We start from the raw sequence: 288,358 nt of genomic DNA, 5'->3' as shown, positions 1-288,358 counted from the left end.
TATATTTTTAGTATTGTTGTTCAATAGCCGGATATAGTTCCCAAATTCCTCCTCCGTCCCCTGCCAGATAATCAGTATATCATCAATATACCTACCCCAGTAAAGCACCTTACTGGATTCTGGCAGGGGACTGGATTGGAGGATGTCCCTCTCCCACAGCCCCAGGAACAGGTTTGCATATGAGGGTGCACATGCTGCCCCCATTGCCGTACCCTGGAGCTGTAGGTAGAAGGACCCCCCAAAAAGGAAAAAATTGGGGGTAAGGACATAGTTGATAAGGGTTAGAATAAAATTCCCCCACAGGATTCAATAACCTTTCGGAGGTCTAAAAATCTGCGGGACCAACTGGTCCGCAGCCACTATGTCCGCAAGGAAGTGAGGCTGTTTGGCAATAAAGGGCCACCATGGGGGAGCAAAGAATGTGGGAAGTGTGTTGCCTGTACCAACATGGACAGAGCAACTCACTTCCACAATGCGGCAGGGGATAAGGTGTTTAAGATCACACATACCATTACGTGTACAACTATTGGCGTTGTGTATTGGGCTATTTGCCCTTGTAATCTCATTTATGTGGGAATGACTTCCCGGAAGTTAAGAAGAAGGGTACATGTCCTCTCCATTGAGGCAGCAAGAGAAGAACAGGACCTTACACAATTGAAGACCTTACCGAGACATTTTAAAGAGAAACATAACTCGGATGGTACATTACTTAGGATTAGAGGTGTGGATCGTGTACTGATCTCCCCAAGAGGAGGAGATTGGAAGAAAATACTAGCTCAAAACGAAACAAAATGGATATTTTTGTTAAACACAGTCACACCGTTTGGGTTGAATGAGGGCAAGAGCTTTGCGCCATTTCTTTGATGGAGCAATCTGGTTGATACTGATTTTTTCCCCCCTTTTCCTTTTCCCCTTTCCCCTCCCCTTTCTTGTCATGCTCTGGTGGTGCATTCCTCTGTGCTCTCAGCTATGGTTAGCAGGCCTCCTGTGTTCCATCTGCTCTTGGTCTGGGTCTAATACCCAGGACTTATTAATTGGTTTTAACTGATTATTATTAATGGCTTTATTTATTATTTTTGTATTTTAACAGGTCTTGATGTATTTCGTGTTCTATTCGGGATATACTCACGTGATTTCATATGCTGCAGATTGAGAGATGTGTACCTGATGCCTGTCACCACTGATGCTTCGCCTGTGTCTTAAGACTTTTGGAATTTATAGAGTCTGGTATCCACTTAAAGATGTTACAATGTGATCAATGCCTTGTAAATATGACACGGATGGTTATTTTATTTTACATTGTATTCTGTAGTTACTCATATATTTTCATAGTCATTTTGTCATTGATAATGTTGGGTCATACTTACACTCATATCTGGTTCTTATATATTTCCAGTCTGATTTTTCACTTGTGAGTTTGGCACATTGTTTTTTCTTCATCATTATTTATTTTTCACTTCGCACAGCATGCACACTGAGCACTTTTTTCACTATTGCACTTTCATCTAGGGTATTTATCCGTATTATTGCATAACAATAACACATATGCTGGATGATAAAAGCATGGTGTTATATAATAAGGTTATCACATATCAGGAATGATATTAGGGTTAGGGCATGGTCTAGGAATATGTGGGGGTATAGGTGGGTATGTGATCACAGAAAGAGAAGTATATACATATATACTAGACTCTATACCAGGCTGTATGAGCGTGTAGGTGTGGTAATGGTATGCATGTGTGATAGTGTGATAATGGATGTATCCTGTGGTTAGATATTAGTGGTCTGTTGCTGTGTAGGTAGTGCCCGTATATATTTATTAATCATGGAATTATTTATTCATTTTTTATTAATCATCTTGTAATACATGTTTAATAATTAGTATTTATTATGAATATTATGTGCAATATATATATGATGGAGTTATTATTATTACTGTGGACCTAGGATGGGTTAGGAGGTAGCTGGGGTCTATGCTCCAGCCTATATATGTCTACACACATCCCCGTATATGGTTATAATTGCACCTTAGGTATAGAATTCCCTTTATTAAATTGTATAGATGCGCTGGGATATCCTGTTTATGGATTGATTAATTAGGATTGTACTTTTGATGAAGTATAGTACACCATTGTTTGCTTATCAATTATTGGTGTTCTATGTCAATATTTTGTACCCACTACAGGGGCTAACCAATCAATTGTTATCTATCTGTTTCCCCTCTTCTATATTTATTGCTGGGAGGATCCGGGTTTATCCCACCCCTGATGATGAGATTGTAATCTGCTCATTGCAGTGCCCGTATGGTGGAAATGACATATGTAGACATAGTACAAAAGCTGTGTATTGGGGAATGAACCTTGGGTTTGGTGATGGGCGTTATAGTTCACAACACTTTGGTGGATAGTAGCGGTAGTGCATCCCGCTATGCCCGCCACCAGGGTGACGACTGATGACCCAGTATTGATTAGGATGGACCGTGAGGATGTGATGAGGGACGGTTCCAACATACTTGCACAGACCTTTCAACTGACAGGATGGGCAGAAGTGATGCACTTGACGGGCTTCCTGCCCGGAGTCTGGGGCGGATGTGACGAAGCGGATATGACGTGGTGGTGATGGCACGGTTCTGATAGCCTGAGCCGCGATGGATAAGTGGAGTAGTTTGGCTGAATAGGCACGCCCCTTCTGAAGAAGCTGAGCGAAACGCGCGTCGGGGTGCGCTCACCAGGGTCCCAAGGTTGGTTCCCCTTTACTTGTTCCTATATGTGTTTTCCATGCTGGTTATGACTTCTTATGCGTTGGATGTATGTTGCATGCTATTTAGCTGCTGCTGGGGTGGAATATCCACACACTGCATCCATTCACATTTACAATATAGCTAGCATGGCAACAATTGTATCATCATTGAAAGCCCACACTTTCACCTGGCCTGTGTATGAGAAATTTTCGCACTTTAGCCATTTGGCTTACTCAGGCTAGTAGGTGAGGTGCGCTTGGTGGATAGTTCCATATTGGTACCTTGGTGGGGCGCTGATTCGCAGTGCTGCCACTTTACTGCTGCTATTCATATATATATATATTTATCTATGTCTATGGTTTTGTCTTTTATGTGATGAACTAATAAAATATTTTGTGATGTACGTATATGTGTGTTGTTGTTTATCGGATCTATACAATCGCCTAAAAACTGAAAAAACTATGGCTCTCAGACTGAGACACTAAAACATGATTTTTTTTGTTTCAAAAATGATATTATTGTGTAAAACCTAAATTAAAAAATAGTTATACATATTAGGTATCGCTGCGTCCGTAAGACCCTGCTCTATTAAAATAGAACATTATATAACCTGTCAGATGAACGTTGTAAATAATAAAAAATAAAAACGGTGCCAAAACAGCTATTTTTGGGCAAATTTTATATTTTAATCATTTTTTTTCCTATAACAAAGCAAGGGTTAACAGCCAAACAAAACTCAATATTTTGGCCCTGATTCTGTAGTTTACAGAAATGCCCCATATGTGGTCATAAACTGCTGTATGGCCACACGGCATGGCGCAGAAGGAAAGCAACGCCATATGGTTTTTGCTAGACTGTCATTTGAAGCCCACCTGACGCACACCTACAGTAGAAACCCCAAAAAATGGCCTGGTCCTTAAGGTGAAATATGGCTGTGTCTTTAAGGAGTTAAGAATTCATATTTATAATCAGTAGAACTTTACGAATAATCTGGTACCAAATATGACTGGAACACAATACAATGTGCTTGAGAACCTTTATATCTCAAAGCGGGAATTTCCGATTTTCTTGCAGATTTCCTGGAAGGTATGTTAGAATAACCCCAACAATTTTGGAAGAGATTGTTCATTTCGAATTTTCCTAACCCATGAAAAATGAAGAAAATATTGGAAAAATATGCAATCTATGGATTGGAGGTGACTTTAAGGTCATCTTCCTTCTTGTACCAACCAACTGTGTGGTAAGTATCTGTCATTCTTTCTTGAAGTTTCTGACCAGGCTTAGGGGTGTTAAGACCCCTGCTGTGCTGGGGCCGCTCAGACTAGCGAGAGGGCACTTTTACGGGGTTTTGTCAAGATAATATCAGATTGATGAATACTTAACCTGGCAGGGGGTGCTCCTAGGGCCAGGAAGAATCTTTTGGCAAGGACTTGCTAATTTTACCTCTGCTCTGCGAGCTATAGCTGGAAAGGTGAATTAACTTCTTGGTTGAGAAAGTTTTAACTCTTTGTGTGAATGAGAGGGTTCTTGTGATTCTGTAATTTCAAAATAGGATGCACTCGCGATTTCTTCGGTAATCTGTATTGTCGAGATCGCAAAGCATCACACTTATCTCCTTATCTGTGTATTCTTCAGACATGTGGTAATTAACTTCAACCATTCTTGTTCACACTATAGGAGGGTGCAAGGGTCCGTAGTTGACGGAAGGTATGTATCATCGAGGTCCGCTAGCCTGTCTACTAGAGCAAATTCCCACAACACACATAACAAGGTTCCCTTTAAATGTAATCTGTATAAAGGCCTTTCTTAACCTCTCAAGGACGTAGGGCGTACCGGTACGCCCTATTTCCCGATTCCTTAAGGACTCAGGGCGTACCGGTACGTCCTAACTTTAAATCGCGATTCCAGCGCTGCGGGGGTTAATTGGAACGGGATGCCGGCTGAAATCATTCAGCCGGCATCCTGTAACAACGCCAGGGTGGGTTATTTGACCCCCCCGTATCGGCGATCGCAGAAAAAACCACAGGTCAATTCAGACCTGCAGTTTGCTGCGTTTCAGGTCCATTCAGGTCTCCGGTGACCCGATGAACCGGAAGAAGACTGAACGGTGGCGTGATTACATACCACCAATCACAGTCCGTGCATTTGGTGAGGCGGTGCTGGCCCTGGTGCTGAATGCTGCTGTCCAGGGTGCTGATTGGTGCAGGGGAGAGAGGCGCGAGATTCAAACTTCCTGTGCTCCTCTCTCCCCTCCTCTTCCTGTTCTGGGTTAACACCCTGCAGCACCGTCCAGCACCAGCTCCTAAGTCCGCCTAATCAGCATCAATCACCCTCCTGCACCCATCGCCATCCAGGTAGGTTAGGGTCAGTGAGGGAGAGGCACTGTTAGGCAGGGATAGAAGGGAAAAGTTAGTTAGGAAAAAAAAAAAAAAAACTTTTATCTAAACTATCTTTGTTCCATCTTTCAGACCCCAGTCCCCCCGCCACTTGCCCCCACCACCAGCCTTGACTTTTTTTAGTTTTTCAGTAACCCACTGGTGAATCTGATGGTGGAGCAGACGAACCTGTACGCCCAACAGTTTGTCGCTCAAAACCCGGACTCATTTTGCCGGTGGCTGGACGCCGGTCAGTGCAGCCGAGATGAGGACATTTTGGGGCCTCGTGCTGCATATGGGTCTAGTGCAAAAACCCAGTGTCAGGTAATACTGGAGTGGGGACATCCTATACCAGACCCCACTCTACAGTATGGTCATGACACGTCCCCGGTTTGAGGCCATCCGGAAATGTCTGCATTATTCCGATACTGCAGCATGTCCCCCCCGAGGTGATCCTGCCTATGACCGTCTTTATAAGATACGGCCGGTCATCGATCACTTCGGGGCCAAATTTGAGCAGGCCTACGTACCTGGAAGGGAGGTCGCGGTTGATGAGTCTCTCGTTGAGTTCAAGGGGAGACTCAGTTTCCGCCAATACATTCCCACAAAGAGGGCGAGGTATGGCGTGAAGCTATACAAAATTTGTGAGAGTACCTCAGGGTACACTTACAAATTTCGTGTGTACGAGGGGCGAGATTCCCGTATTCAACCCCCAGAATGTCCCCCCACTCTGGGTGTTAACTCGTGTGGGACCTTATGAACCCACTGCTGGATAAGGGTTACCACCTTTACGTGGATAACTTTTATACCAGCATTCCCTTGATCAGGTCCCTTGCCGCCAGATCCACATTCGCTTGTGGAACCATGCGGAAAAAGCAACGCGGCCTCCCTGCCTTCTCCCTCCAGGTACCTATCCCCAGGGGTGAGACCCGTTTCCTTACCAGTGGAAACCTGTTTCTGGTCAGATATAAGGACAAGAGGGATGTCCTTATGCTGTCCACAATTCACGGTAACAGCACCACCCCGTCTCTGTGCGAGGTACCGCGGCAATGGTCCTCAAGCCCGATTGTATCGTCGACTACAATCGGTATATGGGAGGAGTTGATCTCTCTGATCAAGTCCTCACGCCATATAATGCCATGCGCGAAACCCGGGCATGGTACAAAAAAGTTGCGGTCTACTTGGTACAGGTTGTCATGTACAACTCTTTTGTACTATCCCGAAGCACTAGCAGCACAGGGACATTCCTCCAGTTCTATGAGGCAGTCCTCAAGGCCCTGATCTTTTCGGACCGGGAAAGAGCAAGCTGGACTACCTCGGGAACTGGAGGCGCCCGGATCGTCCCCCATACTGGAAAGAAGGGAATAACCCAAAAAAAGTGCAGAGTGTGTCGCAGGAGGGGGATAGGGAAGGACACCACCACTCAGTGCGACGCGTGCCCTGATCATCCGGGCCTCTGCGTGATCGATTGCTTCAGGGAGTATCACACTTCCATGGAGTACTAAATTTTTATAATCCCCAACAGTCCCCTAGAGAACATAAAAAACTATGGCTCTCAGACTTTGGAGACACGGAAACAATTTTTTCCCCCCAATAAAATATTAGTTTTAGTGGAGGCATCCTCAAACTGCAGCCCCCCAGATGTTGTAAAACTATAACTCCCAGCATGCCCAGACAACCTACAGCCATCAGCAGGGCATGGTGGGAATTGTAGTTTTACATCTGGAGGGCCGCAGTTTTAGGGTGCCTGCTTAGTGTCTCCAAAGTCTGAGAGCCATACATATTGGGCATCGTCGCGTGCGTAAAAGTCGTGGCTATAAATATAACTTTTGACCAAACCCCTCAGATGAACAGTGTTAAAAATATAAAATAAAAACGGTGCCAAAACACAAAAATTTCCATTTGAATCCTTTTTTCCGGTAATAAAGCAAGGGCTAACAGCCAAATAAAACAAAATATTTATTGCCCTGATTCTGTAGTTTGCAGAAACACCCCATATGTGGTTGTAAATGGCAGACAAACAACAGAACGTGAACGGACCGAGTCAATACCAGGAAAGCTACAAAGTACAAATGGAGCAAGCAGAGAATAGTCAGGAGATGCAGGGGTCATAAATACCAGGGAGTAAGCAGAGGATCATAAATACCAAAGTAGTAAGCAGAGGATCGTCAGGAGGAGGCAGGGGTCAGAATACCAGGAGGGCAGCAAAGTACACAAGGAGCAGGTAGAGGATTGTCAGGAAACAGCAGGAGGTAAGTACGCCAGGAAATACAACATCACAGGTGGAACCTAAATTAACAGGCAACCTGTGGCCAGCAGGCTGCCTGTATTTATAGTGGGGAGTGAGGGTCATATGACGTGGCCAGCGTCACATGACCGACAGACCAACCAGTCGAGCACCGAGTGATCAGCTCGGCGCTCAAGGCAGACTTAGGAGCAGGGAACCGCCCAGCTAGCAAAGCCGCCCTGGGAACGAGGTCAAGGAGCAGTTAACCTCCCAGTGTCACGGCTGTTTAAGGGTAACCAGAACATACACAGTAAGAAGAGCTGCTGACCGGACCCAAACTAGGGAAGAGAAAGGGTGACCCCTGTCAGACCCTCAACACTCTCCCTATGCTGCTAAAGCACATGCCCGGATCCAAATGGTGGAACGAGGCATGCCTGCGTACCTTAGACTGATGAGCCCTGTAACCCCTACAATAGTGGAAGGGGCACGGCCACCGATGCCCTGCTCAGAATATGGAGGGAACCGTGGCCACCTCAGATCCAGTCAGGAAATTACCAGGTACACAACAAAGTCTGCACACTTAGCTGATGGAGCTGCAGCCGCAGAGAAGACGGATCCAAGGGCTGCTGGCAATATCCGGAGTGCTTGCAGCAGCAGAACACAGGTCCAGAGAACTAGTAGCTTAACAAATGAAGATACTCAAGGCAGAGCTACAACTGAAAAGAGAAATATAATCCACGCCCTGCAATAGGAGGAGGGGTGATTTAAAGGCAGGGAAATCAAACGCAGGAGAGACAGCTGGGAGTAAAGACCTCATCACAGGGGCGGAGAAACAGAACAGTGAGAACACCTCCAAACTCTAAGTGACATCATCACAGGGGTGGAGACACAGAGCTGTGAGAACGTCTCAAAGCTCTGGTAGTGACAGTACCCCCCCTCTACGGGTGGACTCCGGACACCCAGGACCCACCTTCCCAGGATGAGCCCTATGAAATGCCCTGATAAGGCGAGTGGCTTTAATGTCCGACATCGGAACCCACATCCTCTCCTCAGGACCATAACCCTTCCAATGAACGAGGTACTGAAGAGAACCGCGGACAATGCGAGAGTCCACAATTCTGGAAACCTCAAACTCCAGATTGCCATCAACCAAAATCGGAGGAGGAGGCAAAGAGGAGGGTACCGTGGGCTGGACATATGTTTTTAAGAGAGATCTGTGAAATACATTATGTATCTTCCAAACCCGTGGAAGATCAAGACGGAAGGCAACAGGATTGATGACTGACAAAATAAGGCCCAATAAACTTGGGACCCAATTTCCAGGAGGAAACCTTCAGTTTAATATTTCTTGTAGACAACCACACCAGATCACCCACATTCAGGTCCGGACCAGGCACACGTCTCTTATCAGCCACAGGCTTATACTTCTCACTCATCTTTCTGAGATTACTCTGAATCTTTTGCCAAATGGTAGACAAAGACGAGGAAAATCTCTCCTCCTCAGGTAAACCAGAAAGAGCCCCTCCCGAGAATGTCCCAAACTGCGGATGGAACCCATATGCACCAAAAAATGGTGACTTATCAGAAGATTCCTGACGACGGTTGTTCAAAGCAAACTCAGCAAGAGGGAGAAATGAACACCAATCCTCCTGGTTCTCCGCCACAAAACAGCGCAAATATGTCTCCAGATTCTGATTGAGGCGCTCAGTCTGACCATTCGACTGCGGGTGAAAAGCAGAAGAGAAGGACAGCCGAACCCCCAGGCGAGAACAGAAAGCCTTCCAGAACCTGGACACAAACTGCGTGCCTCTATCGGAAACAATATCAGAGGGAATGCCATGCAATTTAACAATATGGTCGACAAAAGCTTGCACCAACGTTTTAGCATTGGGTAAACCAGGGAAAGGAACGAAATGAGCCATCTTGCTAAAACGGTCCACGACTACCAGGATCACCGACTTCCCCGAGGAACGAGGAAGATCCGTGATAAAGTCCATGGACAGGTGTGTCCAAGGACGGGAAGGTATGGGTAACGGGAGAAGGGAACCTGAAGGTCGTGAACGAGGGACCTTAGCGCGAGCGCATGTCTCACAAGCAGCCACAAAACCCTCCACAGACTTACGAAGAGCTGGCCACCAAAATCTCAGAGCAATGAGATCTACCGTGGCTCTACTCCCGGGGTGACCAGCAAGAACCGTATCATGATGTTCCTTAAAGAGTTTGTGACGTAGCTCAGGAGGCACGAACAACTTCCCGAAGGGACAACGGGCAGGTGCCTCAGTCTGGGCAGCCTGGACCTCGGCCTCCAAATCGGAATATAGAGCAGAAACAACTACCCCCTCCGCCAAAATGGGACCCGGGTCCTCGGAGTTTCCTCCTCCTGGAAAACAGCGAGAGAGAGCATCAGCCTTCACATTCTTGATCCCAGGGCGGAAAGTAACAACAAAATTGAATCTGGAGAAGAACAGAGACCATCTGGCCTTTCTCGGATTCATACGCCTGGCCGACTCCAAGTACGCCAGATTCTTATGGTCGGTAAAAACGGTGATAGGGTGCCTGGCCCCCTCCAACCAATGGCGCCATTCCTTGAAAGCCAACAACTCCCTATCTCCCACATCATAGTTTCTCTCTGCCGGGGAGAGTTTTCTAGAGAAAAAGGCACAAGGTCGCCATTTGGCAGGAGAGGGGCCCTGGGACAAAACTGCACCCACACCCACCTCGGAAGCATCCACCTCAACAATAAAAGGTAAGGAAACATCGGGATGCACCAAGATGGGAGCAGACGCAAAACTCTCTTTAATCTTAGAAAAGGCTGCAAGCGCCTCCTCCGACCAAGAGGAAAAATCCGTCCCCTTTTTAGTCATGTCAGTAAGGGGTTTGACAATAGAGGAATAATTCAAAATGAACTTTCTGTAGTAGTTAGCAAAACCCAGAAAGCGCATCAATGCCTTCTGATTTTCAGGAAGCTCCCACTACAGCACGGACCTTCTCCGGATCCATGCGAAAACCAGAAGCAGAGAGGAGAAAACCCAGAAATTGAATCTCCGATACCATAAAAAGACATTTCTCCAGCTTGGCATACAGTTTATTCACCCGCAGTATCTGCAGGACCTGAAAAAGATGATCCTGATGGGTCTGAACATCAGGGGGAAAAAATCAAAATATCATCAAGATACACCAATACAAATTTCCCCATTAAATGATAGCAAATACTATTAACAAAATGCTGAAAGACGGCCGGAGCATTCATCAGGCCGAAAGGCATAACGAGATTCTCGAAATGCCCGTTAGGGGTATTAAAGGCCGTTTTCCATTCATCCCCCTCTGACCCTGACCAGGTTGTACGCGCCTCTCAGATCCAATTTGGAAAACACCTTGGCCCCAACAATTTGGTTGAAGAGGTCCGGGATCAGAGGAAGGGGATAGGGATCGCGAATCGTGATACGGTTCAGCTCCCTAAAATCTAAACAAGGTCTCAGAGAGGCATCTTTTTTTTTAACAAAAAAATAAACCTGCGGCAACAGGTGACTTTGAGGGACGAATATGCCCCTTCGAGACTCTCGGAGATATAGGTTCGCATTGCGAGTCTTTCCGGTTGTGAGAGATTGTAGAGGCGTGCTTTTGGCAGCTTGGCGCCGGGAATGAGGTTAATGGGACAGTCAAACTCCCGGTGAGGAGGTAGCTCCTGAACACCGCTCTCGGAAAACACATCCGAGAAATCAGAGAGAAATTATGGCACAGTTTTAGTAGACACCTCTGCAAAAGTCGCTGTGAGACAATTCTCTCTACAAAAGTCACTCCACTCATTTATTTGCCTTCCTTGCCAATCAATAGTGGGGTTATGTCTAGTGAGCCAGGGTAGCCCCAAAACTAGAGGAGAAGGCAATCCGTTAAGGACAAAACAAGATATCTCCTCCACATGAGTGTCACCTACAGCTAGCCGGATATTGTGAACAATGCCTTTCAGAGATCTCTGCGAGAGTGGAGCAGAGTCAATAGCAAAAACAGGTATATCCTTTTCTAATGTACAAACCTGAAAACCATGCATGGCTACAAATTGAGTGTCAATAAGATTGACGGCCGCTCCACTATCGACAAAAATCTCACAAGGAATGACTTTGCTCTCTAGCGCCACCCTGGCAGACAGGAGAAAACGGGAACTGCAGGTCAGAGGAATAGCATCAATTCCCACCTCAACTTTGCCCAAAGTAGCAGATGAAGCAGAACTTGATGATCTACCTCTTGAGGTTTTTCTCTTATTATCGCTCTTAGTACAGTTCAGGAATCTCCTAGACGGACAAACATTTGCCAAATGACCTATGCCCCCACAACAAAAACACACCATATTCTGAGGACTAAATCCTCTTTTATCAGGGGCAAGTCGGCCTAGCTGCATGGGCTCCTCCTCAGAGGGGAGCGAGACAGGATGAGACCCCTGCATACTGAATGAGTCTGCACCATTGCCCCTAGACTGACAATGGCTGGACGGAGAGGTCTTGTTTCTTTCCCTTAGACGCCTGTCAAGGCGTACCGCCAATGACATGGCAGACTCTAAGGACGTTGGTCTCTCATGGAAAGCAAAGGCATCTTTCGAACCCTCTGAGAGACCATGACAGTACTGACTTCGGAGTGCAGCATCATTCCAGCCTGAATCAGCTGCCCATCTCCGAAATTCAGAACAATAAAGCTCCGCAGACAGTTTATTCTGGCATAAAACACGTAAGTTCGATTCTGCCAGAGCAACACGATCCGGGTCATCATATATCTGCCCCAGGGCCACAAAAAATCTTTCCACGGATCGAAGGGAGGGATCCCCTGATGACAGCGAAAAAGCCCAAGTCTGAGCATTACCCCTGAGCAGGGAGATGACAATCCTCACCCTCTGTTCCTCATTACCAGAGGAGTGGGGACACAAACAAAAATGGAGTTTACATGCCTCTCTGAAGCGAACAAAATTCTCACTGCCCCCGGAGAACGTTTCCGGAAGTGAGACCTTTGGCTCGCAACATTCTCCATGATCCGGATCCACTACTTCCAAAGAAAGACCCTGCATGCGGTCAACCAAGCCAGAAAGCGGATCCATATCAACAAGGACGGTTTTGGTGGATTATAATGTCACGGCTGTTTAAGGGTAACCAGAGCATACACAGTAAGAAGAGCTACTGACCGGACCCAAACTAGGGAAGAGAAAGGGTGACCCCTGTCAGACCCTCAACACTCTCCCTATGCTGCTAAAGCACATGCCCGGATCCAAATGGTGGAACGAGGCATGCCCGTGTACCTTAGACTGATGAGCCCTGTAACCCCTACAATAGTGGAAGGGGCACGGCCACCGATGCCCTGCTCAGAATATGGAGGGAACCGTGGCCACCTCAGATCCAGTCAGGAAATCACCAGGTACACAACAAAGTCTGCACACTTAGCTGATGGAGCTGCAGCCGCAGAGAAGACGGATCCAAGGGCCGCTGGCAATATCCGGAGTGCTTGCCGCAGCAGAACACAGGTCCAGAGAACTAGTAGCTTAACAAGTGAAGATACTCAAGGCAGAGCTACAACTGAAAAGAGAAATATAATCCACGCCCTGCAATAGGAGGAGGGGTGATTTAAAGGCAGGGAAATCAAACGCAGGAGAGACAGCTGGGAGTAAAGACCTCATCACAGGGGCGGAGAAACAGAACAGTGAGAACACCTCCAAACTCTAAGTGACATCATCACAGGGGTGGAGACACAGAGCTGTGAGAACGTCTCAAAGCTCTGGTAATGACACCCAGCTAGCAAAGCCGCCCTGGGACCGAGGTCAAGCACAGATCCTCGCTCCTGAAGCTAAGCAGCAGGTCTGCGGCTAATGGGAGACCGAGTGCACCTTCGGAACCCCATTACAGTACCCCCCTTTTAAGAAGGGCCACCGGACTCAAGACTTCAGGCAATGGCTTTTCAGGGTGTTCAAAATGAAATTTTCGAACAAGTCTAGGAGCATGAACCTCCCTGGCAGGTACCCAAGATCTCTCTTCAGGTCCATACCCCTTCCAGTGAATCAGGTACTGCAAGGAATTACGCACCTTCCTGACATCCACTATTTTAGACACCACATACTCGACAGCATCATTAACAAGAACCTGTGGAGGCGAGGCTTTCGATGGTACTACCTATTCAACATATTTTTTAAGTAGAGATTTATGGAACACATTATGAATGTGGAATGACTCGGGCAGCTCCAACCTAAATGATACCGGGGTAATCACCTCCGTGATCTTATATGGTCCAATAAAACGAGGAGCAAACGTTTTAGAATCTACCTTAAGAGAAAGATTCTTGGAGGACAACCATACCTTATCCCCAATCTGAAAATTCACCCCCCTTGAACGTCTCCTATCGGCCTTGAGTTTCTGAGAACTTTGAGCCTTTTCTAAGTTTGATTGAACCCGGGCCCAAACTGTGCACAGTTCAGAGGAGAGCCTATCCGCCTCAGGGTTAGAGGAGGAGGCTGATGACCCAGAATGAAAACGGGGATGGAAACCATGGTTACAAAAGAAAGGTGAAACCCCAGCAGAAGAATTGACACGGTTATTCAAAGCAAATTCAGCCAATGGAAGAAATTTCACCCATAATTGCTGGTCATCAGACACATACAACCTCAAGAATTGTTCCACAGACTGATTAAGGCGTTCAGTCTGCCCATTACTCTCAGGGTGGTAGGCAGAAGAAAAAGACAATGAAATTTGGCATTTTTTTACAGAAGGCCCTCCAGAATTTGGACACAAACTGCACACCACTGTCAGAAACAATATTTTCTGGGATACCATGCAATCGAACAATTTCTTTCAAAAAAATAGACGCCAGGGTTTTGGCATTTGGAAGTTTAGCCAGGGGAATTAAATGGACCATCTTGCTAAACCTATCGACCACTACCTAAACTACAGTCTTACCCTCCGCCGGCGGTAGGTCAGTTATAAAGTCCATCGAGATATGGGACCAGGGTCTACTGGGAATGGGTAGGGGTCGTAGGTTACCAGCAGGGCGAGTCCTAGGTGTCTGGACCTGGCACAAACCTCACAGGCTGACACATAGGACTTGACATCCCTAGTTAGAGTGGGCCAGCAATAAGATCTAGAAACCAGAACCTTAGTGCCCTCAACACCCGGATATCCCCACACCCAACAGCTGGAGACGAAATTGTACGGGAACAAACAACTTATCTGTTGGGGTGGATACCGGTGCCAGATGTTGTTCAGACCTAATGCGAGCCGAGATATCCTGGGTTAGAGCTGCTATGAAGATTTTTGCTGGTAGGATGGATTTAGGTGGTACCTCAGTAGGTTGAAAAGCATGGAAGCTCCGAGATAATGCGTCTGCCTTCACATTTTTACTTCCCGGCCTGAACGTAATGGAAAAATCAAAACGAGTAAAAAACAGAGCCCATCTGGCTTGACGAGGATTCAACCTCTTAGCAGACTCTAGAAACATAAGGCTTTTATGGTCAGTGTTGAGGAAGGGTTGAGACGTATGCATATATATATCCATACATGCATGCAAATACGTGCAAACATGTGTGATATATATGCATGCACTGACTGCCACGTCATAGGACAATGTACGTAGATGTGCCCAGCATCTGCGCACGTCTGCCCCTAGTGGTCTACAGGGACTCATTGTGGCCCCTGTGGAAAATATGTGCTCCCAAATAAGTATATATATATATATATATATATATATATATATATATATATAGGGAAGTATATTCAATTCCCTATGAACTCTTATCAACAGTTCATCCCCCATGTTTAGAGTAAAACTTGTGCTGATAGCCTGCAGGATAACAGCTGATTAGTATCTAGTCCTCTTTTGTTCAGGCCCCAAACAATCAGACTCTCTGGCACCGTTTGTCAGGGGGCTTTCTAACCAAAGACATCCTCTACCCCATGGCTACTCCCAGCATTTTGGGACTAGGGGGAGGACTGGGGATTTGAGGAAGGCACACTATGATGTCACATCCCTGAGGAGGGGGGAGGGGGGAGGTGGGCTGTTTCTGAGGCTGATATAGGAGCCCCAAGCAAGGAAGAGGGTCTCTAAGTATCTACCTGTGTAGCCAACCTACCCCTCACATACCCCCTTAACTGCCACCAAGACATCCCATTGCAGACCCTGTCCCACTAACTATAACCATACCCCCTACACTCCCTTGCCCATAACTCATCACCCTATGATCCTAACAGGAGCATCCCTGTTATCACTTGCAAGGTATTAACCCTTGCATTGCTGGATCCCAACCCTTTAGTTCCCCTTAATACTTGCAAGGTATTAACCCTTGTATTGCTGGACCCCTAAATTTTTTAGATAGGAAATTTGGGTTTTCATGAGCTGTATGCCAAAATCATCAATATTAAAACAATAAAAGTCTTGAACTACTTCAGTTGGTGTGTAATGAATCTAAAATATATGAAAGTCTAATGTTTATCAGTACATTGCAGAAAATAATTAACTTTATCACAATATGCTAATTTTTTTAGAAGGACCTGTATGTGTGAACTGTATAGTTAGTTTATGGGTGGACATTGGGAATTGTGTAGTGTAGTTTAGAATTGTATATTTAGTGCTGTATTGTTAGTGCATTGCGTGCTTAGTGTGTTAGGTATTAATAAATACTGTGTTTCATGTACTACTATCTGTGTAACGTGTAGTTATTAGCGATAGTTAGTTTAGTAAGGCGCATGCAGCTAGCGTAGTGATTAGTGTAAAGTATAGCGAAAGTATTGTATTGTTGTTATATAAAGGTATAAATAGGCAGAGTCATCAATAGACGGCTCCTCCTATTTATGAATACTAATTATCAATATTTGCATAAATATTGGTGATTAATATTCCCCCTTTACATTGGTGAGTCAGGCCCACTGCTTAGATTTTGAAATCTGTGTTTGGTTTTGAGGCTAGAGGTCGGTTATACTGTGAATTGTCAGGCAAGAGAGACGCAGTCAGCGGTCTGAGCGTCTAGGACCTGATAATTTGGACAGGTAACCTGACTCTTCCATATAGTACCAAACGCAGATCAAAATCTTTAGCAGAGAATCTATGTTCTATCTGTGAACTAATATTTCTGTATTTGCTTTACACGGTCACCGTCGCTGGGGTAGGAGAAGAAGGATACGTCACGGAAAGAGATCCATCTTTGTTGGAGGTACATACAAGTCCGGCTGGTCGGAAAGAAGCGATCCGGAAGAAAAGGACTTTCAAGCAGCTGCAAGGGACGGAAAAGTACAGCACCAACAAGAAGATGGAGGCTCAGAAAAATGTGAGTATGAACTTCTCCACACTCCAACACTCCAACAAAAAACAGCACTTTTAATCCCATTGTTCCTACTACATACAAATCCGCTGAGCTGCTGTGGTCCGCTTTACTGGACCAGGCTTACGCTCATGACCGGGTTTGTATTAGTAGGAGTGTCTTGAACGAGGCCACCAAACGGTTTTGGATGCTAGCCAAACTGGTTCATATGTTTGAGGCTAGCATCTGTAAGCCAAAGGAAGTGGCGCTGGTGTCTCAGTCAACGGAGACAATTCCTCCGGCCGTTCACTGCCAGTGTTGTGCCAGTAATTCGGACCAGGTTTCGGCATTGCGGGCACAGCTGGCAGAGAATGTGAAGTCTATTGTTGACCAAGATGCGCAGGTGGCTAGGTTAGAGTCACAGTTAGTAGAGCTGCAGAGGCAGAAGGAGGAAATTGAGGCTAAGTTGACTAAGTCTTATACTGAGGTCAAGGCCTTCAAGAAGCAGACTGCCTCTACTAATGTGACGGTCGCCAAATTGAAGGCTCAGGTTGCTGTAAGCTCCCAGATAATGACTGGCATGCAACAGGTCATCACCAAGTTGGTGCCGGCCCTTTCTTTTCCTGTAAAGTCAGGGTCGGAATCTCCCAAAACTATGCCCTATGCAGGGCAAAAAGGGGGGAGAGTAGTCTGTGACAGGCCAAATCGCCAGACCAAGCCTGTCCAGACTAACAGAGATTTTTCCCTGACTTTGGGGAAAAGAAAGATTGTGAAAAGTGCCTCCCTGAAGATGGAACAATTCAGGGAGCGCGGTTGCAGTGTGGATAGACCTAAGCCATGCCGGGCAAACATCAAATGTTTTGCGTGTGGTGGCTTGGGTCATATAGCAAAGCACTGCAAAACACACAAGACAGAAAGCCCAATCAGGTGCTTCAGGTGTGAGAACAAAGGACACATTGCAAGGAATTGCTCTTGTGCAAGTAATTGCAATGTGTCATGGTCTTACCTTCTCACTGTTCTCCTTCGTTTGACATGTGCTGGCGGCCATCTTGGTTTCTGGGTTTCTTGTAGCCTCCCACCCTGCGGCTCCTCCTTCCCACTGGGAGGAGCTGGATGCCTAGCTCATATATATAGAAGGTCTGTGGTTTCAGTTCCTTGCTTGGTCCTCCTGTGTTCACATGCTTCTAAGACTGCTGCTGCTTCTGGTTCCTGATCCTGGCCTCGTCTGACTACCCCGTTGGTTCCTGATCCTGGCTACGTCTGACTACCCCGTTGGTTCCTGATCCTGGCTTCGTCTGACTACCCCGTTGGTTCCTGATCCTGGCTTCGTCTGACCACCCTCCTGGTTCCTGACCTCTGTCTACGCAAGACCCTGCTTCGGTTTGGCCATCCGTTTGGACTTTGACATTAGGACCAAGCCATGAATTCTGACGGTACAGGGCCATCCTCGCTACCTACGCTGGTTGCCAGACTTGATCAGCAGGATCACCTGTTGGGTCGGTTCGCTGTGGCGTTGCAAACCCTGCTTGAACGCACGGCTCATTTCGCTTCCGTTGCCGATGGGTCGGTTGTCGCTCCTGGGCCCGCTTCTACTGCCGCTCCGGTTGTTGCGCCAGAGTCTACCCCGACACCTGTTGCTGCGCCTGCGGTGTCTCGGGGTATGACCGGTTCTGCCCCCCTTCCACAGCGCTTTGGGGGAGAGCCAACTCAGTGCCGAGGTTTCCTTAACCAGGTGGGCATTTATTTCGAGTTGCTGCCACATGCCTTTCCTACTGAGAGATCAAAGGTGGGCTTCTTGATCTCGCTGCTCTCGGACAAGGCCTTGGCCTGGGCCAGCCCTTTATGGGAGAACAACAATCCGGTGGTTGCCGAGTTTTCCGGTTTTGTTGCTTCTCTTCGGAAGGTATTCGATGTGCCGGCTCGTGCTGCCTATGCTGCGAAGCTCCTTATGTCCATCAGACAGGGTTCACGATCCGTAGCTGAATACGCCATTGAGTTTCGTACCCTGGCAGCAGAGGTGGGCTGGAATAATGAGGCTCTGGTCGCTGCTTTCTCTCATGGTCTCTCGGATGCCTTGAAGGATGAGGTTGCAGCTAAGGACCTACCAGTGGAGCTCGAGTCTCTTATTTCTTTCCTGATTTTGATTGACACCAGACTCAGGGAGAGACCTTCCTTTAAGGAGAGCCTGCGGAGGTCTCCTAACAGATTGGCGCCTACGTTTGCTGTCCCACCCGTGCCTCCCTCTCCTCCCACGCCTCCTGGGGATGACTTGTCTGGGGGTGAACCCATGCAGCGGGGGTTTGCTCGCCTGTCTGAGGGGGAGAGGGTACTCCGGAGACGCGAGGGCCGATGCATGTACTGTGGTCTCGGTGGGCATTTTCGGTTGGCATGTCCGAACCGTCCGGGAGAACGCTCGCACCTGAGGTCCTGTCGGGGGCAGATCTTGGGTGGAGTCTCCTCGTCCCCGGTTTCCCGTGTTGACAAACCACTGATCACGGTTGTCCTCTCCTGGGTCGGGGGCTCGGTGACGACCCAGGCGTTGGTGGACTCTGGTGCTGGTGGTTTGTTCATTGATAGAGTGTTCGTTGCCGCCAATTCCATTCCTCTGCAGCCTCGAGGTTCCCCACTGGCTCTTGAGGCGATAGACGGCAGACCCCTTCTGCCGCCACACGTGACTCATGAGACCCTTCCAGTGGGGATAGCCATTGGTGCCGTTCACAGAGAGTCGGTCTGTCTCCAGGTTATTTCGTCTCCACACTACTCGGTGGTCTTGGGGTACCCCTGGCTCCAGAAGCATAATCCGACTTTCGATTGGAGATCGGTCGAGATCCTCTCGTGGTCACCGCAGTGTGGGGCTAGTTGCATCCATGGGCCTGTCAAGTTGCTGTGTACTTCCTCGGACTCTCTGTTGCCTCCTGAATACGAAGAGTACCGGGATGTATTCGATAAGGTGCGCGCGGTTGCCCTACCTCCGCACCGCCCATACGATTGTGCCATAGAGTTACAATCCGGTGCCGTTCCTCCTCGTGGCAAAGTCTATCCACTGTCGGTAGCGGAGAATGAGGCCATGGAGGAGTACGTGAGGGAGGCGCTTTCACGCGGACACATTCGCAAATCCTCGTCCCCGGCAGGGGCTGGATTTTTCTTTGTGAAAAAGAAGGGCGGCGAGTTGAGGCCTTGCATCGATTACAGGGGTCTCAATCGCATCACGATCAAGAACGCTTACCCAATACCCTTGATTTCCGAGCTGTTCGATCGCCTCAAAGGGGCCACGGTCTTTACCAAACTCGACCTGAGGGCGGCATATAACCTGGTAAGGATCAAGGCGGGCGATGAGTGGAAGACCGCGTTTAACACCAGGACCGGTCATTATGAATCCTTGGTTATGCCCTTTGGGTTGTGCAATGCGCCCGCAGTCTTCCAGGAATTCATCAACGATGTTTTCCGTGACCTGTTGCAGCAGTGTGTGGTGGTCTATTTGGATGACATCTTGGTATATTCTGCATCCATGGAGGCCCACATTCTGGATGTCAGACGAGTGTTGCAACGCTTACGAGAGAACAAGCTGTTCGGTAAGCTTGAGAAATGCGAATTTCACCGATCCCAGGTAACCTTCTTAGGTTACATCATTTCCGCTGAGGGGTTCTCCATGGATCCTGAGAAGGTTTCGGCTGTCTTACAGTGGCCCCAGCCCAGTGGGCTTCGTGCCCTGCAGCGCTTTTTGGGCTTCGCCAATTATTATCGGAAGTTCATCAGGGACTTTTCCATGCTAGCCAAGCCTCTCACGGATCTGACCAGGAAGGGCAGTAATCCTCAGGTCTGGCCGCTCGAGGCCATCCGAGCTTTTGAGGCTCTAAAGTCCGCCTTTGTGTCGGCTCCGATTCTGTCGCATCCCAACCCTGGGTTGCCTTTTGTCCTCGAGGTGGACGCGTCTGAGACGGGAGTAGGCACCCTCCTGTCTCAGCGTAGAACACCAGAGGGTCCTCTGCTTCCTTGTGGGTTTTACTCCCGGAAACTGTCTTCCGCGGAGTGCAACTATCAGATTGGTGACAGGGAGTTATTGGCCATCGTGCAGGCCCTTAAAGAATGGAGGCACTTGCTCGAGGGCTCGGTGGTTCCGGTTCTCATCCTGACGGACCACAAGAATCTGACCTACCTCTCTGAGGCCAAGAGATTGACACCACGTCAGGCCAGATGGGCTCTGTTCTTGTCACGTTTTAATTACGTGGTCTCCTACCTACCCGGCTCCAAGAACATCAGAGCGGATGCCTTATCACGGCAGTACTCCGAGCTGTCCGGGGAGGAGTCGATTCCGACTACGGTCATACCCCCGAATCAGATCCTGGCCGCTATTCGCACCAGCCTGACTTCTCCTCTGGGTGAGCAGATTTTGGCGGCTCAATCTGGTGCTCCCTCTGGGAGACCCAACGGCAGATGTTTTGTGCCTGAGGAGTTGCGCACTCGGTTGTTGCGAACCTACCATAACTCCAAGGCCGCGGGGCACCCTGGAAAGAATCAGCTGTCCTGGGCGGTTTCACGTCTGTTCTGGTGGCCTTCTCTACGTTCCGACATCGCCGCATATGTAGCGGCATGCTCCGTTTGTGCCCAGAGTAAGTCCCCTCGGCACCTTCCGTTGGGCCTTTTGCAACCCATAGCAACCGGGGAGCGTCCATGGTCACACCTGGGGATGGATTTCATTGTGGACCTCCCTGCATCCCGAGGCCATACGGTCATTCTCATGATTGTGGATCGGTTTTCCAAAATGTGCCACTGTGTTCCTCTCAAGAAGTTACCCTCTGCACAAGAGTTGGCCTCGATTTTTGCCAGGGAGGTCTTCCGGTTGCACGGTTTGCCCAAGGAGATTGTGTCGGATCGGGGGAGTCAGTTTGTGTCCAGGTTCTGGCGCGCCTTTTGCTCCCAGTTGGGGATTCATCTCTCTTTCTCCTCGGCCTACCACCCTCAGTCCAATGGGGCCGCAGAACGATCCAATCAGGCCTTGGAGCAATTCCTTCGTTGCTATGTCTCCGATCACCAAGACAATTGGGTTGACCTCCTGCCTTGGGCTGAGTTTGCCAGGAACACGGCGGTGAACTCTTCCTCTGGGACGTCTCCCTTCATGGCCAATTATGGGTTCCAACCTGCCGTGTTACCGGAGGTATTCTCTCCCCAGGATACTCCGGCTGTGGAGGATCACCTTTCCGTCCTACGTACTTCTTGGGTACAGATCCAGAGGTCTCTTGAGGTCTCTGCGCAACGCCAGAGACTCCAGGCTAATCGCAGACGAGCGCCCGCTCCTTCCTACCAGGTCGGAGACCGTGTATGGTTGTCCACCCGCAACCTCAACCTTCGAGTGCCCACTCCCAAGCTGGCGCCTCGCTTTGTTGGTCCCTTCCGAGTGCTTCACAGGGTAAACCCGGTAGCCTATGCCCTTGCGCTTCCTCCTGGCATGCGGATCTCCAACGTGTTTCATGTCTCCCTGTTGAAGCCATTGGTGTGTAATCGTTTCACTTCCTCGGTTCCTCGGCCCTGTCCGGTCCAAGTGGGCAATCGTGAGGAGTATGAGGTGAGCAATATCCTGGACTCACGCCTGGTCCGCGGTCGGTTGCAGTTTTTGGTCCATTGGCGTGGTTATGGTCCAGAGGAGCGTTCCTGGGTTCCCTCCGCAGATGTCCATGCTCCTGCGTTGCTCCGAGCCTTCCACGCACGCTTCCCTCTGAAACCGTTCCTTACTCCGCGGAGGAGGGGCCCTTGAGGGGGAGGTACTGTCATGGTCTTACCTTCTCACTGTTCTCCTTCGTTTGACATGTGCTGGCGGCCATCTTGGTTTCTGGGTTTCTTGTAGCCTCCCACCCTGCGGCTCCTCCTTCCCACTGGGAGGAGCTGGATGCCTAGCTCATATATATAGAAGGTCTGTGGTTTCAGTTCCTTGCTTGGTCCTCCTGTGTTCACATGCTTCTAAGACTGCTGCTGCTTCTGGTTCCTGATCCTGGCCTCGTCTGACTACCCCGTTGGTTCCTGATCCTGGCTACGTCTGACTACCCCGTTGGTTCCTGATCCTGGCTTCGTCTGACTACCCCGTTGGTTCCTGATCCTGGCTTCGTCTGACCACCCTCCTGGTTCCTGACCTCTGTCTACGCAAGACCCTGCTTCGGTTTGGCCATCCGTTTGGACTTTTGCTACGGCTTGATTTCCAATAAAGCCTTCTTATTTCCACTCATCTCTGTTGTACGTCTGGTTCATGGTTCCATGACACAATGTGTCCAGTGATGGGATTCAGGTAATAAATCGTGCAGCGGGGTCTAGTCAGCTTGGCCATAAAGGGGTTACCTCTCGGCGACACATGCCTCATCAGGCGCTGAGGGGTCAGAATGGCCAAGCTAGGCTAGGCAACATTTGACACCCCTGTACTATTTGTTACACAGTTTGCTCCCTGTGCATGTCCATTTTGTGTGTTTTTGTTTGTACATTCTTCTTGATGTTGATGGTGGTAGTCCTTGTCTACGAATGTGTTCCATCATGCTGGTTTATGTAGTTTGCTAAGTCCCGTCTGCTGTTTTTGTTTCATTCTGTGTCCCCTTGGAGTGGAACAGTGTTATACTGTGGATCGAGAACGTATAGGTTCGCGAGCAGATAATTTCACACAGGAAATCCTGCTGGTCGGGAGAAGGCATAAGGACCTTCTCCATGCAGCACACAAAGGATGATGTGATATTATTCTGGGCAACCAGGGTCTCAGATCGATACAGATAACACTGTTGTGCTCAAGGTTTTCGGTAGGGCTGTGTTGCGCTGGGGACTGGGGCGGACAGGCAACATTGGTGTAATGTTGTGCTGCGCACTTAATTCTAGTCCGAGCAGGTAGCACAGCTCTGATAGGGATTGGACGCAGAGTGTTTGGCAGCAGAGTGTGGACCGTGTTCTTGTGTTGTGGGGTCCTGAGGAGCCAGGTCATGACTATGCCATTGGTTATGCGGACCTCCACAAGACAGGATCACAGGGGGAAATCAGCCTGGGTACACATGAGTGGACAGGGATACGGTGCCATCAATAACAAGATGGTGCTTTGTCCACAGCACTTCAGTTATCCTAACCTAGTAGAGTGGCCATCCTTATCTGTTGGTGCAGAGGGATGTGTAGCAGAGGACGCGATCCTCTGAAGGTAGGGTGTTCAGACACCAGTGTTGGGATAACGAGGGGTCCTGTGAGATAAATGGCAGCCCAATACCTTTCTCTACCCATGGGTCAAAGGTATTGGTGCTGGGAATTTATGACATTTAATTGCACTGTGAGGGGAGAAATTCCCCCGGGAGCGCCTGGTATTTTCTTCTGTCATAGGTGTGTTTTATATGGAGCGGAAGAAAAACCCAGGAGATGCCACAGAAGACACCAGCTATTCCCCCTGACACTCTTGTGAGGCTCCAGAGGATCCCACTGGATTTTGGCAATCAAGCGACCTCTGTCTAGAGGTGTTCTAGAGATGGACTGTGCCACAATCCAGCAGGAGCATTATCTCAGGCTCTGGAGGAAGACTTGGAGACGTTTGGGTGGAAGAGATTATTATCACTTGTTTCACCCAGTAAAACTTCTTCTGGTTCTGGTCATCATCATCTACATTAGACTGTGTATCGGAGGGTCAAGGGACTTATTGACCAAATACAACAGAACCAGACAGAACTTTACCGAACTAACCGGAGGAGGAGGCTCAGGACACAACTCAAACATTGTTCCTGTAGCCAAATATTGTATGGACACACTTTGTTTCCTATGAGGGTTCGGGACGTATAACTTGTAATACCCTGAAACCCCATAACACATTGTACATTTATTGATTGTGTTTGTCGGTCGATGGTGTACCCATAGACACTCTAGGTACAAATGTGTGACAGCCCACACCCAAGGAAACTCGCCCAACACACTGTGGTGAGTTAGTATTTGGCTGTACACATTTGCATCCTATAGTCGTTTCCCATTGACACGGGGGTCTGCGACCTACCGGTGTCTTTGGAGGTGTAGAGATATGCCAGGTTGCATGAGTCTCTATGGGTACACACATTTAATGGAATTTGGTGGTGTTGGGAGGGATGTGACCTGATTTTGGGTGAATGGGGATAAGATTAGGACACGATAGGGACAGGAATCCTTGGTTTGCCATTTGCCACCTTGAACCCTGGAACGGTGAAGTTCTTAAGGGAAGGGCTGGATGTGTAGTGTGGCGGAGGTGTTCTTCGCAGTTAGAATTTAGGTACTATGACATCACCGCTTAAAAGTCTGACCTGCCTTGTAAAGACCTATTAATCTGTCCAAGGGAGAACCGCACCCATAAAGATGGAAACAGATGTTGGACGAAAGTTGTGATTGAAGAAAGTTGGGACTGAGGTTATGAGGGTGAACCCGCTCTAGATTCCTTGGAGGCGGGCCATACCTGAAGATCGGCAGAATTACCGAGAGACTGTGGGGGTGTGGTCACTCTAAAGTGGGGGGTGGCCAACACTGAAAGACTGTCAAAAGAAAGGCCAGTTAAAGACTGCGAGGGTGAACCCGCTCCAGATTGGGGGGGGGGACACCTGAAGATTGGCAACTACCGAGAGACTGTGGGGGTGTGCTCACTCCAAGTGGGGAGTGGCCGACACTGGAAGACTATCCAAAAGATGTCAAGAAAGTTCCCGAAGACGGTGTATCCTGTGGACTGAGGAGTAGGTTACGGTGAAGGGCAGGTCGGAGGAAGCTGGATGAGAGATGTCTACGTACCTAAAGATCAGTGTGCACTACAGTTCTTCCTGAACTTCCAAAGATAGGGTTGAGGGGGGGGCAAATATATCTCAACCCGTTCCCCCAATATATTGTCGTATTATATATAGACCGACAACAGGGAGATTGTTGAGGAAGGGTTGAGACGTATGCATATATATATCCATACATGCATGCAAATACGTGCGTGCATGTGCGATATATATGCATGCACTGACTGCCACGTCATAGGACGATGTATGCAGATGTGCCCAGCATCTGCGCATGTCTGCCCCTAGTGGTCTACAGGGACTCATTGTGGCCCCTGTGGAAAATATGTGCCCCCAAATAAGTATATATATATATATATATATTTATATATGTATATACAGTGGGATGCGAAAGTTTGGGCAACCTTGTTAATCATCATGATTTTCCTCTATAAATCGTTGGTTGTTACGATAAAAAATGTCAATTAAATATATCATATAGGAGACACACACCGTGATATTTGAGAAGTAAAATGAAGTTTATTGGATTTACAGAAAGTTTGCTATAATTGTTTAAACAAAATTAGGCAGGTGCATAAATTTGGGCACTACAAAAAAAAAATGAAATCAATATTTAGTAGATCCTCCATTTGCAGAAATTACAGCCTCTAAACGCTTCCTGTAGGTTCCAATGAGAGTCTGTATTCTGGTTAAAGGTATTTTGGACCATTCCTCTTTACAAAACATCTTTAGTTCATTCAGGTTTGATGGCTTCCGAGCATGGACAGCTCTCTTTAAGTCACACTTGTCATGGTCTTACCTTCTTGCTGTTCTCCTTCGTTTGACATGTGCTGGCGGCCATCTTGGTTTCTGGGTTTCTTGTAGCCTCCCACCCGGCGGCTTCAACTTCCCACTGGGAGGAGCTGGATGCCTAGCTCATATATATAGGAGGTCTGTGGCTTCAGTTCCTTGCTTGGTCCTCCTGTGTTCACATGCTTCTAAGACTGCTGCTGCTTCTGGTTCCTGATCCTGGCTTCGTCTGACTACCCTGCTGGTTCCTGATCCAGGCTTCGTCTGACTACCCTTCTGGTTCCTGACCTCTGGCTTCGCAAGACCCTGCTTCGGTTTAGCCATCCGTTTGGACTTTTGCCTTACAGCTTGATTTTCAATAAAGCCTTCTTATTTCCACTTATCTCTTGTTGTACGTCTGGTTCATGGTTCTTTGACATTAGGACCAAGCCATGAATTCTGACGGTACAGGGCCATCCTCGCTACCTACGCTGGTTGCCAGACTTGATCAGCAGGATCAACTGTTGGGTCGGTTCGCTGTGGCGTTGGAAACTCTGCTTGAACGCACGGCTCATTTAGCTTCCGTTGCCGATGGGTCGGTTGTCGCTCCTGGGACCGCTCCTACTGCCGCTCCGGTTGTTGCGCCAGAGTCTACCCCGACACCTGTTGCTGCGCCTGCGGTGTTTCGGGGTATGACCGGTTCTGCCCCCCTTCCACAGCGCTTTGGGGGAGAGCCAACTCAGTGCCGAGGTTTCCTTAACCAGGTGGGCATTTATTTTGAGTTGCTGCCACATGCCTTTCCTACTAAGAGATCAAAGGTGGGCTTCTTGATCTCGCTGCTCTCGGACAAGGCCTTGGCCTGGGCCAGCCCTTTATGGGAGAACAACAATCCGGTGGTTGCCGAGTTTTCCGGTTTTGTTGCTTCTCTTCGGAAGGTATTCGATGTGCCGGCTCGTGCTGCCTCTGCTGCGAAGCTCCTTATGTCCATCAGACAGGGTTCACGATCCGTAGCTGAATACGCCATTGAGTTTCGTACCCTGGCAGCAGAGGTGGGCTGGAATAATGAGGCTCTGGTCGCTGCTTTCTCTCATGGTCTCTCGGATGCCTTGAAGGATGAGATTGCAGCTAAGGACCTACCAGTGGAGCTCGAGTCTCTTATTTCTTTCCTGATTTTGATTGACACCAGACTCAGGGAGAGACCTTCCATTAAGGAGAGCCTGCGGAGGTCTTCTAACAGATTGGCGCCTACGTTTGCTGTCCCACCCGTGCCTCCCTCTCCTCCCACGCCTCCTGGGGATGACTTGTCTGGGGGTGAACCCATGCAGCTGGGGTTTGCTCGCCTGTCCGAGGGGGAGAGGGCACTCCGGAGACGCTAGGGCCGATGCATGTACTGTGGTCTCGGTGGGCATTTTCGGTTGGCATGCCCGAACCGTCCGGGAAACGCTCGCACCTGAGATCCTGTCGGGGGCAGATTTTGGGTGGAGTCTCCTCGTCCCCGGTTTCCCGTGTTGACAAACCACTGATTACTGTTGTCCTCTCCTGGGTCGGGGGCTCGGTGACGACCCAGGCGTTGGTGGACTCTGGTGCTGGTGGTTTGTTCATTGATAGTGTGTTCGCTGCCGCCAATTCCATTCCTCTGCAGCCTCGAGGTTCCCCACTGGCTCTTGAGGCGATAGACGGCAGACCCCTTCTGCCGCCACACGTGACTCATGAGACCCTTCCAGTGGGGATGGTCATTGGTGCCGTTCACAGAGAGTCGGTCTGTCTCCAGGTTATTTCGTCTCCACACTACTCGGTGGTCTTGGGGTACCCGTGGCTCCAGAAGCATAATCCGACTTTCGATTGGAGATCAGCCGAGATCCTCTCGTGGTCACCGCAGTGTGGGGCTAGTTGCATCCATGGGTCTGTCAAGTTGCTGTGTACTTCCTCGGACTCTCTGTTGCCTCCTGAATATGAGGAGTACCGGGATGTATTCGATAAGGTGCGTGCGGTTGCCCTACCTCTGCACCGCCCATACGATTGTGCCATAGAGTTACAATCTGGTGCCGTTCCTCCTCGTGGCAAAGTCTATCCACTGTCGGTAGCGGAGAATGAGGCCATGGAGGAGTACGTGAGGGAGGCGCTTTCACGCGGACACATTCGCAAATCCTCGTCCCCGGCAGGGGCTGGATTTTTCTTTGTGAAAAAGAAGGGCGGTGAGTTGAGGCCTTGCATCGATTACAGGGGTCTCAATCGCATCACGATCAAGAACGCTTACCCGATACCCTTGATTTCCGAGCTGTTCGATCGCCTCAAAGGGGCCACGGTCTTTACCAAACTCGACCTGAGGGCGGCATATAACCTGGTAAGGATCAAGGCGGGCGATGAGTGGAAGACCGCGTTTAACACCAGGACCGGTCATTATGAATCCTTGGTTATGCCCTTTGGGTTGTGCAATGCGCCCGCAGTCTTCCAGGAATTCATCAACAATGTTTTCCGTGACCTGTTGCAGCAGTGTGTGGTGGTCTATTTGGATGACATCTTGGTATATTCTCAATCCATGGAGGCCCACATTCTGGATGTCAGACGAGTGTTGCAACGGTTACGAGAGAACAAGCTGTTCGGTAAGCTTGAGAAATGCGAATTTCACCGATCCCAGGTAACCTTCTTAGGTTACATCATTTCCGCTGAGGGGTTCTCCATGGATCCTGAGAAGGTTTCGGCTGTCTTACAGTGGCCCCAGCCCAGTGGTCTTCGTGCCCTGCAGCGCTTTTTGGGCTTCGCCAATTATTATCGGAAGTTCATCAGGAACTTTTCCATGCTAGCCAAGCCTCTCACGGATCTGACCAGGAAGGGCAGTAATCCCCAGGTCTGGCCGCTCGAGGCCATCCGAGCTTTTGAGGCTCTAAAGTCCGCCTTTGTGTCGGCTCCGATTCTGTCGCATCCCAACCCTGGGTTGCCTTTTGTCCTCGAGGTGGACGCGTCTGAGACGGGAGTAGGCGCCCTTCTGTCTCAGCGTAGAACACCAGAGGGTCCTCTACTTCTTTGTGGGTTTTACTCCCGGAAACTGTCTTCAGCGGAGTGCAACTATCAGATTGGTGACAGGGAGTTATTGGCCATCGTGCAGGCCCTTAACCACCTCCCGACCGCTGTACGCACCGATGCGTCCGGGAGTTGGTTGTTTAGTTCCTCCTGGACGCATCGGCGCGTCCTCTCGCGAGACGCGAGATTTCCTGTGAACGCGCGCACGCAGGCGCGCGCGCTCACAGGAACAGAAGGTAAGCGAGTGGATCTCCAGCCTGCCAGCGGCGATCGCTCGCTGGCAGGCTGGAGATCCGAATTTTTTAACCCCTAACAGGTATATTAGACGCTGTTTTCATAACAGCGTCTAATATACCTCCTACCTGGTCCTCTGGTGGTCCCTTTTGTTAGGATCGACCACCAGAGGACACAGGTAGGTCAGTACAGTCCCACCAAACACCACACTACACTACACTACACCCCCCACCCCCCCCCGTCACTTATTAACCCCTTATAAACCCCTGATCACCCCATATAAACTCCCTGATCACCCCCCTGTCATTGATCACCGCCCTGTCATTGATCACCCCCCTGTCAGGCTCCATTCAGACGTCCGCATGATTTTTACGGATCCGATCCATGTATCCATGGATCCGTAAAAATCATGCGGACGTCTGAATGGAGCCTTACAGGGGGGTGATCAATGACAGGCGGGTGATCACCCATATACACTCCCTGATCACCCCCTGTCATTGATCACCCCCTGTCATTGATCACCCCCCTGTCATTGATCACCCCCCTGTAAGGCTCCATTCAGACGTCCGCATGATTTTTACGGATCCGATCCATGTATCCATGGATCCGTAAAAATCATGCGGACGTCTGAATGGAGCCTTACAGGGGGGTGATCAATGACAGGCGGGTGATCACCCATATACACTCCCTGATCACCCCCTGTCATTGATCACCCCCCTGTAAGGCTCCATTCAGACGTCCGCATGATTTTTACGGATCCGATCCATGTATCCATGGATCCGTAAAAATCATGCGGACCTCTGAATGGAGCCTTACAGGGGGGTGATCAATGACAGGCGGGTGATCACCCATATACACTCCCTGATCACCCCCTGTCATTGATCACCCCCCTGTAAGGCTCCATTCAGACGTCCGCATGATTTTTACGGATCCGATCCATGTATCCATGGATCCGTAAAAATCATGCGAACGTCTGAATGGAGCCTTACAGGGGGGGTGATCAGTGACAGGGGGGTGATCACCCTGATTACCCTGATCACCCCCTGTCATTGATAACCCCCCTGTAAGGCTCCATTCAGACGTCCGCATGCGTTCTGTGGATCCGATCCATGTATCCATGGATCCGTAAAAAGTCATGCGGATGTCTGAATGGAGCCTTACAGGGGGGGTGATCAGTGACAGGGGGGTGATCACCCTGATTACCCTGATCACCCCCTGTCATTGATAACCCCCCTGTAAGGCTCCATTCAGACGTCCGCATGCGTTCTGTGGATCCGATCCATGGATCCATGGATCCGTAAAAAATCATGCGGATGTCTGAATGGAGCCTTACAGGGGGGGTGATCAGTGACAGGGGGGTGATTACCCTGATCACCCCCTGTCATTGATAACCCCCCTGTAAGGCTCCATTCAGACGTCCGCATGCGTTTTGTGGATCCGATCCATGGATCCATGGATCCGTAAAAAATCATGCGGATGTCTGAATGGAGCCTTACAGGGGGGGTGATCAGTGACAGGGGGGTGATTACCCTGATCACCCCCTGTCATTGATAACCCCCCTGTAAGGCTCCATTCAGACGTCCGCATGCGTTTTGTGGATCCGATCCATGGATCCGTAAAAAATCATGCGGATGTCTGAATGGAGCCTTACAGGGGGGGTGATCAGTGACAGGGGGGTGATCACCCTGATTACCCTGATCACCCCTGTCATTGATAACCCCCCTGTAAGGCTCCATTCAGACGTCCGCATGCGTTCTGTGGATCCGATCCATGTATCCATGGATCCGTAAAAATCATGCGGACGTCTGAATGGAGCCTTACAGGGGGGGTGATCAATGACAGGGGGGTGATCAGGGAGTCTATATGGGTGATCACCCCCCTGTCATTGATCACCCCCCTGTCATTGATCACTCCCCCCCTGGTAAGGCTCCATTCAGCCATTTTTTTTGGCACAAGTTAGCGGACATTTTTTGTTTGTTTTTGTTTTTTCTTACAAAGTCTCATATTCCACTAACTTGTGTCAAAAAATAAAATCTCACATGGACGCACCGTACCCCTCACGGAATCCAAATGCGTAAACATTTTTAGACATTTATATTCCAGACTTCTCACGCTTTAGGGCCCCTAAAAAGCCAGGGCAGTATAAATACCCCACATGTGACCCCATTTCGGAAAGAAGACACCCCAAGGTATTCCGTGAGGGGCATATTGAGTCCATGAAAGATTGAAATTTTTGTCCTAAGTTAGCGGAAAGTGAGACTTTGTGAGAAAAAAAACAAAAAAAATCAATATCCGCTAACTTATGCAAAAAAAAAAAAAATTCTAGGTACTCGCCATGCCCCTCATTGAATACCTTGGGGTGTCTTCTTTCCAAAGTGGGGTCACATGTGGGGTATTTATACTGCCCTGGCTTTTTAGGGGCCCGAAAGTGTGAGAAGAAGTCTGGGATCCAAATGTCTAAAAATGCCCTCCTAAAAGGAATGTGGGCACCTTTGCGCATCTAGGCTGCAAAAAAGTGTCACACATGTGGTATCGCCGTACTCAGGAGAAGTTGGGGAATGTGTTTTGGGGTGTCTTTTTACATATACCCATGCTGGGTGAGAAAAATATCTTGGTCAAATGCCAACTTTGTATAAAAAAATGGGAAAAGTTGTCTTTTGCCAAGATATTTCTCTCACCCAGCATGGGTATATGTAAAATGACCCCCCAAAACACATTCCCCAACTTCTCCTGAGTACGGCGATACCAGATGTGTCACACTTTTTTGCAGCCAAGGTGGGCAAAGGGGCACCTTTCGGATTTCGCAGGCCATTTTTTACACATTTTGATTTCAAGGTACTTCTTTCACATTTGGGCCCCTAAATTGCCAGGGCAGTATAACTACGCCACAAGTGACCCCATTTTGGAAAGAAGACACCCCAAGGTATTCCGTGGGGGGCACGGCGAGTTCCTAGAATTTTTTATTTTTTGTCACAATTTAGCGGAAAATGATGATTTTTCTTTTTTTTTCTTTTTTCCTTACAAAGTCTCATATTCCACTAACTTGCGACAAAAAATAAAAAATTCTAGGAACTCGCCATGCCCCTCACGGAATACCTTGGGGTGTCTTCTTTCCAAAATGGGGTCACTTGTGGGGTAGTTATACAGCCCTGGCAATTTAGGGGCCCAAATGTGTGAGAAGAACTTTGCAATCAAAATGTGTAAAAAATGCCCTGCAAAATCCGAAAGGTGCACTTTGGAATATGTGCCCCTTTGCCCACCTTGGCAGCAAAAAAGTGTGACACATCTGGTATCGCCGTACTCAGGAGAAGTTGGGCAATGTGTTTTGGGGTGTCATTTTACATATACCCATGCTGGGTGAGAAAAATATCTTGGTCAAATGCCAACTTTGTATAAAAAAATTTGAAAAGTTGTCTTTTGCCAAGATATTTCTCTCACCCAGCATGGGTATATGTAAAATGACAGCCCAAAACACATTCCCCAACTTCTCCTGAGTACGGCGATACCAGATGTGTGACACTTTTTTGATGCCAAGGTGGGCAAAGGGGCACATATTCCAAAGTGCACCTTTCGGATTTCACCGGTCATTTTTTACAGATTTTGATTGCAAAGTACTTCTCACACATATGGGCCCCTAAATTGCCAGGGCAGTATAACTACGCCACAAGTGACCCCATTTTGGAAAGAAGACACCCCAAGGTATTCCGTGAGGGGCATGGCGAGTTCCTAGAATTTTTTATTTTTTGTCGCAAGTTAGTGGAATATGAGACTTTGTAAGGAAAAAAGAGAAAAAAAAAAATCATCATTTTCCGCTAACTTGTGACAAAAAATTAAAAATTCTAGGAACTCGCCATGCCCCTCACGGAATACCTTAGGGTGTCTTCTTTCCAAAATGGGGTCACTTGTGGCGTAGTTATACTGCCCTGGCAATTTAGGGGCCCAAATGTGTGAGAAGAACTTTGCAATCAAAATGTGTAAAAAATGCCCTGCAAAATCCGAAAGGTGCACTTTGGAATGTGTGCCCCTTTGCCCACCTTGGCAGCAAAAAAGTGTGACACATCTGGTATCGCCGTACTCAGGAGAAGTTGGGGAATGTGTTTTGGGGTGTCATTTTACATATACCCATGCTGGGTGAGAAAAATATCTTGGTCAAATGCCAACTTTGTATAAAAAAATGGGAAAAGTTGTCTTTTGCCAAGATATTTCTCTCACCCAGCATGGGTATATGTAAAATGACACCCCAAAACACATTCCCCAACTTCTCCTGAGTACGGCGATACCACATGTGTGACACTTTTTTGCTGCCAAGGTGGGCAAAGGGGCGCATATTCCAAAGTGCACCTTTCGGATTTCACCGGTCATTTCTTACACATTTTGATTGCAAAGTTCTTCTCACACATTTGGGCCCCTAAATTGCCAGGGCAGTATAACTACCCCACAAGTGACCCCATTTTGGAAAGAAGACACCCCAAGGTATTCTGTGAGGGGCATGGTGAGTTCCTAGAATTTTTTATTTTTTGTCGCAAGTTAGTGGAATATGAGACTTTGTCAGAAAAAAAAAAAAAAAAAAGAAATCATCATCATTTTCCGCTAACTTGTGACAAAAAATAAAAAGTTCTATGAACTCACTATGCCCATCAGCGAATACCTTAGGGTGTCTACTTTCCGAAATGGGGTCATTTGTGGGGTTTTTCTACTGTTTGGGCATTGTAGAACCTCAGGAAACATGACAGGTGCTCAGAAAGTCAGAGCTACTTCAAAAAGCGGAAATTCACATTTTTGTACCATAGTTTGTAAACGCTATAACTTTTACCCAAACCATTTTTTTTTTGCCCAAACATTTTTTTTTTATCAAAGACATGTAGAACTATAAATTTAGCGAAAAATTTATATATGGATGTCGTTTTTTTTGCAAAATTTCACAGCTGAAAGTGAAAAATGTCATTTTTTTGCAAAAAAATCGTTACATTTTGATTAATAACAAAAAAAGTAAAAATGTCAGCAGCAATAAAATACCACCAAATGAAAGCTCCATTAGTGAGAAGAAAAGGAGGTAAAATTCATTTGGGTGGTAAGTTGCATGACCGAGCGATAAACGGTGAAAGTAGTGTAGTGCCGAAGTGTAAAAAGTGGCCTGGTCATGAAGGGGGTTTCACCTAGCGGGGCTGAAGTGGTTAAAGAATGGAGGCACTTGCTCGAGGGCTCGTGGTTCCGGTTCTCATCCTGACGGACCACAAGAATCTGACCTACCTCTCTGAGGCCAAGAGATTGACACCACGTCAGGCCAGATGGGCTCTGTTCTTGTCACGTTTTAATTACGTGGTCTCCTACCTACCCGGTTCCAAGAACATCAGAGCGGATGCCTTATCATGGCAGTACTCCGAGCTGTCCGGGGAGGAGTCGATTCCGACTTCGGTCATACCTCCGATTCAGATCCTGGCCGCCATTCGCACCAGCCTGACCTCTCCCCTGGGTGAGCAGATTTTGGCGGCTCAATCTGGTGCTCCCTCTGGGAGACCCAACGGCAGATGTTTTGTGCCTGAGGAGTTGCGCACTCGGTTGTTGCGAACCTACCATAACTCCAAGGCCGCGGGGCATCCTGGAAAGAATCAGCTGTCCTGGGCTGTTTCACGTCTGTTCTGGTGGCCTTCTCTACGTTCCGACATCGCCGCATATGTAGCGGCATGCTCCGTTTGTGCCCAGAGTAAGTCCCCTCGGCACCTTCCGTTGGGCCTTTCGCAACCCATAGCCACCGGGGAGCGTCCATGGTCACACCTGGGGATGGATTTCATTGTGGACCTCCCTGCATCCCGAGGCCATACGGTCATTCTCATGATTGTGGATCGGTTTTCCAAAATGTGCCACTGTGTTCCTCTCAAGAAGTTACCCTCTGCACAAGAGTTGGCCACGATTTTTGCCAGGGAGGTCTTCCGGTTGCACGGTTTGCCCAAGGAGATTGTGTCGGATCGGGGGAGTCAGTTTGTGTCCAGGTTCTGGTGCTCCTTTTGCTCCCAGTTGGGGATTCATCTCTCTTTCTCCTCGGCCTACCACCCTCAGTCCAATGGGGCCGCAGAACGATCCAATCAGGCCTTGGAGCAATTCCTTCGTTGCTATGTCTCCGATCACCAAGACAATTGGGTTGACCTCCTGCCTTGGGCTGAGTTTGCCAGGAACACGGCGGTGAACTCTTCCTCTGGGACGTCTCCCTTCATGGCCAATTATGGGTTCCAACCTGCTGTGTTACCGGAGGTATTCTCTCCCCAGGATATTCCGGCTGTGGAGGATCACCTTTCCGTCCTACGTGCTTCTTGGGTACAGATCCAGAGGTCCCTTGAGGTCTCTGCGCAGCGCCAGAGACTCCAGGCTGATCGCAGACGAGCGCCCGCTCCTTCCTACCAGGTCAGAGACCGCGTATGGTTGTCCACCCGCAACCTCAACCTTCGAGTGCCCACTCCCAAGCTGGCGCCTCGCTTTGTTGGTCCCTTCCGAGTGCTTCGCAGGGTAAACCCGGTAGCCTATGCCCTTGCGCTTCCTCCTGGCATGCGGATCTCCAACGTGTTTCATGTCTCCCTGTTAAAGCCACTGGTGTGTAATCATTTCACTTCCTCGGTTCCTCGGCCTCGTCCGGTCCAAGTGGGCAATCGTGAGGAGTATGAGGTGAGCAATATCCTGGACTCACGCCTGGTCCGCGGTCGGGTGCAGTTTTTGGTCCATTGGCGTGGTTATGGTCCAGAGGAGCGTTCCTGGGTTCCCTCCGCAGATGTCCATGCTCCTGCCTTGCTCCGAGCCTTCCACGCACGCTTCCCTCAGAAACCGTTCTTTACTCCGCGGAGGAGGGGCCCTTGAGGGGGAGGTACTGTCATGGTCTTACCTTCTTGCTGTTCTCCTTCGTTTGACATGTGCTGGCGGCCATCTTGGTTTCTGGGTTTCTTGTAGCCTCCCACCCGGCGGCTTCTCCTTCCCACTGGGAGGAGCTGGATGCCTAGCTCATATATATAGGAGGTCTGTGGCTTCAGTTCCTTGCTTGGTCCTCCTGTGTTCACATGCTTCTAAGACTGCTGCTGCTTCTGGTTCCTGATCCTGGCTTCGTCTGACTACCCTGCTGGTTCCTGATCCAGGCTTCGTCTGACTACCCTGCTGGTTCCTGATCCAGGCTTCGTCTGACTACCCTTCTGGTTCCTGACCTCTGGCTTCGCAAGACCCTGCTTCGGTTTAGCCATCCGTTTGGACTTTTGCCTTACAGCTTGATTTTCAATAAAGCCTTCTTATTTCCACTTATCTCTTGTTGTACGTCTGGTTCATGGTTCTTTGACAACACTACAGATTTTCAATTATATTCAGGTCTGGGGGCTGAAATGGCCATTCCAGAATGTTGTACTTGTTCCTCTGCATAAATGCCTTAGTGGATTTTGAGCAGTGTTTAGGGTCGTTGTCTTGTTGAAAGATCCAGCCCCGGCGCAGCTTCAGCTTTGTCACTGATTCCTGGACATTGGTCTCCAGAATCTGCTGATACTGAGTGGAATTCATGCGTCCCTCAACTTTGACAAGATTCCCAGTCCCTGCACTGGCCACACAGCCCCACAGCATGATGGAACCACCACCATATTTTACTGTAGGTAGCAGGTGTTTTTCTTGGCATGCTGTGTTCTTTTTCCTCCATGCATAACACCCCTTGTTATGGCCAAAAAACTCAATTTTAGTTTCATCAGTCCACAGCACCTTATTCCAAAATAAAGGCTGGCTTGTCCAAATGTGCTTTAGCCCACCTCAAGCAGCACTTTTTGTGCTGTGGGCGGAGAAAAGGCTTCCTCTGCATCACTCTCGCATACAGCATCTCCTTGTGTAAAGTGCGCCGAATGGTTGAACGATGCACAGTGACTCCATCTGCAGCAAGATGAAGTTGTAGGTCTTTGGTGCTGGTCTGTGGGTTGACTCTGACTGTTCTCCCCATTCGTCGCTTCTGTCAATCTGAGATTTTTCTTGGTCTGACACTTCTAGCCTTAACTTGAACTAAGCCTGTGGTCTTCCATTTCCTCAATATGTTCCTAACTGTGGAATCAGGCAGCTGAAATCTCTGATACAGCTTTCTGTATCCTTCCCCTAAACCATGATGGTGAACAATCTTTGTCTTCAGGTCATTTGAGAGTTGTTTTGAGACCCCCATGTTGCTACTCTTCAGAGAAAATTAAAAGAGGAGGGAAACTTACAATTGACCCCCTTAAATACTCTTTCTCATAATTGGATTCACCTGTGTATGTAGGTCAGGGGTCACTGAGCTTACCAAGCCAATTTGAGTTCCATTAAATAGTTCTAAAGGTTTTGGAATCAATAAAATCACAACAGTGCCTAAATTTATGCACCTGCCTAATTTTGTTAAAACAATTATAGCACACTTTCTGTAAATCCAATAAACTTAATTTCACTTCTCAAATATCACTGTGTGTGTCTCCTATATGATATATTTAACTGACATTTTTTATCGTAACAACCAACGATTTATACAGGAAAATCATGACGATTAACAAGGTTGCCCAAACTTTCGCATCCCACTGTATGTAGAGGGAAGTGTATTCAATTCCCTATGAACTCTTATCAACAGTTCATCCCCCATGTTTAGAGTAAAACTTGTGCTGATAGCCTGCAGGATTACAGCTGATTAGTATCTAGTCCTCTTTTGTTCAGGCCCCAAACAATCAGACTCTCTGGCACCGTTTGTCAGGGGGCTTTCTAACCAAAGACATCCTCTGCCCTATGGCTACTCCCAGCATTTTGGGACTAGGGGGAGGACTCTGGGGCTTTGAGGAAGGCACACTATGATGTCACATCCCTGAGGAGGGGGGAGGTGGGCTGTTTCTGAGGCTGATATAGGAGCCCCAAGCAAGGAAGAGGGTCTCTTGCAACCAGACTAGAATCAGAGACACATGGGAGAGAGCAGCTACATGATGGCCACCTGGAAAAGGCCTACTAACTCTGGAAGGATTAAGTATCTACCTGTGTAGCCAACCTACCCCTCACACACCCCCTTCCCTGCCAACACATCCCATTGCAGACCCTGTCCCACTAATTATACCCATACCCCCTACAAGTCCTTGCCCATAACTCACCACCCTATGATCCTAACAGGAGCATCCCTGTTATCACTTACAAGGTATTAACCCTTGCATTGCTGGATCCCTACTCTTTAGTTCCCTTAATACTTGCAAGGTATTAACCCTTGTATTGCTGGACCCCCTACTCAATGTCTGTGGATTACATACACCCCTGTAGTACCACAGTTAACCCTTGTCGTACTTTAGGGATAGAATTAGTCAGGTCGGGTGGGCTGCTAAAACTTGTATGTGTGAACTGTATAGTTAGTTTATTAGAATTGTGTAGTGTAGTTTAGTATTTTATATTTAGTGCTGTATTGTTAGTGTATTGCGTGCTTAGTGTGTTAGGTATTAATAAATTATGTGTTTCATGTACTACTATCTGTGTAACGTGTAGTTATTAGCGATAGTTAGTTTAGGCAGGCGCATGCAGCTAGCGTAGTGATTAGTGTAAAATATAGCGAAAGTATTGTATTGTTGTTATATAAAGGTATAAATAGGCGGAGTCATCAATAGATGGCCCCTCCTATTTATGAATACTAATTATCGATATTTGCATAAATATTGGTGATTAATATTCACCCTTTACAGTCAGTGACAACAGTTACACAATGCCTTGCCCCCTCTAGAAAATGCCTCCACTCCTCAAATGCCTATTTAATGGCCAGCAGCTTCCTATTCCCTGTCGTAGTTTCTCTCCGTGGGAGAGAATTTCCTGGAGAAGAAGGCATATGGTCTCAGGTTAGTGAGGCTAGCAGGATCTTGTGAAAGGACTGCTCCTGTGCCGTCCTCGGACGCATCCACCTCCACAATAAAAGGTCTCTCCTGATCAGGCTGGATCAGAATGGGAGCGCTACTGAATGCCTTTTTTAACCACTTAAGGACCACAGGTTTATACCCCCCTAGTGACCAGGCCCTTTTTTTACAAATCGGCACTCCACAACTTTAGCAGTTTATTGCTCAGTCATGCAACTTACCACCCAAATGAATTTTACCTCCTTTTCTTCTCACTAATAGAGCTTTCATTTGGTGGTATTTCATTGCTGCTGACATTTTGACTTTTTTTGTTATTAATTGAAATTTAACGATTTTTTTGCAAAAAAATGACATTTTTCACTTTCAGTTGTAAAATTTTGCAAAAAAAACGACATCCATATATTTTTCGCAAAATTTATTGTTCTACATGTCTTTGATAAAAAAAATGTTTGGGTAAAAAAAAAATGTTTTGCGTAAAAGTTATAGCGTTTACAAACTATGGTACAAAAATGTGCTTTTTGAAACAGCTCTGACTTTCTGAGCACCTGTCATGTTTCCTGAGGTTCTACAATGCCCAAACAGTATAAAAACCCCACAAATGACCCCATTTCGGAAAGTAGACACCCTAAGGTATTCGCTGATGGGCATAGTGAGCTCATAGAAGTTTTTATTTTTTGTCACAAGTTAGCGGAAAATGATGATTTATTTTTTATTTTATTTTTTTCTTACAAAGTCTCATATTCCACTAATTTGTGACAAAAAATAAAAAATTCTAGGAACTCGCCATGCCCCTCACGGAATACCTTGGGGTGTCTTCTTTTCAAAATGGGGTCACTTGTGGGGTAGTTATACTGCCCTGGCAATTTAGGGGACCATATGCGTGAGAAGTAGTGTGAAATCAAAATCTGTAAAAAATGGCCTGTTAAATCCGAAAGGTGCTCTTTGGAATGTGTGCCCCTTTGCCCACCTAGGCTGCAAAAAAGTGTCACACATCTGGTATCGCCGTACTCGGGAGAAGTTGGGGAATGTGTTCTGGGGTGTCATTTTACATATACCCATGCTGGGTGAGATAAATATCTTGGTCAAATGCCAACTTTGTATAAAAAAATGGGAAATGTTGTCTTTTGCCAAGATATTTCTCTCACCCAGCATGGGTATATGTAAAATGACACCCCAAAACACATTCCCCAACTTCTCCTGAGTAAGGCGATACCAGATGTGTGACACTTTTTGGCAGCCTAGGTGGGCAAAGGGGCACACATTCCAAAGAGCATTTTTAGGATTTCACCAGCCATTTTTTACAGATTTTGATTTAAAACTACTTCTCACGCATATGGGCCCCTAAATTGCCAGGGCAGTATAACTACGCCACAAGTGACCCCATTTTTGGAAAGAAGACACCACAAGGTATTCCATGAGGGGCATGGCGAGGTCCTAGAATATTTTTTTTTTTGTCGCAAGTTAGTGGAATATGAGACTTTGTAAGGAAAAAAATAAAAATAAAAAAATAATCATTTTCCGCTAACTTGTGACAAAAAATAAAAAATTCTAGGAACTCGCCATGCCCCTCACGGAATACCTTGGGGTGTCTTCTTTCCAAAATGGGGTCACTTGTGGGGTAGTTATACTGCCCTGGCAATTTAGGGGACCATATGCGTGAGAAGTAGTTTGAAATCAAAATCTGTAAAAAATGGCTGGTGAAATCCTAAAGGTGCTCTTTGGAATGTGTGCCCCTTTGCCCACCTAGGCTGCAAAAAAGTGTCACACATCTGGTATCGCCGTACTCAGGAGAAGTTGGGGAATGTGTTTTGGGGTGTCATTTTACATATACCCATGCTGGGTGAGAGAAATATCTTGGCAAAAGACAACATTTCCCATTTTTTTTATACAAAGTTGGCATTTGACCAAGATATTTATCTCACCCAGACATAAATTTATTAACATTAACTTTTATAAACTTTTGAAACAGAACAATAACTTTTTTGAGTTGGGGTACCAGGATAGACAGACGGGAAGTGTCTGCCATGTAGCCGGCTCACTACATCAGGGCCTTGGGGCACGGACCCTCCTGGATACAGGATTTCCGAAATGATCTCTTCCTGGAATTTTAGGAAGGATCCTGTTCTCCCAGCCTTACTGTAGAGAACAAAACTATTGTACATCGCCAATTGGATCAAATAAACAGACACCTTCTTATACCAGCGTCTGGTTCTGCGGGAAACTAAATAGGGAGCCAACATCTGGTCATTGAAGTCCACCCCTCCCATGTGAAGGTTATAGTCGTGGACAGAGAGGGGTTTCACAATGACTCCAGTTGCCCGTTCAATTTGGACAGTCGTGTCTGAGTGAATGGTGGACAGAAGGTAAACGTCCCTCTTGTCCCTCCACTTCACCGCGAGCAGTTCTTGGCCACACAAGGCAGCCCTCTCCCCCCGTGCAAGTCGGGTACTAACGAGCCGTTGGGGGAAGCCCCGGCGACTAGGTCGCGCGGTGCCACAGCATTGAATTCCGACTAGATGTAAGTGCCGAAAGAGGGCCACGCTTGAGTAAAAATTGTCCACGTATAAGTGGTACCCCTTGTGGAGTAAGGGTGACACCAAGTCCCAGACAATCTTGCCACTGCTCCCCAGGTAGTCAGGACATCCGACCGGCTCCAGTTTTGAGTCTTTTCCCTCATAGACCCTAAAACGATATGTATAGCCTGTGGCCCTTTCACAGAGCTTATACAGTTTGACCCCATACCGGGCGCGCTTGCTGGGGATGTACTGTTTTATGCCAAGGCGCCCGGTAAAATGTACTAGGGACTCGTCTATGCAGATGTTTTGATTAGGGGTATACGCATCTGCAAATCTGGATGACAAATGGTCTATGAGGGGCCGAATTTTATGGAGCCGGTCATAAGCAGGGTGGCCTCTTGGATGACAGGTGCTATTGTCCGTAAAATGCATAAAGCACATGATGGCCTCAAAACGTGCCCTAGACATTGCAGCAGAGAACATGGGCATGAAATGTATTGGGTCTTTAGACCAATATGACCGCAATACATTTTTTTTAGTTAGACCCATGCTGAGGAGAAGGCCCAAAAAAAAAATTAAACTCGGAAACGGTGACTGGTTTCCACTGGAAAGGCTGGGCATAGAAGCTTTCCGGATTGGCGGTAATAAACTGTGTGGCGTAGCGGTTGGTTTCTGCCACAACTAGGTCATAGAGATCCGCGGTGAAGAACAGCTCAAAAAACTGAAGGGCCGATCCTAAATGAGCCGTCTCCACGCGAACTCCAGACTGGGCGGTGAAAGGGGGCAATACGGGTGCGGCGGAATCAGGGGATTGCCAATTAGGATTTGCCAGCACCTCTGGGAGACTAAGGGTTCTACGGGCCTGTGAACGCGGTGGCTGCGACAGGGGAGTTATTGCACGTGCCACCGTACCAGCTGGAACTGCCCTTCTGGTGCTCGCCACTTCACCAGGGAATACGGCAGTGCTGGTAGAAGGTCCAGGCTGTGCTGCGCTGCTGGTGTATGCCACACCATAAACAAGATCAGCGCTAGCACCACTCTGCTGCAAATGAGGATCATCATGCAGGGTATGCAGAACCCTGACATGGGATCGGGTACGTCTGGCCGTAGCAGGGACCTCTACCTCGTCATCCTCACTAGCCGTTAGAGTGCCACTGCTGTCTACAGGTTCATATTCTGAACCACTGGATTCAGCGGATGAGTTGTCCCCATCTCTTTCATCCATCACGGCCAGAATCCTGTAGGCCTCTTCAGCGGAATACCCCTTGTTTGACATTTTGGGTTCACTAAATTTAGGGGGTATTCCTCTGAGACTACCCGGGAAAAAGAGCAAACCTGCCTAGTAAAAAGGAGTGCTTGCGAAGTAAAGCTGCGATCGCTAATAAAGATCCAAAAAGCTCAAAAGTGATCTTTATAGCGGCGCAGCGATTTTACAGTGTTTTTGCAGTGATCAGAAAAAAAAAATTCTGTCACTGCGGTGGGGCGGACTGAACGCAAGTGTGCGCACAAGATCAGGCCTGATCGGGCGAACACTGCGTTTTTTGTAGAACCTAAGGTGACCCTAATGTACTTATATAGATCTGATTGCGATCAGTATTGATCACTTACAGATACTATATAGTACTAGTGCTGATTAGCGACAGCGATGACGCTAATCAGCGACTAATCGGTGACTGCGGTGCGGTGCGGTGGGCGCTAAACTACCTAGCAAGTAGCTAACTACCTGGCAGGGATGAGGGACCCTTACAGGGGGGGTGATCAATGACAGGGGGGTGGACAAGGGGGTGATCAGGGAGTCTAATATGGGTGATCAGGTGCTAAATAAGGGGTTAATAAATGACAGGGTAATATCTAATGTGTAGTGTGGTGTTTGGTGCTACTTACTGAGCTGCCTGTGTCCTCTGGTGGTTGATCCAAGCGAAAGGGACCACCAGAGGACCAGGCAGCAGTTATATCAGACGCTATTTTCAAAATAGCGTCTGACATAACCATTTCATTGGACGATTCAAAAATCTACAGCCTGCCAGCCAATGATCGCGGCCGGCAGGCTGCAGATGAACTTGTGCACTATGCGTTCCTGTGAACGCGCGCTCCTGTGTGCGCGCGTTCACAGGAAATCTCGGCTCACGCGAGATGACGCCAATCGGCGTTAGCGTAGCCTGGGAGCGCCACGGAGATGACGCCTTTCGGCGTTAGCTTAGCGGTAAGTGGTTAATTTTTCAAATGAAGAAATGGCCTCAATAGACCAATTCTCCAAATCTGCCCCTTTCTTAGTAAGGTCGGTCAACGGTTTAGCAATTACAGAGAAATTCATAATAAATTTATGATAAGAATTGGCGAAAACTAAGAATCGTTGTAACGCCTTTAAGGATGAAGGTCTTACCCATTCCTTAATTGCTAGCACCTTACCAGGATCCATCTTGAAGGCGTGAGGACTCAGAACATGCCCTAGAAACAGAATCTCCTGTACACCAAAGACACATTTCTCTTGCTTAGCGGATAGCTGATTCTTCCTCAACACCTCTAATACTTGTTTAACATGAGACACATGGGATTCGAAGTCAGGAGAGAATATCAAAATGTCATCAAGATAGACAATAACAAATTTACCTAAGAACTCCCTAAGAATGTCATTCATGAAGTTTTGGAACACAGCTGGGGCATTGCTGAGTCCAAAAGGCATCACCTGATATTCAAAGTGTCCTACTGGAGTATTGAACGCCGTCTTCCATTTGTCTCCCTCCTTGATTCGGATTAGATTTTATGCCCCTTTCAGGTCAATTTTGGAAAAGCAGGTTGCCCCCAGAACCTGGTTAAATAAATCCGGAATCAATGGGAGGGAGTATCTATTCTGGACAGTGATTTTATTTAATCTCCGGTAATCGATACATGGCCTAAGACCACCATCTTTTTTCTTAATGAAGAAAAACCCCGCCCCCATAGGAGAGACAGAAGGTCTAATATGCCCTTTACTAAGGCTCTCCTTAATATAATCTTCCATGGCCTTGCGTTCGGGCTTAGAAAGATTATAAATTCGCTGGTAGGTTCTCCAGGACAAAAAGGGAACATCTCTCTGAGTGACACACACCCACGGTTAGAGAAATCTCTGAGGTACATGAGCTCCCCTTACCACCAATAAGAGGAGTAGCATCAATAGCCATGACATGGATAGGAGTTGGTAAAGCAAACATTGGAATACCCAATCTTACAGCATACTCAGAGTCAATAAAGCTGGCCGCTGAGCCAGAACGATAAAGGCCTTGCCCGGCCATTTATCTACTCCCAGAGAAATCGTAATGGGTACCAAAAGCTTATAGTTAGAAAAATCAGGGTGTACCTGGTCTTTAGGTTGCCTTGCCTTAGGATACTTGACGGAGAGGACCTTCTTAGGACACTGGTTGATCCAATGGTCAGGATCTCCACAGTAAAAGCATTTTCCACGTCTGCGGCAAAGATTCCCTCGGATCATGCCAACCTGCATGGGTTCCTCGGTGGAAACCTCAGCATTGTCTCTGGGATAGGCCTCTGGCTGGACCACCATCTGGGAAGAAAACTGTTGTTCCTGTCGTCTCTCTCTAACCCGTCGGTCAAGTCGGACAACAAGGGTGATCATCTCCTCTAAGATCCTTTAAATTATTAGACAGACCTGACCTGAACTTACTCTTCAGGGCTGGTTCGTTCCACCCTGAGGGAACACACCACCTTCTGAATTGGGTGCAATAATCCTCTGCAGGTATATTGCCCTGAACCAGTGCCTTTAGAGCCGTCTCGGCTACTAGAGCCCTGTCTGGTTCATCATAGAGGGTACCCAGGGCCTGAAAGAACCCCTCCACAGAAGATAAACAACTGGCGCCAGCAGGTAAATAGAACGCCCAGTCCTGTGGATCACCCTGTAGTCGGGAAATGATAATGCCCACGCGTTGACTCTCGGGACCAGAGGACACGGGGCGCAAACGGAAGTAAAGTTTGCAACTCTCCTTAAAGGAGAGAAACTTCCTCCGGTCTCCAGAAAAGGGTTCTGGGAGCTTAATCTGGTGCTCAAAATGCAGAGTGGAGGCCTGAGGAGTGGAAGAACCTTGCCCTAACTCAAAAGAACTGAGTTTTTCCCCTAACTCCTGCACCATCTGCATCAGAGACATGGTCAGTCAGGGTCACCAGAGGATTCATAATACAGTGGTTATTGGTCCTGTTAATCTGTAACAGTCGCGTACACACACACACACACACACACACAGGGGGAGGGAAGTGACCACAGCACTCCACCCTTACCCCTGGCCCTGCCTACTTGCCTCGCGAGTCCTAATGACAGGGGACAACTGGACGGCAATCCCTAGCATGAACTAAGTGCAGGGATGACAGACAGACATACAACAGAACGTGAACGGACCGAGTAAATACCAGGAAAGCTACAAAGTACAAATGGAGCAAGCAGAGAATAGTCAGGAGAAGCCGGGGTCATAAATACCAGGAGAGTCGTGAAGTACCAAAGGAGTAAGCAGAGGATCGTCAGGAGGAGGCCGGGGTCAGAATACCAGGAGAGCAGCAAAGTACACAAGGATCAGGCAGAGGATCGTCAGGAAACAGCAGGAGGTAAGTATGCCAGGAAATACAACATCACAGGTGGAACCTAAATTAACAGGCAACCTGTGGCCAGCAGGCTGCCTGTATTTATAGTGGGGAGTGAGGGTCATGTGACGTGGCCAGCGTCACATGACTGACAGACCAACCAGTCGAGCACCGAGTGATCAGCTCGGCGCTCAAGGCAGACTTAGGAGCAGGGAACCGCCCAGCTAGCAAAGCCGCCCTGGGAACGAGGTCAAGCACAGATCCTCGCTCCCGAAGCTAAGCAGCAGGTCTGTGGCTAATGGGAGACAGAGTGCACCTTTGGAACCCCGTTACCCTGGACCTGCGGTAGGACATAATGGGTGGAGAGTGAAATTCCTCAATTGTGTTATGGCAACCCCCCAGTATATTCCAATGACGTCGAGCAATGTTACCTATTTCTATACTTTGTTCGCAATGCGTCTAAATAAAGGGGATCCTGACCACTTGCGTTTGTTGTATTTTCTTTTTAAGGGTGTCGTCCATACTAAGTCTCCTAACTAGTTCATTTTTCTCATGTAATAATTTAGTTGGATAACCTCGCTTCTCAAACTTACTCATCAACGTATCCAAAGTACTGCCAGCTACCTCAGGGTCTGAGACAATGCGTCTAGCCCTTAGGAACTGAGAATACGGTAGGGATAGCACTATAGATCTGGGGTGATTGCTACTGTATGTCAATAGCGTATTCCTGTCAGTTGGCTTGGTAAACAATTCTGTCTGTAAATTGCCATCTGCCAGGATCACGCGGGTATCCAAGAATTGCATCGCGGTGTGTGAATGCACTAAGGTGAATTGAAGTGCATTGTCAATTCCATTAAGGACTCTGTGAAATTCATAGAGCTGCTCAAAACTGCCAGTCCAGATGAGGAAGATATTGTCTATGTACCGCCACCACGCCCTGACATTTTGGAAGTGGTGACTTCCATAGACGACAACCTCCTCAAATCGACGTATGAAAATATTGGCATAGGTTGGGGCCACATTGGACCCCATCGCTACACCCTGTTCCTGCATATAATAAGAATCCTGAAATAGGAAGTAATTATATCTCAAAACAATTTCCAATAGAGATGTTATAAATTGTTGAGAATTGTTTGAGCAAAAAATCTGTGGTGTCTTGTATGTAAGAGCTGCCTCCACATGCAAAACTGCGTAATACCTTGTCAAGGAAGATGGCAATATGGCTGAAAATTGAGTCAGAACCCGATACAATGGGGCGGCCGGGTGGATCAATACATAAATCACAGGAGTGACTGGATGCGTTACAGTAAGGTAATCCACAAGTCCCTCATCGATGATCCCCCGCACTCAAAGCACCGGTTAAAACATTTTTCATGAGCCCAGCAATCTTGAACTTGGGATCAGAAGCAATGTGCCTGTAGATGGTGTTATCACCCAATTGCCTCAGAATTTCGGCAATATACTTGTGGGTGTCCAACATGACCACTGCACCGCCTTTATCGGTGGCCTTAATTGTAAGCTCGGGATCATATTTCAATTCATTAAGGGCAACCATCTCAGGGAAATTTGGTTTATGTCGGTGAGACGACAACTGACTTTAAGTCACGTCTTAATAACCACCGACTTAGCATCAAGAAAAAACAACTTGACCTACCAGTGTCAAAACATTTTGTTAATTTTAAACATACAGAAAAAGATCAGAAATGTTGTATCATTGATTTTGTACCAATGCCTAGGAGAGGTGGCAACAGGACTAGTCTATTAAAAAAAAGTGAGCTAAAATGGATCTATATACTTAAAGGGAACCTGTCACCGGGATTTTGTGTATACAGCTGAGGACATGGGTTGCTAGATGGCCGCTAGTACATCCGCAATACCCAGTCCCCATAGCTCTGTGTGCTTTTATTGTGAAAAAAATATGATTTGATACATATGCAAATTAACCTGAGATGAGTCCTGTATGTGAGATGATTCAGGGACAGGACACATCTCAGGTTAATTTGCATATGTATCAAATCGTTTTTTTTTCACAATAAAAGCACACAGAGCTATGGGGACTGGGTATTGCGGATGTGCTAGCGGTCATCTAGCAACCCATGTCCTCAGCTCTATACACAAAATCCCGGTGACGGGTTCCCTTTAATTCCCTTAAACCGCATGGTCTGAATGTAGACTACAAAAATGGGGTGGGCTAGGTCTTTGGCTTGCCCTCTGCCCGCGCATTATAATGTCGACTGTACCTGTGTATAATTTGTGAATTGTTTGTACTGGACAAAACACATGTTCTTTATGAATTTGATGAAGTTTTTAATCATCGTTTCTCTTTTTCTATTTAAATTTTTTTAACTAAATGGTATGCCACAGAGTATGGAGAGAGGAAGTTTGAGGCTGCATTCGTGTATGACGTGCGGTCATAGCGTTTTGTGGATGTCTGTTTATTTAAAAAAATAAAAATTATATTTAGTTTTTTTACGGTTGCGGTCTGGTATTCACATGGCAGGTGGTGATGAGGAGAACCCTCTTAAAAGGGGTGGTGACAGGTGGGGCATGATCATTGATGCAATGCGACCCTGCACTAACATGTAGATGCGCAGTTGATCTGTTGTCACGGAGGGAGGCTCCACTTTCATTGCGTTGTGGTAGCCTTTATCCGATCCTACTTAGCCACCTATGTTCTTATTATATGGCACGGATACGTGCTATTACCACCTTGATCCTGTAGTGTACCAGACTGAACTGTCACTTTGTGCGCATGCGCCGGTCAAAAAGTGGACTTTACCCGCATCCAAAATGGCCGATTTGACATCAGGGCTGGAAGACGCAGGCACAGCATGACGACGACGGGGAAACTCATAAGTACGAAACATACGTCATTCAGACATGCGCAGTTGCGCTTCAGGCACGCCGGACTGCACGAGTCAACATGGATGTCAGCCATTCATCCTCTATTTCCTCCTTCAACCTCCGTCTGCATTACCAACCTAGTAAGCACTTGGCACTTTGTATTATTGATTACAGCTGGCACCGCTAATGATATGGATATTAATTATATGTTTATATATGAATTTTGATACACAAAGTAATCATGAATGTATACTTTGTTATTGAGTTATGTTTAATATGATCATGAATCATTGATTGACTTGTCTGCATTTCACTATTATGTAATTGTAATGTATTTTTCATTTGATTATTTATTAATTGTAATGAAGGGAACACACATGGTTTGTAATTTAACACTATGCTATATATGCTAAGCACTTTGTCTGTACACACTGCTTAAGGAAGGCTCCTGTATAGAGCCGAAACGTCGCATTAACTTTGTGGGTAAATAAAGTATTTTTGCTATTTTTATCTCTTGGAGTGCTGCCCATTTTTACATTTTTATTTATCTGGATTGGCTTCTATCCATATTGGGCCAGTTGCACCCTTTTTCTGCTTATATCTGGGACGGTGCTGCCACTTTGTTTCTTTAATATATATATATATATATATATATATATATATAGTACAGACCAACAGTTTGGACACACCTTCTCATTCAAAGAGTTTTCTTTATTTTAATGACTATGAAAATTGTAGATTCACACTGAAGGCATCAAAACTATGAATTAACACATGTGGAATTATATACATAACAAAAAAGTGTGAAATAACTGAAAATATGTCATATTCTAGGTTCTTCAAAGTAGCCACCTTTTGCTTTGATTACTGCTTTGCACACTCTTGGCATTCTCTCGATGAGCTTCAAGAGGTAGTCACCTGAAATGGTCTTCCAACAGTCTTGAAGGAGTTCCCAGAGATGCTTAGCACTTGTTGGCCCTTTTGCCTTCACTCAGTGGTCCAGCTCACCTCAAACCATCTCGATTGGGTTCAGGTCCGGTGACAGTGGAGGCCAGGTCATCTGGCACAGCACCGCATCACTCTCCTTCATGGTCAAATAGCCCTTACACAGCCTGGAGGTGTGTTTGGGGTCATTGTCCTGTTGAAAAATAAATGATGGTCCAACTAAACGCAAAGCGGATGGAATAGCATGCCGCTGCAAGATGCTGTGGTAGCCATGCTGGTTCAGTATGCCTTCAATTTTGATTAAATCCCCAACAGCGTCACCAGCAAAGCACCCCCACACCATCACCCCTCCTCCTCCATGCTTCACGGTAGGGAACCACGTATGTAGAGTCCATCCGTTCACCTTTTCTGCGTCGCACAAAGACACGGTGGTTGGAACCAAAGATCTCAAATTTGGACTCATCAGACCAAAGCACAGATTTCCACTGGTCTAATGTCCATTCCTTGTGTTCTTTAGCCCAAACAAGTCTCTTCTGCTTGTTGCCTGTCCTTAGCAGTGGTTTCCTAGCAGATATTCTACCATGAAGGCCTGATTCACACAGTCTCCATTTAAAAGTTGTTCTAGAGATGTGTATGCTGCTAGAACTCTGTGTGGCATTGACCTGGCTCCTAACCTGAGGATGGTGACTCGGATGAACTTATCCTCTGCAGCAGAGGTGACTCTTGGTCTTCCTTTCCTGGGGCGGTCCGCATGGGAGCCAGTTTCTTTGTGGCGCTTGATGTTTTTTGTGACTGCACTTGGGACACTTTTAAAGTTTTCCCAATTTTTCAGACTGACTGACCTTTATTTCTTAAAGTAATGATGGCCACTCGTTTTTCTTTACTTAGCTGCTTTTTTCTTGCCATAATACAAATTCTAACAGTCTATTCAGTAGGACTATCAGCTGTGTATCCACCTGACTTCCCCACAACGCAACTGATGGTCCCAACCCTATTTATAAGGCAAGAAATCCCACGTATTAAACCTGACAGGGCACACCTGTGAATTGAAAACCATTTCAGGTGACTACCTCGTCAAGCTCATCAAGAGAATGCCAAGAATGTGCAAAGCAGTAATCAAAGCAAAAGGTGGCTACTTTGAAGAACCTAGAATATGACATATTTTTCAGTTGTAGTTGAAAGAGGAAGGTCGGACCAAATTTAAACGGCGCTGATGCAGAAGAAAGACTTCGTGTTGAAATGTTACCATATAGGTAATCTTTTATTCAAAGGTCTACGCGTTTCAGGGGCTGACTGCCCCCTTCATCAGGACAATAAAACTTATTGGAATAAAACATGTGTTCTGGTGTGCTTTACTATATAAACTCTGTTTGGGCGCGATGTGCAGTGACATAGGGGGCGTGAGGGGAGCGGGTTTGTGGGTGTGGAAGAGTCTGGTGTTGCTAAGCTACTGTGACCTCCCTTACGGCCGGTATCTGTGTTCTCAGAGCAGTGAGTAGGGGAGATTAGCATAGAGGGCGGGGATGGGGCGGGTTACAAAGCGGGGGGAAGATGTTTGTGATGTCGTGGCACTGAAACTTAAGCGCTGATTGTACGCAGCGATGTCTGTAAGGAAAAAGTGTTGGTAGGCGAGAGGTGCTGACCGGAGGTTTTATGTGCCGATCTGAGGCATTTCGATCCGCTGGTCGACAGTATAGTGACTGCCGGACAGACGGATTGGAGGGCGGGACATGGGAGGAGTACTGGCTAGTGACAGGGGAGGGGCTGGGTTATCTGGTCGTAGTACACTAGCTTTGTGTAGCTTTCGTTGCTAAGTACTTGTGTGACGTATAAGGGGCGTAGAGGCTGGGAATGACGTACAGGGGGCGGTGTTCATAGCCCCGATCACATGACAGTGTCATTCAGTTGTGTTTGTGACATTAGTGACCGGCATATTTGACTGCGGGGGTAAGGTATGCAAGTGTTGTGGAGGGTAGAAATGCAAAGGGGTATTTTTGCGTTTATAAAATATAGTAAAAGATAAAAATACAGATCTATATATATAAATATATGATAAAAGGAATTATGGAAAGACATAAAAGTTTACCCCTATGTGCTTGTATACACATAAATATGTACGCACGTGTATGCACAGGGAATAAGAAGTAATTGGGATACATGAATTGAATGAGTTAAATAAATAATAAATAAATAAATAAATGGATATACGCATACGGTCGTATGTTAAATAAATAGATATATGGTGGCGGTATATGTATATGCATGTCCTTCTAGGTGATGGCGGTATAAATATGCATGTTGGTGTAGGGCGGCCGTCACGGGCATGTGTATCCGTGGACACACATATACAGTGGGTCATCTCTAGCCGCAAGCGTTAGGGTTAATGATCTTACTTTGGTCACACATATTGGGGTAATAAATATAGTTTACTTATTAGAGTATGGTTTCGCTCATTTCATTTAGTCCATATGGCCTCAGAGTATCCAATTGGTAGATCCAATAGACCTCTCTTCTTTGGAGGATGCTGAATCTATTATATGGGTTGGGTGGTATATGGTCTATAGGAGTGATTGTTAGTTGATGTCTATTTTTTTCTCGTGTGGTAGCGCAGTGTCGGGAGATGCTATGTTTGATGGATAGTTTTTGGATGTTATGCCTATGCTGGTTGACTCTGCAGTGTAGTTCCTGTGTTGTGCGGCCTATATACTGGAGGCCACATTCACATTCGATTAGGTATATGACGTAACTACTTTTGCAAGTTAGATGGTATTTTATTGGGAAGCTAGTGCCGTTTTTTGTGGAACTGAAGGAGGTCTTATTGTGTGTGATGATGTCACAACACAAGCATCGTTTCGTGGCGCATTTGTAGCTACCCACGTGTTCCTTTCTAATTATGTTTTTAATTTTTGTTTGTTTTTTCTGTTTACTCGGGGCTAGAACACTTTTTATTGTAGGTGCTCTTCTGTATGTGATCGTAGGTATATTGGGGAGATATTTTTTTCAAGGTAAGGATCCTGCCTCAGAACGTGCCAATGTTTGGACAGTATTGCGCGAATAGTTTTATTGGATGTATTATATTGCATAATTAAGTTTAAATGTTTTAGGTTTTCTTCTTTTTGGTCTTTGGCTACACTCAGTAGGCATTCTTTCTGCGTATTTCTTAGGCTCCTTTTATATGCGTCTTTTAATAATTGGCTTGGATAGCCTTTATAAGTGAATCTTTTTTGTATAATTTTTGCTTGTTCGTTGAAAGTCTTGTTTTCTGTGCAATTATGTCTAATGCGCTTATACTGGCTATATGGTATATTTTGTAACCATTTTTTGTGGTGAAAGCTCTTATAATGTATATAGCTATTAGTGTCGACCTGTTTAAAAAATGTCTTTGTTGTGACGATGTTATTTGTAATATTGATGGTAATGTCTAGGAAGTCTATTTGTTGTTTCTGAAAGTTTGGAGTGAAGGTGATCCCCCAATTTGTATTATTCAGTTTTTCGTGAAACTTTAGGGCTGAGTGTTCATCCCCGTCCCAGATAATAAAGATATCATCGATGTATCTCTTATAGTAGATGATCTGCTCGTTGATGACGTGCTCATTCTCAAAATGGCCCATAAATAGATTGGCGAAAGCTGGCGCTACTTTCGTACCCATAGCGGTACCGCGACATTGATGATATGTAATGCCGTTGTATATAAAGAAATTGCTCTCTAAGATGAACCGTAAGCACTCCAATAGAAAATTGACCTGTGGTGATTTTAGGGTTGCGTCGTTGCGTAGTGTGGCTTCTACGCACTTTATCCCTAGATTGTGTTCGATGTTTGAGTATAAAGCTGTAACGTCCATGGTGAATAATGCATAGGTGTTCCTCCATGTTATATTTCCAATTTCTTCCATTAGCTGTCTTGAGTCATGTAGGTAACTTGGTAGATTCTGGACATATGGTTGGAGAAAGAGATCAAGATAATGAGATAGATTACTTGTTGCTGAGTTTGTGTTTGACACAATGGGCCTCCCTGGGTTTTTTTTTGTATTCTTGTGTATTTTTGGTAAAGTGATAGAAGTATGGGTTTGACGGTGCTTTTGGTATGAGAAAGTTTTTTTCTTTTTTATTTATGTATTGAGTTTTATGGGCTCTTTTAACAAGGCTTACAAGGTTCTTAATTATATCCGGGAAGGGATTGTTATCTATTAGCTGGTAGTACTCAGTATCATTTAAAATATTGTGTGCTTCTTTTTCGTATTCTTCTACATTTTGTATTACAGTCCCACCTCCTTTATCCGCTGGGCGGATTATTATGTTTTCATTGTTTTTAAGGCTCCTTAGGGCATATGTCTCTTGATAGGATAAGTTTCCGTTTTTTGGGGGTCTCATTGAGTTCTGCTCAGGGGCAATTTTCTTTATGTCTGCTGATATTAGGTCAAAGAATGTCGGTATGTAGTGTCCCTGACTTTGGACTGGGAAGAAACAGGATTTGGGACGCACTTCTTGATGTTTAAAGGTTTCGGATTCCTCTATGTTTATGCTCAGCATAGTGTCTTTTTTGTTTCTTGTATTCTCATGTTCAAAATGTCTTTTTATTGTTAAGTTTTTTTCTAAATTTTGGGATGTCCAGGTACAGTTCGAACATATTAACATTATTATGGGGACAGAAAGAGAGACCCTTTTGGAGGAGGCTGTTCTCTGATTTTGTGATGATAAATTGAAGATTTTCACCGTCGATGTGGGGGTGATTTCAGTAGAACCATTTTCTTTTTTGTTTTTATTTATATTCTTTTTGTTCTTCTGGTGTTTGCCTCCCCTGCATCCTCGGGTTCGTATTTTCTTTTCCCTGGGGTGGGTTTGAAGAATTTGAAGGGAAAAGAAAATACGAACCCGAGGACGCAGGGGAGGCAAACACCAGAAGAACAAAAAGAATATAAATAAAAACAAAAAAGAAAATGGTTCTACTGAAATCACCCCCACATCGACGGTGAAAATCTTCAATTTATCATCGCATGAACTCACAAAATCAGAGAACAGCCTCCTCCAAAAGGGTCTCTCTTTCTGTCCCCATAATAATGTTAATATGTTCGAACTGTACCTGGACATCCCAAAATTTAGAAAAAAACGTAACAATAAAAAGACATTTTGAACATGAGAATACAAGAAACAAAAAAGACACTATGCTGAGCATAAACATAGAGGAATCCGAAACCTTTAAACATCAAGAAGTGCGTCCCAAATCCTGTTTCTTCCCAGTCCAAAGTCAGGGACACTACATACCGACATTCTTTGACCTAATATCAGCAGACATAAAGAAAATTGCCCCTGAGCAGAACTCAATGAGACCCCCAAAAAACAGAAACTTATCCTATCAAGAGACATATGCCCTAAGGAGCCTTAAAAACAATGAAAACATAATAATCCGCCCAGCGGATAAAGGAGGTGGGACTGTAATACAAAATGTAGAAGAATACGAAAAAGAAGCACACAATATTTTAAATGATACTGAGTACTACCAGCTAATAGATAACAATCCCTACCCGGATATAATTAAGAACCTTGTAAGCCTTGTTAAAAGAGCCCATAAAGCTCAATACATAAATAAAAAAGAAAAAAACTTTCTCATACCAAAAGCACCGTCAAACCTGTACTTCTATCACTTACCAAAAATACACAAGAATACAAAAAAAAAACCCAGGGAGGCCCATTGTGTCAAACACAAACTCAGCAACAAGTAATCTATCTCATTATCTTGATCTCTTTCTCCAACCATATGTCCAGAATCTACCAAGTTACCTACATGACTCAAGACAGCTAATGGAAGAAATTGGAAATATAACATGGAGGAACACCTATGCATTATTCACCATGGACGTTACAGCTTTATACTCAAACATCGAACACAATCTAGGGATAAAGTGCGTAGAAGCCACACTACGCAACGACGCAACCCTAAAATCACCACAGGTCAATTTTCTATTGGAGTGCTTACGGTTCATCTTAGAGAACAATTTCTTTATATACAACGGCATTACATATCATCAATGTCGCGGTACCGCTATGGGTACGAAAGTAGCGCCAGCTTTCGCCAATCTATTTATGGGCCATTTTGAGAATGAGCACGTCATCAACGAGCAGATCATCTACTATAAGAGATACATCGATGATATCTTTATTATCTGGGACGGGGATGAACACTCAGCCCTAAAGTTTCACGAAAAACTGAATAATACAAATTGGGGGATCACCTTCACTCCAAACTTTCAGAAACAACAAATAGACTTCCTAGACATTACCATCAATATTACAAATAACATCGTCACAACAAAGACATTTTTTAAACAGGTCGACACTAATAGCTATATACATTATAAGAGCTTTCACCACAAAAAATGGTTACAAAATATACCATATAGCCAGTATAAGCGCATTAGGACATATTGCACAGAAAAACAAGACTTTCAACGAACAAGCAAATTATACAAAAAATTCACTGATAAAGGCTATCCAAGCCAATTATTAAAGACGCATATAAAGGAGCCTAAGAAATACGCAGAAGAATGCCTACTGAGTGTAGCCAAAGACCAAAAAGAAGAAAACCTAAAACATTTAAACTTAATTATGCAATATAATACATCCAATAAAACTATTCGCGCAATACTGTCCAAACATTGGCACGTTCTGAGGCAGGATCCTTACCTTGAAAAAATATCTCCCAATATACCCTCCATACAGAAGAGACACTTCCTAAATTGTTCTAGCCCGAATACCAAAACAGAAAGTAAACACAATTAAAAAGTGTTCTAAGCCCGAAACAGGTGTGTTGTACACTCCACACAAAAACCCTTCATCCACAAAAATACCCATAAAAAACTGCAATTACGTCATATACCTATCGATGTGATATGGCCGCCAAATACACACCGAACTACACTGCAGAGTCAAACAGCATAGGCATAACATCCAAAAACTATCCATCAAACATAGCATCTCCCGACACTGCGCTACCACACGAGAAAAAAATAGACATCAACTAACAATCACTCCTATAGACCATATACCACCCAACCCATATAATAGATTCAGCATCCTCCAAAGAAGAGAGGTCTATTGGATCTACCAATTGGATACTCTGAGGCCATATGGACTAAATTAAATGAGCGAAACCATACTCTAATAAGTAAACTATATTTATTACCCCAATATGTGTGACCAAAGTAAGATCATTAACCCTGACGCGTGCGGCTAGAGATGACCCACTGTATATGTGTGTCCACGGATACACATGCCCGTGACGGCCGCCCTACACCAACATGCATATTTATACCGCCATCACCTAGAAGGACATGCATATACATATACCGCCACCATATATCTATTTATTTAACATACGACCGTATGCGTATATCCATTTATTTATTTAACTCATTCAATTCATGTATCCCAATTACTTCTTATTCCCTGTGCATACACGTGCGTACATATTTATGTGTATACAAGCACATAGGGGTAAACTTTTATGTCTTTCCATAATTCCTTTTATCATATATTTATATATATAGATCTGTATTTTTATCTTTTACTATATTTTATAAACGCAAAAATACCCCTTTGCATTTCTACCCTCCACAACACTTGCATACCTTACCCCCGCAGTCAAATATGCCGGTCACTAATGTCACAAACACAACTGAATGACACTGTCATGTGATCGGGGCTATGAACACCGCCCCCTGTACGTCATTCCCAGCCTCTACGCCCCTTATACGTCACACAAGTACTTGGCAACGAAAGCTACACAAAGCTAGTGTACTACGACCAGATAACCCAGCCCCTCCCCTGTCACTAGCCAGTACTCCTCCCATGTCCCGCCCTCCAATCCGTCTGTCCGGCAGTCACTATACTGTCGACCAGCGGATCGAAATGCCTCAGATCGGCACATAAAACCTCCGGTCAGCACCTCTCGCCTACCAACACTTTTTCCTTACAGACATCGCTGCGTACAATCAGTGCTTAAGTTTCAGTGCCACGACATCACAAACATCTTCCCCCCGCTTTGTAACCCGCCCCATCCCCGCCCTCTATGCTAATCTCCCCTACTCACTGCTCTGAGAACACAGATACCGGCCGTAAGGGAGGTCACAGTAGCTTAGCAACACCAGACTCTTCCACACCCACAAACCCGCCCCCCTCACGCCCCCTATGTCACTGCACATCGCGCCCAAACAGAGTTTATATAGTAAAGCACACCAGAACACATGTTTTATTCCAATAAGTTTTATTGTCCTGATGAAGGGGGCAGTCAGCCCCTGAAACGCGTAGACCTTTGAATAAAAGATTACCTATATGGTAACATTTCAACACGAAGTCTTTCTTCTGCATCAGCGCCGATTAAATTTGGTCCGACCTTCCTCTTTCAACTAAACCTGCTTTATCTCTTTGACCGTGAGCGACGGAAAAAGGGCATAGACCAAGGCAGCAGATGCAGACCCATCCCCCGCAGACTGGACGGGAATATATTCCAGCAAGGTGAAACATAGGTGTTGTGACTCTTCACAACACTACATGGTAAGCATAATCAGTGTATTTCTGTATTATTGTCTGTAAGGTTCTACACAAGAGGCGCTGCCTCTTTCTGTTTTTTTCTTTTTTATATATTTTCAGTTGTTTCACACTTTTTTGTTATGTATATGATTCCACATGTGTTAATTCATAGTTTTGATGCCTTCAGTGTGAATCTACAATTTTCATAGTCATGAAAATAAAGAAAACTCTTTGAATGAGAAGGTGTATCCAAACTTTTGGTCTGTACTGTATATATATATATATATATATATATATATATAGTTAGCAAATACCGCAGCAGCACCGTCGGACTGTGTGTACTGGGTGCAATTCCTCCTGGAGGCCGGCTTCTCCTCCACGAAATATGCGTTCCAAAAAACGAGGAAGCACTTCCAGACTTCAGTGAAAGGGTGAAGAACCCAAAAAATTATTCCCCAGCAACGTTTCGGCCTGCTCAATGAGGCCTTTGTCAATAAATTTTTGGGGCCTTAACCCTTTCACTGGATGTTGCAGGTGTTTAATGTGCCGGTGGCAAGATCCCTTTACGATTCGTGACGCCAGTGCATGTAACGGTGGCACACCAATTTGATGATAGGAATAATTGAGGAACACAGGGTTGTGGTGAACCAAAACTTCCTTTACTGGAAATTGTACAGGCTAGGTTCAGTTCCACATGGCAGCAGCAATCATAAGCAGGCTTTTACATCAATGGCAGGTACAATGTTCTTTGCAAGATACTCAGAGGGTTAAAACACTTACAGAACAGGCTGCACTTTTCCTCAGAAATCCTGTGCACTATTCCTCAGAACTCCTGTCTGTCTTTATCCCAAGGCCCGTATGCCCTAATGCTGGCTTTATCCTTGGTAGAAAACGTATTCAGGTATATATCCTTGCTTTTCCCAATAATCCTTCTGCCCTTCAGCTCTCTTGTATGGCTGGGATACTGGCTCTGCTCTGCACTTTGCTTTGTGGGAACTGCAGGTTTCTCAGGAGGTGAACCCTTCTCCTGGTGGGACAACTTCTGAGCTTGCTTTACTCGGGAACCCTCAGGCTGGCTAGTCTGCAGTCACTAGCCTCCTGGATTACACTGCCCTGCCTTTTCCTATCTGGACCTCACTATATATATTAGGGGTTCCCTAGCTCCCTCTAGTATCTAGGAGGAGGAACTACACCCTAACAGGCCTGATACAGGAAATACACAGGATAATCGCATAAAACATCATATAGAATACAATGGCCATATTAACCCTTGTGTAGTGCCCACATTTACCTTGTGGGACACTACAAACTAGGAAGGGGGGGCAAAAGAGTGAAAATAAAAAAGTCCAATTGCCCCCCGAAACAATGCCAGAACAGGTCAGATGCACAGAGGTTAAGAAATGATAAGCTCAGAGTCCTCTCTACAAATGCTCGCAGTTTAGGTAAAAAAAATCAATGAACTTGGGTCAATAATGGCATCTGAGAATGTAGATTTAGTGGCTGTTACGGAGACATGGTTTAATGAAAGAAATGACTGGGACATAACCATACCAGGGTACTCTTTATACAGAAGAGACAGAGAAGGCAAGAAAGGAGGAGGAGTGGCCCTGTATGTGAAAGATAGCATTAAATCGAACCTAATACAAGTTGGTGAGGCCAACATAGAGTCAGTTTGGGTTACGTTGCAGTTTGCTAATCATGCAGTAACTCGTGTAGGTGTGATATATAGACCACCTGATCAAGTTAAAGAACTAGATGATCTACTAGTTGAAGAAATAGCTAAAATGACAATGAAAGGAGAAGTTATCATTATGGGAGATTTCAATCTTCCAGATATAAACTGGAAAACCAAAATAGCAAGTTCTACCAGGAGCACAGATATTCTAAATTCCCTACTGGGGTTATCCCTACAACAAATGGTTGAGGAGCCAACCCGGAGGGAGGCCATTTTGGATTTGATATTCACAAATGGGGATTCGGTATATGATGTCATTGTAGGCGAAACCTTGGGATCTAGTGATCACCAGTCAGTGTGGTTTAATATAAGAACTGTGAAAGAGTCCCACCACACAAAAACAAAAGTTTTAGATTTTAGAAAAACAGACTTTTCAAAAATGAAATTAGTCATAAATGAGTCCTTATCAGACTGGAACGGATTACATGGAGTCCAGGAGAAATGGGACTACTTAAAAGGTGCATTATTGAAGGCAACGGAAAATTCAATTAGACTTGTCAGTAAAAGCAAAAAAAGGAAGAGACCACTGTGGTACTCGGCAGAAGTGGCCCAAATCATTAAAAATAAAAAGCTAGCATTTTGTAATTATAAAAAAACCCAGAGCAATGAAGATAAGGAAATCTACAAGATTAGGCAGAAAGAGGCCAAGCAAGTTATAAGAACTTCTAAAGCGCAGGCAGAAGAAAAACTAGCTCAGTCTATGAAAAAAGGGGATAAGACATTCTTCAGATATATAAATGAAAAAAGGAAATTAAAACAAGGAATAACTAAATTAAAAACAAAGGACGGAAGGTATGTAGAAGAGAATAAAGGGCTAGCCGACTGCCTTAACGAATACTTCTGTTCAGTTTTTACAAAAGAAAAAGGAGAAGGACCTCCACTAGAAAGGATGACTAATAAATCGTTTGATGCATGTGTCTTTACAGAGGAAGATGTTCTAAGTTTGCTGTCTAAAGTGAAGACAAATAAGTCACAGGGGCCTGATGAGATACACCCAAAATTATTAAAAGAGCTTAGTGGTGAGCTGGCAAAACCGTTAACAGATTTATTTAACCAATCATTAGTAACAGGAGTCGTCCCGGAAGATTGGAAATTGGCAAATGTCGTGCCCATTCACAAGAAAGGTAGTAGGGAGGAATCGAGCAACTATAGACCAGTGAGTCTGACATCAATAGTAGGCAAATTAATGGAAACCCTATTAAAGGATAGGATTGTGGAACATCTAAAATTCCATGGATTGCAAGATGAAAAACAGCATGGGTTTACTTCAGGGAGATCATGTCAAACAAATCTTATAGATTTTTTTGACTGGGTGACTAAAATAATAGACGGTGGAGGTGCAGTAGACATCGCTTATCTGGATTTTAGTAAGGCTTTTGACACTGTCCCACACAGAAGACATCAATAAACTGCAGTCATTGAGCATGAACTCCAATATTGTTGAGTGGATTAGGCAGTGGCTGAGGGACAGACAACAGAGGGTTGTAGTCAATGGAGAACATTCAAAACAAGGTCATGTTACCAGTGGGATTCCACAGGGATCTGTACTGGGACCAATTTTGTTTAATATCTTCATAAGTGATATTGCAAAAGGCCTCGATGGTAAGGTTTGTCTTTTTGCTGATGACACAAAGATATGTAACAGGGTTGATGTTCCTGGAGGGAAACGCCAAATGGAAAAGGACTTAGGAAAACTAGAAGAATGGTCAGAACTCTGGCAACTGAAATTTAATGTGGATAAGTGCAAGATAATGCACCTGGGGCGTAAAAACCCAAGGGCAGAATATAGAATATTCGACACAGTCCTGACCTCAGTATCTGAGGAAAGGGATTTAGGAGTAATTATTTCAGAAGACTTAAAGGTGGGAAGACAATGTAATAAAGCAGCACGAAATGCAAGCAGAATGCTTGGATGTATAGGGAGAGGTATAAGCAGTAGAAAGAGTGAAGTGCTTATGCCGCTGTACAGAACACTGGTGAGACCTCACTTGGAGTATTGTGCGCAGTACTGGAGGCCATATCTCCAGAAGGATATAGATACTCTAGAGAGAGTTCAGAGAAGAGCTACTAAACTAGTACATGGATTGCAGGATAAAACTTACCAGGAAAGGTTAAAAGACCTTAATATGTATAGCTTGGAAGAAAGAAGAGACCGAGGGGATATGATAGAAACTTTTAAATACATAAAGGGAATCAACTCGGTAAAGGAGGAGAGCATATTTAAAAGAAGAAAAACTACCACAAGAGGACACAGTTTTAAATTAGAGGGGCAAAGGTTTAAAAGTAATATAAGGAAGTATTACTTTACTGAGAGGGTAGTGGATGCATGGAATAGCCTTCCTGCAGAAGTGGTAGCTGCAAATACAGTGAAGGAGTTTAAGCATGCATGGGATAGGCATAAGGCCATCCTTCATATAAGATAGGGCCGGGGCTATTCATAGGATTCAGATATATTGGGCAGACTAGATGGGCCAAATGGTTCTTATCTGCCGACACATTCTATGTTTCTATGTTTCTACATATGCAGGTAGCCTAATGCAAGCCAGTTCAAGCCAGGAGCTTATAGACTCACAACAAATTCTGGCATGAATGTCAGTGTTCCTCCAGACAAAGAAATGCATGCTGCAGCATTTTTAGCCTGCCCAACAGCAAGCATTCATGCCAGAGCAGCTGGCTGCGTTACTGCCACAGTTAATGGCTTTCAAAAATAGCCAGAATTGCTGCTTTTTGTTTATTTGCCACCAAAAAAAGGGAATAAAAAGCATTTAAAAAAGCGCTATGTACCCCAAAATGAAAACCACAAGGCGTCACACTTGCAGGGGAGGGCTGGCAGCCTTAGTCCTGGGGGGCAAATGCAGTCAAGTGGCCCATTTTAGCCCCGCCCATTATTAAAAGCCACTCCTACATATAATAGGCCACTCCCAACACACACTGTACCGCTGACATTCTATAGTTGTGGCCTGTCTCTACACATCATACGGAGAGGGGAGACCTGTCCTGGCTGCACTGCCTGCTTCACATTATACAATAAACAGCAGGCTACAGCCAGGAAGCTCCTCCCTCCCCAGATCCTGGGCTTGTGGTTCCCCCAACTATCTGCCACCCGCCCGTGGCCTGCTGCCCCCTTTCGTCGTCCTCACCCAGCTTTGAATCCTTCTCCTGCAAATGGCAGGAGAAGGACCCGGAGCATCTCCTCTCCTACATAGCACCACATACAATTTACATCCAGTGATGTCACCTTTGTTGTAGACGTTCTCTTTCTTTATCTTCTCCATTCAGACCAGACCGCCATGATGATTTTTCTGCCATCTCCCGTCTCTGCAGAGATTTAAAAAAACAGACATTAGTTTCCCACATTTCCATCATCTTCTGAACACCCTTTCCTGCCACCCCCAATACTATACTGCAGAAACAGTCCCCCTGGAAATACTACTACCACACAGGTAGTGCCCCCAATACTGTGCCCGCTGTGCCCCCAATATTATACTGCAGAAACAGTCCCCCTGGAAATACTGCTACCACACAGATAGTGCCCCCTTAAATAATTATTGGCACACAGTGCTCTAAAAAATAACTGCGCCCAGACACTAACAGTATAAAGATAATGTCCCCCAAAAATAATTGTGCTAAGCTGATACTATGCCAGGGTGCCCCCAAAGTAACAATGCTCCCCAGAATCCCACCAATAGAAATAATTCTCTGCCAGAGCACACTTAGTAATAATAATGCCCCTATAGTGCCCTAGTAATCATGTTCCTCATAGCCTGCCCAGTAGTAGTAAAGCTTGCATAATACCCCCTAGTAGTACTAATTCTTCCTATAATATGACAGTACATGAAATACCCCTGCTTAGTGCCAGCGGTTGAGCTAATGTCCCCATAATGTATGCCAGTATAAAATACCCCTGTAAATGCCCTCATAGTGCTCCTCTCCCCCTTCCCCATAGTGTCCCCCATAATATGCCAGACAAAAAAAATGCCCCTTCTTAGTGCCCCCAGCAAATACCCCTATAGTGCTCCTCTCCCCCACAATGTGCCAGTAAAAAATGCCCCTTCTTAGTGCCACCATATGCCCCAATAAAGCTCCACTCTCCCATAGTGCCGCTCTCCCCTATAGTGCCTCCCATAATGTGCCAGTAAAAAATGCCCCCTTAGTGCCACCAAATGCCATAGTGCCCCCCATAATGTGCCAATACAAAAGGCCCCTTTAGAGCCCCCACTTCCCCATAGTGACCCCAAATAATGCCCCTATAATAACACCAGATGGCCCATAGTGCCCCATAATGTGGCAATAATATAAAAAATACCCTTTGGTGCCCCCAGATACCCCCATAGTGCTCCTCTCCCCCATGGTGCCCCCCATAATGTGCCAGTAAGAAATGCCCCCATAGTGCCAGCTCCCCCCATAGTGCCAGCCCACCTATAGTGCCAGCTCCCTCATAGCCATAGTGCCAGCTCCCCCCCATAGTGACAGCTCCCTCATAGCCATAGTGCCAGCTCCCCCATAGTGCCAGCCCACCTATAGTGCCAGCTCCCACTATAGTGCAAGCTCCCCCCCATAGTGCCAGCTCCCTCATAGCCATAGTGCCAGCTCCCCCCCCATAGTGACAGCTCCCCGTGCAAAGAAGAAAAAAACTAAACACTAATACTTACCTCCATCAGCAGCGATGAGATGCAGGCCTCTTCCGGCCTGTGTCCCTGCTGTGTGCTGCCCGGCTCAGGCGGCGCGATGACAATGACATCATCGCGCTGCCTGAGCCGGCCTCTGATAGGCTGCAGGCATTAGTGCCTGCGGCCTATCAGAAGAACAGGGGAGGGACATGCCTCTCCCTCCCCTGCCCCACAGCACAGCCATCTGTATCGCTGTCCTGGGGACGGCAATACAGATGAATATGGAGATGAGCGCTTCCACAATGGAAACGCTCATCTCCTACTGCCCGCCGCAATGACATCCAGGGCTGCGCTGCCTGTGGTGATCGGCGGTTCAGCCCTGAGAAATAAAAAATAAATACATTTTTTTTTGTTAAAGATGGGCGGCCCAGCGGCCGTTTTTTTAGGGCGGCCTGGGGGGCAATTGCCTCCCTGCCCCCCCCGTCCAGCCCGCCCCTGCGTCACACAAAAATCGAGCCCTCATACAGCTCCGTTCTATTTTACATTAGTGAGCTAAGCTGCAATACCAGGCAAAGCCCATGGACAGACAAAACCTTTTCTGGTAAAAAAAGCATGTGGTTCTTTCTAGTCCTAGAGAATTGCTGCTTTCATAGAACACTGTTCATAGTGGTGGCTGAGCTGTGTAACATTGTTTAAGGCAGTGTTAATTGATGTTGGGGGGGGGGCTTTTTTAATGTTCATCCTGTTAGTAACATTCCCTAGAAACTGCCCTGGTTCTGCCCAATTCACAGTAGTTAGGCCAAGATATGTGCCACCTTTACAAATTTTATGTCCAGATATGCCCCCTTCACAATTGTTATGCCCAGATATGTGCTCCCTTTACTATAATCATGCCCAGATGTGCCCTCTTTGCAAGAAGTAAAAAAACAAACAGCAAATACTCACCTAGTTCCTCCCATGATCTGCGCTCCCCAACAGGCAGGATACACATGGCACTGCAGGGGTGTGCGTGAGGACCAGAGCCTGAACCGCTCCTCCTGCGTCCAATGGACGAGAGCGGGACTGTGGGACAGCCACTCTAATCTAGGACTATCCTGCCACATCTGGGACAGTTGGGAGGTAGGTAGGCCCTACAGTACTTTTTTCCTCGCTTGGTGTTTTGAAAACGTGCAGACTTTTTTCGCATGCCCATTTTCACTAGAAATTCTGGATGCGGGTTCTGTATGGACAGGACACAGTTCGGGAGCCCTGCTGAGGCACACAACAGGCCACTTCAGAGCTATTTTTCTAATAGAAATGTACAAATTCAGTACCTAAAGTACAAATATTTGCGTGACTTTTTTTTTACAAAACGATGTGCAACATTCGGTAAATATGTAGCCCAAAAACTGCCTTCAAATCGCACTGACTGATCACAAGCACAGTCTTGTCAGGTTCAGCGGTCGCAATTACACAGTATAACAGCCGTCATTCCCAGGCGACGCCTGAGCAGCGAATAACGCCGCTCATTGGCTGCTTCCACCCCGAGCCCCGCCCATCGTATGATCCTCGACTCACGCGCTCCCTAGCTGTGAGGACGTGTTCCCGCCTCTCCTCATCGCCAGAGGTAGGAGGCGGTGCTCGCTGTCCTGGTGCTGACCCCGCCTATTTAGTAGTTCCAGTCGCCTGTGCTTCCTGACAGCCTTGTGGAACGAGAGGCGCCGCCATGAGGAAGGTTGTGGTTGTCACTGGAGCCAACAGGTGAGGGAAGCGCTGCACTGGACTGTGTGGAGAGGAAGGTTTAGTCGCCTGTGAATGAGAATCCGGCGTGTGTGCGGCCCTCTGGCTGGATGCCTTTGCGTCACTGGTCCAAAAACCTATGTAAATGGTGCAATCACTGCTGTCAGGAAAGACCTTGTCTATCTAGCTTTGAACGGGTTGTTCACCATTTTGGGGTGTTTGGGCAGACCTGCTGCTGGGGCCCCCAACTATCATGAGAATGCCGTGGAGAGTGTGTGAGAGGTCTCCTATTGTGAGGGCTGTACTCAAGGGTAATGTCACAGAAATGTATCGGGCAAAGGCATTTCCCCCACCTGAACAAGTTGCTGGTGTGACACAGATCCACATCATTCTGATGCCCCACCTCAACTGTACTGAAGGCATTATGTGAGTACAGCTCATTTTAGCAGAAGTCTGGCAGTCGTTTAGAACGCTGTGGATCTGTGTCATAGGAGCAGCATTCAGCAGGGGTAATACCTTTGCTGTATGGAGCGTACTTCTCGTACTGGATACGTTTGTGTGAATGGAGTAGTGGTCACTTGCACACAGCCGCTCATGTCCTGGGGCACTTTGGGATCTCCTTTCTTATCAATGGTCATTTTGAATTGGGGGGGGGAGCGCAGCCTCAGGGCCGGTGCAAGGATTTTTGCCAACACAAGCGAAGCTACATTTTGGCGCCCCCCCCCCCCCCCTCGCAGCTCACCTGGCTCTGGTCCTGTCTTTAGCAGCTGGCTTCTCCTCTGTGTGGTCCTGGTATCTTCTCTCTGCTTCACACAATCGCTGGTTTGAGGACCGTATTTTTCGCCCTCTAAGACACACCTAGGTTTTAGAGGAGGATAATAAGAAAATAATATTTTCCATTACACCTCAGGTCAGACCAGCAATCAGACCCCAATGTTAATCAGACCTCAGATCAGCCCCCCATGTCAGCCATCATGCCGCCATGTCAGCCATCATGCCGCCATGTCAGCCATTAGCCCCCATCCATCATGCCCCATGTAAGCCATCATGCCCCCATGTCAGCCATCAGCCCCCATGTCACATTTCTCCCCCTTCATGTCAAATCACCCCCCTATGTCACATCAGCCCTCCATGTAACATTTCTCCCCCTACATGTCACATTTTTCCGCCCTCCCCCAGGGTGCGCCCTAAGGCAGCTGCTTGGTCTGCCTTATGGTAGCACCGGCCCTGAGCAGCCTGGTTTGAAATTGTTTGGTAGTAGCCAAGGATCGACCGATTATCGGTTTTACCGATATTATCGCCCGATATTCAGGATTTTGAATGTTATTGGCATCTATTTTGCAGCTGTACCGATAACGAATCGGGAACAAGGATCGGGCTGCTGTCAGCGCTCTCCGTGTTCCCTGAGCAGCACAGGGGAGAATGAAGCAGTCCTCCTCTCCCCTGTGCCGCTGCCACCAATGAGAGGAGGGAGGACAAGGGAAGGGGCTGTGGCCACTGAGCCACCAATGAAGATACCTCTCATTAATTCATATACAGGAGGCGGGGGCTGGCTGCAGAATCACATAGCCGGCTCCCGACCTCTATGAGTGTTAGCTGCAATATGCGGTAGTTAACCCCTCAGGTGCCACACCTGAGGGGTTAACTGCAGCAGATCGCAGCTCCCTGTCATAGAGGTCGGGAGCCGGCTATGTGATTCTGCAGCCAGCTCCCGCCTCCTGTATATGAATTAATAAAGGAGGTATCCAGTATTACTCATTGGTGGCAATGGCCACAGGGTCCCCTCTCCCTCCTCCTCCTCATTGGCAGTTCCCATTGGAGCCCAAGCAGTGTAAGCCTGGGGCTCCGATTGGTTACCATGGCAGCCAGGATGCTACTGAAGCCCTGGCTGCCATAGTTGGCTCCCTGCTGCTGTGTGCACAAAGCACAGAGCAGCAGGGACTGTTCAAAGTCCTATTCACCCTGACAGAGATCTATCAGGGTGAATAGGACAAGGGTTCAAAGTCTCATATTTCACTAACTTGTTACAAAAAATAAAAGCTTCCATGCACTCACTATGCCCATCACGAAATACCTTGGGGTGTCTTCTTTCCAAAATGGGGTCACTTGTGGGGTAGTTATACTGCCCTGGCATTTTAGGGGCCCTAATGCGTGAGAAGTAGTTTGAAATCCAAATGTGTTAAAAATGCCCTGTGAAATCCTAAAGGTGCTCTTTAGCATGTGGGCCTCTTTGCCCACCTAGGCTGCAAAAAAGTGTCACATGTGGTATCGCCGTACTCGGAAGTAGGGCAATGTGTTTTGGGGTATATTTTTACATATACCCATGCTGGGTGAGAGAAATATTGCTCTAAAAGTCAACTTTTCCCATTTTCTTTATACAAAGTTGTCATAATAGAGAGATATTTCTCTCACCCAGCATGGGTATATGTAAAGACACCCCAAAACACATTGCCCAACTTCTCCTGAGTACGGAGATACCACATGTGTGACACTTTTTTGCAGCCTAGTTGCGCAAAGGGACCCAAATTCCTTTTAGGAGGGCATTTTTAGACATTTGGATCCCAGACTTCTTCTCACGCTTTAGGGCCCCTAAAATGCCAGGGCAGTATAAATACCCCACATGTGACCCCATTTTGGAAAGACACACCAAGGTATTTAATGAGGGGCATGGCGAGTTCATAGATTTGTATTTATTTTTTTGGCACAAGTTAGCGGAAATAGATTTTCATTTTTTTTTTCTCTCACAAAGTCTCCCTTTCCGCTAACTTGGGACAAAAGTTCAATCTTTCATGGACTCAATATGCCCCTCAGCGAATACCTTGGGGTGTCTCCTTTCCGAAATGGGGTCACATGTGGGGTATTTATACTGCCCTGGCATTTTAGGGGCCCTAAAGCGTGCGAAGAAGTCTGGACTATAAATGTCTAAAAAATGTTACGCATTTGGATTCCGTGAGGGGTATGGTGAGTTCATGTGAGATTTTATTTTTTGTCACAAGTTAGTGGAATATGAGACTTTGTAAGAATAAATAAATAAAATAAAATCAATTTCCGCTAACTTGTGCCCAAAAAATGTCTGAATGGAGCCTGACAGGGGGTGATCAGGGAGTCTATATGGGGTGATCACCACCCTGTCATTGATCACCCCCCTGTAAGTCTCCATTCTGACGTCCGTATGTGTTTTGCGGATCCGATCCGCGGATCTGTAAAACGCATACGGATGTCTGAATGGAGCCTTACAGGGGGGTGATCAATGACAGGGGGGTGATCAGGGGTTAATAAGTGACAGGGGGGTGGGGGGGTGGTGTAAGTGTGGTGTGGTGCTTGGTGCTACTTATTACAGAGCTGCCTGTGTCCTCTGGTGGTCGATCAAAGCAAAAGGGACCACCAGAGGACCAGGTAGCAGGTATATTAGACGCTGTTATCAAAACGGCGTCTAATATACCTTTTAGGGGTTAAAAAAATCGAATATACAGCTTGCCAGTGAACAATCGCTGCTGGCAGGCTGTAGATCCACTTGCTTACCTGCAGTTCCTGTGAACGCGCGTGCCTGTGTGCGCGCGCGCGTTCACAGGAAGTCTCGCGAGATGACACGTAGATGCGTGACTGTGCCTGAGTGAGCTGCCTCCGGAACGCGATCCTGCGTTAGGTGGTCCGGAGGCGGTTAAGTGTGTGACTTAACCACTTTGCTACCAGCACCATACATGTACGGCGATGAGCAAACATGGTGCTCGCATGTGCAGCGAACGTCATGGCCGGCGGGTTTCTGCTGTTTCAAACAGCAGAGACCTGTAGCTAATTACTGCGACCAGCATTAATGCTGATCACGGTAATTAAAGGGAACCTGTCACCGGGATATTGGGTATAGAGCTGAGGACATGGGTTGCTAGATGGCAGCTAACGCATCCGCAATACCCAGTCCCCATAGCTCTTTGTGCTTTTATTGTGTAAAAAAAAAACGATTTGATACATATGCAAATTAACATAAGTCATATCTTGCTTGTGTGACCAGAGAAGAGTCAGATTTTCAAACTCTGACTCCTTTCAGGTTAATTTGCATATGTATCAAATCGGTTTTTATACACAATAAAAGCACACAGAGCTATGGGAATTGGATATTGCGGATGTACTAGTGGCCATATAGCAACCCATGTCCTCAGCTCTATACCCAAAATCCCGATGACAGGTTCCCTTTAACCACTTCAACCCCCCTAGCTGAAACACCCTTAATGACCAGGCCACTTTTTACACTTCTGCACTACACTACTTTCACCGTTTATTGCTCGGTCATGCAACTTACCACCCAAATTAATTTTACCTCCTTTTCTTCTCACTAATAGAGCTTTCATTTGGTGGTATTTCATTGCTGCTGAATTTTTTTTTTTTGTTATTACCGTATTTTTCGCCGTATAAGACTCACTCTCCCCCCCCCCCCCCCAAAAGTGGGGGGGAAATAGCAGTGCGTCTTATACGCCGAATGTTGCCTAGTTTTCAATGATACACCCGCCGCGATGCCGTGCGGCGGGTGTATCAGCTGTGAGGGAGGAGGGGCTGGGGGCTGCATCTGCATTTATAATGGCAGCGGGGCCCGTGCAGTGACTGTATTCTACTACACGGTAGGGATCGACCGATTATCGGATTTACCGATATTATCGGCCGATATTCAGGATTTTGAACGCTATCGGTATCGGCATTTATTTTGCCGATATTCCGATAGCGTATGGGGAACACAGATCGCGCTGCTGACAGCGCTCTCCGTGTTCCCTCAGCAGCAGCACAGGGGAGAAGGAGCAGTGTCTCCTTCCCCTGTGCTGCTGCTGCTGCCGCCATTGAAAGGACAGGGGACAAGAGGAGGGGAGGAGCTATGGCCACTGCGCCACCAATGAAGCTTAATCTCTCATTTATTCATATACAGGAGGCGGGAGCTGCAGGATCACATAGCCGGCTCCCGGCCTCTATGAGCTGTAGCTGCGATCTGCGGTAGTTAACTCCTCAGGTGCCGCGGATCGCAGCTACTGCTCATAGAGGTCGGGAGCCGGCTATGTGATCCTTCAGCCAGCTCCCGCCTCCTGTATATGAATAAATTAGAGATTAAGCTTCATTGGTGGCGCAGTGCGCCCCTCCAAGCCCCCCAGTATTAGACATTTGGTGGCGCAGTGCGCCCCCCCTCCCCCCCAGTATTAAGCATTGGTGGCGCAGTGCGCCCGCCCCAGTATTAAGCAGTGGTGGTGCATAGGGCCCCCCCACCCCAGTCGCAGTGCGCCCCCCCACAGGATCTCCTCCTCCCCTGCTCCTCCGATCGGAACCCCAGCAGTGTAATGCTGAGGCTCCGATCGGTTACCATGGCAGCCAGGACGCTATTGAAGCCCTGGCTGTCATAGTAAGCTCCTGCTGCTGTGTGCACAAAGCACACAACAGCAGGGACAGCGTGAGCTCCTATTCACCCTGATAGATCTCTATCAGGGTGAATAGGACAAGGGTTCTAGTCCCTAAGGGGGCTAAAAGTTAGTTAAAAAGAAAAAAAAATATAAAGTTACAAAAATAAAAACACCAAAATATTAAATATAAATGAAAAAGAAAGATTTACAACAAAAAAAATACACATTAACAATAAACATTAATTTTCAGCAGATTTGTGGGAAATCTATATTTTTTTTTTTCAAAAATGAAAATTCCCAGAATATCGGTATAAATTATCGGCTATCGGCCTAAAATCTCACAAATTATCGGTATCGGCCCTAAAAAATCAATATCGGTCGATCCCTACTACATGGGCCCCGCTTACTGTATAATCATATCCCTAATAGTCAATTGTGTGCATGTAAAAGCATAATGAGCGATAATGATGTAATGATGAGCGCTTTTACTTACAATTAGAAGCGCTCGCCGTTTGGAGCAGAGAGGAGGGAGGAGGCAGGCCGGGATGACGGGCGCTGGCAGTGTGAGTCATACGTCACGCGCCTGCGCCGCCCACTTTATGAATGAAGCAGGCAGTGTGGGCGCATGACGGATGACTCACACTGCCAGCGCCCGTCCTCCCGGCCTGCCTCCTCCCTCCTCTCTGCTCCGAACGGCGAGCGCTTCTAATTGTAAGTAATAGCGCTCATCATTTTCGCTCATTATGCTTTTACATGCACACAATTAACTATTAGTGATATGATTATACAGTAAGCGGGGCCCGTGTAGTAGAATAGTCACTGCACGGGCCCTGCTGTCATTATAAATGCAGATGCGACCCCCACCCCCATTATAAAAGCAAATGCGACCCCCACACTTATGGAGGGGATCTGTGGATGACACATAGCATAAGATGCTATATATGTCATCCACAGATCCCCCCCCCCCCATAACTGTCATACACAGATCCCCATAAGTGTCATCCAGAGAGGATCCCCCATAAGTGTCATCCAGAGAGGATCCCCCATAAGTGTCATCCAGAGAGGATCCCCCATAAGTGTCATCCAGAGAGGATCCCCCATAAGTGTCATCCAGAGAGGATCCCCCATAAGTGTCATCCAGAGAGGATCCCCCATAAGTGTCATCCAGAGAGGATCCCCCATAAGTGTCATCCAGAGAGGATCCCCCATAAGTGTCATCCAGAGAGGATCCCCCATAAGTGTCATCCAGAGAGGATCCCCCATAAGTGTCATCCAGAGAGGATCCCCCATAAGTGTCATCCAGAGAGGATCCCCCATAAGTGTCATCCAGAGAGGATCCCCCATAAGTGTCATCCAGAGAGGATCCCCCATAAGTGTCATCCAGAGAGGATCCCCCATAAGTGTCATCCAGAGAGGATCCCCCATAAGTGTCATCCAGAGAGGATCCCCCATAAGTGTCATCCAGAGAGGATCCCCCATAAGTGTCATCCAGAGAGGATCCCCCATAAGTGTCATCCAGAGAGGATCCCCCATAAGTGTCATCCAGAGAGGATCCCCCATAAGTGTCATCCAGAGAGGATCCCCCATAAGTGTCATCCAGAGAGGATCCCCCATAAGTGTCATCCAGAGAGGATCCCCCATAAGTGTCATCCAGAGAGGATCCCCCATAAGTGTCATCCAGAGAGGATCCCCCATAAGTGTCATCCAGAGAGGATCCCCCATAAGTGTCATCCAGAGAGGATCCCCCATAAGTGTCATCCAGAGAGGATCCCCCATAAGTGTCATCCAGAGAGGATCCCCCATAACAGTGCATCACCCACAGATCCCCCATAACAGTGCCACCCACAGATCCCCCATAACAGTGCGTCACCCACAGACCACAATTAGTTCAAAAGTGCACCTTTTGGTTCAAAATATTTTTTTCTTATTTTCCTCCTCAAAAACCTAGGTGCGTCCTATGGGCCGGTGCGTCTTATAGGGCGAAAAATACGGTAATCGAAATTTAACGATTTTTTTAGCGAAAAATTACATTTTTCACGTTCAGTTGTAAAATTTTGCAAAAAAACGACATCCATATTTACATTTTTCGCTAAATTTATTGTTCTACATGTCTTCGCTAAAAAAAAAAATGGGCAAAAAAATGGTTTGGGTAAAAGTTATAGCGTTTACAAACTATGGTACAAAAATGTGAATTTCCGCTTTTTGAAGCAGCTCTGACTTTCTGAGCACCTGTCATGTTTCCTGAGGTTCTACAACGCCCAGACAGTACAAACACCCCACAAATGACCCCATTTCGGAAAGTAGACACCCTAAGGTATTCGCTGATGGGCATAGTGAGTTCATAGAACTTTTTTATTTTTTGTACAAGTTAGTGGAAAATTATGATTTATTTATTTATTTATTTTTTCTTACAAAGTCTCATATTCCACTAACTTGTGACAAAAAATAAAAACTTCCATTAACTCACTATGCCCATCACAAAATACCTTGGGGTGTCTTCTTTCCAAAATGGGGTCACTTGTGGGGTAGTTATACTGCCCTGGCATTTTAGGGGCCCAGATGCGTGAGAAGAAGTTTGAAATCAAAATCTGTAAAAAAATGACCTGTGAAATCCGAAAGGTGCTCTTTGGAATGTGTGCTCCTTTGCCCACCTAGGCTGCAATAAAGTGTCACACATGTGGTATCGCCGTACTCAGGAGAAGTTGGGGAATGTGTTTTAGGGTGTCATTTTACATATACCCATGCTGGGTGAGAGAAATATCTTGGCAAAATACATCATTTCCCTTCTTTTTTATTTTTATATACAAAGTTGGCATTTGACCAAGATATTTCTCTCACCCAGCATGGGTATATGTAAAATGACACCCCAAAACACATTCCCCAACTTCTCCTGAGTACGGCAATACCACATGTGTGACACTTTTTTGCAGCCTAGATGCGCAAAGGTGCCCATATTCCTTTTAGGAGGGCATTTTTAGACATTTGGATCCCAGACTTCTTCTCACGCTTTAGGGCCCCTAAAAAGCCAGGGCAGTATAAATACCCCACATGTGACCCTACATTGGAAAGAAGACATCCCTAGGTATTCAATGAGGGGCCTGGCGAGTTCATAGAAATTTCTTTTTTTTTGGCATAAGTTAGCGGAAATTTGATTATTATTTTTTTTTCCACAAAGTCTCACTTTCCGCTAACTTGGGACAAAAATGTCAATCTTTCATGGACTCAATATGCCCCTCAGCGAATATCTTGGGGTGTCTTCTTTCCAAAATGGGGTCATTTGTGGGGTGTTTGTACTGCCCTGGCATTTGAGGGTCTCCGCAATCATTACATGTATGGCCAGCATTAGGAGTTTCTGCTATTCTCCTTATATTGAGCATACAGCCTCTGGGCTGAAAGAAAAAAATGAACGGCACAAATTTCTTCATTCGCATCGATCAAAAAAAGGAGGGGAAAGGCCTCTGCCAGGACATAGGAGCTCCGCCCCAACATCCATACCCACTTAGCTCGTATGCCCTGGCAAACCAGATTTCTCCATTCACATCAATCGATGTGGATGAATAAATCATTGCCGGGATTTTTTTTTTATATACAAAGTGTTTGCCAAAGCATATGAAGACCGCCACCTCCTCAGCTCATATGCCTCGGCAAACGTATCTTTTACTGCAGAGGAGAAATCTCGTCTTGCAGCGCCGCATACACCGACTTGTGTGTAATCTGACAGCAGCGCAATGCTTCTGTCAGAATGCACGTCAGTGCTGCAGCTAGTTGATCGGTTGGTCCACCTGGAAGCTAAAAAAAAAAAAAAAAACAGGCCGCAACCCAATAATTTTATTAACTTTATAATAACTTTTGAACAGAACATATAAACTTTAACTTTTTGAACTGAACGTTAACCTTTTTGCTTACTGGTGATTTATTTTTATTTTTATTTTTTTACCTTTTTATAGGACAAACCTCTCCTTCCCCATGGGACAATGTGCAAAGCGCAAATCGCCCAAAGATGTGGCGATGTGCGTTATGCACTTTGTTCCAGGTGAAAGGAGAGGTTTGCAGCAGCTGTGTGTGAATGGGCCCTAATAGCCCTGTGTGCCTGTCCTGGTGAGATGTGATCCCTATGCTAGGTGTACCAGTGTGTGGTACTTCTGGAAACACTCCCCTAAGCATAGGGCAGGGTGGTCAGGGCAGTCAGGACAGAAATAGCGGGTGTCACGCCTTATTCCACTCCTGCTACAGACACGACATCTTTTTCGGGGTGACGGTTGGGTTGAGGTACCGGCAACGACACTGGGGAAATGTTGCTCGTGTAGACGGCTAACTACACTGGTGGATGGGGCCACAGAACCTCCTGGATACAGGAGGTTCTCGATGATCTCTTCCTGAAATTTGAGGAAGGATCCTGTTCTCCCAGCCTTACTGTAGAGAACAAAACTATTATACAGAGCCAATTGAATTAAATATACAGACACCTTCTTATACCAGTGTCTGGTTCTGCGGGAAACTAAATACGGAGACAACATCTGGTCATTGAAGTCCACCCCTCCCATGTGGAGGTTATAGTCGTGGACTGAGAGGGGCTTTTCAATGACTCTGGTTGCTCGCTCAATTTGGATTGTCGTGTCTGCGTGAATGGAGGAGAGCATGTAAATGTCACGCTTGTCTCTCCATTTCACCGTGAGCAGTTCTTCGTTACACAAGGCAGCCCTCTCCCCCCCTTGCAAGACTGGTGGTAACGAGCCGTTGGGGGAAGCCCGCGCGACTAGTTCGCGCGGTGCCATAGCAGCCAATCTGTTCTAGGAACAAATGCCTGAAGAGGGCCACACTTGTGTAGAAATTGTCCACATAAAGATGGTACCCCTTGCCAAATAAGCTTGACACCAAGTCCCAGACTGTCTTCCCACTGCTCCCCAGGTAGTCAGGGCAACCGACTGGCTCCAGGGTCTGATATTTTCCCTCATAGATCCGAAATTTGTGGGTATAGCCTGTGGCCCTTTCACAGAGCTTATACAATTTGACCCCATACCGGGCGCGCTTGCTTGGGATGTAAATTTGTTTGAAGCCAAGGCGCCCGGTAAAATGTATTAGGTACTCGTCTACGCAGATGTTTTGCTCTGGGGTATACAAATCTGCAAATTTCAGGTTGAAGTGGTCTATGAGGGGCCGAATTTTGTGGAGCCGGTCAAAAGCTGGGTGGCCTCTGAGACGGGAGGTGGTGTTGTCGCTAAAGTGCAGGAAACGCAGGATGGCCTCATATCGTGCCCTGGACACGTGAGCAGAAAACATGGGCATGTGATGAATTGGGTTCGTGGACCAATATGACCGCAATTCATGCTTTTTGGTTAGACCCATGTTGAGGAAAAGGCCCAGAAAAGTTTTAATTTCGGAAACTTGGACTGGTTTCCACCGGAAAGGCTGGGCATAAGAGCTTCCCGGGTTGGCGGTTATAAATTGTGTGGCATACCGGTTTGTTTCTGCCACGACTATGTCAAAGATCTCCGCAGTCAAGAACAGCTCAAAAAATCCCAGGGCCGAACCGATCTGAGCTGTCTCAACCCGAACTCCAGACTGGGCGGTGAAAGGGGGAACTAATGGTGCGGCTGAAGTTGGGGACTGCCAATCAGGATTTGCCAGCACCTCAGGGATTCTAGGGGGTCTACGGGCCTGTCTGTGCAGTGGCTGTGACGGGGTAGCTACTGCACGTGCCACCGTACCAGCTTCAACTGCCCTTTTGGTGCTCGCCACTTCACCATGTTGTACGGCAGTGCTGGTACTAGGTCCAGGGAGGGCTGCGCTGCTGGTGTATGCCTCACCACGTAATCAGACAGCGCCAGCCCCACTCTGCTGCCCTTGAAGCGGATCCTGCGCAACCTGTGGTCTAGCAACACGGGGCCGGGTACGCCTGGAGCTATCAGGGACCTCAACCTCCTCGTCCGAACTTTGGGTCAGACTGCCACTGCTTTCTACAGGTTCATATTGTGACCCGCTGGATTCGTCAGATGAGGGTTCCTATTCCTCATCCGACTGGGTCAGAAGCCTGTAGGCCTCTTCAGAAGAATACCCCTTGTTTGACATTTGGGCAACTAAATTTAGGGGTATTCCCTGAGACTACCTAAGAAAAAAAAGCAAGCCTGTCTTACAAATGGGAGTCTAGCGAAGTACCGGAGGCCGCTGCGATTGATAAAAAATATATATCAGATTTTTATTTATTTTTTTATTTATTTATTGCCGCAGCACTTGTAAAGTGATTGTGCAGTGATCAAAAAAAAATATTTTTTTGTCACTCCCGCGGGCGTGGGTGAATGCACGTGTGGGCGACCGATCAGGCTTGATCGGGCAAACACTGCGTTTTGGGTGGAGGGCGAGCTAAGGTGACACTAATACTATTATAGATGACTCATCCGCGCATGACTCTGCCTGCAGCTGCTGACTCCGGACCGCGATCCTGCGTTAGGCGGTCCGGAGGCAGTTAAAGCCTTTAGCTGCCATGTTCAAATGAGGTCACGGCATCTAAAGGGTGAAAAACCCGGAATTCAGGCTTCTTACTAGCATCCTCTGTGGCCAATCAAGATGCCGATAATTGATTGATTTAAAGGGGTATTCCCATCTTGCAAATTCATCCTTACCTGCTGCCAGCTAGCTGTTCACTTCCTGGTTTTCTGCAGCTAAGGCTAGGTGGGCTTAGGATCCATTCACACATCCGTGGTGTGTTGCGGACCCGCAAATTGCGGATCGCAACACACCCGGCTGGCACCCCCTATAGCAGTGATGGTGAACCTTTTAGAAGCCGAGTGCCTAAACTGCAACCCAAAACCCACTTATTGAACGCCAAAGTGCCAACACGGCAATAACCTGAATACCAATGTTGTATATCTTCCATGTACTTTATCATGTAGCTATAACACCCAGCCTACATTCAGTGCACTGCTTGTGCTGTTCATAGTGCGCCCTGCACTGATGAATGGCAGGAAAAGTCTAAGGCATATTGGTACACCATAGACTTTTTCCAGGGGGCAGGTGCCCACAGAGGGCGCTCTGAGTGCCACCTCTGGCACCCGTGCCATAGGTTCGCCATCACTGCCCTATAGAAATGCCTATTCTTGTCCGCAGCTGCGGACAAGAATAGGACATGTTCTATCTTTTGCGGTACTGCGGACCGGAAGATCGGTGCCGCGATCTGCAAATGCGGATGCAGACAGCACACTGTGTGCTGTCCGCATCCATTCGGTCCCCATAGAAAATGAATAGGTCCGCAAAATTGCGAAACGGATGCAGACCCATTTGCGGACGTGTGAATGGACCCTTAGGCTGTTTGAGTGAAGGCTGGTCACGCCTCCTTATGACATCACACTGAGCACTGAGTTCTTACGTGCTAGTTCATGTGAATAGTATGACTCATCAGTCTGGCAGCCTGCAGTATCTGAAGCCCCTCCCCCTGCTGGGGAATCATCAGAGAGCCATGTGAAGTGAGCTCAGTGTACAGGAACATGTTCTGTCCTGCAGTGGTCCATTCACACATCCGTAATTTGGGTCTGCATTCGTTCTGCACTTTGCGGACCCATTCACTTTCAATGGGGCTGGAACGGATGTGAATCTGCATTTCCAGGATCCGCATCTGTTTTTTCAAGATCTGTTTTTTCGGGATCCACAATTCCGTTCCTGAAAAAAATAGAACATGTCCTATTCTTGTCCGCAATTGCGGTCCAGAAAAGGCATTTTCTATTATAGTGTCTGTGATGTGCGGTCCGCAAACTGCGGATCGCACATTGCAGGTGTCCGTGTTTTGCAGATCATACAGACGTGTGAATGGACCCTAATACAGTTTTACACATAGAACCTGTCTTATCTTTTACAAACCCATTCTGTGCAGCTAAACAGTAGTTCACTACTATACATTAGTTCAAAAGCTTGTCAGCCAGTAGCTGTATGAACTGTGCTTTTGATGCCCATAAAACATGACCATCCCCCAACTGACAGATTTTTATCCAATACAGCTCTACTACAGACCTCAGCTGTGTTGGCCCCCCCATATCAAAATTTTTGAACAAAACATATGCAATTGGTTAGATCTTTGTTAGATCAGGTTAGATCAATTGTTTGCGTTAGATCTCATACAGAAGTAGAGATATTAACAGTTATTTGCAGGGGGGGCTAACCCGTCATCAGCCCCCCTTATCATAAAATTGACCAAACAATTAGCTATTTTGGAAGATATTTGTTAGATCAGGTATGATCAACTAATTGTTTTGTTAGATCTCGCATAATTACAGACTTATTAAGTGATTAATGAGGGGGGGCTAGCCCCCCCACATGCAATTTTCAGGTAAAATTTGATGCAGAGTAATAGGCCTTCGTTATATCCGGTAAGATCAAGTGGTTTCAATGTTAGATCTCATATAATTACAGAGATATTTCACATAAAAATACAGATATTAGGTAGTATTAAATAGAGGGGCTAGCCCCCCCCACATGCAATTTTCTGGTAAAATTTGATTCAGACTAATAGATCTGCATTAGATCCGCTAAGATCAAGTGGTTTCAACGTTAGATCTCATATAATTATAGAGATATAAATATTTGGTATTACATAAGGGGGGGCTAGCCCCCCCATATGCAAATTTCTGGTAAAATTTGATGCAGACTAATAGGCCTTCGTTAAATCCGGTAAGATCTAGTGGTTTCAACGTTAGATCTCATATAATTACAGAGATATTATGGATATTTGGTATTACGTCGGGGGGGGGGGGGGGGGGCTAGCCCCCCACATGCAATTTTCAGGTAAAAATTTGATGCAGACTAATAGGCCTTCGTTAGATCCGGTAAGATCAAGTGGTTTTAATGTTAGATCTCATTTAATTACAGAGATATTTCACATAAAAACACAGATATTAGGTAGTATTAAATAGGGGGGCTAGCCCCCCCACATGCAATTCCAGGGCTGTGGAGTCGGTAGATAAATGCTCCGACTCCGACTCCTCAGTTTTTTGTAACTTCCGACTCCCCGACTCCGACTCCTCTGTATTTAATATGCAAATGTATTTTATACATTCCTTGAAGGAAAGAAAGAAGCTCTTCTAGCACAGAGAGGTAGTTGGGCAGAAGCTGCTGCCTTCTCCTTTGTGTGCTGATCTTCTGCTGAAGATAGGGCAGTGGGAGGATCCAAGAAGGGACATTTATTTTAAAACATGATTTCCCTAGAAGAATTCCATAGTCATGTTTAAAGTTTAAGATAACATTCTGAGTTTACACGTTTTATAGCCTTAGCTGAATGACAGCAGTTTTTCCAATGGTTTACAGCAGGGATGTCAAACTCGTGGCCCTCCAGCTGTTGCAAAACTAACACTCCCATCATGCCTGGGCATACTACAGCTATCAGGGAATGATGGGAGTTGTAGTTTTGCAACATCTGGAGGGCCACGAGTTTGACATCCATGGTTTACAGCTTCAGTCTTGAACTATTGACCCTCCATTCCCTTCACTTATACAAGTGTCTCTAGTCCTGCAAAACACATATTTACTTAATCCCTTATCAGTGAGAGGCGAGGCTAACCATGGGCATTGTGTTCCCTGTAACATCAGAACACAACACAATGGAAAGTATATGTATTGCCACTCCTAATTGTGCATTGCGTGCCATATAGTGAAGCATATGAAAAGCATGCTTCTTCACATCACTGAACGCGTTTGTTTTGCGGTTGCGTGAGGCACTGCATTGGCCTTTATTCTTACAGTAGAGAAGTCATTAATTATAACTGTTTATGAATTCGGACATTTAAACTTGCTTTTTTATTTTTTTATTCCAATTTAAATTTAGTAGGAGTCGGTTCATTTTTTGCCGACTCCGACTCCAGGTACCCAAAATTGACTCCGACTCCACAGCCCTGAATTTACTGGTAAAATTTGATTCAGGCTAATAGGCCTTCGTTAGACCCGGTAAGATCAAGTGGTTTTAAGGTTAGATCTCATATAATTACAGAGATATTATGGATATTAGGAATTACATAAGGGGGAGCTAGCCCCCCTATTTAATACTTCCTAATATCTGTGTTTTCATTTGAAAAATCTCTGTAATTATATGAGATCTAACGTTGAAACCACTTCATCTTACCGGATCTAATGCAAATCTATTAGTCTGAATCTAATTTTACCACAAAATTGCATGTGGGGGGCTAGCCCCCACCCTTATGTAATACCAAATATCCATAATATCTCTGTAATTATATGAGTTCTAACGTTGAAACCACTTGATCTTACCGGATCTAACGAAGGCCTATTAGTCTGCATCAAATTTTACCTGAAAATTGCATGTGGGGGGGCTAGCCCCCCCTCATTAATCACTTAATAAGTCTGTAATTATGTGAGATCTAACAAAACAACTAGTTGATCATACCTGATCTAACAAATATCTTCCAAAATAGCTAATTGTTTGGTCAATTTTATGATAAGGGGGGCTGATGACGGGTTAGCCCCCCCTGCAAATAACTGTTAATATCTCTACTTCTGTATGAGATCTAACGCAAACAACAATTGATCTAACCTGATCTAACAAAGATCTAACCAATTGCATATGTTTTGTTCAGAAATTCTGATATGGGGGGGGGGGGGGGGGGGCGGGGGCGCTAACACGGCTGAGGTCTACTACAGCTATGTATAAACCTTAGACCTTTTATCTGTATATATGCATATACAGCTCTGTTTTGTCTTCCCTGAATCTCTTCTCTTACAGCTCTGCTACATCTGTATTATTCACAAATATCTGCATTTTGTTGGAATCCCTTTATATACAGCTCTGCTACATCTGTCTATTTCTCTCTCCCACCACCACTGTGCCTGAACCACCTCCTATACAGCTCTGCTACATCTGTCTTTTCCTCCCCCACCAGCACTGTGGCTGAACTGCTTCACATGCAGCTCTGCTACATATGTATTTCTCTCCACTACCAGCATTGTGTTTGAATTACTTCATATAAAGCTCTGCTACACCGATCTTCCCTGAACCTCTTTATATAGAGCTCAGCTATATCTGTTGTCTGTGCACCCCGCATCACGGACCCATTCACTTCAATGGATCCAGGAGATGCGGTGCACTGAGCGAAACCCTGCGGAAGCTCCTCAGAGTGCTTCCGTGGCGTTTCTGGCCATGCCTACGCATTGCAAAAAAAGTAGTGCTTGCACTACTTTTTTGCGGAACGGATGGATCACGGACCCATTCAAGTGAATGGGTCTGTGTTCTGTCTGCAGCAGCTGCACGGATGTTGCCCATGCATAGGGTACCGCAAATTGTGGGCCCCAATGCATGTAGATGAGCCCTAACGGAGAGATGGCGGGGCATTTATCCGTGTAGAGAAAGCAGAAGGGGGGAATGGGAAATTCTTGCTTTGTAAAGTCTCAAGTACACTCTTTGTGCCGCCATATGGTTTTCTATAGCACCATAATTCAGAAGTATTCTCTCCTAGAACAGTCCATAATGCAATTAGGGGCATGCAGAGGTAGTGTATAGCCCCATAGACTTCTATTAGAGCCATATTGCAGTTCTGTTCTGTGTCCTGCCATATGGTGCCATTATATGGCACTATGATACAGAAGTGCCGCCATATAGTGCAAATATAGGACACTTCTATCCAGCAGTATTCTCCCCTAGAACATGGCACAATGAAAGCAGAGTCATGTGGAGGTGCAGTGTGGCCCTGTTGACTTCTCTTGGGGCCACATTAATATTTCATACAACTTGCAGCTTGTTTGGGGCAATTGGACATCAGCCCATGCTAATGTCAGGAACTCCTGCTAATGTCAAGAAATGCAAAGCAAGGGGCACCTTATCAGAGAAGAAGTGGGGCCAGCTGTTATCTGACCTTTTAGGTTCAAGGTGCCAGTGACAAGGGGACAGAGCACAATAGCGAAGTCTGCTCAGTGAGAGCTGGAGCTGGAGGACGCTGAGCACATTCTGCCACTACACAGCAGAATGTAATCGGACACCTCTCCAGCCCCTCTCTCCCAAGTCTGCACTGCAAACAGAGCATGCGCGGCTCTGTTTCAGAAGAAGCAGCACAAGGCAATAAAGAACAGCCGGCCGTGCGCGTTCATTAACCACCTCAGGACCGCCGTACGCAGGATTGCGTCCTGCCGGCGGTCCTGCTCTTCTGGGTGGACGCATATACACGTCCTCCCGCGAGAGCCGAGATTTCCTGTGAACGCGCGCGCACAGGAACGGAAGGTAAGCGAGTGGATCTCCAGCCTGCCAGCGGCGATCGCTCGCTGGCAGGCTGGAGATCCACTCGCTTACCTTCCGTTCCTGTGAGCGCGCGCGCACAGGCGCGCGCGCTCACAGGAACGGAAGGTAAGCGAGTGGATCTCCAGCCTGCCAGCGGCGATCGCTCGCTGGCAGGCTGGAGATCCGAATTTTTTAACCCCTAACAGGTATATTAGACGCTGTTTTCATAACAGCGTCTAATATACCTCCTACCTGGTCCTCTGGTGGTCCCTTTTGTTAGGATCGACCACCAGAGGACACAGGTAGGTCAGTACAGTCCCACCAAACACCACACTACACCCCCCCGTCACTTATTAACCCCTTATAAACCCCTGATCACCCCATATAAACTCCCTGATCACCCCCCTGTCATTGATCACCGCCCTGTCATTGATCACCCCCCTGTCAGGCTCCGTTCAGACGTCCGCATGATTTTTACGGATCCGATCCATGGATCCGTAAAAATCATGCGGACGTCTGAATGGAGCCTTACAGGGGGGTGATCAATGACAGGCGGGTGATCACCCATATACACTCCCTGATCACCCCCCTGTCATTGATCACCCCCCTGTCAGGCTCCATTCAGACGTCCGCATGATTTTTACGGATCCAATCCATGTATCCATGGATCCGTAAAAATCATGCGGACGTCTGAATGGAGCCTTACAGGGGGGGTGATCAGTGACAGGGGGGTGATTACCCTGATCACCCCCTGTCATTGATAACCCCCCTGTAAGGCTCCATTCAGACGTCCGCATGCGTTCTGTGGATCCGATCCATGTATCCATGGATCCGTAAAAAATCATGCGGATGTCTGAATGGAGCCTTACAGGGGGGGTGATCAGTGACAGGGGGGTGATCACCCTGATTACCCTGATCACCCCCTGTCATTGATCACCCCCCTGTAAGGCTCCATTCAGACGTCCGCATGCGTTCTGTGGATCCGATCCATGTATCCATGGATCCGTAAAAAATCATGCGGATGTCTGAATGGAGCCTTACAGGGGGGGTGATCAATGACAGGGGGGTGATCAGGGAGTCTATATGGGTGATCACCCCCCTGTCATTGATCACCCCCCTGTCATTGATCACTCCCCCCCTGGTAAGGCTCCATTCAGCCATTTTTTTGGCACAAGTTAGCGGACATTTTTTGTTTGTTTTTGTTTTTTCTTACTAAGTCTCATATTCCACTAACTTGTGTCAAAAAATAAAATCTCACATGGACGCACCATACCCCTCACGGAATCCAAATGCGTAAACATTTTTAGACATTTATATTCCAGACTTCTTCTCACGCTTTAGGGCCCCTAAAAAGCCAGGGCAGTACAAACACCCCACATGTGACCCCATTTCGGAAAGAAGACACCCCAAGGTATTCCGTGAGGGGCATATTGAGTCCATGAAAGATTGAAATTTTTGTCCTAAGTTAGCGGAAAGTGAGACTTTGTGAGAAAAAAAACAAAAAAAAATCAATATCCGCTAACTTATGCAAAAAAAAAAAATTCTAGGAACTCGCCATGCCCCTCATTGAATACCTTGGGGTGTCTTCTTTCCAAAGTGGGGTCACATGTGGGGTATTTATACTGCCCTGGCTTTTTAGGGGCCCGAAAGCGTGAGAAGAAGTCTGGGATCCAAATGTCTAAAAATGCCCTCCTAAAAGGAATTTGGGCCCCTTTGCTCATCTAGGCTGCAAAAAAGTGTCACACATCTGGTATCGCCGTACTCAGGAGAAGTTGGGGAATGTGTTTTGGGGTGTCATTTTACATATACCCATGCTGGGTGAGAAAAATATCTTGGTCAAATGCCAACTTTGTATAAAAAAATGGGAAAAGTTGTCTTTTGCCAAGATATTTCTCTCACCCAGCATGGGTATATGTAAAATGACACCCCAAAACACATTCCCCAACTTCTCCTGAGTACGGCGATACCAGATGTGTCACACTTTTTTGCAGCCAAGGTGGGCAAAGGGGCACCTTTCGGATTTCGCAGGCCATTTTTTACACATTTTGATTGCAAGGTACTTCTTACACATTTGGGCCCCTAAATTGCCAGGGCAGTATAACTACGCCACAAGTGACCCCATTTTGGAAAGAAGACACCCCAAGGTATTCCGTGGGGGGCACGGCGAGTTCCTAGAATTTTTTATTTTTTGTCACAATTTAGCGGAAAATGATGATTTTTCATTTTTTTTTCTTTTTTCCTTACAAAGTCTCATATTCCACTAACTTGCGACAAAAATTAAAAATTCTAGGAACTCGCCATGCCCCTCACGGAATACCTTAGGGTGTCTTCTTTCCAAAATGGGGTCACTTGTGGCGTAGTTATACTGCCCTGGCAATTTAGGGGCCCAAATGTGTGAGAAGAACTTTGCAATCAAAATGTGTAAAAAATGCCCTGCAAAATCCGAAAGGTGCACTTTGGAATATGTGCCCCTTTGCCCACCTTGGCAGCAAAAAAGTGTCACACATCTGGTATCGCCGTACTCCGGAGAAGTTGGGGAATGTGTTTTGGGGTGTCATTTTACATATACCCATGCTGGGTGAGAAAAATATCTTGGTCAAATGCCAACTTTGTATAAAAAAATGGGAAAAGTTGTCTTTTCCCAAGATATTTCTCTCACCCAGCATGGTTATATGTAAAATGACACCCCAAAACACATTCCCCAACTTCTCCTGAGTACGGCGATACCAGATGTGTGACACTTTTTTGATGCCAAGGTGGGCAAAGGGGCACATATTCCAAAGTGCACCTTTCGGATTTCACCGGTCATTTTTTACAGATTTTGATTGCAAAGTTCTTCTCACACATTTGGGCCCCTAAATTGCCAGGGCAGTATAACTACGCCACAAGTGACCCCATTTTGGAAAGAAGACACCCCAAGGTATTCTGTGAGGGGCATGGTGAGTTCCTAGAATTTTTTATTTTTTGTCGCAAGTTAGTGGAATATGAGACTTTGTAAGAAAAAATAAAATCATCATCATTTTCCGCTAACTTGTGACAAAAAATAAAAAGTTCTATGAACTCACTATGCCCATCAGCGAATACCTTAGGGTGTCTACTTTCCGAAATGGGGTCATTTGTGGGGTTTTTCTACTGTTTGGGCATTGTAGAACCTCAGGAAACATGACAGGTGCTCAGAAAATCAGAGCCGTTTCAAAAAGCGGAAATTCACATTTTTGTACCATAGTTTGTAAATGCTATAACTTTTACCCAAACCATTTTTTTTTTTTGCCCAAACATTTTTTTTTTTTATCAAAGACATGTAGAACTATAAATTTAGCGAAAAATTTATATATGGATGTCGGCTTTTTTGCAAAATTTCACAGCTGAAAGTGAAAAATGTCATTTTTTTGCAAAAAAATCGTTACATTTTGATTAATAACAAAAAAAGTAAAAATGTCAGCAGCAATAAAATACCACCAAATGAAAGCTCCATTAGTGAGAAGAAAAGGAGGTAAAATTCATTTGGGTGGTAAGTTGCATGACCGAGCGATAAACGGTGAAAGGAGTGTAGTGCCGAAGTGTAAAAAGTGGCCTGGTCATGAAGGGGGTTTCACCTAGCGGGGCTGAAGTGGTTAAAGAAACGAGAGGCCAGCCACTGGATCGATGTTGTTACTCTGCGCATGCGAGGCCCCTGCATTCGGCAGGCGGTAGGTGGCTGTAACTAGGGGAGACACAATGACAACACAGAGGTAGGAGGGGAAGGAGTTTATCAAAAAAGGGAGGGAATTGGCTAATACATTATATATACAAAAATGATCACTGTTATATCGTTGGTAGATTAAACAGTTATCATTGGGATGAGAATACCCCTTTAAAGGGAGTCTGTCACCTCCATATGGCCATAAACGGTGCTTACATTGCCCTATAGCACACCTATACATGAATGTTATGGTACCTTTGTCTTTACACTTGCAGAAGCTGGAAAAACTAACTTTGATATGAGTCATCCTAAGGTCCGGCCGAGATCCCGCATTGCATCGCTTTAACTACTGCGCATGCGCTGGAAAACGCCACATTGCCGCTGGTTTTGTGCCGTTCGCCGAAGCATGCACAGTAGTTAAAGTGATGCAGTGCCAACAATGGGCATCGCAGTGCGCATGCTCTGGCCCAGCGAGGCAGTGCACAGTCGCGGGATCTTGGCCGGACCTTAGGATGACTCAAGGGAATAGGAGGGCGGGCATATGCAGAGGCTGGGGAACAATGAAAAAAGGCAGGGCAGCCTGGGCACCAACACGGTGAACACCGCTCCTGGGCACTTGCGAGTGCTCATTTGCATATCAAAGTTAGTTTTTCCAGCTTCTGCAAGTGTAAAGGCCATATTGAGGTGACAGACTCCCTTTAAGGGCTCTTTCACACTTGCGTTGTCCGGATCCGTCGTGTACTCTATTTGCTGGAATTACACGCCGGATCCGGCAGCCAGGACGCTATTAAAGTCCTGGTTGCCATAGTAGTAGCGGGGCAGCAATATACTTACCGTCCGTGCAGCTCCCCAGGCGCTCCAAAATGACGTCAGAGCGCCCCATGCGCAAGGATGACGTGTCCATGCGATCACGTCATCCATTCGCGTGGGGCGCCCTGACGTCACTCTGAAGCGCCCCTGGAAACCACATGGACGGTAAGTATACTGCTCCCCACTACACTTTACCATGGCAAACAGGACTTTAGCTTCCCGGCAGCCATGGTAACCATTCAGAAAAAGCTAAACGTCGGATCCGGTAATGCGCCGAAATGACGTTTAGCTTAAGGCCGGATCCGGCCTTGCGGCAAGTGTTCAGGATTTTTGGCCGGAGCGAAAAGCGCAGCATGCTGCGGTATTTTCTTGGGGCAAAAAACTTTCCGGTCCGGAACTGAAGGCATCCTGAACGGATTTCTCTCCATTCAAAATGCATGGGGATAATCCTGATCAGGATTCTTCCGGCATAGAGCCCCGACGTCGGAACTCTATGCCGGAACAGAAGAACGCAAGTGTGAAAGAGCCCTAATTACGCTATGTCTTACTGAAGAGACCAAGGGTATTTCAGCTGCAATTCTTATTTTGGCCAGCAGGTGGCAGGTCAACATAAGAAATTAGCAATTGTGACCTTTAAATGGTTGTAAAAAATTCATGAATGTTCAGAATTGGGGATGAGCGAAACTAATTTGCATAAAACTTATTTCTAATACTGTATGGAACAGGAGCTCTATACAGTATTAGAATGTATTGGCTCAGATGAGCTGAAGTGTGTGTGTGTGTGTGTGTGTGTATATGTTCCACGATTACTCTAAAACGCAACCATCGATTTTAACAAAACTTGGTATACACGTCCCTTGCTACCTGGAAATAAATCTTGTGGGGGGTCTCCTCTCTAGCACGTACCGTTCCTGAGTTATTCCCAAAAAATGCAAATATGACAAATCAAATGACCTACATTAGCCAATAGAAGCCTGCAAGTCTTTCTCTTCATATCTCAACTGCCATACACACGGTCACATGTTCCTTATCAGCCAATAGAAGCTCACAGGTCCTTAGTCTCCACATACAGTTTTACACCAGGTTTCCATAACAACCCAGCCATTTTTCTTCATTGCTGTAGGTCAGCTTTAAAGGGAACTTGTCACCGGGATTTTGTGTATAGAGCTGAGGACATGGGTTGCCAGATGGCTGCTAGCAGATCCGCAATACCCAGTCCCTATACGTAACTTTGTGCTTTTATTGTGTAAAAAAAACAACTATTTGATACATATGCAAATGAACCTTAGATGAGTCCTGTCCCTGAGATAAGTCCAGCACCGCCCGCATCCTCAGAATCTCCTCCTTGCTCCCCGACGTCAGAAAGCTAGAACGCTGTAATCTAGCGATGCGAGAGCTAGCATATGCGCAGTTCGTTCCCTACGGCTGATGCCAGCAAAGGGAAGGAACACTATGACGACACTAGGGCTGCAGCTAACGATTATTTGAATAATCGATTAATCAATGAAATTATCAAAAACTAATCAGGAAAAAAACACCAAAATGACAAAAAGGGGTTTATATGATTTTACTTGAAAAATGATGTTCAAAGGCCATCTTAAAACAAATTGTGGATGGCGCTGTTATGGGGAGGGGGATCTGTGGATGGCACTATATAGCATCTTATGCTATATGTGCCATTCACAGATCCCTCTCCCCATAACAGCCCTGGCCCCGCCGCTCACAGCAGTATTCCTTAACCGGCAGTAACTTTTACTTTAAATCACTGCATCTTTTACCTCACAATAAATCTTCAGTAACAGGCAGAGCAGGCGGCGTAACGTCACTTACTCACGTGACGCGCTTGCTCCACCTACTTTATGAATGAAGCAGATGGAGCATGCGCATCACGTGAGTAAGTGACGTTACACCGCTGCCTGCTCTGCCTGTTACAGGAGCTTCATTGTAAGGTAATAAAGTTGCGGTGATCTAAAGTTCAAGGACCCGCAGGCATAGCGCCTGACCGCCCGCGTAGCAACGAATCGGCCAATTATTCGATAACTGGATTTGTTCACAACGAATCCCGTTATCTAATATTATCGATAACGTTGATTAATCGTTGCAGCCCTAGATGACACTGTGCCTGTGCTAGCTCACGAATTGTGAGATTACGGTGCTCTTGCTTTCTGACTTCGGGGAGCAAGGAGGAGATTCTGAGGCTGCGGGGCGGTGCTTGACTCATCTCAGGGACAGGACTCATCTAAGGCTCATTTGCATATGTATCAAATATAATTTTTTATTTTATTTTTACACAATAAAAACAGAGAGCTATGGCGATTGGATATTGCACATGTACTAGCGGCCATCTAGCAACCTATGTCCTGGGCTCTATACACAAAATCACGGTGACAGGTTCCCTTTAAAGGGGCAGGGCGCTGTGGATGACACTGTTAAAGGGGTTTTTCGGGTTCAGAGCTGAACCCGGACATGCCTCCATTTTCACCCCGGCAGCCCCCCAGACTTGAGCATCGGAGGCATTTTTGGGAGATCCAGTGACGTACCTGGCTCTCCATGGTGCTGCCAGGAAGCCTGGTGACGTCACCGGCACTGATGGGTGGGATTTAGTGCTGCCCTAGCCAGTAAAACGGCTAGGGCAGTGCTAAAGCCCGCCCATCAGAGCCGGTGATGTCACCGAACACACTGCCGGGCGGAAGCTTCTGCCCTGCAGTGTGTTATGATAAACAAAAGAGCCCTTAATCGCGCAGGGCAAGGGAGCGCATCGGAGCATGAGATGCTCCGATGCTACCCTCAAGGGGGTTGCCTGGGTGAAATTATGGGTATGTCCGGGTTCAGCTCTGAACCCGGACAACCCCTTTAAAGGAGTGGAGTGCTGTGTAGGTCACATTTCAGGGGACAGGTAGGGTGGCTATTCAGGCCACCCTCAAAAGACTGACTTAAACCCCCCCCCCAGGTCCTGCTAAGCCACTCCACCTCACACTCCGCAGCTGACGGGGATTAAAAAAATGAAGGTAAAAATCAACTTCTGTCAGCTGCAGTGGATCGAGGGAGGGTGATTTTTTTCCTGTCGCCCATGATAGCACCACCAGAGAGAAGGATCCGCCCCCACGAGACGGGAAACCTGCAGAATAAAAAGGGCGGACACTCTCCTCCCTTCAGTGTGGTTTCCTGTCTCTGGTGGGAAGCCTGCAGCATGGATGCAACAGATCCCTCTCTCTGGCGGCGCTCCGCTACTGACCTGCGGTCCCTGGAAGTTGGCGGCATCGAGGTGCGCTGAGGGCTGAGCAGAGGCACAGCTGAACTCCGGAGGGGGTATTCAGTGTGCTTGAGCTGGGAGAAGCCGGCACCTCCATGGAGGTGCCGCGAAGACTGACGCCGACTGCCAGGGGGAGGAAGAGGAGGGGCTTCGGCAGTGAGTGCGCTCCTGCAGTCATGTCACCGGCGTATGCGTCGGCGGTGACGTCATTGGTATGCGACCTATGAGAGGAGCGCAATTTTCCCTTGCCGGCATCTGTTTGCGACCTGGCTGAGCTGCTTGCAATGGAGGAAGACAAGCCATCTGAGGAGCCTGCTGTCCCTCCTGCTCCGGTACCTCTGAAGGGGTGAGTGTGGGTCTCTTATGACCTAGATACCCTTTTTACTAATAGGCATTACTGTTTACTTACAGGTTAAGCCTAAGAAAGTGGTGGCCAAAAAGAAAAATAGTGTGCATTGTGTAAAGTGGGGTTACCCTCAGACTGGGATAAAAAAAATGTGCCAGGCCTGTATAGACAAGACGGTGGCAGAAGAATCTCCTTCCTTTTATAAATGTCTACAGGCGTTGGTTCGGTCAGAGGTTAACTCCTCCTTAACTGCTAAAAAGGATCAGAGGCCTATTCGTAAAGAGACTCTGCGAAATCCCATTTTTTTCAGAAGAAGAGGAAGATTTTCCTTCTTCAGTGATTGAACTTTCTGATGTCTTATATCAATCCTTTCCTGATGAGGAGGAAGGTCAGGGGCGGAGACCGTGTTTCCCTGTGGAAGATACGGAGAAGCTTTTAAAGGCTGTGCGTTCTACTATGGGCATAGAAGAGACCCGGGAGCCCCGTTCCTTTCAGGACATTATGTTTGAGGGGTTAGAAGCCAGACAACATGGTACTTTTCCGGCATACAAAAACGTGGCTGCGTTGATTAAAGGGGAGTGGAAGAAACCAAATAAAAGAGTATTTTTTTTTTTCCAAGAATCTCAAACGCAAATACCCCTTTAAAGAAGAGGACTCTGCCTCCTGGGATAAGGCTCCCCGTATTGACGTGGCCATCTCCAAAGTCTCAAGAAAAACAGCCTTGCCATTTGAGGATACTGGTATACTGAAAGATCCTCTAGATAAAAAAGCAGACTCTTTTCTTAAAGGAGCTTGGGAGGCATCTACCTCATCCTTTAGGCCTAGTATAGCCTCCACCTGTACTGCCCATTCCTTAATTGTTTGGCTGTCTGAATTAGAAGCTCAGCTAAAAAACAGGAGTCCCCGTGAGGAGATACTGGCCTCCCTCCCTACGATTAAAAAAAGCAGCTGATTTTCTGGCGGATGCGTCTGCTGACTCGGTCAGACTGGCCGCTAAGTCAGCAGCCTTATCCAATTCGGCTTGGAGAGCACTGTGGATAAAAAAATTGGAGTGGTGATACTGCCTCCAAGACTAAGCTCTGCGGAGTTCCGTGTGAGGGGGAGTACCTCTTTGGTCCTAGTTTAGATGACCTCCTGGATAAGGCGGCTGACAAAAAGAGAAAGTTTCCCGGATTTCAGAGCCCTTTCCCCAGTAAAAAACAGGTTTAGTCGCTCCTTTCGTCCCTTTAAAAGTAACCAGGAACAAGATAGAAAACCTAGAGAAGACCGGTTTAGGGGTCAAAGGAAGAGCAGGAACTTTATCTAAAAAGAAGTCAGACCAACAATGACGCCAGCACTCCGGTAGAGGGCAGACTGAAGGATTTCGCATTAGAATGGAGGAGAATTTCCTTGAGCCCTTGGGTACTCGATACCATATCCAGAGGCCTAAATCTGGAATTCCTTCAGTCTCCTCCTGCCAGATTCTTACCCACCGTAGTTCCTTGTTCCGTGCAGGGAAGATCCTTCATGGAAAAAGAGGTGTTGAAATTAGTAGAAAAATCTGTTTTAATCCCGGTATTAGAAGAGGAAAGAGGGAAAGGGTTCTATTCCCCCGCTTTTTCTGTTAAAAAAACCCCAGACGGTTCTTGGAGAACCATCATAAATCTAAAGAAGCTAAATCTTTCTTCAGCCAAAGAAATTCAAGATGGAAACGATAAAATCAGCGATCAATCTCTTATACCCTCAGTGCTTTATGGCAGTTCTCGACCTAAAGGACGCATACTACCACGTCCCCATTGCTGTAGAACATCAGAAGTTCCTAAGGGTAGCAGTTTTTTTTAGACGGTCATCTTCAACATTTTCAGTACCAGGCTCTCCCTTTCGGGCTTTCCATGGCTCCGAGAGTTTTCACAAAATTGGTAGCAGAGATGGCGGCCCACATAAGGGAAAGGGATGTTCTTTTTATCCCTTACCTAGACGACTTCTTAATTGTAGGTCAGTCAGAAGAGGCTTGCAGTCTAGCAGTTCTAGAGGTCCGTACCATTTTAGGAAAGCTGGGTTGGATGATAAACAAGGAGAAATCAAGATCCCGTCCAGATGTTCCTGGGCCTAATATTGGACTCCCCTCTCCAGAGATGTTTTTTACCTATAGAGAAGATACAGACCGTTTAAAGCAAGATTTTGAGTCTAACCCAAAGACCAGTGACTTCTATAAGGAAAGCATTGTCAGTCCTGGGCTCCCTCTTGTCCTGTATTCCAGCAGTAAGGTGGGCACAATTTCATTCCAGGGCCTTACAGTGGGAGATTCTGGCCAGTTGGGAGAAGAGCAAGTCACTGGTTGCCAGTTTGGAAGTCTCTTCCCAGACTATCCAGGAACTAGAAAAAGGAAATGTTTGGTTTGTCTGACTACGGACGCAAGCCTTTTGGGCGTGGGGGGCCCACATTCAAGGTTCTTCCTGTCAGGGCCGTTGGAATTCCCTTCAGAAAATTCAATCCTCAAATCTAAAGGAACTGATGGCGGTAGGCTTAGCTATGAGGAATTCACTTCCAGAAATAAAGGGAAGGAATTTAAGAATTCTTTCAGACAACAGGACGGTGGTATCCTATTTAAACAAACAAGAAGGAACGAGATGCAGAGCCCTCATGAAAGAAGCGTTCTCTATTCTGGAGCTAGCAGAGAGAACGTGTACCTCGATTTCAGCCATTCATATAAGGGGTGTGGAGAACAAACAAGCCGATTTCCTAAGCCGTCATACCCTGTCTCAGGGGGAGTGGTCTTTGGACCCATTAGTCTTCCAGAAAATCGTAGATCTTTGGGGCCTTCCGGAAATCGACTTGTTTGCTACCCATTCAAACAAGAAAGTGCCGAAGTTCTTTTCTCTAAGCCAGTCGGGGTCCCCTTGTGGGATGGATGCTCTGTCCCAGGAGTGGAAGTTTCATCTAGCTTACGCCTCCCCCCCTTCCCCTGATTCCCCGGGTTTTGAGGAAAATTCGGGAAGTAAAAGCCAGGGTAATTCTAATAGCACCCTTTTGGCCCAGGAGGGCCTGGTTCACGGGGCTCAGAACCATGTCGGTATCCGATCCTTGGGTTCTTCCTTCGGCCAGGGGGCTTCTAAGCCAGGGACCGGTGATACATCCAGCTGTGGAGAACCTACACTTAACGGCCTGGAATTTGAGAGGTGGTTACTAAACAAGGAAGGGTTTTCTGACGCCCTAGTTTCTACCCTGCTAAAGAGCAAGAAAGAGGTCACTGTAGGAATTTATAGCAGAATCTGGCATAAATTTCTAGACTTCGCCCAGATCCAGTTAGGGAACATCCCTGCGGTAGCCCCCTTACATACTATCCTGGAGTTTCTCCAGAAGGGGCTAGAGCTGGGCCTAGCAGTTAGCACTCTAAAAGTTCAGGTCTCAGCTCTTTCAGCCTTGTTTAACCAGAACTTAGCAGGGAATCCATGGGTTTCCAGATTTTTTTATAGCTGTAGATAGAACCTCCCTAGTGTCAGTTCCTAGGCCTCCTCCGTGGAGTTTAGAGGTAGTGCTGAAAGCCTTATCAGAATCTCCCTTTGAGCCTATTGGGTCCTCCCCTATTAAACATCTGACCTTCAAGCTAGCCTTGTTAATAGCCTTAACCTCCGCCCACAGGATTAGTGCGATTCAGGCCATCTCCATAAACCCTCCGTACACTTTGATATTAGAAGACAAGGTCATCATTCGTCCTGACCCGGCTTTCCTCCCGAAAGTCGTCTCAAAATTTCACCGTTCTCAGGAGATTGTTCTTCCTACCCTTTTTCAGAATCCTTCCACTGAGGAGGAAAAGTCTCTCCATTGTCTAGATGTCAGAAGGGCTCTTTTAGCTTATCTATCCTCTACATCTGCCTGGCGGAAGTCTTCTTTACTGTTTCTTCAGTTTCACGGAGTGAATAAGGGTTTGGCTGCCTCTAAAGGTTCCATCGCCCGATGGCTTGTTGCTGCTATTTCCTTATCTTACCTATCCTCTGGTCTGTCCCCTCCTGTTGGGTTAAGGGCTCACTCGACCAGAGCGGTTGCAGCATCTTGGGCAGAGAGGTCCTCGGTTCCGATTGAGAAAATTTGCAAGGCAGCCACTTGGTCTTCACCCTCTACCTTCTTTAAACATAGGTTGGACCTAAACTTTTCGGGGGATTCTTCCTTTGGTGAAGGGGTCCTTCTTTCTACCTCCCACCCTTAAGAGTTCCTCTAGTAAGTCTCTGGTGGTGCTGTCATGGGCGATAGGGAAAAATTGTATTACTTACCGGTAATTTTATTTTACGAAGCCCATGACAGCACCACGGCTTTCCCTCCCTATATGTCCTTCCTTTTGCACGGGGGAGGGGAAAAAAAAAAAAAAAAAAAAAAAAAAAGTTTATTTACACGTCTAATATATGTTGGCGGCCTTCCTCTAGTACATGGAAAACTCGCTGAAGGGGAGGAGAGTGTCCGCCCTTTTTATTCTGCAGGTTTCCTGTCTCGTGGGGGCGGATCCTTCTCTCTGGTGGTGCTGTCATGGGCTCCGTAAAATAAAATTACCGGTAAGTAATACCATTTTTCTCTATGGAGCTCATTCTCAGACAGCACAGTGCTGCTGTCTGAGAGTGAGCTGTTCAAAACAACATCTGTGTCCTTCCAGGCCCTGGGCTGGAGGGAGGACAGGGAGTCTGAAAGCCGGACTGTCCGGCCTAAAACCGGACCTAGGGCAGGCTGCTGTGGAGGTCACAGTAAAGGGGAAGGTCTGCTATCGAGGTAAGTGTTAAGGGGCAGATTGGAGGTCACTAATGAAGGGGCGACCTCTGGAGGTCAGTGTTAAGGGGGCGAGGTGTTGTGGAGGTCACATTTTTAAGGGGACAGAGCTCTGTACAGGTCACTGTTAAGGGGGTGGGTTATTATGGAAATCACTGTTAACGAGACTGGGTACTGTGGAGGTCACTAATAAAGGAGCTGCTGCTGTGGAGGTCACTGTTAAAGGGACAGGGTACTGCAGATGTCACTGTTATAGTGGATACTGTCTATCTTTTAATGATGCACACAAACAACCCCCCCCCCCCCTTTCCGTAGAATAAAAAAAAAATACATCATGGCTATCACCGTGACCGAAAACTCCCATACTATTAAAATCTAAAAATATTTTTTCCAATATGGAGAATGTTGTAACGGACAAAAGGTCAAAATGGCCAATTTGCCATTTTTTCATTGCTTCTCTTACCCCAAAAAATTTGATAAAATGGGCACACACACTCCAAAATGGTATTAATAAAAACTACAGATGGTCCCACAACAAATTAGCCCACACAGCTCAGTACATATAAATATAAAAAAAGTTATGGAGGTCAGAAGATGGTGATTAGAGATGAGCGAATTTGAAATTTGTTCACACTTCGTTTTACTTGTAAAAGGTGAATTGCGTTATGGATTCAGTTACCACGGACAATTCTGTTATTCATTCTGTCATAGAATTGCGTTATGGTCCGTGGTAATGGAACGCTGCTTGAACAAAGCCTCTAATTTGGTGGCAGAATTTTCCAATTCCACACCATTTGGATTTTTTTTTTCCCACTACATTATATGACATATTAAATGATGGCATTGGAAAGTATTACTTGTCCTATAAAAAATAAGCCATCATACAGCTGTGTGAACAGAAAAAGAAAAGTTATGGCTCCAGGAAGATAGTGTGATCACAAACTGACCTTCTGATGTGATGCGGTGTCCTAATAGTTCTGCGAGACGGCTCAAGGTCAAGACACAGAGACAGCAAGTTGTGTTTCTCGTATTGCCTTTTATTGTAATAAGCATTGCAAGTATTTATACATGTCCTAGGTGTAGACAAGGTTTGAGTTGCTATGTTTGATTTCAGATAAGAAAATTAATGGTCAGCATAGGGGGATTAGGGGCCCACTGTGGAATTTGTACTCCTGCCTTCAAAGGTTAAATGCCCCTCTTGTGTCAGTGCAGGTTATACATAGATGTATATGTATACAAAATGGACACCTTTTTACTTTCTCTCACAATAGGGAAGATATAAAAACCAAAAAACCTCTGGTATGCTAAGGGTTAACATTAAGTGACTTTAGATTCAGGGACTTTAGGAGAGGACTACCATAAATCAGTTTCTTATCACTGCACTACTCTTTTTTTCTTGTGTAATCCCCATTAAGGGTCCATTCATTCTCTATGGGGACGGAATTGATGCGGACAGCACACAGTGTGCTTTCCGCATTTGCGGAGCGCGGCCCTGATCTTCGGGTCCGCAGCTCAGCAAAAGATAGAACATGTCCTATTCTTGTCCGCAGCTGCCGACAAGAATAGGAATTTCTATAGGGGTGCCGGGCGGGTGTGTGAATGGAACCTTAGTTTGTGTTCCATTATTGACAGCGCAGTCCAGTGTACATCTTGTCTATTGTATGCAGTCCGGGAACAGCCATTGGAGGGTGCATATCTATCTTCAAAATGTGAGCATATTATCTGTTTGGAATTGCACATTGTGTTCCTAACCCGGGCGAGTTACAACATTGATAAGCGTTGGTAATTTAGAACAGAGTTTTTCTCCATCACTGAGCAGGCACTCTCTGGGGTAGACGTGGGGGAACGTGGTAGCATGGAGGCTCAAGAAAGTGAGCTAGGTAGATGGATTAACAGGGTAGAAGGAAGAGTGCCAGGGAGGCTAGCCCTGATCTGACACACCCCAGCAAGTTTGCAAGGTTGGCAGATGAGGGGAATGTCTGTCCAGGGAGAGCACTGCTGCAGCCAGACACTTCGGCTGGCTTCACACAGGCGTCACGTTTTGGCTCAGGATGCGTCTCGGGTGCATTGTGGCAAACCCGCGCAAGTAGGTATGTAATTTCAGTCAGTTTTGACTGCGATTGCGTTCCATAGTTCAGTTTTTATCGCGCGGGTGCAATGCGTTTTGCACGCGTGTGATAACAAACTGAATGTGGTACCCAGACCCGAACTTCTTCACTGAAGTTCAGGTTTGGGTTCAGTGTTGTGTAGATGTAATTATTTTCCCTTATAACATGGTTATAAGGGAAAATAATAGCATTATTTGACACAGAATGCTTAGTACAAGGTCAATTAAGGCTTAAAAACTACGTGATCAAGAGGAGGAGGTAAGTTAATTTTTTTTTTTATTAAACCCTCAATTGACCTTCTACTAAGCATTCTGTATTAATAAGGAGAAGCAGTATCCAGCAGTGAACAACTCATCCAGGAGGAAATATAAACCGCAAAGTGAGGCAATATGGGAGACAGGGGTCAAGTCCTGGGGAAAAAAGTGTGGGAACTCACCCAAGATCCACTGCAAACCCCCCCCCCCCCCCCCCCCCAAAAAAAAAATAAAAAAAAATATATATATATATATTTCGCCAAAAATTCAGTGCAACATTTATTGTAAAGAAAAAAAGCACAGAAAATCTAGCATGCTGTAATTTGTGTCGCTGCGGACTGAGCCAAATGTACACATTGTGATCAAAACAAAACAAAAACTCCCCTTATATATAATTTACTTACAGTTCTGAAGACTCAGGGGTGCTGACAGGCTTGGCCAAGCAGAAGGAGTGTGGGACTGTGAGGCCTTTTTTCTCCAAGCTGCTCCGGATCAGTGCTCTGGGCAGCTGGGCTCCGGGCTGGAAGTGGCACAATAAGAGAAAATATTTTTCATTACACCAATTAGACCCCCAATGTTAATCAGACCTCAGCTAACAGCCCCAATGTTAATAAGACCTCAGATCACACCTCAGCTCAGACCCCCAATCAGACCTCAGATAAGAGCCCCAGTGCCTCTCATCAGACAGTAATAACAGCCCCAGCAATCATGTGCCAGTAATACCAGCCCCCCCCAATCATGTGCCAGTAATACCAGACCCCCAAATTCCCCAATCATGTGCCAGTATAATACCAGACCCCCCCAATCATGTGCCAGTAATACCAGACGGTCCAGACCCCCCCCAATCATATGGCAGTAATACCAGACAGACCCCCCCCCCCCCCCCAAATCTGTGGCAGTAATTCCAGGGGCCCCCCAAATTCCCCAATCATGTGCCAGTATAATATAGTTAAAAAAATGAACACTTATACTTACCTCTTTGGAGTGATGCGATGCAGGCCTCTTCCAGCCTGTGTCCTGACTCCAGCACTGTACGGCTCAGACCGGCCCGCCTACGCCGGCCTCTGATAGGCTGACGGCCTAGTAGTGCCGGCAGCCTATCAGAGGAACAGGAAAGGGACACACCTCCCTGCCCTGCTCCTCTGCAGCCTTCTGTTTGTATCGCTGTCCTGAGGACAGCGATATAAACAGAAACGGATCACCATGGAGATGAGCGCTTCGCTTCCACAATGGAAGCGCTCATCTCAGTGCCTGCCCCGCCGCCGCCGCACACAGACCATGAAGAAAGGGAACGGCGTTCCTGCCATGAAAAAAGTGCAGGAACGCTGTTACCACGCGTTCCCCCTCGACTCGACCCCTGATGGGAGAGATTATAAAGGGAGACAATCAGTGCAAATAGGTGACAGCTGGGAGAAGGAAAGGAGATGACAAAGTGAAACCAAAACAAAGAACGTCATGCAAGAGGTAGCGAAGAACGTCTAACAGACCTTCTCACAGAGCTGCGGGTGACAATGATCGCTATGACTGGGCAGTTAATGTACAGCAGGGGTGTAGCGGTGGAGATGGGAAGCAGCTGCGCAGCCTAATGGAGAACGGCACACGCCGCTCTCAGCGTGTACTATGTTCTCTTCACTAGCACAGTTGAGAAGGAGGGAGTCCCTCCCTCTCCACTGTTACGTGGCTGCCGCTGCCACCAATGGGGAGATGGCAGGGAGGAGAAGGGGAGCGGCTGTGGCCACTGCACCACCAATGAATGTAATTAGCACATTAATTCAAGTATATGAGGCAGCGGGTGTCGGTGGCGGTATCACATATCTGGCCTCAATAACGGGGTATGCGATCCGCGGAAATTAACCCGTCAGGTGCCCAGTATTATAAATTCTAACCATTGGTGGCGCAATGCCCCCCCAAGTATTAGTATCATTGGTGGCAGTGGCCACAGGGTGCCCTCCCCCCTCTTCATTGGTGGCAGTTCCGATCGGAGCCACAGCAGTGTAATCCTGGGGGGTCAGATCTGTTACCATGGCAGCCAGGATGCTATTGAACCCTTGGCTGCCATAGTAATCTCTCTGCTGCTGTGTGCACTATGCACAGGGCAGCAGGGAGATTGTGAAGTCCTAGTCACACTGATAGAGCTCTATTAGGGTGAATAGGACAAGGGTTCTAGCTCCTAAGGGGACTAATAGTAAATACAAAAAAAACACCAAAATACTACAAAGTTTAAATTGCTCTCTTTTTCTATTTTACATATAAAAACAATAAAAAAAAATTAACATATTACATATCGCCATGCCCGAAAAGTGTGAACTATTAAAATATAAAAAAAAATATTTCCTATGCAATGAACGCTGTAACAGGAAAAAAAAAATCACAACCGTGCAATGTATAGCTTGTGGCTCCTGGTAGTCATGCGTTTTTTTTTTTGTCTGTGTCTGTAAGGTTGGCCACTCCTGGCGTACAGAGTTAGTCTGTTTAGAAAGTATCTCCAAAACTGGAGAGGGGGAGGGGTCTGCCTTTATGTAAAGTCCTGTCTAAAGCCAACAGTCGAGAAGATATGTGAGGGACATGAATATGTGGAGTCACTGTGGGTAGAAATACATGGAGGCAAAAACAATAATAAATTACTAATAGGAGTTTATTATAAACCACCTAATATACCCGAGTCCACAGAAAATCTACTACTAAGGGCTCATTTAGATGGCCGTTTGAACGGCAGAATTTGCAGAACGGGTGTGGACCCATTCATTTAAACAGGGCCGCAAAAGATGTGGAAGCACACTGTGTGCTGTCCGTATCGGTGGTTCCATTTCACGGAAAAGAGAGAGCATATCCTATTGTCTGCAACTGCGGACAAGAATAGACCTTTTCTATCATGGTTGTGGCCATGTGCGGTCCGCAAATTGCAGAATGCACATGGCTGGTATCCATGTTTTGCAGATTCGCAAAACACTACGGCCATCTGAATGAGGTCTAAAGGAGATAGACGAGGCGGCAGATCATAATGAGGTTGTTATTATGGGGGACCTTAACTACCCAGATATAGACTGGGAAACTGAAACCTGTATATCTCGTAAGGATACAGGTTCTTGGTAATAACCAAAGACAATAACCTTTCCCAACTGGTTCAGGACCCGACTAGAGGGCCCTGTATGTATACATCACAACAGGAAGGGGAGAAAGTAATACAGTCCATAAGATCTTCAGCTTAATCTCTTCAGGAATGGAGTTTGAGGATAAGCTGAGGTCTGATTAACATTGGACTGTGGTAGGGTTGCTGCGGGTATCGAAATTTCGATACCCAATCGATACTTTTGTCCCGGTACTTACTATTATTCCTGGGCGCTGCTCTGTTCGCCTGCTGTGCGCCTGTGCCCCATTAGTCTCCTGCAGTCCTGCTCCATATGCTAATTACGATCGGAGTAATGGGGAGGAGACAGCAGCTTCTCTAGTGGGCGTTCCTTCTCCCTGCACTGCAATTGGACAGCATTACAGCCAGGGGAGAAGGAACACCCACTAGAGAAGCTGCTGTCTCCTCCCCATTGCTCTGATAGTAATTAGCATATGGAGCAGGACTGCAGGAGACGGTAATGGGGCATAGGCGCACAGCGGGCGAACGGAACGGCGCCCAGGAATAATAGTAAGTGCTGGGACATCCCTGGACGGCGCTCTATGTAGCCTGCTGCTTAACAAAGTCCGAACCCATATAAGGTAGTCTTTAACTTTTTAATACAGGAGGCAGGTGCCGGCAGCAGAATCGTATAGCCGACATCCTGCCTTTGACAGGGAGCTGTGATCAGCGGCGGTTAACCCCTCAGGTGCCGCACCTGAGGGGTTAACTGCCACTGATCTGCTGCCAGTTCCCGCCTCCTGTATTAAGGGTTAATTATCATTGGCGCAGTGTGCCCGCCCCCCCTCAACCCACCTAGTATTATAATCATTGGTGGCAGTGTCCACAGGGTTCCCTCCCGTCCTCTCATTGGTGGCAGTTCCGATCGGAACCCCAGCAGTGTAATCCTGAGGCTCCGATCAGTTATAATGGCAGCCAGGACGCTGAAGATAGCCCTGGCTGCCACGATAATCTCTCTGCTGCTGTGTGCACAGGGCAGCAGGGAGAGTGTGAAGTCCTATTCACCCTGATAGAGCTCTATTAGGCTGAATAGGACAAGGGATTAGAAGATCCCAGGATAGTTATTAAAACATTAAGTATAAATCACCCCCTTTCCCAACGTTGCATATAAAATATATAAACGATAAATAAATAAACATTGCCACATTTGAAAAGTCCAAACTATTAAATAATAAAATCTGCATGATTCGCCATTTTTTAAAAATGCGGAATGCACGTCTTTGTTTTTTGTTTTTTTCCCCGCGTGGTATTGAGTATCGTAATACTTTTTTATGGTATCGAAACCAAATCAAAATTTTGGTATTGCAACAACTCTAGTCTGCGGCTGTAAGCTGAGGAGATTGGTGGTCTTTTTTTCCTCCTCTAAAACTTAGACTCGTCATATGGGGCGAAAAATACAGTATATCACTAGCTGCGCATGTGCTGGTAAAGGCACATGCATGCAGCTAATAAGTATTGTTAAACTATTGTCTCTGTTGTCCAATAGCTTAATATGCATAATTTTTGTTTTACATGAAGGCCTCCTGCCGGGGATGGAGGATTCAGTGGCCTCCATTAAGTTACACTGGGGGCTGGAAACCAGCTCATGCGCAGTCTGTCCCCAGTGTAACTGAAGGGAATCCTCCATCAGCGGCCATGTTCCTTATCGGAGCTCCAGCACTTGAATCAAGGGACCTGTGTGTAAACATGAATTGTGCATATAAAACTGACATCACAACTGATAGTTTAATAATCAGAAGGTATTCAGCTAGTAGTATAAACTGGCCAACCCTTTAATAACTCTGCCTCGCTATCAACGTGCTTATGCTCTGTACATACCAGACCGTGTGCAAAGTTCTCGGCACCGACCCCTTTCACATTTGTGCAGTCACGTGATGCTATCGTATGAGAAACTCTTACTAGCTGTACAGCTGTGGTGACATATTAAGACATCTGAAGCTGTGACTACAATTTGTATCCTATTGCGTTGGGGGAATTGTTTGTATATCTTATGTCTTTTGTGTTTTTCTACATTTTAGTGGTATTGGCTTAGCTCTGTGTCGGAGGCTTCTTTCTCAAGATGACCAGATCCACTTATGTTTGGCCTGCCGAAGTATGCATAGAGCTGAAGCTGCACGTTCTGCCCTTCTGTCTTCTCACCCGTCAGCTGACGTCAGCATCGTTCAGGTTGATGTTGGTAGCATAAAATCAGTATTGCAAGGAGCAAGGATTCTTACACAAAGGCAAGTATAAAATGTATGGACGTTCATGATAGACAGTGGGCGAGAGTTTTCAAAACTGGTATAAAGGAAAACTGGCTTAAAACGTTCAGGACCTATTACGAGTATACTCGTCATGGAGCACTGCTACTTAGCGCTTCATGACGAGTATACTCATCATGGCATTAAACTGTCACCATGGTGACGGCGCTGAGACCCCGGCTGTTACACACAGCCAGGCACCCAAGGTCAATTCAGACCTGCGGTTTGCAGCACTTTCTGTAGTTTCTGATCCCCCGCGGTCCCGGACTTTAAAATGCCCAGGCATCCTGCTTCTCAGGCATCCTGCTGTCCATGGTGCTGAACAGATCTGTGCTAAAGGAAGAGATCTGTTCAGACAAAGTGTAAGTGAAAAACAGTACAATACACTATATGGTGTACTGTACTATACAGACATCAGACCCACTGGATCTTCAAGAACCAAGTGGGTCTGGGTAAAAAAAAATGTAAAAAAAGTAAAGATAAAAAAAAAAAACACTGAATCGAAATTGAAAAAATAAAATACACTACACATTTTAGGTATTGCTGCGTCCGTAACGACCTGATCTATAAAACGGTCATGTTACTTTCCCCACATGGTGAACGCCATAAAAATAAAAATAAATTAAACTGAGTAAATTGAAATTTTGCCTTCCTTACTTCCCCAAAAAGTAATAAGTGATCAAAAAATGAGCCCTTACATGAGACAATGGCCCAAAAAATAAAAAATAAATAGGAGTCTCAGTCTATGGAGACACTAAAACACTATTTTATAAAAAAAAAATTTTTTTCAAAAATGAAATCATTGTGTAAAACTTGTATAAAAAAATGTATACATATTAGGTATCGCCGTGTCCGTGACAACCTGCTCTATAAAAATACCACATGATTTTATTAATTTTTTTCTTTGTTTCAAAAATAATGATATTGTCTAAAACTTACCTAATATGTATACTTATTAATTTATGTATCGCCGCGTCTGTATCGACCAGCTCTATAATGATATCACATGACCTAACCCCTCAGATGAACACCGTAAAAAAATAAAAACTGTGCTAAATAAACAATTTTTTGTCACCTTACACCACAAAAAGTGTAATAGCAAGTGATTAAAAAGTCATATGCACCCCAAAATAGTGCCAATCAAACCGTCATCTCATCCACAAAAAATGAGACCCTACCTAAGATAATCACCCCAAAACTGAAAAAACTATGACTCTCAGACTATGGAGACACTAAAACATGATTTTATAATTTTTTTTAATTTTTTTAATTTTTTTTTAAATGAAATCATTGTGTAAAACTTACATAAATAAAAAAAATGTATACATATTAGGTATCGCCGTGTCCGTGACAACCTGCTCTATAAAAATACCACATGATCTAACCTTTCAGATGAATGTTTTAAATATCAAAAAAAAAAACTGTGCCAAAAAAGCTAATTCTTGTTACCTTGCCTCACAAAAAGTGTAATATAGAGAAACAAAAAATCATATGTACCCTAAACTAGTACCAACAAAACTTCCACCCTATCCTGTAGTTTCTAAAATGGGGTAAATTTTTGGGAGTTTCTACTCTAGGGGTGCATCAGGGGGCTTCAAATGGGACATGGTGTCCAAAAAAACAGTCTAGCAAAATCTGCCTTCCAAAAACCGTATGGCATTCCTTTCCGTCTGCGCCCTGCCGTGTGCCCATACAGCAGTTTACGACCACATTTGGGGTGTTTCTGTAAACTACAGAGCCATAAATAATGAGTTTTGTTTGGCTGTTAACCCTTGCTTTGTAACTGGGAAAATATTTTTTGAATGGAAATCTGCCAAAAAAGTAAAATTTTGAAATTGTTTCTCTATTTTCCATTAACCACCTCAGCTCCCCTAGCTTAAACCCCCTTAATGACCAGACCACTTTTTACAATTCTGCACTACACTACTTTCACTGTTTATTGCTCGGTCATACAACTTACCACCCAAATTCATTTTGCCTCCTTTTTTTCTCACTAATAGAGCTTTCATTTGGTGGTATTTCATTGCTGCTGACATTTTTACTTTTTTTGATATTAATAACATTTTTCAAATAAAACTACATTTCTATATACATTTTTCTCTAAATGTATTATTATACATGTCTTTGATGCAATAAAAATGCAATAAGTGTATATTTATTGGTTTGGGTAAACATTATAGTGTTTGCAAACTATATTGCAAAAATGTGAATTTACGCACTTTGACTTTCTGAGCACCTGTCATGTTTCCTGAGGTTCTACAATGCCCAGACAGTAGAAACACCCCACAAATGTTTCGGAAAAGTAGACACCCTAAGGTATTCACTGATGGGCATAGTGAGTTCATGGAAGTTTTTATTTTTTTGTCACAAGTTAGCGGAATTTTTTCTTTTTTTCTTACAAAGTCTCATATTCCACTAACTTGTGACAAAAAAAATAATATTTTTTTACATGAACTCACCATACCCCTCATGGAATACCTTGGGGTGTCTTTCTAAAATGGGGTCACTTGTGGGGTATTTATACTGCCCTTGCATTTTAGGGGCCCTAAAGTGTGAGAAGTAGTTTGGAATCCAAATGCATAAAAAAATGCCCTGTGAAATCCTGAAAGTACTCATTAGAATTTGGGCCCCTTTGCGCACCTAGGCTGCAAAAAAATGTGACACATGTGGTATCGCCGTACTCGGGAGAAGTAGGTCAATGTGTTTTCGGGTGTATTTTAACATATACCTATGCTGGGTGAGAGAAATATCTCTTGACAACTTTGTATAAAAACAATTAAAAAGTTGTCATTTACAGAGATATTTCTCACACACAGTATGGGTATATGTAAAAATACTCCCCAAAACACATTGCCCTACTTCTCTGGAGTATGGCGATACCACATGTGTGACACTTTTTTGCAGCCTAGGTGCGCAAAGGGGCCCAAATTCTAATGAGTACTTTCAGGATTTCACAGGGCATTTTTTACACAGTGAACCCATTTTGGAAAGAAGACATCCCAAGGTATTCCGTGAGGGGCATGGAGAGTTCCTAGAATATTTTATTAATATTTTTGGGCACAAGTTAGCGGAAATTGATTTTTTTTTTTTTATATATTTTTTTTTTTTCTTACAAAGACCCATATTCCTCTAACTTGTGGCAAAAAAAATTTTTTTTTTTTTTACATGAACTCACCATACCCCTCACGGAATACCTTGGGGTGTTTTCTTTCTAAAATGGGGTCTCTTGTGGGGTATTTATACTGCCCTTGCATTTTAGGGGCCCTAAAGCGTGAGAAGAAGTCTGGAATCCAAATGTCTAAAAAAATTTACGCATTTGGATTCCGTGAGGGGTACGGTGAGTTCATGTGAGATTTTATTTTTTGTCACAAGTTAGTGGAATATGAGACTTTGTAAGAAAAAACAAAACCAAAAACTAGTTCCGCTAACTCTTGAACTCTTGCAAAAAAAATAAAAATCTTCTATGAACTCGCCATGCCCCTCAAAAGTGATCTTTTTAGCGCCGCAGCGATTTTACGGTGTTTTTGCAGTGATCAGAAAAAATTATAATTCTGTCACTGTGGTGGGGCGGACTGAACGCAAGTGTGCGCACAAGATCAGGCTTGATCGGGCGAACACTGTTTTTTGTAGAGCCTATAGAACATGTCCTATTCAAAACACATACGGACATCTGAATGGAGCCTTACAGGGGGGGGGTGATCAATGACGGAGTCTACAAGGAAGGGGGGGGGGGGGTGTAGTGTAGTATCGTGATTGGTGCTACTTACAGAGCTGCCTGTGTCCTCTGGTGGTCGATCCAAGCAAAAGGGACCACCAGAGGACCAGGTAGCAGGTATATTAGACGCTGTTAACAAAACAGCGTCTAATATACCTTTTTGGGGTTAAAAAAATCTCATCTACAGCCTGCCAGCGAATGATCGTCACTGGCAGGCTGTAGATCAACTCGTTTACCTTGCGATCCTGTGAGCGCGCGTTCACAGGAAATCTCGCGTCTCACCGATGCGTCAACGAGGAATAACCCAGCCGCCCGCAGGACGCATCCCTGCGCTAGGCGGTCAGGAGGCGGTTAATTCTTGTGGAACACCTAAAGGGTTAACAAAGTTTGTAAAATCAGTTTTGAATACCTTGAGGGGTGTAGTTTCTAGAATGGGGTCATTTTCGGGTGGTTTCTATTATGTAAGCCTTACAAAGTGACTTCAGACCTGAATTGGTCCTTGAAAAGTGGGTTTTTGAACAGTTCTTAACAAATTCAAGATTTGCTTCTAAGCCTTGTAACATACCCACAAAATAAAATGTAATTCCCAAAATGATCCAAACATGAAGTAGACATATGGGGAATGTAAAGTAATAACTATATTTGTTGGTATTACTATGTATTATAGAAGTAGAGAAATTAAAACTTGGAAATTTGCATTTTTTTTTTTTTTTTTTTTTTACAAATTTTGGGTATTTTTTTATTTATATTTTTTTAGAAAAATAAATATATATTATTTTTTTACTTCATTTTATTAGTGTCATGAAGTACAATATGTGACGAAAAAACAACAATCTCAGAATGACCTGGATAAGTCAAAGTGTTTTAAAGTTATCAGCACTTAAAATGACATGGTCCTGAAGGTGAAAATGAGCCCGGTCATTAAGGGGTTAAGGACTGTTAACATCACTGTTATTTTTCTATTCTTTTTATTTTGTTTAAAAATAACGTTTTTCTAGCCCGTTATGCCAAGTGTGCATAACTGATGCAGAGGATATTTTTTTTTTTTTTTTTTTTTTTAATGAAAAATAACTGATGTCGAAGCAGCCAATTGGATTCCACCTTTAATTTTTCAAAGCTCCTTTACAAAATGAAAGATGGAATTTGGTTGCTAGGGGCATCTAAGCCACTTTTGATAAATATTGCCCAGTGTGTTTTCCAGTAATAGGAGCTTTTTAAAAAGTGCATATTGGATTCACAGAAATGGGTTCTCTCCTTGTCACTTTTTGTATCAGCTAAGCAGGAGGTAACTTGGTTACAGGCTATGGTGTATTGTCGTGCCTAAATATAAATGGGGTCATTTATCAAACTCGTGAGAAGTAGAACTGGCTTAGTTGCCCATAGTAACCAGATTCCACCTTTCATTTTTGACAACTCATTTGGAAAATGACATGTGGAATCTGATTGGTTGCTATGGATAACTAAGCCAGTTTTACGTTACAACAGTTCGATATATGACCCCAAAAGTCTTTTAAACGCCTCCTTTTAGTTTTCAAGTAAATCAGAAATAACAACGAGGGAAATTTCTCATCTGCCTGCACCTCTTTTGTGGCGTATTTACATTTTTATTTTTTTGCCATAGTTACATAGTTAATACAGTTGAAAAAATACCCCTTCAAATTAAATCAAGCGTTGGGTGGGGAAGCAAATCCCAGAAAGGAAGTGAGACTGTACTGTCTGTACACCTTTTCATAAGCATTAATGTCATTTACTTTGACGCTTCTGGAGTCTGAACTTTTTCTTCTCCAGTCGGAGGCAGTGCCCCCTTTTTTGAGGGTGTTTTGTATGGAACAGCTTTTCACTATATTCTTTGTATGGCCCATTTATATATTTGTATGCGTTTATCATGTTCCCCCTTTGAGGTCTCTTCTCAAGACTAAAATATTTACATTTATTTAACCTTTTGTCATAACTAAGACGCTCCATGCCCCTTATCAGTTTAGTCCAGGGTGGATAAAAATCAATGATTTAAAAAAATTATTATTTTTTTTTTTAGATAAAATGCTTTTTGAGGAAAATGATATTACCATACAAGGGTTATTCCATCATGAAATAAGGGTTTAGTTTTTTAATTATGTAGAAAAAGGCTGTATATGTTAAATTTTTGGGGAAAATAAATTCTGTTATTCCATTCACAATGTCATGCTCTTCCAGAGGTTTTTGTAAGATTATTGTGCAGTTTCTCTGCCGACAAGATATCATCACAGATGCTTGGTTTACTTTTGCAGTTCTCAAAACTGAATTTGACTCAGCAGAGATCACATGCCTCTTCTTCACAGCAAAAATGTTATAATATGAACAGAGTTGAGAAAACTACCTTAATCCTAACTTCTACAAACCTATGCATACAGAATCAACCTAATCAAACTAATATGCAAAGTTGTTATTCTAAAAATCTTCATCTACTTGCATATTATAAGTTATACCAGCAAGAATTAGTCTTTATGTAGAAAACTATGATTTAAATCAAGCCTTACTGACTAGTGATTTTAAATTGTGATTTTAAATAAGTTTGATTTTAAATCAAATCCACCCTGGTTTAGTCGCTCTCCTCTGTACTTTTTCCAGTTCCAAAGCATCCTTTCTATGTACTGGTACCCAGAAATGACAATATCCTGGTAGCCTTAGAATGCTTATTGACATTGTGTGCTGTTATTTAGTCTATGATCTAAAAGGACACCCAAATCCTTCTCTACAAGTGACTTTCCCAGTGTTCTATCCCCTAGGACATATGAAGCACAGAGATTATTACTGGAGATAAGCGAATTTCATATTTTGAATTTCGTTCACACTTAGTTTGTTGGTTAAAGGTGAACTGCGCTATGGATTCTGTTACCACAGACCATAACGCAATTCTGTGACTGAATGCATAACGGAATGCCTTTAGAGGCATTGCATTATTCATTCCGTCATAATAGAAGTCTATGGGCTGCAAAACTGGTCCTTTCCGTTTCCATTATGCAGGGGAGGACTCATTCTGTCATAGAATTGCGTTATGGTTTGTGGTAACAGAATCCATAGCCCAATTCACCTTTAACCAATAAACGAAGTGTGAACGAATTTCAAAATATGAAATTCACTCCTCTCTAATTATTACTACCAAGATGCATAACTTTACATTTATCCACATTGAACCTCATTTGCCAAGTTAATGCTCAGTCACTCAGAGTATTCGAGTCAGCTTGTAGTTTTTGGACATCTTTCTTAGGCTACTTTCACACTAGCGTTTTTTGCGGATCTGTCATGGATCTGCAAAAACGCTTCAGTTGCAATAATACAACCGCATGCATCCATCATGAATGGATCTGGTTGTATTATGTCTTCTATAGCCATGACTGATCCATCTTGAAAACCATTGAAAGTCAATAGGAACGGATCAGTTTTCTATTGTGCCAGATTGTGTCAGAGAAAATGGATCTGTCCCTATTGACTTACATTGTGTGCCAGGACGGATCTGTTTGGCTCTGCTTCATCAGGTGGAGAGCAAAACGCTGCAGGCAGCTTTTTGGTGTCCGCCTCCAGAGCAGAATGGTGACTGAATGGAGGCAAACTGATGTAGTCTGAGCGGATCCTTTTCTATTTAGAATGCATTAGGGCAAAATTGATCAGTTTTGGACCACTTTTGAGAGCCCTGAATGGATCTCGCAAACGGAAAGCCAAAACGCTAGTGTGAAAGTAACCTTAGACTGTACAGCAACAAATTTTGTCACAAGTTATGTCGCCCTCACTACTTAACTCAAGGGGGTGGGGTCAGCGGGCCAGACATGTGTATCTTAATTTTCCCCTGTTTTTAGGTGCAGTTGAAGACATAAAGATTTCCCTCTAACACATGAACAGCTGATGGATGACACCTAATTTATGACAAGGCCTGCGCCTTGTCATAAAGTACAGTCGTGGCCAAAAGTTTTGAGACTGACACAAATATTCGTTTTCACAAAGTTTGCTGCTAAACTGCTTTTAGATCTTTGTTTCAGTTCTTTCTGTGATGTAGTGAAATATAATTACATGCACTTCATAAGTTGTTTTCAAAGGCTTTTATCGACAATTACATAACCTTTATGCAAAGTCAGTATTTGCAGTGTTGGCCCTTCTTTTTCAGGAACGCTGCAATTCGACTGGGCATGCTCTCAATCAACTTCTGGGCCAATTTCTGACTACTGGCAACCCATTATTTCATAATCACTTCTTGGAGTTTGTCAAAATTTGTGGGTTTTTGTTTGTCCACCCGCCTCTTGAGGATTGACCACAAGTTCTCAATGGAATTAAGATCTGGGGACTTTTCAGGCCATGACCCCAAAATGTCAACGTTTTGGTCCCCGAGCCACTTAGTTATCACTTTTGCCTTATGGCACGGTGCTTCATCATGCTGGAAAATGCATTGTTCTTCACCAAACTGTTGGAAGAAGTTGCTGTTGGATGGTGTTTTGGTACCAGTCTTTATTCATGGCTGTGTTTTTGGGCAAAATTGTGAGTGAGCCCACTTCCTTGTATGAGAAGCAACCCCACACATGAATGGTCTCTGGAAGCTTTACTGTTGGCATGACACAGGACTGATGGTAGCGCTCACCTTTTCTTCTTTTTGGTGGTATTTCATTGCTGCTGACATTTTTACTTTTTTTGATATTAATAACATTTTTCAAATAAAACTACATTTCTATATACATTTTTCTCTAAATGTATTATTATACATGTCTTTGATGCAATAAAAATGCAATAAGTGTATATTTATTGGTTTGGGTAAACATTATAGTGTTTGCAAACTATATTGCAAAAATGTGAATTTACGCACTTTGACTTTCTGAGCACCTGTCATGTTTCCTGAGGTTCTACAATGCCCAGACAGTAGAAACACCCCACAAATGTTTCGGAAAAGTAGACACCCTAAGGTATTCACTGATGGGCATAGTGAGTTCATGGAAGTTTTTATTTTTTTGTCACAAGTTAGCGGAATTTTTTCTTTTTTTCTTACAAAGTCTCATATTCCACTAACTTGTGACAAAAAAAATAATATTTTTTTACATGAACTCACCATACCCCTCATGGAATACCTTGGGGTGTCTTTCTAAAATGGGGTCACTTGTGGGGTATTTATACTGCCCTTGCATTTTAGGGGCCCTAAAGTGTGAGAAGTAGTTTGGAATCCAAATGCATAAAAAAATGCCCTGTGAAATCCTGAAAGTACTCATTAGAATTTGGGCCCCTTTGCGCACCTAGGCTGCAAAAAAATGTGACACATGTGGTATCGCCGTACTCGGGAGAAGTAGGTCAATGTGTTTTCGGGTGTATTTTAACATATACCTATGCTGGGTGAGAGAAATATCTCTTGACAACTTTGTATAAAAACAATTAAAAAGTTGTCATTTACAGAGATATTTCTCACACACAGTATGGGTATATGTAAAAATACTCCCCAAAACACATTGCCCTACTTCTCTGGAGTATGGCGATACCACATGTGTGACACTTTTTTGCAGCCTAGGTGCGCAAAGGGGCCCAAATTCTAATGAGTACTTTCAGGATTTCACAGGGCATTTTTTACACAGTGAACCCATTTTGGAAAGAAGACATCCCAAGGTATTCCGTGAGGGGCATGGAGAGTTCCTAGAATATTTTATTAATATTTTTGGGCACAAGTTAGCGGAAATTGATTTTTTTTTTTTTATATATTTTTTTTTTTTCTTACAAAGACCCATATTCCTCTAACTTGTGGCAAAAAAAATTTTTTTTTTTTTTACATGAACTCACCATACCCCTCACGGAATACCTTGGGGTGTTTTCTTTCTAAAATGGGGTCTCTTGTGGGGTATTTATACTGCCCTTGCATTTTAGGGGCCCTAAAGCGTGAGAAGAAGTCTGGAATCCAAATGTCTAAAAAAATTTACGCATTTGGATTCCGTGAGGGGTACGGTGAGTTCATGTGAGATTTTATTTTTTGTCACAAGTTAGTGGAATATGAGACTTTGTAAGAAAAAACAAAACCAAAAACTAGTTCCGCTAACTCTTGAACTCTTGCAAAAAAAATAAAAATCTTCTATGAACTCGCCATGCCCCTCAAAAGTGATCTTTTTAGCGCCGCAGCGATTTTACGGTGTTTTTGCAGTGATCAGAAAAAATTATAATTCTGTCACTGTGGTGGGGCGGACTGAACGCAAGTGTGCGCACAAGATCAGGCTTGATCGGGCGAACACTGTTTTTTGTAGAGCCTATAGAACATGTCCTATTCAAAACACATACGGACATCTGAATGGAGCCTTACAGGGGGGGGGTGATCAATGACGGAGTCTACAAGGAAGGGGGGGGGGGGGTGTAGTGTAGTATCGTGATTGGTGCTACTTACAGAGCTGCCTGTGTCCTCTGGTGGTCGATCCAAGCAAAAGGGACCACCAGAGGACCAGGTAGCAGGTATATTAGACGCTGTTAACAAAACAGCGTCTAATATACCTTTTTGGGGTTAAAAAAATCTCATCTACAGCCTGCCAGCGAATGATCGTCACTGGCAGGCTGTAGATCAACTCGTTTACCTTGCGATCCTGTGAGCGCGCGTTCACAGGAAATCTCGCGTCTCACCGATGCGTCAACGAGGAATAACCCAGCCGCCCGCAGGACGCATCCCTGCGCTAGGCGGTCAGGAGGCGGTTAATTCTTGTGGAACACCTAAAGGGTTAACAAAGTTTGTAAAATCAGTTTTGAATACCTTGAGGGGTGTAGTTTCTAGAATGGGGTCATTTTCGGGTGGTTTCTATTATGTAAGCCTTACAAAGTGACTTCAGACCTGAATTGGTCCTTGAAAAGTGGGTTTTTGAACAGTTCTTAACAAATTCAAGATTTGCTTCTAAGCCTTGTAACATACCCACAAAATAAAATGTAATTCCCAAAATGATCCAAACATGAAGTAGACATATGGGGAATGTAAAGTAATAACTATATTTGTTGGTATTACTATGTATTATAGAAGTAGAGAAATTAAAACTTGGAAATTTGCATTTTTTTTTTTTTTTTTTTTTTACAAATTTTGGGTATTTTTTTATTTATATTTTTTTAGAAAAATAAATATATATTATTTTTTTACTTCATTTTATTAGTGTCATGAAGTACAATATGTGACGAAAAAACAACAATCTCAGAATGACCTGGATAAGTCAAAGTGTTTTAAAGTTATCAGCACTTAAAATGACATGGTCCTGAAGGTGAAAATGAGCCCGGTCATTAAGGGGTTAAGGACTGTTAACATCACTGTTATTTTTCTATTCTTTTTATTTTGTTTAAAAATAACGTTTTTCTAGCCCGTTATGCCAAGTGTGCATAACTGATGCAGAGGATATTTTTTTTTTTTTTTTTTTTTTTTAATGAAAAATAACTGATGTCGAAGCAGCCAATTGGATTCCACCTTTAATTTTTCAAAGCTCCTTTACAAAATGAAAGATGGAATTTGGTTGCTAGGGGCATCTAAGCCACTTTTGATAAATATTGCCCAGTGTGTTTTCCAGTAATAGGAGCTTTTTAAAAAGTGCATATTGGATTCACAGAAATGGGTTCTCTCCTTGTCACTTTTTGTATCAGCTAAGCAGGAGGTAACTTGGTTACAGGCTATGGTGTATTGTCGTGCCTAAATATAAATGGGGTCATTTATCAAACTCGTGAGAAGTAGAACTGGCTTAGTTGCCCATAGTAACCAGATTCCACCTTTCATTTTTGACAACTCATTTGGAAAATGACATGTGGAATCTGATTGGTTGCTATGGATAACTAAGCCAGTTTTACGTTACAACAGTTCGATATATGACCCCAAAAGTCTTTTAAACGCCTCCTTTTAGTTTTCAAGTAAATCAGAAATAACAACGAGGGAAATTTCTCATCTGCCTGCACCTCTTTTGTGGCGTATTTACATTTTTATTTTTTTGCCATAGTTACATAGTTAATACAGTTGAAAAAATACCCCTTCAAATTAAATCAAGCGTTGGGTGGGGAAGCAAATCCCAGAAAGGAAGTGAGACTGTACTGTCTGTACACCTTTTCATAAGCATTAATGTCATTTACTTTGACGCTTCTGGAGTCTGAACTTTTTCTTCTCCAGTCGGAGGCAGTGCCCCCTTTTTTGAGGGTGTTTTGTATGGAACAGCTTTTCACTATATTCTTTGTATGGCCCATTTATATATTTGTATGCGTTTATCATGTTCCCCCTTTGAGGTCTCTTCTCAAGACTAAAATATTTACATTTATTTAACCTTTTGTCATAACTAAGACGCTCCATGCCCCTTATCAGTTTAGTCCAGGGTGGATAAAAATCAATGATTTAAAAAAATTATTATTTTTTTTTTTAGATAAAATGCTTTTTGAGGAAAATGATATTACCATACAAGGGTTATTCCATCATGAAATAAGGGTTTAGTTTTTTAATTATGTAGAAAAAGGCTGTATATGTTAAATTTTTGGGGAAAATAAATTCTGTTATTCCATTCACAATGTCATGCTCTTCCAGAGGTTTTTGTAAGATTATTGTGCAGTTTCTCTGCCGACAAGATATCATCACAGATGCTTGGTTTACTTTTGCAGTTCTCAAAACTGAATTTGACTCAGCAGAGATCACATGCCTCTTCTTCACAGCAAAAATGTTATAATATGAACAGAGTTGAGAAAACTACCTTAATCCTAACTTCTACAAACCTATGCATACAGAATCAACCTAATCAAACTAATATGCAAAGTTGTTATTCTAAAAATCTTCATCTACTTGCATATTATAAGTTATACCAGCAAGAATTAGTCTTTATGTAGAAAACTATGATTTAAATCAAGCCTTACTGACTAGTGATTTTAAATTGTGATTTTAAATAAGTTTGATTTTAAATCAAATCCACCCTGGTTTAGTCGCTCTCCTCTGTACTTTTTCCAGTTCCAAAGCATCCTTTCTATGTACTGGTACCCAGAAATGACAATATCCTGGTAGCCTTAGAATGCTTATTGACATTGTGTGCTGTTATTTAGTCTATGATCTAAAAGGACACCCAAATCCTTCTCTACAAGTGACTTTCCCAGTGTTCTATCCCCTAGGACATATGAAGCACAGAGATTATTACTGGAGATAAGCGAATTTCATATTTTGAATTTCGTTCACACTTAGTTTGTTGGTTAAAGGTGAACTGCGCTATGGATTCTGTTACCACAGACCATAACGCAATTCTGTGACTGAATGCATAACGGAATGCCTTTAGAGGCATTGCATTATTCATTCCGTCATAATAGAAGTCTATGGGCTGCAAAACTGGTCCTTTCCGTTTCCATTATGCAGGGGAGGACTCATTCTGTCATAGAATTGCGTTATGGTTTGTGGTAACAGAATCCATAGCCCAATTCACCTTTAACCAATAAACGAAGTGTGAACGAATTTCAAAATATGAAATTCACTCCTCTCTAATTATTACTACCAAGATGCATAACTTTACATTTATCCACATTGAACCTCATTTGCCAAGTTAATGCTCAGTCACTCAGAGTATTCGAGTCAGCTTGTAGTTTTTGGACATCTTTCTTAGGCTACTTTCACACTAGCGTTTTTTGCGGATCTGTCATGGATCTGCAAAAACGCTTCAGTTGCAATAATACAACCGCATGCATCCATCATGAATGGATCTGGTTGTATTATGTCTTCTATAGCCATGACTGATCCATCTTGAAAACCATTGAAAGTCAATAGGAACGGATCAGTTTTCTATTGTGCCAGATTGTGTCAGAGAAAATGGATCTGTCCCTATTGACTTACATTGTGTGCCAGGACGGATCTGTTTGGCTCTGCTTCATCAGGTGGAGAGCAAAACGCTGCAGGCAGCTTTTTGGTGTCCGCCTCCAGAGCAGAATGGTGACTGAATGGAGGCAAACTGATGTAGTCTGAGCGGATCCTTTTCTATTTAGAATGCATTAGGGCAAAATTGATCAGTTTTGGACCACTTTTGAGAGCCCTGAATGGATCTCGCAAACGGAAAGCCAAAACGCTAGTGTGAAAGTAACCTTAGACTGTACAGCAACAAATTTTGTCACAAGTTATGTCGCCCTCACTACTTAACTCAAGGGGGTGGGGTCAGCGGGCCAGACATGTGTATCTTAATTTTCCCCTGTTTTTAGGTGCAGTTGAAGACATAAAGATTTCCCTCTAACACATGAACAGCTGATGGATGACACCTAATTTATGACAAGGCCTGCGCCTTGTCATAAAGTACAGTCGTGGCCAAAAGTTTTGAGACTGACACAAATATTCGTTTTCACAAAGTTTGCTGCTAAACTGCTTTTAGATCTTTGTTTCAGTTCTTTCTGTGATGTAGTGAAATATAATTACATGCACTTCATAAGTTGTTTTCAAAGGCTTTTATCGACAATTACATAACCTTTATGCAAAGTCAGTATTTGCAGTGTTGGCCCTTCTTTTTCAGGAACGCTGCAATTCGACTGGGCATGCTCTCAATCAACTTCTGGGCCAATTTCTGACTACTGGCAACCCATTATTTCATAATCACTTCTTGGAGTTTGTCAAAATTTGTGGGTTTTTGTTCACCCGCCTCTTGAGGATTGACCACAAGTTCTCAATGGAATTAAGATCTGGGGACTTTTCAGGCCATGACCCCAAAATGTCAACGTTTTGGTCCCCGAGCCACTTAGTTATCACTTTTGCCTTATGGCACGGTGCTTCATCATGCTGGAAAATGCATTGTTCTTCACCAAACTGTTGGAAGAAGTTGCTGTTGGATGGTGTTTTGGTACCAGTCTTTATTCATGGCTGTGTTTTTGGGCAAAATTGTGAGTGAGCCCACTTCCTTGTATGAGAAGCAACCCCACACATGAATGGTCTCTGGAAGCTTTACTGTTGGCATGACACAGGACTGATGGTAGCGCTCACCTTTTCTTCTCCGGACAAGCCTTTTTCCTGATGCCCCAAACAATCGTAAAGAGGCTTCATCGGAGAATATGACTTTGCCCCAGTCCTCAGCAGTCCATTCACCATATTTTCTGCAGAAGATCAATCTGTCCCTGAAGTGGCTTCTTTGCAGCCCTTCTTGACACCAGACCATCTTCCAAAAGTCTTTGCCTCACTGTGCGTGCAGATGCGCTCACTCCTACCTGCTGCCTTTCCTGAGCAAGCTCTGCACTGATGGCACTCCGATCCCGCAGCTGAATCCTCTTTTAGGAGATGATCCTGGCGCTTGCTGTACTTTCTTGGACGCCCTGAGGCCTTCTTAACAAGAATTGAACCACTTTCCTTGAAGTTATTGATGATCCTATAAATTGTTGATTGAGGTGCAATCTTAGTAGCCACAATATCCTTGCCTGTGAAGCCATTTTTATGCAATGCAATGATGGCTGCTCGCTTTTTTTTTTTTCTTTTCAGGTCACCATGGTTAACAATGGAAAAACAATGATTTCAAGCATCACCCTCCTTTTAACAGGTCAAGTCTGCCATTTTAACAAAATTTCTGCCTGACATAATGATCTCCAGCCTTGTGCTCATCAACATTCTCACCTGAGTTAACAAGACTATTACTGAAATGATCTCAGCAGGTCCTTTTAATGACAGCAATGAAATGCAGTGGAAGTTTTTTTTGGGGGGATTAAGTTCATTATGGCAAAGAAGTACTATGCAATTAATCTGATCACTCTTCATAACATTCTGGAGTATATGCAAATTGCTATTATAAAAACTTAAGCAGCAACTTTTCAAATTTCCAATATTTATGTAATTCTCAAAACTTTTGGCCACGACTGTAGTTGCATTCTCCAGAAGTGCAGGATATTTCCAAGACTGTTGTCTTTTCCCAAGAGTTAAAGGGGTTTTACAGGACTTTTATACTGATAACCTATCCTCAAACACCCAAAACCCCCGCAGCGGTGCTCACGGTAGCGTCGCGGCCTTCTTACAGCTTTTTTACTTAGGCCAGTGATGACATGTTTATCGGCCATGTGGCCTAGGCGCAGCTCAACCCCTTCTCAAATGGCTGATCAATGGGGATCTCAGGTGTCAGACCCCCACCAATCAGATACTGATGACCTATCCAGAGCAGAGGTTATCAGTATTAAATCTTGGAAAACTCTTTTAAGGGCTCATGCACACGACTGTGGCCGTATTGCGGCCTGCATACCGGGGCATACTGTGGGGCAGCCGCATGCGGATCGCAGACCCTTTCACTTCAATGGGTCGGGAATCACGGAGATACGGAACCCCACAGAAGCACTGCGGAAGTCACAGCCATAAGCGGTGTTTATGGCTGTGACTCTGCACTGCAAAAAAGTAGTGCGGAGTCAATGCCAGTCAATGCTCCTTTGGGTTACTGAAGAAAATATATGAAAATTATCACATCTTACATCTGCTGTCATCACATAGGCTTAGAAAAGCTAATTTGAATATCTTTCCCAGAGGAGCAATTGCCTTGCCTACAATATTCCACACACGTACTACGTAAAGTAGGTTCTCTCTGTAATGAGAGAATAGCCTCAGAAAACTCATATATATTGCTCGGAAATGCAGAGTAGCATTCTAGTGTGTGTGTGTGTGTGTGTGTGTGTGTGTATGTGTGTATGTGTGTCTTTCTCCCTCTCTCTCATGCCCCATAGTCTTTCTAGAAAAAATAAGTCCTGTGAGACCAGAGTGTTCTATACCAACTTTCAGGGCAATTGTGTAGCATATTTGATTTGTGTGCAGACCAGGGAGGGTAAATATTACCTGCGCTCCCCGCTCCTAATACATACTAGTGAGCGCTTCCATAATGGGAGCGCTCACTAGTATTCGTTTTATAAGCACAGACATTGGGGGAGGGGGGGAAGTGCGTCTTATAAAGCGAAAAATACGGTACCTCTTGTTTATATATTTGAAGCCAGTGATTAGCTATATATTGTTACTCCATCAAAAAGGCAAGGAAAAAGAACTATATTTGGAGCGCATATTAGGATATAAACCAATCCCTAAAAGCACGCTATCCAAAATCTTTGAACCTAAAAATAAATTATGTTTAGAGCACAGTATAACCTGGGGGATATTCGAATGAAGCAGCTAAAATTCAGCTGCTCATATAGTCCAGTCGGTGAGACCGTACGCAACAGGAAAATCCACCGTGCCTCACACTGCAACAGTAGACTGTCCCAATCGCCCCCTCTAACAGGTGGTTTTATCAGTTCAATGCCTACAACCCTAATGCATCACGGATCTCCTTGGTGACATTAATGCACGTGTCTCGACACAGCTGTGTCTTTCTTGTTGGCTATATCACCAAGGTGCTCCCCAACTCGTCTTCGCAACTCCCTCTTTGTTTTGCCTATGTACTCCATTTTGCAGTCGCAGGTGATCTTATAGATCACACCACAGCTGTGGCAGGTAAAGTCATGAATATGGAAGGTTTGTTGTAAGTTGGTCCTGAAAAATGTCTTGGAGGTCCTCATTGTACCAAAGGCAACACACCCACTACATCTGAAACAACCCTCGGATTTACGGTCCAACCAGATGCCAAGTGTTGGACCTGGAGAGTAGGGACTACGGACCAAGATGTCCCTGAGTTTACTCCATCATTTAAGGTTGCCTTTAAGCATCTTCAGAAGCGCCATATGGTGGGAGGTCCAGAGTTTGGATAACTATATAAAACACAACATTGTCCCCAGGGGTCTTAGAATCACCTTGATTCAGGCCCAGAGAAACCGGAGTCCGGGATTAAATAGCCGCTGGGAGGACGTTGCAACTTGGAGCTCCCTACAATTTATGACCTTGTTGTTAGAAGAGGAAAAGATTAATCTTGAAAGTCTCACAAGCAAACTTAAAATACAGATTGAGGTGGCCAAGACATTTGCCCAAGATTCTGAATATAATAATAAGGAACTACAGTTACAAGCATCAATTGAGAAATTCCAGTATTTTTTGAGAGAGAGAAAACACAGGCAATTTAATCTCCAAGAGTTTAACCAAGCCTATTTAGTCTCCCCAATTAGGGAGAATAATTCCGATTTGTCCATGACTGAGACCAACATATCAGACAGTGAATGGGAACAAACAGGCCCAATCTTGATTTAAAAAAAAAAGGAAATCCCGGGTAGGGGGTGGTAGAGGTGGAGGTTACTCCACTACGCCCACTAATACTTTTTTAGATCAGGGAGTGACCTACCACTTCAGAAATCGTACCAACCCCTGAGAGCAGACGGCCCAAAAATAATTCATTTATCGGATAGGAGTTTACTTGAGACTGAAATGGCCTTTCATTTGTCCCAACTCGCCGTTTTTGATCCTTTTATCTGGGTCAAAGATTTACAACTGTTTGTTTGTAAATTACGTTGGCACAAATTCTACAAAAACAGTGATGGACGAAAGTGCCTTGACTTGGGTTAACCTTAGATGAATCCTGTTCCTGAGATCAGGGACAGGACTCATCTCAGGTTAATTTGCATATGTATCAATATTATTTTTTTTACACAATAAAAGCACACAGAGCTGTGGGGACTGGGTATTGCGGATGTGCTAGCTGCCATCTAGTAACCCATGTCATCAGCTCTATACACAAAATCCCGGTGACAGGTTCCCTTTAAACCCTCCAACAAATTGGGAAACACTGTGGTTATGAATCGGTCAGATTATCAATCAATGTGTGCCCAGATTCTACAGGACAGAGGAAACTATGCGATCTTGGCCTCCAATCCCACTGATTCATACCTACTTGAACTCAAGGGATTACTGACAGATGCAATGAATAGAAAACTGATTTCAAAGTAGCAGTATGACTTCCTCAATCCCAGTCTCCCTGTAACAGCGACATTCTACAGTCTGCCAAAAATAGGGGACAACACCCCTTTAAAGGCAGACCAATTGTCAGGCGTTGGGAGTATTTGCCAAAATCTAGGCGTGTACATTGATAAGATCCTCATGCCCTTCGTGACAACACTTTCATCATACATTAGGCACACAATGGATCTCCTCAAGAGATTGGACGGCATCACTATCGAGAAACATTCGATGCTGGCGAGCATTGACGTGGAGGCAATGTATTCTTCAATCCTCCGCGAGTTTGGCCTGAGAGCTGTCGAACATTTTGTTCTTGTGCACCATCTTATGCCAACCTGCTCCTGGACTGGTGGGAATCCACTGTGGTTTTTGGTGAAGGCATGTTGTCGAGTACCGGGGCCATTTTGTTGTGAGCCCGGTACATCGATGACATATTCATCATTTGGCATGTTTCCAGACCCACCTTCACACAGTTTGTGGACAAAGTCAACTGTAATGAAATTGTCTTAAGATTTACTTATGAGGTGGACCCAAACTCGTTGCCATTCTTGGACAATTGTATTTCTAGGGGGTAAATCTAGGGGGTGCACCACAGTCTACAGAGAAAACCTACCTCTACAAACTCAGTTTTACACTGGTCTAGTAGCCATCCCACCCCTCTTAAAAAGGGAAGGCAGTACTTGCGTGTACATTGTAACTGCTCCGAAAACCGTGAGGTGTGTGTGTGTGTGGTTGTTTTTAACCAACTCGGGACCTCAGGGAAAGGTTTTGCACTAGAGGTTACCCAGACATTGTGTTGTGACAGGTGTTCCAGAGGGCTAGATCGACATCCAGCACAGATCTCCTGACTCAAAAAGCGAGGGGATCATAAGATTCGCCTGATTGGCACATTTGATGGGATGTCTGACAAAGTAAGAGACATCCTTAAAAAAAAAAACACTGGCCAATCCTCATTATGGACCCTGATATCTGTGCGATTGTACATAATTACCCACAAATAACATTTAGAAGGGGCCAAAGTCTCAGGGATATCTTGATCCATAGTCGCTACTCTAGAGGTCCAACACTTGGCATCTGGTTGGACCGTAAACCCGAGGGTTGTTTCAAATGTAGTAGGTGTGTTGCAAGTGGTACAATGAGGACCTCCAAGACATTTTGGCCTCGCATTGACAGCGGGGTAAGATCTATTGACCGTGGCGTTATCAGCCAGTTCTCCCTTTCCCCCCTCTTCCTTACAACTATTGGGTGGTGAGGTGTTATAACTGGTATCACCTCTCCATCCACTGAGGGAACAGTTTATCTTACTGTTGATTGTGTGGGTTTTGGGTCCATATACTCCCACCAAAATCTTCCCTTGATTCTCATCTTGCCTAGATATCCTGACTAATTCCCCTGGTGATTGTTCTACTTGAATATGAAACGTGCATGTAGGGACTGGGATTAGGATACGGCTGTATCGGGGCCAGCGGACAGGGACCGGTTCCGGACGGGTCACCCTTTTAAGAACTAGTGCCCTGTGGTGAGACTGCTCCAACATCGAGGCTAGGGCCATTCCACCACAGGTCTATATTATAGACATAATAGACCCCAAATTATACCCTACAGGTATTGCAGCATACAGTGTCCTCTAAGTGGATTAATTGGTACTTACCTGGATACTGATTGCATACTGGATCCGGACGACAGAGCGGTAGGAACAAGGTTTTCCATACCAAGTGCCGCCGCGCACTGCACTAAGTTTCTTACTTGCGTGAATATTTGTGTGATTGCTTACAAGCAGCTATTTAGATTTATTTTACTACCTTAGGGCCTATCCTTCTATTGATGTATAAATTAACCTCCTCAGGACCGCCGCACGCAGATTTGCGTCCTGGCGGCGGCCCTGTTCCTCCTGGACGCGCCGATGCGTCCTCTTGCGAGATTTCGAGCAGAGCCGGCCCGCACATGCGCAGTGCGGGCCGGGAATCGTTACATCAGAAGTTCGTCACCAGCCTACCAGCCAATGATCATCGCTGGCAGGTTGGTGACTTTTAAAAAATCGAATCAGAAGCCATTTAACACCTTATAGGTGTTAGGTTTTAGGTTAGTTTAGGCCCCTTTGTTAGGTAGTTAGCGTCGGTTAGCGCCAGCCCACTGCACCGCAGTCACTGATTCGCTGATTAGCGTATCGCTAATCGGCATTGGTACTTTTATAGTATCTGTAAGTGATCAGAACCGACCACAGTCAGATCTATAATAGTATTAGTGTCAACCTTAGTTCGCCCTCCACCTAAATCGCAGTGTTTGCCTGATCAGTCGCCCACACGTGCGTTCACCCACGCCCGCCGCGGTGACAACATTTTTTTTAATTTTTTTTTTGATCACTGCACAATCACTTCACAAGCGCTGCGGCGATAAAAAAAATCAGTTTTGATATTTTTATCAATCGCAGCAGCTTCCGGTACTTCGCTAGCCTCCAATTTGTAAGACAGGCTTGCTTTTGTTTGTTGGGTAGTCTCAAGGAATACCCCCTAAATTTAGTTAACCAAATGGAAAGTAAGGGGTATTCTTCTGAAGAGGCCTACAGGCTTCTGACCCAGTCGGATGAGAAATGGGAACCCTCATCTGATGAATCCAGCGGGTCAGAATACAAACCTGTAGAAAGCAGTGGCAGTCTGACCCAAAGTTCGGATGATGAGGTTGAGGTCTCTGATACCACCAGGCGTACCCGGCTCCGTGTTGCTAGACCACAGGTTGCGCAGGATCCGCTTCAAGGGCAGCAGAGTTGGGCTGGCGCTGTCGGATTACGTGGTGAGGCATACACCAGCAGCGCAGCCCATCCTAGACCAAGTACCAGCACTGCTGTAGAACATGGTGAAGTGGCGAGCACCAGAAGGACAGTTGAAGCTGGTACGGTGGCACGTGCATTAGGTCTCTTTCACACTTGCGTTGTCCGGATCCGGCGTGTACTCCACTTGCTGGAATTACACGCCGGATCCGGAAAAACGCAAGTGAACTGAAAGCATTTGAAGACTAATCAGTCTTCAAAATGCTTTCAGTGTTACTATGGCAGCCAGGACGCTATTAAAGTCCTGGTTGCCATAGTAGTAGTGGGGAGCGGTATACTTACAGTCCGTGCGGCTCCTGGGGCGCTCCAGAATGATGTCAGAGCACCCCATGCGCATGGATGACGTGCCATGCGATCACGTGATCCATGCTCCTGGGGCGCCCTGACGTCACTCTGGAGCGCCCCGGGAGCCGCACGGACGGTAAGTATACTGCTCCCCACTACACTTTACCATGGCTGCAAGGACTTTAGCGTCCCGGCAGCCATGGTACCCACTCTAAAAAAAGCTAAACGTCGGATCCGGCAATGCGCCGAAACGACGTTTAGCTTAAGGCCGGATCAATGCCTTTCAATGGGCATTAATTCCGGATCCGGCCTTGCGGCAAGTCTTCAGGATTTTTGGCCGGAGCAAAAAGCGCAGCATGCTGCAGTATTTTCTCCGGCCCAAAAACGTTCCGGTCCGGGACTGAAAACATCCTGATGCCTCCTGAACGGATTTCACTCCATTCAGAATGCATTAGGATAAAACTGATTAGGATTCTTCCGGCATAGAGCCCCAACGACGGAACTCTATGCCGGAAGAAAAGAACGCAGGTGTGAAAGAGCCCTTAGTTTCCCAGCCACCGCAGACACAGGACCGTAGAGTCCCTGAGGTGCTGGCAAACCCTGATTGGCAGCCCCCCAACTTCAGCCGCACCAGTAGTTCCCCCTTTCACCGCCCAGTCTGGAGTACGGGTTGAGACATCTCAGATCGGATCGGCACTGGTTTTTTTTTTTTTTTTTTTTTTTTAACCGGCTCCACAAAATTCGGCCCCTCATAGACCACTTTAACACCAAATTTGCAGATTTGTATACCCCTGAGCAAAACATCTGCATAGACGAGTCCCTTATACATTTTACCGGGCGCCTTGGCTTCAAACAATACATCCCAAGCAAGCGCGCCCGGTATGGGGTCAAATTGTATAAGCTCTGTCAAAGGGCCACAGGCTTTACACACAGATTTCGAGTCTGAGGGTAAAGATCAGACCCTGGAGCCGGTCGGTTGCCCTGACTACCTGGGGAGCAGTGGGAAGACAGTCTGAGACTTGGTGTCACCCTTATTTGGCAAGGGGTACTATCTTTATGTAGACAATTTTTACACAAGTGTGCCCGTCTTCAGGCATTTGTTTTTAGAACAGATTGGCTGCTGTGGCACTGCGCGACCTAGTCGCCGGGGCTTCCCCCAACGGCTCGTTACCACCCGTCTTGCAAGGGGGGGGAGAGGGCTGCCTTGTGTAACGAAGAATTGCTTGCGGTGAAATGGACAGACAAGCGTGACGTTTACATGCTCTCCTCCCTTCACGCAGACACGTCAATCGAAATTGAACGCGCAACTGGAGTCATTGAAAAGCCCCTCTGTGTCCACAACTATAATTCGCTCATGGGAGGGGTGGACTTCAATGACCAGATGTTGGCTCCTTATTTACTTTCCTGCAGAACCATACGCTGGTATAAGAAGGTGTCTGTATGTTTAATTCAATTGGCACTGTATAATAGTTTTGTTCTCTACATTAAGGCTGGGAGAACAAGATCCTTCTTCAGATTTCAGGGAGCGATAATCGAGAACCTCCTGTATCCAGGAGGTTCCGTGGCCCCAACCACCAGTGTAGTGAGCTGTCTACACGAGCAACATTTTCCGAATGTCGTTGCTGGTACCTCAAACCAAGAACCACCCCGAAAAAAATGTCTGTAGCAGGAGTGGAATAAGGCGTGACAACCGCTATTTCTGTCCTGACTGCCCTGACCACCCTGCCCTATGCTTAGGGGAGTGTTTCCGGAAGTACCACACACAGGTACACTTAGCATAGGTATTGCATCTCACAGGACAGGCACACAGGGCTCTTAGGGCCATTTCACTCACAGCTGCTGCAAACCTCTCCTTTCACCTGGGACAAAGTGCATAATGTACTTTGCCACATCTCTGGGCAATTTGCGCTTTGCACATTGTCCCATGGGGAAGGAAAGGTTTGTCCTATAAAAGGTAAAAAAAAGCAAAACAAAAAAAATCACCGGTAAGCAAAAAAGTTAATGTTCTGTTTCAAAAGTTCATAAAAGTTTATGTTCTGTTCAAATGTTATTATAAAGTTCCTGTTAATAAATTTATTACGTTGCGGCCTGTTTTTTTTTTTTTTTTTTTTTTTTGCAGCACTGATGTGCATTCTGACAGAAGCATTGTGCTGCTGTCAGATTACACAAACGTCGGTGTATGCGGCACTGCAAGACGAAATTTCTCCTCTGCAGTAAAAAAGATATGTTGGCCGAGGCTTATGAGCTGAGGGGGCGGTGGTGTTCATATGCTTTGGCAATCACTTTGTATATAAAAAAAAAAATATGCCAGGGCATACGAGCTAAGTGGGTATGGATGTTGTGGGGAGCTCCTATATCCTGGCAGACGCCTTTCCCCTCCCCATACATGTAATGATTGCGGAGACCCTCAAATTCCAGGGCAGTACAAACACCCCACAAATGACCCCATTTTGGAAAGAAGACACCCCAAGGTATTCGCAGATGGGCATAGTGAGTTCATAGAAGTTTTTATTTTTTGTCATACGTTAGCGGAATATGATGATTTTCTTTTTTCTTTTTTTTCCTTACAAAGTCTCATACGCCACTAACTTGTGACAAAAAATAAAAACTTCCATGAACTCGCTATGCCCATCACGAAATACCTTAGGGTGTCTTCTTTCCAAAATGGGGTCACGTGGGGTATTTATACTGCCCTGGCATTTTAGGGGCCCTAAAGCGTGAGAAGAAGTCTGGAATCCAAATGTCTAAAAATGCACTCCTAAAAAAAAAATAATCATCATTTTCCGTTATACTGCCCTGGCATTTTAGGGGCCCTAATGCGTGAGAAGTAGTTTGAAATCCAAATGTGTAAAAAAATAAATAAAAATGCCCTGTGAAATCCTAAAGGTGCTCTTTAGAATTTGTGCCCCTTAGCCCACCTAGGCTGCAAAAAAGTGTCACATACGTGGTATTGCCGTACTCAGGAGAAGTAGGGCAATGTGTTTTGGGGTGTCTTTTTACATATTCCCATGCTAGTTAAGAGAAATATCTCTCTAAAATGACAACTTTGTATTAAAATGTTAAAAGTTGACTTCTAGAGAGATTTCTTTCACCCAGCATGGGTATATGTAAAAATACACCCCAAAACATGTTGCCCTACTTCTGAGTACGGCGATACCACATGTGTGACACTTTTTTTGCAGCCTAGGTGGGCAAAGGGGCACAAATTCTAAAGAGCACCTTTAGGATTTCACAGGACATTTTTTACACATTTGGATTTCAAACTACTTCTCACGCATTAGGGCCCCTAAAATGCCAAGGCAGTATAACTCCCCCGCAAGTGACATCATTTTGGAAAGAAGACACCCCAAGGTATTTCGTGATGGGCATGGTGAGTTCATGGAAATTTTTATTTTTTTGTCACAAGTTAGTGGAATATGAGACTTTGTAAGAAAAAATATAAAAAAATAATCATCATTTTCCGCTAACTTGTGACAAAAAATAAAAACTACCATGAACTCACTATGCCCATCAGTGAATACCCTATGGTGTCTACTTTCCGAAATGGGGTCATTTAAGGGGTGTTTCTAGGGTTGGGCGATATATACCGGTTTTTCGATATACCGCGGTATTAAAAAAACTGCGATATGGCGATATCGCCGTTTCCTAATGCCGCGGTATATTTCGTGATGTCATAGCTTTAAAAACTGAGTCTGCTGCGCCCCTTACCTCCCCCATCATTATCTATATCTACCAGCGGCTCCTCCTGCTTGCTCGGAATATGCTGTCTCCGCCCACTGACCGACGTCCAACATCAGAATCAGGTGACGCCCCCAGGCTGTGTTGAGCAGCGCAGTACAGCAGCGAGTGGCGGGAAAGTCAGTCAGCGAAGAACCCACACTCCGTCCGACTCCGACCGACCCCCACCCTCTGCGGAGAGAAGAGCGTCGACCCTATATATCACAGCTGCCGGACGGGCAGCTATTAAAAGGTGTAATGTCACTCCACTCTGCCTGTTACCCCAGTTATTATATGTCTTGGCCCATGCAGTCCTTCATGCCTGCCACTAGCTGCATGCTCCACAGTGAGCCAATATTAGTCCCTCGACTCCCTCCAGGACCTCCCTGCTCCCCCATGACATGAGAATGACCAACAAGAAGGAATTATGGTGGTGGCAGCCTTGCAGGCAGGTGACAAGTCACAGTCACACAGGTGGCCGTAAGACATGGGGGGGCAGCTGCTGCCCCCCAGCCCCATACTCTATGTAATGTCTCCTTGCAGCTGTGCTCCTTGTGGCCCCCATACAATATAACGTCTCCTTGTGGCTGCCCCCATACAGTGTAACGTCTCCTTGTGTTTTTTTTCCCTTTTAAAACGGATATTTATCGTTATAGCGATACTTTTTTTTTAATATCGTTATCATCTGAATATTTTTGATATCGTCCAACCCTAGGTGTTTATACTGTCTGGGCATTGTCGAACCTCAGGAAACATGACAAGTGCTCAAAGTCAGAGCTGCTTCAGAATGCGGAAATTCACATTTTTGTACCATAGTTTGTAAACGCTATAACTTTTGCGCAAACCAATAAATATATACTTATTGCATTTATTTTATCAAAGACATGTAGAACAATAAATTTTGATAAAAATTTATATAGAAATGTAGTTTTATTTGAAAAATTTGAAAATGTAATTTTTTTTTTCTCAAAAAAATAGGTAAATTTCGATTAATAACAAAAACAAAAAAATTGTCAGCAGCAATGAAATACCACCAAATGAAAGCTCTATTAGTGAGAAGAAAAGGAGGTAAAATTCATTTGGGTGGCAATAAACGGTGAAAGTAGTGTAGTGCAGAAGTGTAAAAAGTGGCCTGGTCATTAAGGGTGTTTAAGCTAGGGGGTCTGAGATGGTTAAAAAAAAAAATGCAGAACCCCTTTAGAGTAGACTCCTGAATGGAAACTGAACAGATGCCATTGGGATCTATTTGGCTCCCTTCAGGTCAGTTTTTTGCCGACTTTTGTTGTTCTCCTATAACGGAACAGAACAACATAAATCAATAGGGCAAGTGTGAAAGGCGCTAATTGTCTAAAATGTGTTTTCTTCACTTCTAGGTATAAACAGATTGACTATTTATATCTGAATGCTGGTATAATGCCAAATCCTCAAGTAAGCCTCAAAGCCTTCGTAAAGGGTCTGTTTTCCAGGTAATGTAAGTTAATTTGAACACTTTTTGTAAGGGTGCCTTTATACTGTGTCCATTTTGTGTGCCTCTGGGTACCTGCGGCTATGCCACAAAAATATAGGACATGTCCCATCTTTCGCTGCAACATGCGGATCGTGGACCGATATTTATTTATTTATTTATTTATATATTTTTTGAGTCAATGGTTCCGCACCGTGATGCGGGGTGCACATGCCCTCTGTCTGTGTTTTTGCGGATTTGCAGTTCGTAGTCCACCAAACGGACATGGTTGTATGAATGCAATAATGTATTATTTTCCATTGCTTATATAGCACTAACATATTCCACAGCACTGGAGGAATCACAGGAGCCAGGTTATCAATGCCTAGAAAGTTTCTGCTGGTGTCTAAGGCAGTGTTTACTGATTTGCAGTGCAGGATCTACGCTGACATATAGTACAGTGCAAATGAAAGACTTTCTAGAAATTCTGATTTGGACTTTGGGGAAAATGGTTGTCGCATGTGAGGGTCGGATAGGATGTGGGTGTGTTGCGTGAAAATTGTGTGTTTTTTTTAAAATTTTATTTATTATTTTTTTGCCTGCGAGTGGGGTCAGTACTGTATGCAATTGCGTTGCATTATTCAGTTTTTTCTGCGCGAGTGCAATGCATTTTGCACGCACGTGAGGAAAAAACTGAATGTGGTACCCAGACCCAAACCTGGACTTCTTCGCAGAAGTTTGGGTTAGGTATTCTTTTATAGTAACAAAGTACATAAGGCCGAAAAAAGGCATTTGTCCATCCAGTTTGGCCTGTTATCCTGCAAGTTGATCCAGAGGAAGGCAAAAAAAAAACCCTGTGAGGTAGAAGCCAATTTTCCCCACTTTAGGGGAATAAAAAAATTCCTTCCCGACTCCAATTGGGCAATCAGAATAACTCCCTGGATCAACGACCCCTCTCTAGAAGCTATACCCTGTAATATTATTACGCTCCAGAAATACATCCAGGCCCCTCTTGAATTCCTTTATTGTACTCACCATCACCACCTCCTCAGGCAGAGAGTTCCATAGTCTCACTGCTCTTACCGTAAAGAATCCTTTTCTATGTTTGTGTACAAACCTTCTTTCTCGCCCAATTCCTTGGGGGACACAGGAACTCTTGGGGTATAGCTTATCTCCATAGGAGGCGTGACACTAAGTAAAAGACTGTTAAGCCCCTCCTCCAGCAGCTATACCCTCAGCCTGGAGAGAGAGACTTCCAGTTTTTTTTCTTAGTGTCAAGGAGGCAAGACACTCTCTGCACTGCAGAGTTGTCTTTGAGAAGATTTTAATTTTTTAATTTTTAATTTTATTTTTTCCACTTGATTTTTTTCCACAGGGACAACAGAGTCGCAGTAGACTTCTCTGTTTTCCCGGGGTTGAGCTGCGCCAGGGCCGGTTATCCGCCCTGCTGCCTCCCCCACAGAAGAAAAGGAGGACCAGGGCAGCTCATGCTCCCCTGCATCCCGCCAGCACTGGGTCGCCCACCTGCAAGCCCCTCTCCAGCTACTGTCACTTCTGTGCCAGTGGCTGAAGGGGCGTCCCCAGCTGGATGGACAAGAGGGTGAAGACATCGCATGGTGAGGTGGCTAGTGCAGCCGTTCCGCTCCCCCCCCCCCCCTCCCTTGTGACCTGGTAGGACTTCCTCCCCTCCGTTCCGTCTGTGCTCCCCCGTTTTCTGCTAGGCCTCGTTGCTCCGATTCGGGGGCGGCCTGGCGCCCTGTCTGTACTGAGCGGCGCTCATGGGGGAGGGTTGTTAGGAGCGGCCGGGTATATGCGACCGCTGTTCGCGCAGGGCCGTTGTTCTTACAGGACGCCTACCCCTGTCCTCCTTTCGGCTCCTACCTTTCGCTTCCGCTGCGGCGGGGGACATTGTGGGACATGTGGTGTTTTGGATGCGGGATTGAATTGCGTGCGCGCGCGAAAATGTGTTCGGCGGGGGGGCGGAGTTTTCGTTGCCGCGTCCTGCTGGTCTTCAGTCAGGGGCCGGACGTCCTTCTTCCCGCGCCTCACTAGTCCCGCCTCCTCTCGTGCCTGCGTGCTTCTGTGATCCTCACTGCAGGACGGACCATTGCTCTGGTTGCCGCCGCCGTTCTTCTGCTGCTGCCGCTGCCGTTCTGCTCCTCTGTGACCTGGTAGGACTGTTGACCCTTTCCTCCACTGCAGCCCCCTGGCCTGGACGCAGTTTTTTTATATTGCTCCTACCAACATGTCTGACCCCTTAGTGCCTGTGGGACCTTGGTATCATACCTGCACTGCATGTAAGGCGCCCCTTCCTCAAGGGCAGTCTGACCCGCATTGTTCGCTTTGCAAAGACCCATCGCAGGGTCCGCCGTCTGTTGTGTCACCCCCTGGCCTCTTGGATCCCCCTGACTGGGCTAGATCCCTCTCCCAGGCTGTGGTTAGTCTCACTAGCGTTGTGGGCCGACTTGCAGATGTGTTGCCCTTGTCGCAGCCGGATGATTCCCCTGCTGGGCCCTCCGGGTCCGCTGTCTTAGCCGTCCCGTCTGAGTCTCTCTCTGCAGGCGACTCCTCCAGAGCCCGTCAATCCCAGAAGCGGTCAAGGGCGGATCACCGGTCATCCTCGGATGCTTCGGTATCCCCCCCAAGGGTGCGTTCTCAGTCGGGTCCTTCCTCATTGCAGGATTTGCCCTCTGAAGGGGAGCTGGTTGATTCCGATTGGGATATGGATTCGGCACTGCCTTCAAAGCTGGCTTCCGCCGTGGGCCATCTTATAAACAATATCCGTGATACCTTTAAGATTCACGATGATCCTCCTGATCCTGAAAAAAACAGTGTTTCCTTTTTTCGCCAGAAGCAGGCGTCTGCGGTTTTTCCCCTCCATGCTGACTTTTCGTCAGTGGTTTCTAAGGCCTGGGCCCGTCCTGATGCACGTTTTACCCCGCCGAAAAAGTTAGATGTTTGTTATCCGTTCCCGGCGGATTGCATTGCAAACTGGGTGTCACCTCCTAAGGTCGACCCCCCCTGTGGCCCGTTTGTCCAAGAGCACGGCTATTCCCGTCGCAGATGGTTCTTCCTTACAATCCACTGAGGATCGCCGTATAGAGGCCCTTACAAAGGGTATCTTTTCGGCCTCCGGGTCCGCTCTTAGGCCAGTCTTTGCCTCCGCTTGGGCTGGAAAAGCGGTTTCAGAGTGGGCGTCTCAGCTGGATCTGGAGCTTGAATCCGACGTCCCTATACAAGACCTCCGTGCTCTGGCTCAACTTATCGTTCAGGCTGGAAAATTTGTATGTGAAGCATCCCTGGATGCGGGGGCTCTCATTGCCCGTTCTTCTGCCCTGGCCGTTTCGGCTAGGAGGGAGCTTTGGTTAAAGGTTTGGTCGGCGGACGCCGCGTCAAAGCGGTCTCTTACTAGCCTTCCCTTCTCTGGTTCTCGTTTGTTCGGGACCCGTTTGGATGAAATCATCTCTGAAGCCACGGGGGGGAAGAGTACCCATCTTCCCCAATCTAAGGCTAGGAGCTCCACTCGTGGTCGTCCCACCTTCTCCCGCTTCAGGTCTTCTCGTAGGGCTCCCGCTCCTCGCACCGCTTCGGGTCCATCCGCTAACCCTGTCCAGGACAGGCGTAAAAAAACCTTTTTTCGGACCCAGCCCTCCTGGCGCAAATCACAACCTGCTCGCGCTCCCGCGACCAAGCAGGCCCCCGCCTGAAGGTGCGCCCCCACCCACCCGGGTGGGGGGACGTCTCCTCCTGTTCAGGGACTTCTGGCAGGCGCACGTCTCCGACGCCTGGGCCCTCGAGGTTGTGTCTTCTGGGTACAAACTCGAGTTCGCGTCCCTTCCCCCAGTTCGGTTCTTTCGTTCCCGGGTTCCCCAGGATTCCCGAGGGGCGGCCGATTTCTTTGCTGCCGTTCACACCCTTCTGGACAAAGGAGTCATCGCCCCGGTTCCTATGGGAGACAGGTTCAAGGGGTTCTATTCGAACCTTTTTGTGGTCCCCAAGAAGGAAGGTTCGGTGCGTCCCATTCTGGATCTAAAACGACTGAACCGCTTCCTTCGTCTTCAGCGATTCCGGATGGAGTCTCTCAGGTCGGTGGTGGCCTCTCTGGAACAGGGGGAGTTCCTGGCCTCCATCGACATCCAGGACGCCTACCTTCATATTCCAATCGCACGGTGTCATCAGTGCTTTCTGCGTTTTGCAGTGGGGTCCGACCACTACCAGTTCGTTGCCCTTCCCTTCGGGCTGGCGACGGCCCCTCGTGTTTTCACAAAAGTCCTTGCCCCGGTCCTCGCCTTACTTCGTTCCAGGGGAGTTTTTCTACTTCCATACCTGGACGACCTCCTAATCAAGGCGCCTTCTCTGTCACTGACTTCCGCCAGTGTGGATCTCTCGCTGCAAACCTTGCGCCGGTTCGGTTGGGTTATCAACCTACCCAAATCCTCTCTTGTTCCTTCCCGACAATTGGTCTTTCTGGGGATGCTGCTGGATACGGATTCAGCGGTGGTTCGGCTTCCGTTGGAAAAGCGCCTGCTCCTCCATCGGTCAGTTCAGAGCCTTCTGTCCCACCGCCGTCCTTCTTTCCGGTTCAGCATGCGGGTCCTGGGACAGATGGTGTCCTGCTTCGAGGCGATTCCTTACGCACAGTACCACTCCCGCTCCTTTCAGACGGCCATTCTGTCCGCCTGGGACAAGTCCCAGGAGAGTCTGGATCGGCATTTTCCCCTTTCCCCCCAGGTTCGTTCCTCTCTCCTCTGGTGGCTGCGGACCCCTCTCCAGGGGAAGTCTTTCCTGCCAATGACTTGGCTGGTGATTACCACCGATGCCAGTCTGCGGGGTTGGGGGGGAGTGTTTCCTCCTCGGTCCGTCCAGGGCACTTGGTCTCCATCGGAGTCCAGACTGCCGATCAATGTTCTAGAGCTGAGGGCCATCCTCCTCTCGCTCCGACACTGGACTTCGTTGCTTCAGGGTCGCCCTGTTCGGGTCCAATCGGACAATGCCACGGCTGTGGCGTACATAAATCACCAGGGGGGCACTCGCAGCGCGGCGGCGATGAGGGAGGTGTCTCTGATCCTTCGCTGGGCGGAGGTTCATGTTCCTGCCCTTTCGGCCATTTACATCCCGGGGGTGGACAATTGGGCGGCGGATTTCCTCAGCCGGACGACGATCGACCCGGGGGAGTGGTCTCTGCACCCCGACGTCTTCGAGTCTCTTTGTCTCCGTTGTGGTCGTCCGGACGTGGATCTCATGGCCTCCAGATTCAACCACAAACTTCCCACCTACGTGGCCAGGGCCAAGGATCCGGACGCTTACGCTCCCTTGCCTCTGCCTCTCAGAGAAGACCTCCTCTCTCAGGGGCCGATCTTCCACCAGCATTTAGGGTCGCTACGTTTAGCGGCGTGGCTATTGAAACCGTGGTTCTGACGCGGCGGGGGTTTTCTGCTGACGTGGTCCGTACCATGATTCGTGCGCGTAAACCGGCCTCGTCCAGGATTTATTACCGTACCTGGCAGGCCTATTTGGCCTTCTGCGAGGCCTTGGGGATTCCTCCTCTGCGGTTTTCCCTTCCTACGGTTTTATCCTTTTTGCAGTCTGGTCTGGATCTGGGCTTTGGTCTCAGTACCCTGAAGGGTCAGATTTCGGCTCTTTCGGTCCTTTTTCAGCGTCCTCTGGCTCCGCTCGCTCCAGTTAAGACCTTCCTTCAGGGGGTTGCTCACTGTGCTCCCCCCTATCGCCCTTCCGTTCCTGCTTGGGATCTTAACGTTGTACTGACGGCTCTCCAATCTTCCCCTTTCGAGCCTCTGCGCAAGGTTTCCCCTCGCTTGTTGTCTTGCAAAGTTTTCTTTCTCGTCGCTATCACGTCTCTTCGGCGTGTGTCTGAGTTGGCGGCTCTTTCTTGCGTGGAGCCCTTCTTGGTTTTTCACCAGGACAAGGTGGTTCTCCGCCCAGTTCCGGATTTTCTTCCAAAGGTGGTTTCCGCCTTTCACCTGAATGAAGATATTGTCCTTCCTTCTCTGTGTCCGTCCCCGTTGCATCCCCGGGAGCGGGAACTTCACCGTCTGGATGTTGTTCGGGCTCTCAGGATCTACCTGGATGTGACCAGACCCTTTCGACGCTCGGATTCTCTGTTTGTGATTCCGGAGGGTCCGCGCAGGGGGCTGGCGGCGTCTAAGGTGGTTGTTGCCCGCTTCCTCAAGATGGCTATCATTGAGGCTTACCGTGCTCGGGGCAGGGAACCGCCCTTTGTTGTTACCGCTCACTCTACCAGAGCGGTCGGGGCTTCCTGGGCTCAGCGTAATCGTGCCTCGGCTGAACAGCTGTGCAAGGCGGCCACCTGGTCTTCTTTGCACACGTTCACCAGGTTTTACAGGGTGAACACTTATGCCTCGGCGGATGCTGCTTTGGGCCGCCTGGTCTTGCAGGCGGCGGTGCCTTAATGTCTAGGGTGCTTGGTTCGCCTTGGATTGTGGTCCCTCCCTGTTTGTGGACTGCTTTTGAACGTCCCAAGAGTTCCTGTGTCCCCCAAGGAATTGGGCGAGAAAACGAGATTTTTGTATAACTTACCAGTAAAATCTCTTTCTCGCTCTTCCTTGGGGGACACAGCGCCCACCCATTGTTTTTTGCTTGCCCTACGGGTGTTTTTTTCTGACTTGTTGGTATTGGTTTGGTTGCTCCTTGCCTTTGTCTTTCACTACTTGGGCACATAACTGGAAGTCTCTCTCTCCAGGCTGAGGGTATAGCTGCTGGAGGAGGGGCTTAACAGTCTTTTACTTAGTGTCACGCCTCCTATGGAGATAAGCTATACCCCAAGAGTTCCTGTGTCCCCCAAGGAAGAGCGAGAAAGAGATTTTACTGGTAAGTTATACAAAAATCTCGTTTTTCTCCAGACGCGGAGGATGTCCCCTCGTCACAGTTCTGGGGATAAATAGATGATGGGATAGATCTCTGTACTGACCCCTGATATATTTATACATATTAATTAGATCTCCAACTAAAGACAGCCGGCCGGCGCATGTGCAATATGAAAGGATGTTCCTCTGCCCATAATGGGCAGAGCAGTGCGCAGGTGCGGGCCAGTTCCCAGCCCGCCGTCCTCTGGTGCCGCTCGTGACGTCCGCCGGCTGGAGGTGTGTTTTTCTGGGCACATCGCCCAGTAACGCCGCCCCTGGGCACCTTCAGAAGGTAATTTGCATAAGTTTAACCACTTCAGCCCCGCTAGGTGAAACCCCCTTCATGACCAGAGCACTTTTTACACTTCGGCACTACACTACTTTCACAGTTTATCGCTCGGTCATGCAACTTACCACCCAAATGAATTTTACCTCCTTTTCTTCTCACTAATGGAGCTTTCATTTGGTGGTATTTCATTGCTGCTGGCATTTTTACTTTTTTTGTTATTAATCAAAATGTAACGATTTATTTGCAAAAAAATGACATTTTTCACTTTCAGCTGTAAAATTTTGCAAAAAAAACGACATCCATATATAAATTTTTCACCAAATTTATTGTTCTACATGTCTTTGATAAAAAAAAAAATGTTTGGGCAAAAAAAAAAATGGTTTGGGTAAAAGTTATAGCATTTACAAACTATGGTACAAAAATGTGAATTTCCGCTTTTTGAAACAGCTCTGACTTTCTGAGCACCTGCCATGATTCCTGAGGTTCTACAATGCCCAAACAGTAGAAATACCCCACAAATGACCCCATTTCGGAAAGTAGACACCCTAAGGTATTCGCTGATGGGCATAGTGAGTTCATAGAACTTTTTATTTTTTGTCACAAGTTAGCGGAAAATGATGATGATTTTATTTTTTTATTTTTTTCTTACAAAGTCTCATATTCCACTAACTTGCGACAAAAAATAAAAAATTTTAGGAACTCACCATGCCCCTCACAGAATACCTTGGGGTGTCTTCTTTCCAAAATGGGGTCACTTGTGGGGTAGTTATACTGCCCTGGCAATTTAGGGGCCCAAATGTGTGAGAAGTACCTTGCAATCAAAATGTGTAAAAAATGGCCTGCAAAATCTGAAAGGTGCACTTTGGAATATGTGCCCCTTTGCCCACCTTGGCATCAAAAAAGTGTCACACATCTGGTATCGCCGTACTCAGGAGAAGTTGGGGAATGTGTTTTGGGCTGTCATTTTACATATACCCATGCTGGGTGAGAGAAATATCTTGGCAAAAGACAACTTTTCCCATTTTTTTATACAAAGTTGGCATTTGACCAAGATATTTTTCTCACCCAGCATGGGTATATGTAAAATGACACCCCAAAACACATTGCCCAACTTCTCCTGAGTACGGCGATACCAGATGTGTCACACTTTTTTGCTGCCAAGGTGGGCAAAGGGGCACATATTCCAAAGTGCACCTTTCGGATTTTGCAGGGCATTTTTTACACATTTTGATTGCAAAGTTCTTCTCACACATTTGGGCCCCTAAATTGCCAGGGCAGTATAACTACCCCACAAGTGACCCCATTTTGGAAAGAAGACACCCCAAGGTATTCCGTGAGGGGCATGGCGAGTTCCTAGAATTTTTAATTTTTTGTCACAAGTTAGTGGAATATGAGACTTTATAAGGAAAAAAGATAAAAAAAGAAAAATCATCATTTTCCGCTAAATTGTGACAAAAAATAAAAAATTCTAGGAACTCGCCGTGCCCCCCACGGAATACCTTGGGGTGTCTTCTTTCCAAAATGGGGTCACTTGTGGCGTAGTTATACTGCCCTGGCAATTTAGGGGCCCAAATGTGTAAGAAGTACCTTGAAATCAAAATGTGTAAAAAATGGCCTGCGAAATCCGAAAGGTGCCCCTTTGCCCACCTTGGCTGCAAAAAAGTGTCACACATGTGGTATCGCCGTACTCAGGAGAAGTTGGGGAATGTGTTTTGGGGTGTCATCTTACATATACCCATGCTGGGTGAGAGAAATATCTTGGCAAAAGACAACTTTTCCCATTTTTTTTATACAAAGTTGGCATTTGACCAAGATATTTTTCTCACCCAGCATGGGTATATGTAAAATGACACCCCAAAACACATTCCCCAACTTCTCCTGAGTACGGCGATACCAGATGTGTGACACTTTTTTGCAGCCTAGATGCGCAAAGGGGCCCAAATTCCTTTTAGGAGGGCATTTTTAGACATTTGGATCCCAGACTTCTTCTCACACTTTCGGGCCCCTAAAAATCCAGGGCAGTATAAATACCCCACATGTGACCCCACTTTGGAAAGAAGACACCCCAAGGTATTCAATGAGGGGCCTGGCGAGTTCCTAGAATTCTTTTTTTTTTTTTTTTGCATAAGTTAGCGGATATTGATTTTTTTTTTTTTTTTTTTTGTTTTTTTTCTCACAAAGTCTCACTTTCCGCTAACTTAGGTCAAAAATTTCAATCTTTCATGGACTCAATATGCCCCTCACGGAATACCTTGGGGTGTCTTCTTTCCGAAATGGGGTCACATGTGGGGTATTTATACTGCCCTGGCTTTTTAGGGGCCCTAAAGCGTGAGAAGAAGTCTGGAATATAAATGTCTAAAAATGTTTACGCATTTGGATTCCGTGAGGGGTATGGTGCGTCCATGTGAGATTTTATTTTTTGACACAAGTTAGTGGAATATGAGACTTTGTAAGAAAAAACAAAAACAAAAACAAACAAAAAATTTCCGCTAACTTGTGCCCAAAAAAATGGCTGAATGGAGCTTTACCGGGGGGGAGTGATCAATGACAGGGGGGTGATCAATGACAGGGGGGTGATCACCCATATAGACTCCCTGATCACCCCCCTGTCATTGATCACCCCCCCCTGTAAGGCTCCATTCAGACATCCGCATGATTTTTTACGGATACATGGATACATGGATCGGATCCACAGAACGCATGCGGACGTCTGAATGGAGCCTTACAGGGGGGTTATCAATGACAGGGGGTGATCAGGGTGATCACCCCCCCTGTAAGGCTCCATTCAGACATCCGCATGATTTTTTACGGATCCATGGATACTTGGATCGGATCCACAGAACGCATGCGGACGTCTGAATGGAGCCTTACAGGGGGGTTATCAATGACAGGGGGTGATCAGGGTAATCAGGGTGATCACCCCCCTGTCACTGATCACCCCCCCTGTAAGGCTCCATTCAGACATCCGCATGATTTTTTACGGATCCATGGATACATGGATCGGATCCACAAAACGCATGCGGACGTCTGAATGGAGCCTTACAGGGGGTGATCAGGGTAATCAGGGTGATCACCCCCCTGTCACTGACCACCCCCCCTGTAAGGCTCCATTCAGACATCTGCATGATTTTTTACGGATCCATGGATACATGGATCGGATCCACAAAATGCATGCGGGCGTCTGAATGGAGCCTTACAGGGGGGTTATCAATGACAGGGGGTGATCAGGGTAATCGGGGTGATCACCCCCCCGTCACTGATCACCCCCCCCTGTAAGGCTCCATTCAGACATCCGCATGATTTTTTACGGATCCATGGATACATGGATCGGATCCACAAAACGCATGCGGACGTCTGAATGGAGCCTTACAGGGGGGTTATCAATGACAGGGGGTGATCAGGGTAATCAGGGTGATCACCCCCCTGTCACTGATCACCCCCCCTGTAAGGCTCCATTCAGACATCCGCATGATTTTTTACGGATCCATAAAACGCATGCGGACGTCTGAATGGAGCCTTACAGGGGGGTTATCAATGACAGGGGGGTGATCAGGGAGTGTATATGGGTGATCACCCGCCTGTCATTGATCACCCCCTGTAAGGCTCCATTCAGACGTCCGCATGTGTTTTGCGGATCCGATCCATGTATCCATGGATCCGTAAAAATCATGCGGACATCTGAATGGTGCCTTACAGGGTGGTGATCAATGACGGGGGTGATCAATGACAGGGGGTGATCAGGGAGTGTATATGGGTCGGCTGACTACCTGGACATAATCAATGACCAGGTTATTCCATCAATAGATTTTATTTTATTTTCTTCCCTGATGGCACGGGCATATTCCAAGATGATGATGCCAGGATTCATCGGGCTCAAATTGTGAAAGAGTTCAGGGAGCATGAGACATCATTTTCACACGTGGATTGGCCACCACAGTGTCCAGACCTGAACCCCATTGAGAATCTTTGGGATGTGCTGGAGAAGGCTTTGCGCAGCAGTCAGACTCTACCATCACTAATGCAAGATCTTGGTGAAACATTAATTAACACTGGATGGAAATAAATCCTGCGACATTGCAGGAGCTTATGCGTGCCTTAATCAAAGCTAAAGGCGGTCCAATGAAATAATAATGTGTGACCACTTTTTTTTTTTTTTTTTTTTTTTTGACAGGCTGTGTGTGTGTAAAAAAAAATAAAATAATAATAATATATATATATATATATATATATATATATATATATATATATATATATATATATATTTATTAGTGTGTGTAACAGCCGACCTCTGTGATGGCAGCTAATGTCAGCTGTTTAACCCCTCACATGCTGTGGTCCATATGCTGTGGTCCATAGGAACCACTGTATGGAAAGGGTTAACAGAGGGAGGGAGCTCCTTCCCGCACCCATTGGGCCGCTTATGTGCCGTGGCAGTGTTCCAATGCTTGAAGGGTTAACAGAGGAAGGGAGCTCCCCCATCTGGCCACTGCACTACTGTGGCCAGTGTTCAGATTGGTGTGCCATAGTAGATTTTCCCCAAAGTGACAGAGAATGAACCAGGCGCCGCTGTTCTTAGAACTGTTATAGGGCCCTACAGTTGGTGTACGTTGATCCAATTTATGTTGTCTTATTCAGTATGGTATAAATATTATTGGAAATCCTGTTAACTTGTGAAATGGGAGTATTTCAGTAGCTCCTATGTTTTGTGTGTGTATGTATGTGTGTGTATGTGTATGTGTGTGTGTGTGTGTGTGTGTATATATATATCAATTTGCCTGGATTTGTGGGAGGGGCTGAGGTCCACCTCCAGCCTATTTAGGGCACTCCCCTTACCTGGCTCCTGCTCCATTTGAGGTCTGAGCTTTGAGAGAGAGAGTCGCTTGGGGAGTCGCTGGAGTTTTGCTTGCGAGTTGCTGAGTTTCTGGAAGTTCGTCGGTGTTCTGGATTTGGAGCATTCCTGTTTCCGTTCTTCCTGCTCCGCCCGGTTTCACTGTGGGTCGCGTTTGCCCGTAGAGCTGTGGGTCGTCCACACGGTACAGCACGGGGCCTCTCCGCTTGTTCCTCTGTGCCATTGTTGGACTCAGGTCAGGTTTTCTCACTCTCGAATCATGCCAATTTTCAGGTCGGTCATGCCTGTCAGCATTGCGCAAGAATGCGACCATGCGGGAGCTCCGCTCCAGTCACAAATCAGCAGCAAGCCACCACAGGTGTATTGTGTTTCAGGGTCATATTCACCATCCATACCATTACTCTTTCGGTTCACCACACCTGCCAAACTTCATTCACACGTGCCTTGTCTTTGCTAAGCGAGCCAACCACACTGCACAGCACGGGGCCTCACCATTTTGTCCCCCTGTACCATCTCATCTTGCATTTCACCATTGTTTGGTCATGTGCCACCTCATCACCGCCCGGCACACGCGCCGCGACCACAGAGCCCCCGCTCTGCCTCCGGTTCCTGCTTACTTCCGTCCCTCCTGTCACACTGCCGATGTCGGCCGGCCGCGTCCTCCTGGCTGGTCTGCGCACGCGCGGCCCGGCGGTACTGCGCATGCACGGCTAGTTCCGTCCGGCGCATGCGTGGTGTCCGGCCTGGCATCCGCAGCTAGTACAGGGGGACCGCCGGCATCCAGGGTTGTCCGTCTCTACCAGCAGCTGGCAGAGCCCCGGAGCAGGCGGTTAGCTTCCTACCCCACACTCACTAGGCAGCACGATCGCTAGGCTCCTCTCTATCTTTGTCCTTGTTTTGTATACAACATTTCCATATTCCTTCCTTATCGCATGGTTTCCCTCTGCGTTACACACCGTTCACATGGTGCGATTTTCAGAGAGCTTGGATGTGTTGTCAGATTCTGCAAGGAGGGCCAACATACCTCTCATTTGCCTTTGTATCGCATGTCAGCATGGTGGTGGCAATCTCCAAATGGGTTAGGCCCAAATTTCAGATAGGAGCTGATATGCATTTATCACATGTTTTTCAATTGACACCCGCATGTTACCTACATGGGTTGCCCCATACCTTGCTGACTTGCACCACAGTCCATTCATACAGTACTGATGTCCGGCTCCTCGGGGTGTCCAAACTCCATCCAGCACAGTACACAGGTCCTATCCCGGCGTCAGTCATGATTTACCATGCATAAATTCTGTGTATAACCATGCGCATTAGAGCCACGATTCATCCCCAGCACACTTGGGTCACTCATATTACAGCCGGAAAAGGATCTCCGGGTCAGGCGTTCTGCTTCATGCCCCCTCACAGGCGGCGCAGTCCAGGGGGGGCATCCAGCCTGTTGCCCTCACATCCCCTCCATATCAAAACACCCCACCACCACTAGGTCACAGCACCACAAACACAACGCAAACCCGCCACATCACCCGCGTGCCCCATGGTCCAAAGTAAATAAATAAATAAAGAAAGAAAGGGAAATCCTGCCATATAGTCCATGGCCACGGGGAGGAAAAAAAAAAAAAAGTAGAAACCCGCCATATAGTCTGTGGACACATGTTCCCAAAAAATAAAAAGCCACATCACCCATGTGCCACATGGTCCAAAGTAAATAGATAAATAAATCAAAGAAAGGGTAATCCTGCCATATAGTCCATGGCCACACGTTCCAAAAAAAAAAACGCCATAGTCCTCATGGTCACACATTCCCCCCAAAAAAATAAAAAAAATGGTATGGCGCCTATGTAGACCATGCGGTCACACGTGCATGACGGTCATTTCAGCCCACATGCTAAGCCTCATTTCTCACGTCTCGATCCAACCAGTCACATGCGCAAGCATGTACTTGTTTCATGATCCCATCAGGTCATGTGTCCGTTCGCACCACAGTCCACACTCGTCTTACCACCCCTTTTAAGTGGTCTAGCATAGACATATTTTTCTCCACACATGTGTTCTGTGAATTTTCTTACCACCAGGTACGTACACCTGCTCTTACGATTTGCATTTCTTTTCATTTCTAGGCCTATAAGAGTGAGGCACCACTCACATCCAGTGCTGCATTCACCCACCTGTTCTTACATCATGCGTTTTACCCTGCTTCCACTAAAGCTGCATTTCTTTTCATTTCTAGGCCTATGAGAGTGTGTTCCTACTATGTTCACAAGTTGGTTATTCGTTGGTCATGACAGGGTTTTCTCTTAGCGAGCTGCAATGCCTCTGGCTCTTGTTTTCTCCATCAGTTCAATTTCACGGTTCACGGTTGATTAATGTTTCGGTTGTGCACGTGGTTCGGATCACTACTGTCCATGCATTTTTTCCACGCGGTCTGGCTCATGTTTAACTACTTATCATCACCGTGAGGTCATCTTGTTCAGTCCCTTGGCTTCAGGGGCTTGGTGACCGTTCTCGTGTTGTCCATTAGGGCTCCTATACGGTTGTAGGCGGGTTAGTGTCTCAAGTTCATTGTCGGAGATGGTCATGGTTATGCGAGTTCTATTGGTGCCGCATAAGAGAGAAAAAAAAAAAAGAACTCCGCCATTGGTCTCCCACGCGTGTCTTCTCCGGTTTAGCACGCACCCACGACTCCACCATTAGTCTCTCACGCATGGTTTCTCCGTTTCAGTTGTATACATACGACTCCGCTATTTGAGTCTCTCACGCATGGCTTTCTCCATTTTAGTGTTTCACATACAACTCCGCCATTAGAGTCCCTCACACATTACTTCGCCGTTTAGTTTTACACACATTTCTCCGCCATTACAGACTCTCACGCATTACTTCGCCGTTTTAGGTTACACTTATAACTCCGCCATTAGAGTCTCTCACGCGTTACTTCGCCGTTTTACTTTCACACACATAACTCCGCCATTAGAGACTCTCAAGCATCACTTCGCCGTTTTAGTTTCACACAATAACTCCGCCATTAGAGTCTCTCACGCATGGCTTCTCAGTTTTAGTGTCACACACATGACTCCGCCATTAGTCTCACGCATGGCTTCTCCGGTTAGTGTCACGCATATGACTTTGCCAGTAGAGTCTCTCACGCATGGCTTCTCCGTTTCAGTGTTACACATATAACTCCGCCATTAGAGTCTCTCACGCATTACTTTGCCGTGTTAGTTTACACATATGACTCCGCCATTAGTCTCACTCATGGCTTCTCCGTTTAGTGTCACACATATGACTTCGCCAGTAGAATCTCTCACGCACGGCCCTGCCATTAGAGCCTCTCGCGCATGGCTTCTCCGTTCTAGTTTTACACATATGGCTGCCATTAGAGTCTCTCACGCATGGCTTCTCCGTATTAATTTCACACACATGACCCCGCCATTAGAGTCGCTCACGTTTGGCTCTGCCATTAGTCTCTCACGCACGGCTCCGCCATTAGTCTCTCACGCACGGCTCCGCCATTAGTCTCTCACGCACGGCTCCGCCATTAGTCTCTCACGCACGGCTCCGCATTAGTCTCTCACGCACGGCTCCGCCATTAGTCTCTCACGCACGGCTCCGCCATTAGTCTCTCACGCACGGCTCCGCCATTAGTCTCTCACGCACGGCTCCGCCATTAGTCTCTCACGCACGGCTCCGCCATTAGTCTCTCACGCACGGCTCCGCCATTAGTCTCTCACGCACGGCTCCGCCATTAGTCTCTCACGCACGGCTCCGCCATTAGTCTCTCACGCACGGCTCCGCCAGTCGAGGCCGGCTGCGTGGTCCCACAACCAGCAGGTTCCACGTCTTTTCTGCCTTCAGACCCGCTCGCATGACTCGGTCATCTGTGGCTTGCAATACAATTATCTTGTGGTGACTCGCACGCGTGGCTTGCGCCATTAGAGTCTCTCTCACGTTATCGTTTTCTCTGACTTTTATTTTCTAGGTTGTCAGATTCCTGGATAGGGAGAGAAGGAAGGGAAAGGGGAAAAGGAAGTCAGTCATGTTAACCAAGAGACAGATAAGCCACAAATATAGTACGCTACCAATGTGGTTTCAAGTGAAGTGTCTGTAATCTTTCCAGCGGGTCCAGGTCAAGAGGAAGGTAGATCTAGAATTTAATTCCCAGTGGGATAGTTCCTCCAGCCGGTAGATCTGATCAACTTTATTGAGCCAGTGATCAACTTTTGGGGTCTCAGTGGAACGCCATAGAGTTGGAATGAGTAGGCGAGCTGCAGATATCAGGGATGAAAATAAGGCCAACGTGTGTTTGTCCCTGCCTCGGATGTCAAATGAAAGTAAAGCAGTCTCAGACGTACATGGGAAGTCGGATTTACAGATCTTGTTGCTAATTTGGAAGATGTTTTTCCACCATCCAGAGATCTTGGAGCAATCCCACCAAATGTGAAGGAATGTGCCCTTATTATCTCCGCACCTCCAACAACGGTCAGAAACGTTGGGGAAGAATTTAGAGATTTTATCTGGTGTTCTATTCCATCGTGACAGGACTTTGTATCCATTTTCTTGGACTCGGACACAGCGTGAAAGCTTGTGGAGAATAATGCAAAGTTTGAGAGCTTCTTTATGTGTGAAGCTTTTCTTTAAGTCACCTTCCCATATGCCAATGAAAGCAGGTTTGACATCCGCGGCTGGGAGATTTATCCGTTTGTACATAATAGATATGAGCTTAGGAGGATATTTGGAGGTATTAATTAGGTTTTCAAACCAATCTGGGGTCTTTTGAGTGTCGAGTATTTTAGCCCATGATAGGAGGTCTTTCTTTATGTAATTAGTGAGTAAGTTGTTAGAGGGAGTAAGGTTTAGTGCTTCAAGTAGAAGCGGGTCTGGCAGAATACAGCCATCTTTATCCAGCAACTCTGATAAAGGCTTGTTGGAGGATCTGAACTCAATAGGGGAGGACTCTTTTAATTCTCTAGGAGCTAGCGACATCATGTCTTTTACTTGTAGCAGAGGAGAAGGAAGGGTTAGTACCCGATGATTGGCGGAGAACCACTCCCACACCTTAATAGTAGTGGAAATTATCGGGTTAGGAATTGAGGTTCGAGCAGGGAGTGATCTGTCCGCCAACAACACGGCTCTAAGAGTGGACGGAAAGTACACATTCTCCAGAGCCAACCATTTTTTCTGCTGAAGAGGTCTAAGCCAATCTATTAGTCTGCAAAGGTGTATTGCTTTCATGTATTTTTCAGGGTCAGGGAGGCCTATTCCTCCCAAATATTTAGGTTTGGATAGAGTAGCAAAGGAGATCCTAGGTTTCCTTCCCTGCCAGATAAATTTCCTGATATAGTTATTCAAGGAGCGGAAGTATGAGCTAGGTATCGGTAATGGGAGGACTTGCATCAGGTAGGTAAGCCTGGGTATCCCTAAAGACATGACTATGTTTTTTTCTTCCAAACCAGGATAGGTAATGATGATCCAATGAGTCCAGCTGAGCAGCGATGGCAGACAAGAGGGGTGTATAATTGAGGCAAAACAGATCTGTGAGATGAGAAGTAATCTTAATACCTAAGTAGTTTAGATGGGGCGAGTTCCAATCAAAAGGGGAGCTAGTTCTAAGAGTTGTAAGCGTTTTAGATGATAGACCGCTGTGCAAAATTTGGGATTTCTGGGGATTAACTTTAAAGTTAGATATGAAACCAAATTTAGCTAGAAGAGAGGTTATTAATGGCATCGAAATTAAGGGGTTGGTGGTAATTATCAGAAGGTCGTCCGCGAAAGCGGCTAACTTAAATTCTAATGTTCCAATTTTTAGGCCAATAATTTCCTTCTCCTGTCTGAGTGCTTGCATCAGAGTCTCCATTACAAGGACAAAAATAAGAGGGGAGAGGGGACATCCCTGGCGGGTACCGTTTTTTATGGAGAATCGGGAGGAAATAAGGTTATTGACAGAAACTGCTGCAGAAGAGTTGGTATATATTGCAAAGATAGCGTGTATTAATGAGTCAGGGACTTGGAATTTCTGTAAGGTATGTTTGATGAAGGACCAGTCTATACGGTCGAATGCCTTCTCGGCGTCTGTTCCTAAAAGAACAAGTGGCTTCTTTTTGTGAGAGACAAAGTACAACACGTCCAAGATCTTGGTGGTGTTATCCTTCTCCTCTCTTCCCCGCACAAATCCCACTTGGTCTGAGTGTATTAAAGTGGGGAGGAGGGATTGCAATCTGGTAGCCATCATCTTTGCGTGCAGTTTCAGGTCAATATTTAAGAGGGATATGGGGCGGTAGTTCGCACAGGAAGAGGGAATCACGCCCCCTTTTGTCATGTCTTCTCTTCTGGGGTTTGCTTCTTTCTGCCACCTTAAACTCAAATGTCATACAACGCCATCATACTCTATCTCACTGGCATTCTACACCACATGCTAATCTTACACCCTAATAACATCAGTTTCATGGCCTCTCACCAAATCAAAAGCACACAGGAGCGCGCGTTCACAGGATCGGAAAGTAAGCGAGTGGATCTACAGCCTGCCAGCGGCGATCGTTCGCTGGCAGGCTGTAGATGCGATTTAATCTTTTTTAACCCCTAACAGGTATATTAGTCGCTGTTTTGATAACAGCGTCTAATATACCTGCTACCTGGTCCTGGTGGTCCCTTTTGCTTGGATCGACCACCAGAGGACACAGATAGCTCTGTAAAGTAGCACCAAACACCACTACACTACACCCCCCCCCCCCCCCTGTCACTTATTAACCCCTGATCACCCATATAGACTCCCCGGTCACCCCCCTGTCATCGATCACCCCCCTGTAAGGCTCCATTCAGACGCCCGTATGTGTTTTACGGATCAACACATCGATGGATCGGATCCGCAAAACACATACGGACGTTTGAATGGAGCCTTACAGGGGGTGATCAGCCCATATAGACTACCTGATCACTTCCCTGTCATTGATCACCCCCCCACCCTGTAAGGCTCCATTCAGACGTCCGTATGTGTTTTACGGATCCACGCGTACATGGATCGGATCCGCAAAACACATACGGACGTCTGAATGGAGCTTTACAGGGGGGTGATCAATGACAAGGTGGTGATCACCCCATATAGACTCCCTGATCACTTCCCTGTCATTGATCACCCCCCTGTAAGGCTTCATTCAGACATTTTTTTGGCACAAGTTAGCAGAATTTTTTTTTTGTTTGTTTTTTGTTTTTTCTTACAAAGTCTCATATTCCACTAACTTGTGTCAAAAAATACAATCTCACATGAACTCGCTATACCCCTCACGGAATCCAAATGCGTACATTTTTTTTTTTAGACATTCTTCTCGAGCTTTAGGGCCCCTAAAATGCCAGGGCAGTATAAATGCCCCACATGTGACCCCATTTCGGAAAGGAGACACCCCAAGGTATTCCGTGAGGGGCATATTGAGTCCATGAAAGATTTAAATTTTTGTCCCAAGTTAGTGGAAAGGGAGACTTTGTGAGAAAAAAAAAAAAAAACAATTTCCGCTAACTGCTAACTTGTTCCAAAAAAATATATAAATTCTATGAACTCGCCATGCCCCTCATTGACTACCTTGGGGTGTCTTCTTTCCAAAATGGGGTCACATGTAGGGTATTTATACTGCCCTGGCTCTTTAGGGGCCCGAAAGCGTGAGAAGAAGTCTGGGATCCAAATGTCTAAAAATTCCCTCCTTAAAGGAATTTGGGCCCCTTTGCGCATCTAGGCTGCAAAAAAGTGTCACACGTGTGGTATCGCCGTACTCGGGAGAAGTTGGGGAATGTGTTTTGGGGTGTCATTTTACATATACCCATGCTGGGTGAGATAAATATCGCTCTAAATGTCAACTTTTCCCATTTTCTTTCCCATGCCATCTTTGTATAAAAAAAAAAAAGGGAAAAGTTGTCTTTTGCCGAGATATTTCTCTCACCCAGCATGGGTATATGTAAAGAAACCCCAAAACACATTCCCTAACTTCTCCTGAGTAGAAGTAGTACGGCGATACCACATGTGTGAAACTTTTTTGCAGCCTAGGTGGGCAAATGGGCCCACATTCCAAAGAGCACCTTTTGGATTTCACAGGGCATTTTTTTACAGATTTTGATTAAAAACTACTTCTCGCGCATTTGGACCCCTAAAATGCCAGGGCAGTATAACTACCCCACAAGTGACCCCATTTTGGAAAGAAGACACCCCAAGGTATTCCCTGAGGTACATGGCAAGTTCATATAATTTTTAAATTTGTGTCGCAAGTTAGCGGAAAATGATTTATTTTTTATTTTATTTTTTCTTACAAAGTCTCATATTCCACTAACATGTGACAAAAAATAAAAACTTCCATGAACTCACTATGCCCATCACGAAATACCTTGGGGTGTCTTCTTTGCAGCCTAGGTGGGCATCCATGGGGTTAACAGAGGGAGGGAGCTCCCTCTCCTCCACCATCGGGGCTGCAGCGCTGTGATTGCAGCACCCGATGGTTGCCATGGCAACCGGACGCTCTGCAAAAGCGCTCTGCAAAAGCGCTCTGCCATGGCAAAGGCGTCCAGTGCTGCCACCTACAGGCAATCTGGAAGTATTATACTTTGCAATGCAAGAGCATTGCAAAGTATAGTACAACTATCAGCCCACTGGATCTTCAAGATCCAAGAGGGAACTGATAAAAAAAAAAAAAGTTAAAATAATAAAAGTAAAAATAAATAAATATGTAAATTAAAAAAAAAGACATTGCCTTTTCCTATAAAAAAATGAAAAAATAAAATAAAACACACATTAGGTGTCACCACGTCCGTAACGACAGTCTCTATAAATAGATCACATGATAGACCCCGTCCGATAAACACCATAAGAATAAAATAAAAAACTGTGCCAAAAAAGCTATTTTTGTCACCTTACATCACAAAAAGTGCAACAGCAAGCGATCGAAAAGGCTTATGACCCCCAAAATAGTACCAATCAAACAGTCACCTCGTTCCGCAAAAAATGATACCCTATTTAAGACATCGCCCTAAAAAAATAAAAAAGCTATGGCTCTCAGACTATAGAGACACTAAAACATCATTTTTTTTTTGGTTTCAGAAATGCTATTATTGTTTAAAACTTAAATAAATAAGAGAAAGTATACATATTCGGTATTGCCACGTCCGTAACAATCTTCTCTATAAAACTATCACATGACCTAACTTCTCAGATGAACGCTCTAAAAATAAATAAATGAAAACTGTTCCAAAACAGCCAATTTTTGGGTCACCTTGCCCCATAAAGTGTAATAATGATCAAAAAATCTTATGTACCCAAAAATTGTACCAATAAAAACCTCAACACTTTCTTCAAAAAACGAGCCCCTGCACAAGACGATCGGCAGAAAAATAAAAAACCATATAGCGTTCAAATAACCAATCCAGCACAATCTGCCTTCCAAAAACCGTATGGCATTCCTTTCCTTCTGCGCCCTGCCGTGTGCCCGTACAGCAGTTTACGACCACATGCGAGATGTTTATGTAAACCGCGGAATCAGGGTAATAAATATTGAGTTTTGTTTGGCTGTTAACTCTCAATGTGTTAATGAAAAAAAATATATAAAATGGAAAATCTGCCAAGAAAGTGAAATTTCATCTCCATTTTCCTTTAATTATTGTGGAACGCCTAAAGGGTTAACAAAGTTTGTAAAATCATTTTTGAGTAACTTGAGGGGTGTAGTTTCTACAATGGGATCATTTATGGGGGTTTCCACTATGTAAGCCCCACAAAGGGACTTCAGACCTGAACTGGTCCTTAAAAAGTGGGTTTTGGAAATTTTCTTAAAAATTGTAAGAATTGCTTCTAAACTTCTAAGCCTTCTAATGTCCTAAAAAAATAAAATGACATTTCCAAAATGATGCCAACATAAAGTAGACATATGGGGAATGTTAAGTAATAAATATTTTATTAGGTATGACTTTCTGTTTTAGAAGCAGAGAAATTGAAATTTGGAAAATTGAGAATTTTTGGTAAATTTGGGATTTTTTCATAAATAAAGGTGAAATATATTGACTCAAATATATGACTATCATGAAGTACAATGTGTCACGAGAAAACATTCTCAGAATGGCGTGGATAAGTAAAAGTGTTCCAAAGCTATTACCACATAAAGTGACACATGTCAGATTTGTAAATTTTGACCTGGACACTGGGGCATCAATGACCCTTGGTCATGAAAGGGTTAAGATAGGGTGGTTAATGAGGTGGTTAACACATACTGCTAATGTCTATAGTTTTAGCTTATACATCATTGCCATCTTCTTATGGTGCACACAGAAATTAATTCTAGTGAAATCCACAGCAGTATACAGATAGACCAGAGATGGTTTAAACGTTGCTATCTGTATACTGCTGTTACTAATAAAGTACCGTATTTTTCGCCGTATAAGACGCACTTTTATCCCCCCAAAAGTGGGGGGAAAATAGCAGTGCGTCTTATACGGCGAATGCAGCTTATTTTGCGATTTGCGAATTTCCGTGCGAATTTCCGCAAATTTGCGCAATTTGCGCAAATTTTTTGCGGAGTACTTACAACTACAAACGCTCGCCGAGAGGAGGGAGGAGGCAGGCTGGGAGGACGGGCGCTGGCAGTGTGTGAGTCATACGTCACGCGCCTGCGCCGCCCACTTTATGAATGAAGCAGGCGGCGTGGGCGCATAACGTATGACTCACGCTGCCAGCGCCTGTCCTCCCGGCCTGCCTCCTCCCTCCTCTCGGCGAGCGCTTGTAGTTGTAAGTACTCCGCTCATTATGCGATTATGCACATAACTATTTACTATTAGACATACGATTATACAGTGAGCGGGGCCCGTGTAGTAGAATAGTCACTGCACGGGCCCCGCTGTCATTATAAAGCCAGATGCCGGCCCCCAGCCCTGTATTGAGGGTCATTCACTGCAGGGACACTTATGGAGGGGATCTGTGGATGACACATAGCATAAGATGCTATATATATGTGTCATCCACAGATCCCCCCCCCATAACTGTCATACACAGAGACCCCAATAAGAGCCACCCACAGATCCCCCATAAGTGTCACCCACAGATCCCCCATAAGTGTCACCCACAGATCCCCCATAAGTGTCACCCACAGATCCCCCATAAGTGTCACCCACAGATCCCCCATAAGTGTCACCCACAGATCCCCCATAAGTGTCACCCACAGATCCCCCCATAAGTGTCACCCACAGATCCCCCCATAAGTGTCACCCACAGATCCCCCCATAAGTGTCACCCACAGATCCCCCCATAAGTGTCACCCACAGATCCCCCCATAAGTGTCACCCACAGATCCCCCCATAAGTGTCACCCACAGATCCCCCCATAAGTGTCACCCACAGATCCCCCCATAAGTGTCACCCACAGATCCCCCCATAAGTGTCACCCACAGATCCCCCCATAAGTGTCACCCACAGATCCCCCATAAGTGTCACCCACAGATCCCCCCATAAGTGTCACCCACATATCCCCCCATAAGTGTCACCCACAGATCCCCCCATAAGTGTCACCCACAGATCCCCCCATAAGGGTCACCCACAGATCCCCCCATAAGGGTCACCCACAGATCCCCCCATAAGGGTCACCCACAGATCCCCCCCATAAGGGTCACCCACAGATCCCCCCATAAGGGTCACCCACAGATCCCCCCATAAGTGTCACCCACAGATCCCCCCATAAGGGTCACCCACAGATCCCCCCCATAAGGGTCACCCACAGATCCCCCCCATAAGGGTCACCCACAGATCCCCCCCATAAGGGTCACCCACAGATCCCCCCCCATAAGTGTCACCCACAGATCCCCCCCCCATAAGTGTCAGCCAGCCACAGATCCCCCCCCCATAAGTGTCAGCCAGCCACAGATCCCCCCCCCATAAGTGTCAGCCAGCCACAGATCCCCCCCCCCATAAGTGTCAGCCAGCCACAGATCCCCCCCCCCATAAGTGTCAGCCAGCCACAGATCCCCCCCCATAAGTGTCAGCCAGCCACAGATCCCCCCCCCCATAAGTGTCAGCCAGCCACAGATCCCCCCCCCCATAAGTGTCAGCCAGCCACAGATCCCCCCCCCCCATAAGTGTCAGCCAGCCACAGATCCCCCCCCCCATAAGTGTCAGCCAGCCACAGATCCCCCCCCCCCATAAGTGTCAGCCAGCCACAGATCCCCCCCCCCCATAAGTGTCAGCCAGCCACAGATCCCCCCCCCCCATAACAGTGTCAGCCAGCCACAGATCCCCCCCCCCATAACAGTGTCAGCCAGCCACAGATCCCCCCCCCCATAACAGTGTCACCCAGCCACAGATCCCCCCCCCCATAACAGTGTCACCCAGCCACAGATCCCCCCCCCCATAACAGTGTCACCCAGCCACAGATCCCCCCCCCCCCCCATAACAGTGTCACCCAGCCACAGATCCCCCCCCCCCATAACAGTGTCACCCAGCCACAGATCCCCCCCCCCCCATAACAGTGTCACCCAGCCACAGATCCCCCCCCCCCCATAACAGTGTCACCCAGCCACAGATCCCCCCCCATAACAGTGTCCGTCAGCCACAGATCCCCAGTAATAGTGCCATCCACAGACCACAATTAGTTCAAAACCCACCAAAAGCACACCTTTTGGTTCAAAATATTTTTTTTCTTATTTTCCTCCTCAAAAACCTAGGTGCGTCTTATCAATACGGTAACAGTTTTTTTTTTCACCTGAATTGAAGAGTGCTGTGGATTTCACTATCTGTGGGCACCATCTCGCTAACTTTTTTTTATTGGCTTTTGTCCCCAAATTAGGACCTGGAGTGCTGCTTACCCCATTTTTTTTTTTTTTTTTTTGCACACAGAAATTAAACACAAAAGTCACCCACAGATCCCCCCATAAGGGTCACCCACAGATCCCCCCCATAAGGGTCACCCACAGATCCCCCCATAAGGGTCACCCACAGATCCCCCCATAAGGGTCACCCACAGATCCCCCCCATAAGGGTCACCCACCGATCCCCCAATAAGGGTCACCCACTGATCCCCCCATAAGGGTCACCCACAGATCCCCCCATAAGGGTCACCCACAGATCCCCCCATAAGGGTCACCCACAGATCCCCCCATAAGGGTCACCCACAGATCCCCCCATAAGGGTCACCCACAGATCCCCCCATAAGGGTCACCCACAGATCCCCCCATAAGGGTCACCCACAGATCCCCCCATAAGGGTCACCCACAGATCCCCCCATAAGGGTCACCCACAGATCCCCCCATAAGGGTCACCCACAGATCCCCCCCATAAGGGTCACCCACAGATCCCCCCCCATAAGTGTCACCCACAGATCCCCCCCCCCCATAAGTGTCAGCCAGCCACAGATCCCCCCCCCCCATAAGTGTCAGCCAGCCACAGATCCCCCCCCCCCATAACAGTGTCACCCAGCCACAGATCCCCCCCCCCCATAACAGTGTCACCCAGCCACAGATCCCCCCCCCCCATAACAGTGTCACCCAGCCACAGATCCCCCCCCCCATAACAGTGTCACCCAGCCACAGATCCCCCCCCCCCCATAACAGTGTCACCCAGCCACAGATCCCCCCCCCCCCATAACAGTGTCACCCAGCCACAGATCCCCCCCCCCCATAACAGTGTCCGTCAGCCACAGATCCCCAGTAATAGTGCCATCCACAGACCACAATTAGTTCAAAACCCACCAAAAGCACACCTTTTGGTTCAAAATATTTTTTTTCTTATTTTCCTCCTCAAAAACCTAGGTGCGTCTTATCAATACGGTAACAGTTTTTTTTTTCACCTGAATTGAAGAGTGCTGTGGATTTCACTATCTGTGGGCACCATCTCGCTAACTTTTTTTTATTGGCTTTTGTCCCCAAATTAGGACCTGGAGTGCTGCTTACCCCATTTTTTTATTTTTTTTTGCACACAGAAATTAAACACAAAAGTCTTTGTCCCGGCAAAGCTGGGTACTTTAACATTTCCCTCCTCTTTCGATTTCTGAGGGCGCTGAAAAATATCTTCACATGGTAGATGTTTCCTCTGAAGGCTCCATTGGAGCCTACCTAAGCAAACAAATGACACCTTAGACAGCCCATATATCACAGAGTATACTGATAAGCTGCATAGGCCATGCGATGCAAGCATCGATTCCGGTCTGTCTAGTAGTTGTCATTTTTCCTAAACATTCATACATTGTATTAAATCACACAAGGAACACAAGCACACACTATCTAAGTGGATGATGACAGCAAACAGATACATCAGGAACTTCCAGACTGTCATCTCCAGGGCTGTTGTCGTGTTTTTTTTCTCTATTGCAACGAGAAATACACATTAGTATTTTCCAGACAATTAGCAATGTCAAAACCAAGCCTATCACTGCCACCATGGGCTTCAGCAAGTCAGAGATCATACTAGTGTACCAAACACCTATGGACCCCATCCAAGAGAAGGGGTTCCGTCCTTCTTTAGCTATGTTTCTTGCCTTTTTGTTGCAATTCCTTCACTTTATTGATGTGGGCCTCAATGGGATCATGTGAATCCTCAATCCAGGTGCAGCATTCTTCTCCTATTATGGCACAAGTCCCACCCTCTATAGCTAGGAGGTAGGATAAGGCCATCCTATTTTGGAGAGCCACTTTCCTGACTTGTGCCAGTTCCTCATTAAGGGTATGGATTGAACTTGTGGTTTCATTAATAATTCCTTCCATAATACTGGCATACTTTATTTAATTTATTTGCTAACTCAATTCCCCAACCTGTTCAGGAAGGGAACCACATCCACGCTTTATCTGCTGATGTCTGTGAAGGTTCTCATTTATCCAGGTCATGGTATATCTGTAAAGAATAAATCAAGGCAACTGGACTTAATGTAGATTTCTTGAAAACGTTTCACTCGTTCTTCCAACAAGCTTTCTCAATTCTGAGTGACTGTACAAGAATTCTCTGGGATTAAATATGTAACTGAATCAACATCTGGTAATTATACCCAGCATGGGCTCAGAGGTCATTATACCCATGCATGGGGTCTAAGGTGTTGATCCCATTATTTTAATTGGCGTGGGGGGTTAGACTGTGGAGCGTGGGGGTTATGCTGTCTTGACACCCTTTTCTGGGAGGTCATTATCACCTACTGACTCCAATTAGGATAATGGTATCGACACCTTTGACCCCATGCTGGGTATAATTACCAGATGTTGATTCAGTTGCATATTTATTCCCAGAGAATTCTTGTACAGTCACTCCGAATTAAGAAAGCTCTTTGGAAGAACGAGTTAAACGTTTTCAAGAAATCTACAGTAAGTCCAGTTTCCTTGATTTATTCTTTACAGATATTTATCTGCTGATGTAAATAAGCTCCCATTTATTTCCAGTCATCTCATGAAGAGTTTCAGGCACATTGGTAAATTAAATGTTTGAGAATGGTTGAATGGCTGGGACAACTCTTCCTATGGTACAGTTACCCCATGCCACCATAGGAAGCCATGAGTAAGCTCTGTTACCACAAATGTAGTGTAGTCCTTGTTTCAGGACTTTGGGGATCATTCTACCATGATGTTCCAGCCATCCCTCAAACCATCTCGTATGACCACACAATTTGGTCTCACAACTCTGTTGGTTGTCAGTTTCTTCTGGGCAGGCACACCTGGGGGCACAAGAAGCTTTCATAGTTGGACAGAAGCACAAGCTGTTACAGTCAGTATCCACTGTGTTACATGGAGCACCCTTCAATTCCATATTGAATACCAGAGTAGCATTTGTACAGTCTGTTTCCCCCACATATATCTGTGGCAAACTGACAAAGTGGCCTTTTGTCTTAGCTATGTGGTTCACATACATAGGTCCCAAACATATAGTGGGTGGAGAGATTATACCAACAATTTCCAAGTATATCCTTTGATCGGAAATGGCATTATGTGTGGTGTGATCTACATCTATTTGGGCATCATAACTATAGTCTGTGAGAGTCAAATCATTCATAGAGATTGGAACACCTATCGGAGGAATCCCTTTGTGGTTAGCAGGGATGTGAGAGCATATCCAACAGTCAGTAGCATTCAGCTGCTTGGCAGTCTGCTGATGTAGTTGCCAGATGGAATTCCCGCCTTTCACCTGTGCACAGAAACGTAGAATACAAAATAACAGGCAATGCCGTACATGCATTGAGGTAGTCTGCTAATCCAAATTACTCTCAAACCCAACTGGTTTGATCTGTAACAGTAGGACTGCTTTCCTGTTCGTGACCATCTTCAGAACCCTTTTGCAATGGCTTGCATGAACACTGAACGGTCTCCCGTTCAGCTTGGTGTGGATGTGGTAATTTGCACCTGATGTGGACCATCAAACCTTGGCTCACATGCCTCGTCAAGACTATCCAATCTGCAGGAACCAGAGAGTGTGTACCTTCGAGAGAATGCGGATCTGGTATAGAAGAGAAAACGTGTGTGTGTGTGTGTGTGTGTGTGTGTGTGTGTACCTTTTGACAGATGTTCATGCAAAACTACCAAGTATTAAGTCAGGGTAGAGTATTCTACTTGCAGCTGTTGGGGGAAAATATAACCCTGTCCTTAGCGCAGAACCAAATGAAATTTCAAAAGGACTAAGCTTTTCTTGTCCAGTAGTAGTAGTGCGGATGGCATATAACTGCACCGGCAAAGCTTCTACCCAGTTCATAGAACTGTGTGAATCTGAATTTTAATTTTAATGATCCCATTAAGTCTTTCCACCTTTCAGCTGCTTTCCGGGTGATGGGGAGTTTGCAGGGCTTGTGTGATCCCTAGGGTCTTCGGTATGTGACCCATTATCTCCCCAGTGAAGTGAGTTCCTCTGTCTGAATCGATCACCTCTGGAATCCCATATCGGCAGACTACTTCTGACAATATTTTCTTAGAATTTTTTTGGTAGTAGCCGTAGTTACTGGCCGGGTTTCTGGCCAACCTGAGAATGGCTACAAGGACATACTCATATGTGCCCACCTTGGGCACATATGAGTATGTCCTGGTAGCCATTGTATGTAATCCACCTGCACTCTTTGAAACGGGTACAATAGTTTGGGAGTGTGTTTCTTGGGTGTCTTTACTAACCTCCCAGGGTTATGTCTGGCACATGTAAGACAATCCTGAACAAACTTTTCAGAGGGTCTGAATTCCTGGGGCAAACCAATGTTCTAACACTAGTGCGCTCATAGCTCCTTTTGATAAATGAGTAGGGCCATGTTCAAAATTGGCCATCACTGGATACAAACTCTCAGGCAAACATGTTCTGCCAGAGCTCTCCTGCCTTTGTGGCCGCTGCCTCAATCCATACCTTTTTTGTCTTGAGGTGTTATCTGAGCCTGTAGTTTTTGCAAGAGCGATAAGGCTGGTGTAGTTGGCAAAGACATTCAGGAGTGGCAGACCGTCTGCTTGAGGGTTTCCCATGGCTTGCGGATCATCTTTCTTCACGTGGGCTGATGCCTTAATAATGGCTACCTCTGTGGGCAGCTCTAGGGCCTATGAGGATCTGTACTGCTTATGAATTCTAAGGCTACTTTCACACTAGCGTTCATAGGTCCGTTCGTGAGCTCCGTTTGAAGGAGCTCACGAGCGGACCCGAACGCCTCCGTCCAGCCCTGATGCAGTCTGAATGGAGCGGATCCGCTCAGACTGCATCAGACTGGCGGCGTTCAGCCTCCGCTCCGCTCGCCTCCGCACGGACAGGCGGACAGCTGAACGCTGCTTGCATCGTTCAGCTGTCCGCCTGGCCGTGCGGAGGCAAGCCGATCCGTTCAGACTTACAATGTAAGTCAATGGGAACGGATCCGCTTGAAGATGTCACCATATGGCTCAATCTTCAAGCGGATCCGTCCCCCATTGACTTTACATTGAAAGTCTGAACGGATCCGCTCAGGCTACTTTCACACTTAGAAATTTTTCTAAGTTATTAATGCAGACTGATCCGTACTGAACGGAGCCTCCGTCTGCATTAATATGATCGGATCCGTTCAGAACGGATCCGATCGAACGCTAGTGTGAAAGTAGCCTTAATTGGTTTGTCCGATGAAGTCAGAAATCCCCTAGTTTTTCCAGATAACACCAAAGTCATGTGCTACCCTGAAAGCATATCTGGAGTCTGTGTAACAATTAATTTTCTTACCCATTGTACATGCATCAACGAGTGGCTTCAATTCCGCCTCCTGTAGGATGGGAGTGGTTTTTGTACAATTACCTTACCATCTTGGATTACCGCATACCCGGTGACAGTGTCCTTGTTCATCATTCCACCATATGGAGCCATGTAAAAAATACTCAGCATCAGGGTTAGTTAATGGTGTTTCAGTAACATTTGGTAACACCTTTATTTCGGCGATCATCAATTCATGACAGTTATGATTTGCAATTGGATCAGACATTTCTACTACTCCCACTTCCCCCAATTCTTCTAAATCCACTGGCAACAAAGTAGCTGGATTTAGAACTGTACATCGCTGTAAGGTAATAGGGGAACTGAGTAGAGTCATCTCATATTTTGTGATTCTGGCTTGAGACAAATGTTTCAATTTGGTGTGTAGTAGTTAAGCAACTGAATGTGGTACTTGTAAGAGGGTGTTGTAGTACCAAGTCTTTTGTTTTTAGCACTAATTCAGAGGCTGTAGCAGCAGCTCTGAAACATGTGGGTAGTGCTCTAGCAATACTATTTAGACTGGTACAATAGTATGCTATGGGCTGCATATGGTCCCCCGTGTTTTTGTGTCAGTACACCTGAGGCAAATCCCTTGTTCATGACACTACAACGTGAAATTTTGTTTGTAATTCGGGATGCCCAATGCTGGTGTTGTAGTGAGAGTTAGTTTTAATGCATGAAATGCACTCACAGCTTCTGGTGTTAGTTCAAAGGTCTCTACTTTGAGGCAGTCATATAGTGGTTGCATCATCTGAGAGCAATCCTTAATCCAAAGGCGGCAGTAACTCACAAGGCCAATAAAGGCACCCAGAGCCCTTGGAGTTCCCGGCAAGGGGTGTTGCTGAATGGCACTAACTCTCTCAGGTGTAAGGTGCTTAGTGCGTGGAGAGATACAGTGACCTAGGAAGTCACAGTAGATTCAAAAAGTTTCAGTTTCTCTTTGGAAGCTTTACAACCATTTTCCGCAAGGAATATAAGCAATGATAAAGTTTCCTCTTTACACTGTTCAGAACTGTGACAACAAAGTAACAGATCATCAATATATTGCAAAAGAACAGTGTCCGGATAGGACGGCTGCCAGGACTGCAACACAGAATGTAGAGAAAATATCAGGGGAATTGGCAGCTCCTTGAGGTAAAGCGACCCATGCATACTGTTTGTGACGGGAAGTGAAAGCAAAATGGGGCCAGCATTCTTCATGTAAAGGGACAGAAGAAAGCATTTGCAAGATCAGTGACAGTAAAACATGTGGCATCTATAGGTACTTGCTTTAACAGCCTGTATGGGTTGGGCACTTGAGGTGTATTTGACAGTCACAGCATTTACGGCCCTTAAATCGTGTATCATACGATAGACTGGAGGCTGATCCTTCAGTCTGTCTCTTCTTCACAGGAAATAGGGGCGTATTGAAGGGGCTTTTTATAGGGATTAACCCTTTCCCCAACAGATCTTTTAGATCATTTGCAATAGCATTTTCCTGTGAAGAAATTGGTGGGTACTTGCTTACACATGGTGGCTTAGTGCCAGGTTTGAGCTACACGACTACCGGGGTTACTGGCAGTCTACCAACGCCTTTTTTAGAAGTCGCCCACAAATGTGATGGCACTTAAGATAGCCAGTCTGCTGGTGTAAATTTAGAGGTAGATGAGGCACTAAGTGTCATTAAGGACACAAGTACACACAGAGTCTCTTCAGGCACAGGGGCTGTCATTTAGGGTTTTCCTGAAGAGAAATCTACAGATGCTTTCATGGCACTAAGCACTTCAGTCCCCAGAAAATTGTATGAACTGTCTGAGCTTACCAACACACGCATGACAATAGATGTAATCTGAGGAGATAAACTCCTCAGGCACACATTTTTCTTGTATTAGGGTATGGGCTGCTCCTGGGTTTACCAAAAAGTCAATTGAATTCCCTGTGTCCTCACATGTGGATGTGATGATTAGTTGTGGAACTGGGGATGTGTCAAGGGGGTAGTTCATGTTGAGGGAACTCGCAGGATTGGCGTCACTTCATTGAGATGTCTGGGCAGTAGCCTGACCTCTCTTGGAACATTTGACTGAGTAATGCCCCTTTTTCCCACAATTCCAACGTGTTACTTGGTTCCAGGTTCGTACTTTTTTCCGAAACATAACCTTTGGTTTGAAGGGTTGGTTAGCCATTATAGGCTTCTTTTTATTTTTTAAGTCTAACTCGGCTCCCTTTGCTATGGCCACTAGGTCAGGAAACCGGCAGATCCACCAATCAGGGCGAGCCTTTTTTTACAGAATCCTGTATGGGTGCCTTTAATGCAGACATGAATGTATGTTTTAGTAGTCTCATGTCTTTACTGTCTCCTGTCTCATACCCATAGTCAAGTCAGAGCTGTTCTAAAGCTGTGGTGTAGTCAGCTACAGTCTGTTAAGCGTCTTGTGTTTGCGTCATAAAGGTATCAGTCTGATTGTCCTGTTCTTTCACCCAGGGTTTTAGGGCCATGATAAATTCCTGGCTTGACTGGTCTATGGCCTTATCTATAGGTACAGCACCAGGGGCCTTTTGTCAACATTTAATTCTTAAGTACCTCCCCTCCTTTTGTCTCTAGAAGACTCTCCAGATCCGCCTAAGTGGCTTTATATGCTGTCTGGATACTTTCCAATTTACAAAGGAAAGTACTGGGGACAGTACGGGGGTCTGCCAAAGTGTTACACATGGCCAGCAACTGGCTAGGGGTCAGTGGCCGATGAACATTATAATTGTGTGTTTCCACTTGCCTAGCTCTGACTGTGAGGAGGGTCCTTTTGACCAGAGGGTATAAGCCCACACGGGAGTGTGGCTTGAGCCCCCCACAGGCTGAGCATCTTTCTCTTGTGTCTGGGTTTTATTGTCCACACTTGAGAGATGTCCACAACTCTGCGCCATTATATGGAAGTGGTGCTGTTGGAGAGAAATTTTAGTGGGTTATGGTGGCTAATAGACCGTACTTTAATCACATCCCATATTTCATACACTGTCCCTTTTTGTCAGTGTCTTTTGCCTTATGGGCAGTCAGTCATTCCCTCGGCTACATCATACCACATTGTGGCCTGCTCATATTTGTTATGGTCCTCCAACCACCCTTTAAAATTAGTAAGAATACCTTCCAGACATATTATCAACACTTGTATTCCAAACCTCAAACGGGCCCTAGGGCCGCAGGGGATGAGTTTCTGACAGCAACCTCTCTCCCTAGGATTTCTAACGAGGCATTGACTAACCTATGTGCTGACATCACCCCGGAAGAGGTGGAGTACACCATTAAAACTGGGAAAGGCCCCGGGGCCAGATGGGTCCTTAGCACTTTATTATAAAAAATTTGCCTCCCTGTTGGTCCCATGTATTGCTCAGTATTGTAATTATTTATTACAGGGAGCCACACCCCCAGAGTTCCTCTCTGCTAGAATCGCTGTCATACCTAAACCGAACAGACCCTTTACTGCCCTCTAATTACAGGCCTATCTCCCTACTCAATTTAGACTATAAAATCTTCACTTCTATCCTAGCTCGTCACCTTAATAGGTTACTACCTGACATCATCCATAAGGACCAGGTGGGATTTATCCCAGCTAGGGAAGCCCCGGACAATATTTGAAAAATTTTGAGTATAATCCAATAGGCTAACAAGACTCATAAGCCTCTAGCCATTTTAGCTTTAGATATAGAAAAAACTTTTGATACCCTAGATTGGGATTATCTCTCCAGAGTTATGACTGATATGGGTATTGGGGGCTCATTTCTGCGGGCCATTTGCTCCTTGTATCCTACCCCTGAAGCATATCTAAAACTCCCCTTATCACATTTTTCACCCATCAACATTCAAAGGGGAACACTTTAGGGGTGTCCGTTGTCACCGGCTTTATTTGCACTTGCTATGGAACCCCTAGCTATCCGCATCAGATCACATCCTGATATAACAATACTCCCTATAGGTGGCCACGAACACAAACTAAGCCTATTTGCCGATGACCTTATTCTTACCATTGCCAATCCTGTAACTTCCTTTCCGTCCCTGATGAAGGTGTTGGGCTCCTTTTCCACGACCTCGGGACTCTCCATCAACCACTCTAAATCCGAACTTCTCCCTTGTAATTTAACACCCCAGATTTGGTTCCTCTTACTACAAAACTTCCCATTCCAAATTAGACCTAACTTTATCCCCTATCTGGGAATATCCCTACCTAGCAGGATTGATGAGGTCTACAAAACCAATTACCCCCCCCCCCCCTCTCTATTGTAAAATTAGAGAGAACCTTAGAGCCTGGTGATCTCTTCCAGTCTCTTGGGTGGGTAGAATCCATATCAGGATGGTGGTCCTCCCCAGACTGTTGTACTTGTTTAGAACCCTCCCTGTGCCGATGCCCACTTCAGATTTAAAACATGATGAAGGATCTGTAATATATGTTGATCCGAAACATGTTGATGAAATGAGCCTGTAGTTTGGTTTTTAACCCTTTCATGACCAAGGGTCATTGATGCCCCAGTGTTCAGGTCAAAATTTACAAATCTGACATGTCACTTTATGTGGTAATAGCTTTGGAACACTTTTTTACTTATCCAAGCCATTCTGAGATTGTTTTATCGTGACACATTGTACGTCATGATAGTCATATATTTGAGTCAATATATTTCACCTTTATGAAAAAATCCAAAATGTACCCAAAATTTAGAAAAATTCACAATTTTCCAAATTTCTATTTCTCTGCTTCTAAAACAAAGTCATACCTAATAAAATATTTATTACTTAACATTCCCCATATGTCTACTTTATGTTGGCATCATTTTGGAAATGCCATTTTATTTTTTTAGGACGTTAGAAGGCTTAGAAGTTTAGAAGCAATTCTTACAATTTTTAAGAAAATTTCCAAAACCCACTTTTTAAGGACCAGTTCAGGTCTGAAGTCACTTTGTGGGGCTTACATAGTGTAAACCCCCATAAATGACCCCATTGTAGAAACTACACCCCTCAAGTTACTCAAAACTGATTTTACAAACTTTGTTAACCCTTTAGGCGTTCCACAAGAATTAAAGAAAAATAAAGATGAAATTTCAAAATTTCACTTTTTGGCAGATTTTCCATTTTATAATTTTTTTCTTTAACACATTGAGGGTTAACAGCCAAAAAAAACATCAATATTTATTACCCTGATTCCGCGGTTTACATAAGCACCCCACATGTGGTCGTAAACTGCTGTACGGGCACACGGCAGGGCGCAGAAGGAAAGGAATGCCATACGGTTTTTGGAAGGCAGATTGTGCTGGATTGGTTTTCTGAACGCCATATGCTTTTTATTTTTCTGCCGATCGTCTTGTGCAGGGGCTCGTTTTTTGAAGAAAGTGTTGAGGTTTTTATTGGTACCATTTTTGGGTACATAGGATTTTTTGATCATTCATTATTACACTTTATGGGGCAAGGTGACCCAAAAATTGGCTGTTTTGGAACAGTTTTCATTTATTTAATTTTACAGCGTTCATCTGAGAAGTTAGGTCATGTGATAGTTTTATAGAGAAGATCGTTACGGACGTGGCAATGCCGAATATTTATACTTTTTCTTATTCATTTAAGTTTTACACAATAATGGCATTTCTGAAACCCAAAAAATAATGTTTTAGTGTCTCTATAGTCTGAGAGCCATAGCTTTTTTTTTTTTTTTTTTTTTTTTTTTTTTTTTAGGGCGATGTCTTAACCACCTCCGGACCGCCTAACGCACATGTGCGTTCCGGAGGTGGCAGCCCTGCGCACAGTCACGCATATATGCGTCATCTCGCGAGACGCGAGATTTCCTGTGAACGCGCACACACAGGCGCGCGCACTCACAGGAACGGAAGGTAAGCGAGTGGATCTCCAGCCTGCAAGCGGGGATCGCTCGCTGGCAGGCTGGAGATCCGAATTTTTTAACCCCTAACAGGTATATTAGATGCTGTTTTCATAACAGCGTCTAATATACCTCCTACCTGGTCCTCTGGTGGTCCCTTTTGTTAGGATCGACCACCAGAGGACTCAGGTAGGCCAGTACAGTCCCACCAAACACCACACTACACTACACTACACCCCCCCCCCCCCCGTCACTTATTAACCCCTTATAAACCCCTGATCACCCATGATCACCCCATATAAACTCCCTGATCACCCCCCTGTCATTGATCACCCCCCTGTCAGGCTCCGTTCAGACGTCCGTATGATTTTTTACGGATCCACGGATACATGGATCGAATCCGCAAAAAGCATACGGACGTCTGAATGGAGCCTTACAGGGGGGTGATCAATGACAGGCGGGTGATCACCCATATACACTCCCTGATCACCCCCTGTCATTGATCACCCCCCTGTCATTGATCACTCCCCTGTAAGGCTCCATTCAGACATCCGCATGATTTTTACGGATCCATGGATACATGGATCGGATCCGCAAAACACATGCGGACGTCTGAATGGAGCCTTACAGGGGGTGATCAATGACAGGCGGGTGATCACCCATATACACTCCCTGATCACCCCCCTGTCATTGATAACCCCCCTGTAAGGCTCCATTCAGACGTCCGCATGCGTTCTGTGGATCCGATACATGGATCCATGGATCCGTAAAAAATCATGCGGATGTCTGAATGGAGCCTTACAGGGGGGGTGATCAGTGACAGGGGGGTGATCACCCTGATTACCCTGATCACCCCCTGTCATTGATAACCCCCCTGTAAGGATCCATTCAGACGTCCGCATGCGTTCTGTGGATCCGATACATGGATCCATGGATCCGTAAAAAATCATGCGGATGTCTGAATGGAGCCTTACAGGGGGGGTGATCAGTGACAGGGGGGTGATCACCCTGATTACCCTGATCACCCCCTGTCATTGATAACCCCCCTGTAAGGATCCATTCAGACGTCCGCATGCGTTCTGTGGATCCGATACATGGATCCATGGATCCGTAAAAAATCATGCGGATGTCTGAATGGAGCCTTACAGGGGGGGGTGATCAGTGACAGGGGGGTGATCACCCTGATTACCCTGATCACCCCCTGTCATTGATAACCCCCCTGTAAGGATCCATTCAGACGTCCGCATGCGTTCTGTGGATCCGATACATGGATCCATGGATCCGTAAAAAATCATGCGGATGTCTGAATGGAGCCTTACAGGGGGGGTGATCAATGACAGGGGGGTGATCAGGGAGTCTATATGGGTGATCACCCCCCTGTCATTGATCACCCCCCTGTCATTGATCAACCCCCCCCCCCCCGGTAAGGCTCCATTCAGACATTTTTTTTGGCACAAGTTAGCGGAAATTTTTTGTTTGTTTTTGTTTTTTCTTACAAAGTCTCATATTCCACTAACTTGTGTCAAAAAATAAAATCTCACATGGACGCACCATACCCCTCACGGAATCCAAATGCGTAAACATTTTTAGACATTTATATTCCAGACTTCTTCTCACGCTTTAGGGCCCCTAAAAAGCCAGGGCAGTATAAATACTCCACATGTGACCCCATTTCGGAAAGAAGACACCCCAAGGTATTCCGTGAGGGGCATATTGAGTCCATGAAAGATTGAAATTTTTGTCCTAAGTTAGCGGAAAGTGAGACTGTGAGAAAAAAACAAAAAAAAAATCAATATCCGCTAACTTATGCAAAAAAAAAAAAAATTCTAGGAACTCACCATGCCCCTCATTGAATACCTTGGGGTGTCTTCTTTCCAAAATGGGGTCACATGTGGGGTATTTATACTGCCCTGGCTTTTTAGGGGCCCGAAAGTGTGAGAAGTCTGGGATCCAAATGTCTAAAAATGCCCTCCTAAAAGGAATTTGGGCCCCTTTGCGCATCTAGGCTGCAAAAAAGTGTCACACATGTGGTATCGCCGTACTCAGGAGAAGTTGGGCAATGTGTTTTGGGGTGTCATTTTACATATACCCATGCTGGGTGAGAAAAATATCTTGGTCAAATGCCAACTTTGTATAAAAAAAATGGGAAAAGTTGTCTTTTGCCAAGATATTTCTCTCACCCAGCATGGGTATATGTAAAATGGCACCCCAAAACACATTCCCCAACTTCTCCTGAGTACGGCGATACCAGATGTGTGACACTTTTTTGATGCCAAGGTGGGCAAAGGGGCACATATTCCAAAGTGCACCTTTCGGATTTCACCGGTCATTTTTTTACAGATTTTGATTGCAAAGTACTTCTCACACATTTGGGCCCCTAAATTGCCAGGGCAGTATAACTACGCCACAAGTGACCCCATTTTGGAAAGAAGACACCCCAAGGTATTCCGTGAGGGGCATGGCGAGTTCCTAGAATTTTTTATTTTTTGTCGCAAGTTAGTGGAATATGAGACTTTGTAAGGAAAAAAGAGAAAAAAAAAAAAATCATCATTTTCCGCTAACTTGTGACAAAAAATAAAAAATTCTAGGAACTCGCCATGCCCCTCACGGAATACCTTGGGGTGTCTTCTTTCCAAAATGGGGTCACTTGTGGCGTAGTTATACTGCCCTGGCAATTTAGGGGCATTTTTTTTTTTTTAAATCAAGTCCCTCTTGGATCATGAAGATCCAGTGGGGCTGATGGCTGTACTATACTTTGCAATGCTCTTGCATTGCAAAGTGTAATACGTTCAGATGCCCTGTAGGTGGCAACAGCGGACACTTTTGCAAAGCGTCCGGTTGCCAGGGCAACCATCGGGGCTGCCATCGCAGCGCAGCAGCCCCAATGGTGGAGAGAGGGAGCCCCCTCCCTCTATTAACCCCATGGATGCCGCTGCCGCAGCATCTATGGGGTTACAGCAGAGTGTCAGCATAGAGCTGACACTCTGATGATGGCGGTGGCTCAGGAATGGAGCCGCCGCCATCAAACACAGCAGGGGGGCAGACTGAGCGGGGGCAGCGCTGGAAGGAGGGGGGGGGGGGGGGATGGAAATTGTCACGGCCAGCAGGAGGAATGGAGGGGGCACTGTGGACTGATGGATTGCCGGCAAGGGGCCACAATGATTGGTCCCTTGCCGGCATTACTGCACTGTATGCTGTCCGTGACAGCATACAGGGCAGGGGCAGAAGCTTTAATCCAAGCGCTTTGCAGCGCTTGGATTAAAGAGCTGCCAGAATATGTGTGTGTATATGTATGTGTGTGTGTATATGTATGTGTGTGTGTGTGTGTGTGTGTGTGTGTATATATATATATATATATATATATATATATATATATATATATATATATATATATATATATATATATATATATTAGCTGCACGGGTATGTGCAGCTATCATGTATATATACAGATTGCGGTCGGGAAGGGGTTAAGCACATTTCCTAATAAAATACGCACTGCGAGGTGAAGCTGGAAAATCTACTTTTTTCTGATTTAAAACAGTTACGAACTGATATTCAAAAAATGTATATGGGCAGATGAACGCCCATGTATAGCTATGCCCTCAATGTGTTGCCATAAATCCCAGGAAGGCCTCTGTTCCTGACCTTTATAAATACTATAAAGCTGCTAGACTAGCACAATTGTTTCTAACCCATCTTAATCCAAGGGAGCAACCGTTGTGGATTGCATTGGAGCAAACCTTATTTGCTCCATATTCGTGGAAGGCCCTGATTTAGTCAACCTGTCCGTTACCGTCTAATGTTTGGCCCAACTCTTTACTATCCCACTACTCATTATTGCTACAGAGGTCAGTCAGGTTTAAGTCTTCTCTACAGCCCACCATCTCACCATTGGTGCATATTTTTGGAAATTTTCTATTTCTGCCTGGCCTTCAATGCCATGCATTTGGTGGAAATCCAATAGTTTATGCACCCTACAGAGGTTCCTAGTAAGGGGCAAACTTATTTCCCTGGCTGACTTCAGGGAATGGTTTAACCTTCCAGTGAGAGAACTATACAATGCCAACCAGATTTTCTCATTCCTATATTCTATTCAGGTGCCTACTGGCACCTTCGACTATACTCCTTTTGAACGCTCTATAGCCTACTCTATATACAAACGAGGTCTATTGTCCAGGATATATGGAATACTTAATGGTATAGCCGAGGGTTCCAAGTTGCCATACATGAAAGCATGGGAGGAGGACTTGGAGGTAGAATACTCCGACTTTGCGATGGTTCCAGCGCTCCCAGACTCTCACTAAGGGCTCTTGGCAAACCACCTCAGCTGAAACATCCATAAAAATACTCCATAGGACCTACATGGTTACAGCTAGACTGCACCGCATATACCCTGAAGTTTCTCCCAGATGCTTCCGCGGTTGCTTTACCGAGGGTACCATGTTACATATATGGTGGACTAGTTAAGAGCTTCTGGGGAATAATCTGCTCTCTTGTGTCGGCTGTGTTGGGTTGCCAGTATCCTGTCTCCTTACCTCTATGCTTCCTAGGGGACAAACCATCCTGGTTGACGTTCGCTAAATTTAAGCTGTCGCAATCTTATATAGCTTTCAAATGGTGCTTGGCCTCACTTAGTTTTCAGGCTGTACTAGATAGAACTATCTTATTAATTTTGTTTGAACGGCTAACTGCCATACGTACTGACACTTAGGCTGCCTTTGAGAAGCTCTGGGAGCCCTGGCTATCCTCTTCTCATTCTACTGATCTCCGCTACTGTTTTACTTTATACAGTAAATAGAATACAGCGGCTCACTGCTACTTCGTATGGATAGGTTCTCACCCTCAGGTCCTACCCTCAGGACCAAAAAGATTGATGTAACGTAAATATATAAATGAGGGGGCACACGCAAAAGGAAAACACTATTGGATGATGCAAACTTAATTTAATATTATAAAAGCAAACCCCTAAAATACACATAAAACATACATCAAAAAGTCTGAATATGCAATATGCAGCAATAGAATGCAATGAATAACAGCAAATAGCACCAATGTCCCACTTGTGGTTGTAAGTATAAGGATCACTGCCGTATAATTAGGTGTCTGACACACAATGTGTTGGTGAGATAGCCTATAATGTTCCAATTGGGAAGTATAATGGAGACGTCTAAATTGATGGTGATCAATATCACTCACTGTAAATACAGCACTGCAACCCCTTAGGGTGATGTTAGAAAGCCTGCACCGTGCTGCAGCTATGGTGTTGCGGCTATAGACAGTATTCCAACTGGAAATGAGGTATAGGTGTGTCAATCTTTGATTGTTAATGTCCTGTGTCCTTAGGTACGTATAGCACTGCAACCACTTGGGGTGCTAATGGTGACTCGGATCCAATGTCAAAGTCCGGTATTGGAATTATACAGAGATGCGTATGCACCCTCCAAGTTACTTACTAGTTCTTGCCGCTGTAGCTTCCTAGTCTTACCCCTTCTTGCTGCGGAACTGCAGCGCTGGTCTCCCAGGTAGCCGTACACGGCCGGCTGTGGCGTCCCACGTGACCTGGTCTCTGAAGTTCCGGGTAGACGCTTGTATGTGACGTCACTACTATGCGGCTGTAACTTTAATAATGGAGGTAAATCGCTGGAATTTTTAGATCTTACTGATGTCCAACTTCTTTATTCGTTATTCGGAATCCACGCTTACTCTGATATGCCAGACTCGTTTCAGGGTCTTACACCCCATTCCTCAGTGGCCACCGAGTGAGTGGATTCTCACTCCTTAAGTATCGCATTGTTCCACCCATCAATTAGCTCTCCTGTTCTTATTCTAATGCATGGGGTGGATTTGGTTGCTGCTTTTCTTCCATTGTAGTATAAAATAGCACAATTAAATGGCATTCACAATAATGATAAAATTATGAATATAACTAATAAAAATATAAATATTATTACCATATATCGTAAAACATAATAAAACCATTCTATGGGTAATCTGCATGGTCAGGACTTAATTTTCAAGAAAACCGCATTAAAACCGCATCAATATGAATTGCGTCTTACATGCGGTTTTCATATTTTTATATCCAGCAGGATCAAATAGTCCCTTTTAAGGTCAATGGACCCAAAAACGCATCAATCTATATTGTTATTCAGTGCGTCTTTATGCTTCATTATTCTTATTTCATCTGGGCACTCAATTCTTAGGGGTAGTGTCTAGGGGAAGCTGTCTAGTGGGGAGGGGAAACCACAGTGTCCATAATTGACCAAACTGCGGTGTCTCATCCCCACCAAACAGCCCCCCCCCCCCCTGCCACATCTACAGGAATCCGAATACTTCCATCTCTGCATTAAGCCCCCTTGGGATGATGGTATCATACTCAAAAATTCTGCGGGATTCCTGTCTCGACATGTGTGCAATGTGGTTTCCTCCTCTCCACATTTTTTTGACCCTTTCTATAGCTGTAAATTTGAGGCTAGTTGGATCACAATTGTGTTGGGTCTTAAAATGTTTCGACAGGGAATGTGTTTCTAAACCTTTCTTTATATTTGCCACATGTTCAGCTACCCTCTTTTTGAGTGTCCTTTTTGTTCTCCCTATGTATTGTTTCCTACATCCACATTCCAGCAGGTATATCACGCCCGTGGAATCACAGGTCAAGCATTCTTGTATTTCTACACTGAACGAATTTACTGTAGATGTTACCCTAGTTGTTTTTTTGGGGAAGCTGGTGATTTTGCAGTTAGTGCATCTTCCACATTTGAAAAATCCGTTGGTTATTAGCCAATTCTTTTTCTGTTTTTGTTGTTGATTATCCATTTAGATTTTTACAGTTGGGGCTACTTTACCTGCTAAATTATTCGCCCTTGTATATGTTATTTTTGGTACATCGCTTAACAATGGGCCAATCAGTTTATCATTTAGCAGGTGTTCCCAATGCTATACAGGATATAATCAATGTACCGCCGCCACAGCACCAGATCCGTCCCCAGCCTGGGCAAAATGATTTCCTTCTCCCATTGGGCCAAAAAGAGGTTGGCATAGATGGGGGTGAATCTGGTGCCCATGGCGGTACCGGTACACTGTAGATAAAACTCCTGCTCAAAAGCAAAATAATTGTGAGTAAGGATGTATCTTACTCCATCCAGTAGGAACCCCAATTGTTCCTCAGAGAGTTCTCCTCCTGATAGCTGCTCATGTAGTGCCTGAATCCCCCTAGTATGTTCAATAACTGTATAGAGAGATCCAACATCCAGTGTCCCCAAGATCCACCCATCCATCCAAGTGACTTCTTCCAAGGTTTTGATGATGTCTGTAGTGTCGCGGATGTATGATGGCACTTGTTTGACATAAGGTTGAAGCCATTGATCTATATATTTGGACAGATTACATGATATAGATTGGATGCCCAACACAATCGGGCGACCTGGCGGTGCTTCCAGGCTCTTGTGGATCTTGGGGACACAATAGAACATTGGAACCCTCCTCTCAGTGTCCAGAATAAACTTGGATTCCTGGTCAGAAAGAAAATCAGCTTCTACCCCCCTTACACAGTAATTTTTGAGAATATTATAGTATTCTTGTTTTGGGTCTCCTTTTAGTTTTTGGTAGGTATTACTAGATCTTAACTGTCTATAGCATTCTTCTTTGTAGTCTGCTTTGTTCAATATTACTACAGCCCCGCCTTTGTCTGCGGGCCTAATGACAATATCATTTGCTTCCTGTAGGGATTTGATAGCTTTAATTTCTTCTTTATTTAAATTTGAGTTTATCCTGCGACTTTTTATTCTTCTTATGTCACGTTCCACATTATTCTTAAATGTGGCCATTTCGTTGCTGATTTCCTGCCTAGGGTATTTCTTTGATCTAACCTTAAGATCTGTATGTGGATATTTCTTTATATTGCTACCCATATCTGTTTCTCTATTGATTGGGTTTTTGAGGAAATATTTTTTAAGACATAGGCGTCTAATGAATTTCTCTACTCCTATGTATGTAGCAAATTTATCCATAGGGTTAGTAGGAGCAAATTTTAGACCTTTGTTGAGAAGTTGCACTTGAGTTTCCTAATTGTAGTGTCACTAATGTTTATTATATTGGTGATTGGTATTTTTACCTCTTGTATTTTCGTCTTTTGTGCATGTCGTCCCCTCCGTATTCTTCGTTGTGATTGTGTTGTTGTGACCTGTTCAGTGTTGGTGTGTATTGATGTGTTGTGTCCTGGTGACGTCTGTGCTCCTGTCTGTGTGTTTGATAGTGTCCTCTGTTTTGTGCATGTTCCCTCGGACGCTCCCTCAAATTGTAGTCGTGAACATAACTCTGTGTTGTGTACGTGTGTTTCTTTGTCTCTTGTCGTGTTGGGGTGGGAGTCCGTATCTTTCTTATTCGTGCATTGTGGTGTGGGGGTGTAAAGTCTAAAAAATGTGGTGTTGCTAGTGTTTCATACCTATTTGTGGTTTTTACATTCTCTATTTGTACCTGTGTATTGGTGTATTCACCTTCCCTATGTCTGTGAACTTCTGTGGTCCCTTTCTTTTCTATATGGTGTAGGTTTTTTTTAGATTTTTTGCTTATTATATCCCTTTCTAGTGTGTCCAAATTTTTACAGATTCTCTCGTGCCATTTTTGAGCTTCCCCAGTATCTGGAAGCATTTCCATTTCCTTTTTTAGGGTATCTATTTGTCCTGTCATTTCTTCTGTCATTTTTGTCCTTCTTTTGATAACCATATGGACAAGGGCTTCCGACTGTATTTTCAGGAACCCATCCCATTCCTTTCTGAATTCATCATTCATCAAATCAGATGCGGGTGTCTTAGTGAGTGTTAAGCCCCTAGGGATGAAGCCCCTGTCCAAATACTGCGTCAGTGATCTAATCTCCCACTTATTACGCAATTGGCGTTGCAGAATCCTCTCAAGAGCTTTAAAAATATCATCCATTGATCTTGTTGTTTGTATTGATGCTTCGCCCTCCCTGTTTTACTTTATAGCACACCCCCACTGCCACAATGTTATTCTATTCCACGCTTTCAAGGAATTTAACTGATGATTTGCAATCCCCACTGTACTCCAATGTTTATTTCTCTGTATCATTCTTGAAATGTTACTGGATTTTTTTCCCCTTTACTTTGTTCTTATCCATCATTTTAAATAAAATAAAAAATTCTCCCTGTTTTTGTTATCCTTTATAATGAAAAATGTACTATGTTCTTTTTTTGCTCGGTTATTTACTTTCTGATGCCAAAACCCAAATAAATGACTTTTGATACTAAAATTAGTAAGACATTTCTGCCATACTGATTCATCCAATGTTCCATTCACACCTGCACCTAATTTCTTTAACATGTGTCTACAGTCTTTGGTTGCTTCAGTGCCCTTGCATTATATAATTTCAATTGCAGAAACCCATTTCTCTGCTTTCCTCTCAGAGGAACGCTTACTCTGTGTAGCCCCCATCCTGTGGGTGGCTCCTTGTAATTCACTATCTAGATACTCCCACACCTGGTGAATTACAACAGTGCTGTAGACACACTTCTGAGGCAGCACTATCCACTGGTTGGCAACACTACAGTATAGTCTTGCCCATACACAGAGTAACTCACACGTCCTTTCTGGGGTTACGTGCTGGGAGCCCCTTAAACCCCTCCATGTTCTTTCCATGGCACATGAAGGAAACACTTATGAAAATTATTAAAACGGCAACCAGCCAATTCAAACTGGTATCAGAATACCCATGGATGTATACAATATGCAGTACAGGAGTTAGCAACAACACAGTAACTCTTCCTCATACAGTATCTGCAGGCACTTGGTACATGTGAAACCTTACAACATGACATAACATTGGAACAACCCCTGACCTGGCGCCTTTTCAGGTACCAACAAGGAACTGCAGGACCCCTATGCAATCTTACTGGACAGCTTTATACATTGCCACTTCTCACAGCTTCCTCTAAGATAGTTCCGTCAACCTTTTTCTCCACCAGAACCAGAGGTCTCCAGAGACAGGGAACGGACAAGCCAGCCAGTGAGCTCTAGACTTTTTTAGCTTGGCTCAGGGGGAGCAGGGTCAGACCCTTCCTAGATTCGGCTTATCTCGGCCACTCACACATTTGTGCATTCATACGCCTAGAGACAGTTTGCACATATAGGGGAATTAAAGCAAACATTCACCATGAACACGGTACAGGCACCACGTTCACACACAACACTGCAGAACAGTGATTAAAGTGCAGCAGTAGATAGGCAGTAACACAATGAGTTACTTGCCGCGGTGTTCCTGGGTCCTGGTCTCCATATCCGGGTCTGCAGCTAGGAGCGTTGTTGTGATGCGCGCATCCTACACCAGAAAATGTTGTGGCAGACCAAGGGTCAGTCGCGTGAGGATCGATCCACGTGTTCAAGGTGAATGACGTAGACTGAGGAAAATGACAGAAGTCAGCATACAGGTTAAAACTCTGCCAGGATCCCAAATTGGGAGTGTCCTAGGCCCTTTATTTATACCCATTCCAAGGTTGTAACCTCTTAAAATCTTGACATGATTGGTTTACAGATATTCCAACAATGACTTCTGTTTGGCTTCCCTGGCTTTTCCTGAGGCACTTTCTCCACTCATTGACTCTCGGGAGGTCTAGTGCCTACTGCAGTCCAACGCTAGCGCAGTTTTCAGTTTGATCACCCTCCATTTCTCTTCTGGCAATGGCTTCCTCCTGGGGAATTTAGATCATCTCCCAGATCACCTCCAGCTCCTGCAGTAAGCTATAGCAGCAACAGCAGTGACATCCGCTTGGTGGTACAGTGCAGTTTTAGTTTGGTAGGCTAGTTTTTGGGCATTAGGAGGATTTTCCATACTAATGCTAGATTGCTTTCAAACCTACGCAGTTCTGGTCTGCACCAGACACCCACATTGCACCCTTCATAAGGTGGTATATTTTTGTCATTGCTAGCTGCTGCATCAGGAAAGCCTTTGCTGTTAAGATCTGCCCAGGACCCCCCCCCCCCCCCCCTTTCATTAAGCAGGGTAATTGTGCCATTGCTACAAGATTATCTGACTATGCAGTTAGAGGTTGTCTGTTACCTAAACTAATCTAGAATAGTTGCATACCCTTGTTCACATAGCTCAATGAACTGACTGCTGTACCTTTTGTAGCATTTTAACACTTCTGTCCAACTTCCGAAATTCTGCTACTCACCTCTGTTTACTTGCTGAACTTCCAGTTTGTGGGTGTTTGAGATACAGCAACGAGACACCCATGGCCCAGTGTGTTGCTATCTTATGCTCAAAGATATCCATGCCCCCACAAGCCATGCCAACTACACCTCTGAAACTTTGCTGGTTCGACCCAGTACTCCAAGTTGATCCTCCCACACAGATACTTGTGTGTGACAAAACCAACCTCGCCACTGGGTTTTGGAGGGGCCTGTTTGCCAGCCTCTTGCCTCAGGATTATGGCCCATATACTAACTTTGAAGGAGAAGACAGACCGGCCGCACAGCTTAAATCTGTGGAACTGTTTTGGGCAGGAAAGCCATGCTTGCGGCCGGCGAAATGTGACTTCCAAGGAATTCGGGAACCCCTGCTCGGATCTGGGTGATTTTTGGATATGTTGTTCACCCAGATCAGAGCTATCCATGGATGTATACATTATGGGGATATGTGGGGTTTCGAGGTGTTTTCTGTGTTTTGGGAAAAATGTGTGTTTTCTGTCTGTGAGTGATTAAGTTAGCCAATTGCGTTTGGTAATTGTATTTTGTTGATTGCGTCTTCGACAATGCCAGTGTTAGTTAATTGCGTCTTGGACAATGCTCATTGTATTTTGTTGATTGAGTTACAGACAGAGGGAAGGGGATTTTGTGTACAATTGGTGGGAAAGTTTCAATACTGTAAATGCATGTGATTGCCGATTTTTACAAAACCCTGTGGGTGGTAACCTTGTTGGAAGATGTGTTTAAATCAATGCTTGTGTGTCCAAATAAAGAGTTCCTGTTTTACCCTTTACCAAGTTAAGGCTGGTGTTTGGGTAACTGATCGACACTGGGGGATTGCAATATGCTGAAGATTTGCTATACTCCCCTGGCATAACTACTAGTTCTTGTAAGAGCTGTTCCTGCTCTCTGGATGTAGGAGAGGTTCACCCACTGGAGCCTGGAGCCCTGTCATAGGTCCAGGGCGGGTAGGAGACGGTGAGACCTCAACCAAGCTTCGCGGTTCGTGGGGTCTGTAGTGTGTATGGTGTCAAGTGGAGTGCTTGGAGTCCTAGGGAAGCACTAGGAGCATCTATCGACGGAGGTACCCGGTCATGGTGCCAGGAGATCCCTTACATCATGCATCTACTTTAATTCCCCAGAGAACACCTCACGCAGGGCACTTTGAATTAGTTTAGACAGCTGACAGGGAACCATATTGAGGTGAAGTTTAGTCCCGGACAACTACTTTAAGTTGTACTACTAGCAGCCATATTACCTTCCTGATAGGAGGAGTACTGTAATTCTGTTGTTACCCTCTGTTTTCTTTTTATAGACTTGCAAGAGCCAGGCATGGCAGTTTACTTGGCTCACTGGCAGGGTATACATGTGAGCACTAGTCACAGCAGAACTCATTACTGGACATTGTACCTGATATGGGTACGCAGGTATTTGTGCGCTGGGTACCTACATTTCTGTTTGAGTGGTTTTTCCCACGATTGGATGTGTTATCGGATATGGCCCTGCAGTTCTTCTGCTTGTGCCGTTCCGTTTTACGGCCTTATATAGAGTGTCTGGCATTTAGCACAAATGTAACATAGTTTATAAGGCTGAAAAAGACATCTGTCCATCCTGTTCGGCCTGTTATCCTGCAAGTTGATCCAGAGGAAGGAAAAAAAAACGGAGGTAGAAGCCAATTTTCCTCACTTAAGTGGAAAAAGATTCCTTACCTGTGAGGTAGAAGGCAATCGGAATAACTCCCTGGATCAACGACCCCTCGCTAGTTGCTATAACTTGTAATTTTATTACACTCCAGAAATTCATCAAGCCTCTCTTGAACTCTTTTAGTGAACTCGCCATCACCACCTCCTCAGGCTATAGATTTATTATATATATATATATATATATATATATATATATATATATCTATGAACAGCTCAGGCAGCGATGGGCACACTATGAACCGCACAGGCAGTGCATTGAATGTAGGCTGGCTATTATATCTAAATGATAAAGTACACAGAAGAAATACTAGATTGGACTGTAGTATTCGGGTTACATTGCCTTGTTGGCACTTTCTGATAAATAACTGGGTTTTGGGTTGCAGTTTGGGCACCCTGTTTCTAAAAGGTTCTCCATCACTGCCATAGACTAATGACCTCTTCAAGAGCTAGTTGGAATGAGGTGTCAGCCAACTAGAGTCCAATCAATGAGATGAGTTTGGACGTGTTTGTTACAGCTGCCCTGCCCTATAGAAAAAAAAAAAAAAACACCCCAGTTCTGGGTTTGCTTTTTACAAGAAGCATTGCCAGATGTGAATGATGCCTCGCACAAAAGAGCTCTCAGAAGACCTACGATTAAGAATTGTTGACTTGCATAAAGCTGGAAAGGGTTATAAAAGTATCTCCAAAAGCCTTGCTGTTTATCAGTCCACGGTAAGACAAATTGTGTATAAATTGAGAAAGTTTAGCACTGCTGCTACTCTCCCTAGGAGTGGCCGTCCTGTAAAGATGACCGCAAGAGCACAGCGCAGACTGCTCAGTGAGGTGAAGAAGAATCCTAGCGTGTCAGCTAAAGACTTACAAAAGTCTCTGGCATATGCTAACATCCCTGTTAGCGAATCTATGATACGTAAAACACTAAACAAGAATGGATTTCATGGGACGATACCACAGAGGAAGCCACTGCTGTCCAAAACAAACATTGCTGCACGTTTACAGTTTGCACAAGAGCACCTGGTTGTTCCATAGCAGTTCTGGCAAAATATTCTGTGGACAGATGAAACCAAAGTTGAGTTGAGTTGTTTGGAAGAAACGCACAACACTATGTGTGGAGAAAGAGGCACAGCACACAAACATCAAAACCTCATCCCAACTATGAAGTATGGTGGTGGGGGCATCATGGTTTGTGGCTGCGTTGCTGCGTCAGGGCCTGGACGGATTGCTAACATCAAAGGAAAAATGAATTCCCAAATTTATCAAGACATTTTGCAGGAGAACTTAAGGCCATCTGTCCACCAGCTGAAGCTCAACAGAAGATTGGTGTTGCAACAGTACAACAACCCAAAGCATAGAAGTAAATAACAACAGAATGGCTTAAACAGCAGAAAATACGCCTTCTGGAGGGGCCCAGTCAGAGTCCTGACCTCAACCCGATTTGAGATGCTGTGGCATGACCTCAAGGAAGCGATTCACAGCAGACATCCCAAGAATATTGCTGAACTGAAACAGTTCTGTAAAGAGGAATGGTCAAGAATTACTCCTGACCGTTGGGCTCATCTGATCTGCAACTACAGGAAACATTTGTTTGAAGTTATTTCTGCCAAAGGAGGTTCAACCAGTTATTAAATCCAAGGGTTCACATACTTTTTCCACCTGCACTGTGAATGTTTACATGGTGTTCAATAAAAACATGGTAACATCTAATTCTTTGTGTGTTTATTAGTTTAAGCAGACTGTGATTGTCTATTGTTGTGACTTAGATGAAGATCAGATCACATTTTATGACCAATTTGTGCAGAAATCCATATCATTCCAAAGGGTTCACATACTTTTTCTTGCAACTGTATACAGTAAGTAGATCTCCCCTCAGTCATCATTTTTTATAAAGTGAATAACCCTAACTTTGATAATCTTTCAGGGTACTGTAGTCCACCCATTTCAGTTATTACTTTAGTTGCCCTCCTCTGAACCCTGTCTAGCTCTGCTATGTCTGCCTTATTCATAGGAGCCCAGAACTGTACACAGTAGTCCATGTGTGGTCTGACTAATGATTTGTAAAGTGGTTCTCATCACTGGCATCTATGCCCCATTTGATGCAAACCATTATCTTATTGGCCTTGGCAGCAGCTGCCTGACACTGGTTTCTACAGCAAGTTTGCTGTTCACTAAAATTCCTAGGTCCTTTTCCATGTCAGTATTACCCAGTGTTTTACTATGTAGTATGTATGGGTGACTTGCATTATTCCTTCCCTTGTGCATAAACTTACATTTGTCAGTGTTAAACCTCATCTGCCACTTCTCTGCCCTAGTCTCCAATCTATCCAGAGCCATCTGCAGCAGTATACTGTCCTCTTCCGTGTTACTTTACAGTTTCGTATCATCCGCAAACTGCAGGTCAGTTCAGATGCGGCGGAGGTGCTGATGGCATGTAAGGCAGAGCGCTGCCTTCCGGTGAAGAGCCTGTGAGATCCAGCTGTATGAGTAATACACACAGTATTACTCATACAGCCAATGCATTCCAATAAAGAAGTATGGGAATGCATTGTAAAGGAATATACCCCCAAAAGTTCAAGTCCCAAAGTGGGCCAAAAAAATTAAGTGAAAAAAAAAGTTGAAAAAATAAAGTCCCCCCCCCCCCAAGAAATTAAAAGTTTCAAGTAAAAATAAACAAAAGCGTAATTTTCCCCAAATAAAGTAAAAAAATATATAAGGGGGGGAGTAAACATATTGGGTATCGCCGCGTCCGTATTGACCGGCTCTAAAAACATATCACATGACTTAACCCCTCAGATGAACACCGTAAAAAATAAAAAACTGTGCTAAATAAACCTTTTTTTTTTTTTTTTTTTTGTCACCTTACATCACAAAAAGTACAACAGCAAGCGATCAAAAAGGAGTTTGCCCACCAAAATAGTACCAATCTAACAGTCGCCTCATCCCGCAAAAAATGAGCCCCTGCCTGAGACAATCGCCAAAAAAAAACAAAAAAAAAAAACTATGGCTCAGAATATGGAGACACTATATAAAACATTTTTTTTAAAAGCTGTTATTGTGTAAAACTTACATAAATAAAAAAGATCTATATATTTGGTATCGCCGCGTTCGTATCGACCGGCTCTATAAAAAATATCACATGACCTAACCTCTCAGATGAACACCATAAAAATAAAAACTCTGCTAAATAAACCACAAAAAGTGTAATAGCAAGCGATCAAAGAGTCATATGCACCCCAAAATAGTGGCAATAAAACAGTCATCTCATCCCGCAAAAATTATACCCTACCCAAAGGTAATCGCTCAAAAACTGAAAAAATTATGGCTATCAGACTATAGAAACACTAAAACATGATTTTTTTTTTTTTTTTTTTTTTTTGCTTGTGTAAAACTTAAATAAAAACTTTAATAAAAAAAAATATACATATTAGGTATCGCCGCATCCTTGACAATCTGGTCTATAAAAATACCACATGATCTAACCTGTCAGATGAATGTTGTAAATAACAAAAAACCAAAACAGCTTGTTATCTTGCCTCACAAAAAGTGTAATAGAGCAACCAAAAATCATATGTACCCTAAACTAGTACCAACAATACTGCCACCCTATACAGTAGTTTCTAAAATGGGGCCACTTTTTGGGAGTTTCTACTCTAGGGGTGCATCAGGGAGGGCTTCAAATGGGACATGGTATGGCATTCCTTTCCTTCTGCGCCCTGCCGTGTGCCCGTACAGCTGTTTACGACCACATATGGGGTGTTTCTGTAAACTACAGATTCAGGGCCATAAATATTGAGTTTGGTTTGGCTGTTAACCCTTGCTTTATAACTGGAAAAAAAATTAAATGTAAAATCTGACTAAAGTGAAATTTTGAAATTGTATCTCCTTTTGCCAATAAGACTTGTGGAACACCTAAAGGGTTAACAAAGTTTGTAAAATCAGTTTTGAATACCTTAAGGGGTGTAGTTTCTAGAATGGGGTCATTTTTGGTTTCTATTATATAAGCCTCGCAAAGTGACTTCAGACCTGAACTGGTACCTTCAAATTGGGTTTTTGAACATTTCTGAAAAAATTTCAAGATTTGCTTCTAACATAGTAACATAGTACATAAGGCCGGAAAAAGACATTTGTCCATCCAGTTCGGCCTGTTATCCCGCAAGTTGATCCAGAGGAAGACCCCTCTCTAGTAGCTATAGCCTGTAATATTATTAAGCTCCAGAAATACGTCCAGGCCCCTCTTGAATTCCTTTATTGTACTCACCATCACCACCTCCTCAGGCAGAGAGTTCCATATTCTCACTGCTCTTACCGTAAAGAATCCTTTTCTATGTTTGTGTACAAACCTTCTTTCCTCCAGACGCAGAGGATGTCCCCTCGTCACAGTCACAGTCCTGGGGATAAATAGCTGATGGGATAGATCTCTGTACTGACCCTTGATATATTTATACATATTAATTAGATCTCCCCTCAGTCGTCTTTTTTCTAAAGTGAATAACCCTAATTTTGATAATCTTTCAGGGTACTGTAGTTGCCCCATTCCAGTTATTACTTTAGTTGCCCTCCTCTGGACCTTCTCCAGCTCTGCTATGTCTGCCTTGTTTACAGGAGCCCAGAACTGTACACAGTACTCCATGTGTGGTCTGACTAGCGATTTGTAAAGTGGTAGGACTATGTTCTTATCACGGGAATCTATGCCCCTTCTGATGCAATCCATTATCTTGTTGGCCTTGGCAGCAGCTGCCTGACACTGGTTTTTGCAGCTTAGTTTGCTGTTTATTAAAATTCCTAGATCCTTATCCATGTCAGTGTTACCGAGTGTTTTACCATTTAGTATGTAGGGTTGACTTGCATTTTTCCTTCCCATGTGCATGACTTTACATTTATCAGTGTTAAACCCCATCTGCCACTTATCTGCCCAAGCCTCCAGTCTATCCAGATCCCTCTGTAGTAGTATACTGTCCTCATCAGTGTAAATTACTTTACACAGTTTAGTGTCATCTGCGAAAATTGATACTTTACTATGCAAGGCTAAACTTCTAAGCCTTGTAGCATCCCCTAAAAATTTAATATAATTCCCAAAATGATCCAAACATGAAGTAGACATATGGGGAATGTAAAGTAATAACTATTTTTGGAGGTATTACTATGTATTATAGAAGTAGAGAAATTGAAACTTGGAAGTTTGGTGTGTGTGTATATATATATATATTACAAATTTTTATTTTTACTTTTTACCAGTGTCATGAAGTACAATATGTGACGAAAAAACAATCTCAGAACGGCCTGGATAAGTCAAAGCGTTTTAAAGTTATCAGCACTTAAAGTGACACTGGTCAGATTTGCAAAAAATGGCCTGGTCCTTGAGGTGAAATAGGGTTGAGTCCTTAAGGGGTTAATAACCACCCTCTGTTTTCTATCACTGAGCCAGTGACTTAACCACATACAGACATTTTCTCCCAGTCCAATCATTGTCATAACCTTTTATGCGGTACAGTGTCAAATGCTTTGGAGAAGTCCAGATATACAAAATCCATTGATTTGCCGCTGTCAAGTCTAAAACGTACCTCCTCATAGAAACTGATTAAATTAGTTTGACATGACAGATCCCTCATGAAGCCATGCTGATATGGCATTACTTGCTTATTTTCATTGAGGTACTCCCAGATAGCACCTCTTAGAAAACATACAGTTTACCCACGACAGATGTTACACTTACTGGCCTATAGTTTCTGGGCTCTGTTTTTGGGCTCTTTTTGAATATTGGTACCACATTTGCTATGCGCCAATCCTGTGGAACACTCCCTGTGAGTATAGAGTCCTTAAATATCAGAAATAAGGGTCTGGCTATGAGAATACTGAATCCTTTTAGGATACTGGGGGTGTATGCCATCTGTTCCTGGCGATATGTCACTTTATGTGGTGATAACTTCAAAACACTTTTGCTTATCCAAGCCATTCCGAGATTGTTTTCTCGTCACATATTTGGCTTCATGACAATGGTAATTTGAGTCAAAATATTTTGTTTTTTTTTATTAAAAAAAATACAAAATTTACCCAAAATTTGGAAAAATAAGCAATTTTCAAGATTTCAATTTCTCTGCTTTTAAAACAGATAGTGATCCCTCCTAAAATAGTCATTACTTTATTTTTCCCATGTCTACTTCATGTTTGGATCATTTTGTAAATGACATTTTCTTTTTTTTGGGACGTTAGAAGGCTTAGAAGTTTGAAACCAAATCCTAAAATTTTTCAGAAAATTTCCAAATCCACTTTTTAACCACTTCAGCCCCCCAGCTTAAACCCCCTTAATGACCAGACCACTTTTTACAATTCTGCACTACACTACTTTCACGGTTTATTGCTCGGTTATACAACTTACCACCCAAATTAATTTTACCGCTAACTTGTGAAATAATATTCTAGGAACTCTCCATGCCCCTCACGGAATACCTTGGGGTGTCTTCTTTCCAAAATGGGGTCACTTATTGGATATTTATACTGCCCTGGCATTTAAGGGGCCCTAAAGCATGAGAAGAAGTCTGGAATATAAATTACAAGATTTTTATGCATCTGGATTCCTTGAGGGGTATGGTGAGTTCATGTGAGATTTTATTTTTTGTCAAGTAAGTGGAATATGAGACTTTGTGAGAAAAAACTAAAAAATTTCCGCTAACTTGTGCCAAAAAAAAAATCTATGAACTCGCTATGCCCCTCAAAAGTGATCTTTATAGCGCCGCAGTGATCAGAAAAAAAATATTCTGTCACTGCGGTGGGGCGGACTGAACGCAAGTGTGAGCACAAGCGAACACTGCGTTTTTTGTAGAGCCTATAGAACATGTCCTATTCTTGTCCGCAATTGTGGACATGAAAAGGCATTTTCTATATAGTTCTGGCAATGTGCGGATCCGCAAAATGAGGAAAGCACATTGCTGGTGTCCGTGTTTTGCAGATCCACGGATCCGCAAAACGCATACGGATGTCTGAATGGAGCCTTACAGGGGGGGTGATCAATGACAGGGGGGTGATCAGGGGTTAATAAGTGACGGGGGGGTAGTGTAGTGTGGTGCTTGGTGCTACTTATTACAGACCTGCCTGTGTCCTCTGGTGGTCGATCCAAGCAAAAGGGACCACCAGAGGAGCAGGTATATCAGACGCTGTTAAGAAAACGGCGTCTGATATACCTTTCAGGGGTTAAAAATCGCATCTACAGCCTGCCAGCAAATGATCGCCGCTGGCAGGCTGTAGATCCACTGGTTTACCTTTTTGGTTCCTGGGACGCAATCCTGCATGCGGCGGTCCTGGGATGGTTAAGGACCATTTTAGGTCTGAAGTCACTTTGTGAGACTTGCATAATAGAAACCACCCATAAATGGCCCCATTTTAGAAACTACAACCCTCAAGGTATTCAAAACTGATTTTACAAACTTTGTTAACCCTTTTGGTGTTCCACAAGAATTAAAGGAAAATGTAGATGAAATTTCAGAATTTCACTTTTTTGGCAGATTTTCTATTTCGACTCCTTAAGGACACAGTCTTATTTCACCTTAAGGACCAGGCCATTTTTTGCAAATCTGACCAGTGTCACTTTAAGTAGTGATAAATTTTAAAACGCTTTGACTTATCCAGGCCATTCTGAGATTGTTTTTTCGTCACATATTCTACTTCATGACACTGGTAAAATGGAGTAAATAAAAAATATATCTTTTATTTATAAAAAATAAAACCAAATTTGCCAAAATTAGCAAATTTCCAAGTTTCAATTTCTCTACTTCTATAATACATAGTAATACCTACAAAAATAGTTATTACTTTACATTCCCCATATGTCTACTTCATGTTATCATGGATCGTTTTGGGAATGACATTTTATTTTTGGGGGACGTTACAAGGCTTAGAAGTTTAGAAATAAATCTTGAAATTTCAAAAATTTTCAAAAACCAACTTTTTAAGGACCAGTTCAGGTCTGAAGTCACTTTGTGAGGCTTACATAATAGAAACCGCCCAAAATTACCCTATTCTATAAACGACACCCCTCAAGGTATTCAAAACTGTTTTTTTTTTTTTTTCTTTTAAAACTTTGTTAACCCTTTGGGTGTTCCACAAGAATTAATGAATAATAGACATACAATTTCAAAATTTCACTTTTTTGGCAGATTTTCCATTTTAATCTAAACCAAACAGAATATTTATCGCCCTGATTCTGTAGTTTACAGAAACACCCCATATGCGGTCGTAAACCGCTGTACAGGCGCACTGCAGGGCGCAGAAGGAAATAAATGCCATACGGTTTTTGGAAGGCGGGTTTTGCTGGACTGTGTGGTGTTTGGTGTTTTATTTTTTTTATTTTTTTGACACCATGTCCCATTTGAAGCCCCCTGATGCACCCCTAGAGTAGAAACTCCATAAAAGTGACCCCATCTAAGAAACTGCACCCCTCAAGGTATTCAAAACTGACTTTACAAACGTTGTTAACCCTTTAGGTGTTCCACAAGAGTTATTGGCAAATGGAGATTAAATTTCAGAATTTCAATCTTTTGGCAAATCTCCTATTTTTCCCAGTAACAAAGCAAGGTTTAACAGGTAGAAGCCAACTCCCTGGATCAACGACCCCTCTCTATTAGCTATAGCCTGTAATATTATTACACTCCAGAAATACATCCAGGCCCCTCTTGAGTTTCTTTATTGTACTCACTATCACCACACAGGCAGAGTTCCATAGTCTCACTGCTCTTTCCGTAAAGAATCCTCTTTTATGTTTGTGTACAAACCTTCTTTCCTCCAGACGCAGCGTGTGTCCCCTTGTCACAGTCCTGGGGATAAATAGATGATGGGATAGATCTCTGTACTGACCCTTGATATATTTATACATAGTAATTAGATCTCCCCTTTTTTTCTAAAGTGAATAACCCTAATTTTGATCATCTTTCAGGATTCACAGTACTTATCACAGGCATATGCTTGTGCCCCTTTTGATGCAACGCATTATCTTATTGGCCTTGGCAGCAGCTGCCTGACACTGGTTTTTACAGCTTAGTTTGCTGTTTACTAAAATTCCTAGATCCTTTTCCATGTCAGTGTTACCGAGTGTTTTACTGTTTAGTTGTACGGGTGACTTGCATTATTCCTTCCCATGTGCATAACTTCACATTTGTCAGTGTTAAACCTCATCTGCCAGTAATCTGCCCAAGCCCCCAATCTATCCAGAGCCCTCTGTTGTAGGGAACTGAGGGGTTAATAGCGGCGGATTGCAGCGTGCAGTCATAGAGGCTGGGTGCCGGGTATGGGATATGTCCGGCACCCGCAGCCTGCGTTTGTATTATAAATTATAATCATTGGTGGTGCAGTACTCCCCCCAACACCCCATCCCCCAAGTATTATCATTGCTGGCAGTGGCAGTTCCGGTTCCGATCGGAGCCCCATAAGTGTAAACCTGGGGTTCCGATCGGTTACCATGGCAGCCAGGACGCTATTGAAGCCCTGGCTGCCATATCTCAGCTCCCTGCTGCTGTGTGCACAAAGCACAGAGCAGCAGGGACAGTATGAGGTCCTATTCACCCTGATAGAGATCTATCAGGGTGAATAGGACAAGGGATGAAAGATCCCAGGTTCTAGCCCCTAAGGGGGTAAATGGGTATTAAATAAAAAGTTAAAAAAAAAATTAAAAAAAGCCAAAATATTTGTTTAACCCCTTAAGGACCGGGCTCATTTTCACCTTCAGGACCAGGCCATTTTTTGCAAATCTGATCATTGTCACTTTATGTGGTGATAACTTTAAAACGCTTTGACTTATCCAGGCCATTCTGAGATTGTTTTTTTCGTCACATATTGTGCTTCATCACACTGGTAAAATGGAGTAAAAAAAAATAAATCATTTTTATTTGTTAAAAAAAAAATACAAAATTTGCCAAAAATTGGGAAAAATTTGCAAATTTTCAAGTTTCAATTTCTCTTCTTCTGTAATACATATTAATACCTACAAAAATAATTGCTTTACATTTCCCATATGTCTTCTTCATGTTAGGATCATTTTGGGAATGACATTTTATTTTTGGGGGACGTTACAGGGCTTTTCAAAAACCAACTTTTTAAGGACCAGTTCAGGTCTGAAGTCACTTTGTGAAGCTTACATGATAGAAACCACACCAAAATGACTCCATTCTAGAAACTACACCCCTCAAGGTATTCAAAACTGATTTTACAAACGTTGTTAACCCTTTAGGTGTCCCACAATAATTAATGGAAAATAGAGATCCAATTTAAAAATTTCACTTTTTTGGCAGATTTTCCATTTTAATATATTTTTTTCCAGTTACAAAGCAAGGGTTAACAGCCAAACAAAACTAATTTTTTATAGCCCTGATTCTGTAGTTTACAGAAACACCCCATATGTGGTCATAAACTGCTGTACGGGCACACGGCAGGGTGCAGAAGGAAAGGCATGCCATACGGTTTTCGGAAGGAGATTTTGCTACTGTGTTTTTTTGGTTTGGACACCATGTCCCATTTGAAGCCCCCCTGATGCACCCCTAGAGTAGAGCACGGCTCGGCATTGACCCAAGCTGCCTGGCTGTGTGTAACAGCCGGGATCTCAGCGCTGTGACCGTTTAATGCCATGACGAGTATACTCGTCATGGAGCGCTAAGTAGCAGTGCTCCATGACGAGTATACTCGTCATAGGTCCTGAATGTGTTAAATCACTCCCTTGCCCAATTTTACATATACAATATATAAACAATAAAAAAAATGACATATCGCCACGCCTGAAAAAGTATTAAAATATAAAAAAAATCTCCTATGCGGTAAATGCCGTAACAGAAAAAAAGTGCAATTTGCAATTTTTTTTTTGTCACCTTGTCCCGACAAAAATTAGGATCGGACTGTTCTATTATGGTCCAGACGTTCCATAAAATGTGGAATGCATGCAGCTTTTTTGGTGTTTTATTTTTTTTCACGTGGTATGGAGTATCGCAATACTTTTGATTTCGATACCATAAAAAGTCAAAATTTTGGTATCATGACAACCCTAGATAAGACATGTATTTATTTATTTTTTTATTATTATACCGTAATTATATGTATTTTAAATTTTTCAGGTTGAGAGCCATTGGCTCCTTGATATTAATAATAATAATAATATTATTATTTCTTTTGTCTGGAGCCCTGGAATAGGGCCCAAAACTGACCCCTAAAGTACCCCACTAGTGACAGTGACCCAATCTGAGTGTTTACCGTTAATAACCACCCTCTATTTTCTATCACTCAGCCAGTTACTTACCCACATACAGACGTTTTCTCCCAGTCCGAACATTCTCATTTTATATACTAACCTTTCATGCGGTACATTGTCAAATGCTTTGGAGAAGTCAAGATATACGAAATCCATTGTTTCGCCGCTGTCAAGTCTAGAACTTACCTCCTCATAGAATCTGCTCTGCTTTACAGACATTGGCATCAAGCTGTCCCCCAATAGGGCTCACAATCTAAGTTTCTTATCGGTATGTTTTGGGATAGTGGTGAGGAGACCCACAAAAACACTAGAAGAACATATAACTCCATGCAGATGTTTTTTGGTTGGATTCAAACTAGGGATCGACCGATTATCGGATTTACCGATATTATCGGCCGATATTCAGGATTTTGAACACTATCGGCATCTATTTTGCCGATATTCCGATAGTGTATGGGGAACACAGATCGCGCTGCTGACAGCGCTCTCCGTGTTCCCCTTAGCAGCACAGGGGAGAAGGAGCAGTGTCTCCTCCCCCTGTGCTGCTCCTGCCGCTGCCACCAATGTAAGGACAGGGGACAGGAGGAGGGGAGGAGCTATGGCCACTGCTCCACCAATGAAGTTTAATCTATCATTCATTCATATACAGGAGGCGGGAGCTGCAGGATCACATTGCCGGCTCCCGGCCTCTATGAGCTGTAGCTGCGATCTGCGGTAGTTAACTCCTCAGGTGCCGCGGATCGCAGCTACAGCTGATAGAGGTCGGGAGCCGGCTATGTGATCCTGCAGCCAGCTCCCGCCTCCTGTATATGAATAAATGCGAGATTAAGCTTCATTGGTGGCGCAGTGCGCCCCCCCCAAGCCCCCCCAGTATCAGACATTGGTGGCGCAGTGCGCCCCCCCCCCAGTATTAAGCATTGGTGGCGCAGTGCGCCTCCCCCCCAAGCCCCCCCAGTATTAAGCATTGGTGGCGCAGTGCGCCCCCCCCTCCCCCCCAGTATTAGGCAGTGGTGGCGCATAGGGCCCCCCCACCCCAGTCGCAGTGCGCCCCTCCACAGGATCCCCTCTCCCTTGCTCCTCCGATCGGAGCCCCAGCAGTGTAATGCTGGGGCTCCGATCGGTTACCATGGCAGCCAGGACGCTATTGAAGCCCTGGCTGCCATGATAACCTCCATGCTGCTGTGTGCACAAACCACACAGCAGCAGGGACAGTGTGAGCTTCTATTCACCCCGATAGATCTCTATCAGGGTGAATAGGACAAGGGTTCTAGTCCCTAAGGGGGCTAAAAGTTTGTTAAAAAAAAAAAAGTTACAAAAAAAATAATAAAAACACCAAAATATTAAATGTAAATGAAAAAGAAAGATTTACAAAAAAAAAAAAAAAAAATACACATTAACAATAAACATTAATTTTCAGCAGATTTGTGGGAATTTTTATTTTTTTTTCAAAAATGAAAATTCCCAGAATATCGGTATAAATTATCGGCTATCGGCCTGAAAGTTCACAAATTATCGGTATCTGTATCGGCCCTAAAAAATCAATATCGGTCGATCCCTAACTCAAACCTAGGAACCCAGCACTGCAAGACACTGTTGCTAACCACTGAGCCACCATGATGCCTGCATTGTGGATTCTTATTTAACGGTTTGCCCGTCTGGGTCTCCTTGTGGTAACGCCCCACTATTGTTTAGAATCTGTGGTATTTCAGACATTCAGTTCTTTCCTCTTAGTTTTTTCTATCTGCCAGATCTGCCATTCTAAAGCCTCTGCCATTGCCAGTGTGGGTCATAAAGCGCAGCATGCAGCTGTGTTATTGACAGTTTGCATGACTTTTCTCTTTCCACCCTCTGAGACTGTTTTGGGATGCCCCATGGTGCTTTCCCCCAGGGAAAATAGGATTTCTCGTTCAGTTCATTGGGGGACACAGATCTTGGCCTTTTCTTGGCCTGGGTTCTGGACATGTTGGTTTTTTGTTGCAACTGTTTTTATTGTCCCTGTCCTACTGCTGCCTGTACAAATTTATTAGACAAGTGTCTGTGTAGAACGCATAGGCCTCCTACAGTAGGTGGAGCAGACACTTTTTTTTTTTCTTAGTGTCAACCTCGTAGTGGACCAGCATATACCCATGGTGCTGTGCCCCCACGATGAATTGAAAGGGATTTTACGGTAAGTACAAAAATCAATTATTTTTTTTTGTAATGTAGGTATGCATTTCATGTGTGTGTATATTTGCTCTCACTTTTACTATTTTTCATAAGTGTGGAAATACTTATTCTTTTTTATTATAGTTAAAATAGGGGAGCTTCGGATGCTTCATCAGAAGTCGCTTTGTTCAAAACTTCTGAATAATGCTGTAGGGCTCCGATGAGCCAAAGTAAGTTAATCACAAAGTCGCGCGTGACTTTGTTGAATAACTTCGGTAGTTGATTTTTAAAGTGGAAAACCACTTGAAAACTAGAAAGCAAACTCTGCTTCGGTTCCCACTAGTACCTTGAGTCATGTTCGACTTCGTGAATAAATAACTTCGGCTCATTGGAGCCCATAAATTCTAATAATTTTTGGTGACAATTCTTTATACAGTTTTATTCCAAAGTTTTGAATAAAGCGACTTCGGATTAAGCATCCGAAGCTGGCTTCACTCAACTCTACTCTTTATATACTGTATATTATATATAAGCCATCTTTTGTTTCAATACAGGAAAGTAATCAGCATGTTTGCAACAGGAGAAGGACTTTTGACCCAGAAGGATAGTGTTACAGAAGATGGCTTGCAAAAAGTTTTCGAGACCAACGTATTTGGCCATTATATACTGGTAACAATAGATGTTCAGTCATCTTTGGTATATTCACTCACCTTTTAAGACATGTAATGGCTAGTATTCATGACATGACTATTACAGTTTTTTTTTTTGTTTTTAACCACCTCAGCTCCCCTAGCTTAAACCCCCTTAATGACCAGACCACTTTTTACAATTCTGCACTACACTACTTTCATGGTTTATTGCTCGGTCATACAACTTACCACCCAAATGAATTTTACCTCCTTTTCTTCTCACTAATAGAGCTTTCGTTTGCTGGTATTTCATTGATGCTGACATTTTTTACTTTTTTGTTATTAATCGACTTTGACCGAAATTTTTGCAAAAAAAAATACATTTTTCACTTTCAGTTGTAAAATTTTTCAAATAAAACTACATTTCTATATAATTTTTTCTCTAAATTTATTGTTCTACATATTTTTGATTTAAAAAAATGCAATAAGTGTATATTGGTTTGCGCAAAAGTTATAGCATTTACAAACTATGGTACAAAAATGTGAATTTTCCCATTTTGAAGCAGCTCTGACTTTCTGAGCACCTGTCATGTTTCCTGAGGTTCTACAATGCCCAGACAGTAGAAACACCCCACAAATGACCCCATTTCGGAAAGTAGACACCCTGAAGGTATTCACTGATGGGCATAGTGAGTTCATGGAAGTTTTTATTTTTTGTCACAAGTTTGCGGGAAATGGAATTTATTTATTTTTCTTCCAAAGTCTCATATTCCACTAACTTGTGACAAAAAATAAAATTTTACATGAACTCACCATACCCCTCACGGAATACCTTGGTGTGTCTTCTTTCCAAAATGGGATCACATGTGGGGTATTTATACTGCCCTTGAATTTTAGGGGCTCTAAAGCATAAGAAGTAGTTTGGAATTCAAATGCGTAAAAATGCCCTGTGAAATCCTAAAAGTACTTATCGGAATTTGGGCCCCTTTGCGCACCTAGGCTGCAAACTGCAAAAAAGTGTCACACATGTGGTATCTTTGAACTCGCCATGCCCCTCAAAAGGGATCTTTATAGCGCTGCAGTGGGGCTGACTGAACGCAAGTGTGCGCACAAGATCAGGCCTGATCGGGCGAACACTGCGTTTTTTTGTAGAGCCTATAGAACATGTCCTATTCCTGTCCACAATTGCGGACAAGAAGCGCGGGATATTGAAAAATACACCCAAAACACCTTCTACCTATACTTCCTTGTAATAATCGCATCTACACACTGTGTAACACTATTGTGCTGCAGGTCACTAGGCTGGACGCGGGCGCCATGCGTTCAGCAAATATTCGCTCCGGAGGATTTCACAGGGAATTTTACGCGTTTGGATTCCAAATACTTCTCACCGTTATGGGTCCCCTAAAACGCCAGGGCACATATAATACCCACTTTATTACACATCTGTGGGGTGACGGTCCTAAGATATTTTCTTTATTTTTTTTTGCAAGTTACGAAAATGATAAATAGAGAGAAGGAAAAGTCCGCAGCACTCCTTTAAGTAAAAAGTGACTTTATTCACACATGTCAGACAACGTTCGGTCCTCTCACAGGCCATTTTCAAGTCAAGTGAACAAAAAAGTGCATAGTGCAAAAATAAATACAGCTCTACAGCATGACACATCCATTATCAGCCAATAGAGTACTAGTGCACTCCCATTCCTGGGTGGACTACAATTCATATAATTAACTCCATATATTGCCGTGCATATCAACTTCAGTAGCAGTACATCAGTGTTACATTCAATAGTAATTCATCATAATATGTGTACATAAAGTGTATATAATAAAGTGAACCGTGCAGTTTTTAAAAAAATTCTTGACTGTATTACCTTGCCTTAAGCCTGCTGGAGAACCGAGAGAGTTTGTGGAGAAGGTTTATGGAGAAGGCGTCTCTACATGTGTCTGAACACGCCACTCATCCGCGTCCTCTACTCCTTACTGCGCATGTACTCAGCCCTGTTCCGTTCACGCAGCTTCTAATGCTCCTACGTCACGTCACCTCTATGGTGGAAACCAACGCGATGACGTACGGTCGATCACGTCCAGGCGCCGCACACAGACGAGTCTGCGTCAGCGTATGGACAGATCGTTCACGCCCCATCACGAGTACCTATCCACCATCTTTTTCTAGGTAATGTTTTCGGGCAAAAGTATCATGCCTCCATACCTCACATATTTATCTCGTCTCCATCTATATACGGCCCGGCACTGGCAAAAAAAGTCAACATCCATCTATGTCATCAGGCAAATCAGTTGTAGTTTCCATTTAATTCACTGCATATAGAGAGCAGACAACATCAGGGTATAGGCTATGTAAGCTGGGTATCTAGCTAACCATTCCTCCTGTCACCCTAAATTCTACATTTAACCCTTTGGGTTTTAGGGTATCAAGCCGAAAAATCCACCTAAGTTCAGTTTTTTTTAATTTACTTAATCGATCACCTCCTCTTTCCAATGGTTTAACATGATCTATAATCATAAATTTCAAGTCACTTTCTTTATGATTTTTTTCGGCAAAATGCTTTGATACAGGCAGATCTCTTCTTTTATTCCTAATAGACTGCCTATAGTTATTTAACCTGGTCTTTAGATCGCAAGTGGTTTCACCAACATATAATTTTTTACAAGGGCACCATAGTACATATATCACCCATGACGAATCACAGGTGAGATAATGCACTATATCAAAGGTCTCGCCCGTGTCTGGATGTGCGAACGTCGATCCCTTGACCATCAATTTACAGTTCACACATCCCAGACACGGGAAAGAGCCCGTGCGCCTTGTTTTGAGGAATGTCTGTCTGGATTGTCCTTTATCTGGTACTTTGGAGTGTACTACCTTATCCCTGATGTTGCCTGCTCTTCTATATGCCATCATCGGCACACTTCTAAATGCAGCAACATTTGGGTGTCCACTACTCAGTAAACTCCAATGTCGCCTTATTATTTTTTCAATTTCAGGACTCAACTCGTTATATGATGATACAAACGGCATTCTGTCATTAGTTCTCCTAGTTTTCGGGGTCAATAACTCATCTCTGGGGATTTTTTTAGCCCTTTCTGCATGTCTTTTCACTAACTTTCTAGGGTATCCCCTGTCTATAAAAGATTGTTCCATATTTTTCATTGCTGTACACATATTCTCATCCTTATCAACAATTCTCCGCACCCGAAGCATTTGGCTAAACGGCAGAGAATCTACCATCCTTCTTGGGTGCCCACTGGTAAAATGCAACAATGTATTCTTATCTGTGGCCTTAATGTTTAAATCCATATGCACCTGTTCATCCTCAATGTATACTTGTGTGTCCAAGTATTGCACCCGGTCAGTCGATGCCGTTAACGTAAACTGGATCTCCCGATCAAGGGAGTTCAAGTATACGTGAAAATCCATCAACTGATCCATGGTGCCATCCCAAATGAGGAAAATGTCATCTATGTATCTCCACCACGACAACACTTGATTGAAGTGGGGAGATACATAGACGAGACGCTCCTCAAATGACCGCACAAAAATATTTGCATAAGTGGGCGCGGCATTAGAGCCCATCGCCGCGCCCATCTCTTGCAAGAAAAATTGTCCCTGGAACACAAAATAATTGTTCCTCAAGGACAATTCCAACAATGTCAATATAAATTGTCGAACTTGGGCGGGGATGCTCCGAATGTGCCAACATCTCCGCCACAGCCGACAAGCCTTTGTTGTGGTCAATCGAGGTGTACAATGACACTATGTCAAAGGAGGCTATGAATGGCCCCCCTTGGTACCTGCATCCCTTTGATCTTGGTGATGAAGTCTCCGGTATCCCTAACGTACGATCTAGCACCCATAGCATATTCTCTCAGTATCTTATCCAGAAATACATTAATGTTGGATAGTATAGAGCCCCTACCCGAAATTATCGGCCGACCTGGAGGGTCAACCAACCTTTTATGTATCTTTGGTAATGCATATATCGTGGGTGTAACCGGGGACTTCACCACCAAAAAATCCTTAAGTTGTCCATCAATAATGCCACTCTGCATCGCCTCAGTCAGATGTACATCAATTTTCCTTGCAATGTCGAACCTGGGGTCCCTGGCCAATGGCTCGTAGACGCCAGGTTCGCTCAATTGTCTTCTTATCTCCTTAACATACTGAATGGTGTCCATCACCACGATCCCACCACCCTTATCTGCGGGTTTGATGGTGAGATCGGGGTTACTGGACAATCCCTCCAGTGCAGACATTTCCTGTGTCGAAATGTTTGGCCTCATATACATACTGGGATGAGTATTTTTTCTCAACATAGCTACATCTCTTTTGACCGCTTCAGTGAAGCATTCTAAAGCATGTGAATTGACAAGTGGAACAAAATCACTTTTTAAGGTACAAATCAAACTGTTTCAAAGTAAGTTGACCATCAGCATTACCAGATTCATTAGGCAATTCGCCTTCATGGCGTCAGTGGAACTGGAGTCGAACCACACCCTCAGTTTAAGATTCCTGAGGAGGCGGTTCAAGTCCAGTTCCAACTGAAACCAATCCGGCCTAGCCTGTGGGCAAAAGGACAATCCCTTATTTAGGGCTTTCAATTCATGTTCAGTCAATGTATAGGATGAAATGTTGACCACCACAGTTCGATTCTATTTTTTCTTGTTTGTATTCAGCTGTTTGGAGTTGTTGGTCCTCATTAATCTCTGCGCTCTGGTTTTTCCAGGCTCTTCTATGTCTGAGCCCTCCCCGTCTCGTGGGGCGTCTCCCATAGCAACTCGTGAGCCTAAAAAAGTTCCAGGTTGGCTAGAATTAGGGTCATCATTGGCATCTTTGTTTCTCACCCATTTGTTGGTTTCTTTATTACGTTTAGGTGTTTTCTTTGATAAAGGACCCCTGTCCATACGCCAGGGTTGCTCCCAGACATAAACATGGCCAGACGTATAATCACTCTGATCTCTATGCCATTTTGATCTTTTGACCTCCTCCAGATCTTTCCGCATTTTATCCAAAAACAATCGTTGTTTCTCAAGGAATGTATCAGCCTCATTAGTGGACACAGTTGCCTTCAACTGTTGTTCAGTGTCCTGCAATTTACTTTTCAACACGGCCATTTCCTTCTGAGAAAACTCAATATTGAGCAACATAATGTCCATCGCATATTTATTCGATATAGCTTCAAAACGTGCTCTAAAATCACCATCTTGTGAAAACATATTCGGCTTTAGGCGGGATCGCATGCCCCTTGGTATGCGTTTACTTTTGTAGTACTGAGCCAACGTCAGTGTATGTAGCTCAGTGGATAATAATTTTTTCGACGTGCCTTCATAATCCCTCTTAATGTTAATCGCAGAGGGTACATCAAGGAAGGCAGCATTACCCTCTACATTTCCCATAATCCTCTGTATGTCCACATCACTATAGGCAAAGACATGTATGTCACTGTCCCCATATTGGGACATACTACCTTGAATGTTGGTAGGGTCGGGTGCAGCGCCTTCGGTCGACAATAGATCCATAAAAAGATTCAGGCAGCACTCCCTTTAGTGCAGAAATAAATGCAGGTGCCCGCGGTGGTCCCTCGATATGGGACAAATTCAGTAGAGAAGACATGTCTTTGCCTATAGTGATGTGGACATACAGAGGATTATGGGAAATGTAGAGGGTAATGCTGCCTTCCTTGATGTACCCTCTGCGATTAACATTAAGAGGGATTATGAAGGCACGTCGAAAAAATTATCCACTGAGCTACATACACTGACGTTGGCTCAGTACTACAAAAGTAAACGCATACCAAGGGGCATGCGATCCCGCCTAAAGCCGAATATGTTTTCACAAGATGGTGATTTTAGAGCACGTTTTGAAGCTATATCGAATAAATATGCGATGGACATTATGTTGCTCAATATTGAGTTTTCTCAGAAGGAAATGGCCGTGTTGAAAAGTAAATTGCAGGACACTGAACAACAGTTGAAGGCAACTGTGTCCACTAATGAGGCTGATACATTCCTTGAGAAACAACGATTGTTTTTGGATAAAATGCGGAAAGATCTGGAGGAGGTCAAAAGATCAAAATGGCATAGAGATCAGAGTGATTATACGTCTGGCCATGTTTATGTCTGGGAACAACCCTGGCGTATGGACAGGGGTCCTTTATCAAAGAAAACACCTAAACGTAATAAAGAAACCAACAAATGGGTGAGACACAAAGATGCCAATGATGACCCTAATTCTAGCCAACCTGGAACTTTTTTAGGCTCACGAGTTGCTATGGGAGACGCCCCACAAGACGGGGAGGGCTCAGACATAGAAGAGCCTGGAAAAACCAGAGCGCAGAGATTAATGAGGACCAACAACTCCAAACAGCTGAATACAAACAAGAAAAAATAGAATCGAACGTGGTGGTCAACATTTCATCCTATACATTGACTGAACATGAATTGAAAGCCCTAAATAAGGGATTGTCCTTTTGCCCACAGGCTAGGCCGGATTGGTTTCAGTTGGAACTGGACTTGAACCGCCTCCTCAGGAATCTTAAACTGAGGGTGTGGTTCGACTCCAGTTCCACTGATGCCATGAAGGAGATTGCCAATGAATCTGGTAATGCTGATGGTCAACTTACTTTGAAACAGTTTGATTTGTACCTAAAAAGTGATTTTGTTCCACTTGTCAATTCACATGCTTTAGAATGCTTCACTGAAGCGGTCAAAAGAGATGTAGCTATGTTGAGAAAAAATACTCATCCCAGTATGTATATGAGGCCAAACATTTCGACACAGGAAATGTCTGCACTGGAGGGATTGTCCAGTAACCCCGATCTCACCATCAAACCCGCAGATAAGGGTGGTGGGATCGTGGTGATGGACACCATTCAGTATGTTAAGGAGATAAGAAGACAATTGAGCGAACCTGGCGTCTACGAGCCATTGGCCAGGGACCCCAGGTTCGACATTGCAAGGAAAATTGATGTACATCTGACTGAGGCGATGCAGAGTGGCATTATTGATGGACAACTTAAGGATTTTTTGGTGGTGAAGTCCCCGGTTACACCCACGATATATGCATTACCAAAGATACATAAAAGGTTGGTTGACCCTCCAGGTCGGCCGATAATTTCGGGTAGGGGCTCTATACTATCCAACATTAATGTATTTCTGGATAAGATACTGAGAGAATATGCTATGGGTGCTAGATCGTACGTTAGGGATACCGGAGACTTCATCACCAAGATCAAAGGGATGCAGGTACCAAGGGGGGCCATCATAGCCTCCTTTGACATAGTGTCAGTTGTACACCTCGATTGACCACAACAAAGGCTTGTCGGCTGTGGCGGAGATGTTGGCACATTCGGAGCACCCCGCCCAAGTTCGACAATTTATATTGACATTGTTGGAATTGTCCTTGAGGAACAATTATTTTGTGTTCCAGGGACAATTTTTCTTGCAAAAGATGGGCGCGGCGATGGGCTCTAATGCCGCGCCCACTTATGCAAATATTTTTGTGCGGTCATTTGAGGAGCGTCTCGTCTATGTATCTCCCCACTTCAATCAAGTGTTGTCGTGGTGGAGATACATAGATGACATTTTCCTCATTTGGGATGGCACCATGGATCAGTTGATGGATTTTCACGTATACTTGAACTCCCTTGATCGGGAGATCCAGTTTACGTTAACGGCATCGACTGACCGGGTGCAATACTTGGACACACAAGTATACATTGAGGATGAACAGGTGCATATGGATTTAAACATTAAGGCCACAGATAAGAATACATTGTTGCATTTTACCAGTGGGCACCCAAGAAGGATGGTAGATTCTCTGCCGTTTAGCCAAATGCTTCGGGTGCGGAGAATTGTTGATAAGGATGAGAATATGTGTACAGCAATGAAAAATATGGAACAATCTTTTATAGACAGGGGATACCCTAGAAAGTTAGTGAAAAGACATGCAGAAAGGGCTAAAAAAATCCCCAGAGATGAGTTATTGACCCCGAAAAACTAGGAGAAATAATGACAGAATGCCGTTTGTATCATCATATAACGAGTTGAGTCCTGAAATTGAAAAAATAATAAGGCGACATTGGAGTTTACTGAGTAGTGGACACCCAAATGTTGCTGCATTTAGAAGTGTGCCGATGATGGCATATAGAAGAGCAGGCAACATCAGGGATAAGGTAGTACACTCCAAAGTACCAGATAAAGGACAATCCAGACAGACATTCCTCAAAACAAGGCGCACGGGCTCTTTCCCGTGTCTGGGATGTGTGAACTGTAAATTGATGGTCAAGGGATCGACGTTCGCACATCCAGACACGGGCGAGACCTTTGATATAGTGCATTATCTCACCTGTGATTCGTCATGGGTGATATATGTACTATGGTGCCCTTGTAAAAAATTATATGTTGGTGAAACCACTTGCGATCTAAAGACCAGGTTAAATAACTATAGGCAGTCTATTAGGAATAAAAGAAGAGATCTGCCTGTATCAAAGCATTTTGCCGAAAAAAATCATAAAGAAAGTGACTTGAAATTTATGATTATAGATCATGTTAAACCATTGGAAAGAGGAGGTGATCGATTAAGTAAATTAAAAAAAACTGAACTTAGGTGGATTTTTCGGCTTGATACCCTAAAACCCAAAGGGTTAAATGTAGAATTTAGGGTGACAGGAGGAATGGTTAGCTAGATACCCAGCTTACATAGCCTATACCCTGATGTTGTCTGCTCTCTATATGCAGTGAATTAAATGGAAACTACAACGATTTGCCTGATGACATAGATGGATGTTGACTTTTTTTGCCAGTGCCGGGCCGTATATAGATGGAGACGAGATAAATATGTGAGGTATGGAGGCATGATACTTTTGCCCGAAAACATTACCTAGAAAAAGATGGTGGATAGGTACTCGTGATGGGGCGTGAACGATCTGTCCATACGCTGACGCAGACTCGTCTGTGTGCGGCGCCTGGACGTGATCGACCGTACGTCATCGCGTTGGTTTCCACCATAGAGGTGACGTGACGTAGGAGCATTAGAAGCTGCGTGAACGGAACAGGGCTGAGTACATGCGCAGTAAGGAGTAGAGGACGCGGATGAGTGGCGTGTTCAGACACATGTAGAGACGCCTTCTCCATAAACCTTCTCCACAAACTTTCTCGGTTCTCCAGCAGGCTTAAGGCAAGGTAATACAGTAAAGAATTTTTTTAAAAACTGCACGGTTCACTTTATTATATACACTTTATGTACACATATTATGATGAATTACTATTGAATGTAACACTGATGTACTGCTACTGAAGTTGATATGCACGGCAATATATGGAGTTAATTATATGAATTGTAGTCCACCCAGGAATGGGAGTGCACTAGTACTCTATTGGCTGATAATGGATTGAGTCATGCTGTAGAGTTGTATTTATTTTTGCACTATGCACTTTTTTGTTCACTTGACTTGAAAATGGTCCTGTGAGAGGACCGAAACGTTGTCTGACATGTGTGAATAAAATTCACTTTTTTACTTAAAGGAGTGCTGCGGACTTTTCTTCTCTACTGAATTTGTCCCATATCGAGGGACCACCGCGGGCACCTGCATTTATTTCTGCACTAAAGGGAGTGCTGCCTGAATCTTTTTATGGATATATATATATATATATATATATATATATATATATATATATATATATATATATATATATATATATATATATATATATATATATATTTATAATGACAAAAGAGGGCAGCACTCCATCAAGTAAAAAAATGAAAAATACTTTAATTACCCATATGGGACAAGCGACGTTTCGCTTATGTGGGTAGCGGCTTCACGGTCGCATCCCGTATCTGGACTCACCTTGCCAACTATATAGGTTAAAAAGAGCACTTAACTGTGCCCATACCTGTGTGTGTCATAGACTGGCTGCCACCAACTTGGGTATCTGGCAATATAGGCACGATGCCCTTATCCAAGATGGTGTAAGAGACATCAGGAAGTTAATACACAGCTACGGCATCGCATCAACACCGTAACCAGGAAGTACTCTGTAGACGTCATCATGACATGCGCAGTCATGTCGCCGGCACGCCGAACCGCATGTGGTGAATCAGCCATCCATACCCTATGTCCTCCTTCACCCCCCGTTTGCCTGACCCACACAGTAAGCACTTAGCACTTTATTGATGTATACAGCTGGCACCAATTATATGATAATGAATAATTATGAAATTTTTGATCATAACTGTACACTCTGGTGAATAACGTCTGTATGTTTTAATTGATTATTCAATCGATTATTTTTTGCACTGATTTTTTATGAAATAATCTATGGACTTGATGTTTATATTGTATTTTTAAGTTAATTAACTCACTCAGTACGAATTATGTGCACCTGTGTTGAACATTGATTGTATTGATTTGCACTAGTATATATGCCTGGCACTTTATCTGTACACATTGCTTGAGAAAGGCTCACACATTGAGCCGAAACGTCGCTTGTCCCATATGGGTAATTAAAGTATTTTTCATTTTTTTACTTGATGGAGTGCTGCCCTCTTTTGTCATTTTATCTATTTGGATTGGCTTTTATCCGTATCTGGGCCAGCTGCACCCACATTCTTCATTGACGGTGCTGCCACTGAATCTTTTTTCTGTATATGTGTGTATATGTATATGTATATATATATATATATATATATATATATATATATATATATATATATATATATATATATATATATATATAATATTTTTTTTTATCTTACAAAGTCTTATATTCCACTAACTTGTGACAAAAAAGTACACAGAATTTTTATTTATTTTTTTGGCACAAAGTCTCCCTTTCCGCTAACTTGGGACAAAAAGTTAAATCTTTCATGGACTAAATATGCCCCTCAGCGACTACCTTGGGTTGTCTTCTTTCCAAAATGGTCATTTGTGGGGTGTTTGTACTGCCCTGGCATTTGAGGGTTCAACAATCATTACATGTATTGCCAGCATTAGGAGTTTCTGCTATTCTCTTTATATTGTGCATAGGGGTAATGAGATATTTTTTTTCCATTCAGCCTCTGGGCTGAAAGAAAAAATGAACGGCACAGATTTCTTCATTCGCATCGATCAATGTGGATGAAAAAATCTCTGCCAAAAAATGTGCAAAAAAAAAAAGAAAAATAAGGAAGGGGGAAGGCGTCTGCCAGGACATAGGAGCTCCGCCCAACATCCAAACCCACTCAGCTCGTATGCCCTGGCAAACCCAATTTCTCCATTCACATCAATATATGTGGATGAATAAATCATTGCCGGAATTTTTATTTTATTTTTTATAAAAAATGTTTGCCAAAGCATATGAACACCACCCCTCAGCTCATAAGCCTCGGCAAACGTATCTATTTTTTACTGCAGAGGAGAAATCTCATCTTGCAGTGCCGCATGCACCGACTTTTGTGTAATCTGACATGGGGTTGGACGATATCAAAAATATTCAGACGATAACTATATTAAAAAATGTATCGCGATAACGATATATATCGCAATAAATACCCGTTTTAAAGAAAAAAAACACAAGGAGACGTTATACTGTATGGGGGGGGCTCAAGGAGACGTTATACTGTATGGGGGGGGGGCTCAAGGAGACGTTATACTGTATGGGGGGGCCTCAAGGAGACGTTATACTGTATGGGGGGGGCCTCAAGGAGACGTTATACTGTATGGGGGCCTCAAGGAGAAGTTATACTGTTTGGGGGGCCACAAGAAGATATACTGTATGGGGGGGGGCCACAAGGAGATGTTATACTGTATGGGGGGGGGCCACAAGGAGATGTTATACTGTATGGGGGGGCCTCAAGGAGACGTTATACTGTATGGGGGGGCCTCAAGGAGACGTTATACTGTATGGGGGGCCTCAAGGAGACGTTATACTGTATGGGGGGGCCTCAAGGAGACGTTATACTGTATGGGGGGCCTCAAGGAGACGTTATACTGTATGGGGGGGCCTCAAGGAGACGTTATACTGTATGGGGGGGCCTCAAGGAGACGTTATACTGTATGGGGGGGCCTCAAGGAGACGTTATACTGTATGGGGGGCCTCAAGGAGACGTTATATTGTATGGGGGGGCCCACAAGGAGACGTTATACTGTATGGGCAGCCACAAAAGGAGACATTACTTAGAGTATATGGGGCTGGGGGGCATCAGCTGCCCCCTCCATGTCTTATGGCTACCTGTGTGACTGTGACTTAAGTTGTCACCGGTGACCTGTCTGCCCAGTGTGCCCACCATAATTCCTTCTTGTTGGTCAACCGTCATGCTCATCATGTCATGGGGGAGCCGGGAGGTACTGGAGGGAGACAGGAGTCGAGGGACTCATGATGGCTCAGGAGCATGCAGCTAGTGGCACTGGCAGGCGCAGCCAGGCATGAAGGACCGACTGAGTGGGCACTGGGCCTGGGCCAAGTCCAAGACCTATAACTGGGGTAATAGGCAGAACTAAGTGGAGTGACATTTTACACCTTTTAATAGCTGCCCATCCGGCAGCTGTGATATAGGGTCGACGCTTGACTCTCTTCTCTCCGCAGGGGGTGAGTGGGACGGGAGTCGGACGGAGTGTAGGTTCTTCTCTGAGTCTGACTTTCCCGCCACTCGCTGCTGTAGTCTGTAAGTGTACTGCGCTCAGCGCTGCTAGTCTCTGCCTGGGGGCGTGCTGATTCCGACGTTAGACGTCGGTCGGTGGGCGTAGTCGGAGACGGCGCATTTCGAACAAGCAGGAGGAGCCGCTGGTAGATATAGATAATGATGGGTGAGGGCAGCGCAGCGGTGCCGCGGACTCTGTTTTTGAAGCTATGACGTAACGAAATATACCGCGGTATTAAGAAACGGCGATATCGCCATATCTCTGTTTTTTTAATACCGCGGTATATCGAAAAACCATTATACCGCCCAACCCTAATCTGACAGCAGCGCAATGCTTCTGTCAGATTGCACATCAGTGCTGCAGCTGGTCGATCGGGTGGTCCACCTAGAAGGTAAAAAAAATTAAAATAAAAACTGTCTGCAACCAATTTATTAACATCAACTTTATATAACATTTGAAACGGAGCATTAACTTTTAAAAACTTTATTTAACTTTTGGAACATTAAAGGGAACATGTCACCAGGATTTTGTGTATAGAGCTGAGGACAGGGGTTGCTAGATGGCCGCTAGCACATCCGCAGTACCCAGTCCCCATAGCTCTGTGTGCTTTTTATTGTGTAAATAAACCGATTTGATACTTCTGCAAATTAACCTGAGATGAGTCCTGTATGTGAGAGGAGTCAGGAACAGGACTCATCTCAGATCAATTTGCATAAGTATCAAATCGTTTTTTTAAACAATAAAAGCACACAGAGCTATGGAGACTGGGTATTGCGGATGTGCTAGCGGCTATCTAGCAACCCATGTTCTCAGCTCTATACACAAAATCCCAGTGACAGGTTCCCTTTAACTTATTTTTTTGCTTACCTGTGTTTTTTTTTTTTTTTTTTTAACAAACACAGGTAAGGGCTCTTTCACATCTGCGTTATTGTCTTCCGGCATAGAGTTCCGTCGTCGGGGCTCTATGCCGGAAGAATACTGATCAGGATTATCCTAATGCATTCTGAATGGACAGTCCGTCCTTCAGGATGTCTTCCGCAGCCTGCTGCGCTTTTTTCTCCGGCCAAAAATCCGGAACACTTGCTGCAAGGCCGGATCCGGAATGAATGCCCATTGAAAGGCATTGATCCGGATCCGGCCTTAAGCTAAACGTCGTTTTGGCGCATTGCCGGATGCAACGTTTATCTTTTTCTCAATGGTTACCATGGCTGCCGGGACACTAAAGTCCTGGCAGCCATGGTAAAGTGTAGTGGGGAGCAGCATACTTACCATCCGTGCGGCTCCTGGGGCGCTCCAGAGTGACGTCAGGGCGCCCCAGGCGCATGGATGACTTGATCGCATGGATCACATGATCCATGCGCATGGGGCGCTCTGACGTCACTCTGGAGCGCCCCGGGAGCCGCGCGGACTGTAAGTATGCCGCTCCCCACTACTACTATGGCAACCAGGACTTTAATAGCGTCCTGGGTGCCATAGTAACACTGAAAGCATTTTGAAGACGGATCAGTCTTCAAATGCTTTCAGTACACTTGCGTTTTTCCGGATCCGGCGTGTAATTCCGGCAAGTGGAGTACACACCGGATCCGGACAACGCAAGTGTGAAAGAGGCCTAAGCAAAGCAAAAAAATAAGTTAAAGGGAACCTGTCACTGGGATTTTGTGTATAGAGCTGAGAACATGGGTTGCTAGATGGCTGCTAGCACATCCGCAATACCCAGTCTCCATAGCTTTGTGTGCTTTTATTGTTTAAAAAAACGATTTGATACTTATGCAAATTGACCTGAGATGAGTCCTGTTCCTGACTCCTCTCACATACCTCAAATCGGTTTATTTACACAATAAAAGCACACAGAGCTATGGGGACTGGGTATTGCGGATGTGCTAGCGGCCATCTAGCAACCCCTATCCTCGACTCTATGCACAAAATCCCAGTGACAGGTTCCCTTTAACTTATTTTTTTGCTTACCTGTGTTTTTTTTTTTTTTTAAACAAACCTCTCCTTCCCCATCGGACAATGTAGCAAAGCACAAATCGCCCAGAGATGTGGCAAAGTACATTATGCACTTTGTCCCAGGTGAAAGGAGAGGTTTGCAGCAGCTGTGAGTGAAAGGGCCCTAAGAGCCCTGTGTGCCTGTCCTGTGTCATGCAATCCCTATACTAATAGTGTACCTGTGTGTGGTACTTCCGGAAACACTCCCCTAAGCATAGGTCCACCTAAGATGGCCCACCGGAGGTTCTCGGCCGAGGAGACATACGCCCACTCTCCGACTCCGAGAGCCCCAGTGAGGACGAGGATGACCCCACTTTCCTGTTGTCATCCTCGTTCTCCTCATCATCTAGTGATGATGATGATGAGCCCCAAGGCAAATTACCCCGCATTCCACTAATATTGAAATATCATCCATGGACACAAAAGATGAGGGGTATAGTTAATAAGCACTGGCATATTCTGTCCAGATCATATCCTCAAATAGAGTTATTTCAAAATCCGCCAATGATGTGCTTTAAAAGGGCAGACAATATTCGAGATAAAATTATTTGAGCCGACATAGGCACCAATAAACCTATTCTTAGACAAACTACACTGGCTACTCCACGCCAAGGCACATTTCCGTGTCTAAATTGCAATAACTGCTCTAGTGTCATCAAAGGTTCCACTTTTACTCATCCACATTCCGGTGAACAAATCCCAATTAAGGGCATGTTCACATGTGATAGTAAAAACGTTATATATATTCTTAAATGTCCCTGCGGTTTAGTCTATGTAGGAGACCTCAATGCGGATAAAAGATAGATTGAATAAACATAAGTCCACTATCCGCACTGAGAATCTAATGTTACCCTTACCTCACCATTTTCACGAGAAACGCCATGCGATATCGCAGTTGCGGTTTCAGGTGATTGAAAGTGTTTAATTACCTCGCCGAGGTGGCGACAGGAACAGTCTGCTTTTAAAGCGTGAGGCCTATTGGATCCACCGGCTACAAACGATGGATCCAAGGGGCCTCAATCGCGAGTATAATGTTTCTGGTTTTATTTAGGTTCTGTAGATAATCTTTAATGGTTTATATTATATCTGTGTTTCACTTTCAGCGGACTTGATTCCTGAATTTTTCGCATCAAATTTTTTGCATCAAATTTTTCGCATCGATTTTCTACATACTTTTTTCGCAATGATTCTTCATTAGACCCATTGCTTCACCTGCATCGGCCCCTATGTGGGATGAGCCACATACCATGATGTCATTTCCTTTTGTTTTTCTCCTCCCTTTTCCTGTCCTTAGTAGGTATGCTACATATGAGTTTATCACATAGTCTGAAGAAAGCACACGTGTGTGCTGAAACGCGTCACTATGCTCTGTAATATGTGACTGAATAAATCACAACAGCATCGAATCATCACTGCGAGTGCCGATCTTTCTTCCTTTAATAGAAATAGCGGGTGTCCCGTGAAGTACCAGCAACAACATTGGGGAAATGTCGCTCGTGTAGACGGCTCACTACACTGGTGGTTGGGGCCACGGAACCTCCTGGATACAGGAGGTTCTCGACGATCTCTTCCTGAAATTTAAGGAAGGATCTTGTTCTCCCAGCCTTACTGTAGAGAACAAAACTATTGTACAGTGCCAATTGAATTAAATATATAGACACCTTCTTATACCATCATCTGGTCCTGCGGGAAAGTAAATAAGGAGCCAACATCTGGTCATTGACGTCTACCCCTCCCATGAGCGAATTATAGTTGTGGACACACAGGGGCTTTTCAATGACTCGTTCAATTTGGATTGTCATGTCTATGTGAATGGAGGAGAGCATGTAAGCGTCACGCTTGTCTCTCCATTTCACCGCAAGCAGTTCTTCATTACACAAGGCAGCCCTCTCCCCCCTTGCAAGACGGGTGGTAACGAGCCGTTGGGGGGAAGCCCCGGCGACTAGGTTGCACGGTGCCACAGCAGCCAATCTGTTCTAAAAACAAATGCCTTAAAAGGGGCACACTTGTGTAAAAATTGTCCACATAAAGATAGTACCCCTTGCCAAATAAGGGCAACCGACCGGCTTCAGGGTCTGATCTTTGCCCTCATACAGGGAGTGCAGAATTATTAGGCAAGTTGTATTTTTGAGGATTAATTTTATTATTGAACAACAACCATGTTCTCAATGAACCCAAAAAACTCATTAATATCAAAGCTGAATATTTTTGGAAGTAGTTTTTAGTTTGTTTTTAGTTTTAGCTATTTTAGGGGGATATCTGTGTGTGCAGGTGACTATTACTGTACATAATTATTAGGCAACTTAACAAAAAACAAATATATACCCATTTCAATTATTTATTTTTACCAGTGAAACCAATATAACATCTCAACATTCACAAATATACATTTCTGACATTCAAAAACAAAACAAAAACAAATCAGTGACCAATATAGCCACCTTTCTTTGCAAGGACACTCAAAAGCCTGCCATCCATGGATTCTGTCAGTGTTTTGATCTGTTCACCATCAACATTGCGTGCAGCAGCAACCACAGCCTCCCAGACACTGTTCAGAGAGGTGTACTGTTTTCCCTCCTTGTAAATCTCACATTTGATGATGGACCACAGGTTCTCAATGGGGTTCAGATCAGGTGAGCAAGGAGGCCATGTCATTAGATTTTCTTCTTTTATACCCTTTCTTGCCAGCCACGTTGTGGAGTACTTGGACGCGTGTGATGGAGCATTGTCCTGCATGAAAATCATGTTTTTCTTACCTTGCAGACTTCTTCCTGTACCACTGCTTGAAGAAGGTGTCTTCCAGAAACTGGCAGTAGGACTGGGAGTTGAGCTTGACTCCATCCTCAACCCAAAAAGGCCCCACAAGCTCATCTTTGATGATACCAGCCCAAACCAGTACTCCACCTCCACCTTGCTGGCGTCTGAGTCGGACTGGAGCTCTCTGCCTTTTACCAATCCAGCCATCTGGCCCATCAAGACACTCTCATTTCATCAGTCCATAAAACCTTAGAAAAATCAGTCTTGAGATATTTCTTGGCCCAGTCTTGACATTTCAGCTTGTGTGTCTTGTTCAGTGGTGGTCGTCTTTCAGCCTTTCTTACCTTGGCCATGTCTCTGAGTATTGCACACCTTGTGCTTTTGGGCACTCCAGTGATGTTGCAGCTCTGAAATATGGCCAAACTGGTGGCAAGTGGCATCTTGGCAGCTGCACGCTTGGCTTTTCTCAGTTCATGGGCAGTTATTTTGCGCCTTGGTTTTTCCACACTCTTCTTGCGACCCTGTTGACTATTTTGAATGAAACGCTTGATTGTTCGATGATCACGCTTCAGAAGCTTTGCAATTTTAAGAGTGCTGCATCCCTCTGCAAGATATCTCACTATTTTTGACTTTTCTGAGCTTGTCAAGTCCTTCTTTTGACCCATTTTGCCAAAGGAAAGGAAGTTGCCTAATAATTATGCACACCTGATATAGGGTGTTGATGTCATTAGACCACACCCCTTCTCATTACAGAGATGCACATCACCTAATATGCTTAATTGGTAGTAGGCTTTCGAGCCTATACAGCTTGGAGTAAGACAACATGCATAAAGAGGATGATGTGGTCAAAATACTCATTTGCCTAATAATTCTGCACGTAGTGTAGACTCGAAATTTGTGCGTATAGCCTGTAGCCGTTTCGCAGAGCTTATTCAATTTGACCCCATACCGGGCGCGCTTGCTTGGGATGTATTGTTTAAAGCCAAGGCGCTCAGTAAAATGTATAAGGGACTCGTCTACGTAGAGGTTTTGCTCAGGGGTATACAAATCTGATGTTAAAGTGGTTTATGAGGGGCTGAATTTTGTGGAGCCGGTCAAAAGCTGGGTGGCCTCTGGGACAAGAGGTGCTGTTGTCACTAAAGTGCAGGAAACGCAGGATGGTCTTAAATCGTGTCCTGGACATGTCAGCAGAGAACATGGGCATGTGATGAATTGGGTTTGTGGACCAATATGACCGCAATTCATGCTTTTTTGTCAGGCCCATGTTGAGGAGAAGGCCCAGAAAAGTTTTACATTCGGAAACTTGGACGAGTTTCCACCAGAAAGACTGGACAATCGGCTATAAATTGAGTGGCATACCGGTTTGTTTATGCCACGACTAAGTCCAAGATCTCAGCTGTCAAGAACAGCTCAAAAAACCCCAGTGCCGATCCGATTTGAGCGGTCTCAACCCGAACTCCAGACTAGGCGGTGAAAGGGGGAACTACTGGTGCGGCTGAAGTTGGGGTCTGCATATCAGGGTTTGCCAGCACCTCAGGGACTCTACGGGCCTGTCTGTGCGGTGGCTGAGACGGGGGAACTAATGCACGTGCCTCCGTACCAGCTTCAACTGCCCTTCTGGTGCTCGCCACTTCACCATGTTCTACGGCAGTGCTGGTACTAGATCCAGGATGGGCTGCGCTGCTGGTGTGTGCCTCACCATGTAATCTGACAGCGCCAGCCCCACTCTGCTGCCCTTGAAGCGGATCCTGCGCAACCTGTGGTCTAGCAACACGGGCCGGGTACGCCTGGTGGTATCATCGTCCGAACTTTGGATCAGACTGCCACTGCTTTCAACAGGTTCGTATTCTGACCCGCTGGATTCGTCAGATGAGGTTTCCCATTCCTCATCCGACTGGGTCAGAAGCCTGTAGGCCTCTTCAGAAGAATACCCCTTACTTGCCATTTGGTCAACTAAATTTAGGGTGTATTCCCTGTCTTACAAATGGGAGGCTAGCGAAGTACAGGAAGCCACTGCGATTTGATAAAAAAAAATATCAAAACTGAAAAAAAAAAATTGTCACTGGGGCAGGCGTGGGTGAATGCACGTGTGAGCGACTGATCAGGCCTGATCGGGCAAACACTGTGTTTTGGGTGGAGAGCGAGCTAAGGTGACACTAATACTATTATAGATCTGACTGTGATCAGTTCTGATCACTTACAGATACTATAAAAGTACCAATGCTGATTAGCGATATGCTAATCAGTGACTGCAGTGTGGTGGGCTGGGCGCTAACTAACTACCAAAAGGGCCTAAACTAACCTAAAACTTAACAGTCAATACTGGTGGAAAAAAAGAGACAGTTTACACTGATCACTTTTTTCCCTTTCACTAGTGATTTGACAGGGGTGATCAAGGGGTTAATTGGGGTGATGGGGGGTGATCTGGGGCCAAATGTGTTGTGCTTGGTGTACTCAGTGATGTGTGCTCCTCTGCTGGGACCAACCGACGAAAAGGAACCAGCAGAGGAGCACAGAAGCCATTTAACACATTATATTTATAAATATAATGTGTTAAATGGCTTCTGATTTTTTATATTTTTTTTTAAGTCACCAACCTGCCAGCAATGATTATTGGCTGGCAGGCTGGTGACGAACTTCTGATGCAACGATTTCCGGCCCGCACTGTGTATGTGCGGGCCGGTCTGCTCGAAATCTCTCGTCTCGCGAGAGGACGCATTGGTGCGTCCAGGAGGAACAACAGGGCCGCCGCCAGGACGAAATCCTGCGTGCGGCGGTCCTGAGAAGTTTAAGGATAATGAGTGGCACATACTTGACAGAAATGAGGAATCCAAGAAATATGTGCTCTGTCTAGGACCCTGTTTTGTGTTCTAGGATGTGAAATAATTTAGATCTCTCCTGACCTAATGCATTGTAATAGTTGTTGGTATGGAAACATTTCCTTTTTTTTAAAAAATGTTAGCCTTTTTTGAGACCCTGGGCCATGTAATCTGTACAAACAGTGGGTTTGTAGTTTCTATTTGCCTATAGTAATCATAGCTAAACTTTCATTTTGTTTTTAATATAATTTGGAAACATAAAGGTTGCTATGGACAGCAAAACCAGTTTTTCTTTTTACTGTTTTAATAAAATCGGGCTCACTGGTTGTATTTACTCATGAAAATGGACCAGAATTATGGTGTACAAGCATGTAGTACGTGTCTTAGGCTAGTTTTACGCTAGCGCTAGACATCTCGTCAGGCTGTTCCAGCAGGTAGCAGCCTGCCAGAGATTTCTGGATCCGGCATTGCCGGAAGCTTCCTGAAGGGCTGCCACCCCCATTAATTTTTATGAGGACCGGCGGAGATCTGGCAGAAACCAGTTAACTATGCAGAGAATCACAGACTAAAACCGCTGCAGTGCTTGAAACCAATTTTTTTTTTTTGTTTTTTGTTTTTCCCCACACCTCACAAGGAGGCATTGCTTAGTAGGCTTGGTGCAGAAATCTGGCACACAGTGGCTGGTGCTGGTTGATAAATTTGGTGGATCCTTTTACTCTCTTGTCTTAAGACCCAGTAGGTAATTATTGGGAACAAACCATTAGTTCCAGACAATCGTCTGCCTCTTTCAGGAGGTGAGAGCCGCCTTTACATGCATCAGTCACGACTTCCCTATGGGGACGAATGATCACTAGAGTGATTGCTTCTCCCCATACCATTCATTGTTTGTGCGTAGCAGGTTACTCTTTAGACAGCACAATTTACTGCCCAGAAACAATGATTTAGATGACTGCACCAGTGAAGCCTTCACCTGATGAATGAGAGTCTTTGAATGATCGAGAGAACCTTTAGACAGGGCAGTTATTGGGAATGAGCGTTCCTAGAATTGCTTTACTAATTGACCTGTGTAAAGGGGCCTTATATTTACACTGTTTGAATCTTGCACTGTATTAGTCAGAAAAGAAAAAAAGTGACCCTGGGTGTCCCAGGGAAGGGTGAAGGACAGTGCCCACCCAGTACAACCACAGAGGACACGCTAAGAGAATAACTCGGCACAAGCTCCCGAGTACGACAGCAGAAACACAGAAAAAAGGAGCTCATAGTACCAAAAGAATAATATATTTTATTGAAGCATGATTAAAAATTACATGAATAAAAAAAGGAAATTAATGTGATGCCATTTAGCAGGAAAAGCCAAGAGCAGAGGACCGAAAAAGAGCGCCACCCTGGGGAGAGCACACGAATCAAGAAATACACAATATATCTATAAAGCATGGGGAAATACTGGGTGCCGTGCCCAACCCATGCCACAGAATAATAAGATATATAAATGTCAGGTGAGACAGTGGTCAACACATACATTCCCACATGGCGGTAAATGGTATGCAGGAACAAATATAAGATGAAGATATACTGCAAGCCAACCAGTAAAAGACCAGATGTATATGAACAACAAGGTCATGCAGCCCGAGGAGAATAGCAGAGGACCAGGGCTCACCTAGAACGGACCGTGTGCAAAAAAAAAAGCGGTCCGTTTGCACACTGTCCTTTCTAGGTGAGCCCTGGTCCTCTGCTATTCTCCTCGGGCTGTATGACCTTGTTGTTCATATACACCTGGTCTTTTATTGGTTGGCTTGCAGTATATCTTCATCTTATATTTGTTCCTGTATACCATTTACCGCCATGTGGGAATGTATGTGTTGACCACTGTCTCACCTGACATTTATTTATCTTATTATTCTGTGGCATGGGTTGGGCACTGCACACAGTATTTTCTGCAATCTCCTTAGATGTTTTCTCTGATGCATGCCAATGATTTGACCCTTCTCAAGCAGACTAACATCTTTTCCACAACCACGAGATGTGTCTCTCGGCATAATTGTTTAAGAAATGAGAAGCAACTCGTTGCACCAGTTGGGGTCAAATAACTTATTGCCAGCTGAAAGATAATCACCCATTCAGTAATTACCAATAGGAGGCTCATAACCATTTGCTTAGTTAAATCCAGGTGGCAACTTTTTTTTGGGGGGCAGGCAGTGTATAATTTAGATTAGAAGTACAGTTTACAGTGTTCAGAATTGAAGCTTAAAGGGGTTTTCCCAACTTATTTTTTACCGATTACCTATCCTCAGTATAGGTCATAAGCATTTGATTGGTGGAAGTCAGACACCCAGAAACTCTGCTTATCAGCTGTTTGGGGAGGCCACAGTGCTGTACATTGTATAGTGCCTGTGCTTGGTATCTCAGGTCAGTCCCTTTTAACGTATATGGGACTATTCTTTGTCTAGGCCATTTGACCAATGAACATGACATCACTGGCCTAGGTATGCTGTAAGAAGGCCTCTCGAGAACACCGCGCCTTCTCAAATAGTTGATCGGTGGGGTCCTGGGTTATTGATTGCTCATCAATATAAAAAAAAGTCTGAAAACCCCTTTAACCTGTTACAGACTCGGCGTACAGGTACGTCCTGATGGCACCTGGCACTTAAAGAGGACCTTTCATCGGTCCAAACATTGTGAACTAAGTATCATGACATTTACAGCGGCGCCCAGGGATCTCACTGCACTTACTATTATCCCTGGGCGCCGCTCCGTTCTCCCGTTATGCCCTCCGGTACATTCAGGGACTTGGTTATAGTAGGAGGAAACTGCCCTTGTTCTCCTGGGCATCTCCTTCTCGTAGGCTGTAGTGCTGGCCAATCGCAAAAGTTTTCCATGCACGCGCACACACACTCCCCTATGGCCCATCGGATGACCTCGGCCGAGGAGGCATACGCCCAGCTTGCCTCCGAATCCGAGAGTCCCAGTGGATGACCCCTTTTTCTTCTTGTCATCCACGTCCTGTTCATCTAGCGATGATGATGAGCCCCCAAGGCGGCGGAGATGCCACCAGGCGAAGCAATGGGACTGCCATGCCAGGGACCCTGTGGCCCACACTAGTACGAGCAGCTCTGGGGCTCGTACTAGTTTTATGGCCCACCAGATAAGTCTACCTGAGCCCCCTACTGATGAACTTGTCTGGTGTACCCCAGAGCATTTTGAGCCTGTGATTCCTGATTTTTGTTGGCCAAGCAGGAATTAAGCAGGAATTCAGATTCTCACAGTGGGCTTCACTGAATATGACTATTTTAGTCTTTCTTTTTTTTTTTTTGTGAATCTGATGGAGCAAATGAACCTGTATGCCCAACAGTTCATTGCTCAACACCCGGGCTCCTTTTTGGCTAGGGCCGGTGGCTGGACTCCAGTCAGTGCAGCCGAGATGAGATTTGAGCCTCATGCTGCACATGGGCCTAGTAAAAAAAAAAAAACTGTCAGGCATTACTGGAGTGGGGACGTCCTCTACCAGACCCCACTTTACAGTATGGCCATGACACATACCCGGTTTGAGGCCATCCGGAAATGCCTGCATTATGCAGCATGTCCTGTGTCCTCCCCCTCTCCAAAGTTGATCCTGCCTTTGACCGCCTGTACAAAATCAGGCCCGTCATCAATCACTTTGGGGCCAAATTTTTGGAGGTCTATGTACCTGGAAGGGAGGTCGCAGTTGAGGAGTCTCTCTCATTGCTTTCAAGGGGAGACTCCTTTTCCGCCAGTATGTTCCTTCAAAGCGGGCGAGGTATGGCGTGAAGCTGTACAAACTTTGTGAGAGTATCTCAGGGTACACTTACAAGTTTCGTGTGTACGAGGGGCGAGATTCCGTGTTCAACCCCTAGAATGTCCCCTCACTCTGGGTGTTAGCAGGAAACTTGTGTGGGACCTTATGCACCCACTGCTAGATAAAGGTTGCCACCTGTACGTGGATAACTTTTATACTCTTATCCCCTTTTTCCAGTCCCTCGCCGCCAGATCCACGTACGCTTGTGAGAGCGTGCGTAAAAATCAACGCGGCCTCGCTACCCACCCCCTCCAGGTACCTATCCCCAGGGGTAAGACCTGTGCCCTTACCAGTGGAAACCTGTTGCTGGTCAGGTATAAGGACAAAAGGGATGTCCTTGTACTGTCCACAATTCATGGTAACGGCATCACCCCTGTCCCTGTGCGAGGTACCGTGGCAACTGTCCTCAAGCCCGATTGTATCGTCGACTACAATCTGTATATGGGAGGAGTTGATCTCTCTGATCAAGTCCTCAAGCCATATAATGCCAGGCACAAAAAAGTTGCCGTCTACTTGGTACAGGTTGCCTTGTACAACTCTTTTGTGCTGTCCCGGAGCGCTGGCAACACAGGGAAATTTCTGAAGTACTATGACGCAGTCCTCAAGGCCCTGATCTTTTCTGACCTGGAAAGAGCAGGCCGGAGTACCTCAGGAACTGGAGGCGCCCGGGATTGTCCCTGGCCAACACTTTCCAGGTGTGGTCCCCCATACTGCAAAGAAGGGACGGTCCCCAAAAAAGTGCAGCGTGTGTCACAGGAGGGGGATACCGAAGGACGACACCACTCAGTGCGACACGTGCCCCTATTATCCGGGCCTCTGCATTGACTGTTGCTTCAGGGAGTATCACACTTCCATGGAGTACTAAATTTATAATCCCCTTCCCCAATTTTAATTCCATTTAGCCACAAATGACAATAATAAAAAATTAATTATAATAAAGAATATGGTTCTCAGACTTGACACTAAAACAAAAAAAATTCCATTTCATCCACCATGACGGCCCACAATGAGATTGACCCTTGACCTCTGTAGGGGCAGGAACACTTAGAGAGTTTAAGAACCCCCCACCCCTCCACCTCCTCAGTGCTTCCCTGCCCCTACAGGGGCCAACACGTGGAGAGAATCCTCCTTTAAGGATAATAGCTTTATTCCTTTACAGGTATCTCCTGCTGGCCTCCCGCGGCATGGGCTAAGGCTGGCCAGCTTGGAGCATCAAAGACCCTTGTCTTGGCTTATGCCGAGGCCTGTGGTCCTCCCATATCTTCAGACTTCCTTCCCTCCTCCGGGAAGCAGTCTGGGGTGCCGGCTTCACTAGGCGTCTCGTGCGCTGCGCTCGGCATCCCTTCTTCCTGGAGGCGGGCCGGACGCTTGTGACCGGCAGGGGGAGCAGGTTCGGCGCATGGAGTGCTTCAGAAGGCGAGCCGGGCGACGCACGTATCCTCTAGGAGGCTGGTGCGGCGCAGGCTCACGCCGTCACCAGGGGCACAGCTAGATGACGTCAGACGTCGGGTTTTGCCTGCTACACCGCGATGTCTGAGACACCTACTCCCCGCCAGGAAGGTCCTGATCCGTGAGTCCCTTTTCAGGGGGGTGTATTTTTCAGATTATGTGTCTTGAAATTCTAATTATGGCATATCTGGTTGCTTCCTCACTCCAGGGCAGCAAGGAGTCAAAATCCAAAACTAAACTCTTAAAATGATGTGCTTGTTCCAAGCGTCTCCCTGAGAATTACAAAAAGAGGCTGTGCAAATCTTGCACAAAGGAAATATGGAAAGAAGAACAACCAGATATACTCTCTGAAATGAAGTCCTTTATAGCGGACGAAATCAAGTCTTCTTTAGCCACCTTGTCTGCCCCCGCTAGTAACCCTAACCCTCTTAAGAAACGCAAACTGTCTGTTATCTCTGCTTCTGATGGCGAGGATGTTGAAGTGGCCTCCGCCTCATCCAGACAATTTCCTAATGAGGAACCCTTGTCTGATGGGGAAATTCTGGACGAGGATAAAAAAATAAAAAATTCTCCGCTGACGAAATGGAGGAGTTGCTAAGAGCGGTCAGATCCACAATGGGAATTGAGGATACCCCTAAGCCCCGTACTGTACAGGATGAGATGTTTGGGGGTCTTAGATCTAAAACTTCAATAGTTTTTCCCATTAATGAGAATATAAGAGAGATGATAATGGAGGAGTGGTCAGACCCGGAGAAAAGTTTAGGCGTTCCCAAGGAGTTCAGAAACAGACTCTGCTTTGACCCGGCTGAAAGCAAATTATATAATCGGACCCCTAAAGTCGACTTACAGGTTGTCAAGGTAGTAAAGAAGACCGCCCTACCCTTTGAAGACTCCTCGCAGTAGGGCGATCGTATGGATAGAAAGGCAGATGGGCTCCTAAAAAAATCCTGGGAATCGGCTATGTTCGAGGTAAAAACTAATATTGCAGCTACCTCTGTTGCCAGGGCTATGTATATATGGCTAGAAGAACTCGTCGAACATCTAAAAAACAAGACTCCAAGGGAAGAGATAAGGGATTCTATCCCTCTTCTCCGCTCCACCACAGCATTCTTGGCTGATGCTTTGGCAGAATCCATCCGTTTCTTAGCCAAAGATGCTGCTCTTTCTAATGCAGCCCGGCGGGCATTATGGATGAAGGCCTGGTCTGGGGACAAAGCATCCAAGGCCAAACTCTGTTCTATCCCCTTTTCGGGGGAATTTGTCTTTGGTCCCACTCTGGATAAGATCCTAGAGGGAGCAGCAGACAAGAAGGGTTTTCCGGAGGACAAAGAATAAAAATAGAAGCCCTTTCGTCAGTTCCAGCCACAGCAGAGATCCTACAGGGGGAAAGGGAAAACTGGCAGATGAAGCTATCCAAAAGGGGGGAGAGGAAGAGGCTTCATCCTCAATCCCCAGAATAGACAAAATAAACAGCAATGACGCCAGAGTAGGGGGGCGACTGATGGGTTTTCTATCTTCCTGAAAACAGGTAACCTCAAATCCCTGGGTTCTAAACATAATCTCTCAGGGCTACAAGATAGAATTCACATCAGTCCCCCCAAGAAGATTCTGCATCTCACCCCAGCTCAAATCAGAACTTCCAAAAATTTGGCATGGTGTCCAGGACCTCTTTGATCTAGGGGTAATTCAAAAGGTCCCAATCCCAGAGGAAAGGAGAGGTTTTTATTCCAACCTCTTGTTAGTAAAAAAAAACAGACCAATCTTTTGGCACTATAATAAACCTAAAACCCCTAAACAGGTCTATTCTATACAGGAGGTTCAGGATGGAAACCATCCCATCCACAATCCCTCTGATCCAGAAAGGGGCGTTCATGTCATCAATCGATCTCAAAGACGCTTACTACCATGTCCCTATTCATCATCTCTCCCAGAAATATCTAAGATTCGTTCTAAGGGGACCGGACGGGTCAATCCATCACTTTCAATATGTTGCCCTCCCTTTCGGCATCTCCTCGGCTCCCAGGGTCTTCACAAAAGTCGTGGTAGAGATGGTGGCCTACCTTCGTCAGGAAGGAATAACAATTATCCCATATCTCGACGACTTCTTAATCCTGGGCAAGACAGAATCCGAAAACCTTCTAGCAACCCCAAGATTCTCGGAATTTAAAAAAAATCTCGGTTGGATCATAAATATAAAAAAAATCCACCCTAATCCCATCCAGAAGAATAAGGTTCCTGGGTGCGGAACTGGACTCACCCCTGTTGAAAACCTTCCTCCCTCAGGACAAGGCTACTGTGCTGACAGAAAAAATCTGAACGTTCCAGTGGGCTCGCAATTGCTCCATCCGAAAGGCCATGAGTCTCCTTGGAAGCCTAACCGCCTGCATTCCTTTGGTTGCATGGTGCCAAAGCCACACAAGGGTGATCCAGAGTTGGATCCTAAGTATTTGGGAGGGAAAGCAGGTAAACTTAGACAGAAGTTCCCGGATTCCACAGGCCGTAAAAACAGACTTAGATTGGTGGAAGGTAAAAAGAAGACTGCTCGGAGGTCTACAGTGGCAGAACCATCCGGCCGTTCAAGTAATCACGGACGCAAGCTTCGGAGGCTGGGGAGCAAAAATAGGAGATCATCTTCTGCAGGGTACCTGGCCAGCCGATATAAGAGACAAATCCTCCAATTACAGAGAGCTGTACGCGGTCCTGGAAGCGTTATTAAAAGGAGAGAGTCTTTTAAAAGGGCAACACCTAAGAATAATGTCCGACAATACCACAACGGTGGCTTATCTGCGACACCAAGGAGGGACAAGATCACGGCCTCTGGGTGCGATAGCAAGAAGAAGCTTCTCCTGGGCCGAAGAGAACGCTTTATCTCTCTCCACCATCCACCTAAGGGGTTGCGAAAATACAGTAGCGGACTTCCTGAGCAGAGAGACAATAAATCCAGGAGAATGGTCTCTGAACAGGAGTATCTTCCAGAAGATCTCAGAAAGATGGGGCCAACCGGAAGTAGACTTATTCGCCTCCAGGAGAAATACGCAGGTAGAATGTTCTTGCTCCCTAAACCTAGAAGACAGACCATGGCCAATCGATGACCTGTCAATACATTGGAATTGGAAACTTGCCTACGCCTTTCCCCCAATACCTCTATTACCTTGGGTTATCCAGAAGCTTCTAGGGGAACCAACTACTCTCATCCTAATAGCCCCTCTATGGCCAAAGAGGAGTTGGTTCTCCACTCTAAAACAGCTATCGCTGGAAGATCCGTGGGAGATTCCTTTCCAGAGGGACATTCTAGTCCAGGGCCCTCTTCATCCGGACCCAGGTATATTAGAGCTGTCAAAGTACATATGTATGGGTCCGCGCTAGGTTTCCACAGGCAGGCTTTCACTCACAGGAAGATTCTATGGAGATTCCACGATGTTACAGGCATATATCCAATAACAATCCCGATACCGACCAGCAAAGTTTCTATCCTCCTCTCCTTCAGGAGAAACAGAACATAGTGCAATACCCAGGGTGTGTAATATTAAGTAAGGTTTATTGTACTTACAAACATCAATAGGTAAAAAGCGTGTGTAGATGTAGGGCACTACTTCACTTTGGCTGATTTTCTGGAGAAGGGACTTACTCCAAATTCTGGGACTGCTGCTTCACCTCTTCCTGATATCGCACAGAAATTTTCTTTGTGTCTTTATATTCAAGCTGTCAGCCTGGATCCTGAGAGCGAGACGTTAGGAAGCAGGGGTCATTCGGAAAAGGTGATTCTTACTCTAAGAGCTAGTAGGAAAAAGGTGACTTCCTCCATCTACCTAAAGATCTGGAAGAAATACTGTTCTTGGTTAGGAGTTGAGCGCCCAGACACCTCCTCTCTTCCCATCAATAGGATTTTCGACTTTCTACAGTGCGGCCTGGAATTAGGCCTGAGACCTAGTACTCTGAAAGTCCAAATTTCTGCTCTCAGCTCCTTCTACGACTGCAGCCTAGCCAATCACAGATGGATCAGGAGGTTCTTTAGAGCGGTTTCAAGATTGAGACCCTCCCTGAGATCCAGAGCTCCTACTTGGGATCTTAACATCGTCCTAGAAGGCCTAACAAAACCTCCCTTTGTACCATTGTCTGAGATCTCCTTAAAACACCTTTCCCTGAAGACTGCCTTTCTGATTGCAATTACCTCAGCCAGACGTATTTGAGAGATCCAGGCCCTTTCTTGTAGAGAGCCCTACCTCCAGATCAGCAAAGATCACATCAGTTTAACTCTCGATCCAGGTTTCCTCCCTAAAGTAGTCTCTCCTTTTCATCGAGAACAGGAGATTTTCCTACCGTTTATAAATGAAAAAAGGATAACAGATTTATTTAACCAATCATTAGCAACAGGAGTCGTCCCGGAAGATTGGAAATTGGCAAATGTCGTGCCCATTCACAAGAAAGGTAGTAAGGAGGAATCGAGCAACTATAGACCAGTGAGTCTGACATCAATAGTAGGCAAATTAATGGAAACCCTATTAAAGGATAGGATTGTGGAACATCTAAAATCCCATGGATTGCAAGATGAAAAACAGCATGGGTTTACTTCAGGGACATCATGTCAAACAAATCTTATAGATTTTTTTGACTGGGTGGCTAAAATAATAGACGGTGGAGGTGCAGTAGACATCGCATATCTAGATTTTAGTAAGGCTTTTGACACTGTCCCACATAGAGGACTTATCAATCAACTGCAGTCATTGAGCATGGACTCCCATATTGTTGAGTGGATTAGGCAGTGGCTGAGTGACAGACAACAGAGGGTTGTAGTCAATGGAGAACATTCAAAACAAGGTCATGTTACCAGTGGGATTCCACAGGGATCTGTACTGGGACCAATTTTGTTTAATATCTTCATAAGTGATATTGCAAAAGGCCTCAATGGTAAGGTTTGTCTTTTTGCTGATGACACAAAGATATGTAACAGGGTTGATGTTCCTGGAGGGAAACGCCAAATGGAAATAGATTTAGGAAAACTAGAAGAATGGTCAGAACTCTGGCAACTGAAATTTAATGTGGATAAGTGCAAGATAATGCACCTGGGGCGTAAAAACCCAAGGGCAGAATATAGAATATTTTGACACAGTCCTGACCTCAGTATCTGAGGAAAGGGATTTAGGAGTAATTATTTCAGAAGACTTAAAGGTGGGAAGACAATGTAATAAAGCAGCACAAAATGCCAGCAGAATGCTTGGATGTATAGGGAGAGGTATAAGCAGTAGAAAGAGTGAAGTGCTTATGCCGCTGTACAGATCACTGGTGAGACCTATTGGGAGTATTGTGCGCAGTACTGGAGGCCATATCTCCAGAAGGATATAGATACTCTAGAGAGAGTTCAGAGAAGAGCTACTAAACTGGTCCATGGATTGCAGGATAAAACTTACCAGGAAAGGTTAAAAGACCTTAATATGTATAGCTTGGAAGAAAGAAGAGACCGAGGGGATATGATAGAAACTTTTAAATACATAAAGGAAATCAACTCGGTAAAGGAGGAGAGCATATTTAAAAGAAGAAAAACTACCACAAGAGGACACAGTTTTAAATTAGAGGGGCAAAGGTTTAAAAGTAATATAAGGAAGTATTACTTTACTGAGAGAGTAGTGGATGCATGGAATAGCCTTCCTGCAGAAGTGGTAGCGGCAAATACAGTGAAGGAGTTTAGGAAGGAATGGGATAGGCATAAGGCTATCCTTCATATAAGATAGGGCCAGGGACTATTCATAGGATTCAGATATATTGGGCAGACTAGATGGGCCAAATGGTTCTTATCTGCCAACACATTCTATGTTTCTATCCCTAAATCCGAGTATACAGGGTCTAGCGATAAGTTACATCTCCTAGACGTTAGGGATACAGTTATCCATTACCTGGATTCTACCAAAGATTTTAGGATAGATAACAATCTCCTTATTCCGTTTTCAGAAGAAATAAGGGAAAGAAGTTCCATAGCCAGATGGATCAGATCCACCTTTGAATGCTGTTACAGGATTCAGAACAAGCCCAGTCCTGGTAATGTTAAGGCCCACTCTACTAGGGCCACTGCCTCATCTTGGGCTGAGAAAGGAGGGGTCTCGCTGGACCAGATCTGTAAAGCCGCAACCTGGTCAAGCACAAATACTTTTGTAAGAAATTATCGTCTTAATCTTCCGGACTCGAATGAAGCTCTTTTCGGCCGGAGGGTTTTACAGGTGATATCCCCACCCACTTGGTTATCTGATATATCTCATTGTGGGCCGTCATGGTGGATGAAATGGAAAAAAACGCAATTAGACTTACCGGTAATTCAGTTTCCTTGAATCCACCATTATGGCCCATACTATTCCCCTTCCCAAAAAAATAAAATAAAAATTAGGAGTTTAAGGGTATGGATCAATATCCTTTTACTTTTCGTTCCACCTTTCGGGTAATTTGTAAAGCACTGAGGAGGTGGAGGGGTGGGGGGTTCTTAAACTCTGTGTTCCTGCCCCTACAGAGGTCAATCTCAATGTGGGCCGTCATGGTGGATTCAAGGAAACGGAATTACCGGTAAGTCCAATTGCGGTTTTTCAAAAATATTGTTTTGTAAAATAAAAATAAAAAAAGTAGACATATTAGGTATCACGGCGTCCATAAGAATCTGGTCTATAAAAATACCCAATGACCTAACCCCTCAGATGAACACTGTCAAAAAAAATTATTGTGCAAAAAAAGGTACTTTTTTTTTGTTACCTTATATCACAAAAAGTGTAATAGCAAGCGGTCAAAAAGTCATATGCCCCCCAAAATGGTGCCAATCAAACAGTCCTCTCATCCCGCAAAAAATGATCCCCTACCTAAGATAATCTGCTTAAAACAAAAAAAAAAATGACTAGGGAGATAATAAAAATGTGTTTTTTGTTTTATAAAAGGATAATATAGTGTAAAACCTAGACATATTAGGTATCGCAGTGTCCGTATGAATCAGCTCTATAAAAATACCCCATGACCTAACCCCTCAGATGAACACTGTCAAAAAAATAAAATAAAAACTGCCAAAACAGTAATTTCTGGGCAAAATTTCTGTTTTAAACAGTTTTTTTTCCAGTAACAAAGCAAGGGTTAACAGCCAAACAAAACATAATATTTATTACCCCGATTCTGCAGTTTACAGAAACACCCCATATGTGGTCGTAAACTTCTGTATGACCAAACGGCAGGGTGCAGAAGGAAAGGAACGCCGTATGGTTTCTGAAAGGCAGATTATTTATTTTTTTGCGCCATTTCCCATTTGAAGAACCCCTGATGCACCCCTAGAGTCGAAACGCCATAAAAGTGACCCCATCTAAGAAACTATACCCCTCAAGGTATTCAAAACTGATTTTAAAAACTTTTTTAACCCTTTAGATGTTCCTCAACAGTTTATGGCAAATGGAGATAAAATTTCAGAATTTCTATTTTTGGTAATCTTGCCTCACATAAATGTAATATAGAGCAACCAAAAATCATATGTACCCTAAAAATAGTCCCAACAAAACCACCACCTTATCCCGTAGTTTCCAAAATGGGGTCACTTTTATGGAGTTTCTACTCTAGGGGTGCATCAGGGGGGCTTCAAATGGGACATGGTATAAATAAACCAGTCTAGCAAAATCTGCCTACCAAAAACCACACGACGCACCTTTCTCTCTACGCCCTACTGTGTGCCCGTACAGTAGTTTAATCTCAATATGACATTAACTCTTGTGGAACACCTAAAGGGTTAACAACGTTTGTAAAATCAGTTTTGAATACCTTGAGGGGTGTAGTTTCTAGAATGGGGTCATTTTGGGTGGTTTCTATTATGTAAGCCTCACAAAGTGACTTCAGACCTGAACTGGTCCTTTAAAAAGTGGGTTTTTGAAAATTTCAGAAAAATTTCAAGATTTGCTTCTAAGCCTTCTAACATCCCCAAAAAATAAAATGTAATTCCCCAAATGATCCAAACATGAAGTAGACATATGGGGAATGTAAATCAATAACTATTTTTATAGGTATTACTATGTATTATAGAAGTAGAAATTGAAACTTGGAAATTTTGCGAAATTTTGCAAATTTTTGCAAATGTTTTGTAAATTTTGTATTAATTTTTTATAAATAAAAAATATTTTTTTTTTACTCCATTTTACCAGTGTCATGAAATACAATATGTGACGAAAAAACGGTCTCAGAATGGCCTGGATAAGTCAAAGCGTTTTAAAGTCATCACTGCATAAAGTGACAGTGGTTAGCGTTGCAAAAAATGGCCTAGTCCTCAAGGTGAAAATTAGCCTGGTCCTTAAGGGGGTTAAAAGGTATACTTCAGGATTTGACACCTTTTTAAAGTAACTCCCCTAGTGTTTGACCTTAAAAGAATCTCACTTGCCTGCTCCCAGCTCCCACTCTGATCCTGCTGTTTAGCGATCTTTGGTCGCCAGCTTGTTTACATATTTTTGTCCTCTACTTTATGCTGTGTTTTGTAGGCTAGTAGGGAGTATGACTGACTGCAGGATCAGCCTGTACAGTTGTTTGCTTTCTGTTGCTGTGGATGCATAGAACTTAAACTGTAGGACATTTATTAACTTGTCTATTGAAATTTGTGCAGAATACAAAATGAACAAGCTTCAGCATATACAATTCAAAGCCATAAACATAAACCTTGGAACCGAACCAGAGTTTGGGAAATGTTTTTTTTACAGTAGAAATCAATTTATGAAGTTATTACCCGAAGTCTCGTGAGATTTCGCAAAGTAATAACTTCGGCTCATAGGAGCCAATACATTCTAATACATTATTGAAACGAAGTTTTATGTGAATCATCTTCATGAAGTACTACTCTATTCTCAGACCCTTTCACCTTTTTTTATTCCTTCACATGTGGCCTAGTCCTAAAAAAATAAAAATGTGTCCTCTCCCCCATCAATCTGCACTCAGTCCTCCATAATGAGAAAGTGAAAGCAGGACTTAAGACATTTTTGCTAATCTATTAAAAAGGAAAATGTTTTGCATGGATATATGTATTCAGACCCTATAACACTTGAAATTGTATTAATTTCTGTTGATTATCTTAGAGATGTTTCTCCCTTTGTTTGGAGTCAACCTTTGGTAAATTCAGTTAATTAAACATGATCTGGAAAGACACTCCCCAGTCGACATAAGGTCTTAGCTGACAATGCAGATCAGAGTAAAAAACAAGCCATGTGGAGGAAAGAACTGCTGTTAGATGCTGTGTTGGAGGCACAGACCTGAAGAAGGGTGTAAAAATTTTTCTTCTGGACTGAAAGTTCCCAAGAGCACATTATTAAATGGAAGACTTTGGAAAAACCAGGACTCTTCCTAGAATTGAGGGAGAAGGACCTTGGTATGAAAGATGACCGAGAACCCAAACGTCATTCTGGCTAAGCTCCAAAGATCTTGTGTGTAGATGGAAAACCAACCATCACTGCTTCTGGGCTTTTAACACCTTCCCGACACATGACGTGCTACTAAGTCATGAAAGTCGGTGACTTCCTGCATCTTGACGTAATAGTACGCCATGGATCACTCCGGTCACCGCGCCAAATCGCGCAGTGACCGGAGTAAGCTGACTGCACTAATCGGCAGTCAGCCATCTTGGCTGAGGAAGACTATGAGTTTTTCTGCCCCCTGCAGCCCCGATCGCTGCGATTGGCTGGCTAGTGAAGACCAGTCCATCGCAGCGCCGGCAATTTATGCAGCAGAAGGGGGACTCGGCTAGAGGTGGGAGGGGACTCATGACATCAGCCCATGTCTCCTCCTAGGTCAGGGAGGGGACACCAGACACAGGTAGGTGTCCCTTCCCAGCACTGCGATTGGCTGGAGCAACGCTCCAGCCTATGGCAGCTCTATACTTCTATTGCCCTATCTGTGGTGCTGCTGGTAGCTGGGATGGAGGTGATTGGGACTGATGACATCAGCCCATGTCACCTCCGAGGTCAACGCTCCAGCCAATGGCAGCGCTATGCAGCAGAAAGAACCGTTGGTGCCTCTTTGCAGGCAGCCATTCTAGCTTGGTGACTGCTTGCAGAGAGGAGCTGTGCCCTTCTGTGCTGCTCGTTGTCGGCTGGGACTTGTGGTACTACCACATCACTGCTTTTCATTCAGAGCTTTTCAGAAGAAGAAGAAGAAAAAGAACAACATCTGACACAGCTGTAGTGATCTTTGGCTCATCTGCAGCTGTTTCAGATCCCCATTCCCTGTCCCCTCCTCTCTGTAAACTACAGAATCAGGGCAATAAATATTGAGCTTTGTTTGGCTGTTAACTCTTGCTTTGTTGGCGGAAAAAAAATCTTGAAATGGAAAATCTGCACAAAAGTGAAATTCTGAAATGTCATCTCTATTTTCCATTATTTTTGTGGAACACCTAAAGGGTTAACAAAGTTTTGAATACCTTGAGGGATGTAGACTGGCTCACAGTATTTTTGCATTTATTACACTTAATAAAAATCACAATTATTTACTGTTGTAATTGTAAAATAATAAAATTAATAAAATTAATTGCCCACTAAATATAAAACATATCCTAGTAGTATATCAAAATAGCATAAATATATGGGTATCTTGGATGCGGAGCTCACGCATATACCCAACTAACAGGAGTACTCCAAAGGGATAATAGGACCACTTGATTTATGCTGTGTGGTGTCGGTCAATAGCGCATTGAATCCATACTTTGACAATGTTCAGATAGTTATAAAATGACTTGCCAAATGTTCAACATACCAATCGGTAGGAAGATATCCACCCTGCGGTCCACGGAATGTTCTTATAATATCCGGGGGGTACTTTGTACTTATTCTCGTAGCGGTATCTGCTGACTACCTCCTGCCACGAGGTAGTATCACCGCTTCTCCTTCTCGGCGTCTCACGTGACCTGACCTGTAGATGGTTCACTTGGTCGGTGATGACATCCACCTGCGCCAGCGGAGTAGCGGAAGTTCGTGTAGCAGAGCTATACCGGTACGGGGTTCGACTCCCCTTCACAGGAACTGTTTAGATGGTAGTTAAATCAGTCCTCTTTGAAGATCAAGTCGCTGCCGTTGCCGCATGGATTTTTCTTGGGTGGTTCTAGATAATAAATAGCACGGATCCTTTTTTGTGCTTAGACAGAAATAGCGCACCACTGGCTGGGTCCTGTTCACACTGATTTATCCTAGACGCGTTTCAGAACCGTAGTTCCTTCCTCAGTAGGCAAATGTGAAATGCTACCTGTTTACTGGCTGGACATGTCTTTATATCCCCTTTTTGGGTTTGATGAAATATCTGGTCTGGATTCTTAATTAGTTGGCTGCAGGGAATTTATCACTTGCAGCCTGATTTTGTCATGGATCCAGACAGAGGGTTTTTGACACACATGTGTCAAGCTTTGTGGGCAACATATATATACTATATAGTACCAAATATAAAAAGAACTATAGACATTATTTTTACATAAAAACCTTCTATATAGAAAAAGACAGTAAAAGGGACAATAAAATGAAATAGAATACAATCATAAAAAAATAAAAAAAATAAAAAAAATAAACTAAAGATAAATAAAAATACAAATAGACATATGAGATAGAAAAATAAATATAAAAATAAAAATTGAAAAAAAAAATAAAAATAAATAAATAAAAATAAGACATGGATAAGCAATGATGGTATGGTATTGACAACTTTATAGCTGAATCCTGAGTTTGAAGGTCCTGGACTGATCTACGTTGGAGGGAGAGGGGGGGAGGAACGCAGGGAAAGTCGGCGTGTCGCCAACAACCCAACACCGACTAGCCATGTGGTCCTACCACCCTCTCCTATAGGAAACCAAAAATTTCGATCTCTGAATTCAGTCCCTGTGGCATCAGGGACCCAAACTCAAAGATCTTCTTTGATTCTTGTCTGGACATTTTTGCCAAGAAGTCCCCTCCTCTCCAGTCTGATTTAACTGACTGGATGGCACAGTATCTCAATTTACTAGGATCTCCTGCATGATGTAATTTGAAATGTTTTGACAGGGGGTGTGTTTCTGATTGTTTTTTAATGTTATTAATATGTTCTGCGATCCTAGTTTTGAACACTCTTTTGGTCCGTCCTATATACTGTTTTGGGCATGGGCATTGTATAACATAGATAACTGCCTTACTATTGCACGATAGAATTTCTTTAATCTCCCACTTGAAATCATTAGATGTTGAAGATATAGTTCTCAGATTTCTCTCAAAGTGGGTCTGTTTGCAATTGTGGCAGCAACCACACCTGAAAAACCCTTTTAAATTGGACCATGGAGTTATCATTGGTTCTATGCTCTTTTTTCTTATCGTGGGGGCTACTTGCAGCCCTAAATTGGGAGCCCGGGTATAAACAATTGGAGGAAGAGCCGGGAGTATAGAGCCCAAGATTTTATCGTTTTTTAGATGGTGCCAATGTTTATGTATGATGTTGTTCACCATCCAATAGTCTTTATTGAATGGGAGAATCATTTTTGCAGTTTGTTCTTTATCTCTAATCCTTTTAGACATTACCTCAGATTTAAAAAAGGTAGTTCTATCCAATTGTCTTACTTTTTTGATTGCATCCTCCAATAGTCCATTGGAATATTTTTTATTAAAAAATTGTGTTTTCAGGTGTTCTGCCTCTGCCTCAAACTGTTCTTTTTCTGTGCAATTTCGTTTTAGACGTCTAAACTGGGAGTAAGGGACATTTAGGAGCCACCTTGGGAGGTGGCAGCTTGTGCTTAAAATGAAACTATTTTTGGCTACATCTTTTTGGAACGTACTACAGACTAGTGTTTCCTGTTTTTTGTGTATATGCAAGTCCAGGAACTCGACAGCTTGTGAATTAATATTTGCCGTAAATTTCAGGTTGAGCTCATTATTATTAATTTCTTGTATGAACTGCATTAGTGAGGCATATGAGCCTCTCCATATTAATAAAACATCATCGATATAGCGCCGCCATAGGACCAGGTCCGCCCCGAGTTTGGGGGAAATGATGTCCTGTTCCCATGCTGCCATAAATAGATTGGCATAACTCGGGGCGAACCTGGTACCCATGGCGGTGCCAGTCGTCTGCAAATAATAATTGGACTCAAACTGAAAATAATTGTGACTTAACACGAAACCAATACCATCTAATATAAACTGTAATTGTTCTATTACTAAATTGTTTTTTTGGGACAAAATTTTCGATATTGCTTGTATACCCTGCCTATGATTAATGCTCGTATATAAAGAGCTCACATCTAGCGTGGCAAGTATCCAATCTGGATGGCAATACATATTTTCCAAGAGGGCCACAACTGTTGAGGTATCCCCAAGATACGAAGGTATGTCTCTGACATAGGGCTGCAGAAACCTGTCTAAATACTGAGACAGATTAGATGTCAGCGATCCTATGCCAGAGACAATCGGCCTTCCAGGAGGATTGACCGAGTCCTTATGTATCTTGGGGATACAATAGAACATAGGCAGTCTTTTCTGGGTGCCTAAGATGAAATTGCACTCTGTTACATTTAGAATGCCTTGTTCTTTAGCTCTATTACATAACAGTGACAGTTTTTTAAAATATATGTCTATAGGGTCCTCACTTAGTTGTGTATATGTTGTAACATCAGACAATTGTCTAAGACATTCTTTTTTGTATGATTCAGTATCTAGGATCACAATCGCCCCTCCTTTATCGGCTGGGCGTATTGTGATCTCTAGATCTGCCTGAAGTTCTTTTATCGCCTGTATTTCTTGTTTGGAGAGGTTTATGTTACTTTTCTGTTTTGGATTACGTTTTCTGAGATCTGCCTCTACTGCCCCTCTAAACGTAATCATTTCGTTGCTTAATTCTTGTTTTGGATACATTTTAGATTTTAGTTTGACATCAACATGTTGGTATTCTGATGGTACTTGATTTAATTGGTCAAGGTTGTTCTTCATAAAATATTTTTTACAGCATCGTTTTTTTATGTATTTTTCAATACCAATATAACAGTCGAATTTGCTCAACTGGGAACTAGGGGCAAATTTCAAACACCATTGACAATCTAACGGTGGGGGATAAAAATAAAAAGAATGGAGTAGAAAATTCATCGTCTTTTTTAGTAGGAAGTCAGGGATCCAAAAATCAGGATCGAATAAAATACAATTCCAGACCCAACCACCAATATTTGAAACAACAACAGAAAGGGGCTTATTCACAAACACGATATCAGAAGAACACACCAGACAAACAAATATCAAAATCAACCATCCCTTGGTCGTTTTCCCTATCCAAGGAAACATATTTTCCAGCAGTCTCACACAAGGAGTTAGAAGTAGAAACACAGAAGATAGATGTAGTATCAAATATGAGACCAAGGATTTTTTCAGCACAAGCACAAATACACAATGTGTTCACACCGGTGAACACGGTCACAAGAAAAAGAGAACACGAAGGAGTAGAAACAAACGAAGGGCCGAAGTTAAAAATGGGCAAAGCACAGGAGACAATATAATTAATCTGAGCACGAAAGAATTAACTCAATCACAGAAGTCACTATTATCAAAAGGTTTGAAATTTGCCCCTAGTTCCCAGTTGAGCAAATTCGACTGTTATATTGGTATTGAAAAATACATAAAAAAAACTATGCTGTAAAAAATATTTTATGAAGAACAACCTTGACCAATTAAATCAAGTACCATCAGAATACCAACATGTTGATGTCAAACTAAAATCTAAAATGTATCCAAAACAAGAATTAAGCAACGAAATGATTACGTTTAGAGGGGCAGTAGAGGCAGATCTCAGAAAACGTAATCCAAAACAGAAAAGTAACATAAACCTCTCCAAACAAGAAATACAGGCGATAAAAGAACTTCAGGCAGATCTAGAGATCACAATACGCCCAGCCGATAAAGGAGGGGCGATTGTGATCCTAGATACTGAATCATACAAAAAAGAATGTCTTAGACAATTGTCTGATGTTACAACATATACACAACTAAGTGAGGACCCTATAGACATATATTTTAAAAAACTGTCACTGTTATGTAATAGAGCTAAAGAACAAGGCATTCTAAATGTAACAGAGTGCAATTTCATCTTAGGCACCCAGAAAAGACTGCCTATGTTCTATTGTATCCCCAAGATACATAAGGACTCGGTCAATCCTCCTGGAAGGCCGATTGTCTCTGGCATAGGATCGCTGACATCTAATCTGTCTCAGTATTTAGACAGGTTTCTGCAGCCCTATGTCAGAGACATACCTTCGTATCTTGGGGATACCTCAACAGTTGTGGCCCTCTTGGAAAATATGTATTGCCATCCAGATTGGATACTTGCCACGCTAGATGTGAGCTCTTTATATACGAGCATTAATCATAGGCAGGGTATACAAGCAATATCGAAAATTTTGTCCCAAAAAAACAATTTAGTAATAGAACAATTACAGTTTATATTAGATGGTATTGGTTTCGTGTTAAGTCACAATTATTTTCAGTTTGAGTCCAATTATTATTTGCAGACGACTGGCACCGCCATGGGTACCAGGTTCGCCCCGAGTTATGCCAATCTATTTATGGCAGCATGGGAACAGGACATCATTTCCCCCAAACTCGGGGCGGACCTGGTCCTATGGCGGCGCTATATCGATGATGTTTTATTAATATGGAGAGGCTCATATGCCTCACTAATGCAGTTCATACAAGAAATTAATAATAATGAGCTCAACCTGAAATTTACGGCAAATATTAATTCACAAGCTGTCGAGTTCCTGGACTTGCATATACACAAAAAACAGGAAACACTAGTCTGTAGTACGTTCCAAAAAGATGTAGCCAAAAATAGTTTCATTTTAAGCACAAGCTGCCACCTCCCAAGGTGGCTCCTAAATGTCCCTTACTCCCAGTTTAGACGTCTAAAACGAAATTGCACAGAAAAAGAACAGTTTGAGGCAGAGGCAGAACACCTGAAAACACAATTTTTTAATAAAAAATATTCCAATGGACTATTGGAGGATGCAATCAAAAAAGTAAGACAATTGGATAGAACTACCTTTTTTAAATCTGAGGTAATGTCTAAAAGGATTAGAGATAAAGAACAAACTGCAAAAATGATTCTCCCATTCAATAAAGACTATTGGATGGTGAACAACATCATACATAAACATTGGCACCATCTAAAAAACGATAAAATCTTGGGCTCTATACTCCCGGCTCTTCCTCCAATTGTTTATACCCGGGCTCCCAATTTAGGGCTGCAAGTAGCCCCCACGATAAGAAAAAAGAGCATAGAACCAATGATAACTCCATGGTCCAATTTAAAAGGGTTTTTCAGGTGTGGTTGCTGCCACAATTGCAAACAGACCCACTTTGAGAGAAATCTGAGAACTATATCTTCAACATCTAATGATTTCAAGTGGGAGATTAAAGAAATTCTATCGTGCAATAGTAAGGCAGTTATCTATGTTATACAATGCCCATGCCCAAAACAGTATATAGGACGGACCAAAAGAGTGTTCAAAACTAGGATCGCAGAACATATTAATAACATTAAAAAACAATCAGAAACACACCCCCTGTCAAAACATTTCAAATTACATCATGCAGGAGATCCTAGTAAATTGAGATACTGTGCCATCCAGTCAGTTAAATCAGACTGGAGAGGAGGGGACTTCTTGGCAAAAATGTCCAGACAAGAATCAAAGAAGATCTTTGAGTTTGGGTCCCTGATGCCACAGGGACTGAATTCAGAGATCGAAATTTTTGGTTTCCTATAGGAGAGGGTGGTAGGACCACATGGCTAGTCGGTGTTGGGTTGTTGGCGACACGCCGACTTTCCCTGCGTTCCTCCCCCCCTCTCCCTCCAACGTAGATCAGTCCAGGACCTTCAAACTCAGGATTCAGCTATAAAGTTGTCAATACCATACCATCATTGCTTATCCATGTCTTATTTTTATTTATTTATTTATTTTTTTTTTTTCAATTTTTATTTTTATTTTTATATTTATTTTTCTATCTCATATGTCTATTTGTATTTTTATTTATCTTTAGTTTATTTTTTTTTTATTTTTTATTTTTTTATGATTGTATTCTATTTCATTTTATTGTCCCTTTTACTGTCTTTTTCTATATAGAAGGTTTTTATGTAAAAATAATGTCTATAGTTCTTTTTATATTTGGTACTATATAGTATATATATGTTGCCCACAAAGCTTGACACATGTGTGTCAAAAACCCTCTGTCTGGATCCATGACAAAATCAGGCTGCAAGTGATAAATTCCCTGCAGCCAACTAATTAAGAATCCAGACCAGATATTTCATCAAACCCAAAAAGGGGATATAAAGACATGTCCAGCCAGTAAACAGGTAGCATTTCACATTTGCCTACTGAGGAAGGAACTACGGTTCTGAAACGCGTCTAGGATAAATCAGTGTGAACAGGACCCAGCCAGTGGTGCGCTATTTCTGTCTAAGCACAAAAAAGGATCCGTGCTATTTATTATCTAGAACCACCCAAGAAAAATCCATGCGGCAACGGCAGCGACTTGATCTTCAAAGAGGACTGATTTAACTACCATCTAAACAGTTCCTGTGAAGGGGAGTCGAACCCCGTACCGGTATAGCTCTGCTACACGAACTTCCGCTACTCCGCTGGCGCAGGTGGATGTCATCACCGACCAAGTGAACCATCTACAGGTCAGGTCACGTGAGACGCCGAGAAGGAGAAGCGGTGATACTACCTCGTGGCAGGAGGTAGTCAGCAGATACCGCTACGAGAATAAGTACAAAGTACCCCCCGGATATTATAAGAACATTCCGTGGACCGCAGGGTGGATATCTTCCTACCGATTGGTATGTTGAACATTTGGCAAGTCATTTTATAACTATCTGAACATTGTCAAAGTATGGATTCAATGCGCTATTGACCGACACCACACAGCATAATCAAGTGGTCCTATTATCCCTTTGGAGTACTCCTGTTAGTTGGGTATATGCGTGAGCTCCGCATCCAAGATACCCATATATTTATGCTATTTTGATATACTACTAGGATATGTTTTATATTTAGTGGGCAATTAATTTTATTAATTTTATTATTTTACAATTACAACAGTAAATAATTGTGATTTTTATTAAGTGTAATAAATGCAAAAATACTGTGAGCCAGTCTAATTGTGTTTCAGTATTTTTTGGTTTTCAGCTGGTATCTGAAAGACTGGGCTCCAGTAGGTTGCTGGTGAGCTCCTCTGAATTGTCTATTGTTATCTTCCTTGAGGGATGTAGTTTGTAAAATTCGGTCATTTTTGGGTGGTTTCTATTATGTAAGCCTCACAAAGTGACTTCAGACCTGAACTGGTCCTGAAAAAGTGGGTTTTATAAATTTTCAGAAAAATTCCAATATTTGCTTAAACTTCTAAGCCTTCAAACGTCCGCAAAAATAAAATGGCATTCACAAAATGATCTAAACATGAAGTAGACATATGGAGAATGTAAATTAATAACTATTTTTGGAGGTATTTACTATCTATTATAAAAGTTGAGAAATTGAAATTTGCTAATTTTTAAAAAATATATATTTTTTTCGACTCAAATTTACCACTGTCATAAAGTACAATATGTGACGAGAAAATAATCTCAGAATGGCCTGGATAAGTAAAAGCGTTTTAAAGTTATCACCACATAAAGTTACACATGTCAGATTTGCTAAAAATGGCCTGGTCTTTAACCACTTCAGCCCCGCTAGGTGAAACCCCCTTCATGACCAGAGCACTTTTTACACTTCGGCACTACACTCCTTTCACCGTTTATTGCTCGGTCATGCAACTTACCACCCAAATGAATTTTACCTCCTTTTCTTCTCACTAATAGAGCTTTCATTTGGTGGTATTTCATTGCTGCTGGCATTTTTACTTTTTTTGTTATTAATCAAAATGTAACGATTTTTTTTGCAAAAAAAATGACATTTTTCACTTTCAGCTGTAAAATTTTGCAAAAAAAACGACATCCATATATAAATTTTTCGCCAAATATATTGTTCTACATGTCTTTGATTTAAAAAAAAATGTTTGGGCAAAAAAAAAAATGGTTTGGGTAAAAGTTATAGCATTTACAAACTATGGGACAAAAATGTGAATTTCCGCTTTTTGAAACAGCTCTGACTTTCTGAGCACCTGTCATGATTCCTGAGGTTCTACAATGCCCAAACAGTAGAAACCCCCCACAAATGACCCCATTTCAAAGTCTCACTTTCCGCTAACTTAGGACAAAAATTTTAATCTTTCATGGACTCAATATGCCCCTCAGCAAATACCTTGGGGTGTCTTCTTTCCAATATGGGGTCAGTTGTGGGGTGTTTGTACTGCCCTGGCATTTGAGGGTCTCCGCAATCATTACATGTATGGCCAGCATTAGGAGTTTCTGCTATTCTCCTTATATTGAGCATACAGGTAATGAGATTTTTTTTTTCCGTTCAGCCTCTGGGCTGAAAGAAAAAAATGAACGGCACAGATTTCTTCATTCGCATCGATCAATGTGGATGAAAAAATCTCTGCCAAAAAAAAAAAATTGAGGGGAAAGGCGTCTCCCAGGACATAGGAGCTCCGCCCTACATCCATACCCACTTAGCTTGTATGCCCTGGCAAACCAGATTTCTCCATTCACATCAATCGATGTGGATGAATAAATCATTGCCGGGATTTTTTTTTATTTTTTTATATATATATATATACAAAGTGTTTGCCAAAGCATAGGAACGCCGCCTCCTCCTCAGCTCGTATGCCTTGGCAAACGTATCTGTCACTGCAGAGGAGAAAATCCCGTCTTGCAGCGCCGCATACACCGACTTGCGTGTAATCTGACAGCAGCGCAATGCTTGTCAGAATGCACATCGGTGCTGCAGCTGGTCGATCGGTTGGTCCACCTGGAAGGTAAAAAGAGAAAAAAAAAAAAAACAGGCTGCAACGCAATAATTTTATTAACTTTGCAACAGAACATATAAACTTTAACTTTTTTAACTGAACATTAACGTGTTTGCTTACTGGTGTGTTTTTTGTTTTGTTTTTTATTATTTTTTACCTTTATAGAACAAACCTCTCCTTCCCCATGGGTCAATGTGCAAAGCGCAAATCGCCCAAAGATGTGGCGAAGTGCGTTATGCACTTTGTCCCATGTGAAAGGAGAAGTTTGCAGCAGCAGTGAGTGAATGGGCCCTAATAGCCCTGTGTGCCTGTCCTGGTGAGATGATCCCTATGCTAATAGTGTAACTGTGAGTGGTACTTCCGGAAACACTCTCCAAAGCATAGGGCAGGGTGGTCCGGACAGTCAGGGCAGAAATAGCGGGTGTCACGCCTTATTCCACTCCTGCTACAGACACAACATCTTTTTCGGGGTGACTGTTGGGTTGAGGTACCAGGAACGACATTGGCGAAATGTCGCTCGTGTAGACGGCTAACTACACTGGTGGTTGGGGCCACGGAACCTCCTGGATACAGGAGGTTCTCGATGATCTCTTCCTGAAATTTGAGGAAGGATCCAGTTCTCCCAGCCTTACTGTAGAGAACAAAACTATTGTACAGAGCCAATTGAATTAAATATACAGACACCTTCTTATACCAGCGTCTGGTGCGTCGGGAAACTAAATACGGAGACAACATCTGGTCATTGAAGTCCACCCCTCCCATGTGGAGGTTATAGTCGTGGACTGAGAGAGGCTTTTCAATGACACGGGTTGCTCGCTCAATTTGTATTGTCGTGTCTGCGTGAATGGAGGCGAGCATGTAAACGTCACGCTTGTCTCTCCATTTCACCGCGAGCAGTTCTTCGTTACACAGTGCGGCCCTCTGCCCCCTTGCAAGACGGGTGGTAACGAGCCGTTGGGGAAAGCCCGCGCGACTAGTTCGCGCGGTACCACAGGCGCCAATCCGTTCTAGAAACAAATGCCTAAAGAGGGCCACACTTGTGTAAAAATTGTCCACATAAAGATGGTACCCCTTGCCGAATAAGGGTGACACCAAGTCCCAAACTGTCTTCCCACTGCTCCCCAGGTAGTCAGGGCAACCGACCGGCTCCAGGGTCTGATCTTTTCCCTCATAGACACGAAATTTGTGGGTATAGCCTGTGGCCCTTTCACAGAGCTTATACAATTTGACCCCATACCGGGCGCGCTTGCTTTGGATGTATTGTTTGAAGCCAAGGCGCCCGGTAAAATGTATCAGGGACTCGTCTATGCAGATGTTTTGCTCTGGGGTATAAATATCTGCAAATTTCTGGTTGAAATGGCCTATGAGGGGCCGAATTTTGTGGAGCCGGTCAAAAGCAGGGTGGCCCCTGGGACGGGAGGCGGTGTTGTCACTAAAGTGCAGGAACCGCAGGATGGCCTCAAAACGTGCCCTGGACATGGCAGCAGATGGGCATGTGATGAATCGGGTTCGTGGACCAATATGACCGCAATTCATGCTTTTTTGTCAGGCCCATGTTGAGGAGGAAGCCCAGAAAAGTTTTAAGTTCGGAAACTTGGACTGGTTTCCACCGGAAAGGCTGGGCATAAAAGCTTCCCGGGTTAGCGGTGATAAATTGTGTGGCATACCTGTTTGTTTCGGCCACAACTATGTCTAAAAGCTCCGCAGTCAAGAACAGCTCAAAAAATCCCAGGGCCGAACCGATCTGAGCTGTCTCAACCCGAACTCCAGACTGGGCAGTGAAAGGGAAAACTACAGGTGCGGCTGAAGTTGGGGACTGCCATTCAGGGTTTGCCAGCACCTCTGGGATTCTAGGGGCTCTACGGGCACGTCTTTGCGGTGGCTGCGACGGGGTCACTACTGCACGTGCCACCGTACCAGCTTCAACTGCCCTTCTGGTGCTCGCTACTTCACCAGGTTGTACAGCAGTGCTGGTACTAGGTCCAGGGAGGGCTGGGCTGCTGGTGTATGCCTCACCACGTAATCCGACAGCACCAGCCCCACTCTGCTGCTCTTGAAGCGGATCCTGCGCAACCTGTGGTCTAGCGACACGGGGCCGGGTACGCCTGGTGCTATCAGGGACCTCAGCCTCCTCGTCCGAACTTTGGGTTAGAGAGCCACTGCTTTCTACAGGTTCGTATTCTGACCCGCTGGATTCATCAGATGAGGGTTCCCACTCCTCATCCGACTGGGTCAGAAGCCTGTAGGCCTCTTCAGAAGAATACCCCCTGTTAGACATGTGGGCAACTAAATTTAGGGGTATTCCCTGAGACTACCCAAGAAAAAAAAAGCAAGCCTGTCTTACAAAGGGGAGGCTAGCGAAGTACCGGAGGCCGCTGCGGTTGATAAAAGATATCAAAACTGATTTTTTTATCGCCGCAGTGCGTGTAAAGTGAATGTGCAGTGATCAAAAAAAAATTTTTTTTTGTCACTGCGGTGGGGCGGGTGTGGGCGAACGCACGTGTGGGCGACCGATCAGGCCTGATCGGGCAAACACTGCGTTTTGGGTGGAGGGCGAACTAAAGTGACACTAGTACTATTATAGATCTGACCGTGATCAGTTTTGATCACTTCCAGATACTATAAAAGTACAAATGCTGATTAGCGATACGCTAATCAGCGAATAACGGACTGCGGTGCGGTGGGCTAACGGACTGCGGTGCGCTAACTGATCGCTAACTACCTAACCAAGGGACCTAAACTATACCTAAAACCTAACGGTCAATAACAGTGAAAAAAGAAAAAATTGACAGTTTGCACTGATCACTTTTTTCTTTTCACTTGTGATTGACAGGGGTGATCAAAGGGTTAATTGGGGTTCAGGTGGGTGATCAGGGGCTATAGTGTAGTGTTTGGTGTACTCACTGTGAAGCCTGCTCCTCTGCTGGATCCAACCGACGAAAAGAACCAGCAGAGGAGCAGGCAGCCATATATCAGATCATATTTACTAATATGATCTGATATCTGGCACTTTGATTGGCTTTTTTAAAAATCAGCAACCTGCCAGCCACGATCATTGGCTGGCAGGTTGCTGACGAAATACTGCTGTGCGAAATGCCGGCGCGAACTGCGCATGCGCGTGCGCATATTCGCGTCATCTCGCGTCTCGCGAGATGACGCGTATATGCGTGACTGTGCGCAGCGCTGCCACCTCCGGACCGCACATCTGCGTTAGGCGGTCCGGAGGTGGTTAAAGAGGACCTTTCACTAGAATAAAAAATCTAAACTAACTATACAGACATGGAGAGCGGTGCCCAGGGATCTCCCTGCACTCACTGTTATACCTGGGCGCTGCTATGTTCTCCCGGTATAGCCGCCGGTATCTTCATATGTTAGGCTCCACCCAGTGGAACCTGCCGGAGTCTCCTTCTCACATGCTGTAGCGCTGGCCAATCCCGCCTCCAGCCACACCCATGTCCCGCCTCCAATTCTGGTCGCTGTCGCACCACGATTGTTACGCCCCTGATCCCGTCACTACAGAAATACAGCGCCCCATACCTCTTACATCCAGTGACGTCGCCTTTGATGTAGATGTTCTCTTTCCTCATCTTCTCCTTTCAGACCAGACTACCGTTTTGTCGCCATTTTTCGTCTCTGCAGTTTGACAACAAAAAAAAAAAAATCTTAGTTTATTACTTTTCCATCATCCTCCCATCTTCTGGACAAATCATCCTACTGCCCCCAATACTGTGCTGCTGTGCTCCCCAATACTATACTGCAGAAACTGATAAACCCCCTGATAATACTAGTACCACACAGAGCCCCCCATATAAAATACCCCTTCTTTGTGGCCTCAGTAGAAGCCCCCAAATAATGTGCCAGTAAGAAGTGCCCCCCCCCCATAGATGACCCCCATGTGTCAGTAAGAAGTGCCTCTTTTCTCCCCCCCCCAAATATGTGCCAGTATAAGGTGCCTCTCCCCCCCCCCCTTCCCTTATATGTGCCAGTATCAAGTGCCTCTCCCCCCCCCTTCCCTTATATGTGCCAGTATCAAGTGCCTCATTCTCCGCCCCCCAATATGTGCCAGTATGAGGTGACTTCCCCCCCTTCCCCATATGTGGCAGTTTTAAGTGCCTCATTCCCCCCCCCAATATGTGCCAGTATAAGGTGCCTCTTTCCACCCCTTCCCCTATATGTGCCAATTTAAAGTGCCTCTTTTCTTCCCCCCCCCCCCACAAATATGTGCCAGTATAAGGTGCCTCTAACCCCCCCCCCCCCCTTCCCCCATATGTGCCAATTTCAGGTGCCCCTCTTCTCTAAAATAAAAATAAAAATTACTTACCTCCAACAATGCAATGCAGGCCTCTTCCGGCCTGCCTGTGTACCGTGCTGTACGGCTCAGGCGGCGTGATGACGTCATCGCGCCTCCTGCACCGGCCTCTGATAGGCTGCCGGCCTTGTGCCTGCAGCCTATCAGAGGAACAGGGGAGGGAGACGCCTCTCCCTCCCCTGCCGCAGCACAGCCATCTGTATCTCTGTCCTGAGGACAACGATACAGATGACTATGGAGATGGCTTACAATCTATCGTTTAAGACCATGTAGAAGTCTAGCATACGCATTTAGCTAACCTTGTGTAAATTGAGAGTGACTATGTTAATGCAATATTTAAAGGGGCAGCCTACCTGATGTTGGCATCGGAGCATCTCGTGCTCCGATGCGCTCCCTTGCACTGCACGATATTTGTTTACAATAGTTGTTTACTTCCACCTGACAGTGTTTTCGGTGAAGTCACCGGCTCTGATGGGCATGCTTTAGCGCTGCCCTAGCAGTTTTACTGGCTAGGGCAGCGCTTAAGCCGCCCATCAGTACTGGTGACGTCACTGGGCTTCCTGGCAGCCCCATGGAGAGCCTGCATCTGTTGTACCGTTCCACGGCCCCGCAAGAATTATAGAGCATGTCCTCTTCTTGTCTGCAAACGCTGACAAGAATAGGTATTTTCTATATAGCATCGGCTATTAGCGGTCCGCAAAATACGGAACGCATACTGCCAGTATCTGTGTGCTTTGCGGAACCGCAAAACACCTACGGTCGTGTGAATGAAGCCTTAAACGGAGTTCCGTTGTAAAAAAAAATATATATACTATAAAAAAAATTTTTACTGGACTGTGCAGGATACAAGAATGTGGTGTGGTGTGGTGTGGTGTGGTGTGCTGCGCTGCGTTTTTGTATCTTTTTTTTTTTTTTTTTTTTTTTTTTTTTTTTCTTTCTTTCTCCTTCTTCTAACTTGTACATCAAACAGAGGTATAAAACATGATGTTAACCCACCCTCAGGGCTCATGCACACGTTGTTTTGCGGTCTGTTTTTCACAGATCCGTTGTTCTGTATCTGAGGGTTTATTTTCTGATTTAAGTGCTCTTCCGTTCTTCCACAAAACATATCCGTATGGTTTCCGTATTCCGTTTTTTGCGGATCAGAAACAGTAACTTAATCACCAAACACATGAGCAATATGAGCTGGGCATAGCATTTCTACAGTATGGATCCGCAAAATACGGATGTGTTTCGTGTGTGTTGCGTATTTTTTGCCTGTGATTTGCGGACCATAATAGAATATGCACTACTTTTGTGCGGAACGGAAATACTGAAACGGAATGCACTCTGAGTACCTTCTGTTGTTTTGGAAAACCCATTGACGTGAATGAGCCCTTACTTTGACAAAAGAGGTCTGTTATTTTTCTAGAGCAGCTGAAAACTCAGAACATTGAGATAGTAGCTCCCTTATATTTAAGTTCAGGGATGTGTTGAGCTGCATCTTCACCCTTACTACTGATCAGGCAGGTCATCTTGGATCTTGGTGGTGTTCCATTAGGTGGTGACCTGTCCTAGAGAAGCATATCATTGACCCACGTTTCCATAAAGTCCAGTAGGACATTTTTAATTACAATCTATTCCAAAGTTGCTTCATTTCTCATTTTAGATGCATTGGAACAATAAAATTGGTTGTGAACGTGTATGTAGCCTTTTACTTACTCCTGATCGTCTCCATTTTGGCCGGGGTTAGGGTTTAATAGAGCGACAAGGTGTTTTGTTTGTGTTTTTTTTTTTTTTTTTTTTTTTTCCTGGTTTCTTATTACATTATGACAGTCTCCTCCTGACAGTTAACCCTTTGAGGACCAAGGGACGTATTTTTCCCATTTTTTTTTTAATTGCCTGTATCGTCTGATTAAGAACTTAAAATACTTTTTTTTTTTTTTTTTTTTTTTTTTTTTTTTTTTTTTGTTTGAGTCAAAATATATGTTCTTATCAACAAATAGATCTAGCTTTTTGCCAGTTATTTCATGAAATGGCTTGGTGTACGAACTTCAGTTGCCGTAACAAAAAAATGTTGCTTCTTTTGGCCTTCCATTAAAAGTAACCTAAATAGTCACATTTGTCCCGTGTCATAACTCCTCCCCCAAAAATGACACAAGTATGGAAATGGTTTTATTTATTGTTCAAATACATTCTTAAATGGAAAAAAATATAATTATTTTTATATTGATGACTGTAATCTTATGGTCCTCAAAGGGTTAAAGGTTTGTATTTACAGTAAATTATATTTTCATATATTTCACCATGAAAAGTTAGTTTTATTTTATTTACTTTCTGTTACAAAAAAGCTCCAGTTGCATGATATTCACATTACCTTATACCAGTAGCCCCTGGGATGTTTAATCTGTATAGTAATATGCACATCCACCTACTGAGCTGGATGAGCAGTCGCACATACTCTGTTCCATGCGTCAACTGCCACCTACTGTATCTGCAGCAGAAAGTACATGAGGAGCTCTTTGCGTCCATGTGATGTACCTGTCTGGTTCTACATTTCTTAAATATAGTCATGTACTATATAATGTCTTTTACATGAATCGTGGCATGGCAGATAATATGATTAAGGGGTTTTCCCATTTAATCTGTTCATGGTAGAGACCATGTGGTGGTCAGAGATAAAGAAAATGAGCTGCTGTGGTTCCCAATATATGTACGGTATATAGGATCTACAGAAACAGCCATTTCTGTAACTCCTGCCACCCTGGTAGTTAGTACATAAGATCTTTGTCATGAATGGCTGAGATACGAATACATCATTTTTCTTGTTACTGTAAATTGTTTTTATAAAGGAAAAAATGTAAATATCTGTATATATTTTTATTAATTACCCTGAATTGTTTTTATGTGTTACAGATTAAAGAACTAGAACCTCTTTTGTGTCACAAGAATAATCCTTCCCGGCTTATCTGGACTTCATCTAGTAATGCCAGAAAGTCTGCTTTCAGTCTCTCAGACTATCAGCATTGTCAAGGACAGGAATCTTACAGCTCCTCGAAATATGCTACTGACTTGCTTAGTGTTGCTTTAAATACACATTACAACAAAAAGGTTAGTTCAGTTTGTTTTTCAAGAGGTTGCTCACCTTTAGGGGGCCTTTCTGCTAGACCATCCCAAGTGGCCAGACCTGTAGAGGGAAGCATTCTTACCTCCTCCCTGCCACTGCCTAACTTCAGTCACTCTTGTCAACATCCTATATGACGCAGGTCATGTGGAGTGCTGCAACCATTGGCATGCAGTGGTGACAGCGGTCTATGTGACCCGTCAAAGTAGATTTTGACGTGTGGAGACTGGAGTGAGACGGCAGGAGCCAGAAAGTAGTAGCATGAATCAGGTAACTATACTTCCCTCAGCAGGTCTGGACAAGTGGAAGAGGGATGGGGTGGACGCCTGGCAGAAAGCCTTCACTCTTTCCACTCCTACCCTTCCTTCCCCCTGAAGGTGAACTGCCCATTTAAGATTACTTTAAGGTTAAGCAGATGTTTATTTTTTTGAAAATTGGAGAAGGGGGTAATAAAAAAATAAAAAAAATCTAATTTTCAGTCTCCTTGGGGGACTTGTACCATAGGCTGCAATAGATTACTATTGCAGTCTATAGGATTTTGACTGGCTGCCCATCAAGCATGCCACAGACACAACTTGGGAGGCAGGCGTGGGAGTCTTCACAAGGCCCCAGGCTGTCATGGCAACCAATTACTTCCTTATGTAAGATGCTGACAGTTCAATGCAGTACAATACAAAATATAAAACTAAAAAAAGTGAAAAGTGTTTTTTAATTATAAAAAAAAATAGTTTCAAGCAAGAAAAAGTCCTTTCACCATAAAATCATGTGTTTATATAAAAGACATATTGGGTATTTATATAAAAGACATATTGGGTATTTATAAAAAGTCACGTGATCTACCACCTCAGGTAAACGCCATAAAAAAATTAACTGCAAAAAAAAAAGGTATTTTTTTTTTATCACCTTACATCACACAAATTATAATACCAATCAAAAAGAGGTGTGTACCCCAAAATAGTACTAATAAAACATATCCTCATCTCGCAAAAAATGAGCCCCCTACATAACAGTCAGCCAAAAAATGAAAATATGGCATTTTTTTTTTTTAATGCTTTTATTGTGTAAAACTGAAATAAATGTAAAAAGTAGACATATTGGGTATTACCGAATCTATAATGACCTGCTTTATAAAAATATCATGATTTACCGCTTAATGTGAATTTTGTAAAACAAATTCACATTAAGTGTAATATTGAGTGATCAAAAAAATATAAAAAATGGTACCTATCAAAACATCACTTTTTCCGCAAAAAATAAGCCCCAAGTCAATCTGCAGAAAAATAAAAAATGCAGCTTTCAGAAAATAAAGACACAAAAACTTCATTTTTGTTTTATGTAAAACTGAAACAAAAATATAAAAATACACAGATTTGGTATTGTCGCGCCCGTATAAACCAGCTCTATAAAAACAACACATGATCTATACTGTCAGGAGAACTCCTTAAAAAATAAAAACTGCCACAACAGCCATTTTGTAGCTTACTTGCCTCACAAAAAGCATAACTGATCAAAAATCATATGTACCCCAAAATAGCACCAATAAACTGTCACCTCATTCCTTAGTTTCCAAAATGGGGTCACTTTTTAGGAGTTTCTACGGTAGGGGTGCACGAGGGGGTCTTCAAATGGGACAGCGTGCCTAAAAACCAGTTCAGCAAAATCTGCCCTCCAAAATACATAGCCCTTCTGTGTACCCATACAGCAGTTTACCAGCACATGTGGGCTGTTTCTGTAAACTGCAGAATCAGGGTATCAAATATTGAGTTTTGTTTGGCTGTAAACCCTTAATGTTTTACAGTAAGAAATGGATTAAAATGGAAAATCAGCACAAAAAAAAGTGGAATTGTGAAATTTCACCTCCATTTTCCGTTAATTCTTATAGAACACCTAAATGGTTAACAAAGTTGTAAAATCAGTTTTAAATAATTTGAGGGAAGTAGGTTCTATAATGGGGTCATTTATGAATGGTTTCTATTATGTAAGCCCCACAAAGTGACCTCATAACTGAATTAGTACTTGTAATGGGTTTGGAAATTTTCTTTAAAGATTTCAAAATTGCTTCTGAAATTCTAACGTTTTGCTTCTGAAAGCCTTCTAACGTCCTAAAAATAAAATGACCTTTACACAATGATGCCAACATATGTAGACTTGGGTACTATTACATAATAACTATTTTATGAGGTATCACTATCCATCTTAAAAGGAAAGAAATTAAAATTTGCTGTCCCCAATGCACAGGCAACATCCGTGCGGTGGCCAGAACCGATTGTGTTCTATTTTTTTTTTTTTTGTGATGCAAAGGCACAGACAGAAACACCACGGAAGCACTCCGTGGTACTTCCGTGCCTCCGTTACTCTCCACAGCTCCAGATTGCGGACCCATTCAAGTGAGCATTTGTGATGCACACGGCTGTTTGCGGGCTGCAATACGGAAACAGCCGTGTGTGTGCATGAGGCCTAATGAAATGATACACAGTTTGTGTTAAGGTTTTAAAATCCCAGAAAACCCTGTTAAATGACATGTCGCCTAATAATTATTTTTTCTGCCAATTAAAACTAGATGGTGAACTTTTTATTATGTCTTTTATTTATTCTGTACATGATTATGGAGGCAGCCATCTTGACAGAATTGTTCATAGCATTTAAAAATGTGGCAGCCACATTGGCATTAGACTTAAAGGGACTCATTGCCTTCTATGGGAGCTTTGTAGACATGTTCGTTGATCTGTGGAGTCATTGTATGGGGGTGGGGAGTAGATAAGCTGTGTCCATGTATCTGCAGAAGTGTTATCTTTAATTGTAATCCTGCCTCTGATGAGGCTTAGTGGCATGTGTGAAAATTACAGAATTCTTAAAGGATAATTAAAAAAAGAAAAAAAAAAAAGAGAGGCCCAGTACGGAGACCCAAACCATTCGCAAAAAAAAAAAAAAAAAGCCCTCACACAGAGTGCTGTCTCCTTGCTATGTAGGTGCTTCTTTCTCCTCACTGTAGTAATTGATGGAAGTCTCAGTCTCATTGATCAGAACCTTTGATGTCACTATGACATATTAAAAGTTTTGCCCAGGTACTTTTTATACAATGAATTAGGGGTCGGCGATATAAAGTATATACGATGATATCGCCATAAATTTGGGCAACGATATAGATTTTAGCTATATCGCCATATTGCGATAGATGACCACAGAGCGGTAGTGAATTGAAGAAGCTTCTCACTCACCGCTTCGTGGCCTCCCAACTCTGCACCTCGCTGCACTGGCCAGGGCCTTGCGTGCACACATCGTCAGTGCGCTGGCTGACACGATGTGTGACGTCAGGTCCCTCCCAGTGCATGCTGGGAAGAAGACACTGTCAGTCTCCTGCGGACTCCATCAGCCAGCCGCGCACACTGCAGGAAAGGTAGATATATTAGCAGGGTACCGAATCTACCGGGGGGTGGATGGCTATGGCATGGAGCTGATGGCGCTGGCTTGGGGACACGATGGTGGCAATGGCATGGGGCTGATGGTGCTGGCTTGGGGACATGATGGTGGCAATGCTTCAAATAATATCGCGTTATAGATTTTAGGCCATATTGCCCAGCCCTACAATTAATTATTTTCTGACTGCATGCAAAGAGGGTTTTGTGCGGTTCGTTGGCTGGCTGGGACTTCTGGTGCACCACCACAGCACTTTTCAGTGTTCTCCTGCTTGCAGCGTTCGGGTGTCCGCCTGGCCGTGCGGAGGCAAGCGGATCCGTCCATACTTACAATGTAAGTCAATGGGGACGGATCCGTTTGAATATGACACACTATGGCTCAATTTTCAAACGGATCCGTCCCCCATTGACTTTCAATGTAAAGTCTGGATGGATCCGTCTGAGGCTACTTTCACACTTAGAAATTTTTTAACAATATAATGCAGACGGATCCGTTCTGAACGGATCCACCGTCTGCATTATATGAGCGGATCCGTCTCAGAGGGATCCGCTCTGAACGCAAGTGTGAAAGTAGCCTTAGGCTACTTTCACACTTGCGTTTTGAATTCAGTTTGTGAGATCCGTTTCAGAGATCTCACAAACGGTTAAAAACGGATCAGCTCAGCCTCAATGCATTCTGAATGGATAAGGATCCGTTCAGAATGCATCAGTTTGGCTCCATTCCGCTCTGAATGTGGACACCAAGACGCTGCCCGATCCGGAGCCAAACGTATAACGTTTTCACTGACACAATATTGTGCAATTGAAAACGGATCCGTCCCCCATTGACTTTTAATGCAAGTCAGGATGGATCCGTTCTGAATGGATACAAGCGTTTACATTATAGGTGCGGATCCGTCTGTGCAGATACCAGACGGATCCGCACCTAACTCAGTTGTGAAAGTAGTGTTACTTGGGATTAGAGTTGTTGCGATACCAATTTTTTGATTCGGTTTCGATACCATGAAAAAGTATTGCGATACTCGATACCATTCGATACCACGCAAAAAAAATAAACAAAAAAAGCCACGTGCATTCCTCATTTTTAAAAATGGCGAATCGCGCAGTTTTTATTTTATTTTTTCTGTTCCGGCATTCACCACCTAGATTTTTTTTTAATATATTTTAATAGTTTGGACTTTTCTGACGTGGCGATGTAATATGTTTATTATTTAAATATTTTATATGTGAAATTGGGAAAAGGGGGTGATTTATACTTCATATTTTAGTGTTTTTTGTTTGTTTTTTTTACACTTTTTATTTAATGACTATTTCCCCCTTAGGGGCTAGAACCTGGGATCTTTCATCCCTTTTCCTATTCAGCCTGATAGATCTCTATCAGGGTGAATAGGACTCCACACTGTCCCTGCTGCTCTGTGCACACAGCATCAGGGATGTTACCATGGCAACCAGGGCTTCTGTAGCGTCCTGGCTGCCATGGTAACCGATCGGAGCCCCAGGCTTACACAGCTGGGGCTCCGATCAGAAGCTGCCACTGCACCACCAATGAGAGGGGGGGGGGGGGGGGAAGAGAGGTCCCTGTGGCCACTGCCACCAATGATTTTAATACTGGGGGGTTGAGAGGGGCCGGCACACTGTGCCACCAATGATTTTAATGGGATGGGTGGGTTGAGGGGGGGGGGGAAATGATAACTACCTCTTTATACAGGAGGCGGGTACTGGCAGATCAGCGGCAGTTAACTGCCGCTGATCGCAGCTCCCTGTCAGAGGCAGGGTGCCGGCAATGCGATTCTGCTGCCGGCACCCGCCTCCTGTATGTGTTAAAGACTGACTACTGTATATGAGTCCAGACTTTCACTATCAGGCCACACAGAGCGGCGCCCAGCAATGTCCCAGCACTCACCATTAGTCCTGGGCGCCGCTCCGTTCGCCCGCAGTGCCCCATTACTGTCTCCTGTCCTGCTCCACATGCTGCTGATTACTATCGGAGCGATGGGAGGAGACATCAGATTCACTAGTGGGCGTTCCTTCTCCCTGGCTGTAGCGCTGTCCAATCGCAGCGCAGGGAGAAGGAACGCCTACTAGTGAAGCTGATGTCTCCTCCCATCGCTCCGATAGTAATCAGCAGCATGTGGAGCAGGAGAGGAGACAGTAATGGGGCACTGCAGGCGAACGGAGCGGCGCCCAGGACTAATGGTGAGTGCTGGGGCATCGCTGGGCGCAGCTCTGTGTTGAAATAATCCTATCATTGGTGGCGCAGTGCGCCCGCCCCTCCTCCGCCCCTCTCTTCTCATTGCCGGCGCCGCCCCTCCTCCGCCCCTCGCTTCTCATTGCCGCCCCTCCTCCGCCCCTCGCTTCTCATTGCCGCCCCTCCTCCGCCCCTCGCTTCTCATTGCCGCCCCTCCTCCGCCCCTCGCTTCTCATTGGTGGCAGCGGCAGCAGCAGCAGCACAGGGGGAGGGAGGACAGCTTCCTTCTCCCCGTGCTGCTGAGAGAGAACATGAGCGCGCCGATAGCAGCGCGCTCATGTTCAGAGATACTAGACTGCGCAGAAGCGCAGCCCAGTATCGAAAAAACGGAAATCCCGGTATCGTATCGATACCGGGACAAAAGTATCGATTGGGTATCGAAATTTCGATACCCGCAACAACCCTACTTGGGATATTATTTTCGGTCACATTTTACTGTGTAAAGCCCCTTAAAGGGGTTGTCTGGGAATTCCTTGGTTTCAGAGGGGGTTATCCACCTCCTATAATGCCCGGACCCCTCTCCCTGGCACCCGCGTCGCTCCAGCTTTAAGTGGGCGTAAGAAAGAAAATTATATAATGTTATCTGGTGTGAAAGTAATGGACCTCAGCAGCGGTCCCCTTAAGGGAGTAGGTTCGATCTCCTAAGCAAGTTACAAACAAAAAGTGCGGGAACCGCGCTCTACCAAACAGTTAATGTCAGTTCTTGAACCTTGCAACCATAGAGGACCGAACGTCCACTCCAGCTCGCAGAGGCGTTATTCGCAGAAAATTAATGTTCATACGAAAAGGTGTATAAACCGCCTCCTACTGGTCCACAGATCTCATGAAGGTTCACCAACCATGGAATCCAAAACACCGGACACGAATACCTTCAAGAAGGAATAGAACAGATGGTGCAATACCCCCAGGATCTTTAAAGGTAAGAGGTTTATTGTACTTACAATTATCACATTACAAACTTGCACATAGAAATGCCCGACCCGGGTTTCGCTATTCGCTTCTTCAGGGGCTGCGATGCACTCACCGCTGCAAACACGAGTAAAATGTCTTCTACCCCGGAACTGAAACGGACTTCCGTTCTCAGATTGCTTATCACCTACAGGTGTCCGATATCAAAACGTATATCAAGTGTGCAATATAAATAAACATATAAAATCACATAAAATAGTCAATACATACAGTGTAAATACATATATATACATAAAATTTTTGCATATAAAATTATTATATAAAATATATAAAAAGATGTAATAGTATCAAACAGATCAAGCCATACAAACTGCTTTTATATCCCACTCTATATTTAATCCCTGTGGGTGCAGGGTGTCCATCTCATATATCCATTGCGCCTCTTTTTTATTAATTTGCGTGGCGGGATTACCTCCACGCCAATGGCGTTTTACTAGTTCAATACCGCAAAATTTTAAACCAATGGGATCTTTCTGGTGGACTTTTAAAATGGGCTGAAACACTATGCGTTTCCAGCCCCTTTCTGATATTTCTAATGTGTTCTGCCACCCGAACTTTAAGCTTCCTTAGTGTTCTACCTATATATTGGAGCCCACAAGGGCACTCCAACATATAGATAACTCCCATAGTTTCACAGGAGATGTTTCCCTTTATCCTTAAAGTGGTAGTTTTGGAGGTGGATACAATTTCTTTTATTTTAGATTTTTTCTTTTCTTCCCTAGAGCGGTTTTTGCAACAAGGGCAGAAGCCACACCAGGTAAAGGCACTAGGGGATTTCGTTGTGTTGAGATCATTTTTCACAAAGCTGTGTACAATACGATTCCTAACAGTAGGGGCTCTTTTAAAAATAAACGGAGGTATTTTTGGGATAAGGTCTCCAATAATCCGATCATTTTTTAGAACATTCCAGTTCTGATGGATAATTTTTCTGATCTGGGGGCACATAGTAGAATAGGACGTGGAGAAGGCAAATTGGTACTTATCCCTTATCTGGTTTGGATCCATATTTTTATTCCTTATTTTAGGGTTATCTGATTTTACTTCTCTCTGTTTGTATAATGTTTCCCTTTCATATCCCTTTTCTATGAACCGATCTATAATGATGTTACTTTGATTCTCATAATCTTCTATGTTGGTACAATTCCTTCTGATACGTTGTAGCTGTCCTTTCGGTACATTGCACAACCAGGGCTTATGATGACAGCTACTCCTTTCTATGTATCCATTCCGATCTGTGGGCTTAAAATAAGTTTTGGTTATGATTCTTCCTTGTTCTAACATAATCTCTAGATCAAGAAAGTGGATGGTGGTTTTACTAATCTCCTCAGTGAATTTTATGTTCCATTCATTGGAGTTGATATAGGAGATAAAATCCAACAATCCCTTTTCCGTACCCTGCCAAATACCGATGCAGTCATCGATATATCTTTTCCAAAAACTCAGACTGCCATCCACGGTATCTCTCTTTAGTGCAGGGGAGATGGTGAAATGCTCCCAGTATGCCATAAAGAGGTTGGCAAAACTTGGTGCGAATTTCGCACCCATCGCCACACCAGAAATTTGCAGGAAATAATAATCATTATACCAAAAATAATTGTGTCTTAAACAATATTCTATACAGTCCAGGATAAATATTTTTTGGTTTTCACTTATCTGCTCATCCCCATCCAAATAAAATTTAACCGCTTTCATGCCAATTTCATTAGGTATTATAGTATATAATGATGTAACATCCAGGGTCATTAGATGGGTATTATCTGAGATGTTATCAATATCTTTCAATAACTCCAATATATGCCCTGTATCTCTTAAATAAGAGGGAGTAGTAGTCACAAAACGCTGTAAAAAAATATCTATGTACTCTGATACTCGACTGGTGATTGAGTCGATACCAGAGACTATCGGTCTCCCAGGGGGGCGCTCCACATTTTTATGCACCTTTGGTAAGTAATATATAGTGGGAGTTTTTGGATGTAAATTATTTAAATACTGATATTCTTTCTGGTTAAGGACCCCTTGAGCGAGACCTCTTTCCAGAAGGATTTTTAATTGCTTCTTATATTCGATGACCGGATCACTTTTTAGTTTCTTATATGTCTTTTCATCACTCAAGATTCTCACCATTTCAGCATCGTAATCTGCCTTATCTAACACCACTATCCCCCCCCCCCCCCTTTGTCGGCTGGTTTAATTATAGGGGATAGTGGTGTTAGATAAGGCAGATTACGATGCTGAAATGGTGAGAATCTTGAGTGATGAAAAGACATATAAGAAACTAAAAAGTGATCCGGTCATCGAATATAAGAAGCAATTAAAAATCCTTCTGGAAAGAGGTCTCGCTCAAGGGGTCCTTAACCAGAAAGAATATCAGTATTTAAATAATTTACATCCAAAAACTCCCACTATATATTACTTACCAAAGGTGCATAAAAATGTGGAGCGCCCCCCTGGGAGACCGATAGTCTCTGGTATCGACTCAATCACCAGTCGAGTATCAGAGTACATAGATATTTTTTTACAGCGTTTTGTGACTACTACTCCCTCTTATTTAAGAGATACAGGGCATATATTGGAGTTATTGAAAGATATTGATAACATCTCAGATAATACCCATCTAATGACCCTGGATGTTACATCATTATATACTATAATACCTAATGAAATTGGCATGAAAGCGGTTAAATTTTATTTGGATGGGGATGAGCAGATAAGTGAAAACCAAAAAATATTTATCCTGGACTGTATAGAATATTGTTTAAGACACAATTATTTTTGGTATAATGATTATTATTTCCTGCAAATTTCTGGTGTGGCGATGGGTGCGAAATTCGCACCAAGTTTTGCCAACCTCTTTATGGCATACTGGGAGCATTTCACCATCTCCCCTGCACTAAAGAGAGATACCGTGGATGGCAGTCTGAGTTTTTGGAAAAGATATATCGATGACTGCATCGGTATTTGGCAGGGTACGGAAAAGGGATTGTTGGATTTTATCTCCTATATCAACTCCAATGAATGGAACATAAAATTCACTGAGGAGATTAGTAAAACCACCATCCACTTTCTTGATCTAGAGATTATGTTAGAACAAGGAAGAATCATAACCAAAACTTATTTTAAGCCCACAGATCGGAATGGATACATAGAAAGGAGTAGCTGTCATCATAAGCCCTGGTTGTGCAATGTACCGAAAGGACAGCTACAACGTATCAGAAGGAATTGTACCAACATAGAAGATTATGAGAATCAAAGTAACATCATTATAGATCGGTTCATAGAAAAGGGATATGAAAGGGAAACATTATACAAACAGAGAGAAGTAAAATCAGATAACCCTAAAATAAGGAATAAAAATATGGATCCAAACCAGATAAGGGATAAGTACCAATTTGCCTTCTCCACGTCCTATTCTACTATGTGCCCCCAGATCAGAAAAATTATCCATCAGAACTGGAATGTTCTAAAAAATGATCGGATTATTGGAGACCTTATCCCAAAAATACCTCCGTTTATTTTTAAAAGAGCCCCTACTGTTAGGAATCGTATTGTACACAGCTTTGTGAAAAATGATCTCAACACAACGAATTCCTCCAATGCCTTTACCTGGTGTGGTTTTTGCCCTTGTTGCAAAAACCGCTCTAGGGAAGAAAAGAAAAAATCTAAAATAAAAGAAATTGTACCCACCTCCAAAACTACCACTTTAAGGATAAAGGGAAACATCTCCTGTGAAACTATGGGAGTTATCTATATGTTGGAGTGCCCTTGTGGGCTCCAATATATAGGTAGAACACTAAGGAAGCTTAAAGTTCGGGTGGCAGAACACATTAGAAATATCAGAAAGGGGCTGGAAACGCATAGTGTTTCAGCCCATTTTAAAAGAGTCCACCAGAAAGATCCCATTGGTTTAAAATTTTGCGGTATTGAACTAGTAAAACGCCATTGGCGTGGAGGTAATCCCGCCACGCAAATTAATAAAAAAGAGGCGCAATGGATATATGAGATGGACACCCTGCACCCACAGGGATTAAATATAGAGTGGGATATAAAAGCAGTTTGTATGGCTTGATCTGTTTGATACTATTACATCTTTTTATATATTTTATATAATAATTTTATATGCAAAAATTTTATGTATATATATGTATTTACACTGTATGTATTGACTATTTTATGTGATTTTATATGTTTATTTATATTGCACACTTGATATACGTTTTGATATCGGACACCTGTAGGTGATAAGCAATCTGAGAACGGAAGTCCGTTTCAGTTCCGGGGTAGAAGACATTTTACTCGTGTTTGCAGCGGTGAGTGCATCGCAGCCCCTGAAGAAGCGAATAGCGAAACCCGGGTCGGGCATTTCTATGTGCAAGTTTGTAATGTGATAATTGTAAGTACAATAAACCTCTTACCTTTAAAGATCCTGGGGGTATTGCACCATCTGTTCTATTCCTTCTTGAAGGTATTCGTGTCCGGTGTTTTGGATTCCATGGTTGGTGAACCTTCATGAGATCTGTGGACCAGTAGGAGGCGGTTTATACACCTTTTCGTATGAACATTAATTTTCTGCGAATAACGCCTCTGCGAGCTGGAGTGGACGTTCGGTCCTCTATGGTTGCAAGGTTCAAGAACTGACATTAACTGTTTGGTAGAGCGCGGTTCCCGCACTTTTTGTTTTTAAGTGGGCGTACCTCTTAGGTCTCTTGCACATGACTGTATCCATTTTTGTGGTTTGCGAATCTGAAAAACATGGATACTGGCTGTGTGCATCCGGCATTTTCCCTTGCGCAGGTCCCACAGCATGTTACAAATGCCTATTGTCCGTAAAACTGGCAAGAATAGGACATGTTATATATTTTTTGCCAGGCCATGGACATACAGATAGGGACATGGCAGATGCCTTCTGGGGTAGATGTACTACAGGATGAGAATCTAGGTAAAGCATGTGTTTTTGTTCTTTACAGGGTTTGTATTCCAGTGTGGTATGTCCTGGTCTTGTCATGACAAATCTTACGTATGGGATCTTGCCATCGTTCTTCTGGACATTAATCATGCCAGTTATGTGGTTGGTAAGTGCATATTATTTAATGGTTTTGAGAAGGTAATCGATGCTGAAACAGCAAAATGTTCGCTTTTGGAATTACATATTCTGAAGCTCAATATATGTGTAGGTGAAAATGAGCACATATTAGAAGTAAAATACAGTTTTCATTATTCCTGTTGTAAATTAAGTAAATTTACACCATAATAAACTAATTTGTGTATTACAATATCAAATTTCATATTTTTCCAACACCTGATGACCCTATCAATTTAAATGGTTTGTGCAATTATTTTTTTTATCTTTTTTCCAACTCTGCTCTATTGTACCTGTTATAAAACCCATACTAAATCTGCTCCCTGCTTCTCCGTTTTGACTTCCTTCAATAGTCTTCTGTTCCCTCGTCCTGTAAACATGTGAACGAATGGGGGTTGCACGTACCGCTTTTGCTGGTGATTGGCCTCAACAGTAATGTGCCACATGCTGCTTGGGGACACTTCTCCATTGAGGCCAGTTATTTGCCGCAACAACACACTTAACCGCCATCTGTCCCGGAAGTCTACAGGACTGGGACTTGGAAGGCCAGTGAAGAGCCCTGGAACGGAGCATGTTTTTTTTCCACAGGTGCAGCAAGCTGTGGTTGAAATTTCTAAATGTAAAAATAGCTGGACAACACCTTTTTAAAGCTTACAATCCCTTAATCACACTATAGAACGACCTATAAATGTCCTAATGGTAAAAACATGATGTAATTGTTGTTTTTTAATGTAAATCAGTATATAAATGTAATTGTGTACACCTGTAACATAAGAATATTATACTTATTAATTGTATTTGTACACATGGCAAGTTAAAGGGAATCTGTCATCAGGAAATTCGCTGTTAACCCAGGCACAATCCCTTGTGGGGCTGGCTCATACCTTTCAATTAGCAATCTGTTGCTTCATTCTGGACAAAAAAGTACTTTTAATCCATATACAAATGAGCAGTTATCACTTCAACAAATAGCATTCTGTAGAGAAAAGTATTAAAAGCCATTTACCAATTTATTGTGATTGTCCGTATTGGCTCCTTTGGTGGTTTTGATTTATTTTTCCATAACATTATCCACTGCTTGTTTCCATGGTTACAACCATCCTGCAATCCAGCAATGGTGGCTATGCTTGCACATTATAGAAAAAAAGTTCCAGACTGTGTGCTCTCACGGTCCTGGCCACCAGAGAGGCTGACACTTTTTCCTATAGTGTGCAAGGATGGCCACCACTAATGGATTGCAGGGTGGTCGTAACCATGGAAACGAGCAGTGCATAATGTCATGGAAAAATGAATCCAGCCAGCAAAGGAAGCAATTTGGATAATAATCAGTTAGTAAGTGGCTTCTATTAGCGATCTCTAAATGATAAATGCCACTTCATGAAGTGACACAATCCCATTTAAGTTCTCTAAGTATTAACGTGGCCAGGTTCCTGCATGATGTTCTCACCTGGCCCTGCCAATCAAGAAACAGAGGAAGGGTCTGGCAGAGGAATAAAGAGGGGCAAAGGTGTGTACAGTGGCTTGAGCCCACCTTTGGCCAGTTACTGCAAATTTGCATATTGTTAAAAGTAGTTATTCTCCAGAATTTAAAAGGGTCACTTTATAGCTTGCATATTGATAAAAATACTTTTTATAAGTAATCGAAAGGCAGCGAGGTGTGATAATGGTATAGTTTAATTAAGCATATTAAGACCAATAGAAGAATATATGTCACTTTATAAGCTCCAACGGCCGTTGGAGCATATAAAGTGACATATATTCTTCTATTGGTCTTAATATGCTTAATTAAACTATACCATTATCACACCTCTCTGCCTTTCGATTACTTATAAAAAGTGTTTTTATCAATATGCAAGCTACCTTACTTTGTGCCCAAGGGGATGTCCCTCATTCGGTTCTGTGCCCAGCCGCGCCCCAACTGCCATCTCCTAGTGCCGCCCAGCTCATTAGTATTCACTGCACTGGGCGGCTTTTCTTTTCGCCCGATGTGGCAAAATCCCGCGCATGCCAAGTACTATCTTCTACTGGAGCTGGAGGGTGCCGGGGACCTTATCTAGCTCCGGCACAGAGAGACCAGATGAAGCTGATGCAGTCACAGCGAAGGGGGTGTGGTTACCGTGACTTGAAGCACGGAGGCCGCTGCCTCCACGACTTCAAGCATGTGTGGAGAAGCATGCCAGGCAGTGAATAAAATTAATGTTTTCAGTACTTTTGCTGCATCTGCCTTCAAGAAGAAAGGAATCATCCGGAACACGCTGCTGGCTACAGGCAGGTACTCCTGGTGGCTTGGGATGGTTTTGGGGGGGTGACAGGTTCCCTTTAAGAAGTTATAAACATTATATATAAAAAAATATTTTTTTTTTTTTTTTTTATCACACAGATTCGATTGTTTACAAACTCTTTTACTATTTCGCCGCATAATGGGGCAGAAGCATTGGTAAGTTTTTTTTTGTTTTGTTTCTTTAGCGGATTATTTGGACACAGTTGTCGTCATTTATCAAACTGGTGTAAAGTAGAACTGGCTTAGTTGCCCATAGCATTCAATTAGATTCAACCTTTCATTTTCCAAAGGAGCTGTCAAACATGAAAGGTTGAATCTGATTGGTTGCTATGGGCAACTAAGCCAGTTCTACTAGTTCTACTTTACACCAGTTTGTCAAATGACCCAAGTCTTTATTTTAGAGCAGTTTATATGCTGTCATTTTTTAGTAACTCTAACTACTAGCCTGGCTATCCCTGGTGCTCTTTAGGGATAGCTTCATTTTAGTTTTTGATAGCTCAAGTCTCCCCCATATACAGTTTTTTGGGGGCATCTTTTTTCATGCCAAGAACACTCATGGCACTTCATGACACTGTGCAAAAATGTTCCCCAAAATACTTATATGTAGTGTGTTCATAATGCACTATAGACTTTTGACTCGCTAACCCATACATGCTGAGCTTGCTCCATACATGTCAGGTCATTTAACCCCTCAGATACTGCTGTCAGTAGCTACCACAGCATCTGTAGGGCTAGACAGTTGGAGAGGGTTCACCCTGTCCTCCAATCTGAGCCCCCGCAGCAAGATCAGAGCTATGGTCGTTTGCCATGACGGCTATGGTGAAACTACAACTCCCAAAATGCCCGCTTCCTTGGCTGTTCTCAAACAGCATATAAATGAAGAATGGAGAATGCTGGGAGTCGTAGTTTCAGCACAGCTAGAGTGCCGGACGTTAGCCATCATAGGCCTATGACCTTGTGAAAGTTCCCAGACCTGTCATGATCCTATAGCCTACAATAATATTCAATCAGAGAATTGCATGTTCAAGTTCCTAAGGGGGCTAAAAATGACAGTTTAAGAACTGGGGGAAAAAAAGAATAAAATATTAAAAATTCTGTCACCCTCCTTTTCCACAATGTTACATACAAATAAACAATAAAAAAAAAGAACTTTACTAATACAAACAATTAAATTATAATTTATTATTTTTTTTACCTGCGTGGTGAATGCTGTAAACAGAAAAGAAAAATCCACAATTCGCCATTTAAGTTATACGTTTTAAAGGTGTTTTTTTTTTATTTTTATTTTTTTAAAGAAGTTAGATATAGTAAAAACTATATTCTATCTCTATAATCTTACTGACCTGCAGAATCAGTTACATCATTTTTGGTGCATAGTGAACCTCGTAATATCAAATGCAAAAAATTTGGTGGAATTTATTTATTTATTTTTCAGTTTTTCAAATGCGCTGCACTGTCATCTCGCGAGACTTCCTTTGAATGCGCGCACACAGGCGCGCGCATTCATAGGAACTGCAGGTAAGCAAGTTGATCTACTGCCTGCCAGCGGCGATCGTTCGCTGGCAGGCTGTAAATGCGATTTTTTTTATTTTTTAAACCCCCAACAGGTATATTAGACGCTGTTTTGATAACAGCGTCTAATATACCTGCTACCTGGTCCTCTGGTGGTCCATTTTGCTTGGATCGACCACCAGAGGACACGGGCAGCTCTGTAAAGTAGCACCAAACACCACTACACTACACCCCCCCCCTGTCACTTATTAACCCCTGATCACCCCATATAGACTCCCTGATCACCCCCCTGTCATTGATCTCCCCCCATAAGGCTCCATTCAGACGTCCGTATGTGTTTTACGGATCCATGGATCGGATCTGCAAAACTCATACGGACGTCTGAATGGAGCCTTACAGGGGGGTGATCAGGGAGCGTATATGGGGTGATCACCCCCCCTGTCATTGATCACCCTCCTGTAAGGCTCCATTCAGACATCCGTATGTGTTTTGCGGATCTGATCCATGGATCCGTAAAACACATACGGACGTCTGAATGGAGCCTTACGGGGTGAGATCAATGACAGGGGGGTGATCAGGGAGTCTATATGGGGTGATCAGGGGTTAATAAGGGGTTAATTTTGGCACAAGTTAGCGGAAATTGATTTTTCTTTTTTTTTCTTACAAAGTCTCATATTCCACTAACTTGTGTCAAAAAATAAATTCTCACATGAACTCACCATACCCCTCACGGAATCCAAATGCGTAAACATTTTTAGACATTTATATTCCAGACTTCTTCTCACGCTTTAGGGCCCCTAAAATGCCAGGGCAGTATAAATACCCCACATGTGACCCCATTTCGGAAAGAAGACACCCCAAGGTATTCGCTGAGGGGCATATTGAGAGAGAGACTTTGTGAGAAAAAAATAAAAATTTAAATTCTGCTAACTTGTGCCCAAAACAAAGAAATCTTCTATGAACTCGCCATGCCCCTCATTGAATACCTTGGGGTGTCTTCTTTCCAAAATGGGGTCACATGTGGGGTATTTATACTGCCCTGGCATTTTGGGGGCCCTAAAGCGTGAGAAGAAGTCATGAATCCAAATGTCAAAAAATGCCCTCCTAAAAGGAATTTGGGCCCCTTTGCGCATCTAGGCTGCAAAAAAGTGTCACACGTGGTATCGCCGTACTCAGGAGAAGTAGGGCAATGTGTTTAAAGGTGTCTTTTTACATATACCCATGCTGGGTGAGAGAAATATCTCGGTCAAATGCCAACTTTGTATAAAAAAAAGGGAAAAGTTGTCTTTTGCCGAGATATTTCTCTCACCCAGCATGGGTATATGTAAAATGACACCCCAAAACACATTGCCCAACTTCTCCTGAGAACGGCGATACTACATGTGTGACACTTTTTTTGCAGCCTAGGTGTGCAAAGGGGCCCACATTCCAAAGAGCACCTTTAGGATTTCACAGGGCATTTTTTACACATTTTGATTTCAAACTACTCACACATTAGGGCCCCTAAAATGCCAGGGCAGTATAACTACCTCCTAACTACTTCCTAGAATTTTTTTTAATTTTTTGTCACAAGTTAGTCAATTTTTTTTTTCCTTGCAAAGTCTCATATTCCACTAACTTGTGACAAAAAAAAATTCTAGGAACTCGCCATGCCCCTCACGGAAAACCTTGGGATGCCTTATTTCCAAAATGGGGTCACTTGTGGGGTAGTTATACTGCCCTGGCATTTTAGGGGCCCTAATGCGTGAGAAGTAGTTTGAAATCTAAATGTGTAAAAAATGCCCTGTGAAATCCTAAAGGTGCTCTTTTGGAATGTCACATGTGGTATCGCCGTACTCAGGAGAAGTTGGGGAATGTGTTTTGGGGTGTCATTTTACATATACCCATGCTGGGTGAGAGAAATATCTCGGCAAAAGACAACTTTTCCCATTTTTTATTTTTTTTATACAAAGTTGGCATTTGACCGAGATATTTATCTCACCCAGCATGGGTATATGTAAAAAGACACCTTAAAACACATTGCCCAACTTCTCCTGAGTACGGCGATACCACATGTGTGACACTTTTTTGCAGCCTAGGTGGGCAAAGGGGCCCACATTCCAAATAGCACCTTTAGGATTTCACAGGGCATTTTTTACACATTTTGATTTCAAACTACTTCTCACACATTAGGGCCCCTAAAATGCCAGGGCAGTATAACTACCCCACAAGTGACCCCATTTTGGAAAGAAGACACCCCAAGGTATTTCCTGATGGGCATAGTGAGTTCATGGAAGTTTTTATTTTTTGTCACCAGTTAGTGGAATATGAGACTTTGTAAGAAAAAAAAATGAAAACATCATAATTTTCCGCTAACTTGTGACAAAAAATAAAAAGTTCTCTGAACTCACTATGCCCATCAGTGAATACCTTAGGGTGTCTACTTTCTGAAATGGGGTCATTTGTGGGTTTTTTCTACTGTCTGGGCATTGTAGAACCTCAGGAAACATGACAGGTGCTCAGAAAGTCAGAGCTGCTTCAAAAAGCGGAAATTTGCATTTTTGTACCATAGTTTGTAAACGCTATAACTTTTACCCAAACCATTTTTTTTTTTTTACCCAAACTTTTTTTTTTTTATCAGACATGTAGAACAATAAATTTAGAGAAAACTTTATATATAGATGTATTTTTTTTTACAAAATTTTTACTAAATTTTACAACAAAGTGAAAAATGTCATTTTTTTGCAAACATTTCCGTTAATTTCGATTAACAAAAAGTTAAAATGTCAGCAGCAATGAAATACCACCAAATGAAAGCTCTATTAGTGAGAAGAAAAGGAGGTTATATTCATTTGGGTGGTAAGTCTCTCTCCTCTGTGCTGCCTGTGCTCTCTCTCCAATCTGTGGGGGTGGCCGGTCATCTCTTCAGAGCGCAGCACATCGCTGCCTGTGCTCTCCTGTATGGAGGGGTCCCGTTCTGAGCACCAGATGCGCTCTCCTTCGGGGGGAGGGGGGGTCGTCCCCGTCTCCCGAGCTTAGTGTTACTGTGGTATTTAAACCCTGCGGCTCTCGCGCCCGTTTTCCCGCCCTGCACCAGCCCGTGCTCCCAGGCAGGGGGATCCTTTGATACTCCCGCCTGTGGAGGTATCGCACATCTCTGGCGCTACCGGAGGTGAGCGGCACACAGGGGCATGGGAACTCTGTTCCCATGTCCCTGTTAGGCATACCATCTCCAGCGCTGCTTGATATGGTGACAAAGGGCAGAGGATCTTTATTGATCATCTGTCCTTTGAAGAGGCCGAAACTGGACATAATTGTCCAGTTGTCGGTCTCTCCCCACCCAGCAGGCACATTCCAGAGGGGGGGGGGCATCCCTGGGAGCTTCTGGGCACAGTTTAACTGTATATATACAGACTGCTTGGGGCACATCCAGAAGTGTATGTGTGTATGTATATATGTATATATATATATATATATATATATATATATATATAACAGGGGGTCTGAATGGGCAGCAATAAGCCCACCTACTATATATTATATACATAGAGATGTATGCTGACAAGGGGGCATACATCTCTATGTATACACCTACCACCTGGACTGGCCCATGCAAAAAGGGGGCCAATATATATCCATATATGTAAGGGCATATATACAAGCAGAGCCCTTGTAGCACGGTGGATTTTTCTGCTGGAGTAGGGTTCCCACCCATATCAGTAATAAATTCAAAGACTCCAGCCAAGTTTGTGTGAAGTGCAATTCTGTTTATTTAGCAAACAATGGTGGTTGCTACGGCAAAGTAAATAGTGACGTTTCGGCACATCTGTGCCTTCATCAGACTGCAGCAAAAAAAGGAGATAAATCAATAAATTTATGTACAGTGAATATATCAGGCATTTAAATCAGCATACATGATAGTGACTGTATTCTATATGTATTTGTTTCTCTTAAATTTACAAACACATAAATGCAGAGATAAAAATGATAATATTTTAAGAATAATAAAGAAGCAAAAAAAGTGCATGGAAAGATTTTGCTGCTGCAGATCAAGGCTATGTTGGCAAGGACACAGTCATTCATAGTCATCCTCCTATGGAAGAACAGTCATATTTGGAGTGTATTAAGTAGATAATCACAATGGGAATTAATGTGTTTGTAAATTTAAGAGAAACAAATACATATAGAATACAGTCGCTATCATGTATGCTGATGTAAATGCCTGATATATTCACTGTACATTGATTTATCTCCTTTTTTTGCTGCAGTCTGATGAAGGCACGGATGTGCCGAAACGTCACTATTTACTTTGCCGTAGCAACCACCATTGTTTGCTAAATAAACAGAATTGCACTTCACACAAACTTGGCTGGAGTCTTTGAATTTATTACATATAGGGCATATATACATATATATTTAAATGCAACACTTCCCTCAACAGAGGGTCTTAGTTATGAAGAAAGATTAAAATAATAGAATTTATTTAGTCTTGAGAAGAGAAGTCTAAGGGGGGACATGATTAACCTATACAAGTATATAAATGGGCCATACAAAAAATACGGTGAAAAGCTGTTCCATGTAAAATGCGCTCAAAAGACAAGGGGTCCTGCCTCCAACCGAAGAAGAAGTTCAGTCTCCAGAAATGTCAAAACTTCTTTACTGTGAGAACTGTGAATCTGTGGAATATAATTCCTCAGGACGTGGTCACAGCAGGAGCAGTGGGCAGTTTTAAATAGGGTTTAGACGAATTCTTAAAAGTAAATGACATTAATGCTTATGAAAATGTGTAGAAATCTGAGTCTTGCTTCCTTCTGTGATTCACGTCCCCACCTATCCCTTGGTTGAACTTGATGGACTTATGTTTTTTTCAACCGTATTAACTATGTATATTTTATTGTAAATGGCAATATTTCTTTAGGTGTTGTGATTTTGCTTTATTTTTTAAATTATTTTATTTAAAATGTTATTGAAAAAAATTTGAACAGTATATACCCATTCAAATAGCATAACCGTGTGGTAGAAGATTCCAGGCTCCAGTAACATTGGATATGGTTGTACAAACATGGAATAGATATGTGAAAAGAGTAGAGTACTATATAAAGCTACTTTCACACTAGCGTTTTGGCTTTCCCTTTGCGAGATCTATTCAGGGATCTCACAAGCGGTCCAAAATGGATCAGTTTTGCCTTAATGCATTCTGAATGGAAAAGGATCTGCTCATAATACATCAGTTTGCCTCCGTTCAGTCACCACTCCGCTCTGGAGGTGGACACCAGAACGCTGCTTGCAGCATTTTGCTGTCCACCTGATGAAGCAGAGCCAAACAGATCCGTCCTGGCACACAATGTAAGTCAATGGGGACAGATACGTTTTCTCTAACACAATATGCCACAATAGAAAACTGATCGATCCCCCATTGACTTTCAATGGTGTTCAAGATTGATCCGTCATGGCTATAGAAGACATAATACAACCGGATCTGTTCATGACCGATGCATGCGGTTGTATTATTGTAATGAAAGCGTTTTTGCAGATCCATGATGGATCCGCAAAAAAACGCTTGTGTGAAAGTAGCCTTAAAGGGAACCTGTCACATTGCCTTTGGTGCCTAAGCTGCAGGCAGCCGGTTATAGAGCAGGAGAAGATGAGCCACTTGATATATAGTTTTGTAGGAAAATATTCAGGACCGCCTCCTTGACTCAAACTTCAGAATGAGCAGGATTATAAATGTATAAATTACAAGTTTTACTGAATCTTTCCCATAAAACTATATATTACTATGTTCAGCTCCTCCTTCTTTGTAACATACTACCAGCAGATTACTTTGCATTTTCATGGTGACAGGCTCCCTTTAAGTATAGAAAGGGTAAGGACAAAGAAAAAAGGGGGGCGAGTACGCGACAGAATGTGCGAGACCAGGCACACACCTGGTCGTAAGTAGGATTGGAGCATGTACGATACAGTGCAGTGGTCCCAATGATGAAATAATTCCCTATGTCCCAGTCTGATGTATTATTCAATTTGTGTGTGTGTTTTTTTTTTTTTTTTAAATATTTTAAGTTATCTAGTAAAAGCTATGTTTTAAATGGAGGGAATTTGAGTTTTGATGATCTGATTGTATCCAATCCTTAAAGGGAACCTGTCAGCGGCAAAAATCACCCCAAACCGCAAGCAGTATCTTCAAGTAGCCAGCCGTGTGTTTCTAATGATGATTTTCTTCTCTCAGTCAGATGCGGTAAAAGCATGAAAAAACGTTCCTTGATCCCCTGCGCGCTCTATTTTTTTTGTCACGCAGGGGCAGCGGCCTCCTTGCTTCAAGTCAGGGTAACTGCGCCCCTTCACCTGTGACGGCGCTTATGCACAAGAGTTCAGCTGGCTTTGCTGAACAGCCTGCTGTCAGTCACAGGAAAGGGGGCACGGTTACCTTGATTTGAAGCAAGGAGGCCGCTAGCCCCGTGACTTCAAGCGTGACTGGAAAATAGCGCGTGCAGGGGATCATGGAACGTTTTTTCATCATTAGAAACACATTGCTGGCTACTTGAAGGTACTGTTTGGGGTGGTGTTTACCACTGATAGGTGCCTTTTAAAAAGGTTCCTTTTTATTCCCTTCAGATATTGATCATAGACCACTTCCGACCTTCCTATCGTCTAAACTTTATTTGACTTTTTTCCTATAATGGTATTTTTTTAGTTGTTCCAAAACTGAAGTTCTTTGCCTAAATTTAAGAAGTAATGTTATTATTTTTAGGTGTGGCTTTTTAATCAGAAGCCGGAATCTCTTGATCCATTGGCAAAATATTACAGCTGCACATCAGGATTAGGAAATAGTTATGTAACACCACTAAAGGTTAGTATAACCCAACAATGAAAGAAGGCTTTCTCTATTGCCTGTAGCAACAGAACTTCACAACTTTAATATCGTATAGTGGTTTAAAAAAAATAAAAGCTGAGTTGCTATGGGCAATAGTCTCTGTGTTAACTGTGTATGGTAAAAGGAGGTCTAATAAGACTTACAAAAAATTCCACTGTGCCTGGGTTATGTCTTACTTTAGCTCAGCTCCACTTTTATGGGGCTGACCCGCATTGATGGGGACTAAGGACAACAGCTTTTTCTAAAGGTTAAAAATCAAATTTTTCTAGTCATACAGCTTTGGGTTAAGGCTATACTCATAGGGGGAATTTATCATTCACCCTACCCCAGTTTTATGGCATTAAAACTTTGTTTCTCGCCCATTTTCCTTGGGGGACACAGGAGACCTTGGTATAGCTCAGCTGCCTAGGAGGCGTGACACTAAGTGAAAACTGTTAAGCCCCTCCTCCAGCAGCTATACCCTCAGCCTGGAGAGAGAGACTGACAGTTTTTTGCTTAGTGTCCAAGGAGGCAAGACACTCCCTGCTCTGCAGGGCTGTTCTCTCCTTTGTTGTTTAAATTTTGATATATATTTTTTTGATTTGATTTTTTTTTTTTTTCTTCTTCTTTTCTTCCAGACCATCTGGGACAACAGAGAACCACTAGACCTCTCGGTTTCTCCCGGGGTTGAGCTGCGCCAGTGCCTGTCACCCACACTGCTGCCTCCCCCACAGAAGACAAGGAGGACCAGGGAAGCCTAGCTCCCCTGCATCCCGCCAGCACAAGGGTCGCCCGCACACCATGTCCCTCTTCCAGCGTCCTGCCACTACGGTGCCAGAAGCTGAAGGGGCAACCCTGCAGGGCATGACGGAGGGGTTATGCTGGGGTCCCTGTCGCGCCCCCAGGGAAGTCTCAGAGAGGCTGTGCCCCTATATGGTGGCCCCCTTCCTGCCTCAGAGAGGCTGTGTGTTTTAGATAAATAAATGAAATAAAAAGTGAAATAACGGAATTCTTGTTGGCTTGTTGCATGCCCCCCTTCCATAGACAGCATGTCGTGCTCCCCAGCCGCAGAGCTCTCCCGGGATATGGTGCTGGCCAGGTGCAGACTGCCCTTTCTGTAGGCAGAATTAGTCACCCTCTCCAGTTACGGTGCTGGCCATGTGCATGACCCCCCCCCCCCCCCCCCCCATCTTAGGCGGAATACTGCACTCTCCCTGGCTGCGGGCTGGCCTTGTGCATGACCCCCTTCTGTAGGCGGAATACTGCACTCTCACCGGATACAGGGCAGGCCATGTGCACGACCCCCTTCCATAGGCGGAACGTTGCACTCTCGCTGGATTCGCTGCCGGCCATATGCATGACCTCCTTCCATTGGTGGAATGCTGCGCTCTCACTGGATCCGCTGCCGGTCATATGCATGACCCCCCCCCTTCCATGGGCGGTGTGTTGCACTCACTAGATTCGTGGCCAGCCATGGGCATGCCTCCTTTCCTCAGGTGGCATACGTACATTCTCACTAACTGTGGTTGTTCTCTCGCCAGTATGTTGCTAGCCATGTGCATGATTCTCATCCATGGTGGGGTGCTTGCACTTTCACTGGATGCGATGCTGGCCATGGGCATGACCCCCTCCCCCCCTTTCGGGCGGAATACTGCACTCTCGCTGGATACGTTGCTGGCCATGAACATTGCCCTTCTCATTCCATGGGCAGAATTTTGCACGCTCACGAGACTCATGGCTGTCCCTGTATATGCTGTACTGGACTCGTACATGTTCCCCTTCATTGGCGGAGTAGTTGCACTCTCACGAAATTCGGTGTTAAGTGATTGTGCAATAATCCACCTAATGCTAGGATAACCCTGTGCATATCCCCCTTTCTCTGGGCGGACCTCCTGCGTTCCTGCTGGATACTGTGCGGCCACGTGCATGGTCCCCTTCTGGGCGAAATATGGTATGTTCTACTTCTCTGAAGTTGGTACTGGCCTTGGGCATCACCCCCTTTTGGGGCGGTCCTTTGCACTCATGCCAACTGCAGTGTTTGCCAGGTACGTTCCCCCCTTTCTGGGCGGACTGCCTGCGTTCCATCGCATGCCGTACTAGTCTTGTGCATAACTCCCTTTCAGGCTGCACTTTGCACTCCCATAGATACTGTGTGACTCTGTGGCTAGCCCCCTTTGCTGAGTATCTATTTTGCAGTCAGCGGACGTTCTTGTGCGCTCTGTGCATTGTTTGGGCCGTGTATGCCTTCTCCTCCCGTAGGTGGGTTGGCCTTCTCACCGCTCTGGGGCTGCTCGTACGTATGCCTCCCTTCCTCCTGCACCATACTTGTTTCTCTTGGGATACGATGTTGGCCGCAGCCTTGCATTTTTCTCTGAAGAGATCATTCTGCTTCCACCTGACCCGGACGGGCTCTACTGCACAGAGCTAGGCGGTACTAGTTTTCGGGTTTGGGGTTCCGCGTGACGGTATCCACCTTGTTTGTTGGCCCTTCCACCTGGGGTGTGTTCGTGGTTCCTAGATGCGTTCCTATTCGTCCTCCCGCCTTTCCTGCGCAAGCGGTCACATGGACGAGAGTGCTGTTTGCAGCGCCCCTCGAATCCTACGTTGGCTCTGGCGGGACTACGGTTCCCTCGCCTACTACCATTTCCTGCTCTTCGGATGCAGTGTGGTATGAGTCCTTTCTATTGGCGCCCTCTGCGCTTCGGGGTTCTGCTCTACCAGGTTCAGGCCGCTCTTCTCAGGAAGGTCACCCAACTTCTCTTGGGTGCTCGGTTGTTCAGGTCCGGTGAGGCCAGGCGTCTCACAGTGTAGCGGGTGTTCTGCCTTTGAGCTGTCCTACTATGACTTCCCTGTTGCCACTCCTCCTTTCGGTCTGAGGCCTCTGTCTCAACAGTTTTTTTTTTTTTTCTCGCCGGCTCTGTTTTGGCTCCCGCTCTGGGCATATCACTCCGCTGTGGTGTCTGCCCTGGCCAGGCTTCAGAGGCTGTTCCTTCACTGCCCTTCCCTCGGGGGAGAGCATGGTTGTTCGCTTGGATGGTTCCGGTGTTTCTTGCCGCCTCGTACTGTCTCCCTCGTTCACACTGGCTGTGCTCCATTTATCGGGTCTACCGCGTTCTGTCCTCCCGCTTTGGTGCAGATTGCATTTTTTCCATTCTAGGCGATGGTTCTGCTGTAGACTTACCTTCTCGGTAACTTGGGAGAACTACCCTTCGGTCCAGATTGTTCTTAGCTCTCCCACACCGGGACTATAGAACCCCTTCCTATGGGGGCAACATCGACTTTTGCCTGTCTTGTCCTGGCATCTGTCGGATGCTGGGAGGACACATTCGGTTCCTTCCGTCTGTCCTTTGCTCCCCCACTCCGGGTGGGTACAGAACGACGTTGCTCGGGGGCCGACTGGACCAGTTTTTGCCAGACTTTTCTGCCCATGTTACTGGTCTGCGCCTGATCAAATTTTTTCCCCGCTTGCCCAGCCGACTATAGCGGGTACGCTAGTGTTCGCTCCCGGCCTTGCTTCGTCCAGGATGTATTATCGGACTTAGAGTCCTTACCTGAGGTTCTGTGGGAAGCTGAGCTTTTCCCCACTCTGCCTTTCTCTCCCTAGGGTTCTGTCCTTCTCTAGTCCGACTTGGCACTCTGTCCCTTGAAGGGTCCAGTGTCGGCGCTGTCCATTATCTTCCAGCGTTCCTGGCCCCTCTTGGGCCTGACATGAGATTCTTCCACGGAGGGCTCATTGGTTCCTCTGTACCGTCCCCGGTACCGCCCTGGCAACTACATACTGAGCTCTCGGCGCTCCAAGCTTTCCTTTGGAGCCGTTACAGAAGTTCTCTCTACTTCTGTCCTGTACTGTTGTTTTTCTGTAGCCATCGTGTCTAAATGGCGGCCCTTCTTGTTCCGGGCCTTCTGTCCTTCTCCAGCACAGGGCTGTTCTCCATCCCGTCCCTTCCTTCCTTCTGAAGGTGATATCTGCCTTTCATCTCAATGAGACCATCATCCCCCCAATTCACCGATTGGACGTTGTTCGGGCCTTGCAGTCTCTTGTCGGCGCTCAGACTCTTGTGGTTTTAGGAGGTCCGCGCGACGGTTTGACGACCTGCAGGGTGGCTTTCGCCCGCTTCATCAGAATGGTTCTTGCTGAGCTTACCACGCCAAGGGCAGGGTTCCGCCTTCGGTGTTGCTGTTCTTTCCACCAGAGCGGTTGGTGTCTCCTGGGCCGGAGACATTGGGCTTCGGCCGCGCAATTGTGCGAGGCGGCCACCGGTCTTCCTTGCACGCCTTACCATGTTCTACAGGGTGCGTGCTCTGGCTTTGGCGGATGCTGCTTGGGCCGTCTGGTTCCTTGATGCCTTCAGGCGGCAGTTCCTTGATGCCTTCAGGTGTTTCGCCTTGGAGCTGTGGTCCCCCCCCCTCTTGGACTGTTCTCGAACATCTCAAGGTCTCCCGTGTCCCCCAAGGAAAATGGGCGAGAAAACAAGATTTTTTTTTATATAACTTACCAGTAAAATCTCTCTTGCTCTTCCTTGGGGGACACAGCACCCACCCATTGTTTTTTTTTTTCTACACTGTTTCCGGACTTGGTTTACCCCGTGGGTAGTTGGCTTGTTGGTTCCACTTGTTGGACATTGCCTTTTCTTACTACTTGGACACGCAACTGGCAGTCTCTCTCTCCAGGCTGACGGTATAGCTGCTGGAGGAGTGGCTTAACAGTTTTCACTTAGTGTCACGCCTCCTAGGCAGCTGAGCTATACCAAGGTCTCCTGTGTCCCCCCAAGGAAGAGCGAGAAAGGGATTTTACCGGCAAGTTATACAAAAATCTTGTTTTTGCGACGTCTTAAGCGCCATTGCAACTTTACACACAACTGCCTTTTTTTTTTTTTTTTTTTTTTTACTCTGCCCTTGCCAGGTTTCCGAAAAAGGGCAGGGCCATTGGTCCTGGCACATTTATCATTATATAGGCCCCTGTTGGAGGAGGCAATTTATGACAAGGCCGGCATAGCACACAATGATCTTGATAAATCGGGGCCATAGTTTGGACTGGAGTACAGAGTGTGCCCTAAGTTTGTGTTTAGACATTTTGTACATACAGTTTGGATAAGCATTAATAGACATGCCTAAGAGGATTGATAATTTGTGGCAAATTTAATAATGATTTGTGCAATTTTTGGGGTGAAAATATTGGTATGAATTATACCAACTATAAGGTGGCATAACGAAGAGGAAACAGTCTACCAAGTTGAATGAAAATGTGTTCTGTTGCACCATTTTGATATTTTTTTTTGGTTTTTGAGCATAATGTCCACCATTTTTTTACCTATTTTTTGCAATATTAAAAAATATCACCTAATATATGCATAAAACTTTAATTATTTTTGTATACATAACTTTCTCAGAAGTATAATTACTTAACAAGGCACTCCCAGATACACTTTTTTAATACTCATTTTGTTGAATAAGACTTGTATGACAAAATACAGTCAAATGCATAGTGTAATAGAAAAGGTTACAGCTCTTTATAGATGCCTTGGTTAATGCACATAAGAGTTCTATATTCATTTGAGCATCCTACTTGTCTGTTTATACAGAGTAGAATAATAAGGTAAACTAAATAAACGCTCTCTGCTTCTCCGTTACATTATGTAAATTGTAGTGAAATCTTTTTACCAGTGACTGTAGTTGTGAGTTATCAACTCCATTCATGTGACAACACTCTGGGGGAGTTTTATCAAACTGGTGTAAAGTAGAACTGGCTTAGTTGCCCATAGCCGCCAATCAGATTCCACCATTCATTTTCCAAGTGAGCTTTCAGAAGTAAAATGTGGAATCTGAATGGGTGCTTTGGGCAGATAAGCCAGTTATGCTTTACACCAGTTTGATAAATCTCCACCTGAAGGGTTACATTAAATGTGATGTGTGGTCACCAGTAATCTGAGCTCACTTCAAGCCTAGCTTGTGAATGTTGCAATCTGAAGACTGGATTAATTCTAGCTTCAATACTGAATAGAGACTGTGGTTAACGGAAGGAGCTGCCTCTGTCTAACCATTAAATGATGGCCAATGGGATAGAGAAGGCGCTCATCCCGTGACACTCTCCTAACCTTCCCAGCTCAGACTTGATAAAGGGGACTTTATCCCGAAACGCGTTGTCTTACGAATAAATGAAATACTGCCGAAATTAAAACACGGTCCTTGTTTGGTTGTCTCGTGCGCCCCCAGCAGTCCACACGCTCTACTTAAGGTTTAGCGCACTTCTCTTCTGTCTAACCATTGGTACTCTACAATGCGATTGCAGTTGCCGATGGTTGCTGTGGTTACTGGAGCAATGGCCTTCAGGTCTGCCAGCAATGGAAGCCAATTGGACCCTGCCATAGGCAAGATCTAATAGTGTTAGTTAAACACTGATAACTTTTGCAGTGTATTGTACCAGTAATCAGGACATTGCAAACTCAAAGTATTCATATGGAGAAAAAAAAATTACTACATATAATTGGTATCGCCGATTCTGTAACTACCCTATCAAACAAATCACATTCCTTATCCCGTAAGGTGAACAGCGAATAAAAAATGAAAAACTGTCCCAGAATTGCTGTTTTCGGTCATCACACCTCAAAAAATGATAGAAAAATTTATTTTTGAGAAGTCCTATATAGCTCAAAGTAGTCATAAAAACTACAGCACAAATGAGTTTTAATTAAAAAAAAAAGGTGATTTTATGATGCAATAGTAGTAAAAATAAAGGGTATAAATGTGGTATTGTCATAATTTTATCAACCAATAAAAGGATCAGGTTAAATGAAATGATCAGGATCAATGAAATGAAGGGCAAAAAAATCCTCAATGCAGTTTCCCTGCATCGAGAAATCGTTTGAATCACATGACCATGGAGCGGGAATGAAATGAAGCTTCTCACTCCGTGGCCTCCGAGTCCCAACTCGACACCGCGCTGCAGGGCCTTGCGTACACACATCGTCAGTGCGCTGGTTGACTATGTGTGTGATGTCAGGTCCCAGCGTATGCTGGGATGAAGACTCGTCTCCTGCGGACTCAATGTGCCAGCGCACGCTGCACTGTCATTAAAGGTAAGTATAAAGTCCTCAGCGACGGGCCAGGGGGGGAAACGTGGGCAACTGTGAATTGGCAATGGCATGTTATTGGCGGGGGGGGGGGGGGGGGGGGGTTTAGAGAGATAGAGAGAAGAGTTAATTGGAGAACCAGGCTGTGGTTTGGCATGTATAAAGAGATATGAGAGGGCTGTGAGGGGATGGAGAGGGGTTAATGGGGGCACCTGCGATTTGGCAATGTCATGTATAAAGTTATTGGCAGGGGGAGGGGTTAATGGGGGCACCTGTGATTTGGCAATGGCATGTATAAAGTTATTGGCAGGGGGAGGGGTTGATGGGGGCACCTGTGATTTGGCAATGGCATGTATAAAGTTATTGGCAGGGGGAGGGGTTAATGGGGGCACCTGTGATTTGGCAATGGCATGTATAAAGTTATTAGAGGGGGGGGTGATTTGGCATGTATAAAGTTATTGGTTTGGAGAGGGGTTAATGGGGGCACCTGTGATTTGGCATGGAGGGGCTGATCTGGGGGAGTAGGGGACATGGTGGATGGCATGGAGGCACAGGGGATGGGGGACATCATCATAGCAATCTGGATGGCATGGAGGGGCTGAGACACTGCCATCATGGGGGCACTGTTGGACATGGCATGGAGGGGCTGCTGATCTGATGGCAGTGGGGGGCATTGGAGGTACTGGGGAAGGGGGACATCATGGCAAGCTGGATGGCATGGAGGGGCTGATGGCAGTGCTATCATGGGGGCACTGGGTGACATGGCATGGAGGGGCTGATCTGATGGCATTGGGGGAGTGGGGGGAACATGGCAATGGATGGCATGGGGCCCTGGCTCTGATTGCACTGCAGCAAGGGAGGGTGTGATTATGGTGGCAGGCGGTCTGATCATGGGGTTGCGGCATGGGGGGACTGATTTGAGGGCAAGGCTGACTGACTTGGAGTGGGGGCTTATCTGTGGCTGAGATCCGTGATAGTCTTATGTGGGGGGGGGGGGGGGGAGAGTTTGATCTGACGCATAAAGAAGACGCACGATGCGATCCCGGCGAGTGAGGGTGCCGGGCGCATGCGCTGAAGATGGCCGGGGACACTAGTACAGCGCTTCAGAGTAGCCGCCCAGCTCAGTGAATATTGATGAGCTGGGCGGCGCTTCAAACGGCAGTTGTGGCGAGGCTGCGGGCGCAAGTTGATATGAAGCACCGCCCCTTGGGCAGATTGAACACCAGGAAAGCAGGTTATAAAACTTCAGATTACTGTATTTATGAGGTGGACAGGGGGGATACTTAGATGATTCTAATACCCTTTATAAGACCTATACTGTCATATATACCCCTAAATATGCTTTTTGGGCCTGTCAGTGTCCCTTTAAGGAGAAACATAGAATGTGTCGGCAGATAAGAACCATTTGGCCCATCTAGTCTGCTCAATATAGTAAATACTATGGATAGCCCCTGGCCCTATCTTATATGAAGGATGGCCTTATGCCTATCCCATGCATGCTTAAACTCCTCCACTGTATTTGCAGCTACCACTTCTGCAGGAAGGCTATTCCATGCATCCACTACTCTCTCAGTAAAGTAATACTTCCTGATATTACTTTTAAACCTTTGCCCCTCTAATTTAAAACTATGTCCTCTTGTAGCTGTTTTTTTTTCTTTTAAATATTCTCTCCTCTTTTACCTTGTTGATTCCCTTTATGTATTTAAAAGTGTCTATCATTATCCCCTCTGCCTTGTCTTTCTTCCAAGCTATACACGTTAAGGTCCTTAAATCTTTCCTGGTAAGTTTTATCCTGCAATCCATGTACCAGTTTAGTAGCTTTTCTCTGAACTCTCTCCAAAGTATCAATATCCTTCTGGAGATATGGTCAATACTCCAAATGAGGTCTCACTTGTGCTCTGTAGAGCGGCATGAGCACCTCCCTCTTTCTACTGGTAATTCCTCTCCCTATACACCCAAGCATTCTGCTAGCATTTCCTGCTGCTCTATGACATTGTGTGCCTACCTTTAAGTCTTCTGAAATAATGACCCCTAAATCCCTTTCCTCAGATACTGAGGTTAGGACTGTATCACTGATTTTATATTCTGCTCTTGGGTTTTTACGTCCCAGGTGCATTATCTTGCACTTATCAACATTAAATTTTAGTTGTCAGATTTTTGACCATTCCTCTAGTTTTCCTAAGTCCTTTTCCATTTGGTGTATCTCTCCAGGAACATCAACCCTGTTACAAATCTTTGTGTCATCAGCAAAAAGACGCACCTTACCATTAAGGCCTTCTGCGATTTCGCTGATAAAGATATTAAACAATATGGGTCCCAGAACAGATCCCTGAGGTACCCCATTGGTAACAAGACCTTGGTCTGAATATACTCCATTGACTAGAACCCTCTGTTGCCTGTCCCTCAGCCACTGCCTAATCCATTCAACAATATGGAAGTCCAAACCCAAAGACTACACTTTATTTATAAGCCTTCTATGTGGGACAGTATCAAAAGCCTTACTAAAGTCTAGATAAGCGATGTCTACTGCACCTCCTCCATCTATTATTTTAGTCACCCAATCAAAAAAGTCAATAAGATTAGTTTGACATGATCTCCTTGAAGTAAACCCATGCTGTTTTTCATCTTTCAATCCATGGGATTTTAGATGTTCCACAATCCTCTGTTTTTTTTTTTTTTGTTTAGTTTTTTTTCCTAACTAACTTTTCCCTTCTTTCCCTGCCTAACAGTGCCTCTCCCTCACTGACCCTAACCTACCTGGGTGGCGATGGGTGCAGGAGGGTGCTGGACGATGCTGCCGGGTGCTCGTGCAGAACAGGAAGAGGAGGGGAGAGAGGAGCGCAAGAAGTTTGAATCTCTCGCCTCTCTCCCCTGCACCAATCAGCACCCTAGACAGCAGTGTTCAGCACCAGGGCCAGCACCGCCTCTCCAAATCTTCGCACTGCGATTGGTGGTGTGTAATCATGCCACCGATCGCAGTCTTTTTCTGGTTCATCGGGTCACAGGACACCCGAATGGACCGGAAACGCAGAAAACCGCAGGTCTGAATTGACCTAGGGTTTTCTGCGATCGCCGATACGGGGGGGTCAAATGACTCCCCCCCCAACCTACGGTTTTCTGCGATCGCTGATACGGGGGGGGGGTCAAATGACCTACGGTTTTCTGCGATCGCCGATACGGGGGTGGTCAAATGACTCCCCCCCCCCCACCCCTTCCCCCCCCCCCGCGTTGTTACGGGATGCCGGCTGAATGATTTCAGCCGGCATCCCGTTGCGATTAACCCCCGCGGCGCCGAAAACCCGATTTTAAGTTAGGACATACCGGTACGCCCTGACTCCTTAAGGACTCGGGAAATAGGGCGTACCAGTACGCCCTGCGTCCCTAAGGGGTTAAGTATGGTTTCCATTAATTTCCCCACTATTGATGTCAGGCTTACTGGCCTATAGTTGCCCGATTCCTCCCTACTACCTTTCTTGTGAAGGGCACAACATTTGCTAATTTCCAATCTTCTGGGATGACTCCTTTTGCCAATGATTGGTTAAATAAATCTGTTAATGGTTTTGCTAGTTCACCGCTGAGCTTTTTTAATAACTGTGGGTGTATCCCATCAGGCCCCTGTGACTTATTTGTATTAATTTTAGACAGTTGACTTAGAACCACTTCCTCTGTAAAGACACATGCATCAAATGATTCATTAGTCTTCTTTCCTAACTGAGGTCCTTCTCCTTCATTTTCCTTTGTAAAAACTGAACAGAAGTATTCATTGAGGCAGTCAGCTAGTTCTTTATTGTCTTCCATATACCTTCCTTCTTTTGTTTTTAATTTGGTAATTCCTTGTTTTAGTTTCCTTTTTTTCATTTATGTATCTGAAGAATGCCTTATCGCCTTTTTTCCCTGACTGAGCTAATTTCTCTTCTGCCTGTGCTTTAGAAGCTCTTATAACTTGTGTGGCCTCTCTCTGCCTAATCTTATAAATTTGCCTGTCATCCTCGTTTTTTTTTTTTTATATAATTCCTAAATGCTATCTTTTTGTTTTTAATGATTTTGGCCACTTCTGCTGAGTACCACAGTGGTCTCTTCCTTTTTTTGCTTTTATTGACACGCCTAATGCAATTTTCTGTTGCCTTCAATAGCGCCACTTTTAAGTAGTCCCATTTCTCCTGGACTCCAATGAAACTTTTCCAGTCTGATAGGGACTCGTATACCACTAATCTAATTTTAGAAAAGTCTGTTTTTCTAAAATCCAAAACTTTTGTATTTGTGTGGTGTGACTCAGTCATTGTACTTATAGTAAACCACACTGACTGGTGATCACTAGATCCCAAGCTTTCCCCTACAGTAATATCAGATACCAAATTCCCATTTGTGAATACTAAATCTAAAATGGCCTCTTTCCGGGTTGGCTCCTCCACTACTTGCTGTAGAGATAATCCCAGTAGGGAATTTAGAATATCTGTACTCCTGGCAGAACTAGCTATTTTGGTTTTCCAGTTTACATCTGGAAGATTGAAGTCTCCCATAATGATAACTTCCCCCCTTCAATGTCATTTTAGCCATTTCCTCAACTAGTAGATCTAATTCTTTGACTTGGCTAGGTGGTCTATATATCACACCTACACGAGTTACCTTATGATTATCAAGCTGCAAGGTAACCCAAACTGACTCTAAATTGTTCTCGCTAACTTGTATCAAATTACATTTTATGCTATCCTCCCCCCCTTCTTGCCTTCTCTGTCTTGATTGGTATTGATATATCCCAGTCATTACTCCTCTTGAACCACGTCTCAGTAACAGCCACTACATCTATATTCTCAGATGCCATTATAGCCTCAAGTTTATTGATCTTATTCCCTAGACTGCGAGCATTTGTAGACAAGATTCGGAGCTTGTCATTTCTTAACCTTTGTGCTACTGGCCTCTTCTGGCATTGTTCCGGGGGGCAGTCAGACTGCTGGATTATCACTCTTTTGCCCCCCTTTCCTAGTTTAAATGCTTCTTAGCAAATACTTGGAACTGTTCACCGAGGACATTCTTTCCCTTGAGAGAAAGATGCAAACCATCTTTCTTGTACAGTTCTCTTCCATTACAAGAGCTAACATGACGACTCAAAGTTGGGTGAGCACTCAACAACTAGCATTTGGAGGTTAAAAGTTTAATTAAACACTAAGAATATTAGTAAAATACACACATATATAGAGAATCAAATAACATAAAATACAATTCCATATGCTATAAATCTGTCAGTTCGCATAAATATACACTGGGGAAATTCACATTCAATTGGTGAAGAGTCTCTATTGTAGCACAATATATAAAGGATATTCTGTGGAAATTCGCAATCTACTACTGAAGAGTCTCTGTTTGTAATACAATGGTAAAATTTTCTGTTTTTTCACTGCCTTATAATCTGTCTGTGTCTGGTGTATATATATCAATTTTAACAGTATACTTCTAATTATATTCAACAGTCTGATATATCGGTCAGTGGCCCATATTCAGTAATAATGTCCATTCATATCATATTGCGCACATATTCCGATTTGTGCTGGCTGGTTAAATAGTGTCTCTTATAGTCTTATATTACCGGTCATGCCGGTCCTTAGACTGGTTATGGAGGTAGTCTCTCCTTACCTTCCTCGTTCCTGTTGCAAACCTTCCTCTAGTTTGGCGAGGGCAACGCAGGACACAGTTGGCGTGTCTCTGCGTGCTCTTTCCGCTAACTCACCCGACTTCTCGCAGGAGTTGAGGCTCTGTTCCGGTTTGACACGCTCACGTGACTTGTATCTATCGCAACAAGCAATACAAAATCTGGATCAAACTGTGGATTCCTGGATTTCACTGGACCATAAGTAATCATGTTGCATTTTGTATGCGTTTCTTGTGCGTTTTTTTTGTACTTATGCGTTTTTTGCAGTATAGATTCCTCTTGTATAAAGGAAAGTGATAACCGAGATTGCATGAGTGAGTTATTCAAATTCAAAATTGTATTCTCGACTCAAAGGATTCAAATAGCCAGAGAAATTGTATGGATGGGTGTGGGATCACCTGATTCATACACCCCATGTCCCATAATATATTAATATACACAATACTTTATTAAATAATCGTTAAAATTAAGAGGAGTTGTCTAAAATGATAAAAATTCATAATAAAAGTTCATATGTCTACTTTTGGATAAGAGTACATATTTGGCCATAGTATACATAACAATTCATATTGTAATTAGAAATAATGCAAAACAGTCCTCTATAGAATATGTATTCCACTGGATTTCTAATTAGAGGATTTATTGATTGTAGCTGGTGGGTTGGTCAAGTTGTAAGAGGATGGGGACCGATTTTACGGCCTGACTACGGCGTGAGAGTCTGATCCGGGCACCCAACCTACAAGAATCCAAATAACTCCAACTCAGCATTTAATCCAGCCGGTAACATTGATCCAAATTCATAAATATGGCGCAACTCTGTTTTTGACATTTGTTTGATGTAATTGCCTCCTCGCCAGTGTTTATCTGCCTTTTCCAATGCCATGAATATCAAATTAGTTGGATCTTTGTTGTGCATTTCTCTGTAATGTTTTGATAGACAGTGTTTATCATAGCCTTTCCTTATATTGGCTATGTGTTCAGACATCTAGTTTTTAATGCACGTTTGGTTCTGCCTATATACTGTCTCTTACATGGACATTGGATAAGGTAGATGACTCGGTGGTGTTACAAGTTAGGCACTCTTTCATGTTCCATCTATAGGAATTTTGAGTGGAAGAAATTGATATTATTTTCCTTGGTGTGGGGTTAATTTTACATGCTGCACATTTTCCACACTTAAAAAAGCGCTTAAGGTTCATCCACGCCCCCAGGATGGTATTTTGATTATTCGTTAATTTTAGTGTTCTAATAGATGGGGCTATCTTTATACCTAAATTAGGTGCCTTTGTAAATGCGACTGACGGAGTGACAGGTAGAAGATGGCCTATCTTTTTGTCACTCAAAATGTGATGCCAATGGGTTTAGATTTTTTTGGACTCTCTTGTAATTGTCGTTGAATGGGAGGACAATTCTAGTTTTTATAACCTCAGTATCTTGTTTTATTTCAGCTATTGGTTCCCTTACTGTAAGACAGGTTTGTCTGTCTAATTTTCTAGTTTTTTCTAGGGCTAATTCCACAATTTTTTGGGGTATTTTTTCTCTAAGAATTGGTCTTTATCTTTGTCGCTTCTGTCTCGAAGTCCTGATCTTGTGTGAAATTCCTTCTTATTCTGCGAAACTGGCCGAATGAGACATTAATCAGCCAGTTTGGCAAATGGCAGCTCGAGAATTGTAGGTTGGGTGCCCGGATCCGACTCTGCACCCGGCACGGATTGTGTATATTAATATATTATGGGACATGAGGTGTATGAATCAGGTGATCCCACACCCATCCATACAATTTCTCTTGCTACTTGAATCCTTTGAGTCGAGAATACAATTTTGAATAACTCACTCATGCAATCTCGGATATCACTTTCCTTTATACAAGAGACTTAGAATGAGAAAAGGAATGTATACTGCCAAAAACGCATAAGTACAAAAAACCGCAACACGATTACTTATGGTCCAGTGAAATCCAGGAATCCACAGTTTGATCCAGACTGTGGGTATAAAAGGCAGAGGCTGCTAAGGCTGCGATACCACTGATGAAGGGAAGGAGTGTTCCCGAAACGCGTCTGGGCTGGATCGCTTAATCAAAGAAGAAATACCTCTGCAACAATTTGCATGGCCATGTGAGAATTATAACAACTATAACTAATACCTAGAATTAAGACTGACTTATGTTTCGCTTGTTGCGATAGATACAAGTCACGTGAGTGGGTCAAAACGGAACAGAGCCTCAACACTGTTCTCAACTCTCCAAACTAGAGTAATATAGTGTTAACTGGTGTAAAGGAAAACTGACTTAGTTGCCCATAGCAACCAGGTTCCACTTTTCATTTTCCAAAGGAGCTGTGAAAAATAAATATCCTCCAGCATCTTGTTTGATCAGGAAGTCCGTTTTTCTAGTCATATGTGACTTTCATAGGAATCACTAGAAAAACTAACTTCCCATCCACACATAAGAATGTGCTGTCAGATGCAGAGTAATTGTCACAAGAGACAGCCGAGAACAAGAAGTAATAACAAAGATTGCCTTCACAACAATTTACATCATATGTCTTTAAAATGGGCCAGAAAATACATTTTCTGAGTGCGCTACCTTAATTGGGGGGGGGGGGGGAAGCATCTTATGAAAGTTGCATGCAAGTCGCACAAGGGAGTAGAATTTATGGCCTATCCTTGGGATAGGCCATCAATATTAGATTGCTAGTTGGCCACTTTATTTCAAGGGTACCATTACCCCTTCTGTGACGGACTAAATCGTCACTGGGGCTGCTGGAGAAGCCTGAGGGCTAACCACCTTCCTACGGACTATGGACCCAGAACTATGGAGACACTCTCAGACCTGTGTCTGGAATGTGTGGAATTTATATGCCACATATATTTCCTATTGCCCATTAAAAGTGCAGGGTGTGAATTCAGCAACCCAAAAAGGGTTAACTCTGCACTGAGACTCCCACTGATTTAGCTGAGTCTAGTAGTAGCTGTATGGGTCTTGGGCCCAGGGTGGGTGGAAGAGGGCGAGACCTCAACCAAGCTGTGGCGGTTCATGGTTTCAGCAGTGATTATGGTGTCAAGTGGAGTGCTTGGAGCCCTCAGGAAGCACTAGGAGCATCCATCAACCGATGTACCCAGTCGGGGTGCCAGGAGATCCGTTACACCTTCATTCCGCTAAGTGGTTGGAGTGCCAGTTGATCGCCCTCCACTTATAATATATTGATGGGCCATTCATATCATAGTCCTGGAAAACTCTTTTAAAACTTTCATAGTTGCAATCAGTATAACCCTCCTAAGCAGGTGCCGTGATGGGCAGAGTTACAAAAACAGCGGAGCGGACTATACCACATTGTTTCTTCTGATTAGAAGTGAATGAATGACCTGCAATTATCATAGCAAGCTGTTTCCATAACTTCCATGTTACGGAAACTTTGTAGCTCCCATACTGTTACTGTTCCCACAACCCTTACATTTTATTTTTTTTATTATTTTTATTTTTTTTTCTTCCCCATCTTCCTTGAGCCATAACTTTTTTAGATTTCCGTTCACATAGCTGTATGAGGGCCTATTTTTTGCGGGACAAGTTGTACTTTCTAATGCTATTCTGTAATTATGGCATACAATGTAGTGGTAGGTGGTAAAAAAAATTCCAAATGGGGTAGAATTTGGAAAAAATAAATAAAAAATTCCTCCACAGCTTTACGGGTTTTGTTTCTATACCACACGTTTATGGCAAAACTGACCCATGCCCTTTATTCTCTGGGTCAGTATGATTACAACGATACCCCATATGTATAGGTTTTTATGTCTAAATAGTGTAAATAAATGCAAATTTTGAAAAAAAAAATATGTTTACATCACCATATTCTGACCCCCATAACTTTTTTTTAAAGTGATATCTACCGAGCTGTTTGGGGCAAAAAAAATTGCGGTACGATCTGTAGTTTTTTTTTTTATACCGTTTTAAAGTGTGTGTGTGTGACTTTTTGATCACATTGTATTAACTTTTTGGGGGTTAAGCGAAGCAATGAAAAAAAATTGCAAATTGGCCATTTTGACCCTTTTTTCCGTTGCGCCATTCACAGTGTTGGAAAAATATTTTTATATTTTAATAGTACGGGCGTTTTTGGTGATACCCATGATGTTTATATTTTTTGTTATTTAAGTATTCATTTTATTATTATTATACGGGGGTGATTTAAACTTACATTTTTTATTTTATTTTTTTGTAATGATTTTGAATCTCATACATGAGCCTAAAAAAATCTATTCATAATTTTGAACAATCTTGTATTTTTAACTTTACAACTGTCTATTGCTCATTTCTTATGTTGGCCTGCCATCTGGTGGCCAAAATAAGATTTGCAGTTTGAATACTCTGGGTCTCTTCAGTGAGACTCAGGGCATTCAAACCAGTTACCGAAATCCCGATTGGTCCCAGGGGATGTCGGTAACACTCCAGGAAGTGCGAGCTTCTGTGTTTTTCTTACTTTAGATGCCGTGATCTCACTTGATCAGGGCATCTAAAGGCTTTAATTACCGCGATCAGCATTATTGCCTGTTGCGGTAATTAGCGGCAGACCTGCAGGCCATGACGCCGGCCCCATGTTTGCCTATCGCTCCAGCGTCGTACTGGTAGAGAAAGCGTTAAACTGGTTATTTAGATCTTGGCCATAAAATGCCAAGATGGGCATAACCCACAAATATGATGACTCAATATGCGGATGTACATGGCAACGTTCAAAAGGAAAGAATCATGGAAAATAATGCATTAACACAATAGATGCAAACATTATATATGGGCTAAGTCCTCACTCTGATATGATAAACTCTGAGACTCTCAGACGATATATTTTAATCAAAACACATCTGTGCCTGCCTACCAGTGCCAAGGTGGTCTCAGTCAGACAGCTCCTACTCTAAACTTACCTGTCATTCCCATGTACATCTGTATATTTAGTTATTATATTGTGCAGGATGTTATCAGATAGCAGAGTGAGGGCTTAGTCCATGTATAATGTTTGCATCTTTTGTGTTAGTGCATTATTTTCCATGATCATATTGTGACTAGGCCAAGATCTAAAAGTCCAGTGAAACCCTTAATGATTACATATCCCCTCTATAGTTTATCAAATTTATTTTTATTTTTTAAAGATGTTAAAATTTGAAATAGATTTAGAGAGATTTTTGTTAAAATGAACTCATCAAAATATCTTTCACCATTTGCTTTTTACTGTTTAGATGGATCTAGATGACACAAGCAGTCTCTCTTTTTATGAAAAAATATTGGACCTAGAAAAACAAGTACGGAAGAGATTTGTACCTGGAAATTGTTAAAATCAATGACTAACAGACTATCAATTTTTTTAATTTTGTGAATTTTATGTATATTTCATCTGGATCTCAGACTACTACATCAACTTTATCATCAAGTAAAATAATTATTTATATGACGTGTCTTGTGTCTTTATTTGGATCATGATAATGAAACTTATTTCCTGTGCTGCAAGTAAAACCTCTGCTGCTTTGTTTTCCTTGTATTTTACTATTGCCACCTTAATATATAGAAACACAAGCTCTATGCTGATTAAGGAAGCCAGTCCCAAGCCAAAATAGGATTATCCCGTGCTTGAGGTCAACTTGATTTAACCCCTTAAAAGGGGTGTTGTGCCATGATTGATATAAAAAAAAAAAAATCCTACATCATATAGTACATGGCAATCTAACCAAGCTAGAACCAGCCCTGTACCTCATATTGGTCCACAGATCTCCACATTAACTCCAAGTGCTCTGCTATGTTATCTTCAGCCAAGCAGTTCGGGGGTTGAGGGTTGTCTGGCCTCTCTGCTGCAGCTCTTTCCTTCTAACTGCCACAGCTTCTATTATAACATGTGGCTGGTGAAAGTTGAAGATTTAAAATGAGCATGTTCGACCAGCTCAGTAAGATGGACAAAAAAAATAAGGGGAAGAACAAACAGCAGGTGGCACTATACAGGTCCTTCTAAAAAAATTAGCATATTGTGATAAAGTTCATTATTTTCTGTAATGTACTGATAAACATTAGACTTTCATATATTTTAGATTCATT

General features: G+C 44.4%; 1 protein-coding gene across 2 annotated transcripts; it reads left to right on the top strand.

Moving 5' to 3' along the window:
- The first annotated feature begins 66,542 nt into the window (after positions 1-66,542).
- Positions 66,543-287,720, top strand: HSD17B7 (hydroxysteroid 17-beta dehydrogenase 7). Of its 2 annotated transcripts, XM_044301942.1 has the most exons (9): positions 66,545-66,689; positions 104,581-104,784; positions 131,502-131,594; positions 194,401-194,515; positions 247,032-247,226; positions 258,837-258,941; positions 261,330-261,386; positions 269,470-269,568; positions 287,512-287,720. In XM_044301942.1, the coding sequence occupies exons 1-9, from the start codon at positions 66,655-66,657 to the stop codon at positions 287,605-287,607; spliced, it is 999 nt and encodes a 332-aa protein (XP_044157877.1). In that variant the 5' UTR covers positions 66,545-66,654; the 3' UTR covers positions 287,608-287,720. The 2 variants fall into 2 exon arrangements, with proteins under 2 accessions (XP_044157878.1, XP_044157877.1); XM_044301943.1 differs by lacking the exon at positions 261,330-261,386 and having other exon boundaries at positions 66,543-66,689.
- The last annotated feature ends 638 nt before the right edge of the window (positions 287,721-288,358 follow it).

The sequence above is a fragment of the Bufo gargarizans genome, chromosome 7, assembly GCF_014858855.1.
Source record: "Bufo gargarizans isolate SCDJY-AF-19 chromosome 7, ASM1485885v1, whole genome shotgun sequence".
In the NCBI taxonomy this organism is placed as follows: Eukaryota; Metazoa; Chordata; class Amphibia; order Anura; family Bufonidae; genus Bufo; species Bufo gargarizans.
The sequence above is the reverse complement of the archived record's forward strand: the minus strand, read 5'-3'. Positions and strand labels throughout refer to the sequence as shown.

Bases quoted from the DNA above. Each gene is read 5' to 3' on its own strand.
- HSD17B7 (XM_044301942.1), top strand. From the start codon at position 66,655: ATGAGGAAGGTTGTGGTTGTCACTGGAGCCAACAG. The intron at 247,227-258,836 runs GTTAGTTCAGTT...TGTTCTTTACAG, and splicing joins ATACACATTACAACAAAAAG to GGTTTGTATTCCAGTGTGGT. The intron at 261,387-269,469 runs GTAAGTTTTTTT...TATTATTTTTAG, and splicing joins ATAATGGGGCAGAAGCATTG to GTGTGGCTTTTTAATCAGAA.